At 39.4% G+C, this 288,358-nt stretch overlaps 2 protein-coding genes and 2 pseudogenes across 38 annotated transcripts; 2 read left to right on the forward strand and 2 right to left on the reverse strand.

Annotated features, from left to right (window-relative positions):
• The first annotated feature begins 12,499 nt into the window (after window positions 1–12,499).
• LARP1B (La ribonucleoprotein 1B) lies at window positions 12,500–166,598 on the forward strand. 36 transcript variants are annotated; one of them, XR_010156153.1, is made up of 22 exons: window positions 13,225–13,943; window positions 26,123–26,181; window positions 26,597–26,656; window positions 29,452–29,626; window positions 33,855–33,995; window positions 40,834–40,977; window positions 41,180–41,345; window positions 48,012–48,156; window positions 57,148–57,322; window positions 64,299–64,471; window positions 71,539–71,901; window positions 111,848–111,971; window positions 126,583–126,630; window positions 128,132–128,343; window positions 129,107–129,213; window positions 149,158–149,318; window positions 150,244–150,388; window positions 156,144–156,253; window positions 156,972–157,099; window positions 159,562–159,699; window positions 164,019–164,104; window positions 166,016–166,598. XR_010156153.1 is itself a non-coding variant. In XM_054682662.2 (21 exons), the coding sequence occupies exons 3-21, from the start codon at window positions 26,615–26,617 to the stop codon at window positions 166,055–166,057; spliced, it is 2,739 nt and encodes a 912-aa protein (XP_054538637.1). In that variant the 5' UTR covers window positions 12,964–13,118; window positions 26,123–26,181; window positions 26,597–26,614; the 3' UTR covers window positions 166,058–166,598. The 36 variants fall into 36 exon arrangements, 29 of the variants coding, with proteins under 29 accessions (XP_009446544.1, XP_063664352.1, XP_054538638.1 ...); XM_054682662.2 differs by lacking the exons at window positions 13,225–13,943; window positions 164,019–164,104 and adding an exon at window positions 12,964–13,118; XR_010156157.1 differs by lacking the exon at window positions 126,583–126,630.
• LOC104006199 (large ribosomal subunit protein eL15-like) lies at window positions 20,706–21,309 on the reverse strand (annotated as a pseudogene).
• On the forward strand, window positions 105,042–105,957 carry LOC104006198 (fos-related antigen 1-like; annotated as a pseudogene).
• Window positions 166,599–212,900: 46,302 nt separating the features above from the next.
• On the reverse strand, window positions 212,901–231,957 carry PGRMC2 (progesterone receptor membrane component 2). 2 transcript variants are annotated; one of them, XM_517434.6, is made up of 3 exons: window positions 231,344–231,802; window positions 216,021–216,176; window positions 212,901–215,073 (listed from the first exon to the last, which is right to left on the reverse strand). In XM_517434.6, exons 1-3 carry the CDS (start codon window positions 231,759–231,761, stop codon window positions 214,976–214,978), a joined length of 672 nt encoding a protein of 223 aa, XP_517434.3. In that variant the 5' UTR covers window positions 231,762–231,802; the 3' UTR covers window positions 212,901–214,975. The 2 variants fall into 2 exon arrangements, with proteins under 2 accessions (XP_517434.3, XP_063665920.1); XM_063809850.1 differs by lacking the exon at window positions 212,901–215,073 and having other exon boundaries at window positions 231,262–231,957.
• Between the last annotated feature and the right edge of the window lie 56,401 nt (window positions 231,958–288,358).

The following is a 288,358-nucleotide window of genomic DNA, read 5'->3' on the forward strand; positions in this document are numbered from 1 at the left end:
GTGCCCGCCACCAAGCCCAGCTAATTTTTTTTATTTTTTTTTAGTAGAGATGGGGTTTTACCGTGTTAGCCAGAATGGTTTCGGTCTCCTGACCTCGTGATCCGCCCGCCTCAGCCTGCCAAAATGCTGGGATTACAGGCATGAGCCACCGTGCCTGGCCCCTCTTTTTTTATTTTCTTAATCATTAAAAAAATGTAAAATTCATTCTTAGTTTGTTCCTGTATAAAAATAGGTGGTAGGCTGGGCGCAGTGGCTCACGTCTGTATTCCCAGCACTTTGGGAGGCCGAGGCGGGTGGATCACGAGGTCAGGCGTTCGAGACCAAACTGACCAACATAGTGAAACCCCTTCTCTACTAAAAATACAAAAATTAGCTGGGCGTGGTGACACATGCCTATAATCCCAGCTACTTGGGAGGCTGAGGCAGGAGAATTGCTTCAACCTGGGAGGCGGAGGTTGCAGTGAGCCGAGATCGCGCCACTGCACTCCAGCTCGGGCAACAGTGTGAGACTCTATCTCAAAAAAAAAAAAAAAAAAAAAGGTGGTAGACAGATTTGGCCCATGGGCCATAGTTTGCCAAGGCCTGATCCAGATAATCTATATGACCTTGAATTGTTTTCTAAGTAGTATATTTTTACTAGTGCTTATGATTGGAATCAAGCAGTTATATAGTAATAAATATGGTTGTTCATATATGTGACATATAGTAATAAAAACATTGTAAGTCAGAAAAAAAGCCAGTAGTCTTCTTACCCTTCATGTTCCCTATGTATGATTTTGTAATTAGAAAAATATTGGGTCACTGAGTTATGCAGACCTCCAAAATGTTGACACATTTCATTACACAACATCAAAAATTAGGTTCATTAAAATCACTACTGAGCTCATCAGAAAATCTTTAAGCACTAGGAAGCTGTTTAGTTCATGGTAATCGTTAAAAGTTTTCCAAGCTTCTCATTTTCTCTTGAAAACTTGAAGGTTATCACTGACAACAAATATTGTCTAGTTGTTGCCACTGATGTGACAGGCTCATTTCATTCATTTTTTAGAAGATGTCTGCCAAATTACCTAAGCACAAGTAAACCTATTTTGTTATCAATAGTTTTTTTCTTTTTTGTGTCTGTGACAGAGTCTCGCCCTGTTCCCTAGGAGTGCAGGGGCGTGATCCCAGCTCACTGCAACCTCTGCCTCCTGGGTTCATGTGATTCTCCTGTTTCAGCCTCCGGAGTAGCTGGGATTACAAGCACCCACCACCACACCCAGCTAATTTTTGTATTTTTTAGTAGAGACGGGGTTTCACCATGTTGGCCAGGTTGGTCTCGAACTCCTGACCTCAGGTGATCTGCCCGCCTCGGCCTCCCAAAGTGCTAGGATTACAGGTGTGAGCCACCGTGCTCAGCCCCATTTGATCTTATTTCTAGGGGATCATGACACTGAAACTACAGAGAAGGGAATGCAATCCTCTCATACTACATTGTTCTGCAGTAAGAGATAGCTATAAACTCAAAATAACATAAAGCTGTTTGTGGATTCTTAAATTTTCGGACCAATCTATGAACAAAGCACAAAGGTATATTATGGTTACTCAATAGAGTATAAGTGATTACTCCTGACAATGTAAGGAAAAGGAAGAAATGTCCAGGATGTGGAGACCTCTCATACGCTGCCAGTGGGTGTGTGAATTGGTACAAGAGTTTGGAAAATGACTTGGCAATATTTGGAACAAATGAAGATATGCAGATCCTATGACTCAGAAATTCTATTCCTAAAATGATACCCTCAATAAATTGGCACATGCACACCAGAAAAAAAAAATGTTCATAAAAGCCATGTTTATAGTAGTCCCAAATTGGAAGCCGAAAAATTCATCAACAATAGCATAAAAAATTGTGATATAGTCATTCAATGAAATACACATACTATAACAGAATAAATGACCTACAGCTACTCTCAACTTGTATGAATCTTAAAAACATAATATTGAATGAAAGAAGCAAGACGGAAAGTAGCATATGATTCCATCTACATATAGTTTTAAAAATAGGCAAAACTATGGGATGCATGTTTAGTGACAAACCATAAAGAAAAGCAAGAAATTTGAGGAGGCCAAGGCAGGAGTATAGCTTGAGCCCGGGAGTCCAAGACAAGCCTGGGCAATGGACACCTCATCACTACAAAAATTGAAACAAATAAAAAATTTGCCACGGCCGGGCACAGTGGCTCACGCCTGTAATCCCAGCACTTTGGGAGGCTGAGGCAGGTGGCTCACGAGGTCAAGAGATCGAGACCACGCTGGCCAACATGGTGAAACCCTGTCTCTACTAAAAAAAAAATACAAAAATTAGCTGGGCATGGTGGCATGTGCCTGTAATCCCAGCTACTTAGGAGGCTGAGGCAGGAGAATTGCTTGAACCTGGGAGGCGGAGGTTGCAGTGAGCCGAGATTGCATCATTGCACTCCAGCCTGGTAACAAAGTGAGATTTCGTCTCGAAAAAAAAAATTTGCCAGGCTTGGCAGCTCATGCCTCTGGTCCCAGCTACTTGAGTGGCTGAGGTGGGAGGATCTCTTGAACCTGGGAGGTCAAGGCTGCAGTGAGCCGTGATCGCAGCACTACACTATAGCCTGAACAAAAGAGTGAGATCTTGTCTCGAAAAAAAAAAAAAATGGTGTGTGTTGGTGGGGGACACATGGGAGTTCTAATAAGAGGGTTGAATGTAAAAATAAAGAAAAGCAGACAACCGTTGGAAGGTAGAACAAAGGGTAGGATGATATATTCTCATTTTATAGAGTGGCAATATAAGAAGCTCTTTCTAAAATTGGTGAAATACTAAGTAAATGTTCAAATTACTTAAATTATTTAAAATTTCCAAGTAAACAACAAAAATATCAGAAATTGGGAGGAGAATCGAGCAAGGGCTTATGTAAGTGTGTTAAATCCTCATGTTTTATAGTGGCAAGGCAAAAGTTGAAAGATGGTAACTTTGGGGATTTGTACCTTTGTGAAGTAGAACTGTTTTTTTATTTTCATTATAAACAATATTGTACCATTTGGTGTTACCATATGCATAAGCTAATTGCATTTTTTTTTTTTTTTGAGACGGAGTTTCGCTCTTGTTGCCCAGGTTGGAGTGCAATGGCGCCATCTGCGGCTCACTGCAACCTCTGCCTCCTGGGTTCAAGCGATTCTTCTGCCTCAGCCTCCTGAGCAGCTGGGATTACAGGCCACCACACCCAGCTAATTTTGTATTTTTAGTAGAGACGGGGTTTCTCCACGTTGGTCAGGGTGGTCTCGAACTCCCAACCTCAGGTGATCCGCCCGCCTCGGCCTCCCAAAGTGCTGGGATTACAGGCGTGAGCCACCACGCCTGGTGGCTGATTGCATTTTAAAAACCACAAGCTATTTTGTAGTATTGTTGAACAACTTTAAGGAGAAAAAAAGGCAATATAGTGTATTGTTAAGAGTATGAACTATGGAGAACTATGAAGCCAGATTGCTTGGGCTCAAATCCTTGCTCTGGCACTTTCTCTTTTTTTTTTTTTTTTTTTTTTTTTGAGATGGGAGTCTTTTTTTTTTTTTTTTTGAGATGGGAGTCTAGTTAGTTCTGTTGCCCAGGCTGGAGTGCAGTGGCATGATCTTGGCTCACTGCAGCCTCCACCTCCCAGGTTCAAGCAATTCTCCCGCCTCAGCCTCCCAAGTAGCTGCGACTACAGGCATGTACCACCACACCCGGCTAATTTTTGTATTTTTAGCAAAGATGGGGTTTCACCATGTTGGCCAGGCTGCTCTTGAACTCCTGGCCTCAGGTGATCCACTGGCCTTGGCCTCCCAAAGTGCTGGGATTACAGGCGTGAGCCACCACGCCCGGCCCTGGCACTTTCTAATTGTATGATTCTAGGCAAGCCATTTATCCATTTTGCCTCAGTTTCCTCATTTAAAAATGGGGGCAATAATAATCTGTATTTTATATAGTTGTTCTTAGGATTAAATGAATTAACACATGTAAAACACTTAGTGTCTAGCATATGTGTGTTAACTATTACCTACCACTAGGTAGTTAATTGTGAAAAAGAAAGCTGAAAGGAAAAGATGAAGACTGAAAATTACCCAGTAGACTTATTAACATGTAAGTCATTTGATATTTTAGTGACACGGTTGAGTGATAGAGCCAGAAACTGGACTGAAGAGGGAGAGGTGAAGAAACAGATGCATACTCAATTTTCCATGAATCATTGATCATATTCCTTACATTTTTTTCTTAACTCCTTTGACTTTCCCAAAGATAACTACTATCTTTTTTTTTTTTTTTTTTTTTTGAGATGGAGTCTCGTTCTGTCACCCAGGCTGGAGTGCAGTGGTGCAATCTCGGCTCACTGCCACCCCGCCTCCCCGGTTCAAGCAATTATCTGCCTCAGCCTCCCGAGTAGCTGGGATTATAGGAACATGCCACCACGCCTGGCTAATTTTTGTATTTTTAGTAGAGACAGGATTTCACCATCTTGGCCAGCCTGGTCTTGAACTCCTGACCTCATGATCCACCCGTCTCGCCCTCCCAAAGTACTGGGATTACAGGCGTGAGCCACTGTGCCCGGCCTGATAACTGCTATCTTTACTTCTAACACAATAGATTAATTTTGCTCTTTTTGAACTTTAAGTAAATTTAACTCTATACAAATCACAGTGTATTTATGTGTGCCATCTTTTATGTTTACCAGCCTAACACTATGCCTGTGAGATGTATCCATATTGTTGCCTGTAGATGTAGTTAATTTTTCAAAGCTGTATATTATTTCATTATATACTGTATTAGTCAGGGTTCTTTAGAGGGACAGAACTAATAGGATATGAAAGGGAGTTTATTAAGGAGAATTGACTCACACTATCACAAGGTAAAATCCCAGGATAGGTGGTCTGCAAGTTGAGGAGCAAGGAAGTCAGTGGTAGATCAGTCCCCCAAAACCCCAAAAGTAGGGAAGCAGCCTTCTGTTTGTGGCCAAAGGCTCAAGAGCCCCTGGCAAACTACTGGTGTACATCCAAGAGTTCAAAAGCTGAAAAGCTTGTAGTCTGATGTTTGAGGGCAGGAAACATCCAGCATGGGAAAAAGATGAAGGTTGGAAGACTCAGCAAGTCTAGTCCTTCCACTTTCTTCTGCCTGCTTTATTCTAGCCATGCTGGCAGCTGATTAGATGGTGCCCACCCAGATTGAGGTTGAGTTTCCCTCTCCCAGTCCACCAACTCAAATGTTAATCTCTTTTGGCAACACCCTCACAGACACACCCAGGAACAATTCTTGGATTGAAGGATTTTTATTCTTCAATCCAATCAAGTTGACACTCAATATTAACCATCACATATACCATGCCACTATTTATGTATTCTACTGCTGGTAGGCATTTAGGCTATTTCCAGTTTAGGGCTAGAAGAATGATAAAGAATGCTGGGGTTTTTCTGTTCATGTGTTTTGGTGCACTTGTGCACACATTACTGTTGGAGCAAAATGGCTGGGTCAGAGATATGCTCATATTCAACTATACTAAGTACTGCCAGTTTCCCACAATAGTTGTACTAATTTTGGTAGTGTCACACTGTTTCTTTCTTTCTTTTTTTTTTAATGTCATCTGGTAAGTTGTAGTGTTTGTTTCTTTGTTTCTTTTTTTATTTTTTTGAGATGGAGTCTTGCTCTGTCGTTCAGGCTGGAGTGCAGTGGCACAATCTCGGCTCACTGCAACTTCTGCCTCCTGGGTTCAAGCGATTCTCCTGCCTCAGCCTCCTGAGTAGCTGGGATTACAGGTGTGAGCCACCACGCCCGGCTAATTTTTATATTTTTAGTAGAGACGGGGCTTCACCATGTTGGTCAGGCTGGTCTCAAACTCCTGACCTCCTTGATCTGCCCGCCTCGGCCTCCCAAAGTGTTGGGATTACAGGTGTGAGACATTGAGCCTGGCCAGGTTGTAGTGTTTTCTCTTTGTGATTTTAACTTACATTTCCCTGCTTTCTTTTTTTTTTTTTTCTGAGACAGCATCTTGCTCTTGCTCTGTGGCCCAGGCTGGAGTGCAGTGGTGCGATCTCGGCTCACTGCAACCTCTGCCTCCCAGGTTCAAGCGATTCTCCTGCCTCAGCCTCCTGAGTAGCTGGGATTACAGGCACACGCCACCATGTCTGGCTAATTTTTGCATTCTCAGTAGAGATGGGGTTTCACCACGTTGGCTGGGCTGGTCTCAAACTCTTTGACTTCGTCATCTGCCTGTCTTGGCCTCCCAAAGTGCTGGGATTACAGGTATGAGCCACCGTGCCCCGCCCCATTTCCCTGCTTTCTAATGAGGTTAAACATGATTTTGTTTCTTTCTTTTTTTTTTTCTTTTTTGAGACAGGGTTTCACTTTGTTGCCCAGGCTAGAGTGTAGTGGTATGATCGCAGCTCACTGCAGCCTCAATCTCCGAGACTCAAGTGATCCTCCCACCTCAGCCTCCCTAGTGGCTGAGACTACAGGCATGCCACAATACCGGGTATCCATGAAAGTGTCAAATTCTGTAAAATATTTGAAGAGATTTATTCTGAGCCAAATATGAGTGACCATGGCCTGTGACACAACCCTCAGGAGGTCCTGAGAACATGTGCCCAAGATGGTAGGGGTGCAGCGTGATTTTATGCATTTTAGGGAGGCATGAGACATCAAGTACATTTAAGAAATACGTTGGTTTCGCAGGAAAGGCAGGATAACTGAAATCGGAGTTGCGGGGGTGGGGCTTCCAGGCTATAGGTAAATTTAAACCTTTTCTGGTTGACAATTGGTTGAGTTTCTTTAAAGACCTGGGAAAGCAGCCAGGCATAGTGGCTCATGCCTGTAATACCAGTACTTTGGGAGGCGGGGACGGGCGGATCACCTGAGGTCAGGCGTTCGAGACTAGCCTGGCCAACATGGTAAAACCCCAACTCTACTAAAAATACAAAAATTAGCCGGGTGTGGTGGTGGGTGCCTGTAATCCTAGCAACTTGGGAGGCTGAGGCAGGAGGATCACTTGAACCCAGGAGGTGGAAGTTGTGGTGAGCCAGGACCGAGCCATTCAGCCTGGGCAACAAGAGGGAAACTCCGCCTCAAAAAAAAAAAAAAAAAAAAGACCTGGGAAAGAAAGGCATTCTCCTTTCGAAAGAAAGAAAATGTTGAAGTTAAGATAAAAGATTACAGAGACCAAGATTATTTTTGAAGCCTTATAGTGGCTACGCTTAGAGACAATAGATGACAAATGTTTCCTATTCACATCTTTAAAAGGTGCTACGCTCTTAGTTAATCTCTTTAGGATTTGGAGGGCCTGGAAGAAAATACCTAGCTATGTTAATATAGATTCTTTACAGATGCAAATTTCCTCCCCTACAAAGGACAGCTTTGCAGGGCCATTTCAAAATATGGCAAAGGAAAGAAAAAAAAAATAGGCCGGGCGCAGTGGCTCAAGCCTGTAATTCCAGCACTTTGGGAAGCCCAGGAGGGCAGATCACCTGAGATCACTGAGATTGAAGCCAGCCTGGCCAACATGGTGAAACACCAACTCAACTAAAAATACAAAAAACTATCCAGGCGTGGTGTCGTGCACTTGTAATCCCAAGTACTCAGGAGGCTGAGGGAAAATAATCGCCTGAACTCGGGAGGCAGAGGTTGCATTGAGCTGAAATCGTGCCACTGCACTCCAGCCTGGGTGACAGGGTGAGACTCCATCTCAAAAATAAATAAATAAATAAATAAAATAAAACAAAATATGGCAAAGAAACATGTTTTGGGGTAAAATATTTTGACTTTCTTCTTTGTTATGCCAGAGTCACACTAGAAAGTAAGTCACAATATATAGGGTTAAATAAAACCCATCTGATGAGAATTTATGGTTTGTAGGGCATGACTCCTCAGACCCCTTAGATAGGAATTTGGACAAGATGAAAAAAATGAGAGCTTAGTCCTCACTGGCTATATATATATATATATATATATTTTTTTTTTTTTTGTAGAGACCGGGTTTCATCATGTTGCCCAGGCTAGTCTCAAACTCCTGGGTTCAGTCTCCTGGGCTCAATCAATGCACCAACATTGGCCTCCCAAAGTGCTGGGATTACAGGCTTGAGCTACCGTGCCTAGCCTATGATTTTCATATAAACATATGAAGCATTTTGATTCTCTCAGATTTTACACTCAGAATACACTATCTACAGTTAATTCTGAACTTTTTCTCCTACTTAATTATATTATAAGAATACTAAGAAGATGAGCTGAGATAGGGTCTTGCTATGTTGCCCAGTCTGGTCTCAAACTCCTAAGCTCAAGTGATTCTCCTGCCTCAGCCTCTCAAGTAGCTGGGACTACAGGCAGCTGCCACTGTGCCCAGCTTTAGGCAGAAATTTAGAACTTGATCTCTTTATTTCATTTCTCATATCCATTAGATTAGCAATTCCTGTTAATGAGATCATTCCCAAAATGTATCTCAAATCATTCCATTGTCCTATGCACTGCCACCTCTTAAGTCCAGACCATCATCATATCATTCTTGGAATACTACAACAACTTCATGTTTTTCACATTTTGCATTTTGTCACTGCCCATTCCACTTCATTTTCCGTATTACAGCAACAGGGGTATTAACTCTTACATCTTTTCAGTGTTTTTCCATTGCTCTGATAGAATTCAAATTCTGTCATAATCCAGAAGCCCCTGCAGGCTCTGCCTTAGGCTATCTCTCTAACCTCATCTTTACTCATGCTTTGTTTTTTTTTGTTTGTTTGTTTTTTTGTTTGTTTGTTTTGAGACAGTCTTGCTTTTTCACCTAGGCTGGAGTGCAGTGGGGTGATCTTGGCTCACTGCAACCTCCGCCTCATGGGTTCAAGCAATTCTCCTGCCTCAGCATTCCCAGTAGCTGGGATTACCCGCACCACCACCACACCTGGCTAATTTTTGTATTTTTAGTAGAGACGGGGTTTCACCATGTTGGCCAGGCTGGTCTCAAACTCCTGACCTCAAGTGATCCGCCCGCCTTGGTCTCCCAAAGCACTGGGATTACAGGCTTGAGCCACCACGCCTGGCTGTTTTCTTTTTCTTTTTCTTTTTTTTTTTGAGACAGGGTCTCGCTTGAACCCGGGAGGTGGAGGTTGCAGTTAGCTGAGACGGCGTCACTGCACTACGGTCTGGGCGATGCAGCGAGACTGTCTCAAAAAAAAAAAATTAAATTAAATTAAAAAGTTAAATGGAACTGAATAGATCATGTAAGAATGTCTTCATAGCCCAGCGCAGTGGCTCACGCCTGTAATCCCAGCACTTTGGGAGGCCGAGGCGGATGGATCACCTGAGGTCATGAGTTCGAAACCAGCCTGGCCAAAATGGTGAAACCCCCGTCTCTACTAAAAATACAAAAATTAGCTGGGCATGGTGGCAGGCGCCTGTAGTCCCAGGTACTCAGGAGGCTGAGGCAGGAGAATGGTGTGAACCCGGGAGGCGGAGCTTGCAGTGAGCCGAGTTCGGGCCACTGCACTCCAGCCTGGGTGACAGAGCAAGACAGAGGCGGTGGCTCTCACCTGTAATCCCAGCACCTTGGGAAGCTGAGGCTGGCAGGTCACCTGAGATCAGGAGTTCAAGACCAGCCTGGTAAACATGGTGAAACCCCGTCTCTTTTAAAAACACAAAAATTAGGGACAGGCGTGGTGGCTCACGCCTGTAATCCCAGCACTTTGGGAGGCCGAGGAGGGTGGATCACTTGAGGTGAGGAGTTCAAGACCAGCCTGGTCAATATGGTGAAACCCTGTCTCTACTAAAAATACAAAAAATTAGCTGGGCATGGTGGTGCATGCCTGTAGTCCCAGCTACTAGGGAGGCTGAGGCAGGAGAATTGCTTGAACCTGGGAGGTGGAGCTTGCAGTGAGCTAAGATCCTGCCACCGCACTCCAGCCTGGGCAACAGAGTGAGACTACATCTCAAAAAAAGAAAAATTAGTCAGGCATGGTGGCACATGCCAGGAGAATCGCTTGAACCCAGGAGGAAGAGGCTGTAGTGAGCCAAAATCGTACCACTGCACTCCAGCCTAGGCAACAGAGTGAGGCAACAGAAAGAGGCCTCTTTCAACAGGCCAGGCGCGGTGGCTCACGCCTGTAATTCCAGCACTTTGGGAGGCCAAGCGGGGGCAGATCACCTGAGCTCAGGAGGTCGACACCAGCCTGGGCAACAAGGTGAAACTCCGTCTCTACTGAAAATACAAAAAATTAGCTGGGCATGGCAGCGCATGCCTGTAGTCCCAGCTACTCGGGAGGCTGAGGCAGGAGAATCTCTTGAACCTGGGAGGCAGAGGTTGCAGTTAGCCGAAATCATGCCACTGCACTCTAGCCTGGACTCCAGCTCAAAAAAAAAAAAAAAAAAAAAAAAACCAACAAAGAAACAAAAAAAGAAAGATATTTATGGCTGGGTGTGTGGCTCACGCCTGTAATCCCAGCACTTTGGGAGGCCGAGGTGAGTGGATCACTGGAGGTCAGGAGTTTGAGAGCAGCCTGGCCAAGATGGTGAAACCCCTTCTCTACTAAAAATTCAAAAATTAGCTGGGTGTGGTGGCAGGCACCTGTAATCGCAGCACGACACCACACCCAGCTAAATTTTTGTATTTTTAGTAGAGACGGGGTTTCACTGTGTTGGCCAGGCTAGTCTGGAACTCCTGACCTCGTGATCCGCCAGCCTTGGCCTCCCAAAGTGCTGGGATTACAGGCGTGAGCCACCTCGCCTGGCTGATGGCAGTGTTTTGAACCAAATAATTTGTTCTTCCAGACCAGGTGAACACCCTACCCAAGGGCAGATAATCCACAGATTGGCTAATGAATTGTATAATCTGGCTGGAAAAAATAAGTAGGGTCAAGCAGTCTTTTATCCTTAATTTTGAACTATGAAGCAGAGGAAGAGTCTGGCACGTAGCTGCAGAGGCAGAATGAAGTAACAAGATAGAGGTTAATTACAGCAAATTGGGTCAGTCAGATGAAACTAAAATCAGACGGAACGCTCAAATTTTGGAATTTTAAGTTTATTATTAAAAGGACACTTTACAGAGGTGTGAGGCTAGGCGTGGTGGCTCACGCCTGTAATCCCAGCACTTTGAGAGGCCAAGGTGGGGGGATGACTTTAGGCCAGGAGTTCGAGACCAGCCTGGCCAACATGGTGAAACACTGTCTCTACCAAAAATACAAAAATTAGCCGGGTGTGGTGGTGGGCGCCTGTAATCTCAGCTACTCGGGAGGCTGAGGCATGAGAATCGCTTGAACCCGGGAGGCAGAGGTTGCCGTGAGCCGCGATCGCGCCACTGCACTCTAGCTTGGGTGACAGAGAGAGACTACCTCTTAAAAAAAAAAAAAAAAAAAATGCCGGGCGCGGTGGCTCATGCCTGTAATCCCAGCACTTTGGGAAGCCGAGGCGGGTGGATCATTTGAGGTCAGGAGTTCAAGACCAGCCTGGCCAACATGATGAAACCCCGTCTCTACTAAAAATACAAAAATTAGCCGGGTGGTAGTGGCACGCCTGTAATCCCAGCTACTCAGGAAGCTAAGGCAGGAGCATCTCTTGAGCCTGGGAGGCAGAGGTTGCAGTTAGCCGAGATCACGCCACTGTACTCCAGCCTGGGCAATAGAGTGAGACTCTGTCTCAAACCACCACCACCACCACCATCACCACCACCAATAAAAAATACAAAGCGCCACTAATAACAGAGCTAGTAAAGATGGGTGGGAATATAGGTGGAAGTACAATCCCCGTTTAATTGCAACAAGGTTCGCCAGGTTGCTTAGGGTTGGGCAAACTGGAGATCACTGACACGGAAAACAAGAAAACCCTTATTGTTTATAGCTGTTATGTATGAATAGGTTATTAGCCTTAGGAAAATTATTTGTGCCGAATACAGCTTTTGAGTAAGCAAAAAATATTAACGTCAAGTTGAATGTAATTGAACCGACTTATTGGGCGTGGGGTGGGGGTGGGGGTTGCAAGCCCAAACAAAAGGCGAGCACAGATAATTTATTTAACAAGGCTATGGGGTTGGGGGGGGGGCTCGGAAAAAAATCAGCGGCGGAACCTGCTCTCAGCCACCTTGCACCAGGACACAAACACTGACTCAAAAATGAAACAAGTATCATCTCTAAGTGAATGTGAGTGACAAGTAGAAAGCTCGTATCCGATTTATTATCAAAACGTCTTTGTACCATTTTAACATCCATTCCAGGAAGAAAAAACCTATTGGGAATATGGTTAATTTGTAATTAAGTGCTATTTACCCAAATTAAAGAAACAGGTAACAAAAAATTTTAAAAGCCGGCGAAATACTATTTAATTTACTGAGGAACGCTTTAGAACTCTTTTAGTTGGTGGGTGGGAATGCGGGCGGGGAAGCGCACTACGCCGAACGCTGGGGCAAAGGTTTCCTAAACAGTTACCGAGAGGTAACTCCGCCTTCATCTGGGACGTGGCTCAAGATTACAGGTGATCGCGGTGCCCCGAGGCGCCAGGAGGCAACTTTCACCTGGGGGAGGCGCCGGGCGCCAGCGGGCCAAGCGGCCGGCCGCGGAGCCCACTTCACTTGGGAGCTGCCCCAGGCCGGGGGTCGACACCGCGTCCCCTCCCTTAGCCTAGTAGCGACCCAGCTTTAGGGCCTAAGGGCAAATCGAGCGCTCGGTCCTCCCGGCGCCATGTGCGCGGCCCGCCCAGGCCCTTGGCCGCCGTCGCCGCGGGGGCAGGCCGCGAGCCAGCCGCGAGCCACAGAGGCCTGGTGCGCGCCCCGCCCCTGAGCCTGCAGTCGGGGCGGCCTCAGCCAGTGAGCCGGGAGTCGTCCCCTTCGTCCTCCCTCGCACTCGGAGGGCAGCTGGGGCGGGGCAGACCCTCGGGCAGGGCGGCACCCCGGCGGGCGAATCCGTCAGCTCCCGCGGGAGGCCCGGCGAGAGAAGGAGCCGGTGAGTAGCCACGTCACGCTCCTCAGGGAGGCCCCGCCCCGTGCTCTCGGGCCGCCCTTCTTCGCCGTCTCCACGCCTCCGCGGGCAGTTACCAGCTCTGGCTGCTCGCGCCTCCCCAACTCGGGTAAAGCTCCTCGGCCTCGGCGTGCTGCGCCTCCGCGGCTGCCCTGCGCCAGGTGAGGGCTCGCGGCTCCCGGCTGCGGCTCCCGGCTGCGGCTCCCGGCGCGTGGTGGCGGGCTCGGGGCGTGCGTCGCGGAGAGGACGGGGCCGGCGGGCGGTTGGCGCTCCGTTCGGTGCGGGGAGGGGCGTCACGCCGGGCGCTGCGCGGCCTCGGCGGGCGGCGGCAGCGGCGGCCACGGCCGCCGGGCTCTCGGGTTGTCTGTCCCCAGTTGGAGCCGGCCGGTGTCCCGGCGGAGAGACGGGCAGTCGGGTTCCCTGGCCTCGGGGCCACCCCGGCTGGGGCGGCTGGGGCAGAGGGACGATGTCTACTCGCGCCCCGATGCCCGCCGCCCATTCTCGGGAGGATCCGCCCGCGGTGACTGCTGAGAGGGAGTCGCTGTTGGCCGCGGCGAACCGGCCGGCCGAGCAGCCGCCCCCGCCCGAATGTGAGGGCAAAGAGGCGGCGAGGGAGGAGAGGGCCGCGGCCGCCACTAGCGCTGGGGCGCGGGGAGAGCCGTCGCCGGCGCTGGTGCTGGGACGCAGCGTGCCCCAGGCGGCTGTCCCCGTGAGGCCCCTGGCGCTGCACCTGGCGCACAAGGCGCGTGGGCCCGGGGGCCCTTTCGGCGGGGAGCCGCCACCGCCGCCGCCGTCGCCGTTGCCGCCGTTGCTGCGGGATCCGCCGGCCGAGGACGCCCGGGAAGAGGTGGCAGCTGGCCCTGCGGAAAAGCGGCAGCCGCCGCTGCTGCCGCCTAAGGGAAATCCCTGGACCAAAAAGCCTCCCCAGCACCTGTCCCCAGGCACGACAGGTCCGCCACCGCCCCCGCTGGAAACCCTGGAGGCAGGTCTGTGGTTGCTCTGCGTTGGGCACTGGCAGGGTGCGGGCAGGGGCGACTTGCGGGACTTGCCGGCGCGTGGCGGCGGTAGCAGGCACCAGGCCCGGGTAACGGCAGGCCTCCCCTCCCTGTCAGTCGGAGGTAATTTGTTCCAAGGTGTCATTCACTCTGCCTATTTACATACATGGGCATCTGGGAAGGGAGCGGCAGGAAGAGGTGGGACCTCAGGTTCTCCTTGCCTGATGGGGGCACGGAGGTGGTAGCTTGGCGGCGCAGCCCTGCTGGCGCGGTTGCGATTGTGTTTTGTCCCCACGTGTTAGTGGCTTGGGAAATTAGCTAACTTTAGATACTGCAGTGCTTCGTATGGGAAAGTTTTGGTAGACTTTTTTTTTTTTTACATAAAAGGATTGAAGCAAGTCAGAGCAAGGGGATTTATTGGTAAGTGGAAGCGCGATTGTAGTCTTTTGTGAAATAAGATGAAAAAAGGTTTTCAAAACACTGCTGAGCAGTCATATTAAAAATGAGACTTTAAATGTGGTTTTTAAAGTGCTTTATGGGGGGAGGGGGGAGGGATAGCATTAGGAGATATACCTAATGTTAAATGACGAGTTGATGGGTGCAGCACACCAACATGGCATATGTATACATGTATAACCTGCACGTTGTGCACATGTACCCTAAAACTTTAAGTATAATTAAAAAAAAAATAAAGTGCTTTAAGTTATAAGTGTGCTGGAAAATAATTGAAATAGGATAGTTGACATGCGAGCGTGGATTGCACGTTAGGTAAATGGTTTTCTAACATTGTCAGCTCTCCTTCCCTTTAGAGGAGATAAGATTATGCCACTATATTTGAATGCTGACCAATGCTGTATGGCCGTCGGTGCTTTATTTTGATTGTAGTAACTGCAACTTAAGAAAGTAAAAATGGGCCGGCGCGGTGGCTCACGCCTGTAATCCCAGCACTTTGGGAGGCCGAGGCGGGCGGATCACCTGAGGTCAGGAGTTCGAGACCAGGCTGGCCAATATGGCGAAACCCCGTCTCTACTAGAAATACAATCATTAGCCAGGCGTGGTGGCGGGCGCCTGTAATCTCACCTACTTGGGAGGCTGAGGCAGGGAGAATCGCCTGAACCCGGGAGGTGGAGGTTGCAGTGAGCCGAGATCGCGCCACTGCACTCCAGCCTGGTCGGCAGAGTGAGACCCACTCTCAAAAAAAAAAAAAAAAAAAAAAAAAAAAAAAAGTTAAAATGGAAATAAAAACCATGAGAAAAAGCAGTATCTGGCCGGGCGCGGTGGCTCATGCCTGTAATCCCAGCACTTTGGGAGGCCGAGGCAGGTGGATCACCTGAGGTCAGGAGTTCAAGACCATCCTGACTAACATGGAGAAACCTTGTCTGTACTATAAATACAAAATTAACCTGGCGTGGTGGCGCATGCCTGTAATCCCGGCTACTGGGGAGGCTGAGGCAGGAGAATCGCTTGAACCCGGGAGGCAGAGGTTGCGGTGAGCCGAGATCGTGCCACTGCACTCCAGCCTGGGCAACAGGAGTGAAACTCCGTCTCAAAAAAAACACAAAAAAACAAAACCGTATCTTTCTAAATTAAGTTGTAAATGACTTGAACTTTTTATATGCAAATGATAGCTGTTTACTTGCAAGTCTTCATTTTTATTTAAAATTAAAGGTTAGCAGCAGAACAGGAAATATTTTAGCGTGTTTACTGGCTTGTGAGGATCAAATGCGATGAAGAGGTGGTATAAATGTAAGGCGATTGGCTGTGCGCGGTGGCACACGCCTGTAATCCCAGCACTTTGGGAGGCCGAGTCGGGTGGATCACCTGAGGTCAGGAGTTCGAGATCAGCCTGGCCAACATGGCGAAACCCCGTCTCTACTAAAAATACAAAAATTAGCCGGATGTGGTGGTGTGTGCCTGTAATACCAGCTACTCAGGAGGTTGAGGCAGGAGAATCGCTTGAACCCGGGAGACGGAGGTTGCAGTGAGCCAAGACTGAGCCACTGTATTCCAGCCTGGGTGACAGAGCAAGACTCCGCCTCAAAAAAAAAAAAAAAAAAAAAAAAAAGTTCGGTGATTGTTACAAGCACCCATTATGTTATGTTAACATTTCTTCAGAGGAACTCTCCAAAGAGGGAGATATGTGTTGAGTTAATTGATTCTTTTGCCTTTGCACAGAAATACTCCTCATTAATTGTTGATAAATTTTGACACTTGCAGAAAAAAAGTTTTCTCTGGATTTAATATTGGCATAATTCCTTCCTCGCTATAAAGAGCTGTTTGTTTACTCCTATTACTAACTAAAGAGAACATGATTAAGTGAAGACCTCATAAAGTTTTTCTTTTTTTTCTTTTTTAAAGCCCAGTGGCAAGCACTCTAAAATTTAGCAAAGAAAGAAAACCCTAGTGAATCATCTTATTTGCTGTTTCACCTCTCTACTTCTAGACTTACAGACAATTATACATTCAGTGAATTACCAAGTAGGAACTCTTTGTTGATCATAAAACCAGTATCATAGATTTTAAAACTTCGAAGCCATACATGGTAGTGTGTGCCTGTAGTTTTAGCTCCTTGGGAGGCTGAGGCAGGAAAAATCAGTTTTGCCCAGGAGTTTGAGGCTGTAGTGTCCTATCATAGTGCCTGTGAATAGCCACTGCATTTTAGCCTGGGCAATATAGCAAGACCACGTTTAAAATAATAATATTAATAATAATAATGATAATAGAACTTTAAAAACTGTCAAGGTAAGCCTTGGGAACTTTAATTGCAAATGACCTGCAAAAAATATTTAACAGTAAAGCTATTGGTGCCTTCATTCTCCAGTCTTCACTGGAGATTAAGAACACTGTGATACTAGTTGTATGGTATGGTTCATGGAAATTTCAGTTTTGCTGTTGTCTTGTGTAGGCAACTCTTTCTGTCTTTGGATGGAATCCATTCTGCACTGGCAGGAAGACCATCTTTCAGACCTGGCATAGTGTAGTAATAGTGTAGTAACCATGGTCTCTTCCCAACACTGACTCTGCACTGTTCTCCCACAATTTCTTTCTTTCCTTCCTTCCTTCCTTCCTTCCTTTCTTTCTTTCTTTCCTTCTTTCTTTCTTTCTTTCTTTTTTTTTTTTTCAAGAGATGGAGTCTCTCTGTGTTTCCCAGGCTGGTCTTGAACTGCTGGCCTCAGGCGATCCTCCTGCTTCCCAAAGTGCAGGGATTACAGACATAATCAGGCTTTCTATTTTCTTAAGCAAATTTACAACTTCAGGAGTAAAGAAACAGGACCACAGTCTATTTGCAGTTAAATAACTTAGGTAACTTAGATAAAAGAGATTGTGGTGTAGAAACGTACTGTTTTGAGAGACTTGGGTTCTAGTGCAGGTATTGTTACTAACTGGCTAGTTGACTTCTGGCGAGATTTCTGGGCATTATAAATGAATAACATGGATAGACTCATTTCTTCTGGTTCATAATACCAGAGTGCCACTTATAACCTGGCTGCCTTGGCTTCCATTTATATATTTATTTAATATTATTTAATTCATTTAAATAAATACATTTTACATTAGTTTATTTAAATAGGTAGATAGATTGTCAGTCTTGCTCTATTGCAGTGGTGAGATCATAGCTCACTGCAGCCTTGACCTCCTGGACTCAAGCAATTCCCCTGCCTTGGCATCCCAAGTAGTTGGGATGACAGGCACGCATGTCATTCCATGGAATTAGCCATGCCCGGCTAGTTATTTTTAATTTTTTTTTGTAGAGACAGGGGCCCCCTTTGTTGTCCAGGCTGGTCTTGAGCTCTTGGGGTCCAGCTATCCTGCCTCAGCCCCCACAAAGTGCTGGGACTACAGGTGTAAGCCACCCTGCCTGGCAGCTTTCTATTGTCTATTTTCTTTCTTTCTTTTTTTTTTTTTTTTTTTTTTTAATATTGAGACGGAGTCTCGCTCTGTCGCCCAGGCTGGAGTGCAGTGGTGCAATCTCTGCTCACTGCAAGCTCTGCCTCCCGGGTTCACACCATTCTCCTGCCTCAACCTCCTGAGTAGCTGGGACTACAGGCGCCTGCCACCATGCCCGGCTGATTTTTTGTATTATTTTAGTAGAGATGGGATTTCACCGTCTTAGCCAGGATGGTCTCGATCTGCTGACCTCGTGATCCGCCGGCCTCGGCCTCCCAAAGTGCTAGGATTACAAGTGTGAGCCACTGCGACCGGCCTTTTTTTTTTTTTGAGATGGAGTTTCATTCTTGTTGCCCAGGCCGGAGTGCAATGGTGTGATCTCTGCTTACCGCAACCTCCACCTCCTGTGTTCCAGCGATTCTCCTGCCTCAGCCAGCCAAGTAGCTGGGATAACAGGCATGCGGCACCATGCCTGGCTAATTTTTATATTTTTAGTACAGACAGGGTTTCTCTATGTTGGTCAGGCTGGTCTCGACTTCCCGACCTCAGGTGATGCTCCCACCTCCGCCTACCAAAGTACTGGGATACAGGTGTGAACCACCGTGCCTGGCCGGGCTTTCTATTTTCTTGCCTTTTTTTTTTTTTTTTTTTTTTTTTGAGACAGAGTCTTGCTCTGTCACCCAGGCAGGAGTGCAATGGCGCGATCTTGGCTCACTGCAACCCCCCACCTCCCAGGTTCGAGCAATTCTCCTGCCTCAGTCTCCTGAGTAGCTGGGACTACAGGCGCGCGCAACCATGGTTGCCCGGCTAATTATTTTCTATTAATTTTTACTAGAGATGGGGTTTTACCACGTTGGCCAGGCTGGTCTCGAACTCCTGACCTCAGTTGATCTGCCCGCTTCGGCCTCCCAAAGTGCTGGGATTACAGGGGTGAGCCACCATGGTTGACCTCAGGCTATTTTCTTAAGCAAATTTGCAACTTAAGAAGTAAAGAAATAGGACCAGAAGTTGTTTAAAGTTCACAGTGGGTACCTCTAAATCTATTAGTTATCTATTAGTGATTGTATAATTTATACTATATAAATTGTATAATTCTACAAAACAGGATGCTCTTTGAGAGAGAGAATTGTATTGAAATAACAGACTTAAATCAGGTCTATCCTGCTCAAACTTGGATTTACTGTTACTCTGTTAATGAGGTAAAGGAATTCCATCCACAGAATTTTGCCAGGAAGTTTATTACTACAGTTAGAAACATAGGAAACACAGGGGAGAATATTTCAGGACAGAAATTATGAATTTTCTCTACATTACAACCTGCAGATCTAAGTGAACCAGATTCTTGATGCCTCGGCCCTTGTGAGAAATTTTCTTCCACTTTTAGGATGATTTTGATCATGTGTTGCTGTTTCTAGATATCCAGATGAGGCACTCTTCAGCCAAAGTTGCTGCCCACCCAAGAGGCCTTTTATCTTGAAATTTAGTCATGAGACCAGAAGGAACTTCTCCCATCTGTGTCCTGACTTGGTATTAGTTTTATTTTGGATACCTTGGATACCTCCTTTTTTTTTTTTTCTTTTTTTGAGATGGAGCCTTGCTCTCGTCGCTCAAGCTGGAGTGCAATGGAGCAATCTCATTGCAACCTCCATCTCCCGTGTTCAAGCGATTCTTCTGCTTCAGCCTTCCGAGTAGCTAGGATTACAGGCGCTCGCCACCATGCCTGCATAATTTTTGTTTTTGTTTTTGTTTTGAGACGGAGTCTCGCTTTGCCACCCAGGCTGGACTGCAGTGGCACAATCTCGGCTCACTGCAAGCTCCGCCTCCCGGGTTCACGCCATTCTCCTGCCTCAGCCTCCCGAGTAGCTGGCACTACAGACAGGCGCCTGCCACCACGCCCGGCTAATTTTTTTTTTGTATTTTTGGTAGAGACGGGGTTTCACCACGTTAGCCAGGATGGTCTCGATCTCCTGACCTCGTGATCCACCCGCCTCGGCCTCCCAAAGTGCTGGGATTATAGGTGTGAGCCACTGCGCCCGGCCAATAATTTTTGTATATTTAGTAGAGATGGGGTGTCACCATGTTGGCCAGGCTGATCTTGAATTCTGGACCTCAGATGATTGACCCACCTTGGCCTCCCAAAGTGATGGGATTGCAGACATGAGCCACCACCCCCGGCTTTTTTTTTTTTTTTTTTAAGAGACCGAGTCTCACTTTGTCACCCAGGCTAGAGTAGGAGTACACTGACACAATCATAGCTCACTGCAGCCTAGAACTCCTGGGCCCAAGGGATCCTCCTGCCTCAGCTTCTCAAGTAGCTAGGACTACAGGCATGTGCCACCATGCCTGGCAAATTATTTTATTTTTGTTTTTTAAATTTAAAAATAGAGACAGTATCTTGCCATGTTGCCTAGGCTGGTCTCAGAACTCTTGAACTCAAGCTATTTTTATTTTTTTTTGAGACAGGGTCTCACTATATTGCCCAGGCCTAGTCTTGAACTCTTGGCGGCCTCAAAGGATTCCTGCCTCAGCCTCCCAAAGTGCTGCTATTACAGGTGTGAGCCTGGCCTGGCAGATTCCTTTTTTTCCCTCTTTTAAATAATTTATTTTAAACCTATTATATCACACAGTATGTTTTATACACTGACATATAACCCCCTAACAAGATAAAGCAAAGACAAAAAAGTTTATCTTATTAGAAGGAAGATACACCATCACTTATTCTCTTCAAGCATTATTGCACTTTAACTTTTCTTAACTTGACAAAGCATTCATGAAGCAGTCTGCAGACTAGTTTCAACAGATAAATAATACCTGTAAGCAGACATGACTGTCCTAAATTGTTTATTAGGTATGAATTTTACAAACTTATATTGGCTGTAACGGTGGAGCTGGAGAGTATTGCGCCTTCTCCAAGCTGCCTGGTGAGAACCACCAATAGTGTGGTGGCACTTAAGGCCCTTTCCAAGGCTATGGCTCTTTTGGCCTGCAGATGGCAGCCCATGCATCTTCCTATGCTTGTGGACTGGTTTGGTGATCCATTGGGTGTCAGGATTTCTTCTGATAGCTTTATGGAATGGATCAATGAGGATAACCTCAAAAAACTTGTATGTGGAATCTTCACCAACCCAGTGAGAATTCAGGACTTTTAGAGCCCCACAGTGGCATCCAGCTTGCTGCTTTGCAATGGACTGAAGACTTTGAGCAAACTTTAGCTGGTTAACACCATGATGGACAGGCTTGCCATAAGTTGCACCCTTAGGAACTGGGTGCTTTCGGCCACCATGGCGAACACGAATCCTATATATAACATAAACTTGCTTGGCCTTGTAGCCCAGCTGGTGCGCTTTATCAGGCCGGATGGGGTGGGGAGCCCTGTGGAGAGCAGAGAGCTGGTGGTACTGCCAGCAACCAACTCTCAGAAGAAAGCGCATTTTCTCCATAGCTCCTGGATTTACTTGTATGCCCCCATCTTGGCTTACCTGATGGCTGCTGCTAGACAGAAGGGGCACAGATTCTTTTATTAAAATCACAATATGGGTTTATTAATCCCTTACTTGTAGTTATGGTTGTTTTTTGCCTATTAAACATCAGCATTCTAGTATAATTTCCATTCTTTTACTCATAACAATATGATGTTTAAAAAATACTGATTTTTTTCTGTCTTTTTCATTCTTATTTTTCTCGAACCCTATGTTCATCATCAACCTCTTTTCTCCTACTATTTGGTTCATCAACCTTATTTTCTCCTGTTTGGTTCCTAGAAACCTCAAGTAAGCTTACTGTTGTTACCCTAATGAAATACCATTTTAAGTAAGTTATATAGAAAAAATGCATAAATATATTCTCCTTACAAAAATGAAAAACTTTCATGTCACCTTAAGATAATTTACTGAGGCCGAGCGCAGTGGCTCACACCCGTAATCCCAGCACTTTGGGAGGCTGAGGTGGGCGGATCATGAGGTCGGGAAATCGAGACCATCCTGTCTAACACGGTGAAACCCTGTCTCTACTAAAAATACAAAAAAAATTAGCTGGGCGTGGTGGCAGGCACCTGTAGTCCCAGCTACTTGGGAGGCTGAGGCAGCAGAATGGGGTGAAGCCGGGAGGCGGAGCTTGCAGTGAGCAGAGATTGCACCACTGCACTCCAGCCTGGGTGACAGAGCGAGACTCTGTCTCAAAAAAAAAAAAGAAGATAATTTACTAAATCTAAACTTTTAAAAATTGCTGAGGACTGCCCGGGCACGGTGGCTCATGCCTGTAATCCGAGCACTTTGGGAGGCTGAAGTAGGCAGATCCCCTGAGGTCAGGAGTTCGAGACCAGCCTGGCCAACATGGTGAAACCCTATCTCTACTAAAAATACAAAAATCAGCCGAGTGTGGTGGCTGGCACCTGTAATCCCAGCTACTTGGGAGGCTGAGGTGGGAGAATTGCTTGAACCCGGGAGGCGGAGGTTGCACTGAGCCAAGATGGTGCCATTGCATTTCAGCCTGGGCAACGAGTGAAATTCCGTCTCAAAAAAAAAAAAAAGGCTTAGGATGACCGGCTGTAGTGGCTCATACCTGTAATCCTAACACTCTGGGAGACCAAGGTGACCGGGGTTTGAGGACAGGAATTTGAGATCAGCCTGGGCAACATAGTGAAACCCTATCTCAATTAAAAAAAAAAAATAGCTAAGGAGTGGTCCTAAATATGGCTGACATAGTTGATTTAGAGATTTACCTGTTGATTATCTTGATTTTTTTCATTTTTGTATCTAGAAGAAACTGAACATTTTTATACATATGTCTTATATCCATGTGTGCCTTTCTCTAGGGTAGATGCTGAGAAGTAGAATTGTTAGGTTATAGGGCATTTTTTAAGTTTATGAGTCACTTTTTATTTATTTATTTTTTAATGTTTTTATTTTTATTTTTTATTTTTTGAGACAGAGTCTCGCTCTGTCGCCCAGGCTGGAGTGCAGTGGCATGATCTTGGCTCACTGCAAGCTCCACCTCCTGGGTTCATGCCATTCTCCTGCCTTAGCCTCCTGAGTAGCTGGGACTACAGGCGCCCGCCACCACACCCAGCTAATTTTTTGTATTTTTAATGGAGACGGAGTTTCCCAATGTTAGCCAGGATGGTCTCCATCTCCTGACCTCGTGATCCGCCACCTCGGCCTCCCAAAGTGCTGGGATTACAGGCATGAGCCACCGCACTGGCCTTTACAAGTTGCTTTTTAAAGTAACTGTATAAACTGATACTCCCACTATTAGAGTTTGACAATTGTCTTCTTTCACATTTTTTTTTTTTTTTTTTTTTGAGACAGTCTCACTCTGTCGCCAAGGCTGGAGGGCAGTGGCACTGTGTTGGCTCACTGCAACCTCCGTCTCCTGGATTCAAGCAATTCTTCTGCCTCAGCCTCCCGAGTAGCTGGGATTACAGGCGTCTACCACCACGCCCAGTTAGTTTTTATATTTTTAGTAGAGATGGGGTTTCACCATGTTGGCCATGCTGGTCTTGAACTCCTGACCTCAGGTGATCCACCTGCCTCAGCCTCCCAAAGTGCTGGGATTACAGGCATGAGCCACCGTGCCTGGCCATTCTTTCACATTTTAAAAAGCACTAATTTTTACCACATTTTCCCTTAAATATGATAAGATGTGAAATATATCATCAGTGCATTTTCTTAATTAAAATTTTGCCAAAAGATTATGGTCATAAGAATTAAGCTGAGTGAAATAGGCTCTGCTGTGTTGTAGCTTTTGTTTAAAGTATCCTAGCCCTTAAAAATATATTATTTTCTTTAACTGTCTACAGTTATTTCCTTGTAGGTCCCAGGGTTTAAGGATAACGTTTTATTATTTATTTATTTTTACTTTATTTATTTATTTATTTATTTGAGATGGAGTCTCGCTCTGTTCCTCAGGCTGGAGTGTGGTGGTGCGATCTCGGCTCACTGCAACCTCTACCTCCTGGGTTCAAGCGATTCTCGTGCCTCAGCCTCCAGAGTAGCTAGGATAACAGGCACCCGCTGCTATGCCTGGCTAATTTTTGTGTTTTTTAGTAGAGACGGGGTTTTGCCATGTTGGCCAGGCTGCTCTCAAACTCCTGACCTCAGGTAATCTGCCTGCGTTGGCCTCCCAAAGTGGTGGGATTATAGGCGTGAGCCACTGTGCCCGGCCTAAGAGTAACATTTTAAAGATAGTGAAATAATGCTCAAAAAAGATGTACTGGTATATAGTGTCTGTCTTACTAATGATGTTTGAAAAATGGAGATATGTTTTAAATTTTTAAATTTAAAACAATTTCCTAAACTGGCTTGCTATTTCAGTCTTAGGTGTTCTCTAATGACATGCAGCATGATTTCCTCCATGTTAAAACATGAGAAAATGAAAAATTTCCTTTCTTAGGCTTCTTTTACCTGTAATCTGTACGTATATATAATTTTTTTTTTTGAATCAGAGTCTCACTCTGTTGCCCAGGCTGGAGTGCAGTGGTGCAATCTCGGCTCACTGCAACTTTCACCTCCTGGATTCAAGTGATTCTCCTGCCTCAGCCTCCTAAGTAGCTGGGATTACAGGCATGCACCACCACACCTGGTTAATTTTTGTTTTTTTGGTAGAGATGGGGTTTCGTCATTTTGGCCAGGCTGGTCTTGAACTCCTGGCCTCAAGAGATCTGCCTGCCTTGGCCTCCCAAAGCTGTTTGGATTACAGGTGTGAGCCACTGAGCCTGGCCTGTATATATAAAATTACATTTAAAACCTGGTGGACTTCTTTCCATGTCAATACATATACAGCTTTGTCTGATTTCTATAAGTTATATAGTATTTTGTGTATTATTACGTAGAGACTGTTTAAATAGGATTATCAACAAAGTTGCACTGAACATCCTATATGGACATCTTTGTACCTTTTCTTGATTCCTAGATAATTTCCTGAAAATGGAATTCTTTTATTAAAAGTTATATACATTTTAGATGACAGATTACCCTTGAAAGATATACTACCTTGGCTGGGCGCCGTGGCTCATGCCTGTAATCCTGGCACTTTGGGAGGCCGAGGTGGGCGGATTACTTGAGGTCAGGAGTTTGAGACCAGCCTGGCTAAAATGGTGAAACCCTGTCTCTCCTAAAAATACAAAAAAATTAGCCAGGCGTGGTGGCAGGCGCCTGTAATCCCAGCTGCTTGGGAGGCTGAGGCAGGAGAATGGCTTGAACCCCGGAGGGGGAGGTTGCAGTGAGCCAAGATTGCGCCACTGCACTCCAGCCTGGGCGACAGAGTGAGAAGATTCCGTCTCAAAAAAAAAAAAAAAAAAAAAAAAAAGAAAGAAAGAAATACTACCTCATACTCTTACCAACAGCATGAGAGAAATAAAGAGACTCTGTCTCAAAAAAAAAAGTTGTATTTGTAATTTTCTCCTGTTATATTGTTGTCGTTTTTTTTTTTTTTTGGACAGAATCTAGCTCTGTCGCCCCAGCTGGAGTGCAGTGGTGCAATCTAGGCTCACTGCAACCTCCACCTCCCAGGTTCAAGCGATTCTCCTGCCTCAGCCTTCTGAGTAGCTGGGACTATGGGCATGTCCTACCACACTGGGCTAATTTTTCTATTTTTAGTAGAGATGGGGTTTCACCATGTTGGCCAGGCTGGTCTCAAACTCCTGACTCCAGTGATCCGCCCGTCTTGGTCTCCCGAAGTGCTGGGATTACAGGTGTGAGCCACCAGGCCCAGCCTATATTCTGTTAATGAAAGGATTGTTCCGTCCGTTCAGTGTAATACACTGTGTTTTTTTTTGTTTTTTGAGGTGGAGTTTTGCTCTTGTTGCCCAGGCTGGAGTGGAATGGCAAGATCTCAGCTTACCGCATCCTCTGCCTCCCAGGTTCAAGCGATTCTCCTGCCTCAGCCTCCCGAGTATCTGGGATTACAGGCATGTGCCACTGTGCCCGGCTGATTTTGTATTTTTAGTAGAGACGGGGTTTCTCCATGTTGGTCAGGCCGGTCTCGAACTCCTGACCTCAGGTGATCCACCCACCTCAGCCTCCCAAAGTGCTGGGATTACAGGCGTGAGCCACCCCGCCCGGCAACACTGTTAATATTTCTTACTTCTTGATTTGGAGACTGAAGATCACCTTGAATCTATGTGTCAAATGGAGTTGATTTTTTGCTAGGAATTTAAGTCTCAGAACCTTGGATTTTGGTTGGAAATGATGATTATACTGATTTACTGAAATTGACATAATAGTTATTTTGTTGAATTTATTGAATGAAGTAGTTGTAAAAACAATTCTATATATTTTCTTTAGAATTCGGTTCCCTCAAAATTATAAAAGCAGGAAAGCTCAAGACAAAGAAATCCAACAAGGTATGTCTTCATAGGAAATAGTTCTTAACTGTATTGATTTTTGAAAATTGAGGCTAAGAACTCTTAGGTTATTATAAGTGTATTTTTCTTCTAATTGTATTATTGGTATTAGATTAAAGTTAATATTATGGAAAATCATAACCTTTATCCAAATCTCTATATATGCCTTTGTTATCATGTATAACTCAATTTAATGTTATTAAATAGTGGTGAAAGTTTTATCATAAGATTAAGCCATTCTTATTTCAAAATGTTCTATTGTTTGCAGAAACTTTTTGATTAATTTGGCAGATGCCTGCATATAACTGAATATAAATGATTATTTAAAACTCCTTTCACTTTTAGAAAATGTTTTTTTCCTGCTTAAAATTTCTAAAAGTAATTTCAGACCTAACACTTATTTGTTACTTCTTAGGCTAGTGATTTCAGTGATATGGAGAATTGGCCAACACCAAGTGAATTAGTGAACACTGGAGTGAGTATTGTTGTAAAGTTTTTTTTTTTTAAAGAAAGGAAAATGTATTCATTTCGACATGCAGAATTTTATTTTACTTAAAATGTAAAGAATTGTCATACTGGGGGACAGATTTTTTTTTTTTTTTTGAGACAGGGTCTTGCTCTGTCTCCAGGCTGGAGTGCAGTGGTGTGATCACAGCTCATTGTAGCCTCAAACTGCTAGGCTCAGGTGATCTTCCTACCTCGACCTCCAGAGTAGCTGGGACTACAGGCACGCACCACTGTGCACAGCTAATTTTTGTATTTTTCATAGAGACAGGATTTTGCTGGTCTCCAACTCCTGAGCTCAAGTGATCCTCCTGCCTCAGCCTCCCAAAATGTTGAGATTACAGTATGAGCTACCATTCTGGCTGAGGAACAGATTTAAAAACTTGATTCATCAAGAAGATTACATTTTGTTACTTTAATTTGCAGTTATTCTTCGATGCTGCCAGTAACATTAGTAATGAACTTGTTGTCTTAAGCTTTACTCATGGTAAGCTTAACCTAACCTATTATTTCTTTCTTTCTTTTCTTTTTTTTTTTTTCCTTTGAGATAGGATCTCACTCCATTACCCAGGCTGGAGTGCAGTGATGTGATCACAGCTCACTACAGCCTTGGCCTTCCAGGCTCAGGTGATCCTCCACCTTTGCCTCCCAAGTGACTGGGACTACAGGTGTGTGCCACCACACTGGGAGATTTTTAAACTTTTTGTAGAGATGGGGGTTTGGTCATGTTGCCCAGGCTGTTATCAAACTCCTGAGCTCAAGCAATTGGCTCGCCTCAGCCTCCCAAAGTGCTGGGATTATAGGCGTTAGCCACCATACCTCGCCTATTATTTCTTTAATAATGAAGACGTATTATAAATTGTAATCAAATTTTTATATTTGTATAAAATCACATACATTGATAAAGAGGTGCTGAAAACGTGGCAGCTATCCTTTTGATAGTTTACCCGCTTTTCAGATAACCTAATTTAATTCATCACATTTCCCTCATCTGGTTATATTCTTTTTTTGAGACGGAGTCTTGGTCTGTCGCCCAGGCTGGAGTACAGTGGTGGGATTTCAGCTCACTGCAACCTCCGCCTCCCGGGTTTAAGTGATTCTCCTGCCTCAGCCTCCTGAGTAGCTGGTATTACAGGCACGCACCACCACATCTGGCTAATTTTTGTATTTTTAGTAGAGACAGGGTTTCGCCATGTTGGTCTCGAACTCCTGACCTCAGGTGATCCACCCACCTTGGCCTCCCAAAGTGCTGGGATTATAGGCGTGAGCCACTGCGCCCGGCCTCATCTGGTTGTATTCTTAAGAGGTAATCTTATATTTGAGATTTGCATTTTCTAGAATTTTATATATGTGGAAGCATTGAGTAGGTACTCTTTTTTTTTCCTGGCTTCTACTCAGCATTATTTTGAGATTTACTTGTGTGTCAGCAGTTCATTCTTTTTTCTTACTGAGTAGTATGGATGTAACACAGTTTGTCCATTCACCTATTGTTAATGGACATTTGGATTAATTTTACGTTTTGGTTGATACAAATAAAACTGCTATATGAACGTTTGTGTAGAAAATTTTTCATTTTTTCTTGGATATGTAACTAGGTTGGATCACTTAGTAGCTACCTGTTTTAGCTTTTTAAGAAACTGCTGAGTTTGCACTTCTATCAGCAGTGTACATGAATTCCAGTTACTCCACATCTTCACTCACTCTCTTTTTTTTGTGTGTGTGTGAGACCGGGTCTCACTTTGTCACCCAGGCTGGAGTACAGTGGCATGATCTCAGCTCATTGCAGTCTTGACCTCCTGGGCTCAAGTGACCCCCCCACCTCAGCCCCACAAGTAGCTGCGACTATAGGCATGCACCACCACGCCTGGCTAATTTTTTTGTATTTTTTGTAGAGATGGGGTTTCGTCATGTGCCCAGGCTGGTCTCAAACTCCTGAGCTCAAGTGATCTACCTGCCTTGGCTTCCCAAAGTGCTAGGATTACAGGTGTGAGCCACCGAACCCATCTTTACTCACCCATAATATGGTCAAGTTTCAAAAAATATTTTAGCCATTCTAATAAATGAGGAGTGGTATCCCATTGCAGTTTTAATTCGCATTTTTCTGATGAATGAATGCAATAATCTTTTCATAGATTTGCCATCAGTGTATCTTTTTGATGAAGTATGTGATCAATCTGCCCATTTAAAAAAATGGAAGGCTGGGTGCAATGGCTCATGCGTGTATCGCAGCACTTTGGGAGGCTGAGGAGGGTGAATCATTTGGGGTTAGGAGTTCGAGACCAGCCTGACCAACATGGCGAAACCCCCTCTCTACTTAAAAAAAAAAAGAGTTAGCCAGGTGTGGTGACATGTGCCTGTAATACCAGCTACTAGGGAGGCTGAGGCAGGATAATTGCTTGAACCCAGGAGGTGGAGGCTGCAGTGAGCCGAGATCGTGCCACTGCACTCCAGCCTGGGCAACAAAGTGAGACTCTGTCCTCCCGCCCCCGCCCCTGCAAAAAAAAAAAGTGGTATTGATTTGTTGTTACTGAGTTTTGAAAGTTCATATGTATTTGAGGTAAAAGTTCTTTATCAAATACTTAGCAAATACTTTCTCCTAGTCTGCAGCTTTACTTTTAACTGTCTTTTGAAAAGTAATTTTTTGCTTTTGATAACAGTTTTTGTCATTTGTTTTGCAATTTTAGGTTAGGTATATTGCCACAAATTTTTGGGTATGTTAGTGAAAATATTAATGGAAATCATTTCATTCTGAAAACCTTTTTGCAGTTTCAGAGCGTCCTCAGCCAAGGAAATAAAAAGCCACAAAATAGAAAAGAAAAAGAAGAGAAGGTTGAAAAGAGAAGTAACAGTGACAGCAAAGAAAACCGGGAAACAAAATTAAATGGTCCTGGTGAAAACGTCAGTGAGGATGAGGCTCAGTCAAGTAGTCAACGTAAGAGAGGTCAGTTTGTCCATATCTTTATTTTGATTTTAGTTTTTTAAGAAAGTTGTAATGAGGAATTACATTTCATTAACTGATCTCTGGTAGTCAAAAATGTATAGTTTGTATTTCTTCAGGATAAACAATCTGCAGAGGTAACTCATTTGCTTTTGTAACATTTCTGAACTATTAGACTTTCCTTTTTGTATGTAACTTGTATTCTATGCAAGAAAATGGAATGGAGTTCCACTTAGAGGTACAGTTGTAGATACATTCTTGGAAAGTTGTGTGATAATTATTGTTCTTTTAGATCTGCATTGGAACTGCTCCCTCTATTTAGGGAGTACTGTGAAAATTAAATACATTTTTTTCCTAAGAGAAAAGTGAGAATAGGCTGGGCGCAGTGGCTCACGCCTGTAATCCTAGCACTCTGGGAGGCTGAGGCAGGCGGACCACTTGAGGTCAGGAGACATGGTGAAACCCTGTCTCCACTAAAAATACACAAAAAAATTAGCCAAACGTCGTGTTGCGCACTTGTAGTCCCAGCTACTTGGGAGGCTGAGGCAGGAGAATTGCTTGAACCCAGGAGGTGGAGGTTGCAGTGAGCCGAGGTCGCGCCATTGCACTCCAGCCTGGGCGGCAGTGCAAGACTGTCTCAAAAAAAAAAAAAAAGTGAGAATAATTTTAGTCAATCTTTTCCCTCATAGCATTCCCCTGTCAAAATTACACTTTGAAGGAATGAAAATATTGTCTTCATATCCTTTTCCATTTTCTTTTCTGAACTTTTCGTGTGTCTAGGGACAGTTTATGATTTACATGCTTTGTAAAAGCATATACTCATTCAGTGGTCGGAGTCTTGGTAAAAGTGTCTTCAGGCGCTTCTAGGCAGAAAAGGGCTTTAAACTGTTAAGTTGTCAGTGACTGAAGCAAGGTGATTTTCTGGGAGAGTAGCAGGAGGTGAGGTTAGAGACATAGATAGACAACGTCCATGGTATACAGGGCCTTGGAGTTATGATTCCATTTTGAATACCATGGGAAACCATTGAACCAAGATTCTCTGGAGGTGATATGGCATGGGAGGGAACATTTAATGGTAAAGTTGTTGCCAACTTCTTTAACACTTTAACTTTTACCGTAGACTGATCACTTACTTGAATAGTTTGTCTTTTTTTTTTTTTTTTTTTTAAGAGACAGAGTCTTGCTCTGTCACCCAGGCTGGAGTGCAGTGGCCCAATCTTGACTCACTGCAACCTCCATCTCCCGGGTTCTAGGAATTCTTCTGCCTCAGCCTCCTGAGTAGCTGGGATTACAGGCCCATGCTACCATGCCCGGCTAACTTTTTGTATTTTAGTAGAGACGGGGTTTCACTGTGTTGCCCAGGATGGTCTTGAAATCCTGAGCTCAGGCGATCCACCTGCCTCGGCCTCCCACAGTGCTAGGATTACAGGCATGAGCCACCGGGCCTGGCCGAATAGTTTGTCTTTTTAATAAATAACTAATCCTTAGTGCAGGATAAGCATTATATTCACTTGATACAATGAATAAAGGCTAATTGCTCAAAAACAGTGACAACAAGACAAACAAGTGGTTGTTAGAAAAATTTCCTGTTTCTTTTTTTTAATTTTTAAATTTAAAAATGTTTTTAAAATTTTGAAACAGGGTCTTGCTCTGTCACCCAGGCTGGAGTTCAGTGGCATGCTCGTGGCCCACTGCAGCCTCGATGACCTGGGCTCAAGTGATCCTCCCACCTCAGCCTCCTAAGTAGCTGGGACTACAGGCATGTGCCACCACGCCTGGCTAATTTTTGTATTTTTTTGTAGAGACAAGGTTTCGCCATGTTGGCCAGGCTGGTCTTGAACCCCTGGGCTCAAGCGATCCATCTGCCTCAGCCTCCCAAAGTGCTGGGATTAGAAGTGTGCGCCACCATGCCTGGCCTCCTCATTTCTTAACTACTTCGTCACTTAACTGTTCCCTGCTTCCTACATACGTAAGTAGTGTTCTTGACTGTCTAGAATCCATACAGATGACAGATTTGTTATCCTGATCTAAAATTTGTCTTTTTTTTTTTTTTTTTTTGAGATGGTGTTTCGCTCTTGTTGCCCAGGCTGGAGTGCAATGGCGCGATCTCCAGCTCACTGCAACCTCTGCCTCCTGGGTTGAAGCGATTCTCCTGCCTCAGCCTCCCAAGCAGCTGGGATTACAGGCACCACACCCAGCTAATTTTGTATTTTTTTTTTTTTTAGTAGAGACGGGTTTCTCCATGTTGGTCAGGGTGGTCTCGAGCTCCCAACCTCAGGTGATCTACCTGCCTTGGCTTCCCAAAGTGCTGGGATTACAGGCGTGAGCCACCGCGCCTGGCAATTTGTCTTTAATTGCTTCAATTAAAACTGGTCAGTCAACAGTAAAACCCAGGTGTTTTGTAGTTAGAACAATTCATATAATCAAGCTTTTAATTGATCTAGAGTACAGATTTTTGACTTTAAAAGAAGGGCTTCTTTGTGTCAAGGAATCTCATTGACATAATTTATAGTATAAGATTAAAAGCCTTTTTAGATGCATTTATATTCACTTTTCCTCATTTGATCCATAGTTTGCAGGATTTATAGGATATCAATATTGTAGTTGCACACTAATATTTATTTTTAAATTGCCTTGGCAGTTTTTTCATTGCCATGAGTCTTTATTTTGGTAGAAAATATAGATTGGGCAGAATACTGAACATTTTGAAACCTGAGCTATGGCATTCATGAATAGATGATCTTCAGAATTTCACTATAGAATAACCATAAATAATTAGTTACATTGTCATTTAGTCATCAAGAAAAGTTAAACTGCTTGTGTTTTTTTTTCCTTAGGAAGATGCATAATAGCTGTAAAATGTTCTGTCAAGTTAAACAAATTTTATACTTATCCCTCTTCCCTCTTATATTTTGAGAAACCTCATTCATTTGTAAAAATCCTGGGTAAATTAATATTTTAGGCAGTGATCTGGAACTAAAAGTGCTGCAAACCTAAAGCCTAACTTTCCAAAGTATACATTATAGTGTTTTATCAGATATATCCCATTCTAAAGCCTAAGAATTTTAAATTAAACGGATTTTTTTTAAAAAAGCCTAAGAATCAAGTACTAAACAGGAATAGTATGTATATGTACTTTTTTTTTTTTTTTTTTTTTTGAGACAGACTCTCGTCTCTGTCACCCAGGCTAGAGTGCAGTGGCACGATCTCGGCTCACTGCAACCTCTGCCTCCCGGGTTTAAGGAATTCTCCTGTCTCAGCTTCCCGAGTAGCTGGGACTACAGGCATGTGCCACCATGCCTGGCTAATTTTTGTATTTTTAGTAGAGATGGGGTTTCACCATGTTTGCCAGGCTGGTTTTGAACTCCTGACCTTAGGTTATCTGCCCGCCTCAGCCTCCCAAAGTGCTAGGATTACAGGCGTGAGCCACTGCACCTGGCCTTTTTTTTTTTTTTTTTTTGAGATATAGATATTGGACTGTTAATTGTCATTGAAGTATTTTGGTCTGATGTAGGCTTATGCAGAGGAGAATGTTTTCATGTTACTTATATTAACATTGTTTCTTCTACGAAATGACAGATTGGTCCAATGTGATGTAAGGAGTTCAGTTGTGTGTTTGGGATTTTTGGGCGGCTGGGCGTCGAGCTTGAACGCTTTGATGGCTGCTTTTAGGCCAACTATGGGGATTGTACTTTTTACTCTCTTTACAAGGTTTTTTCCTAGTGTCTAAAGAGCTGTCCTTCTTTAGACTAACAGTTAAATTTACAAGGGGATTGGGGGTTCTGTAGGCAAATTTAAAGTTGAACTAAGATTCTATCTTGGACAACCAGCTATCACCCAGGCTGGAGTGCAATGGCACGATCTCGGCTCACTGCAAGCTCCGCTTCCCAGGCTCAAGCTATTCTCGTGCCTCAGCCTCCTGAGTAGCTGAGATTACTGGCGTGTGCCGCCACACCTGGCTCATTTTTGTGTTTTTTAGTAGAGACAGGGTTTCTCCATGTTGGTCAGGCTGGTCTTGAACTCCTGGCCTCAAGTCATCCGCCCACCGCGGCCTCCCAAAGTGCTGGGATTACAGGCATGAGCCACCGTGTCTGGCCTCTTTACAAATAATCTTAAAATACACATTAAGTGTTTCACTTACTTGATTAAAGTTCAGAGTGCTTTCAAATTGCAAGGGTTTAGTGAAAATTGTACATTTGTCCTTAAATGATTTTATTTTGTTTTCTTCAAGCTAATAAGCACAAGTGGGTACCACTCCACTTAGATGTTGTAAGATCAGAGAGTCAAGAAAGACCTGGATCCCGGAACAGCTCAAGATGTCAACCTGAAGCAAATAAACCAACACATAACAATAGGAGAAATGATACACGAAGTAAGTTACCATTCTAAGACAAAAATGACTAAGGAAAGACTTAGTCTTAATGCTCGTTATTTTAGTAACCACATGTATAAACCATTTGAGAATAAGTTGAAGACATCATGTCCCTTTAACCCCAAATACCTTCAGGGTATATTTCATAAGAACAATATAACCGTAATGCAATTAACAACAATGAAACTTAACATTAATACAATGTGATTGTCCACAGGCAGATTTTTCTCAATAAAGTCCTTTATAGTCGTCCCCTCCCCTGCTCCAAGGATCCATTCTGGGATCACCTATTTAATTTAATTTTTTTTTCTCTTTAGGCTCCATTAATCTGTAACAGTGCTTGCTTTTGTCTTTCATGACATTGATTTTTTTGAAGATTGTAGGATAATCATATTGTAGATATCCCTTACTTTGGGTTTTCTAATGTTTCCTTATGATTGGATTGGGGTTGTGAATTTTTGGCAGGAGTACTGTATAAGAAAATATATCATTTTCTTCTTAGCGAATCACATGGGAGTATGACCTTGATTTGTCCCATTATTGAAGATACTAACTTTGATTACCCCTGTAACTTTGATTATTAGTTTGATTACAACATTGATTAATATTAACTTTGATTACCCCTGTAACTTTATTTGATTATTAGTTTGATTACAACATTGATTATTATTATTATTATTTGTTTTTTGTTTGAGATGGAGTCTCGTTCTGTTGCCCAGGCTGGAGTGCAGTGGCGTGTGATCTGGGCTCACTGCAACCTCTGCCTCCCGGGTTCAAGCGATTCTTCTGTTTCAGCCTCCCAAGTAGCTGGGACTACAGGCACATGCCACCACACCCGGCTAATTTTTAAATTTTTAGTAGAGATGGGGTTTCACCATATTGGTCAGGCTGGGCTTGAACTCTTGACCTCAGGTGATCCACCCACCTCGATGTCCCAAAGTGCTGGGTTATAGGCTTGAGCCACTGCGACTGGCCACAATGATTATTAACCTTGATTACTTGGTTGAGGTAGTGTACTCTAGACTTTTAAAAAATTTTTAAGTTTCTTCAGCTTTTTTGTTTAATTTCTTTTCTCCCTTTGTAATTACTGTGTAATTTGTGGAGAGAGGCTTTGAGACTGTGGAGATAATAATTTTCTCAGACTTTTCAAACAAGCCTTAGCTTCCTTTTTTTTTTTTTTTTTAAATAAGTGATGGGGTCTCATTCTGTTGCCCAGGCTGGAGTGCAGTGGGACAGTCATAGCTCACTGCAGTCTTGAACTCTTGGGCTCAAGCGATCCTCCCACCTCAGCTTCCCAAGTAGCTATGATGACAGGTGCGTGCCACCATGCCCGGCTAATTAAAAAAAAAGTTTTCTTTAGAGACAGTCTTGCTACGTTGCCCGGGCTGGTCTTGAACTCCTAGCCTCAAGCGATTCTCCTGCCTCGGCCTCCCGAAGTGTTGGGATTACAAGCATGAGCCACCGCACTTAGCTTCTCCCTCTTTATTGCCAAATAATATTCTGTTGAATGCATATAGCCCTTTGTCTTTTTATCTGTTGATGGATAAGTGGCTTGTTTATAGTTTTTGGTCTTCATGAATAACGCTGATGAATAGTTGTTTACAAGTCTTTGTGTGGAATGTATGTATTTCTCAAATGCCTGTGAGTGAATTGATTGGTCATATAGTAGCTGTATATTTAACATTATAAGAAACTGCTACTTGTAGCATTTTACATTTCCATCAGCAACTTTTTTTCTTTTTGCTATGTGTTAAGTCCCATGTCTAGTGGAATTCCTGTATTTTGGATTTGGCTGATTGCTTTGTCATGGTATTTTTTTTTTTTTTTTTGAGACTGAGTCTCGCTCTGTCGCCCAGGCTGGAGTGCAGTGGCGCGATCTCGGCTCGCTGCAAGTTCCGCCTCCCGGGTTCACGCCATTCACCCACCGCAGCCACCTGAGTAGCTGGGACTACAAGCGCCTGCCAGCACGCCCGGCTATTTTTTTTGTAGTTTTTAGTAGAGAGGGAGTTTCACCACATTAGCCAGGATGGTCTTGATCTCCTGACCTCATGATCCACCCTCTTTGGCCTCCCAAAGTGCTAGGATTACAGGCATGAGCCACCTCGCCCAGCCGCTTTGTCATAGTATTCTTTGGCATTTGCATGTTCCTTTTTTTGAGACAGGGTCTCACTCTGTCTTCCAGGCTAAGTGCAATGGCATGATCTCGGCTCACTGCAACCTTCACTTCCTAGGCTCAAGCGATTCTCCTGTCTTAGCCTCCTCAGTAGCTGGGACTACAGGCATGCACAACCGTACCTGGCTAATTTTGTATTTTTTTGTAGAGATGGGGTTTCCCCATGTTGCCCAGGCTGGTCTCAAACTCTTGGGCCCAAGCGATCTTCCAGCATCAGCCTCCCAAAGTGCTGGGATTAGAGGTGTGAGAGCCACTGTACCTGGCCTGCCTGTTCCTTTTGTCTTTTCTTTTTATAACTGGCAATAAGAAAGAGCTAGGTTGATTAGATTCAGGCTTATTTTTTTGCTTGGAATACTGCTGTGTGTATTTCACTTTCAGTTGTGTTAATATTGAGTTAGCTCAGGTGTTAGGTTGATCAGTCCATTATAAAGTATTCCATTAGTCTTTTCTTTTTTTTTGAGACAAAGCCTCACTCTGTCACCCAGGCTGGAGTGCAGTGGCGCGATTTTGGCTCACTGCCTTCCAAAGTGCTGGGATTACAGGTATGAGCCACTGCACCCTGGCCCATTAGTCTTTACTGAATGGTTTTACTTTCATTAAAATCATTGGCCAGATACTTTTTTTTTGTCTTGAGACAGAGTCTCGCACTATTACCCAGGCTGGATTCTCCTGCCTCAGCCTCCCGAGTAGCTGGGATTACAGGCATGGGCCACCATGTCTGGCTAATTTTTGTGGTTTTAGTAGAGGCAGGGTTTCACCATTTTGGGCCAGGCTGGTCACGAACTCCTGACCTCAAGTGATCTGCCTCCCTTGGCCTCCCAAAGTGCTAGGATTACAGGTGCGATCCACCGCATCCGGCCCAGATACATTTTTTCACAGGGTTTGCTCAGATTTTCAGAAAGCAGAGGATAGGATATGTGGAAACAATAGGATGAGCATTTGTTTTTATAGTTTTCTGCTGAAATCTGATAAGTCATGTCCTGTGAATGGATAAGAAGGCCTAAGGAAATTTTACAGACTTAATATTAGCATTCAAAAATTTTAAATATACCTATGTAGAGGTAAACGTATTTTGATTTAAAAAATTTCCAATATATTATGAAAAACTTATACAAAAAATTGAAAGAATTGTTCAGTGAATACCTGTCTAGCCACCATCTAGATTAATAATTTCTCTGTATTTAATTCATTTATCTGCTGAGTCCCTTGAAAGTAACTTGGAGATGTTGATGCTTTATCACTAATGTCCTAAGAAAATGCATCGTCTAAGAAAATCACACTAGTTTCCTAGCACCATCTAAAATCTAGTCAATAGTTAATTTTTCTCAATTGTCCACAAAATATGACTTTTAAATTATAAAACTTTAGCTAAATGCAGTGGTGCAAGCCTGTAGTCCCAGCTACTTGGGAGGTTGAGGCAGGAGTATTGCTTGAGCCTGCGAATTTGGGGCTGTAGTGCACAATGATCATACATGTGTGGGGGGGAGCATATATATATATATATATATATATGCGCATATGTATAAAACTTGTCTATAGAAAAATTGACTTTTTTTCTATTGTTTTTCAAAATGTCATTTTAAGTTTTTATTCTAAAAGTAATGGATTCTCATAATTTCATTAATTTTTTTCTTATTAAATATTGAATATATAAGAAAATAGACAAAGTTATACAGAACAACAATATAATGAGCTGAGTATGGTGGCACTCACCTGTAGTCCCAGCTACTTGGTAGGCTGAGGTAAGGAGGATTGCTTGAGAGCCCAAGAGTTCCAGGCTGCAGTGAGCTATGATCATGCCACTGCAGCCTGGGTGACAGAGTGAGACCCCATCTCTAAAATCAATAATAATGATGATGATGATGATGATGAACAGTGGAAACTCACCCTGTTTAAGAAATGTATGTTACTATTACTTTTAAACTTCGCTTTGTGCACTCTGCAATTTCATCCCATTGTCTCGGAAAAAATGAGCTTAAGTGCATTGGTTTCTTTCATGTTTTGAAATCGCCATGCTATGTGACTTTATCAACATTCTTTGGCAGGAATTTTTGTTTTTTTAATTCAGCCTACTTTTCTTTAGATTAATGCATGTTGGTTGTATTACTGTAAGTCTTTTCCTGCTGAAAGGCTGTTTCACTATTTGATAAAATCTGTACTAACGGTGGGTATTTGGATTGTTTCCAGTTTTTTTGATATTAAGGTACTACCACGAACATTTTAATGCATGTTTTCCAGCACACAAGTACAAGAGGCTCTCTAGGGTAATTTTTTCAGACTGCAGACTACACTCTGTGAGTGGGTTATGAAATCAGTATATTGGTTCATGATCAGGTTTTTAAAAACCTAGAGTGCTTCACATAGTAAATTTTTAAATGATGTGTGTTTATAAAATTTTTTGTAAGTGTACTTGTATGTAAAATAAATAAGGCTTACTTACAGATTAAGGCAGAAATGTTTGAAAAAGTGGCTGGACGCAGTGGTGCACACCTGTAATCCCAACACTTTGGGAGCGGGAGGTGGCTTGATCTGGGAGGGGGAGGTGGGTGGATCGCTTGAGCTCAGGAGTTTGAGACCAGCCTGGGCAACATAGTGAGAACTCATCTCTGTTAAAAAAAAAAAGGAAATGTTTGAAAAAGACTGTTTTAGGTTTAAGCATTGAGGATGGAACTATGGGATCTAGGGTAATGTTCTCAGGGAGGGTGATTTTTTTTCCCCCAAGAGTCATTTGGCATTGTCTGGAGATATTTGTTACTGGTTGTCACAACTGAGGGAGTGAGTGGGTGCTACTGGCATCTAGTGGGTGGTGGTCATGGATGATGCCAAACATCCTGTAGTCCACAGAACAGGCCCCCACACCAGAGTCTAAAGTGCTAAGGTTGTAAAACCTTGTCTCTAGGATTTGCATATCTTCACATTAATTAGATTATTCCAAGTTGATTTTCAAAGTAGATATACCTATTTTCAACCTCATTAGCAATATATGAATGTTCTACCTGTTTTTTGAGACAGAATCTCACTCTGTTACCTAGGCTAGAGTGCAGTGGCGAGGTCTCGGCTCACTGCAACCTCTGCCTCCCAGGTTCAGGTGATTCTCCTGCCCTAGCCTCCCGAGTAGCTGGGATTACCGGCGCCCACCACTATGTCTGGCTAATTTTTGTATTTTTAGTAGAGATGGGGTTTTGCCATGTCAGCCAGGCTGGTCTCGAACTCCTGACCTCAAGTGATCCACCCACCTCAGCCTCCCAAAGTGCTGGGATTACAGGTGTGAGCCACCGCACCCGGCTAATGTTCTACCTTTTTAAACTTTGTCAACATTTCATATTAGAGACATTAAAATATTTGTTGTACTGGGGTAAAGAGCCTTTCATTGTCTTAATTTGCATTTCTTACAGTCAATAAGGCTGAGCACTGTTTTCGTTTTTCTTTTTTTTTTTATTCTGAGACGGAGTCTCGTTCTATGCCCAGGCTGGAGTGCAGTGGCAGGGTCTTGGCTCACTGCAACCTCCGCCTCCCAGGTTCAAACAATTTTTCTGCCTCAGCCTACCGAGTAGCTGGGATTACAGGCACTCCACCACCACGCCTGGCTAATTTTTTCTATTTTTGGTAGAGGCAGGGTTTCGCCATGTTTCCCAGGCTGGTCTTGAACTCCTGAGTTCAAGCAATTTGCCTGTCTCAGCCTGCCAAAGTGCTGGTATTACAAGTGTGAGCCACCACACCGGGCCTCTTTTTATGATTTCTTTTTTTTTTTTTTGAGAGGGAATCTCGCTCTGTAGCCCAGGCTGGAGTGCAGTGGTGCAATCTTGGCTCAATGCAACCCCTGCCTCCCGAGTTCAAGTGATTCTCCTCCTTCAGCCTTCCGAGTAGCTGGGATTACAGGTGTGTGCTATGGCACCCGGATAATTTTTGTATTTTTAGTAGAGGCGGTATTTCAGTATGTCAGCCAGGCTGGTCTCCAGCTTCTGACCTCAGTTGATCCGCCCGCCTTGGCCTCCCAAAGTGCTGGGATTGCCGGCCTGAGCCACCGCGCCCGGCCTTGTATGATTATTGACCCATTGGTAGGCACCGTTTTCTGTATTTATTGTCCACTTGCATTTTTTTTACCTTGCTTGTATTTTAGATATTTTTCCCATTGAGTGGTTGTGTCTGTGTGTGTTGCATGAGAGAGAGTCGTATGAGTTCTTACATGTACTCTAGATAGAATTTCTATATTTCGCTTCAGATATCTTTTCTCAATTTGTTTTGTGTTTTCATTTCCTTTTTACTTTATAAGGAATGTCATTTACTTAAATAGAACCATCCTTAAATATTTCGTGAGAAATGTTTTTTAGCAGTTTTATGTAGTACAAACTTAGTAGTCTTGGAACTTCTTGAATCTTTAACAGCACAATCTTAATAAAACTATCTCTTTACCTTTCTAGTATGTTATTTTACTTGTTAGAATGTATTCTTCATGTGTCAGTACCTTTTAGGCTCTGTTTTATGCTAGAGATATTTTTGATAAATTCTTATTGGATCTCTTCAGTTTGTATCCATCTGAAAAATGCCTGGCTACTGTTAATTAGTTACAAAGTGGAAGAAGGTGGCTATTATGTTTTCATAAAGACAATCATGTTATTTTACTTGGCAAATCGAAGTATATAAAAATATTTTTATTTTTAAAAGGTTGGAAGCGAGATAGAGAAAAAAGAGATGATCAAGATGACGTTTCCAGTGTGAGAAGTGAGGGTGGTAATATCCGAGGTTCCTTTAGAGGTCGAGGAAGAGGCCGAGGACGGGGAAGAGGACGAGGCAGAGGAAATCCTCGATGTATGACATAATTTTTGTTTCGTTAAATTAGATAAACTTTGAAAAAAATAGAGCAACTATCCTCTATTATGTTTTAACTAATTTTCTTTGTCTGATAATAGATGGTTTTATGTTTGTTAACCTTTGAAGTTCTTCACTTTATCCGTAGTAACTATTTTTTTCTAATACGTGATTACCTTTCTTTTTCTTTATTCACATCAAGTGAACTTTGATTATTCATATGGTTATCAAGAACATGGTGAAAGGACTGATCAACCATTTCAAACAGAACTTAATACCAGTATGATGTATTACTATGATGATGGTACAGGTGTACAGGTGTATCCTGTGGAAGAAGCGTTGCTTAAAGAGTATATTAAGCGTCAAATGTAAGTGGATGTTTGATGTAAGCAGACGGGATAGCAAAATCTGTTGCAATATGAACTTTAATGTCAATGATAATGAATATGCTATAATTTTTTTTTTTTTGAGACAGAGTCTCTGTTGCCCAGGCTGGAGTGTAGTGGTATGATCTTGGCTCACTGCAACCTCTGCCTCCTGGGTTCAAGTGATTGTTCTGCCTCAGCCTCCTGGGTAGTTGGGATTACAGGCACACGCCACCACACCTGGCTAATTTTTGTAGTTTTGGTAGAGAACGGGTTTTGCCATGTTGACCAGGCTGGTATTGAACTCCCGGCCTCAGCTGATCTGCCCACCTTGGCCTCTCAAAGTGCTGGGATTATAGGCGTGAGCCACCGTGCCTGGCTGTTTATAACATTTTTAAAGCTACTTATTTGTAAAGGTTGGAAAATGTTAAAAATTATTTTGATTATATATTTTTAGGGAATGTGATTAAAGTAGGTATTTAAAAAATTTTATATTTGGTTTATGTTGTTTATATAAGTCTCCTGGCTTCTATAGTATTTAGATATTTTTCTCCTTAAAGGAGATTAGGTAAAATGTTATTGCATAATATGAATAAATATAAGACTGTAAAGCTTCTCTATATATACTTGAACAAGTAAAATTTGGCTTATTATTTGCCAATAGGTGTTTATATTAGAATTTGCAAATGAACATAAATAAAAAATGGTGGTATCTTTTGATTTTCTTCCTAGCAATTGACTTCTGAATTCTTAAGTTTTTTTTATCTTCTAAGTTTTTCTTTGTGACACAATTAAATGGGGACTAACTTATATTTTAGTTCAGATTTCTTACTCTAGTTCTCATAGTAGTTGCTTTCTGGGTACTGAATGTGAAGTCAGGAGAATATTAGTTCTATTTTCTGAAAGAAAAAACAAACCCTATGCATATTAGTATTGTATAGGATATTTTGCTTATTTATATAGTATGTTTTTATAGAGGCAAGAGAAAAATGTTGCCAAGCAATTTGCATAACCAATTTGTTAAAACTTGAAATTTTTCTCTCCTTACAAGGTGAAGGAAAAGGACTATTTTTGAAAGGGCATAGGCATTTTAAAATCATCTGTTTTTCCAAAATAAAATAGACTCTACTCTGTTACTAGAAAATTTCTTTATCATCATCAGCCAGGCACCTTCCTGGGTTGCCTTCATGGTGGATCCAATTTGCTTACAGTGTGGAGCAACTTGTTTATATTGTTCTTGCTTCTTTTGTTACAGTTGATGCAAACACTGAAGAAAAGGGCCTTTTTATGGGCAGAAAGTGCTTGACATGTGGCTGTCAACTTCATACCACTATTACTGTCTTTTTTGTAACTTTTGCTGCCAAGTCCCTTCTGAGACCTGACAGTGGACATGCAACTCCATGTCAGGATAATCGGCCTCCAGTGTGCTCATACAAGTGAGGGAGGAGCAGAGCTACTTCAGTGTTGACAAAATTTCTGATCATGCAGTGTAGAATCCAGAGCCTCTAAGGTAGGACTTGATGATGTCCCTAGGACACTGAGCAAAATGTCAGACATGGCATTGGTCATGCCTCTTTTTTTGTTGTTGTTCTAGCAGTAGGGATTTTGGCAAATGTTAGTAGAGCACTAGGTTTAGTGTGGCTTGTTATTATTATTACCATTCTTTGATTAGTGGAGATGTGGCTTTGAAGGAGTCATGCTTTTTACTTTGTATTATTTGGTTTCTAATATATAGATAGGCTGATTGATTGAGGTTTTGATTTTATTTTTGAGAAGTCACTAAAAGTTTTCCTGGCCAGGTGCGGTGGCTCACGCCTGTAATCCCAGCACTTTGGGAGGCCGAGGTGGGCGGATCACGAGGTCAGGAGATCGAGACCATCTTGGCTAACACAGTGAAACCCCGTCTCTACTAAAAATACAAAAAATTAGCCGGGCGCGGTGGCGGGCGCCTGTAGTCCCAGCTACTCTGGAGGCTGAGGCAGGAGAATGGCGTGAACCTGGGAGGCAGAGCGTGCAGTGAGCCGAGATAGTGCCACTGCAGTCCGGCCTGGGCAAAAGAGCCAGACTCCGTCTCAAAAAAGAAAGAAAAAAAATGTTTTCCTGACACCTGTGGAAAAATGATGCAAAATGTATTGTAAAGTATGAGGCCTAAACGTATTCAAAATGGTTGAGGGGTTTTTTTTTTTAACTTTTTTTTTTTTTTTTGAAATGGAGTTTTGCTCTCGTTGTGCAGGCTGGAGTGCAATGGCACGATCTCGGCTCACTGCAACGTCCGCCTCCCGGGTTCAAGCAATTCTCCTGCCTCAGCCTCCCGAGTGGCTGTGATTACAGGCATATGCCACCACGCCCAGCTAATTTTTGTATTTTTAGTAGAGACGGGGATTCATCTTGTTGGTCAGGCTGGTCTCAAACTCCTGTCCTCAGGTGATCCACCCACATCGGCTTCCCAGAGTGCTGGGATTACAGGCGTGAACCACCGTGCCTGACCTTTTTTTAAAAAAACATTTAAAAAACTTTTTATTGCAGTCTACTTTTTTTTAACTTTTTAAAAATTTTTTTGAGATGCTAATTTTTGTATTTTTATTAGAGACAAGGTTTCACCACGTTGGTCAGGCTGGTCTCGAACTCCTGACCTTGTGATCCGCCCTCCTCGGCCTCCCAAAGTGCTGGGATTACAGGCGTGAGCCACCACACCTGGCCTACTTGTTTTTAACATTTTAAGTGAAAATTTGTATTAATTGTTTGTGATGTCAGCATTAAAATGTAAAGATCTTGATTATTTCTAGCTGTGATAATCTCTCTTGGCACTCAGATGACAGCACTCTGATAGATTTGCAGATCTTTAGAGGTTTTTTCCTTTTTTCTTTTTCTTTTTCTTTTTTTTTTTTTTCTTGAGACATTGTCTCACTCTGTCGCCCAGGATGGAGTACAGTGGCGCAATCTCGGCTCACCTCAACCTCTGCCTCCCGGGTTCAAGTTCAAGCAATTCTCCTGCCTTAGCCTCTCGAATAGCTGGGATTAGAGGCATGTGACACTGCGCCCAGCTAATTTTTGTATTTTTAGTAGAGACAGGGTTTTGCCATGTTGCCCCGTCTGGTCTCAAATGCCTGAGCTCAAAGTGCCTGGCCAGGACAGTTTGTTATTGATTTAGGGAAGTTCACATCTCACAGCTAAGAACAGTTGTAACTTGTGACTAAATCAAATGTCTTAATGTCTGAAATTTTAGAATTTTTTTTTTTTCTTTTGAGATGGAGTTTTGCTGTTGTCACCCAGGCTGGAGTGCAATGGTGCAATCTTGGCTCACTGCAACCTCCGCCTCCCGAGTCCAAGCGATTCTCCTGCCTCAGCCTCCCCAGTAGCTGGGATTACAGGCATGCAACACCATGGCCGATTAATTTTGTATTTTTAGTAAAGTCGGGGTTCCACCATGTTGGTCAGGCTGGTCTCGGATTCCTGACCTCAGGTGATCTGCCCGCCATGGCCTCTCAAAGTGTGGAAATGACAGACGTGAGCTACCGCGCCCTGCATGAAATTTTAGAATTTTAACACATGTATTATGTATCTGCCACATGCCAGACACTATGAATAAGGCTTTTGAGGTGTAACAACCATCAGAATCTTCATTGCTTTAAGACTTCAGTGTTTTTCCTTCAGTGTTTAAAATTTTTTCCTTTAGTGTTTAAAAAGAGTAAATGAGGCCAGGGCATGGTGGCTCACTCCTGTAATCCCAGCACTTTGAGAGGCCGAGGCAGGTGGATCATCTGAGGTCAGGAGTTCGAGACCAGGCTGGCCAACATAGTGAAACCCCGTCTCTACTAAGAATACAAAAATTAGCTGGGCATGGTGGCACACACCTGTAGTCCCAGCTACTCAGGAGGGTGAGGCAGGAGAATCGCTTGAACCTGTGAGGCGGAGGTCGCAGTGAGCCGAGATCATGCCATCCCACTCCAGCCTGGGCAATAAGAGTGAAACTCCATCTCAAAAAAAAAAAAAAAAAAGTAAATGATTTACTAGTGTTACTGAGTGAGATGTCAGTAGTATTTCAGTAGTCTTTGAGAGAGCTTTGCACTCTGACAATTGGGTAAATATCAAACTATTAAAGGAAAATTTGGATATTTACATTCTTAAAATAAGTTGATTTATTTTCTTCCCCTTCAGTAAAAGGTAGCTGAAAACCAGTTTCCAGTTATAGATGCCTTTTTTTCAAAGATAGAATTTGGCCCATATACTTCAAGGGCATCTTTAGTCACTGAGTTTTATACCCCAAAATGTGAGCTGGTTTGTTTTCTCATAACTTGTATTCCATGTTTGAAAACTTTCTCTGTGATTTGGAAATAGTGTGGGATTATTAAACTGTAGGCTCCATCATCATTGATGTTATGTATTTCTTTTGTATCATTCTTCTCTATATTTTCCCGTTTGTCTTCTTCTCTGTCTTTAAAATACTCATACTCTCATTTATATATATGGAGGCTATAATTTTTTTTTTTTTTTTTTTGAGACGGAGTCTCGCTCTGTTGCCCAGGCTGGAGTGCAGTGGCACGATCTCAGCTCACTGCAAGCTCCGCCTCCCGGGTACACACCATTCTCCTGCCTCAGCCTCCCACGTAGCTGGCACTACAGGCGCCCGCCACCTTGCCTGGCTAATGTTTTGTATTTTCAGTAGAGACAGGGTTTCACCGTGTTAGCCAGGATGGTCTCGATCTTCTGACCTCGTGATCCGCCTGCCTCGGCCTCCCAAAGTGCTGGGATTACAGGCGTGAGCCACTGCGCCCGGCCTATGGAGGCTATAATTTAAACATGTATTTCTCTCTCTTTAACCTTTCCTATGGTGTGGATAAACATGTATTTCTCAAAGGCTATTATTAAATGTATTGTGAATATTATCTTTATATCTTGGGATTTGTAGTTACTGATCATACTGACAGTTCATCCATTTACATTTCTCTCGGAAAGGTTAAGTGGGTTTGTGTTTTTCAAGAGAAGACAAAACATCTAATCGTCTTCTATATTTTTGCTTCCATGTGCCTCATGGTGTCAAGGATATTCCTTCTTTAGCTATATTCTGTTCACCCTTAATGTCTTTCTTTTTTTTTTTTTTCTGTTTGAGATGGAGTCTCGCTCTGTTGCCCAGGCTGGAGTGCAGTGGTGTAATCTTGGCTCACTGAAAGCTCCGCCTCCCAGGTTCACGCCATTCTCCTGCCTCAACCTCCCGAGTAGCTGGGACTACAGGCGCCTGCCACCACACCCGGCTAATTTTTTGTATTTTTAGTAGAGACGGAGTTTCACCATGTTCGCCAAGATGGTCTCGATCTCCTGACCTCGTGATCTGCCCGCCTCAGCCTCCCAAAGTGCTGGGATTACAGGCGTGAGCCACCATGCCTGGCTAATGTCTTTTATTATTGTTTTTAGACAGTCTTGCTCTCGCCCAGGCTGGAGTATAGTGGCACCATCCCTGTTCACTGCGACCTCTGCCTCCTGGGTGCAATTGATTCTCCTGCCTCAGCTTCCCGAGTAGCTGGGATTACAGGCACCCGCCACCATGCCCAGCTAGTTTTTGTATTTTAGTAGAGATGGGGTTTCCCCATATTGGTTACGCTGGTCTTAAACTCCTGACCTCAAGCGATCCACCCACCTCAGCCTCCGAAGGTGCTGGGATTACAGGCGTGAGCCACCTCACCGGGCCACCCTTAATGTCTTATGGTCTGTCTATCAAAGAAAGAAGCATGGAGAACTTGAATCATTCAAAATATATATGTGCACATATGCCTGTGTGTTCACTAAGTTTTTTTTTGTTTGTTTTTGTTTTGAGATGGAGTTTTGCTCTTGTTGCCCAGGCTGGAGTGCAATGACGCGATCTTGGCTCACTGCAATGTTTGCTGCACGGGTTCAAGGGATTCTCCTGCCTCAGCCTCCTGAGTAGCTGGGATTACAGGCATGCGCTACCACACCCGGATAATTTTGTGTTTTTGGTAGAGACAGGTTTTCTCCATGTTGGTCAGGCTGATTCTTGAACTGCCGACCTCGGGATCCACCCATCTCAGCCTCCCCAAGTGCTGGGATTACAGGCAACAGCCACCGCGCCTGGCCATGTTCACTGAGTTTTTAACTAAGAATTGTGCTGGTTACTAGGCTTCAGAAGTATTAAACATGTCAGTACTTTGTCAATTTAGAAAACAAAATGAACTACTTTTCTGTATGCGAATTTGACAAAGGATACTTCCAGTATACCACTCTTCTCAGCGACTGGGAAAAAGGTGGAAGGCATTATGCTAACATGGGATTAGCTTTGTTATCTAATGCTTAAATGAAACAAGTAGAAGTGGCTTTGTAAAGATTTTCATCTAATTAACTCATTAAAATCAATTATTGAACTATTTTAAGGTAAAATGAGCAGCTTAATTCTTTATATTTAGTGAAGCTGATCTAAATAGAAGTTATTAATTTTTTGGAAAATAATATTTTAAGTTTAAGAGAAATTATTAATTCAGTAGGGTTTTTTGCTATCTTATATGTTTACCCTATCTGTGTTGTATTAGAGCTATACATATTGTTAACCAAATTACAATATTTTCATGTTAGTGATTGGTTTTCACAGTTAATGTGGGAGCAATAGAAATATTTATTTCCTACTAAATAAATGGATGAAATTCTGATTTCTCTTTACAGTGAATATTACTTCAGTGTAGAAAATTTGGAACGAGACTTCTTTCTTCGGGGAAAGATGGATGAACAAGGTTTCTTGCCCATTTCCCTGATTGCTGGTTTTCAGCGTGTTCAGGCTCTCACTACAAACCTTAATCTCATCTTAGAGGTAATTGCTCATTTGATGAACAATTTGTACTTTCTGCTCAAATTTCCTTTGTACCTAAAACTTCTCTGAAAAACAGAGTACTAAAAACAGACAATCTGTAGTTGCTTGAGGCTCAGACAGCATTCCATGATGTTTTTCTGTTTTGTAAAACCTTCATAAATGTCTAACCTTGGAAACCCCTGAAAGTATTGCTAACGATGTTACTATGTATTTTCTCCTTCCCCTCCCCCTCAATTAGTCAACCTATTTTAAACCTGATCCTTCAAACTTTAACCCTTTTGAACATCCTTGGTCCTTAAAACTTCTTCAGGGCTGGGCGTGGCGGCTCGCACCTGGGTGATAGAGTACAACGGCACAATCAAACACAAATTTCTTCAGGTTACTGTAAAAAAGCATGTGTACCTGTATATATATATATATATATATATATATATATATATATATATATATTTTTTTTTTTTTTTTAAGACAGTGTCTCACTCTGTTGCCCAGGCTGGAGTGCAGTGGCATGATATCGGCTCACCACAACATCCGCCTCTCGGGTTCAAGCGATTCTCCTGCCTCAGCCTCCTGAGTAGCTGGGACTACAAGCACGCACCATCATGCCCGGCTAATTTTTGTATTTTTATTAGAGACTTGGCTTCACTATCTTGGCCAGGCTGGTCTCGAACTCCTGACCTCGTGATCCGCCCACCTTCGCCTCCCAAAATGCTGGGATTACAGGTGTGAGCCAGCACTCCCAGCCGTTCCCACTTATTGAAAGGCTAATTTAAAATAGTCCTTCTGGCTGGGCATGGTGGCTCATGCCTGTAATCCCAGCACTTTGGGGAAAAAAAAAATCTCTCATCTGGCCTGTTTCTAGAAATGCTTTCAACATCTTTTTTTTTCTAGCCAATTTCTTTCCCTACACACAACCCTTGGTAACCACAATCACTAATCTGCTTTTTCTTTTTTTCTTTCTTTTTTTTTTTTTTTGAGACAGAGTCTCATTCTGTTGCCCAGTATGGAGTGCAGTGGCACAATCTTGGCTCACTGCAACTTCTGCCTCCCAGGTTCAAGGATTTTCCTGCCTCAGCCTCCCAAGTAGCTGGGATAACTGGAGTGCGCCACCATACCCAGCTAATTTTTGTATTTTTAGTAGAGACAGGGTTTCCCAATGTTGGCCAGGTTGGTCTTGAATTTCTGACCTCAGGTGATCCACCCCCCCTTGGCTTCCCAAAGTGTTGGGGTTATAGGTGTGAGCCACCACGCCTGGCCACTAGTCTGCTTTTTATCCCTATAGTTTAGCATTTTCCAGACTATCATAAAATTTTTAAAGTTGTAGCCTTTTGTTTCTGATTTTTCACTTAGTATTGTGCTTTTGAGATTCACCTATGTTGCATGTAGCAGTAGTTTGTTCTTTCATATTGCTGACTAGTATTCCATGGTATGGATATACCACAGTTTATCCATTCACTTGTTGGTGGACATTCAGATTATTTATGGTTTTGGAGAGTGTGAGTAAAGCATGAAGATCTTTATAGGGATATATATATATACACACACACACACATATATATACGTGTATATATACATACACACACGTATATATATATATATATTTCTGTTGGATAAATATCTAGTATTGTGATTGCTGGAAAGTATAGTAAGTATATGCCTATCTTTATAAGAAAATGCCAACCTATTGTCCAAAGTGGCTTTACCATTTTGCATTCCCACGATTATCTATAGGACTTGTTCCTCAGCCTTATCATTGCATATATTGTCAGTTTTTTGAATAATAGATATATAGTGGTTTCTCATTGTGGGTTTTTTATTTTTTTGGGACAAAGTTTCAGTTTTGCTCTTGTTGCCCAGGCTAGAGTGGAGTGCAATGCCATGATCTTGGCTCACTGCAACCTCCACCTCCCGGATTCAAGCAATTCTCCTGCCTCAGCCTCCCAAGTATCTGGGATTACAGGCGCCTGCCACCACGCTCAGCTAATTTTTTAATATTTTTAATAGAGACGAGATTTCACCATGTTGGCCAGGCTGGTCTCGAACTCCTGACTTTCAGGCGATCCATCCGCCTTGGCCTCCCAAAGTGCTGGGATTACAGGCGTGAGCTACCGCGCGCCTGGCCTGATTGTGTTTTTTTGTTTGTTTTTTGAGACAGTCTCTCTCTCTGTCGCCCATGCTGGAGTGTTCTGGTGCGATCTTGGCTCACTGCAACCTCCGCCTCCTGGGTTCAAGTGATTCTCCTGCCTCAGCCTCCCAAGCAGCTGGTACTACAGGTGCACGCCACCACGCCTATCTAACTTTTGTGTTTTTAGTAGGGATGGGGGTTTCACCATGTTGGCCAGGATGGTCTTGATCTTTTGACCTTATGATCTGCCCGCCTCAGCCTCCCAAAGTGCTGGGATTACAGGCGTGAGCCACCACGCCTGGACTCATTGTGGTTTTAATTTGCATTTCACTAATGATTAAAGTTGTTAGCAGTTTTTCATGTGCTTTTTTGTCTGCATACCTTATTAGTGGAAATGTCTGTTCAGATTTTTTATTCATTATTATTGAAGTGTTTTTTAAAAGATAATTGTATGAGTTCTTCATTCTGGATACAAGTCCATTATGTATTTTGCAAATATTTTTTCCTAGTTTTTGTCTTTTCATTTTCTTTTCTTTTTTTTTTTTTTGTTTTTTGTTTTTTGTTTTTGTTTTTGAGACAGAGTCTTGCTCTGTCACCCAGGTTGGAGTGTAATGGCGTGATCTCAGCTCACTGCAACCTGCGTTTCCTGGGTTCAAGCGAGTCTCCTGCCTCAGCCTCCCGAGTAGCTGGGATTACAGGCGCCTGCCACCATGCCTGGCTAATTTTTGTATTTTTTAGTAGAGACAGGGTTTCACCATGTTGGTCAGGCTGGTCTCAAACTTCTACCTCAGGTGATCCACCTGCCTTGGCCTCCCAAAGTGCTGGGATTACAGGAATGAGCCACCGCGCCTGGCTTCATTTCTTAACAGGCTTCTTTGAATAGCAAGTTTTTGAACACGTGTGCTTCGTGTTTTAAAAATCAACTACAGGGCTGGGCGCGGTGGCTCATGCCTGTAATCCCAGCACTTTGGGAGGCCAAGGCCGATGGATCACTTGAGGTCAGGAGTTTGACACCAGCTTGGTCAACATGGTCAAACTCTGTCTCTACTAAAATACAAAAATTAGCTGGACATGGTGACGTGCCTGTAATCCCAGCTATTTGGGAGGCTGAGACAGGAGAATTGATTTTACTATAGTAAAGTCCATGTTTTGAAAATAATGTAAAATAATGATTTGTTGGTGTATAATTAATGATTCTTGGTTTCATGAAAATAATTACTGTAAGCAATGTCATTATTGCATTTGTTTATAGATAAGTATATAAGGTTTCTATATATTGTAATTAACAGAGAAAATTAGTTTTTTTTTTTGCAAAATTTGCTCTTAGAGCAAATATTATGATTCATGGTAGAATGAGTTTATTTATTTACTTATTTATTTATTTTCATTTTTTAGTAGAGATGGAGTTTCACCATGTTGGCCAGGTTGGTCTCGAACTCCTGGCCTCAAGTGATCTTCCTGCCTCAGCTTCCCAAAGTGCTGGGATTACAGGCATGAGCTACCGCTGCCGACATTAGAATGAGTTTATTAACTGCTGCCATTGTGCTATAGCAAAGTGCTGTAGCCAACTCAGCTGCCGTTTTTTATGAAGTTGTTGCCATTTTTTCCCTGTCTACTTCTGTATGAATGTAGTTGTAATTTTATTATTGTATGCCTTTTTGGTCTGTTTGTAGTCCCATTAAATCCTCAAGCACAATTTTAAGATCATTGACATTTTGTTTTTACAACCTACAGCAGTAAGGAAGGATTTTTAAAAGGAAGCTTTGAGCTACTGTTATGGTTAGCACTGATACAGTAGCTAATGATACAGTAAAAAATAACACCACTATTGAAAAGCAGAAACACATAAGCATAGCAATTTAGAAGAACATAAGTCTGCATTCACTTAACATTCATTATGCACCTACCATTTGTAATAGTAGGAAAGGTGTTCTTTTTCTGTTGAGAAAGTAAGGCTTCATTAAGCATTGCAGTGTTAACATATCAAGATCATGGACCTATGAATATGTCCCTTGTAGCTCTGTGACTATTGTCAGTGTCCTGAGACAGTAATATATATTTCCTAGGGTTGTCATGAGGATGAATTGTGTTAATGAAAGTATCTGGCAAATGTAGTAAGCTCTAAATAAGTAAGCATTTGCTATTATTGTTAGTCTTAAACGATGTCTTTCTGTTGATAACTCCTTTATCTTCATGCATTTCATTTTAACCAGCTTCTTCCCATATGTATTTGAATATGCTCAAGTTTTTCCTTTCTTGAAAAACTCTCAAGAGAAGCAAAATACTTTAGGTGATACCCGTATCTGCCCTGGTAGAGTATGCAAACACAAACCAAACTTGTTGAATCTGATTCTTCTCTGCTCATTTATTTTTTAGCTTACTGCATTCTCGATGTCTTCCCCATAATTGAAAGCTTTTTGTGTCTTCCATTTGTTAGAGCGAATTGATCTTGGTTCTATAGCTTACCAGTTGTATAACTAAGCAATTAACATAATATCTTCATGCTTCAATTATCTTGTTAAAATACAGCAAATAATACTTAAGCTATAATAGAGTATGAGGATTTAGAGGAATAATTAATATAATATCAGCCTCAGAACTGTGCCTGCTACTTTCATCTCAAACCTTGTTTTCTAAATTGTCTGAACTTGTGGTTCCTCAAAACTTGTGCTCTTTTCTTTTTATCTCCAGGTCTTTGCACATTCAAGTCTTTCTCTTACTACCAGGCAGTAAGAATGCAACATCTATGTATTCCGGCATTGGTAGTTATTCATAGTAGTAGGTCTGTATCATTAAGAAAAGAACCAAAATTAATAATTAAAGTCAGTTAAAACCTCAGATACTGGAAAATACTGATGTACCCAGTAACTCATTGTTTAGGAGTTCAGGATTACCAAGGCTTGGTTTTATAACTCTGTTTCTTCTAGGTCTTTACCTTAATTTTGTGCATGGTGTAATTTTTATATGATCCTTTTATGGCCTGAGTGATGAATGTTTCACTTTCTGTGTTCTTCATTTCCCTTTTACATTTATTATTTCTAAATAGGAAATAAATTACACAAAATTCAAAACTCAAAAGGGTATATGGTTATCTTCCAGTGATTGTCCAAGGAAAAAAAAGGTATATGGTAAAATTTTTTTTTTCCCATTTTTCCACCAACAATGAATGAATTACCTGCCTTGGTAGTGGTCAGTGTTACTTCTTTCTTGTGTCTTCCTCCTGAGATAGTTTGTTTATGTAAGAGAATACTATGATACCTTACTACATACAATGTTTGTTATGCCCCTTCCTCTTTTTTTTTTTTTTTTTTTTTTGAGACAGAGTCTCACTCTGTCACCCAGGTTGGAGTGCGGTGGCATGATCTTGGCTCACTACAACCTCTGCCTCCTAGGTTCAAGCGATTCTTCCGCCTCAGCCTCCCGAGTAGCTGGGATTACAAGCGCCTGCCACCACGCCTGGCTAATTTTTGTATTTTAGTAGAGACGGGTTTTTGCCATGTTGGCCAGGCTGGTCTGGAACTCCTGACCTCAGGTAATCCGCCCGTCTCGGCCTCCCAAAGTGCTGGGATTACAGGTGTGAGCCACCGCGCCTGGCCTCCTCTTTTTTTATTTTTTATAAAAAGCATATGTTGGAAGAGGCTTTAGTAGCTGTACATAAAGAACTTTGAGCTTTTCATCCCACAAGTTTTTCTTTAAATATTTTCTTTTAAATTGAGGCATAATTTATACATTATTATTATTTTATTTATTTATTTATTTTGAGATGGAGTCTCATGATCTGCCTGCCTCAGCCTCCCAAAGTGCTGGGATTACAGGTGTGAGCCACCGTGCCTGGCCTTTATACATTATATATTGTAACTCATAAGATTAGAGATGATTTTTTTTCCTATGTATACGGTCAGGTAACTGCCATCCAGATTAAGATACAGAACATTTTCAAGACTCAAGCAAGCTGCTTTCTGTACCCTCCTAGTCAGTACCACTGCTCTCCCTTTTAAGAGGCCTCTCTCCTGTTTTTGAACTTCACATAAATGGTGTTATGACTTTTATATCTGATTTTATTTCTGAAGTTATTTCTGTGAGATTTATTCATATTGGTGTATAGCAGTTGTTTACTTTCTGTTTTTTGGTAGTTTTTCCATTGTATGAATATAACAGTTAACCAATCTTTCTTTTCTTGCTTTCTTCCTTTTTTTTGAGACCGCTCTCACTCTGTGGCCCAGGCTGGAGTTGTACTGACCTGATCTCAGCTCACTGCAACTTCCACCTCCCAGTTTCAAGCGATTCTCCTGCCTCAGCCTCCCGAGTAGCTGGGATTACAGGCACCCACCACCAAGCCTGGCTAAGTTTTTGTATTTTTGGTAGAGACAGGGTTTCACCATGTTGGCCAGGCTGGTCTTGAACTCCTGATCTCAGGTGATCCACTCACCTCGGCCTCCCAAAGTGCTGGGATTACAGGCTTGAGCCACCGTGCCCGGCAACAGTTAATTTTTCTGTGCTCCTATTGATAGACATATTTGGGTTCTTTCCACTTTGGGTCTTTGATGCTACTGTGAACGTTGTCATAGATATTTCTGGGTGAACATAAGCATTTATTTTCCTGGGAAACTGGTGGGTAACAGGGCATAAATGTGTGATTACCTTTTGTAGATACTGCTAAACATTTTTTTAAAGTATCAAACCAATCAAAACCACCACTATTGGGAGTTTGACTTGCTTCACATTCTAACCAACACTACTAGCAGTCTTTTTCCACAACTTTACTTTGGAAAATTTAAACATATGGGAAAGTTTCAAGGAGTTTTGTTTTTGTTTTTTTTTTTACATTCAGGGATAGATAATACATGGTAAAATACAGCGATCTTAGATGTTCACTGTGAGTTTTGAAAATTAAACATAAGCATTACCCCAAGCAAGATGTAGAATATTCTAAAAACTTCCTTCATGGCTCTTTCTAGTCAGTGTCACACAGCCTCTCCAACAACTTTTCTGATTTTCATATCATAGATTAGATTAGTTTGTTCTTGGCATTTGTGTAAATTGATTTCTTCTGTCTCTGAGTTCTTTTCATTGGTAGTTTTTGACATTCATCCATGTTGTTGCAGTGGTCTGGATGCTGGGCATACTGTTTGCTACTGGGGTGTCATTGCTTCTAGGTCTTTCAGTGGACAAAATGAGGAAAATATATGTTGGGAAAAATACACTGATTTTACTCATCTAAAGCTTTCACCATAGGATTCTTTCCTATCTTTCTCCATTTTATATTTCAGACTCCCTTCTCAAAGGAGTTTCATTTAAAATAAGTCCTAATTGTAATTTAAAGGAATCCCCAATTATGGCCAGCTGTGGTGGCTCACACCTGTAATCCTGCATTTTGGGAGGCCGAGGCGGGTGGATCATGAGGTCAGGAGTTCAAGACCAGCCTGGCCAACTTGGTGAAACCCCGTCTCTACTAAAAGTACAAAAAAATTAGCCGGGTGTGGTAGTGGGTGCCTGTAATCCCAGCTACTCCGAAGGCTGAGGCAGAGAATTGCTTGAACTTGGGAGGCGGAGGTTGCAGTGAGCCAAGTTGACAACACTGCACTGTAGCCTGGGTGACAGAGTGAGACTCCGTCTCAAAAAATAAAAATAATAATAATAAAAAAAGAAATGCCCGGTTTTGGAAAATATAACTTGAGAGTTAAGTACCATACTAATATTAAGAGCAAGAGTAGGTTCTTTTTTCAAAATCTGTTCATTTCTGAATGGATAATGTTCTTTTTTTTTTTGAGATGGAATCTTGCTCTGTCTCCAGGCTGGAGTCCAGTGGCGCCATCTCGGCTCACTGCAACCTCCAGCTCCCTGGTTCAAGTGATTCTCCTGCCTCTGCCTCCCAAGTAGCTGGGATTACAGGCACATGCCACCATGCCCAGCTAATTTCTGTATTTTTAGTAGAGATGAGGTTTCACTGTATTGGCCAAGATGGTCTCAATCTCCTGACCTCGTGATCCACCCGCCCCAGTCTCCCAAAGTGTTGGGATTACAGGCATGAGCACCTGGCCCAGTTAATGTTCTTAATTATATACAGCATGTTCTCCAGCTAAAATGTAGTGGGCTTTAATTTTTATAAGTTAATGTACATATAACTTTATATTGTTTTTATATTATACATTTTGTATTTATCCTAATTTCTAAAAGGTGAGTACTCCTGTATTTCAGTGAGAAGTTAAACCAATAAGGATTTAGTTTGTACCTTGAAGAAATTTTGGCCTAGTTTTGTTTTATCCTTGTAGTACATATTGGGGAGGCACCTTTGCCTAATGGCTAAGACTTTTAGTTGTAGATAGATAGTGGTTTGAGTCCTGGTGTTGTCTCATACTAGATCTGTGAACTTTGATTAAGTTTATTTCTTTGAGCCTCAGTTTCCTCATCTATATGTAGGGGTGATACCTTCCTTATGAGGTATTGTGAGGAATCATGAGTACATGTAGTACTTATTATTCAATAAATTGTGGTAATTATTACAATAATAAAATGCCTACATTTTATTTGGTAATATTTTAATGGAAGACAAGGAAATATGAGAGAGAGAAGAAAATAGTAAAAGTCAATTTGCTTCTAGCTGATTCAGTATTCCTTAAATGACTGTTCTAATTGTGAAAAATATATCATCTGAAGTTAAATAAGTGGGAGATCAGGATATTTGTTACCTTACAGGTGCAAATGATTTTAAAACTTGTGTTCTATGTGGTTAACTTATGGATTTTTTAGAATCTTAACTGCAAATTAGTTTGCTAATTTCAGATTTTCAAATTTTTAGGTTCTTAGAAGTATAGCACAGACAGTGAAATAGCTCATAATTTTAATAGCTCAATTTCTGTTAATAGGCACTGAAGGATAGCACAGAAGTAGAAATTGTGAATGAGAAAATGAGAAAAAAGATAGAACCAGAAAAATGGCCAATTCCAGGCCCTCCTCCACGCAGTGTGCCACCAACAGACTTCTCTCAACTGATTGATTGTCCAGAGTTTGTACCAGGCCAAGCCTTTTGCTCACATACAGGTAACATCTTTTCTTCTAGAGCAAACGATGTAACAGTGGGTTATTTGGTCCAATTTACTTACTTATTTATTTATTTTTAGTTTATTTAGATTTGATAGGAAAATTAAAGCTAACTGAAAGACTTTTGATGTCCCATTTTGTATTCATATTGCCTCACTCACAGAGTTACAAATTAAATAAGGATTTAAGAATTATGAGGAAAGCTGTCTTATGTTTCTTGTTCTTAAATTATATGTGTACTTTGTCATGTATGGAGTTTCTATCTTTTATTTTTACTAAATAACTATAGATATGTATCGTTTTCCCCTGTAAAATTGGAATAGTATGATTGGATTATTCTAAAAAGGTCTTATACTCAAGAGTGGGGTAGTCTTCCTTTAATTTTGTTACCAATATGCTTTAATCTTGTCTTGGAAAGATAAAATGACCTACATTCTAAATCAGAATTGGGGTTCTGTTTAATTTGGTTGTGTTTAGAATTTCCAAAAGATTTAATGTTAATAATTTTTTCCTGGATCATTTTTAAGACATTCCCTCTTGGGAAAAAATGTGTGCTTAAACTTTTTTCAGTCAGGGTGATGATCTTCTGAAGCTCTTGGATGTCATTTGATCGGAATATGCAGTGGAATAGGTGACTCACTGAAATGCCTTTATAAATACTGGAACAAATCCTGCTGCAAAAATGAAAGCGATCAGACTGTCTTCTGTTCAAGAATGTCTATTCCCACCTCTTGGTGAAGGAAGTTGGGCCAACACTGCAGTGGAGATAACCACCTTTGCGATAATGAGAGACAGACCAGAGGACTGCTACTCTTTTTATAGGAGCTGCCTATTTCTGTGTAATTGGCCTGGGCTGCATGGGCTGCTTTTATTCATGGTGGGAAAGTTAATTATTATTATTCTGGAAATACCGCAAGATTATGTTTTCTGTTTCCAGGGTTATGTACTTGTGTCCAGATGAATAAAGCAGAAAAAGAGGGGATTGAGTAGCATTTCCCAGATTCTTAAGTACTTTGCTATTCGATTTGCCTTTCAGTGTAGTGTACATTGTAAAACTCAGATATTGTCATGATGTTTCACTTGGACGTAAGACTTATTAATGTGGACACTTAAGGGGTAAGGAATTTAAGAACTGGATGAGGTTATTTCTTCCTTTACTCTTCAAAATGTATTTTTGATACATCAGTATGAGAGGACGTCCCATCAACAAAGCATCGATGATGGACAGTCTCACACTATTTTTATCATATGTTTCTTTGTCAGCCTTCTGCTTCTAATCCCAGTAAGCAACTTGGACAGGCATTTTAAAAGCTGAAGAAAAGTGACATTATTTTAGCTAGTGGTTTTTAATTTATTTTTTGTTAAGATATAATGGGTGATTATATAAGTTAGATTTATTTATGATATCAACTTGGGTCCAAGATGATAGTTTTAGCTAGCTTATGAACATTGGGTTCACAAGGCATTGGGTAAGTTAGATAAAATAGCATATACTTTCTCTGCAGGGTAGGTAAGATAGGTCAGTCAAGTTGGTAATGCCTGTCCATTAACCATTTATGCATACTAATAAAATTATAAGAATAAAATCATAATGTCGTACATTTTTGTGTTTTTTAATATACACTCAGATGCATGCACATACATATTGTCTGAAACAAGCCAGTATATGTTAAAATGTCAAATTTTAGGTTATTTAGATTATATATCAGAAACTAGATGGTTAATGAAGAAATATAGGAAGATGGAGGGTTCTTAGAATTATGCTGATTCACATTAGGTCATAGGAATAAATATGTAAATCACCTCTTTCCATGAATTCCCAAATTTCTGACCTTAATAATTTCCTAGTGATAAGAAAGCCTAGTTTCTTTAAGTCAATGGAGAGTACTATGTCACCAAAAATTTGAAGTGGAAATAGAGATAAGAAGCATAGACTGTGCTTATATGTATCTATGAGTAGAGAAAAGTAGTGAAACTATATATCATTTTAATCTCAAATTTGAAGACCTTAAAATTTTAACAACATAACTCTTTATGATTTCTGAGGGATTTGTATGGTAAAATATTCTAACATAATTGGTCTTCTTCATCAAAGAGATTAAAATTTCTATTTTTTTTCCTATCTGGAGGTTGAATTTTCTAATAGGGGTTGAACTGAGCAGAAGTCTACCTTTATGCACCAGAAAACATTGATTATAGGAATGGTAAGATTACTTCTGAAACATAGGTTTTGCAGTTTTATGGATATTGTTAGTATTTTACTATTAACTCTTAAATGAAAGGATTTCATTCATCAGAATTGAAAGGTCAGGTACCTGACAATGTTGGGTTTTTTTCTTTTTTTAAATTTTAATAATCTTCACAAGGGCACTGTAATGTAGTGTTTTTCTTTCTTTTCTTCTTTTTTTCCCTTGACTCTTAGCACCACTCAATGAGAATTTTAAAAAGTGCCACGCATAAAATATATAATCCTTTTTTCAGGAAACCTTTTTAATTACCCAGAACTGTGATCCTCCCAAGATACAAAAAAAAAATCATACCAGAGATGAAATGTATATGGTGATTTATCTTTGGAGAGTTCAGTTGATATTTTTGTTGTTGTTGTTGAGACGGAGTCTCACTCTGTCGCTCAGGCTGGAGTACAGTGGCGCAGTCTCGGCTCACTGCAACTTCCGCCTCCTGGATTCAAGCAATTCTCTTGCCTCAGCCTCCCGAGTAGCTGAGATTACAGGTGTGTGCCACCACGCTTGGCTTATTTTTGTATTTTTAGTAGAGATGGAGTTTCACCATGTTGGTCAGGCTTGTCTCGAACTCCTGACCTTGTGATCAGCCCACCTCAGCCTCCTAAAATGGTGGGATTACAGGCGTGAGCCACTGTGCCCGGCCACTGATAATTCTCAGTTAATAAAAGCAGCAAAGATAAATTTTCTGTGTTCTTACAAATTAAAACAAGTATTAAATATATGTATCTAAATTTTTTTTTGTTTCTAAGTAGTTTAATATCAGGTAATCTAAGTCATTTAAACTCATTTTGTCTTGGAAGATTAGGGGTTTACTATTACCCTTAATCCGTTCAGATGTATAGTTTGAAGTCTTTTCATTATTAAAAAAAAAAGATGCAGCAGACCACACAGAGCATATATATAAATTAATTATGAGGTTAACACGTTTACGAGTCTTATTCTAAGAATTGTACGTTTTCTTGTCTTACCCAAATTCTTTAGTGTTTTAATGTCATTTCATTTCTAAGCATATGTGTTGGCGAATATATTGAAATACTTTACTTCCCAGTAGAAGTATTTAAGCATAATTCAAGCTTAAATAACATTTAGAGATAATTTTATAACAAGCATCTGAGTGTGGGGGTGTACGCCTGTAGTCCCAGCTACTTGGGAGGTAAAGTTTGGAGGATGCTTGAGCCCAGGAGTTCTGAGGCCAGACTGGGTGACATACCAAAAACTCATAATTTTTTTTTTTTTTTTTAAGAGATGGTGTCTTGCTCCGTTGCCCAGGCTGGAGTGCAATGGCACAATCTCTGCTCACTGCAGACTCCGCCTCCCAGGTTCAAGCAATTCTCCTGCCTCAGCTTCCCGGGTAGCTGGGACTACAGGTGTGTGCTGCCACGCCCGGCTATTTTTTTGTATTTTTAGTAGAGACGGGTTTTCACCATGTTGGTCAGGCTGGTCTCGAACTCCTGACTTCAGGTGATCCACCTGTCTCGGCCCCCCAAAGTGCTGGGATTATAGGCATGAGCCACCGAGCCCAGCTCTTCATCTACTTTTAAGGCTTTATTTAGTATGAACATTGATAATTCATAGTATTAGAAATAGAGTTCTCTGGGCCAGGTGCAGTAGCTCATGCCTATAATCGCAGCGCTTTAGAGATTGAGGTGAGAGGATTGCTTGAGGCCAGGAGTTCAAGGCCAGCCTGGGTAACAAAGTGAGACCCAGTCTACAAAATATATGTATTTTTATGTTGACTGGGTGTGGTGGTGTGCATGTGTAGTACTAGTTATTCAGCAGGCGGAGTTGGGAGGATTACTTGAGCCCAGGAGTTTGAGGCTGTAGTGAGCTATGATCATGGCACTGTACAGCTGTAAGAGGCCCTGTCTCTTTTTTTTGTTTTGTTTTTGAGACAAAGTCTTGTTCTTGTCCCCCAGGCTGGAGTGCAGTGGCTCACTGCAACCTCCGCCTCCTGGGTTCAAGTGATTTTCCTGCCTCATCCTCCCAAGTAGCTGGGATTACAGGTGCCTACCACCACGCCTGGCTAATTTTTGTATTTTTTTTTTTTTTTAGTAGAGACGGGGTTTCACCAGTTGGCCAGGCTGGTCTTGAACTCCTGACCTCAGATGATCCGCCTGCCTCGGCCTCCCAAAGTGCTGGGATTATAGGCATGAGCCACTGTGCCCATCCTTTGTCTCTTAAAAAAAGTTTCATGTATGGTTCATTAAAAAGAAAAAAAAAAGTGTTCTCTGGAGTTAATATTTTTCCCATTCCTATAACTAGACAATGTTCATCCAAAGCTTGTATTTCACTTGTACTTTTTTTGTGAATGAATTGGTGATATATGTAATGTTAATAAAGTTACAGAGCACCACTGTCCAATAAAAATGTGAGCCATATATATAACTATAAAAATTTTAGTATTCTTAAAATTATAAAACATGAAACTAATTTTAATATTTTAAATAGATATTTCAATTTAACTTAATAGATCCAAATGTTATATGCTCAGTGTAAAAATTAATGGCACTATTTTTTTTTAGCAGGGTTGGGAGTACCTGGTCTTTAATACCTGGTGTGTATTTTACTCTTGTCCTGAGCATGTTTCAGGACTAGCCACATTTGAAGTGATAGATAATTGCATGTAGCTAATGCCTACTCTATTTTTTTTTTTTTTTTTTTGAGATGGAGTCTTGCTGTGTCTCCTAGGCTGGAGTGCAATGGCGTGATCTCAGCTCACTGCAACCTCTGCCTCCTTGGTTCAAGGGATTCTTCTGTCTCAGCCTCCCAAGTAGTTGGGATTACAGGCACCCACCACCATGCCCGGCTAGTTTTTGTATTTTCAGTAGGGATGGGGTTTTGCCATGTTGGTCAGGCTGGTCTCCAACTCCTGACCTTAGGTGATCCGCCCACCTCGGCCTCACAAAGTGCTGGGATTACAGGCATGAGCCACCACGCCCAGCTGTGCCTACTGTATTGAACAGCACAGCTCTAGAGCTTTTCCTGTTATGAAACAATATATAGTCTTTTATAAATAATACAGTAATCTAGTAGTTGAGTCCTGGTTGAGTCCATGTGTCCAAGGGGAAGATATTAAAGCTATCTGATTTTACTCTCATCTATGTCTAGCATGTAGATGAATGTAAAATCTTGAAATACTCTTCTTAAACCCATTCTTGAAATGTGCCTTTCATTTAGTAAATATTAAACAAAAGATTGCTGGTGTTAATTTATTTCAGCTTTCTGCATTTAACATTTAACTTCTCAATATTTTCAATGAATTGACTTAGAGGAGTTAATGATGTTAAGAATTTTATGGTATACATTTTTGAAAAATAAATTTTATTGTGTATATTTGAGGCTTACAACATAATGTTACAGAGTACATTTTTTGAAGACACCTTGTGTCCAAAGCAAGTTCATATTATTGCATCTTCAGATCTAAACATGAATATAACTTAAAATATTTAAATATTCTTTGACTTTTGAAAAAATATTTGTAAAAGAAGCCATTTGATTTTTTTTCTTTTTCTTTTCTTTTTTTCTTTTTTTGAGACAGAGAGTTGCTCTGTCGCCCAGGCTGGAGCGCAGATCTTAGCTCACTGCAACCTCTGCCTCGCGGATTCAAGCAATTCTCTGCCTCATCCTCCTGAGTAGTGGGGATTACAGGCGCTCACCACCAGGCCTGGCTAATTTTTTTGTATTTTTAGTAGACACGGAGTTTCACCATCTTGGCCGGGCTGGTCTTGAACTCCTGACCTTGTGATCCACCCGCCTCAGCCTCCCAAACTGCTGGGATTGTAGGTGTGAGCCACTGCGCCTGGCTGCAATTTGAATTTTATCATTTTGATTAAAAATAAACCTACAGAAGTGTACTGTATAGAAAGACCTTTTAAGTTCCAACAGTTTTTAAATGCTTTTAATATTATTGCCAGGGCTGTGTGCGTTAGTGATGTGACATTTACTCTTTTTTTTTTTTTTTTTTTTTGAGATGGAGTTTCGCTTTTGTTGCCCAGGCTAGAGTGCAATAGCGCCATCTCGGCTCACTGCAACCTCCACCTCCCAGGTTCAAGCGATTCTCCTGCGTCAGCCTCCTGAGTAGCTGGGATTACAGGCATGTGCCACCACGCCCGGCTAATTTTGTATTTTTAGTAGAGATAGGGTTTCTCCATGTTGGTCAGGCCGGTCGACACTTCACTCTTTAAAGTATTTCAGTATGAGCCAAAGTAGTAAATGACTACACTGCATTTATTGCAGTAGACAAACCTTGCTGAGCCAAGGAAATGTGAAAAGTAGGAGTAATAATGGCTTTAGTATAGACTCTAGTAGAACAAGAGACTAATTTTACCTTGAATAAGGTGTGCATTTAGCTTAACTATGGCTTAATAGCAACTGAGATTCCATAATTTCCTTATAATTTATAGATTTTAATCTAAGATTTTTCAGAGAACTTGACTTCCTAATAGTTGTACTGTCATAATTAGGAAGTGACTCACATTGATATTTTTGAGAAGTTTACATGAATGTAGTGGTCTGTGTAAGAGTTGGTGACATGCTTTAATTATTCAGTGGCTTCACTTTTGAGTAAATCTTATGAGCCCTTCAGGTTTGAAAATCACTGGAAAGCTTACAGTTGAGACTGATCATGTTTTTGTGAAAAAATATCAAGCCCCAGTTAAGGAAAAAATGAAGTGTATTTTGTAAGTAAGAAAAGCCATTATCATTTTAACTATAGAACTAACTTAAAATTTTAGAGTCTGCCCCAAATTCTCCAAGAATTGGAAGCCCATTGAGCCCAAAGAAAAACAGTGAAACAAGTATTCTTCAAGCAATGTCTAGAGGTTTGTCTACCAGTTTGCCTGACTTGGACTCAGAACCTTGGATAGAAGTTAAAAAAAGACATCAGCCAGCCCCAGTGAAATTGAGGGTAAGTTGTTACAGACTGAGTGAAGTGTGACATACCCTGGGTGGAGTATAAGGTCAGTGCACTTTATGTTTGTTAGGTACATATGTAAAATTTGGAAAAGTTTAGCACAATTTAAAATTTGTAATTGTTGGCCTTCAGCAGACACTTATGGGTTATTCTGTGAGGAAAATAAGTTGTATCAATTTTTAAAATGTTATTTTTTTTGTTGTTGAGATGGAGTCTTGCCCTATTGCCCAGGCTGGAGTGCAGTGGCGCGATCTTGGCTCACTGCCACCTCTGCCTCCCAGGTTCAAGCGATTCTCCTGCCCTGGCCTCCTGAGTAGCTGGAATTATAGGCGCGAGCCACCATGCCCACCTAATTTTTGTATTTGTAGTAGAGACGGGGTTTCACCATGTTGGTCAGGCTGGTCTTGAACTCCTGACCTCATGATCCGCCCGCCTCGGCCTCCCAAGGTGCTGGGATTAGAGGCATGAGCCACTGCACCCAGCCTTAAAGTATATTTTTTATTTCTGAACATGATTTAAGAATTTTGGAGGCTGGGCACAGTGGCTCATTCCTGTAATCACAGCACTTTGGGAGGCCAAGGCAGGAAGATTGCTTGAGCCCAGGAGTTCGGGGCCCCCTGGGCAACATAGGGTGACCCTGTCTCTACAAATAATTCATAAAGTTAGCTAATGCTAATTTTTTGGTGGAATGTGCCTGTGGTCTCAGCTACTCAGGAGGCTGAGACAGGAGGAACACTTGAGCTCAGGAGGTCAAGACTGCAGTGAGCCATGATCACTGCACTCCAGGGAGGGTGACAAAGTGAGACCCTGTCTCAAAAAAAAGAATTTTGTCTTGGTTTTTCTACTTGTGACTAATTTTAACTTGAATAATATTTCAGTTTTTTATAAAGTTGAAAAAATATGACTTTTTTTTTTGAGACAGAGTCTCGCTGTGTCGCCCAGGCTGGGGTGCTGTGCTGCCATGTTGGCTCACTGCAGCCTTTGCCTGCTGGGTTCAAGAGAGTCTTGTGCCTCAGCCACCTGACTTACTGGGATTACAGGGTCACTCCACCATGCCCAACTATTTTTTTGTGTGTTTCTGGTAGAGACGGGATTACACCATATTGTCCAGGCTGGTCTCAAACTCCTGTCCTCAAATAATTTGGCTGCCTTGGCCTCCCAGAGTGCTAGGATTACAGGCGTGAGCCTCTGTGGCCTGGCCAGAAAATGTATACATTTTGAAGTTACACTCATGTTAATTATTTATAAGGTTTATATAAGTGTTGGTGATTTATATATCTGGTTTATATATGTTTTGGTGATTTAATGTGCAAAAGGAAAAGAAAATTGAATTTTTGGTGGAGGGTACATAAGAGAGTGAGATGGTTATATTTATAAAAAGAAATAGGAGATCCTTGTGGTGGTACTGCTCTGCATTTTTCACTGGCGATAGATACACGAACTTACATATGTGATAGGATTGCTTTGATCTAAATCACAAATGAGTGCAAGTAAAACTGGGGAAGTGTAAGCTAAGATTGATTTATATCAAAGTCAATACCTTGTTTGGGATGTTGTAGTATATTTTTGTGAGATGTTAACATTGGGGGAAACCAGGATATATGAGATCTCTATTATTTCTTACAACTGTATCTGAATGTATAATTATTTCAAAGTAAAAGTTCACTAAAAATAAACTTGGGGAGAATGCCACTCAAAAGATTCAAATATTGAAAGTAAGCTCTCTAAAGGGGATGGAAGGTATTGAGAGGATTGTGATGTGGAGGACCAGCAAATTGGTTCTGGTAGCTGGTTTTAAAAGTATAAGGAGAACTGTGTAGTTTTATGGCCAAACAATGCCAGTATATCTGAAATGTATGGTATTCTGATGCTACAGACTGAGGATCTGGCCTGGAGGAAACATGGCTTTAGGTTCTGGGGGCCTAGATATTTCAGAGATAACTGTTGAGGTAGCTCAGTTATTGACATTATTTTTAATATACTTTTTAAAAAGTGATCTTTTAAAAACATTCTAGAGTGGGTATACAGATCTTTGTTGGGCATCATTTTTCTTTGGAATTCTAAAAGCATTTTTCTTTTGTCATCTTGGTTTCTTTTGTCATCTTATGAAAGTCAGTCCATTCACATTCTTTTTATCAAGTGATTTTTTTTTTCCTGATTTTTTTTTTTTTTTTTTTTTTGAGTCTTGCTGTGTCGCCCAGGCTAGAGTGCAGTGGCGCAATCTTGGCTCACTGCAACCTCTGCCTTCTGGGTTCAAGCAATTCTCCTGTCTCAGCCTACTGAGCAGCTGGGACTATAGGTGTGTGCTACCATGCCCAGCTAATTTTATGTATTTTTAATGGAGATGGGGTTTTACCATGTTAGCCAGGATCTCCTGACCTCCTGATCCACCTGCCTTAGCCTCCCAAAGTGCTGGGATTATAGGGATGAGCTGCCACGCCCGGCCTGAGATTTTTTTTTTTTTTTTGAGACAGAGTCTTGCTCTTGTTGCCCAGGCTGCAGTGGAGTGCAATGGTGTGATCTTAGCTCACTGCAACCTTCACCTCCTGGGTTCAAGAGATTCTCCTGCCTCAGACTCGTGAGTAGCTGGGATTACAGGCACCTGCTACTACACCCGGCTAATTTTTGCATTTATCTATTTATTTTTTTCAGACAGAATCTCACTCTTTTGCCCAAGCTGGAGTGCAGTGGCGTGATCTCGGCTCTGTACAACTTTCCCCTCCCGGGTTCAAGCGATTCTCCTGCCTCAGCCTCCAGAGTAGATGGGATTAAAGGCACACGCCACCACACCCAGCTAATTTTTATGTTTTTAGTAGACGGGGTTTCGCCATGTTGGCCAGGCTGTTCTCGAACTCTTGACCTCAGGTGATCCACCCGCCTCGGCCTCCCAAAGTGCTGGGATTACAGGTGTGGCCCACTGCACCTGGCCTAATTTTTGTATATTTAGTAGAGACGTGGTTTCACTATGTTGGCCAAGCTGTTCTCGAACTCCTGACCTCAGGTGAACCCCTGGCCTCGAGTGTTGGGATTACAGGTGTGAACCACCGCACCTGGCCTTGCTTGAGATTTTTAAGATCATTTCTTCATCCCCAGCTCTTGAAATTTCAAGATGATGTGCTTTGGTGTAGGTCTAATTTTAAACAGAAAATCTTTTTTTTTTTTTTGGCAGAGGGTTTCACTCCCTTTGCCTAGACTGGTGTGCAGTGGCGCGATCTCTGCTCACTGCAGCCTCTGCCTCCTGGGCTCAAGCGATTCCCCTGCCTCAGCCTCCCAAGTAGCTGGGACTGCAGGCACAAACCAACAGGCCTGGCTAATTTTTTTTTTTTTTTTTTTTTTTTTTGTAGAGACAGGGTTTCTCCTTGCTGCCCAGGCTAGTCTTGAACTCCTGGGCTCTAGTGATCCACCCACCTCGATCTTTCAAAGTGTTGGGATTACAGGCATGAGCCACCTTGCCCAGTCAGGTCTATTTTTTTTTTTTTTTTTTGAGATGGAGTCTTGCTCTGTCACTAGGCTGGAGTGCAGTGGCGCGATCTCGGCTCCCTGCAACCTTCACCTCCCGGGTTCATGCCATTCTCCTGCCTCAGCCTCCCAAGTAGCTGGGACTACAGGCGCTTGCCACCACGCCCAGCTAATTTTTTTTTTTGTATTTTTAGTAGAGACAGGGTTTCATCGTGTTAGCCAGGATGGTCTTGATCTCCTTACCTCGTGATCCGCCCGCCTCAGCCTCCCAAAGTGCTGGGATTACAGGCGTGAGTCACCGCGCCCTGCTCTGTCTGGTCTATTTTTATGCATTGTGCTGAGTATTCATGTCCTTCATTTGGGAGAAACTAATGTTTCTCTTATTTCCACTTTCTGGTATCTGTTTTCATCTGATGTTGGACCTCCTTGATAGATCATCTAAATACTGGGCCTTGGGTGTTTAAAAAAAGTTCTCTTCTGATATTTTCATTATTTCCATCATTGTTTTGGTTGCTTTTTGAATGCTTTCTTAATATCTGGCGATTTTTGGTTGATAGTTCATATTAATATTAGTAAATATGCATGGTTTTCTTGTTTGATCTAATCTGCTCATCTAGTGGGCTGTTTTGTTTAATGTGAGGTATGATTCCACACTCTTTTTTTTTTTTGAGACAGAGTTTCGCTCTTGTTGCCCAGGGTGGAGTGCAATGGCAGCGTGATCTCGGCTCACTGTAACCTCCGCCTCCCAGGTTCAAGCGATTCTCCTGCCTCAGCCTCCCGAGTAGCTGGGATTACAGGCACCCGCCACCATGCCCAGCTAATTTTTTGGTGTATTTTTAATAGAGATGGGGTTTCACCATGTTGGCCAGGCTGGTCTCGAACTACTGACCTCAGGTGATCCACCTGCCTCGGCCTCCCAAATTGCTGGGATTACAGGCGTGAGCCACTGTGCCCAGCTGATTGCACGTTCTTGGTAAGTGAAAACGTCCTATGGACTTGGACACCTAGGCAGAGAATAGGGATGCTGGCTCTTTTTCTCCAAAATTGCTGAAACAAAAAAAGGAGTACTTTTCTCTGGGATGTAGAATTTCTTAGTGTATCTCATTCATTGGTGAAATTACCTTTTCTTTTCCTCCCCTCCAGCTCTATTTTAGAGGTTCAGAATAATGCTAGGATGTGTTCAACTTCTGTTCAGCCCCAGTACACAAAACATGAGCCCTCTCTTGTCAAATCTTATTTTGTTTAGAAAGTAATTCTTGGGCTTTTAGTTGGGAGCGATCTTTATATAGTTTTATATTCTGAGATAAAGGGATTGGATTGACTGTTCCAGCTGTGTTCTATAGTTGGTTTTCCAAATACCTATTTTGATTGCCATCCAATAGTCCATTCCTACTCCTTGTAACTGCCATCTCAAAACTTTCTAGAACCCTGGCGGGATCAATGGCTTTTGCTTCCCCTTTAACCTTTGTATCAGTTCTAGGTTGCTGTTTTCTCTGCTTTTGTTTATTATCAATACAATCCCATTTATTTTCTGCTTTCCCGAAAGTCATAAAAGTCTTTGATCTTCTGATAGTAATACTTGTTTTCAGTATTGATGTGGATTTATTGTTTTTATTCTTTGCACTGTGTATTATTACTGCAAATAAGCATGCAAACTTAAGTCATCTTCAACCCCTAATCTCTTAATAATGGTCTTTTCCTCAGAAATTACGAAAACAAATTTAACAGTTTGTTTATTCTCTTAGACTTTTATCATGTACCTGCAAATGTGAAAAGCAATGTATATAGTTTAAAATATATCATCAATATTTTAAAAAATATATATTCACAGTGTTTTACAACTTGTCTTTTTTTAGTAAAAACATCTTGGGTAGTCTTCTGTTTACTAGAATGTTAGCTCCATCAGGGCATAGTTGTTGTTAAATTTATTGCTGTCTGTCCCTGCCTAGAACAGTGCCTGGCTCAGAGGAAGCACTCAGATAGTTATCGACTAAATGAATATGGATCTACATTATTGGGAATTTTGAAAGGGAGGAATTGTTTTTTTCCTAGACATAGGAAGTTAGCATGAACTGAAGGGTAAAATAGGCCAGAGGACGAAAAATGAATGTAACACCAAGTAGAAACTACTTCCTTCTGTTGGGAATTTTAAACTAGTTTACATGTTATAAGATCTAGGATCTAAAAGCTTAGACTTTTAATGTAAACCAACAACTGTTTTAAGTTCTTTTTTTTTTTTTTTTTTTGAGATGGGGTCTCGCTCTGTCACCCAGGCTGGAGTACAGTGGCACAATCTCAGCTCACTGCAGCCTCCGCCTCCAGGGTTCAAGCCTCTGCCTCCAGGGTTCAAGCGATTCTCCTGTCTCAGCCTCCCGAGTAGCTAGGACTACAGGTGTGTGCCACTATACCTGGGTAATTTTTGCATTTTTAGTAGAGATGGGGTCTCACCATGTTGGCCAGGCAGGTCTTGAACTCCTGGCCTCAGGTGATCTGCCCATCTTGGCCTCCCAAAGTGTTGGGATTACAAATGTGAGCCACTGCACCTGGCCTAGCTGTTTTAAGTTCTATAGAAGGGGTAGACAATTTTTTTTTTTTTTTTTTTCTTGAGACAGAGTCTCACTCTGTCTCCCAGGCTGGAGTCCAGTGGCGTGATCTCGGCTCACTGCAACCTCTGGCTCCCAGGTTCAAGCAATTCTCCTGCCTCAGCCTCCCGAGTAGCTGGGACTACAGGTGTGTGCCACCACACCTGGCTAATTTTTGTATTTTTAGTAGAGACGGGGTTTCACCATGTTGGCCAGGCTGGTCTTGAACTCCTGACCTTGTGATCCACCTGCCTCAGCGTCCCAAAGTGCTGGGATTATAGGTGTGAGCCACTGCACCTGGCCTGAGGGGTAGACATTTTAACATTTGCTGAATATTAGCATGAATTTGACATGAAAACTGGGCCATGTAGAATGGGGATGAGGATAGAGTAGAGGGATTAGCTCAGAAACTATGTTATTATCATTGTGAGGTAAAAAGGTTTGGAATAGGGAAGACCATTGACTCTGAAAATCAGAAGACCTTAATTCTATCTATCTGTCTATCTATCTATCTATTTATTTATTTTTTGAGACAGAGTTTCGCTCTTGTCGCCCAGGCTCTAGCGCAATGGCGCGATCTTGGCTCACTGCAACCTCCCTGCCTCCCAGGTTCAAATGATTCTCCTGCCTCAGCCTCCCGAGTAGCTGGGATTACAGCAATCCACAACCAGATAATTGGTTCTATTTATAATTATGAAATCATAGGCAAATACTTTCATATCTCTAGGCCTTTGTTTTAATCAGTAAAATGAATCAGTGCAATGTAATGGATGATTAAGACTATTCCAACTCTAAAAGAGTCTTTAATGTAATCCTTTCTTTATTCAACTTTGTGTTTTTCTTTAGTCTTAAATTTACTGGGCCAAAATAATACTCACTTGATTTTCTTTTACAGTTTGGCTGTTAAACTAGCAATTGAGCATAAAAGCTTGATATTACTTACTTGCAACACTGTTTTATGACATTTAATTTTAAAATGATAGAAAGTTTTTTATATAAATTACCAATTTCTTCCTTCAGGAATCAGTGTCTGTCCCTGAAGGGTCATTAAATCAGCTATGTTCTTCAGAAGAACCAGAACAAGAAGAACTTGATTTTTTGTTTGATGAAGAGATTGAACAAATAGGACGAAAAAACACATTTACTGATTGGTCTGATAATGATTCAGATTATGAAATTGATGACCAAGACTTAAACAAGATTTTGATTGTAACTCAGACACCACCTTATGTGAAAAAACATCCTGGAGGAGATCGAACAGGCACCCACATGTCTCGGGCAAAAATCACATCTGAACTTGCTAAAGTTATCAATGATGGCTTATATTATTATGAACAGGATCTATGGATGGAAGAAGATGAAAACAAACACACAGCCATAAAGGTAATTGTTTCTGGCCAACATCTTTCTACTGATGCTTTGTTTTGATTGTATGTTGCTGTTTATATTTTCTCAAACTTGAGGCTCTATTTTATGAAATTTTGAATATAAATACATTGTATTTAACTTGAAAAATTCCTGGAAATATACCTGATAATTACCACCTGAGGAATCATTTTATTTTATGAAAGTAACAGCGTGATGAATACTGTAATTACAAAAGAAAATTAGCACTCACTGACTTATACCCTTGTTTTTTTTGTTTTTTTTTTGTTTGTTTGTTTTAGGTGAAAATACTGAGAACGCCCTTTCTCGTATGAAAGAATAAAAACAAGTTACTGTGGACAGGCTTAATTTATATGCTCATTGCTTACCTGGCTCTCACCGCAGCTGTATGAGCCAGTGGCTTTAGAGAGCACTCTTCTTGCCTCTTTCTGTTTTCCCCACTTAGTCAATGGTGCATGATCTAAGGTAGTGGAAATGGTTGTGGACAAACTATAAATGACTAAACTGGATGATTATCTCTCTTGGTCTAGTCATTACTGTGGTGCTAGGGTTACTTTTTACAATCTTGTTCTAATTTTTTTTAACTTCTTGCATTTCACCCCAGATCCTGGTTCCTATCCTAGTTATTAAGGTAAAATAGAGAACCAGAATAGTTTATCAGGTATCTGCATTCCTTCAATACGAATTATAATGGTACAGATATGGGGATAAAAGGAATCTTTTTCTGCTATTAAGTTTATCAGAAAAGCCCCAATAGTTAAATATTTGTTTTCAGTAGAGGGTATAATAAGGGAAAGTTATATAACATTATATGCCAAATAGGAAACTGATCTTGGTTGGAAATAAAGTTGTAGGAAGAAAAGCTAGCCAATTAGTGGCTGAGTAGAGGGGACTGCCTGTCGGTGGGGCTTCATATCATCAACAAGAAGTGTGCTAGCCTTCTTGGCTCCTCATTTCTTTTCTTCCTGGAATCCCCAGTACTGCTTTTAGCCTTCTGTAACCACTGCCTTCTTGGAGGACCTGCCTCAGGCTATGATAGCTTGTTACGTGACTTAGAGCCTTAGCAGTTCTCTGCCTGTCCTACTGCCATGGGAAAGGAAGTGTGTTTTTATAATGCTTCTCAGTTGAAAGTCTTTCCTAGTGTAAGCATTGCTATTTTATTTGTAATACTTAGGTTCGGTAAGTAATACCTATCTTAAATCCTTTTAGAACAGAGATACTAGTACATTCTACTAATAATCAGTTAAAATTATCCTTCCCCCATTCTCTATCCCTTTACCCAGCTTTGTTTTTCACCATAGCATATATCATTATCTATAATTCTATATATTTTACTTACTTTTATTCTCTTGGAGAAAAAACCATGGATGTAATACCAATGACAATAGGATTTTTTTCTATTTGTTCATTACTATTGTATTTCTAGTGTTAGAATAGTTTCTGGCACAAAGAAATGTTCAATTCATGTTTGTCAAAGTGGGTAAATAAATTATGGAGTAAACATTATGCATTAACCAAAGGAACCCAACCATTGTGTATAATATTTGTTCTGTGGGAAATGTTTTCAGTCTGCCAAGTAACAAATTTGTAAGCCAACTTGAGAAACATCCTATTTGTAGGTGATTATTTCCTTAAATTATAGACAATAATTAAAAACCATGTATTGAGTTCTTGAGGCATGTGCTGATCTTATTCATTAAATATTAACGGAAAGTAATCTTGGCTTATATAACTTTAACCATTATAATTGCAGATATGTCTTACTTTGACCTGATTCTTATGTACATTCCCATCATTTAACTCATCCCCTTTGGTTCTGATTCTGTCTTCTACATGTAGTATCTCATTAGACTTGTACTTTTCTTGTGGGTCTGCTTAAATAAGGGAGAGAAATCAGTCATTTAACATATACTCATTGAGTGCTTACTATGTGCCAGACACTGCTTAGAAACTGGGCACAGAGTGTGAAGATAACAAATAGGGTTTCTACATGCCTAGAACCTACAGCTAACTGGGGGATCAGACTTAAAAATAAACCCACAATAAGTACTTAATCACAAATTACAATAAATACTCTAAAAGAAAAAAACAGGATGCTATTTCATTGAGTAGTCAGGGAAGGCCTCTGAGAAAGTCAGTAATAGTGAAATCTGAAGTGGAAGTAGGACATAACCAAGCAAAGAGTAGGGAAACAGTATTCCAGGAAAAGGGAACAGTAAATGTCAAGGATCTGGCAGAAAAGATTTTGGTGTATTTGAGGAACTGGAAAAAAGGTCAGTTTGCCTACGGTATTATATAAAATGTTAATTATAGATGAATAGGCAGGAGTCATCATTTATGCGCCATGTTAAATAATGTGGAGTTTATCTAAAGTTCAAATCCAGTACCTTAGGTTTTGCAAAGGCAGTGTGACATCTAATTTTTATTTTTAATAGATCACTCTGGTTGTTTTGGCACAGAATGGATTGTACAGGGACAAGAGTGGGCAGAAGAAATCCAGTTAACAAGCTGTCCATATAGAAGATGAATTGGTCGGCTAAGACAAACAGGTGGCAGAGGAAATATAGAAGTGAGAAGACCTGTCTCATCTGAGCCTTGAGGAATGATTATATAGGAGTTGTATAGGAAAGTGTGTTGTTGTGGAAGTCAAAAGCTGGCTCTAAGAGAAGAGAATAATCAGGTGTGTCAGCAACTTTACAGGTTGAATTAGGAATGAAAAGTATGCCAAATTGATAGGGCAGTTTAGTACTCATTTTTGACCTCTGCAAAAAGAGTTTTGGTGGATCCAGAAGCTATGTTGAACTGGACCAAAGAGTGAGTAAAGGCTTTATTCTGTTTTTGGCATATATTTACTGCTGAAGACTACTAAAATGATAGGCTTATAGGTAAGAAAATATCTGCTTAAAATCTTTGAAGATATGCTAGGTAAGTTATTATCAGGATAAAACTATACAGAAGTGAAGTACTGAAACTTAGTTTTACCCTTAGGACCCTTTGTAGAAGCTACCCAAAACGGGTAAAAACCATAAACTCAGGGACCAAAATTGTGGATTCCCATAGGATTCCTTTTCCCATTTAATTGGTACCCAAAAGTGCACCAAGATCTCACAGATCACTACTAAATAACTTACTCATGTAACCAAATACCACCTGTTCCCCAAAAATCTATGGGAGAAAAAAGATACCCCAAAAGAATACACTTACAGTGGAAGAACTAAACTTGCTTCGTACCTGCTCCCCAAGGGACTCTATAAAGAATATTTTTCTGGCTGGCGCAGTGGCTCACGCCTGTAATCCCAGCAGTTCGGGAGGCCGATGTGGGTGGATCACGAGGTCAAGAGATTGAGACCATCTGGCCAACATGATGAAACCCCATCTCTACTAAAAATACAAAAATTAGCTGGACATGGTGGCGTGTGCCTGTAGTCCCAGCTACTCGGAAGGCTGAAGGCAGGAGAATCACTTGAACCCGGGAGGTGGAGGTTGCAGTGAGTGGAGATCACGTCAATGCATTCCAGCCTTGTGACAGAACAAGACTCTAACTCAAAAAACAAAAAACAAAAACAAAAACAAAACAATGTTTTTCTGGTTGTGCTGAGCAGAATAGGGAGGAAAAAATTGGGCTAGAAGTTGTATTCATGCAACCCAAGTTCATACTCTGGGTGACTAAAGGAAGCACTAGTTGTAAATTTAATGTGATTGTGGTCTCTTAGTTTCCCAGACACCTAGCATATGAAAATAAAGATTTTTTGTGTATGAAAATATTCACCTTTATCTTAGACCTCCTTTATTCACATATTGCAAGGAAAGTTAGCAGCACATAAAGTGAATAATCTAACAAGAAAGTGAGATCTCGCATGTGAGAATGAGCAAAAGTAACAGGCAGTAGAAACATACCTTAAAATAATCTTTTTTTTTTTTTTTTTTTTGAGATGGAGTCTCGCTCCGTCACCCAGGCTGGAATGCAGTGGCACCATCTCAGCTCACTGCAACCTCCGCCTCCCAGGTTCAAGTGATTCTCCTGCCTCAGCCTCCAAAGTAGCTGGGATTACAGGCGTGTGCCATCACACCTGGCTAATTTTTTATGTTTTTTGTAGAGATGGGGTTTCACCATGTTGGCCAGGCTGGTCTCGAACTCCTGACCTCAAGTGATCTGCTTACCTCGGCTTCCCAAAGTGCTGGGATTACAGGCATGAGCCACCATGCCTGGCCCCTTAAAATAATTTAGATAGTCAGATTATTAAACAAAATATGCAGTAGCTAGGCTTACTGTGTTTAAGGAAATAAAAATATGTGTAGAGAAGAAGAAATCCTAAAGAATAACCATAGAACTGGAAGTAAAAACAATTATGATTAAAATTAAGAACCAAATCAATTGAAGGGATTAGCAACAGATTAGACAGAATTAGAGAATTAGTCAATTGGAAGACTGTTCCCAAGAATTTATTCAGAAATTTCCACAGAGTAGCAAAGAAATAGAATATATGAAAAGAGGATACAGAATGATTTTCTACAGTCTTTGCTATTGGTTGGTAAGTTTTAATCAAGTTTTGTAATTTAACATCTAGTAGATTTTATTATAAAGCTTTTTATTTGTTTTTGTTTTTTTTTTTAAAAAGGTAAGCAAGAAACTTGGAATATAGGATAACGGAGAAGGTCTAAAATATACATTTAGTCAGAGTTCCAGAATGAAAGGGTAGAGAGAATGGGGCCAAGTCATTATTATAAGAGGCAATTAGGACCTCTACAGAACTGAGGAGAGGTGTCAGAGTTTAGCCAGAAAAAAAAGAGATTACTTTCAAGAAAGAAGAATCATTAGACAGCTGATAGCTAGTTTCCCAACAGTGACAACCAATAGACATTGGAATGATAGCTTTAATTTGCCAAGGGAAAATAACTATCAACTGATAATTGTAGGCCTTGCAAAAATATCTTTCAGTAAGAGTGTAGAATATGAGAAATGGCCACCAGCAGAGCCTCATGAAAGAAAGTCCCAAAGGGTAGAATAAAAGTGATTTTACCTATCAGAGACACAGAAAGGACTGCAGAGCAAAACAAGTAATAAACACATGAATAAACCTAAGTGAATATTAACTGTATAAAGCAATTATTATGTCTTATAGATTTACTATAACAACACAAACTGGGAGAGAGAGCAGTAAATGAATCTAATATTTAAATGTAACTTCATATCTGGACAAAGGGTACTGATTAAAGTTATTAAAGTTTGCAAATTGCAGTTTGAAGGATACACATTTAATTGACAAGGTGATCTAAGTTCATTTGGAAATTTCAGGAATCCATAGTAGTCAAAACACTCTTAAAAAATAACAAAATTACGGCCGGGCACGGTGGCTCACGCCTGTAATCCCAGCACTTCGGGAGGCCGAGGTGGGTGTATTACCTGAGGTCAGGAGTTGGAGACCAGCCTGACCAACATGGTGAAACCCTGTCTCTACTAAAAATACAAAATTAGCCAGGCATGGTGGTGTGTGCCTATAATCCCAGCTACTTGGGAGGCTGAGGCAGGGGAATTGCTTGAACCCCGGGAGGTGGAGGTTGCAGTGAGCCGAAATTGCGCCATTGCAATCCATCCTGGGCAACAAGCGTGAAAACTCGCAAAACAAACAAAAAACAAAATTGAAGGACTCATATTTTATGATTTCAAAACTTACTACAAAGCTGCAGTAATCAAGATAGTGGTGCTGTCATAAGGATGAACATATAGATCAATGGAATAAAATTCAGAGCCCAGAAATAAACATGTCTATTTTCAACTGACTTTGCAACAAATGTGCCTAGACCATTCAGTATGGAAAGAATAGTTGTTTCAACAACTGGGACTCTGTCAACTTGATATCTACAAACAAAAGAAGGAAGTTGGGTCCCTCCCTATCTTACATCATGTATCAAAATTAACTTGAATTAAATTCATAAATTTAAGAGGAAAAAGTATAAAACTCTTAGAATAAAATGTGTAAAATCTTCATGACCTTGGATTTGATGGTGGTTTTTCATATGACACTAATAGCACAAGCAACACACAATGAAAACAGGTAAATTGGACATCATCAAAATTTAAAAATTTTGAATCTCAAAGGACACCATACAGAAAGTGAAAAGCCAGTACAGATGTTCCTCAAATTATGTTGGGGTTACATGCTTATAAACTCATCATAAATTGAAAATACACTGTTAAACTGAAATGTATTTAGTACACCCAACCTACCACACATCATAGCTTAGCCTAGCCTACCTTAAACATGCTCAGAGCACTTATGTTAGCCTTAGTTGGGCAAAATCACTTAAACACAAGGCATATTTTATAATAAAGTATTAATAGCTTATATAATGTATTGATTATTATACTGAAAGTAAAAAACAGAATGGCTCACTGCTGCTGCCCTGCATTGCAAGAAAGTATACCACGTATTGCTGGCCTGGGAGAATTTAAAAATTTGAAGTACAGTTTCTTCTACTAAGTGCCTCTTGCTTTCACAACATTGTAAAGGCAAAACCATAAGTCAAACTATCATAAGCCTGGGGCTGTTTGTACAAAAAAACACAATACAATTTACATTGGCACGCAAATACATGAAATAGTTATAAATCTGACAAAATATGTACAGGATCTATCTGAGGATTACTACAAAACCCTGATGAAAGAAAAAGGGGCTGGGCGCAGTGGCTCACGCCTGTAATCCCAGCACTTTGGGAGGACGAGGTGGGCAGATCACGAGGTCAGGAGATCGAGACCACCCTGGCTAACACGGTGAAACCGCGTCTCTACTAAAAATACAAAAAAATTAGCCGGGCGTGATGGTGGGCGCCTGTAGTCCCAGCTACTCAGGAGGTTGAGGCAGGAGAATGGCGTGAACCCGGGAGGCGGAGCTTGCAGTGAGCCAAGATCGCGCCACTGCTCTCCAGCCTGGGCGACAGAGCGAGACTCTGTCTCAAAAAAAAAAAAAAATCAGCCGTGCGTGGTGGCGCGTGCCTGTAGTCCCAGCTACTGGAGAGGCTGAGATAGGAGAACAGATTGAACCCCGAAGGCGGAGGGTGCAGTGAGCCGAGGTCACACACTGCAGCCTGGGCGACAGAGCAAGACTCCGTCTCAAAAAAAAAAAAAAAAAGGAATAAGTAAATAAATCGAGAAACATTCCTTGTTCATATTATAGATAGGAAGACTCAATAATGTCATGTCCGTTCTTTCCAACATAACCATAGATTCTGTGCAGTTTATTGTCTTGTTAAATTGAGATGCATTTAGTATACCCAATCAAAATCCCAGCAAATGATTTTGTGGATATCTCCAGAGGCAAAAAACACCTAAAAACCTCAGAATAGCTAATACAACATTGAAAATTGGAAGACGACACTACCTGACTTCAAGATTTACTGTAAAGCTGCAGTAATGAAGGCAGTACGGTACTGGTGAAAGAATAGACAACTAAATCAATAGAACAGAATGGAAAGTGCAGAAATAGACCCACACAGATGCAGTCAACTGATGCTTGACAAAGAAGCAAAGGCAATACAATAGAGAAAAGTCTTTTCCACAAATGGTGCTAGAACAGCTGAGCATTGATGTGAAAAAAAAAAAAAAGAATCTTCACCCTTCAGAAAAATTAAAGTGGACGGACCATCGTCCAAAATGTAAAAGACAAAACCATAAAAGTCCTAGAAGATGATCTAAGAGAAAATCTAGATGACCTTGGGCTTATCATGACTTTTTAGATTCAATACCAAAACAATCCATGAAAGAAATAATAAGCTAGAATTCTTTAAAATTCAGAACTTCTGCCCAGTGAAAGATACTGTCAAGAGAATGAGGAAAGCCAGGTGCAGTGAGTGGCTCATGCCTATAATCTCAGTACTTTGGGAGGCTGAAGTGGGAGGATTGCTTGAGACCACGAGTTTGAGACCAGCCTGGGCAACATAGTGAGACTGTCTCTACGAAAAATTTTTTTAAAAAAGGAGAGAAGCCATTGACTGCTAGAAAATATTTACAAATGACAAATTTGATAGAGGGCTATTATCCAAAATATACAAAGAACTATTAAGACTAAGAAAACAGAACCCAATTTAAAAATGGTTCACTAAAAAATGGTCGATAGACCAGTTTATTGAAGAAAAAAAGAAAAAACTTGAAAGACCTGAGCTGACACTTCACCAAAGAAGATAAACAGCAAATATGCATATGAAAAGATGCTCAACATCAAATATCATTAGGGAGCTGCAAGTAAAAACAACAATGAGATACTACTGTAGATTCATTAGGAGTGCCAAAATCCAAAACAATAACCAAATGCTTGCAAGGATGTGGAGCATTAGGAAATCTCATTCATTCCTGGTGGCAATGCTAAACAGTACAGCTTCTTTGGAAGGTAGTTTGACAATTTCGTACAAAACTGAACTAAACTAAACTCTTACCAAAGGATCTAGCAAATTTACTCAAATGAGTTGAGATGTGTAGCCACACAATAACCTGAACGTGGATGTTTATAGCAGCTTATCCATAAATTGTCAAAACTTGGAAAAACCCAAGGTGTCTTTGAATAGGTGGATGGATAAACAAGCTGTGGTACATTCAGACAATGGACTTACTCAGAGCTCAAAAATGAATGAGCTATCAAGCTGTGAAAAGACATGGATTCATACAAAGACTTAGTTTATATTGGGTGAAAAAAGCCTATTTGAAAAGACTACATACTGTATGATTCCAACTACGTGGCATTCTGGAAAGGGCAAAACTATAGTAACAGTAAAAAGATCAGTGATTGCCAATGGTTGGAAGGGGAAGAGATGAATGGACAGAGCACAGGTTTTTTAGGGCAGTGACAGTATTTTCTATGATGTTCTAATGACAGATACATGTCATTGTACACTTCTCAAAACCCATAGAAAATGTACAGGACAATTTTGATAATACTGTCAGTGTTTTCATCTATTGTAACTAATGTATCACTCTAGTGCAGGATGATAGTGTGGGAGGTTGTATGTGTTTGGGTGCAGGGGGTCTATGGTATACTCTGTACTTTCTGCTTGGTTTTGCTGTGAACCTAAAACTTCTAAAAATACCTAAAGAAAGATAACAGGTTAGGAGAAAATATTTGCAAATCAAAGGAGGGAGGGGCAAAGAGCTTATTTTCTTCTAAAAATTTTTCTTTAAAAAAAGTTTTTACCAGTCTGTGTGTGTTGAAAAATATTTGTAATACACAAAGAGCTCTTACAAATCAATAAGACAAATAACCTAATTTTAAAATGGGTAAACAAGAGTTCAAGGCCAGCCTGGGCAACTTAGTGAGACCCTGTCTCTAAAAAACATAAAGATATAAACTAGGCAGGTGTGGTGGTGTGTGTCTGTATTCCCAGCTACTCCAGAGGTTGAGGCAGGAGGATTGTGTGAGCCCAGGAGTTTGAGGTTACAGTGAGCTGTGATTGTGCCACTGCACTCCAGCCTGAGCAATCAAGCAAGTCCCTGTCTCTAAAAAATAATACATAAATTAAAATGGGCAGAGAATTTGAGTAGACATTTCTTCAAAGAAGATATACATGGGGCCAATAAGCACTTGAAAAGTTGCTTAACATCATTAGCCACCAGGGGAATTGAAATAAAATCGTTGTTATACCATGTTGTACCCAAAAGGATAACTATAATAAAGAAGACAGATATACTGACAAGTGTGAGGAAAGGGAGAAATTGGAACCCTTATACTCTGCTGCTGGGAATGTAAAATGGTGCATCTGCTTTGGAATACAGTGTGGCAGTTTTCAAAAGGCTAAACATAGGGTTACCATGTAACCTAGCAATTCCACTTTTATGTATGTAATCCAAAGAAACAAAGACATTTGTCCACACAGATGTCATGTTCTTGTACATGAATGTTCATTTCAGCATTTCAAAAAATGGAAAGAACTCAGATTTTTATTAACTGATGTTTGGATGAATGTGGTATATCCATACAACAGAGTATTTGGCAATCAAAAGAAATGAAGTACTATTTGTTTTTGATTATTATTATTGTGTTTTGAGACAGAGTCTCACTCTGTCGCCCTGGCTGGAGTGCAGTGGCGTGATCTTGGCTCACTGCAACCTCTGTCTCTCGGGTTCAAGTGATTCTCCTGCCTCAGCCTCCCAAGTAGCTGGGATTACAGGCATGCCCCACCACGCTTGGCTAATTTTTGTATTTTTTGGTAGAGACGGAGTTTCACCGTGTTGGCCAGGCTGGTCTCAAACTCCTGACCTCAAGTGATCTGCCTGCGTCAGTCTCCAAAAGTGCTGAGATTACAGGGGTGAGCCACTGTGCCCGGCCAATTTTTAAATTTTTATTTTTTGTCTTAAGATCTTTTTTCTCTAACCTGCTTCAGAGAAAGAGAAATGAAGGACTAATACGTGATACAATATGAAAGCATTATGAAGACAGTATGTGAAAGGAGCCATCATAAAAGACTACATATTGTAGAGCAGCGGTCCCCAACCTTTTTGATACCAGAGACTAATTTTATGGAAGACAGTTTTTCTGTGGACTGGGGGGCATGGTTTTGGAATAATTTAAGCACATTACATTTATTGTGCACTTTATTTCTGTTATTCATTATAATATATAATGAAATAATTGTGCAATTTATCATAATGTAGAATCAGCAGGAGCCCTAAGCTTGTTTTTCTGCAACTAGATGGTCCCATCTGGGGGTGATGGGAGACAATGACAGATCATCAAGCATTAGATTCTCATGAGGATCATGCAACCTAGATTCCTCGCATTTGCAGTTCACAATAGGGTTCACGCTCCTATGAGAATCTAATGCTGCCACTGATCTGGCAGACGGTGGAGCTCAGGCAGTAATGAGAGCGATAGGGAGCAGCTGTAAATACAGATGAAGCTTTGCTCACTTGCCCGCCCACCACTCAACCATGGTTCCTAACAGGCTACAGACCAGTACTGGTGAGTGGCTAGGAGGAAATGTGGAGTGACTGTTAATGGTTACCAGGTTTCTTTTGGAGGTGATAAAAATGTTCTATAGTTGATTGTGGTAATGGTTGTGAAACTCTGAATATATGAAAAACAATTGAATTGTATACTTCAGTGAATTGTACTACATGTGAATTAAACATTAATAAAGCTGTTATGAACAACAAATAAATGGAAAGTCATCTCATGTTCATGGATGACTTAATATTATTAACATGTCAGTACTATCCAAAGTATCTACAGCTTCAGTGCAATGCCTATGAAAATCCCAATGGCATTTTTTGCACAGTTAGAAAAAGCCACCCAAAAAATTCACGTGGAATCTCATGGGGCCTTGAATAGTCAAAACATTATTATTGAAAAAGAAGAAATTTGGAAGCTTCAGACTTCCTGCTTGTTACAGTAATCAAAACCTTGTGGTACTGTCATAAAGACAGACCTACGGACCAATTGAATAGACAGTCCAGAAATAAACCCTTAAGTATATGGTTAAATGATTTTTTTTTTCTTTTTTGAGACAGAGTTTCGCTCTTGTTGCCCAGGCTAGAGTGCAGTGGTGTGATCTCAGCTCACTGCAACCTCCGCCTCCCAGGTTCAAGCGATTCTCCTGCCTCAGCCTCTCGAGTAGCTGGGACTACAGGCCTGCACCACCATGCCCGACCATTGTTTGTATTTTTAGTAGAAATGGGGTTTCACCATGTTGACCAGGCTGGTCTTGAACTCCTGACCTGAAGTGATCCACCTGTTTCAGCCTCCCAAAGTGCTGGGATTACAGGCGTGGGCCACTGTGCCCAGCCCAATTTTTTTTTTTTTTTTAAGACAGTTTCTCACTCTTTTGCCCAGTCTGGAGTATGGTGGCATCATCATGGCTCACTGCAGTCTTGACCTCCTGGGCTCATGCAATCCTCTCACCTCAGCCTCCAGAGTAGTTGGGACTACAGGCTCACACTGCCACACCTGGGTAATTAATGAATTTTTTGTGTGTGTGTGGAGGCAGGGTCTTGTTATATCTGGTTTCAAACTCCTGGCCTTAAGCAATCCTTCCATCTTGGCCTTGCAAAGTATTGGGATTATAGGTGTGAGCTACCGAAGCTGGCCGGGTAAATGATTTTTTTGACAAGTGTATCAAGACCACTCAATGGAGAAAGGATAATCTCTTCAACAAATGATATTGGGAAAATTGGGTACCCACATGTAAAAGAAGGAAGTTAGATCTTTACCTTATACCATAAATGAAGATTAATTAACCTAGATTAAAGACTTAAACATATTACATAAAATTATAGAACATTTAGAAGAAAGCCTTTGGGGAAGGCCTTCATGATCTTGGATTTGGCAGTGGTTTCTTGGATATCACACTAAAATCACATGTTACAGAACAAATGTAGACAAATGGAATTCTTGAAAATTAAAAATTTATGTGTATGAAAGGACACAGTTAACAGTAGGCAACCTATGGAATGCAGAAAAATATTTGCAAATTATATATCTGATAAGGGATTAGTATCCTGAGTATATAAAGAACTCCTACAAATCAACAAAAAATATAACCTGATTTTAAAAATGGACAGAAGACTTGTGTAGACAGTTCTCTAAAGGTGATATGAAAATGGCTAATAAGGCTGGGCGCAATGGCTCATGCCTGTAATCCCAGCACTTTAGGAGGCTGAGGTGGGTCAATCACTTGAGGTCAGGAGTTTAAGACCAGCCTGGCCAACATGACGAAACTCCATCTCTACTAAAAATACAAAAAATTAGGGTTGGTGGTGCATGCCTGTAATCCCAGCCATTCAGGAGGCTGAGGCAGGGGAATCGCTTGAACCCCGGAGGTGGGGGTTGTGGTGAGCTGAGATCGCACCACTGCACTGTAGCCTGGGTGACTGAGACTTCATCTCAAAATAAATAAATAAATAAATAAATAAATAAATAAATAAATAAATAAATAAATAAAAAGGATAACAAACATTTGTAAAGATGCTCAAAGTCACTACTCAGAATAGAAATGCAAATAAAAAAATCACAGGATTATCACCTCACACTGATTAGGATGGTTACCATTTAAACACACAGAAAATAGTTGTTAACAAGGATTTGGAGAAATTAGAACCCTTGCGAACTCTCAGTGTGAATGTAAAATGGTGCAGCCCTTATGGAATACAGGATGGCAGTTTCTCAAAAAGTTAAGGATAGAAATATCATGTTATCCAGCAATACCAATTCTAGGCATATATCCAAAAAAATGAAGGCAGGATCTCTAAGAGGTATTTGCGTGTCCATGTTCAGAGCAGCATTATTCACAATAACCCAAGAGGTGGGAGTAAGCCAAATGTCTTTCAGTGGAGGAATGGATAAACAAAATGTAGTATATACATAACAGTGGAGTATTATTCCACCTTAGAAAGGATGGAAATATTGCTGCAACACGGATGAACCTTGAGGACTTTATGCTAAGGGAAATATTCAGTCACAAAAAGAGTCAGTCGAAGTATGTTTCCACTTATAGGAGATAGCTAACTAAAGTGAAGTTTATAGAAACAAAGTAAGAAGGTAGTTGCCAGGAGCTGAAGGGAGGAGAGAAACTGGGAAAGTGTTGCTTAATGGGTATAGGGTTTTATTTTTGCTAGATGAAAGTTTTGGAGATCTATTGCACAGCAGTGTGAATATATTTAACACTACTGAATTGCACACTTTAAAATGGTTAAGATCGTAAATTTTGTGATGTGTTTTTTAACATTATTAAAAATTATTTTAAAAATCCAACTACATACCAAATTTTAAAAAAATAACCAAAAGAAAACTTAATACACATAGGCCAGGTGCGGTGGCTCAGACCTGTAATCCCACCACTTTCGGAGGCCAGGGTGGGCGGATCACCTGAGGTCAGGAGTTCGAGACCAGCCTGGCCAACATGGCGAAACCCCATCTCTTCTAAAAATACAAAAATTAGCTGGGTGTGGTGGTGCACGCCTGTAATCCCAGCTACTTGGGAGGCTGAGGTAGGAGAATTGCCTGAGCCCAGAAAGTGGAGGTGGCAGTGAGCTGAGATCGTGCCATCGTACTTCAGTCTGGGAGACAGAGCTAGACTCCATCTTAAAAAACAAAAAACAAAACTTACATATTAGTAGCAGATGGAAGACTTACAAAGTTGACTTAGAGATAAAAAGCATTACTAGTGTGAAAGTGTCATATAATGATAAAAAGTGAAGTTTATCAGAGGAGATAACTTCAAATTCAATGTATTTAATATCAAAGCTTCAAATATATGAAACAAAAATTGGTAAAACAAATCCACTGTTGTAATTTACTCTCTGATTTACTGTCTAAGTAAACAAGGCATAATCAGACAATAAAAAGTAATTTCAGAAACGTTTTGCCTAAGAACTGCAGAGCATTGTTCTTTTTTAGTATATACATGGTACTTAGACCTCCACTGGTATATAAAGTGAATTCCAAGGCATTTATATTACACAAAGCACATTATTAGTGGAATTAAACTGGTGATTTTATTTGTTAATTTTTAAATATTTTTGTAGAGATGAGGTCTCACTATGTTGCCTGGCTGGTCTTGAACTCCTGGCCTCAAGAGATTCTATGGCCTTGCCCTCCCAAAGTGTTGGGATTATAGGCATGCCACACTGCACCTGGTCAAGCTAGTGATTAATAATAATAATATAAGTGAACGTAATAAATTCCCATATTCCCAAAAACAATGATATGTTTTTAAATTAAACAACTCAGCATTCAAAGAAGAAATTAATGGAAATTAGAAAATATGAATTGAATGGTAACTAAAGTTAAAAAGTGCAGCTAAGGCAATAGGCTTAAATGCAAATATTAGGAAAAACACTTGAAATTAATAGGCCAATTACCAATATTATCTTGACTTTAATTTAAAAAACTCCCCCGACAGGTTGCAGTGAGCAGAGATTGTGCCACTGCACTTCAACCTGGGCGACAGAGCAAGAGTCCATCTCAAAAAAAAACAAAAAACAAAAACTCCCCCAATTCTCAAAGACAGAGCAAAAGCGTCTCATTCATGTTACCTGATATTGGCTGTGGGTCAGCTATTACAGCTCTGTATATTTGGTTCTTCTCCAATTGTCTTCTCATTTGGGGATTAATTCCAAAACAGCAGTTCCTATACATTACATGCTTATTCATGTGGCAGAGGGGAAGAACAAGAGGCAGAGCCAAATCTTAGTTATATTTGATATTGCTGCTTATATGTGCTTTATGTGCATTTTTTTATATTCCATTGACTATATGGCCAAGCCTATATAGGCTGGGGAATATATATTTTTTCCTTCCATTTGGTATTTATTTTTTAGTGATACATAATAATTGTATATATTTATGGGATACATGTGATACTTTGATACATGCATACAATGTGTAATGATCAAATTAGGGTAATTTATATATCTATCACCTCAAACATTTATCATTTCTTTGTATTTGAATGGGGAATGTATATATACATACACACATTATATATATACACAAACGTGTGTGTATACATATATATATATATATATATATATATATTTTTTTTTTTTTTTAGGGGGGTTGGTGACAGAGTTTTGCTTTGTCTCCCAGGATGGAGTTCAGTGGCATGGATCTCAGCTCACTGCAACCACCGCCTCCTGGGCTCAAGCAGTGCTTCAGCCTCCTGAGTAGCTGGGACTACAGGCATGCACCACCAAACCTGGCTAATTTTGGAATATATATTCTTAAAAGGCAGGTGACAGTGTTGAATATGCATAATCTTCTCTTCTGGGGAATATGAGGATTGAACAACATAACAGAATCTGTTATAGCATTGATCTCAAGAAGTTAGGAAAAGAATTAGCAATATAAACTCCCATAAAAAATATGGAAGGAAATAAATAGCAGAATTTAATTAATTATATCTAACAATAGAGGATTAATCATATCAGGACTTAATTTTTCAAAAAGGCTAGAATTAAGCTTATCATAACAAAAAAAGAAAATAGATATTTTACATGGAATGCAAGAGGGGATATAGTTACTAACCATACAGAAATTTTAAAATGTAATTTTAGAGCAATAAATTTGAACATTTTTATAAAGACAGATTTCTAGAAAAGTATATAACTTCAAAATGGAGTGGAAAAGAAAGTCTAGATAGTGCTATGACAATTTAAAAATCTTCAAACTCTATAATAACTTCAAATATAGATATTTTATTAACATATCTTTTTATGATCGGAATGAATAATTTCAGGAATGCACAAATATTTCCAGAGAATAGAGCTAATAATAAGTCAAATATTTGTGGAAAGGGTAGTGGTGGGGGAGAACACTTATGAGAAGAACATATCTTTGGTACCTGAGCTGTACATAAGAAATTAGAATTCATGAGAACGTGAATGAGAGTCAGGCATTACCTAGGTATAAAAAGGCTAAACAGCTGGGCATGGTGGCTCATGCCTGTAATCCCAACCTTTTGTGAGGCCAAGCCAGGTGGATTACCTGAGGTCAGGAGTTCAAGACCAGCCTGGCCAACGTGGTGAAATCCTATCTCTACTAAAAATACAAAATTAGCTGGGCATGGGGGTAGGCACCTGTAGTCCGAGCTACTTGGGAGGCTGAGGCATGAGAATCGCTTGAACCTGGGAGGCAGTTGCATTGAGCCGAGATCATGCCACTTCACTCCAGCCCGGGTGACAGAGTGAGACTCTCAAAAAAAAATAATAATAATTTTAAAAAGTCTGAACAATATTTTAGTAAACCAAATATAGCAGTTTTTTAAAAAACAGATAACCAAGTTGTGTTCATTTCAAGATCATGAATTAATTGTACATAAGAAAAGTTAGTAAAGGAAATTCACATTAACGGATTGAAGAAAGATTGTGGTCACTTGAATAAAAAAGAAAAAAATAGAAGAAAATAAAGAAAAATATTTGAGGTGATTGATATCCCCATTACCCTGATGTGATCATTACACATTGTATACGGGTATCAAAATGGCACATGTACCCCAGAAGTATGTACAACTAATATACATATATCAGTTTTTTTAAGAAGCATAAAAAGTCCCCAAACCAGTAACAGTCTAGGCATTAAAGAATATCTGTAAGTCAGGCATAGTGCTATGCACCTGTAGTCCCAGCTATTCTAGAGGCTAAGGCAGGAGGATCCCTTGAGCCCAAAAATTCAGTGCTGTAGTGTGTGATGATCACACGTGCGATGTAGTGTGCACCTGTGAATGGCCACTGCACTCCAGCCTGGGCAATATAGTGAGGCCCATCTCTTAAAACAGAAGAAAAGAATCCGTAAAGTAGATTTACTAAATGCTTGTAACTGTATAACTGTTAAAAAAAAAAAAAAAAAAAAACAGTATAAGATCATGCCATTGCACTCCAGCCTGGGTGACAGAGTGAGACTGTCACACACACACAAAAAAAGATTCAGTATACTGCTTATAAGACATGAACAAACTTTTTACAAAAGAAGAAGTCTAAATGACTGAGAATACAAAAAGATGTTCAACATTATTAGTCAAGGAGATGAAAATATTTCAATGAAATAGTTCATAAAACTTATATTAGCAATGTTAAGACATCAGATGGTAAGTAGAGTTTGGGAGTATTTGGAGCAAGAACCTCAATCTGTCTGTGGGAATAAAAAATGGTAAACCAGATGCTATGATCCACCATTTCCACTCAGGAATATATTCTCGAGTTGCATTGTTTAGTAGACATTAACCACATGTAGTTATTGAGCCCTTGAAATGTGGCTAGTCAAAATAGGATGTGTTTTAAATGTAAAATACTGGATTTTGAAGACTTAGTAACAAAAAGGAATATAAAATATCTCAAATTTTAATAATTATTGCATGTCGAAATAGATTATTTAAAATGTACATCTTGTATATTTTTTGTAGTTATGGGAAATTTAAGATTACATTGTGTTTGTATTGGCTGGCACTACCCTGGAGGAATTTAGATGTGTTCACCAGGAGCAGTATGTAATAATATAGCAGAATAATTCATTATAGTCACAAATTGAAAATATTTGAAGTATCTATCAGTAGCTGACTATGTCATCATTATAATAGTGAAAAGTAGCTATATAGTAGAGAAAAAAATGATTGCCATACACATCTTTATGAATACATCTAGAAAACAATGCTGAATGAAAGAAGTGAGGGTTCATACACAATATGACTCCACAAAACTCAAGAACAGATCAAATGAAACATGATTTTTTAGGTACACTTAAAGTATATAGATGGTTGCATAAAGAAAAACCTGGAATAATTATTACGTAAGTCAGAATTTGTTCATTGTGGGGGCTGCGGGGAGGTGTAGGATCCTCAGAAGCTTCTAAAATACTAACAGTTGTGTTTCTGGTAGTTGTTACATGAATGCGTTATAAGTTGCACATGTATATTTTATGCATTATTCTAGGAGACATATTTCATAACAATACTAAAAGGCTAGAATTAAAGGGGGATGGGTAGTACAAAAGAGGCAAGCCAAAGCTGATTTATTTACTTCTTGAAGCTGCCACATTGTTGTTCCTTGGTCTAAAGTCAAGGTAGGTTAATTGTCTCTGTTTTTTTTTTTTTTTTTTTTTTTTTGGCAGAGTCTTGCTCTGTCGCCCAGGCTAGAGTGCAGTGGCGTGATCTCGGCTCACTGCAACCTCCGCCTCCCGGGTTCAAGCGATTCTCCTGCCTCAGCCTCCCAAGTAGCTGGGATTACAGGCATGCACCACCATGCCTGGCTAATTTTTGTATTTTTAGTAGAGATGGAGTTTCATCATCTTGGCCAGGCTGGTCTTGAACTCCTGACCTCGTGATCCACCTGCCTTGGCCTCCCAAAGTGCTGGGATTACAGGCATGAGCCACCGCACCTGGCCAATTGTCTCTGCCTTTTTGCGTCCAGCTATTTGTCTTCCTTTCCAGTGGTCTGCTTGAGTGGTATAAATCTGTACAGTATTGAAGGCTTTGTTAACATAGGATGTAGAGATCAGATGTCCATTCCAAAAATGTGCTGATAGGCCTTTACATCTTATCATTGGTATCATTGGCTAGCATCTGGGCTCATGAGCTCAGGAATTTCCTGGTCCACTATCTCATGATACCTTCCCCTAACTATAAATGTTTAATTTGTATCTACAGAATAAGAAACACATTACAACGAGTTGCTCAGTATTCTATCCTCTGCCCAAGTTGCTTGTGTAGAAACTCAAATATGCTAATGTGTTTATCTCCAACATTTTAGGAAGAATGTTCAAATTTGAAACTTCTGAATCACATCTGCTAGTCACTTAATCTCATCGTTAGGCTCATTGCATTTACAGTAGTGAAATATACCAGTTTTGTCCAGTACTACTTATAGTATTATCAGGTGAACTTAACACTCCTCACTGGTGGCCTAAACATCAGTTCCCAGAATTTTTCTTGGAGGTACTTAGCTTTGTGGTATTTGAGAGAACATTTCCAGTTGTTAGATGATTGAGACCATCAGCAAGCACATTGCTGAGAGGTTACACTCTCAACAAGAAAGCCCACCTCTAGTGGCTTTCTTCTGCCTTGACCCAGACAGCATTCTGGAATTATTGGGGTCCTTGAGCCTTGGAAGACTGGATAGCTCTCATTCACTTTGACTTTGCTGATTACTTCACTCTCTTATGCAGCATTCCCCCTTACAAATGAGGCAAGTCCTTACCTGTATTTATTTCAGATAGTGAAAGGAACTTCAGTTGTGGCAGAGTATTTGGTATAAAGGTGGACATGCTGTACACATTTATCAGGAGATGGCTGGCAGACAGAAACAATAGCTTCATACTGACTTGTCAAGAGGAGAGTCATGTAAACTTCCTGTCTCCTCACCACCACTTGAGCTGACCTTTTCTCATTAGAGAAGTGCACCAAGTTGAGAACCTGTCTGGCAAAGCCTGTTCTTGACCAGCAGTCAACTATGTGCAAGTTCCATTGGGAGTGCAGTTCTGGACCAACACTTAACTTCTGTGAATCTCAGGTGGGGATCATTCTTACCCTCTCCACCTCATGAGGTTGTAAAGAATTTGAAAACTGTAAAAAACTGGGCATATATGAAGAAAGAACAAAGACCAGATGGTTATGTGGGACCAGAAACAATGCTACAAATGGAGGAAAGACCAGGAATTTAAGGAATGTGGAAGCTTAGGCAGCCTTTACATAGAAACTGTGCCATCAAAGTACAGTCTGTGGAGTTCTTCCAGGTGCCACAGTTCCATTATTAGTCCTCTTATGTTGTATATTTCTTTCTTTCTTTCTTTTTTTTTTTGAGATGGAGTTTCGCTCCTGTTGCCCAGGCTGGAGTTCAATGGCGCGATCTCTGCTCACTGCAGCCTCCGCCTCCCGGGTTCAAGCTATTCTTCTGCCTCAGCCCCCCGAGTATCTGGGATTACAGGCATGTGCCACCACACCTGGCTAATTTTGTATTTTTAGTAGAGACGGGGTTTCTCCATGTTTCTCAAACTGGTCTCGAACTCCCAACCTCAGGTGATCTGCCCGCCTTGGCCTACCAAAATCCTGGGATTACAGGCGTGAGCCACTGTGCCTGGGTTATGTTGTATATTTCAAAATACAAAATTCTTTTACACTCTTCCTAACACCTTACTCTGAAAGACTTCTCAGATCGCTTTCCTTTCATGGACAACGTGAGCTCTCAAGTTAACTGTAGTCACTCTCTCTTTAGAAATGGTTTTGAACTAAAGTTCTTTCTGCTGGAGAGTCAAGTGAATCAAGAGACCTGATTTTAGAGGCCAGGCACGGTGGCTCACGCCTGTAATCCCAGCACTTTGGGAGGCCGAGGCAGGCTGATCACGAGGTCAAGAGTTTGAGACCATCCTGGCCAACATGGTGAAACCCCATCCCTACTAAAAATATAAAAATTAGCTGGGTGTGGTGGCACACACCTGTAGTCTCAGCTATTCGGGAGGCTGAGGCAGGAGAATCACTTGAACCCGGGAGGTGGAGGTTGCAGTGAGCCAAGGTCATGCCACTGCACTCCATGACAGAGCAAGACTCCGTTTCAAAAAAAAGAGACCTGATTTCAAGTTTTGCCTCATTATGTAAATTCTAGCCATAATCCCTTGCACAAGTTAGTCCTATATTTCAAATATGGCAGCCTTATAATAAATTGACTCTGACAGGGATTCATTCATTAACATATATTTGAGTGTCTGCTGTGTACCAAACAATGTTGGGAGCTGGGAATTTGGTAGTGAACATGACTGACAATTGAAAATACAATCTCTAAATAATTCAAAATGGTGGGGTGGGTGGAGCTAATTAAACTGGAAAATCTGGGCAGAAGAGAACTATCATAATTGACCACTGAATTCAGTTTTGAGCCTCTTGATAAGAGAGAAGAAATGTGCTGAGATATCTCAGTGGAACAGTGGTGGGGGAGAGTGTGAATGAATTAATAAGCAGAAATATGAGTATGATACATTCAAATGTATAAGAGTATATTGCACTCAAATATTGAAACTTGGTATAGGTATTGGAGAAATGACAGTATCTAAACATAGATAAGTTAAGGCACAGGGTGTGTGTGTGTGTGTGTGTGTGTGTGTGTATCTATATTAATATGCTTTTAAAGAGTGAAAAGTACTAGAACATTTTACATGGTGATGGGAACGGTCCAGTGTAAAGAGAGAATGGAAGATACAGTTGAGAGTAGATAATGGGGCTAAGTTCCTGAAAATACGAGACTAGATAGGATTTGGAGCATGTAGTACAGGGTTTCTCAACCTCAGTACTATTAACATTTCGAACTAGGTGATTCTTTGTTGTAGAAGCTGTCTTATAAATCATAGGATGGTTAGCATTATCTCTAGTCTCTACCCACAAGATGCCAGTAGCATCCCCCCACCCCAATCCCATGACAATGAAAAATGTATGGTGGAGGTGTGGACAAAATCAAAACCCAGTTGAGAACCACAGAAGTCAGCCATTATTTGTATTCTTGTCCCCTTGTATGTAATGTGTTGTTTTCCCCTCTGGCTTTCAAGATTTTTACTTTACCATTGATTTTCAGCAGTTTTACTATGATGTGTCTTGGTTTGGTTTTCTTTGAATATATCCAATTTGAGGTTAACTGAAACTTTTGAATTAGTAATTTGATGTTTTTCATCATATTTGGGCACATTTCAGTCATTAATTCTTCAAATATTTTTTCTGTTCCTTACTCATTTTTTACTTGGGAATTCACTTATAGATATGTTATACTATTTGATAATATTTCACAGGTCCTTGAGGTTCTTTCTGTTTTTTTTTTTGTTTTTTTTTTTTTTTGAGATATTACCCAGACTTTTTGTGAAATCCTAGGCTCAAGTGATCTTCCCACATCAGCCTCCTGAGTAACTGGGATTTCAGGTGTGAGCTGCCATGCCTGGTTATTTCTGTTTTCTGAAATATTTATGTTCTATAGATTGGACTATATTTATCATTCTGTCTTAAACTTCACTAATTTTTGTCTACCATTTTCATTCTATTTTTAGGCCCGTCCAAGTATAAGTTTTTCAGTTCTGGAATTTCCATTTTTTATAGTTTGCATTTTTTGGGCTGCGATTTCCTATCTATTCACTTATTAAGACCATGTTTTTCTTCTGTTTCTTCATATATATTTATAATAGTTGCTTTGAAGTCCTTGTCTTAAAATCTGACATTTGACATTTGAGAGATCTTGTGATAACATTTGAGCGATCTACTGACTGCTTTTTTACCTTGACTATGGGTTACATTTTCCTATTTATTTTCACTGCTAGTAATTTTTAAAGTTTTATACTGTTCATTATACATATGCTGTAGAGATTATAGATGTCATCTTCCTCTGAAGGATGTTGAGTTTTTTGTTTTATTGGGCGTTGTAGGCTACACTTGGAATTGTGTAGACTTATTTTACTCTTTCATTAGGTTAGATCTGTGGAAAGCCTCTTTAACTTGACAGAACTTAACCTCCAAATTCTGTGTCTCCTCTAGATCTTATGAGGTTTTATATTAGGCTTTGCTAGTGAGTCTAGAGTAGGTCTTATTCTCTAGACTCGAGTGTGGACCTTATTCTGTAGCATGGCTTCATTCCTAAGCTGTATCACAGATGAATGCCCAAAGGGTTAATGAGCAGCTTACAAAGGGTATCCATTCTTAACTGGGCTTGTATGCTCACCATCCCCCAGCACTACTGGACCTTTAGTATATCTGTTCAGCTTAACCACATAGCAGTCACTTTGGGGTATGTCTTAGGTAGTCTTATCCTGAACATATGTGCTCTGCCTCCAGCCAAGGACACACAGCAGCCTGACCCTCACATGGACTTATTGCCCCCCTCTTCCCTGCATAGATTGTCTCCAGCGCTCTATTCCACAGGTTCCACTGCTTCAACTGTACTAAACTCTAAAGCACTACCTTCTCAGCTCAGCAGGACAGTTATACTTTGCTTGGGCTGAAGCTTACTGTGCCATGGTTAGGAAATTGTACCCAGAAATAGAGCTAGAGTGATCGTGGAGCCCATCTTGTGAGCTCTTCTCTCAGAGATCACAGTCTTACATTGCTTTTGTTCAATCCCTAAAAATAGTTGTTTCATAGTCATATCAGTTTTATGGTTATTTACATTAGGAGGCACAGGCTGGTATTGGTTGCTTCGTCATAGCCAGAAGCAGAAGACTATACCCATTACATCATAAAATTAAAAAGTCTGACAATATTAAGTCTTGGTAAAGAAGTGGTGCAACATGAATTCACACATCACTATTGGTGTTAAATTAAATTGTTACAACCAACTTTAGTATTACTTATTAAAGTTGATTGTTTATGTATCCTAAGAAGCATCAGTTCCATTTCCACATGTACATATGTATACATGCATTTTTCTAATACACATCAGTTCCATTTCTAGTTATGTCTATATGTGTACGTGTGTGTATCTTTTGTAGAGAAACTTTTGAATGTGTGGACTATGAGACACATCCATATTGTTAAATCTAATAGCTTCATTATGTCTAAAATGGTATTATATATGTTTTGTGTACAGTGGTATGGTATTTAACAGTGAAATAATTGATATAGAAATGAAGATGATTTTAAAAACAATGCCAATATAGATCAAATAAGAGAATGGTAAAATGGTGATAGTTGTTGAAACCATGTGATGTGTATATAGGACTTTGTTATACTATTCTATTTTTGTATATGTTAGAAAAATTCCAAAGTAAAGAAGTTTTAAAAGTTTGGTGGATGTTAGCCATATAATATATGCAGAAAATATGATTTTATTAATATACAGTTCCAAAACAGGGGAAATGAAATATATTGCATAGGGAAACTTTCAAAGGTAATAAATGAAAGAACAGTTAGGAAATTGGTCTTGCTAAGGTCAATATGGTGGTTTTTCTGGAGAGAAGGAGGGGAATGGGATTGGGCAGGGGCAAAAAGGGACTTCCAGGATATTGGCAGTGTCCTATTAACATAGATGGTAGTAGCATGTGGTGCTCATTGTATTAATTTTCATACCATACACATAGGTTTTATACAAGATATTTCAAAGCAGAACAGTTATTTAAACATAGCTGGATGAAAGAATTTTGAGAGTTTTAGGTTGGCATAATCAAGGGAAGCATCCTAGAGAAGCCTAGAACTTAAAACTAGGTCCTAAATAATGAATATTCTGTATTATAAAACATCTGATCTAGGACCCACTGTTATGCTTAGTATTCCTGACCAAAAATAAAGGACACAGAAGATAACTTCCATTGCAACACATTCTCCTTGATGACAGTGTCTATCCCATTTGTTCACTCATTCATTCATCTATCCATTTATTCATTTAACAGATATTTGAGTAGCTGTTAGGTGCTAAGCATAGTGATAGGCAATTTGTGAACAGTGTTGAGGAGTGATGGAGTTTCCAGTCCCCAGATTCTTTATGATTCTCAGCTGTGTTAGCTGGGACGAGAGACCTCTTTTGTATATTTGCTTTGAGGTGTGAACTAGTTAGCCCCAAACAACTGGCTGGCTTCTTTCTTGCCCTTTTTCTAAGATCGCCTGGTTTCTTTGCTCAGATTTCTGTGGCAGAGTCTTTCCCTTTTTCTCACTAAGACAGCGATTGAAAAATTTGCTCTTTTATACATTCTTTCAAAAATTCCTCCCCTTGATGCATGCAAGAGTTTTGCCTTGATTATTAGGCAATATTTGGATATATGTACAAAATCAAAACAGAGAATAAATAGTCTAGCTAGAGAAGGTAGCTGGTGGATTTGATTTATGAAGGGGAACAGTAAAAAAGAGAAGTTGAGGACAGAAAGTAGTATGGGGTGCTCTAAGTGGGTAGATTGCCTCTTAAATAATGAAATCTGGATGTGGTTATTGCTAGAACAGTGGCTGAAGAAAATCTTGTGTTTCAAAGAAAGTGGATTGAAGAGTACTTTTTGTGACCCAGAATTCAAAATTAAAAACTTATAAAGTCAATAAATGGAAAACAAATGAGTTTCTGAAGTGTCTTCATCAAATATAGAATTATGGCCAGTAGTAAAAAAAAGAAAAAAGAGTTATGGCCAGTAATTACAATATAATTTATAAAGTTTCTAGTCACTCCTTCACTGATAGAATGCAGTAATATGTAAGCACGAATGTGTTTATTAATAGCCTGTTGGTATAATTTATGAAAAAAATACAGAGTTTACAACTTTTTTTTGAAATTGGCTCCTGAGTAATAAAAAGTTTCTTGACATTGATTATCTAATGAGAGCTAAGTATGTGAATTATCTAACAGAGTTCAATATTATTTGGGAATAGGTTTTAGAGCCCTTTTAAGTTGAAAATTGAGAATGATCAAAACATTCCTAATTCTCTTAAATCACCAGTAAAATACATATCACTTTATGCATAGCCTTACACCTTAATATGCATCTAAAGCTGGGCGCGGTGGCACATGCCTGTAATCCTAGCACTTTGGGAGGCTGAGGCAGGTAGATCACCTAAGGGCAGGAGTTTGAGACCAGCCTGGCCAACACGGTGAAGTCCCTCTCTACTAAAAATATAAAAAACTAGCTGGGCGTGGTGGTGGGTGCCTATAACCCCAGCTACTTGGGAGGTTGAGGCCGGAGAATCTCTTGAACCTGGGAGGTGGAGGTTGAAGTGAGCCGAGATTGCACCATTGCACTCCAGTCCAGCCTGGGCAACAAGAGTGAAACTCTGTCTCAAAAACAAAAAAAGCTTCTAAATATATATGTAGTAATGTAGCAGGATCATATTTATAAAATAAAGTATTGAAGTGCTTGAATTTTGAAGTACTTGAGCATATTTATAAAGATTCTAATTTGGTGGGTCTTCCTGTCCATAGTCATCTTTCTCTTTAGAAGCTGATTTTTTTTTTAATTTTATTATTTTACTTTATTTTATTTATTTATTTTTGAGATGGAGTCTCATTCTGTTGCCCAGGCTGGAGCACAGTGGCGGGGTCTTGGCTCATTGCAACCTCCACCCTCGGGGTTCAAGCAATTCTGCTGCAGCCTCCTGAGTAGCTGGGATTATAGGTGCTCACCACAATGCCTGGCTAAGTTTTGAATTTTTAGTAGAGATGGGGTTTCACCATGTTGGCCTGGCTGGTCTCGAACTCCTGACCTCAAGTAATCCACCTGCCTTGGCCTCCCAAAGTGGTGGAGTTACAGGCATGAGCCACTGCACCTGGCCAGAGGCTAATACTTAAAATAATTCTTTCTACTTTTAGTTGTTATTTCCCTATGCTTTTCAACATTTTTGAACATGAAAGGATATGGTAAAACTATACTTGTTTGGGCACTTTTCAGTGGTCAGGACATTATCGAAATGTATTCATCCTTTCGTTAGGTTTTTCTTTCTGTGCATTAACATTAGGATTTGATTACATCAATGCATACATTCATTGAGTAGAATAGCAGTGGCATTGCTGGCCCATTTAAAAAGTGTTATTATTGCTAAACAAGTATAATTGAATTTCTGTAAGTTAAATGTTAGCACTACAGTACTCTGAAGATTGGGTAGGTGAGGTGGGACCAGATTGCAAAGTGTCTTGAAAGCTTTATAGGAATTTAGAATAAAGAGCAATTGCAGTTTTTATAAAGAAAGTGGAATGATCAAAATAGTGGTTTAATAGGTTTATATACGTGAGGCATTAACCTAGATCAGAATAGGGGAGGACAGAAGTTGAGTTAAAAACCCACTTATAGTAATCCAAGGGTGAAATGAAGAGCTGAACAAAAGGAATATCGTTTATTTTCTCAACATTCATTAATAACCTACGTGAGAATGAAAAAGTGCCAAAATTGGGAAGCGATTTTAAAGAATCTGTTCATAATACCTTGTGAAAGAAGTAGGGACATTAGCAAGGAAAACCTAGGAGAGAATGATCTTGAGATCAGATTTGGAAATGTTGAGTTGATTCATGGTGTCTATTCATGTAAAATGTCTTTTGTCCTCTCTCTAAATCCTAGAGATGATAAGAAGGCCAGAAATGTAGATTTTGGAGTATTTAGTAAAGAAGGGAGACTTAAAGCAGGAAAAGTGATTGAACTTTTTAAGGTATTAAAGAAAAGGAGAGGGAACAATTGAGACAGGAAGTCCACTAGTGGTAATTTGGAGGAAAAAAATAGGTGTGGGCTGGGCGCAGTGGCTCACGCCTGTAATCCCAGCATTTTGGGAGGCAGAGGCAGGCGGATCACGAAGTCAGGAGTTCGAGACCATCCTGGCCAACATGGTGAAACCCTGTCTCTACTAAAAATACAAAAATTAGCCAGGCATGGTGGCGCACACCTGTACTCCCAGCTATTCAGGAGGCTGAGGCAGGAGAATCACTTGAACCCGGGAGGCGGAGGTTGCAGTGAGCCGAGATCGTGCCACTGCACTCCAGCCTGGGCGACAGATCAAGACTCCATCTCAAAACAAAACAAAACAACAACAACAAAAAAGGTGTGGTTATTATATATAGTTTCACTGAAGAAGCCAAGAAAATAAATGGTGTCTGAGATTATGACCCATAAAGGGACACATTCTATCTCAACTATAGCTTTAATTTTTTTCTTTTTTTTTTTTTTTCAGACAGGGTCTCACCCTGTTGTGCCTAGGCTGGAATGCAGTGGTGAGATCATAGCGTACTGCAGCCTCAAACTCCTGGGCTCAAGGGAGTCTTCTGTCTCAGCCTCCCTAGTAGTTGGTACTACAGGCATGTGTTACCACACCTGACTAATTTTTTACTTTTTTGTGGAGACAGTGTCTCACTGTGTTGCTCATGCTGGTCTTGAATTCCTGGCCTCAAGTAATCCTTCCACATCAGCCTCCTGAAGAGCTGGAATTATAGATGTGAGCCACTGCACCCAACCAGCTTTCATCTTTTTTCCCCCACTGACTTCTTATTTTAAGGCAGAGAAAATTGCTTGAACCCGAGAAGCAGAAGTTGCAGTGAGCCAAGATTGCGCCACTGCACTCCAGCCTGGGCAAGACAGCAAGACTCTGTCTTGGGAAAAAAAATAAATGAAGAAATATAAAATAAAAAGATAAAAATCTCTTACTGCTGACCACCTTGGACCGACCATCAGACTGTAATTCACATTGACATGAATAGGAAGTGAGAAAGTTGAAGCACCAAGGGTTCTTTCAAGCAATTTGGCTGAAGGGAAATCCTTGTTGCTTAAACTTCCTCTTTCTAGTCAGACCAGTATGAGTTGCAGAGAAATGTAGACTTTGAAAGACAATGTCATTTTCTCACTTAATGTTATGAATATTTTTCTGTATCAGTAATATGCATCTATATTTTATTCCCTCCAAGTCTTCATTTTGAAATACTTCAAACCTTCAGAAAAGTTACATACATAATATGAGGAATGCCAGTATATTGTTCACCTAGATTTGGCAAACATCTTACCATATTTCCTTTTTTTCTATGTATAAATATATAGGTGCATATGTATACATTTTTTCCTGAATCATTTGAAAGTTAGTTGTAGACATTATGTCAGCTTATCCTAAAATACATCAGCAAGTATCTCCTAAAAACAAGTACACTCTCCTACATAACCACAATTATCAAAAACACAAGAAGTTTAACATTGATAGAATGCTATTATTGAATATGCAGTTTATATTTACATTTCTCCAGTTGTCTCAGTTGTCCTTTATAATTTCTTTTATTTTTTTCTAAGTCAATTCCAGACAGGAATCACACATTGCCTTGAGAGTCATATAATTTTAATGTTCTTTCATTTAGAATAGTTGTGCTGCCTTTTTTTTTCTTTTTGGCTATTCATGACATTGATGTTTTTCAAGAGTTCAGGCCAGTTGTTTTGTCCTTCAGTTTGGATTTGCCCGATATCTTTATATGATTAGCTTCAGGTTAAGATTTTTTTTTTTTTAAGATAGAGTCTCGCTTTGTCACCCAGGCTGGAGTGCAATGGCGTGATCTCGGCTCACTGCAGGCTCTGCCTCCCGAGTTCAAGTGATTCTCCTGCCTCAACCTCCTGAGTAGCTGGGATTACAGGCATGCACTACCACGTCTGGCTAATTTTCTGTATTTTCAGTAGAGACAAGGTTTCACCATGTTGGCCAGGTTGGTCTCGAACTCCAGACCTCAAGTGATCTGCCCACCTTGGCCTCCCAAAGTGCTGGGATTACAGGCGTGAGCCACCGCGCCCAGCCAGGTTAAGTATTTTTGACAAGAACATTACATAGGCAATGTGCCCTGTTTAGTATATGCTCTCCAGAGACATGTGATGTCAGTTACAAAATTTGATGTGGTTAGAATTGGTGATTTGGTCATTTGGTTATGATGATATCTACCAGATTTGCTCACTGTAAATGTACCTTTTCTCTTTTGTAATTAATAAATGATCCTTGGAGTGATATTTTAAAACTGTGTTCCCCAACAGTCTTTATTCAGTATTTTAGCTTCCATTGGTGATTTTTGCTTGAATCAGCTATTATGCTTATTATAAGATGGTGATTTTTTTTTTTTTTGAGGTGGACTCTCGCTCTGTCCCCAGGCTGGAGTGCAGTGGCGCAATTTCGGCTCACTGAAACCTCCACCTCCCGGGTTCAAGCGATTCTCCTGCCTTAGCCTCCCGAGTAGCTTGGACTACAGGCGCATACCACCACGCCCAGCTAATTTTTGTATTTTCAGTAGAGACGAGGTTTCACCATGTTGGCCAGGATGGTCTCGAACTCCTGACCTCGTGATCCACCTGCCTCGGCCTCCCAAAGTGCTGAGATTACAGGTGTGAGCCACTGCGCCCGGCCAACATGGTGATTTTTATTTATTTTTTATTTTTTTATTTTTTAGGTTAAGTTTTTTATTTTTTATTTTTATTTTTTTATTTAGATGGTGATTTTTAAATTTGTTATTCCCTATATGTCTGTTAGTATTCTTCTATAAAGAAGAACTTTCCTCTCCACTTCATTTTTTATTTTTATATTTTAATTTTCTCCCTTTTTAGTGATAGTATGGACTCCAACATGGATTTCTATCCATTCTTGTCCTCATTCATTTTGATGTTCAGAATATCTCAAACCTAGTCAGGTTAGAGCTCTCTCAAGATGGCTCCTGCTTATAACCAGGATGTCCTCATCTGTTCAGCACATTTATATTTTATGGCACAACAAAGTGGTCTTGTTGCCCTCTTCCTTTTTTACTTTTGTTTTTTAATTGTGATAAAACACACAACAGGATTTATTATTTTACAGTTTTAAGTTTACAATTTTGGTTTGCCTTTTTTTTTTTTTTTTTTTTTTTTTGAGATGGAGTTTCGCTCTCGTCACCCAGGCTGGAGTGCAATGGTGTAACCTTGGCTCACTGCAACCTCCACCTCCTGGGTTCAAGCAATTCTCCTGTCTCAGCCTCCCAAGTAGCTGGGATTACAGGTGCCTGCCAGCACACCCAGCTCATTTTTGTATTTTTAGTAGAGACGGGGTTTCACTATGTTGGCCAGGCTGGTCTTGAACTCCTGACCTCAGCTGATCCGCCTGCCTCGACCTCCCAAAGTGTTGGGATTACAGGCATGAACCACCACGCCTGGCCTTGGTTTGCCATTTATTTATTTGTTTATTTATTTATTTATTTATTTATTTATTTATTTTTGAGACAGACTGTCAGTCTGTCGCCCAGGCTGGAGTGCAGTGGCGCGATCTTGGCTCACTGCAACTTCCGCCTCCCGGGTTCAAGCGATTCTTCTGCCTCAGCCACGGACTACAGGCGTGCACCACCACGCCTGGCTAATTTTTGTACTTTTAGTAGAGATGGGGTTTCACCATTTTGGCCAGGCTGGCCTCGAATTCCTGACCTCGTGATCCATCCGCCTTGGCCTCCCAAAGTGCTGGAATTACAGGCATGAGCCACGGTGCCTGGCCAGTTTGCCTTTTAAAATGTGGTCTTCCCTGGTTTATCCCTGGCCTACTTCTCTTATTATTTTGATAGCTTGTCTAGAAATGATAGACTCTATTCTTAAGTTTTGGGTTTTTATTTATTAACTGTATGCTAATGACTCCCTTGTGTCTTTGTGGGACTCTAGAACTATATTACTGGTAGCCTACTAAATTCTCCAGTTATTTGTCTTATGTTTCATAGGCATCTTTTTAATATTCTGTCTCTCATTTTAAAAAATGAAAGAAAACCTACCCCAAACCTATATTTTTTATTTTGCTTGGATGCCTTAGGAATCCCCATCCACTTATCGTAACTTCTAACATGCAGTTTGTCACTAGGTCCTATCAGTCCTTTCATATTCATTCCTACTGCCATGCGTCATCTCTCTATAGAAGTTTTATAGGATGTTCTTGGCTCTAGTTCATTCTCTTTCTAGCTTAACTCTTGTCAGAGTAGTCTTTCCTCCTTATTTCTCATTTCATTTTTTTTTCCCTAGCAAATTAGATAATTTACTACAAGTCCAAGAAGCAGTTCTTGATTTTAGGCAAGGCTTTGTATAAGACACCAAAGAAAGACTTTGCTTTTCTTTACCCCTATCTTTGGTGTACTTTCCTCTGTGTTAGCTTCATTTTCAGTTACGCTTTCTCTGAGTGGGAGCAACAGTGGCCATTGATGGTTTCAGGCTTACATTATTTTCAAAGTAAATGATTCCAAGGAAAATCCTTCATCCTTCTAAAATCCTTCATCATCGTAAAATATAAATATGATTATTTCTCTATTTTTCTTAATTCTATTCAGTGGTTCCTCACCCCCTTCAGGATAAAGTTCAAATTCTTTGGCAGGCAAGAATTCATGAATTCTTGATTTGGCTTTTACATATTTTCATTGTCCTGTTGCTCTCTGCTTTAAAATTTGTATCCATAAATACCAAGTTGCATGTGCAGTTTCCTCTGCCTGCAGTAGCTTTTCACATTGTTTACTTGCTAAATTCATTATCTTTTAGCTAAATAAACCCCAGTTCAGATATTACTCTTCCAGGAAAATCTTATTTGATAAATTTTGTGCTCAATCCCAGAAAAATTACTCTCCCATTCTACCTTTGCACCACACATGTATGTTTGTTTTTGACTTATACTGAATTGTAATCTGTTTACAAAATTTTATTTTTTTTGAGACGGAGTTTTTTGCTCTGTCACCCAAGTTGGAGTGCAATGGTGTGATCTCGGCTCACTGCAACCTCCGTCTCCTGGGTTCAAGCAGTTCTCCTGCCTCAGCCTCCTGAGTAGCTGGGACTACAGGCGCTCGCCACCACGCCCAGCTAATTTTTATATTTTTAATAGAGATGAGGTTTCACTATGTTGGCTAGTGAACTCTTGACTTCAGGTGATCCACCTGCCTTAGCCTTGCAAAGTGCTGGGATTACTGGTGTGAGCCACTGTGCCCAGCCTACAAATTTTTTTATATCCATTAGATCATTAAATCTCTTTGGTCCCTTTTTGAACAAGGCAAGGTATAAATTTATTAAAAATAACAACAACAACAAAAACAAAAACCAAAATTAGGCTTTGGTTGTGCATCCAGTTGTGGTAGACTGGCTAATTCAGATCAACCCTATTGCTGAGAACAGCTGAAAAAGTAGGTTTAAAAAATCTGTGTGAAGGCACAGTAGAGGGCCAAGACAGTAAAACATCATGTGGTCAAAATCTGGAAAGAGAGTCGGAAGCCAGCAGCCGTGGACCACGCGGAGCCGCCAGCCCGGGGCATGTTCTGAGACTTCAGGGAACCCGGCCCGAGCTCCGGGAATGGCGTGGGTATGGCGACCCCGCGCAGCCCCCCGGCCGCAGTGCAGGCAGCCCAGCAGAAGTTCCACCTCGTGCCAAGGATCAACAACATGAGTGGCAGTCAGGAGCTGCAGTGGATGGTACAGCCTCATTTTCTGGGGCCCAGCAGTTGCCCCAGGCCTCTGACCTACCCTTAGTCCAGCCCCCTACAACCCCAGCCAGGAGTCATCCGGGCCCTGGGGCCGCCTCCAGGGGTATGTCCAAAGCCTTGCGAACAGATCAGCCCGGAGGAAGAGGAGCGCCGCCGAGTAAGGCCCGAGCGGAACAAGCTGGCTGCGGCCAAGTGTAGGAACTGGAGGAAGGAACTGACTGACTTCCTGCAGGCGGAGACTGATAAACTGGAAGATGAGAAATCCGGGCTGCAGCGAGAGATCGAGGAGCTGCAGAAGCAGAAGGAGCGCCTGGAGCTGGTGCTGGAAGCCCACTGACCCATCTGCAAAATCCCCGAAGGAGCCAAGGAGGGATACACAGGCGGTACCAGCGGCACCAGCAGCCCGCCAGCCCCCTGCCTCCCTGTACCTTCTATCTCCCTTTCCCCAGGGCCTGTGCTTGAACCTGAGGCACTGCACACCCCCAAGCTCATGACCACACTCTCCCTAACTCCTTTCGCCCCCAGCCTGGTCTTCACGTACCCCAGCACTCCTGAGCCCTGTGCCTCAGCTCATCACAAGAGTAGCAGCAGCAGCGGAGACCCATCCTCTGACCCCCTTGGCTCTCCAACCCTCCTCGCTTTGTGAGGCACCCGAGCCTTACTCCCTGCAGGTGCCACCCTAAGCAACGTCTCCTCCCTTTCCCCCACCAGTCCAGCTGGCCTGGACAGTATCCCATACCCAACTCCAGCAGCTGCTTCTCCATCCCTCTAATGAGACTGACCATATTGTGCTTCACAGTAGAGCCAGCTTGGGGCCACCAAAGCTGCCCATTGTTTCTCTAGAGCTGGCCTCTCTAGCACAATTTGCACTAAATCAGAGACAAAATATTTCCCATTTCTGCCGGAGGAATCCTGGAAGCCCAGAGACTTTGTAGATCCTTAGAGGTCCTCTGGAGCCCTAACCCCTTCCAGATCACTGCCACACTCTCCATCACCCTCTTCCTGTGATCCAACCCTACCCCCGTGACAGAAGGTGCCACTTTACCCACCTAGAACACCAACTCACCAGCCCCACTGCCAGCAGCAGCAGGTGATTGGACCAGGCCATTCTGCCGCCCCCTCCTGAACCGCACAGCTTGGGAGGTGCCCATGGCTTCTGTGATGAGCTGATCTGCAAATCTCAGCTTTGAGAAGCCTTCAGCTCCAGGGAATCCAAGCCTCCACAGTGAGAGCAGCTGCTATTTATTTTCCTAAAGAGAGTATTTTTATACACACCTACCAAAATGGAATAAAAGGCTTGAAGCTAAAAAAAAAAACAAACTGGAAAGAGAAGAAAACCTAGAGAAATAAGGCTGGCATTTGGGTCTTTATTTCCCTCAGACGCATTTGCCAGTTCCATCCTAAGCCTCAAGCTTTTAGTAATAATGTCTGATCCTCAAAAAATAATTAGGAATATTAGAAGACAATATGATATGATAGAAAAAAACAAAAGAAACAACAGGAAATAGAAACAGACCCCTAGTGATCCAGAAAATAGAGTTATCAAGCAGACTTTGTTTTTAATAAGTTAAAAAATAAAAGATAAGATGGAGAATTTCAGTATAGAGCCAGAAACTTTAAAAAATAATCAAGTGGAAATTTTAGAACTACAAAATATGATAATCAAGTGCAATGGGTAGGCTTAATAGTAGATCAGGACAGTGAAGAGATAATTATTAAACTGGAAGATGGATCAAAAGAAAAATCCAGAGTGAAGCATTGAGCAAAAAGATGGAAAATACAGAAAAGGGTGTAAGAGACATAGTCTAACACATATCATTGGATCCTCCAATGGGGGAAGAGAGAGAGAATAAAGCATAAGTAATATTTGAAGAGATTATGGGTAAGAATTTTCCAAAACTGATGAAAGACACCAAAGGACAGATTCTAGTCCTAAAAACTTCAAAGAAGATAAATACAGAGAAAACCTCATCAAGACCATATAAAACAACTGAAAACAAAAGCTGGATAAAAAGGACAGATTACAAGCATTAATAGTAAGACTTACAGCTAACTTCTCAGTAGAAATAATGGAGGTGAGGGAACAAAGGGATGATGTAGTTACAGTGCCTGAAAGAAAGGGAAAATAGTGTTCAAGAATAAAGGTAAACAAATAAGTGAATTGTACGCTTAAATAGGTGAATTTATGAGATGTAAAATAAAGCTCTAAATAAACCTGTATAAAAATGAAGGTAAAATAGAGATATTATCAGAGAAATGAAAACTATGAAAATTTATTTGCAGCAGATCTGCTTTAAAGAAAATACTAAAGGGAATTTTTCAGGTAGAGGAAAATGATTCCAGAAAGAAGGTTGGAGATGCAGGAAGAAATGAAGAGCAATGGGAAGGGTAAATATGTGTATATATTTAAATAAATAGTGGCAATAAACACAACAACGCTGGTGTAACTCTATTTACTCTATCAGGCAAAGTAGGTTTTTAAGGCAAAACTTATTCAAGATATAAAGATGGATATTTTATAATCATGACAAGTTTCATTGCCTTAGAAGATATAATAGTTCTAAATTTGTGTGCATCTAATAATGTAGCTTCAAAGTTCATAAAATTTGCAGGCAAATAGGTGCATTCATAATCATAGTGGGAGATTTTAACACACACCTTTCTTATAAAGAAAGGTGTAAGATGGAGCAATCAGAACCAAAAAATCAGTAAGGTTATACAAAATGTGAATGCAGTTTAGAAAAGTGAATTCCAGATGGATTATAGTTCTAAACGTGAAACACAAAATAATAAAACTTATAGAAATAATAGCTCAGTAATATTTCAGTGGGGAAGATTTATTGAACAGGAAGCACAATGAAGGAAATGATTGATAAATTGCACTACATTAAAGGACTTCTTTTTCATCAAGATACTATAAGAGAATAAAAAGGCAAGTTAAAAAAGTGTCAAAAAGTATTTACAACATTTTATAAAGAACTCTTACAAATCAATAAGAGAAAGACAACCCTATAGAAAAATGAGCAATAGTATTGAATAGTCACCTCAACAAAAGAAGCTATCCAAATCAGCAAATATACTCAAGCTTTTCAGCCTCATTAGTGATCAGAGAGATACAAATTAAAGCTGCAGTGAGATAACACATATACCTACCAGGATGACTACATTAAAAACTTTTTCTGAATATTTATTTTGAGATATTTATAGATTCACAGGAAGTTGCAAAAAGTGTACAGAGAGGTACTGTGTACCGTCACTTCCCTTCAAAAGTCACATCTTATATATAACTATATGTACATCTTATATAACTATAGCACAATGCTGGGCAAGGTAGCTCATGCCTGTAATCCCAGCTGTTCTGGAGGCTGAGGCAGGAGGATTGCTTGAGGCCAGGAGTTCAAGACCAGTGTGGGCAACATAGTGAGACTTCATCTCTTAAAAAAAAATTAAAAAAAAAAATTAGCCTGTCATGGTGGCATGCACCTGTAGTGCCAGCTACAGGTTGAGGTGGGAAGATCACCTGGGCCCAGGAGTTCAAGGCTACAGTGAGCTGTGGTCGTACCACTGCGTTCCAGTCTGGGCAACAGAGCAAGACCCTGTCTCTAGGGAAAAAAAAAAAAAAAAAAAGGAAATATGTTGTATAATATTAAAACAAGAAAATAGACATTTCTTATCACAAATGTATGTGTATAGTTTTGTGCCATTTTATCACATGTAGATTCATATAACTACCACCACAGTCAAGACACTGAACTGTATTATTACCACAAAGTTCTCCCTGTGCTCTCTAAAGTTACCCCTTTAGAGTCTAACCCATCTGCCTCACCTCCACTATCCCTAACCCCTGGCAACCACTAATCTGTTCTTCATCTCTATAATTTTGTCATTTTGAGAATGTTACATGATGGAATCACACATTTCTTAGAGCAATTTTAGATTCATAGCAAAATTGAGCAGAAGATAGATTTTCCATAGATCCTCTTCCCCCACACAAGCATAGCCTCCCGTATTGTCAACATCCCCTACCACAGTGGTACATTTGTTGCAGTTCATGAACCTACCTAGATGCATCATTCTCACTAAAAGTTTATAGTTTACATTAGGGTTCATTCTTGTTCAAATGGCTAAATTTTGAGACTGAAAATACCACACATTGGTGCAGATGTAGATCAACAGGAACTTTAATATACTGCTAATGGGGATAAAAATAGGTACAGCCACTGTGAAAAACTGGCATTTTCTACTAAGGCTAAATAGAAACCTACTGCTCAATTCAGCAATTCCACTCCTAAGTAAATATCCAACAAAAATTTGTGTCCCTGTTCCCCAAAAGAAGTTTTTGTAAAAACGTATTTATAGGAATTTGTTTGTAATAGCTATAATCTGAGAAAGGACCCAAATGCTCATCAATAGCAGAATGGATTTCTTAAAAACTTGCAGTGTATTCATATGGTAGGATAGAGCAAGGGTAGACAAATATAGTAAATATCTTAGACTTTGTGGGTCATACGTTGTCTGTGGTCATACATTGTCTACCTAACTGCAGTTGTAGCAGTGAAGTAGTCATAGGCAATATGTAAACAAACGAGTGTGGTTATGTTCCAACACAGCCATTTATAAAAACAGGCTTTAGCCTTTGGGCCTGTAGTTTGCTGACCTCTGCTGTAGAGCCACAAACTGTGGTTACATGCACGTACATGGATCAGTCTCATAAACATAATTTTGCATGAAAGAAACCATATGGTGTAATTCAATTTTTATAAAGTTCAGAAACATGCAAAACACCTACTGTATTGAAGGTGTATGAGCTATTTTGGGGGAGAAAGAGGAGATCCTGACCAGAAGGGACATGAAAAGGAAGCTTCTAGGGTGCTAATAATTGCTTTACCTGAATGGTGATTAAGTCTGTTTACCTTTGATTATTCATTGAGATATATACTTACGATTTGTACACTTCTCGTGTGTGTGTGTGTGTGTGTGTATGTTATACATTAATGAATTAGTTAAAAATAAAAATAAACAAAAACATACACAACTTGTGTTTCCATTAGGGTAGAATTGTGTTATTTATCTCTGGCATGTAGTAAACATACAATAATTATTTATAGAATTGGGAGTTGCTAATAGCAAGCTCTGTAGCAAGATAAGGGACAAGAGGAGTGAGCAATGATTCTGATTTAGCCTGAAGAGCTTATTGAAAACTTTTGAGGAAGAAATGTTGATAAATATACATTTTGATGTAATTAAAGGTACTTTAGTGAAAAAAGATCATAATCTAAAAGGCTAACATTGGGATTTAATAAATGGTTTGAGCTGACAAGTGACTATTCATCTTTGAAAACAGAAGGAAAAGATTCTTTTGTTATTAAGAGCAAGCTACAACTATTTTGCAATGATATTTAATTTGCTTCCTGTTTTAAATTTGCTTCAACCCGACAAATTCTTTCTTATGTTTTTTACTTGCTTAAACCCTCTTTGGATGTTGCCCTGTAAAGATTCATGTACCCATTAGTACCATGTGGAGTAGATGTGATATAGGGTTTTATTGGGAAAAACTTAGAAGAAATAGTGGAGTGTAAGCAGTCCCTCAAACTCCTTTTTTATCTCACAGTTTAGGCCAGACATAGAGGGTCTTTATGGTTCACCTGGGTGAACCATAGGGTTCAACCTTTAGGGTTCAACCTTTAAGTTCACCTGTGGCCAAGTGAACTTCCAGTAGAGAATGACCTCTACCCTCTGTAATGCTCCACACATTTGTAGGTCAGGGCCGGAAACACCTAAGTGACTATGCAATAGTAGTTACAAAGGGGAAGCCTCCAGAACCCCAGAGGCAGGGAGGGGTCTATTCTTCCTTTGAGCTAACAACTCAAATATACTGAGTCTCTTTGCTGCAGCTATCCAGGGCCATCCAGATTTATCTTTATCACATGCATCCCATTATTATAAAACAAAGTGAAATCTTCTTGACCCAGTATTAAAGGTCTTCTAGAAGCTTTCTCCAACTTCCTCATCAGGCCTCTTTGCCACTGGTTCTACACAGATTTTCTTAGTCACTTAATTACTTTGTAATAAACACATTGCTTTTTCCAAGCTTCTTATCTTTGCTCACATTACCTATTTAGAATGTTTCTCCCTTTCTCTAAATTCTCATCCTTCAAGAGCTGCTTTTGTCCCATCTCTCCTGTGATGGCTTCCTGATGATCGTAATTCTTACACCAATATCGCTCTTCACATACTACCTAATATTATTTATTTTTATGTGTTCATTTCTTCCTTTTCATCTAACATATAAATTCCTTAATGGTAGGGAACATGTATTAGATTACTTTGTAATGTCTGTAATACCTGGTAGTCTTGTATGTAAATGCTCAACAAATAATTAATGATTAGTATGTGTGGTCTTATAATGTTTTTTAATTATAAAATCATCATAATATTTTAGGGTGTTATATGCCTCTTAGATTCTGAATGTTGTTATTAAGTATAATGCTAGATTCTTTATTAGAACATCTTTTTCACTCCATTGTAATTAATCCCTGTTTTAGAAGTTCATTTTTTTTGAGGTTGGTATCAATGATTGTCTGTTGGTTACTCTGTTAGCCAGTTTAGTAATTAGATTCCTCCATTCTACTTCAGCAAGAAGTTGAGAACTTTAAGAAGCTAAATCTCATTAGTAAAGAGCAGTTTGAAAACCTAACACCTGAACTTCCTTTTGAGCCAAACCAAGAAGTTCCTGTAGCACCTTCACAGTCCAGGCAAGGTATGTAAATCTGCTTTTGTGTAAGTGTCTGAATAGTATTAAAGCAGTTCTGAATTGTTTTTAAAAATTGCTCCTTTTTTTTCTTTATTTGTGGAAAATCATTAGGTAAATGGTAAAATGCTAGAATTTTAAAACTCAACTTTTATCCTTTTGTGAACTTCTATTATCACACCAGATTATGCTCAAAGCCAGAGCTTACTTAGAAGTAGGCAGAATTTGTTGGTTCTTTATGTATCTGATGTGATTTTAAGATTGCTGGGAATGTTTCTCTTCCCAAAATAAAATTTTTCACTGACTCACTGATCCTTAGAATGCGCTAGAGTCATTCTTTTGTTTTAAGGGCTTAGCTCTGTGTGAGAGTGTAAATAAATACATTGGGAGATCCATAAATTGAATCTGACATTTCAGACAAGTATAACTGATTTTATTATAGTCTTTTCCTGAAGGTGGTTAAAGAAAAAACGATTTATAAAAAGTCACACATATACAAAGATAGAGTGAATTTTATAATAAAACTCCCATGTACCTGTTATACTTAATCATCTCATACCCAATTTTGTCTCGACTCCAGTAACTCCTGTACCTCCCTGTGGATTATTTTTAAACAAATTCTCAATGACATGATTCATATTTTTTTGTCCTTAAAGATTTCTGTATGTGTCTTTAAAAAGATAAGGGCTGTATCTTTTAACACATAAATAGCAGGACATTATCATATCTAAAATTAACAGTAATTCCTTAACGTTAGATATCTAGTGTTCAAATTTCCTCATTCATCACTTTTTTTTTCCAGTTTCTTCAAATAGATTGCAATAGATTGATATGTCTTTTTTAGTCCACAGGTTTCTACTATTTTTTGCCTTATAATTTATTGGTCCTTGCAATTTGGTATTGAAGAAACTGGGTTGTTTGTCTTGTAGAATTTCTCACATTCTGAATTTTGCTGATTGCATCCCCATGGTTTCATTTAACCTGTTTTCTAGTCCTGAATTATCTATAACTGTTAGTTCAGCATAGAGACTTGATTAGATTAAGACTCAAATCTCTGTAAGAATATGTCATATGTAGTATTGAATACTATTAGGAGATACATAATGCTCTATTGTCTCTTTTTGTAATGTTAGCAGTCATTGATGATCAGTGAGTGAAGCTTTTATTTTACTAGGGGTTGCAAAATAGTGATGATTCTATTTTTAATCATTACATCTTACCTTAATAGGTAGAATACTTTTATAAAGAGAACTTTCCCCAGAATATTTATTTATTCTGAGATAGAGTTCTTACAGGAAAGTGAGTCAGTGCTGAATTATTTCCCTTTGTTTACTAGTTTCAAAGTACTAGCTGGTTCCTTAACGTTCTTCGCTGGTGACTAATGAAGTTTTTGTTTGTTTGTTTTTAAATGATCATTGTGAACTCATAAATACATGAGATGGGTTTCATTCTATTATAGTTATTATTATTATTATTATTGATACCTATGCCAGTTATCAGTTTATTGACTTTTAGCTCTAAAGCCACCTTTCATTTTCTTGCTCAGTAATAATGGAGTTGGACTGTTAACTTTAATGTTTCCCACCCCACAGAAGGTTGAGCCCCCACCAAGGTTGAGCTTTGTCAGTACCAGATCTGCTACTCAGTTGGTCCTTGTTTCTAGGCCTTTTGAATAGAAAGAGCTAGGAAATTTTTTAAGGAGAAAAATATATTACGTATTCATGTTGATATTTTCTGTCTAAATTTAAGATTATAGGTTTTAATTTTAATTTCTTTGATTTTGTAGTTGTATTGCTTTTTACTTATATATAAAAAATCTTTCTTCCTAACCACAGTAACATAATTATTTATTTGCTAATCCTATGATATAATAGTTACAGAATAACAATAACATTAAATAATAATATTATAAATACTGAAAGGTAACTTCTTTTAGAGTTCTTTAAACTGTAAACTTTTAAAAACTTCATACTTTAAAGCTTTCTTTAAAGTTCTTAGTGTGTCCCACTAGGGCTGTTCAGTTAAATTGCTGGATTTTTTGTCTTGTTAAATTTGAATACTTTAAAATTGAGAATGTATATTCCTTTGCACATCATAGAAAGCATACAAGTCACAAATAAGGAGATAAATTTGGCATTGCATGACATTAACAAAGAATTAATATCATAGAAATCTAAAACCTTAAAAATTAATATGAAAAATGGCAAACATGAATAGAAAAAGTAGTAAATGAAACATGAACATCAGTTTCATATTTGGGAAGACCAAATGGCCAATAAATATGAAAAGATGCTATTTTTACTGAGGTTTTCCAATTAAAACCATAGCAATACACCATATTATAACCCAGCAGTTTCATTTCAAGAGATACAGTTGCAGGCCATTGTGGCTTATGCCTATAATCCCAACACTTCGGGAGGCCAAGGCAGGAGGATCACTTGAGCCCAGGAGTTTGAGACCAGCCTGGGCATACTGTTGCAAATGTTTACCAAGAGAACATTTGTAGTATCATTGTTCATAATAGAAAAAAGCAAATGAAAACTAAAAATTGCCCAGTTATAGTAGAATGTATTATAAGATGTGGTGTAGTCATACGTAGGAAAAATAGGCAGCAGTGGAAAATGAAAGAACTAACGTTACATGTGACAAAATGTGTTAATCTAAAAATATAGGAAAAAATAACAAAAAAATTAAAAAATGGGATGTATAAAATAAGCTAGAACAAAGAAGTTCATTCAGTGTAATGCTATTACATAAAGCATAAAATTCATGGATAGATGCATAGCACATAGGAGCCATGAAGAGAAGCAAGGGGAATTATTAATATAAAAAATTAATATATTAATTTACTCCTGAGGGTGGGGGAAATCCCATCTGGAAGGTCTGCACATGTGTTTGCTAGCATCTGGAATTTATGTATGTATTGGTCTAGTTGGTCGGTATGAGTGTGTATCAACTCTATTTTAAAATTTATATATAAATTTATTAATTTTTATTTGTGTGCTATAATCTCTAGTTTTTAAATATATGAACAGAAAAATATAAAAATAAAGCAAAAATTTAAAAGATAGAATTTGACCCAATATATTGCTATGACAGGAAATGTTGAATAGATTAATGTTCAAATTAAAAGATAATTTTAATCTTAAAATTAATTGGACTTAAAATTCACTCTATGCTAGTTATGTGTCATAACATATGAAAAGATTGGAAGGTAAAGGATGGGAAATCATATAAAAGAATGATCCTAATAGAAAAGAGTTGGTATTGCTATTACGATATAGAATTTAAGGCATAAAGAAGGAGTTTATTTTCACTGTCTTCAATATCTATATTCCTATTTATTCCCTATACCTGCTCCAAACAGGCCTCTGTCCTCCACATCCCAAATCAGCTACTGATAATACCACCAGAAATCTCCATATATAAGAGGGGTCAAATCAGTCCTCATCTTACCTGACATCAGCATTAGATCAAATTAATCGCTCTGTCCTGAAACACATTTTTACTTCCTGGATACTTATTCACTTATTCTCCTTCTGCTTCATAGAGTCTTTTTTGCTAGTTCTTCAGTGTTTCCCTAACCTCTAAAATTTGGAAGCTTTAGGACCCAGTCCTCAAATTTCTCCTCTTTTGAATCCTCAATAACTCCTTGTGTAATAGCATCAAGTCTCACGGGTTTTAAAGAGCATTATTATACTAATGAGTATCAAATTAATATGTATAGACCAGACCTCCATCCTGTATTTCAGACAAATATTCAACTGTGTGGTTAACAGTACCACTTGTATATTTTATAAGCATGTTAAATATCATATGTCCAAAATCTAAGTTCTGAATTCCCACCCCTCTCCAAGGACTCTTCCTCCTAGACTTCCACATCTCTAAATATTACCTCCATTTTTCCAGTTACACAGGTCAAAACGTTTGTGTCATTTTTGATCCATTTGTTTTTTAAATTCCGTATCTTATTTATTGGAAAGTTATATTCATATATATTTAAAATATATCTAGAATCTAACCACTTCTCACTTTCTCCATCTCTATCACCCTGTAAAAGTCACCAACGTTTTCTCCTTGGTTAATTGTAATGAACTCCTAGCCTGTCTCCCTCCTTTCATTCTGATCACCCTACAAATATCCAGTTATATTTTTTGTTTCCTCTTAAAAATATATATAAGGTGTACAACATGATGTTTTGATATATATATAGTGTAATGGTTACAATAGTTAAGCAAATGAACATATTCATTATCTCACATAGTTACCTTTTTTTGTGGCAAGAGCACCTAAAATCTCTCTTAGCAAAAATACCAAATATAATATAATGTTATTAGCTATGGCCCTCAGGTTGTACGTTAGATCTCTAGACTTATTTATCCTACATATCTGCAACTTGGTATTTTTTTACCTACATCTCCCCATTCTCCTTCATCCCACCCTTGGTAACCACTGTTTTATTATCTACATCTATATACTTTTTTTTTTAAAGATTCTATATATAAGTGACATTATGAAGTATTTTTCTTTCTGTGTCTGGCTTATTTCATTTAGCATAATGTCCTCCAGTTTCATCCATGTTGTAGCAAATGGCAGGATCTCCTTTTTTAAAGGCTTAATTCTATACTATTCTCTCTCTCTCTCTCTCTCTATATATATATATATACACATATATATACATATATACATACACACATGTGTGTACATATATATACACACACATATATACACACACACATCACCATTTCTCTGTTTATCATAAGTGGACTCATACTTTAGTTGTTCCCATATCTTATATCTTGGCTATTGTGAATAATGTGGCAATGGACATGTGAGTGCAGATAGATATCTTTCTATGGTGATGATTTCATTTCCTTTGGGTATATACCCAGAAGAGGGACTGTTGGGTCATATGGTAATTCTACTTTTAATTTCTTTACAAATCTCCATACTGTTTTCCACAGTGGCTGCACCAGTGCACCTTTTCATATACCTGTTGGCATTGTTACGTCTTCTTTGGAGAGATCTCTAATCAGGTCTTTTGCCCATGTTTTAATTGGATTATTTGCATTCTTGCTATTGAGTTGTCTGAGTTACTTATGTATTTTGGATATAACTCCTAATCAGATGTGTGGTTTGCAAATGTTTTTTCTTATTCTGTAGGTTGTCTGTTCACTCTGTTGATTGTTTCCTTTGCTGTGCAGAAGCAGCTTTTTCATTTGATGCAATCTGTTTGTTTATTTTTGCTTTTGTTGCCTGAGCTTTGTGGGTCATATTTTTTAAAAAATTAAGATATAGTTTACATTCAGTAAGTTTCACACCATTTATGTATATTATTTTGGGAACTTTGGCAGATGAATACAATCATGTAAACACCACCTAGTTAAGTTACTGAACATTTCCATTGCTCCCTGAGAATTTTTCCATGCCTCTTTGTATTCAACCCAGGCCAAGTTTTTGGCAGTTTGTTTTCTATTTTCTATCCCTATAGTTTTGCCATTTCTAGAATGTCATATAAATAGAATCATATAAAATACAGACTTTTGAGTCTGGCTCCTTTCATTTAGCCTAGTGCCTTTCAGATTTATTCATGCTTTTGTGTGTATTACCTTTTTATTGACAAGTAGTATTCCATTGCATGGATGTAAACAGTTTATTTATCCACTTATTAGTTGAAGGCATATAGGTTGTTTTCCTGTTTTTGGTGATTATGAATAAAGCTGCTATGAGTATCAAGTTGCTACGTGAATATATGTTTTCATTTCACTTGGGTAAATGCTTTTGAGGGCACTGTTGGATCATACAGTAAGTATAACTTTTTAAGAAACTGTCTAACTTTTCCAAAGTGGTTGTGCCATTTTACATTCTTACCAACAATATATGAGGGTTCCAGTTGCTCTACATCATCACCAGCATTTAGTATTGTTAGTTTTTTTTAAAAAAAATTTTGCCCATCTAATAGTAGTATCTCATTGTGACTGATGCTGTTGAGTATCTTTTTATGTGCTTATTTGCCATCAGTTTATGCTTGGTAAAGTGCCTGCTCAGATCTTTGGACATTTCTTTTATTGAGTTGTTTCTTTTGTTACTGAGCTTTGAGAGTTCTTTACTTTGGATACAAGTCCTTTGTTACATATGTACATATGTAATTTGCACATATCTTCTCAGAACCTGGGGCTTATATTTTCATTTTTTAGGTATATCTTTTGGGCCAGTTGCAGTGGCTCACGTCATATGGCTTGTCTTAATTAGTCTGTTTGTGTTGTAAAGTACATTGATTGGTTTTCAAATGTTGAACTAGTCTTGGATTCTCAGGATAAGCCTCATTTAGTTATTATATTATCCTTTTATATATTGTTAGACTCAGGTTGCTTACATATTTTTTGAAGCCTTTTGTACTATATTCATGAGGAATATTGTTTTTTTTTCATTGTCTTGGATTATATTTGTCTGATTTTGGTGTCAGAGGAATGCTGGCGTCATAAAATGAGTTGGTAAGTGTTCCTTCTTTTGTATTTTGGAAGAGTTTGTCCACAATTGTTTATTTCTTACACATTGGTAGCATTCCCAAGTGATGCCATCTGGGCCTGGAACTATTGGAATGTTTTAAACTACACATTTATTTATTTAAGAAACATAAGACTAAGTAAGTCTTTTTTCTCAGGTGAGCTTTTGTACCTATTGAATTTGTTCATTTCCTGGAATTTATAATATGCTCTTTTTCTCCTTTTACTGTTCGTAGGTTCTGTAGAGATATCTCTTCTTTCATTCCTACTATTTATAAATTTGTGTCTTTTTTGTCTTGATCGATCTAGCTAGAGGTTCATCAGTTTAATTTTTTTGGTTTTATTTTCATTGATTTACTTTATTTTTATTCCAGTTTTATTAATTTTTGCTCTTTATTATTTCCTTTTTTCTTATTTTGTTCCTCCTTTTCTAGTTTGAGTGGAAGCTTAGATCATTTATTTGACACCATTTTTCTTTCCTATTATAACCATTTAATACTACAAATTTCCCCCTAAGCAGTATTTTAGGTGTTATTGTGTTTGATTTTCATTCAGTTCTATGTATTTTCTAATTTCTTTTTAATTTTTTGATACATCAGCTATTTAGAAGTGTTTTTGTTTAATTTTTAAGATTTGGATATCTTCCTGAAATCTATTTTTTTGAAATCTAATTTTTAAGGGAGAGTTTAAATTATTGATTTGAGAGTTTCTTTTCTGATATAAGCATTTAATATTCTCTCTCTATCTCTATTTCTATCTTTATCTCTATCTATCTATATATTTTTTTAAGACAGAATCTCGGAGTCTCGCCCTGTCGCCCAGGCTGGAGTGCAGTGGTACAATCTCGGCTCACTGCCACCTCTGCCTCCCGGGTTCAAGCGATTCTCCTGCCTCAGCCTCCTAAGTAGCTGGGATTACAGGTCTGTGCCACCACACCTGGCTAATTTTTGTATTTTTAGTAAAGACCAGGTTTCACCACGTTGGCCAGGCCGGTCTCAAACTCCTGGCCTCAAATGATCCACCCACCTCGGCCTCCCAAAGTGCTGGGATTACAGGCATGAGCCATGAGCACAGCCCTTAATTCTATATATTTTTATTTAAGCACTGATTTAGCTGCATTCCACAAATTTGATATGCTGTCTTTTATTAATTTTTATTCTTTTCAAAACATTTTCTAAATTCTTTTGAGACTTCCTCTTTATGGATTATTTAGGAGTGTATTCAGTGTAATTTCCAAGTGATTGGAATTTTTTCAGTTACCCCTCTGTTATTAATCTTATTGATACATAGTTTAATTATATTATAGCCAGAGAACATACTTTACATTATTTTAAAATTTAAAATTAATTTGTTAATTTCAAATTTGTTTAATTAATTTGCTAATTTTATCACCCACAATATAGTCTGTCTTGGTGAATGTACCATATGCATCTGAGAAGAATGTTTATTACACTATTTTTGAGTAGAATGTTCCATATTGTCTGTTCAATTCAGTTGGTTAATGATGTTGATGAGTTCTATATCTTTGCTGATTTTTTGTCTACTGGTTCTGTCTTACTGAGAGAGGAGTGTTGAAGTCACCACCTATAATTGCAGACTTGTTTATTTCCTATTTCAGTTCTGTTGTATTTTGCTTCATTTATTTAGAAGCTCTTTTGTTAGTTCACCTTATACCCATTGGTATATTGTGTCATCTTGGTGAATTGGCCCTTTCATTCATATATGTTGTCCTTGTTTGCTTTGAAATTTAGTTTGTCTGATTTTAATATAGCCATTCCAGCTTTCTTTCATTTCTTTCTCATGGTATGTGATGTATCTTTTGCCAACTTTTTACTTTTAACGTACCCATATCATTATATTTGAAGTCAGTTTATTATAGATAGCATATAGTTAGGTCATGTTTTTTATTCAGTCTGACAGTACATCTTTTAATTGGTATGTTTTGACTAATGTAATTATTGGTATGTTTGGATTTAGGTCAACCTTTTTATTATTCATTTTCTTTTTCTTTTCTTTTCTTTTTTTTTTTGGCTTCTATTGCCCATTTTGTGCATTCTTTGTGTTGTTTGTAACTTTTTCCATTACATTTTAATTTATGTACTATGAATTTGGACATATATATCTTTTTTTGTATAATTGTTTTTAGTGATTGCTCTAGGGGTTGCAAAACACATACTTTTCAGTTTATTTGGAATCAGTATTTTACCATTTCAATAAGAATGTAGAAACCTAACCTCCATAGAGATTTTTTTTTTTCCTTTCTCTCCCCACCGGCCCCACCCCAAGAGATAGGGTCTCACTCTGTTGCCAAGGCTGGAGTGCATTGGTGTAGTCATGGCTCACTGCAGCCTCAAACTGCTGGGTTCAAGCAATCCTACCACCTCAGCCTCCCGAGTAGGTCGGACTACAGGTGCACGCCACAAAGCCCAACTAATTTTTTTATTTTTTGTGGAGACAGGGTCTCACTACATTGCCCAGATTGGTCTAGTACTGCTGGCCTCAAGAGATTCTCCTACCTCAGCCTCCCAAAGTGCCGGGATTATAGGCATGAATCACCACACTCAGCTGAAATTTCTTTATGTAATAATTGTCTTATATATCTTCATATGTTAAAAAGCCCATCAGACAATGTTTGATTGTCTTTCAAGCGTGTTTTACTTTCAAGCGTGTTTTAAATAACTTAAAAGGAGAATAGTCTATTATATTTATCTGGACCTTTACCGTTTATCTTGCTGTTCCTCTATTTGTGATGTTTCAGGTTTCCTTTTGTTATCGTTTTCTTCTGTCTGAAATACTCAGGTTAGCAATTCTTTTAGAGCAGTCCAGTTGGCTATGATTTATAGTTTTCTTTCTTCTGAGAATGTCTTTATTTCACCTCATTGCCAAGGATATTTTCACTGGATAAAGAATTCTGAACTGACAATTGTTTTCTGTTAGTGATTCAAAACTGTTGTACCACTTCTTTCTGTCCTCCATGGTTTTTGGTATAATAATTTATAGTCATTCAAATTGTTTCCCTACAAGTAATGCATCTCTAGCTACTTTCAAGATTTTTTTTTTTTTTCATCTGACGTTTACAGCAAGTAGAGTGTGATGTGCCTTGGTATGGAGTTCTTTGGGTTTATCCTGGATGGGATTCTGTTTCTTAAATCTGTAGGTTTGACTTTAGACAAATTTGGGAAGTTTTCAGCTATTATTTCCTCAAAAAAAATTTTTAGCCCTGCATTTCTTCTCTCCTAGACCTTTTGTTGTCTCACAGGTTCTTAAGGATTGGCTGATTATTTTTTTTCAATTTCTTTTTTTTTCTGTTGTTGAGGTTGCTTTTCTGTTTTCGGTTCAATTTCTGTTGATTCTGGCTGCTTTTAATGTTTCCTCTGTCACCTATTTTAAGCACCTTAATTACGATTGCTTTGGTGTACTTTTCATGTTTCTTGTGCTTGAACTCACTGAATTTTTAAAATATGTGTGTTTATACATTTTTAATCAAATTTGGAAAATGTTCAGCTGTTCCTTTAAATTTAAAATTTTAATGAAAAAATTAATAGGCTGGGTGTGGCAGCTCATGCCTATAATCCCAGCACTGTGGGAGGCCAAGGCGGGTGTATCACCTGAGGTCAGGAGTTTGAGACCAGCCTGGCCAACATGGTGAAACCCCATCTCTACTAAAAATACAAAAATTTGCTGGGTGTGGTGGCGCACACCTATAATCCAAGGTACTTGGGAGGCTGAGGCACGAGAATCACTTGAACCCGGGAGGTAGAGGTTGCGGTGAGCCAAGATCAAACCACTGCATTCCAGCCTGGGTGACAGAGTCAGACTCTGTCTTAAAAAAAAAAAGAAAAGAAAATTAATAATGTTTTCCTGTTACTTTTTTCTCTTTCTCTCAAGACTCCAATTACATTTAAAATTTATATTAGGGCACTTGAAGTTGTCCCATACTTCACTAATGCTCTGTTTTGTTGTTGTTGTTTTTCAGTCCTTTTACTCTGTTTTTGTTTTAGGTAACTTTTATTCCTCTCTTCAAGTTTATTAGCCTTTTCTTCTACAGAGTCTATTTTTAATCCCATCCAATGTGTATGTGTGTGTGTGTGTGTGTGTGTGTGTATGTTTTAAAATCTCAGCTGTTGTCCTTTTCTCATCTAGAAGCTTGATTGGGTTCTCTTTTATACTGCCTATATATATATTTTAATATGCTTATGTTTTTCTGTGCTTTATTGAATACACAAAATATAGTTATGATTTTGTTTTTTTGCTAGCAAAGTGTAAATCCAGGATTTGGATTCATATCTATCTGACTGCTATAGTTCAGTGGCCAGCAAATTATGGCCCATTGGCTGAAACTAGCCTGCCACGGGCCAATATGATAACGCTGGTCATTTACATATGGCCTCTCGCAGTTTTTATGCTACAAAAGCAGAGCTGAGCTGTTTCAACAGAGACCTTATGTCTTGAAAAGCCAAAAATATTTACTATCTAACATTTGTAGGAAAAGTTTGCTGAGTTCTGCTTTAGAGGCATTTTTATTTATAAAAAACCTGAAGTGCCAGTTCTCATGTAGCATTTTTAATTTTTGACGTTCACTAAACACTAACAGCATAATATTGAGTTTTATTTTTATAAAGGCAGTGGAGACTGCAGACAAGGCTCATATGGTTCAGGTATGAAGCTGTGCAATGATCTGATTTGGTAGTGATAAAATTTGGAAAATCTTAGATAGTAAAATAGTTAGCACACCCCTAAGTTCAGTGGTTTTTACATTTAGCATGTTTAAGGTTCACCTGGAAAGCTTGTTGAAACAGATTAAAGGACTCTGTATCAACTTTCTTATTCAGTAAGTTAGGTGGGATATGAGAATATACATTTCTAACAAGTTCCCAAGTCATGCCAATAGTTCTGTTTGGGACTATACCTTGAAAATTACTGCTCTAACCCTTTTTAAGTGTATCATTTGAATTTCAGTAGATGTATAAAATTGTATACCAGCACCACAGTCCGGTTTTAGAACAATTCCATCATACTAAAGAGTTCCTCATGCACATTTGCAGTCAATGCCAACATTCCCCTTCAGCCTGAGGCAACTAGTTATCTTTCTTTCACTATGGTTTTGCACTTTTCAGAAATTTTATATAAATGGAATTATATGATACATAGTTATATACTTGGAATGTTTCACTTAACATAATATTTTTGAGATTCATCTATGTCATTGCATGTATCAGTAACTTTCTTTTATTGCTAAGTATTATTTCATAGAATGAGCATACTACATTTTTTTGTCCATTCAACATTTTATGGACATTTGGATTGTTTCTAGTTTTGGCTATTATGAAAAATGCTATTATGACTATTGATGTACAAGAGATGGCATATGCTTTTGAGCAGAAGGAAGTTTTAATATCTGGATGATATTCATATATTATCCTATGCTTGTAGTTGACAAAAAATGTTAATATGTTCTTGTTTCCTAATATATTTCCAATAATAATATTTTAATATTTACTATGAATATTTTATGTTCTTGCAATGAACTAATATTTGATAATTTTATGTCAAAATATTATAAATTGGTATATGATAGTCTATAAACATTTTGTAAAATGTTTCTTTTGAGATAATCAACATACTCTATAGATGTTGATCTTACAAAATTAATATATCTACTCTTATTGGTGGGCAAAATTCACCCTGAGCAAACCTGGAATAAAATAAGTATAAAACAAATAAAACTTAGCTTTTGATGTTGGAAATGTTCAGATACAAATAACAATAGGGAGAATTGTTTAATGAAATCCCCATGTATCCATCTCACCTAATTTCAACAATTGTTAATAGTTTGACATTCTTTTTTAATCTGTACCTTGCCTCCCAATCTATTCCTGGTATTCTATATTGAATCTCAAAATCATATCATTTCTCCTGGAAATACTTCACTATATATTGCAGACTGATGAGGACTTACGAAACAAGTATGTATGTAAATTTTTACAGCACCATTAATTCACCTAACAAAAATAGCAATAATTTGTAATATCATCTACTACCCAGTATATGTTTAGTTGTCCCTAATTGTGTGACATATATTTTTCAAATTGTTTGATTGAACTAGGATGAAACAAGATGCAAACATTGCAATTGACTGATAACACCATTAAGTTAATCTTAATCTATAATGATTTCTCTTCCCTTGTTTTTCCATGACAATGATTTGTTGAAGAAACTGGTTAATTTGTTGAAGAAACTGGTAGGATTTCTTATGATCTGCATTTACCTGACTGTATCTTCTTCATATCATTTAGTATATCATTTATCCCATGTATTACTAATGAAGTATAAGTACAAAGGATTTAGATATAGGACTGAGTATATTCAGGTTTTGGCATGGTTTTTTTCCTAGTAGCAAGGATATTTCTTAGGAAGACTTGTCTATTTCCTATAGCATCATAGCATATCCGTCACTCCCACTTTTACTGATGCTGTGATTCATGATTTGATTCAGGTGTTGTCAGCCTGATGCTTTCATTATCAAGTTTCCCTCCAATCTTTTACCAAATGGTTTTAGCAGCTATTGATGAATATTCCCTAGATTTCCTCTATTTCAGTAGAATTGCAAAATGGTTATCTTCTAATTCCATCATTCCTTCTGCAATCCTTACATAAAATTTTTCTGTGAAGAATGTTCTTTCATCAACTCTTTGGTTACCCTGAAATTCAACCTTTACAGACAAGGAAGGATAAATGCTTGCTTCTTTCTTTTTATTCAGTTTATTGGTTTTCAAAATAATGAGTTGGTGCCCTAGGACACTCTAAATGTGACTGAGTTTTAAAGTATCATTATGAACTCATGGAGCTTATTTATTCAATGTGTTTATTAATCCATTTCGGTCATTGTTTTCAGTGGTCAAATTGTTTTATTTTTGACTGGTGGACCTCTAAGATTTACTCTTGTGTCCTTTGATTTATGCTAGTATTTTTAAAACTACTTTATTGCCTTTTGCTCAAGATTTCCCAGGCTCAGATTATACATTCTGTGCTCCAGATGTTATTTCTTTGAGGATAACTAATTAGTGGGAATTGGAATTTATAGACCATAATCTAGGTGCTAGGAAGCTTACTCTTTCTGGGTTGTTACTGTTCCTAGATCTTTGAAAATTTCTTTCACAAAGGTACTGGATTTAACACATTTTTCAGTATATGTTCATGTTTTTATCTCTAGGATTGTCTCTGTCTCTCTCTCTCGATATATATATATATACACACACATATATACACATATATATGTGTATATATTTATATTTTATATATATAAAATATATATTATATATAAATATATAATATATAAATATATTTTTATATATTATATATTTATATATAAATTTATATATAAATGTATATATACATTTATATATACATTTATATATAAATGTATATATAAATTTATATATAAATGTATATATAAATATATACATTTATATATAAATGTATATATAAATATATACATTTATATATATACACATATGTGTGTGTGTGTGTGTGTGTATATATATATTTTTTTTTAGATGAAGTCTTGCTCTTGTTCCCCAGGCTGGAGTGCAATGGCATGATCTCGGCTCACTGCAGCCTCCACCTGCCGGGTTCAAGCAATTCTCCTGCCTCAGCCTCCCGAGTAGCTGGGATTACAGGCGCCTGCTACCACGCCTGGCTAATTTTTGCATTTTTAGTAGAGATGGGGTTTCACCACATTGGACAGGCTGGTCTCGAGCTGCTGACCTCATGTGATCTACCCGCCTCGGCCTCCCAAAGTGCTGGGATTACAGGCGTGAGCCACTGCACCTGGCCAGATTGTATATATTTTTGGTATAAGGAAAACAGTATTAACACAATTCAATTAAGTTTAGCATTCCTTTGATGAGGATATATTTTTTCCCAAACATTATGTATGGTAGGCACTAGTATTCGATGCAGTTGTGGTAGTTGCTTTCTGGGAAGCAATGAGACTTACTCTTGGCATCTATGGGATGATATGTAAGAAAATAAATTTTAATTTAATAAATGAAACAATAAATGGATAAAATGCAGACACAGCACAAAAAGGGACTAATTAACTCTCTTGGCAGGAGGTGTTCAAGGAGTGCTTCACATTCCCAAGAAAGGTAACATCTGTGGTGGGTATTAAAGGGAGGCTATGATATCCTTTGCATTGGGTATACAAAAGATGCAGGAAAGGGACTTTCAGACAGAAGAAAAAGCATATGAAAAGATATGGAACAAGGAACAGGACTGACAGTTTGGTGCTATTTGTGTCACCAAGAACAAAGTGGAAAATGACAACAGATGAGGCAAAATCAGCAAAATCTCATATGCCAGGGTAAAGAGCCTAGGCTTATTCTAGAGGCAAATGGGAAACACTGAAGGATGTTAAGCAGAAATATGAAATGATCTAATTTGCTCCTCAGAATAATCATTCTGATAACAGTGAAGAAAATGGATTGGGAGAGGAAATGGCAAATGTGTAAGTTCACTTTTGACTTTACAAATTCGTGCCTAGAATAGTGCTTGGCAAATCGCGGGCACTTAGTATTTGTTGAGTGAAAAAACAAAAAGTTGTTATATGAATCAAAAAAAGTCGATAAGTCTGAAGAAAAACCACACAGAAATAGAGCCTATTTTTTTTTTTGTTGCTACTGCTTGATTCATCTGCTGGCTTGTTTGTTATCTTACCATACGATTTTCATGAACAAATCAGTAAGTAAAATAACCGAATGAAAAAAACAGTCAAAGGATTTGAATAGCAGGCTTACAAAAGAGGAAGTCTGAAGGGTAACTAGAAATATGAAAACATGCTCAATTTCACTAGCAACAACTAGATCATTTAAATCCCATGAGATGGAAGAATATTTAAGAGTTTGCACAAAACCCAGTCTTCACCAGAATGTTGAATTGGAATTCTCACATGCTGCTGGTGAGAGTGTAAGTTGGTGAAATCATTATGGAAAGTGGTTTGGCGGTCAGGAGTCATTAAGTTAGAAGATGCTTATCTCTTTTGACTCAGCATTTCCACTCAGATATAAACCCTAGAGAAATTCTTGTACCTGTACAGAGACATGTTCAACAATGTTGATCACAGCATTGTTGATTAAACAAAAAACTTTGAAATAACATAAATGTCTATCTGCAGGAGAATGGATAAATTGTGATATATTTGTACACCACATACTATTCAGCAGTGAAAATGAACAAATTAGAGCTATGTAAATAAAACATGAAAAAAGTTTACAAAGTGATATATATATATAGCATTATGTTACATAAAGTTAATTATGGAAAATAATATTACATATATGTAATAAAAGATCAAAATTCCAATTTAAGAGGCTAGTTATCTCTGAGAAGGGAAAGCAGGAGGGAAATGGGATTAGGGGAGGTTACACAGGAAGCTTCACCCTTTCTTTAAAAGAAAAAAAGGTCATAAACAGATATAGAAAAATAAAAATTTTATAAAGCTAGATAATGGTCAAAAAAGTATTTGTTATTTTTGTTTTTATATATTTGAAATGTTTTCAGTGAAAAATCCTTTGAGCTTAGAGAATTACAAAATTATCCTTATTCTCAAAGTAAAATATTTTCCTAGCATCTAAATAATTTTAAGAGTTTTTTATTTTGCAGATTTGACTGATGAATTAGCTCAGAAGTTATTTGATGTTTCAGAAATAACTTCAGCAGCAATGGTTCATTCGTTGCCTACAGCAGTTCCAGAGTCTCCTAGAATTCATCCTACAAGAACACCCAAAACACCTCGAACACCTAGGTTACAAGATCCTAACAAAACACCAAGATTTTATCCTGTTGTTAAAGAACCAAAAGCCATTGATGTAAAGGTATACAAAACAACCAGGAATATAAGGCTTGCATTTTGTATCCTTTAACATTACAGAATGAGACGTTTTAATTTCTATCACATTGAAAAATGTGTGTTATAACTTGTAATATTTCACTTAAAAATCATACTTTACCATAGTGATATTTTCTCAGGTTAGGAAATTTTTCGGTTGGGCATGGTGGTTTATGCCTGTAATCCAACACTTTGGGAGACCGAGGCAGGTGGATCGCTTGTGCCCAGGAGTTGGAGAATAGCCTGGGCAATGCGGTGGGACCCCATCTCTAAAAAAATACAAAAATTAGATGGGCGTGGTGGCGTGTGCCTGTAGTCCCAGCTACTTGGGAGGCTGAGGTGGCAGGATTGCTTGAGCCTGTAGGGGTCAGGGCTGCAGTGAGCCATGATGATGCCATTGCACTCCAGCCTTGGCAACAGAGTAAGACCCCATTTAAAAATAAACAAACAAACAAAAACCTGTTTTACAATTGGATAGTGTAATTAAAGACGAACAGTAAGTATAATGAAGAATCACACTAAGCTGCACTTCATTTCATCTTTGTGTCACAAACCTACCAAAGGACTTTATTTATTAAGTTTTGTAACTTGTGTGTGAGATTTTTGAGTTTTGTGACTTCATATGATTTCACAATGTGTTACCTACAGTATGAAAATGTTTGAGTTCATTTATAGTCAGAGGGTTTTAATTTACTTGTGAAGTTCACACTATTGAAACTAATTGCAATGCTTGACTTTATTTTCTTTAGAGTCCAAGAAAGAGAAAAACAAGGCATAGCACAAATCCCCCTCTAGAGTGTCATGTTGGTTGGGTAATGGATTCCAGAGACCATGGGCCAAGAACATCCTCTGTCAGGTACTATATTTCTCAAACATTACTTTTTTGTTCGTGATTTGAAGTTTTTTGAAAACAGTTACTAATTGGATATTTCAAAATATTTAAAAATTAATATGTTAGCAAATTATAGAGCAATGAAAATGGTACAAATAAGCCAAAGAAGAGATAAGTTTTACAAGTATGTTAAGGAAATAATCCAGTTGGACAGTTTTTTTTTCCCATTTAAATTATTTTTCACAAATGTGAACTCTTAGATTTATAAACTATGTAGGTCTATGAAAGTTATTATCTTTGGAAAGATCCCAGAGTCTTAGTGGCATTTAATAGGTTCTTAGTAGATATTTATTGAGGACATTAATGTGCTAAACAAACAACTCAAACTGTATAAATAATATGGAAATGAAGCATTGTTATTTTGCTTTTTTCCCCCTTTTTTGAAAATCATTAAGATTAGCTGATTATTAGCAGGAATTTTTTTTTATAAGAAAGAAGAAAATTAATTAAAAAAAAAAGTCTAGAGCAAATCTCTTAGAGTGCCAGTGATCTGCAAAGCACTATGGTATGTTTTGTCCTTCAGAGGGGTTGCAGAGGTGATTTATTGCTTGTTGCTTTGTGATGCTTTTTTTAAAATAAAAATAGAGACAGAATCTTGCTCTGTTACCTAGGATGGTCTCAAACTTCTGGCCTCAAGCAGTCCTCCTACCTCAGCCTTGTAAAGTGCTGGGATTACAGGCATGAGCCACCTCACCCAGCCTGTGTTTCTTAAAAACCATTTTGTGTTTATACTAGATATTTTCAGAATAATTAACTGATAGTTTTTCCATTTGAAAACTTTGGGAAAATATGTTTTTGACTGGTTACTAGAAAAGAAGGATTAGTTCGTTTCATGAAAAGAAATGCTAGGGAGTTTATCATGCTCTCAAAACCTTGAAATCTGTCTTGTTAGTGATACACATTTGATTATTTTACATTGTTCTTACTAGCTATATTGTCTCTAAAAGATAAAAAGTGTGTATGTTCTTCTGCACACCTGTGGTATACTAATAGTTATTTTGGGGTTATAAGTGATTTTTCAGTTTTTTTCCCCAGAGTATTTCTTTTTATTGGAGCAGTATATGTAGAGATCAACAACAATGGAAAATGTTTAATTTACCTAATGAAGGACATCTTGTCTTTGTTGCTTCCAAGTTTTGGGAATTATGAATAAAGCTACTATAAACATCTATGTAAAGGTTTTAGTGTGGACATATTTTTAAATCCCTTAGATAAATACTAAGGAGCATGATTGCTGGATTGTATAATAAGAATATATTTAGTTTTGTAAGAAACTGCCAAACTGTTTTCCAAAGTGGCCCTATCATTTTGCATTCTCACGAGTAATGTTTCTTTTTAACCTTGGTAATGTCTTGTTTTGAAGTCAGCCTTGTCTGATATTTATATAATTATGCCAGCTTTCTTTAGATGAGTGTTTGCCAGTGTATCTTTTTCTACCTTTTTACTTTTAAGCAATCTCTTTGTTTTAAAGTGGGTTTCATGTAGGCAGCATATATTTGGGTCTTTCTTTGCTTTTTTATAACCCAGTCTGATAATGTGTTGTTTAATTAGTATGTTTAGACCATCCACATTTAGTGTAGTTATTGATGTGGTTGGATTTAAATCTATCATTTATTTTTCTCATCCATTCTTTTTTTTTTTTTTTCTTTTGAGACTGAGTCTCACTCTGTCTCCCATTCTGGAGTGCAATGGCATGATCTTGGCTCACTTCAACCTCCGGCTCCCAGGTTCAGGTGAGGACTCAACCTCCTGAGTAGCTGGGATTACAGGTGCCTGGCACCACGCCCAGCTAATTTTTGTATTTTTAGTAGAGATGGGGTTTCACCACGTTGGCCAGGCTGGTCTCGAACTCCTGACCTCAGGTGATCCACCTGTCTTGGCCTCCCCAGGTGCTGGGATTACAGGCATGAGCCACTGCGCCCAGCTGTCTCATCTATTCTTCATTCTTTTTTCTCTTTTTCTGCTTTCTTTTGGATTGAGTTTTTATAATGATCCTATTTTATCTCTACTATTGACTTATTAGTTATGTCTCTTTTTTATTTTTTACTGATCCTCTAGGATTTACAGGTATACTTTGTTTTGTTGTGCTTCATAGATACTGTTTTTCACAAAGTGAAGGTTTGTGGCACCCCTGTGTTGAGCAAGTTTATCAATGCCCTTTATCTAACAGATGTACTCAATTCATGTCTCTGTGTCACCTTTTGGTAATTCTTGCAATATTTCAAACTTTATTATTATTATTATGTCCTTTTTTTTTTTTTTTTTTTTGAGACGAAGTCTCGCTCTGTCACCCAGGCTGGAGTGCAGGGGTGTGATCTCAGCTCACTGCAAGCTCTGCCTCCTGGGTTCACGCCATTCTCCTGCCTCAGCCTCCTGAGTAGCTGGGACTACAGGTGCCTGCCACCACGCCTGGCTAACTTTTTTTTTTGTATTTTTTTAGTAGAGACGGGGTTTCACCGTGTTAGCCAGGATGGTCTCAATCTCCTGATCTCGTGATCTGCCCGCCTTGGCCTCCCAAAGTGCTGGGATTACAGGCATGAGCCACTGCACCCGGCCTTTTTTTTTTTTTTTTTTTTTTGAGACAGAGTCTCACTCTGTTGCACAGGCTGGAGTTCTGTGGCACAATCATGGCCCACTGCAACCGTAACCTCCCAGACTCAAGTGATCCTCCCACTTCAGCCTCCTGAGTAGCTGGAACTACAGTTGCATGCCACCATATCCAGCTAATTTTTTTATTTTTTATAGAGATGGGGTCTCTGCTGTCTGGGCTGGTCTTGAATTCCTGGACTCAAGCAGTTCTCCTATCTCGGCCTTCCAAAGTGCTGTGATTACAGACATGAACCACCATGCCCAGCTACTATTTTGTATTTTATGGTGATCTGTGATTAGTGATCTTTGATGTTAACTATTGTAATTGTTTTGGTACACCATGAACCATGCCAGGATAAGACAGTGAACTTAATAAATATTGTATGTTTTCTGGCTGCTCCACTCACTGGCCATTTCTCCATCTCTCCCCCTCTTCTTGGGCATCCCTGTACCCTGAGAGACAAAAATGTTGAAATTAGACCAACTAATAACCCTACAGTGGCCCCTAATTGTTCAAGTGAAATTAAGAGTCAAAATTCTTCAAAATTAGGAATGCCATCATTAATGAGGAAGGCATGTTGAAAGCCCCAAGACAGGCTGAAAACTAGATCTCTTGTGTCAAACAGCCAAAATATGAAGGCAAAGTTTTTGAGGGAAATTAAAAGTGCTACTCCAGTGAATACACAAATGATAAGAAAGTGAAACAGTTTTATTGATGATAGGGATAGAGTTTGAGTGGTCTGGATAAAAGATCAAACCACCCCCAATATTCCCTTAAGCCAAAGCATAATCCAGAGCAAGGCCCTGACTCTCTTCAATTCTCTGAAGACTGAAAGAGGTGAGGGAGGTGCAGAAGAAAAGTTGGAAGCTAGCAGAAGTTGGTTAATGAGGTTTAAGAAGCTGTCTCCATAATATAAAAGTGCAAGGTGAAGGAGCAAGTGCTGATGGGGAAGGTGCAGCAAGTTTTAAGGAAGATCTAGCTAAGATAATAAAAGTGGCTACATTTGTGCAGGTCTAGATCTGAAAAAAAAGTGTGGCTACCTTAAACAATAGATTTTCAGTGTAGACAAAACAGCCTTCTATTGGGAGAAGAAGCCATCTAGGACTTTCATAGTTAGGAAGGATTTGGCTTCAGAGCTTCAAGGGATGGGGCTGACTCTCTTGTTAGGGGCTAATGCAGGTGGTGACTTTAAGTTGAAGGCAATGCCAGGGCTCTTTTGAATTATGCTAAATCTACTAATCTGCTTATGCTCTATAAATAGAACAACAAAGTCTATGTGACAGCACATCTACTTACAATGTGGGTTACTAAATATTTTAAGCCCACTGTTAAGACCTACTATTTAGAAAAAAAGATTCCTTTCAAAATATTACTGCTCATTGACAGTGTACGTCATCACCCAAGAACGCTGATGAATATATACAAGGAGATTAATGTTTTTTTCATACCTGCTAACACATTTATTCTGCAGTCCATGGATTCCAAGGAGTCATTTTAACTTTCTAGTCTTATTATTTAGAATATTCATATATAGTCTATTCATAAGGCTATAGCTGCCACAGCTAGTCATTCCTCTGTTGGACCTGAGCAAAGTAAATTGAAAACATTCTGGAGAGTATTCACCATTCTACATGCCATTAAGAACATTGGTGATTCATAGGAGGAAGTCAAAATATCAACATTAACAGGATTTTAAAAGAAGTTGATTTCTACCCTCATGGATGACTTTGAGAGGCTCAGACTTCAGTGGAGGATTTAATTACAGATGTGGTGGAAATAGCAAGAGAAGTAGAATTAGAAGTGGAGCCTGAAGATGTGACTGAATTGCTGCAATCTCACGATAAAACCTGAAAGGATGAGGAATTGCTTCTTATGGATGAGCACAGAGAGTAGTTTCTTGAGATAGAATCTACTCCTGGTGAAGATTCTGTGAACATTGTTGAAATGACAACAACAGATTTAGAATATTATATAAAGCAGTGGCAGGGTTTGAGAGGACTGACTCCAATTTTCAAAGGAGTTCTACTGTGGGTAAAATGCTATCAGGACAGCATCCATGCTACAGAGAAATCTTGGGAACAGAAGAGTCAATAAATGTAGCAAATTTCATTGTTGTCTTATTTTAAGAAATTGCCACAGCCATTCCAACTGTCAGCAACCACCACTCTGATCAGTCAGCAGCCATCAGCATCGAGGCAAAACCCTCCACCAGCAAAAAGACTATGACTTGCTGAAGGCTCATATGACCATTAGCATTTTTAGCAATACAGTTTTAAAAAAAATTGATACATAACAGTTGTACATATTTTGGGGGTGCATGTGATATTTTGATACATGCATACAGTGTGTAATGATCAAATCAGGGTAATGGGGATATCAATCACCTCAAACATTTTTCTTTATTCTGTTCCATTTTTTTCCTTTTCTTTTTAAAATCTTTTTGCATACCAATCTTCTAGCTATTTTGTACTATACAATATGTTATTGTTAAGTATGGTTATTCTACTGTACTATAAAACACTAGGTCTCATTTCTGGTATTAACTGTATTTTTGTACCTGTTAAATAACTGCTTTTCACCACCCTTCCCCCTACCCATTCTAGTCCCTGGTAAGCACTAATCAACTCTCTTATCTCTATGAGATCTACTTTTTTACCTCCCACTTATTAGTGAGAACATGTGGTACTTATCTTTCTGTGCCTGGCTTATTTCATATAATATAATGACTTCCAGTTCTATCTATGTTTCTGCAAATGACAGAATTCTTTTTTATGGCTGAATAGTATTCCATTGTGTATGTGTGTATGTTTATGTATGTGCCTATGTATGTATGTGCATATATTTACACATATATACATATATACACATATACATACACGTACATACACATATATATACCCATATATAAAATTTTCTTCATTCATCCATTGATAGACACTTAGGTTGATTACATGTCTTGGCTATAGTGAATAGTGCTGCAATAAACATGGAAGTGCAGCTGTCTCTTCGATATACTGATTTCCTCTATTTTGGATATATATCCAGCAGGGAGATTTCTGGATCATATGGTAGTTCTGTTTTTGTTTTTTGAGGAACTTCTATTCTGTTTTCTGTAGTGGCTGTACTAATTTACATTCCCACCAATGGTGTGTGAAGCATTCTCCTTTCTCTGCATCCTTGCAACATCCATTAATTTTTGTTTTCTTGATAAAAGCCATTTTAACTGGGGTGAGATGCTTTATCATTGTGTTTTGATTTTCTTTATCTTCTTGATAATTAGTAATGTTGAGCATTTTAAAATATACCTGTTGTCCAGTTGATGTCTTCTTTGGAGAAATGTCTATTAGATCTTTTGTCAGTTTTAAAATGGGATTATTTGTGGTTTTTTTTCTTTTTCTACTGAGTTGTTTGAGTTCCTTGTATATTCTAGTTATTAGTCCTTTTTTGGATGGATAGTTTGCAAATATTTTCTCCTATTCTGTAGGTTGTCTCTTCACTTTGTTGATTCCTTCATGTGCTGTGCAGAAACTTTTTTGCTTGATATAATCTCATTAGTCTATTTTTGCTTTTGTTCCTTGTGCTTTTAGCGTCTAACACAAAACATCTTTGCCTAGACCAATGGCCTAGAGTGTTTTCCCAATATTTTCTTCTAGTAATTTCATAGCTTTGGGTCCTAGTTTAAGTCTTTAGTCCATTTTGATTGGCTTTTTGTAGAGAGAGGTCTAGCTTCATACTTTTGCATTACGGTTATTTAGTTTTCTTAGCACCACTTATCGAAGTGACTGTCCTTTCTTCAATGTATGTTCTTGGTACCTTTGTCAAAAATGAATTGGCTGATAATGTGTAGATTTTTTTCTAAATTTTCTATTTTGTTCCATTGGTCTATGTGTCTGCTTTTACACCAGTACCATGCTACCTTGGTTATTATGGCTTTGTATTATATTTTGAAGTTGGGTAGTGTGATGCCTCCAGCTTTATTCTTTTTGCCCAGAATTAATTTGATTTTTCACGGCCTTTTGTGGTTCTGTATAAATTTTAGGATTGTTTTTTCTATTTCTGTGAAGAATGTCATAGGTATTTTGATAGGGATGGAATTAAATCTGTAGAAGTTGCTGCGTAGTATTGAGATTTTAACAATGTTAATTTTTCCAATCCATGAGCATGTGCTATCATTCCCTTTTTTTCGTGTGACCTCTTTAATTTCTTTCATCTGTGTTTTTTAGTTTTCTTTGTAGAGATCTTTCACTTTGGTTACACTTATACCTAGATACTTTATGTATTTTTGTAGCTGTCTTGATTTCTTTTTCAGTGTGTTTGCTTTTGGCATATATAAATGCTACTGTTTTTTTGTATATTGATTTTGTATTGTGCAACTTTACTGAATTGACCTAGATTTTTGGTGGAGTCTTTAGATTTTTCTAAATATAATATCAGATCATCTGCAGGCAAGGATAATTTGACTTCTTCTTTTCCAGTGTGGATGCTCTTTCTCTTGCCTAATTGCTCTTGCTAGGACTTACAGTACTATGTTCAATTAAAGTGGTAAAGTGGACAACCTTGTGTTATTCCAGATCTTAGAGGAAAGGCCAAGTGCTCATGTCTAAGACAATGAGAAAAACACCTTGTAGGCATTTTAGAGACCTCCCGCCGCAGGACCAGAGGCCTAGGAGGACAGAATGGGGCCCTGTGACAACCTTGGGAAACTGCTCCCTGCATTCCAGCTGCTCCAGCTGTAGCATGGCTAAAAGGGGCCCAGATACAGCTTGGGGCTGCTGCTTCAGAGGGTGCAAACCATAAACCTTGGCAGGTTTCATGTGGTATTAAGCCTGCAGGTGGTGCACAGAATGCAAGAGTTGAGGCTTGGGAGCCTCTGCCTATCTTTCAGAGGATGTATGGAAAATCCTGGATGTCTAGACTAAAGCCTGCTGTAGGGGCAGAGCCCTCATGGAGACCTCTACAAGGACAGTGCAGAGAGGAAATGTGGGGTTGGATCCCTCATACAGACTCCCCACTGGGGCACTGCCTAGTGAAGCTTTGAGAAGAGGGCCACTGTCCTCCAGACCCCAGAATGGTAGATCCACTAGCAGCCTGCATCCTCAGCCTCGAAAAGCCACAGGCACTCAGTGCCAGCCCTTAAGAGCAGCCATGTGGGCTAAACCCTGGAAAGCCATAGGCATGGAGCTGCCCAAGGCTTTGTGAGCCCACCCCTTGCACCAGCATACCCTGGATGTAACATATGGAGTCAAAGGATATTATTTTGGAACTTTAAGATTTAGTGATTGCCCTTCTGGGCTTTGGACTTGCATGCAGCCTGTAGCCCCTTTCTTTTGGGCTATTTCTTCCTTTTGTGTATTTACCCAAGGCCTATACCTCCATTGTATCTTGGAAGTACCTACCTTGTTTTTGATTTTACAGGCTCATAGGTGGAAGGGACTAGCCTTGTCTCAAATGAGACTTTGGACTTTTGAGTTAATGCTAGAATGAGTTAAGACTTTGGGGGATTGTTGGGAAGACATGACTAGATTTTGCAATGTGAGAAGGACATGAGATTTGGCAGGGGCCAGGGTAGAATTATATGGTTTGGATCTATGTCCCCACCCAAATCTCATGTTCAATTGTAATCCCCAGTATTGGAGGTGGGGCCTGGTGGGAGGTGATTGGATCACCGGGGCAGTTTCTCATGGTTTAACACCATCTGCCTTAGAGTTGTCATTGTGATAGTGAGTTGTGAGATCTGGTTGTTTAAAAGTGTGGCATCTCCACTGTCTCTGTTCCTCCTGCTCCAGCTATGTGAAGTGCTGCTCCCCCTGCCTTCCACCAGGATTGTAAGTTTTCCTAAGGCCTCCCTAGAAGCTGAGCCAGCATCATGCTGTACTGCCTACAGAACCATGAGCCAATTAAACCTCTTTCCTCTATAATTTACCCAGTCTCGGGTATTTTTTTTTTTTTTTGAGGTGGAGTTTTGCTCTTGTTGCCCAGGCTCAAGTGCAGTGGCGTGATTTCAGCTCACTGCAACCTCCGCCTCCCGGGTTCAAGTGATTCTCCTGCTTCAGCCTCCTGAGTAGCTGGGATTACAGGCATGCACCACCATGTCTGGGTAATTTTTGTATTTTTAGTAGAGATGGGGTTTCTCCATGTTGGTCAGGCTGGTCTTGAACTCCCGACCTCAGGTCATCCGCCTGCCTTGGTCTCCCAAAGTGCTGGGATTACAGGCATGAGCCACTGCGCCTGGCCGGGTATTTCTTTATATAATGTGAGAACAGCCTAATACATCTAGCTGAAGGTTTGTTGATTTTATTTATCTTTTCAAAAAACCAACTTTTCATTTCATTGATTTTTTGTACTTGTTTTAGTCTCAATTTTATTTATTTCTGCCTTGATCTTTATTGTTTCTTTCTACTAATTTTGGGTTTGATTTGTTCTTTTCTAGTTCTTTTAAGTACATCGTTAGGTTGCTTATTTGAAACCTACTTTTTTGATGTGGGCATTTATTGCTATAAACTTCTCTCTTAGTACTGCTATGCTGTATCTCATAGGTTTTGGAAAGTTACGTTTCCATTTGCATTTGTTTGAAGACATTTTGAAGTTTTCTTCTTAATTTCTTTATTAATCTGTTGATCATTCAGGAGCATGTTGTTTAATTTCCACGTTTGTGTAGATTCCAAAATTCTTCATGTTATTGATTTCTATTTTTATTCTGTTATAGCCAGAAAAGATACTTGATATGATTTTGACTTTTTTAAATTTGTTGAGACATGTTTTGTAGCCTAACATATGTTTTATCCTGGAGAATGTTCCATGTGCTAATGAGAAGAATGTGTATTCTGCAGTAGTAGGTGAAATGTTCTATAAATGTCACTAGGTCCAGTTGGCCTAGGTGTAGTTTAACTTCATTGTATCTTTGTTGATTTTCTGTCTGGATGATCTGTCCATTATTGAGAGATGGGTGTTGAAGCCCCCTGCTATTATTTGTATTATAGTCTATCTCTCCTCTAGATTTATTAATGTTTACTTAATATATCTGGGTGCTCCAGAATTGGGTGCATATATTTATAAATTGTTACAGCCTCTTGCTGAATTGATCCCTTCCTTTATCATCATACAGTGACCTTCTGTGTCCTTTTTTTTTTTTTTTTACAGACTTTCACTTGTTCTATTTTGTTTGATACAAGTATGGCTACTTTTTTTTTTTTTTTTTTTTTTTTTTTTTGCTTCCATTTGCGTGGAATGTCTTTTTCCATTCTTCACTTTCAGACTATGTGTGTCTTTATAGGTGATTTGAGTTTCTTGTAGGCAATATATAGTTGGATCTTGTTTCTAAAAGTTTTTCACTCAGCCATGCTTATATTTTTTGGTTGGAGAATTTAGTTCATTTACATTCAGTATTATTATTGATAGATAAGGACTTACTACGCAGTATGTCATTACTTGGTTTCTGGTTGTTTTGTAACTCCTCCCTTACTTCCTTCTTACTGCCTTTGTTTGTGATTAAGTGGTTTTTCTCTGGGAGTATGTTTTAATTCATTGCTTTTTATTTTTAGTGTATCTATCATAAGTCTTTGCTTTGTGGTTACCATGAGGCTTACCAAAGCTATAGCTATAAGTTATTTTAAACATATGACAACTTAACTTTGATCACAAAGAAAAGGAAAGAATCAAGGAAAAAACTAAAAAACTCTACACTTTAACTCCATCCTCCCACATTTTGACATTTTGTTGTCTTAATTTACATCTATTTATCTTCCCTATCTCTTAACAGGTTGCTGTTAATATTTTCAGTAGATTTGTCTTTTAGTCTTCATATTAGAGATATGAATGGATTACATGTAACAATTACTGCATTAGAGCATTCTGAATTTGTCTACTTTTACCAGTGAGTTTTATACCTTCAAACATTTTTGGTTTTGCACATCAAAGTTTGTTTTCTTTCAAATTAAAGAACTCCCTTTAGCATTTCTCAAAAGATGGGTCTAGTAGTGATGAATTCCCTTAGCTTTTGTGTAGGAAAGACTTTATATCTCCTTCCTGTTTGAAGGAAAACTTTGCTGGGTACAGCATAGTTGGTTGGCAGGTTTTGTTTTTGTTTCCATTTATCCTGTAGCACTTTGAATGTGTCACTTAACTCCCTCATGGCCTGTTTGGTTTCTGTTGAAAAGTCTCTTTCCAAAAAAATCAGAGCTCTTTTATATGTTCTTTTATTTTTTTTCTCTTGCTGTTTTAAGGATCTTCTCTTTGTCCTTGACATTTTCAGGTTTGATTATTATTTGCCTTGGGATACTCTTATTTGGATTGAATATTGATATGGTTTGGCTTTGTGTTCCCACCCGTCTCATCTCGAATTGTAATTCCCATAATCCCCATGTGTCAAGGGAGGGACCTGGTAGGAGGTGATTGGATCATGGGGGCAGTTATCCCATGCCGTTCTTGTGATAGTGAGTGAGTTCTCACAAGATCTGATGGTTTTATAAGTGTTTGACGGTTTCTCCTTCACACATACTCTGTCTCACCTGCTGCAGTGTAAGGGTGCCTGCTTCCCCTCCCACCATGATTGTAAGTTTCCTGAAGCCTCCCCAGCCATGTGGAACTGAGTCAATTAAACCACTTTCCCTCATAAATTACCCAGCCTCAGGTATTATTTATAGCAGAGTGAAAATGGACTAATAAAAATATATTTGGTAATTTCTGACCTTCTGTACCTAGATATTTATATCTTTCTTTAGATTTGGATTGTTTTCTGTTATTTCTTTGAATAAGCTTACTACTCCTTGCTCTTAACTCATCATTGAATGCCAGTGGCTCTTACATTTGTTCTTTTGAGATTATTCTTTATATCTTGCAGGTGTTCTGCATTCCTTTTTTTTCCTCCTCTGACTGTATTTTCCAATAGGCTGTATTTGAGCTCACTGATTGTTTCTTGCAATGTGAGAGCCTGTAATCCATTTTTCAGAAAACGTATTTCTGAGTTCCAGGATTTTTTTTTTAAATTTCAATCTCTTTGTGTTACATTTCTCTGATAAATTTAATTGCTTCTCTGTGTTATCTTGGATTTTGCTGAGTGTCTGTAGAACTGTTATTTTGTTCTTGATCTGAGACCTCACACATTGCTTTTCTTCTCCCTGACTCCTTGCTTTGTGCATTTGGGGATGTCATAGTTCCGTGTTTGCTGTTGTTTCTCGTGGATGTACATTTGTGGCTTTGCTTTAAAGGATTTATTATTTATTCCAGTCTTTGCTGTCTTGCTTGTTTTGTCTTTCTAAGGTATGTTTTCTTAGAGATTCTTTGCAGTAGCGTGTGAGTCTCCTTAATACTATTGTATATCAGTGCCTCCTTTTGGGCACTAGATGGCGCCTTAAGCCCAAGTTTGCCTTGGCTCTCACAAACATTGGACCACTGCCTGTCAGATGGTGGGGGTGGCAAAGGGGATTACCCCAACTGTGTGGTAAGGCTGGCAAATGGTTTGTACCCAGAAAACTCATGGATCATACCTCCTACAGTGTGGTCCTGCTGAACAGCCACTCTGATATGGCATCTCTTTTGGCTGAAATAAAGAGGAGAATTTCAGGGCTAGGGTTTCTGTTCCTGCTTCCCCTCTTTTTCTGCCTTCATGATTTTTTTTTCTCCCTGCTAGCCCTCATGATATTATACTTCTTATGAGTTGAGGCAGGAACAGTTTTCCTGCAAGGGAACCCAAGATGGTGGGAAAGCTGGTTGTCCTCCTCCATCTAACTTTTTCCAATGAAGAAGCTGAGTCTGGGAGGAATTTTTCATGCACAGGGCCTGGCAGATTGCGGAAAAGGCGTCATGCAAAGAGAAGGCTATTTCTCTTACTGTTTGCTTGGAGTTTTTCAATTCTCTGTGGCTCACGGGTAGTATCAGCCTCAGATTTGAGTTCTGGGATATTGCTGATGATAAGCTTTGTGCTAGATATTTGTTTTTGGCTTTCTGTGGGAGAGTGAAGCCAGATTGCTTCTACTCTGCCATTTTGGTGACATCATTGTCTCAATAAAGTATTTTTAAATTAAGGTATGTACTTTTTAAAAGTCATAATGCTATTGCACACTTGGTAGAGTACAGTATAATGTAAATATAACTTTTATATTTACTGGGAAGCCAAAATATTCATGTGACTTGCTTTTTTGCAATATGTGCTGTTTTGTGGTGGTCTAGAATTGAACCAGCAATATCTCTGAGATATGCCCGTATAATTCAGCTGTTCCTTGAATCATGATGTGGTTACATCCTGATGAACCCTTTGTAGCTTGAAAATATCATAAGTTGAAAATGCATTTAATACACCTAACCTACTGAACATCATGGCTCAGCCTAGCTTACCTTAAATGTGCTCAGAACACTTATATTAACCTATAGTTGGGCAAAATCTAATACAAAGCCTATTTTGTAATAAAATGTTGAATATCTTATGTAATTTATTGAATGCTTTGCTGAAACTGAAGAACAGAATGGTTGTATGGTACTTGAACTATGGTTTTTACTGAATGCATATTGCTTTTGTACCATCATAAACCTGAAAAACCGTAAGTGAAACCATCTTTTAAGTTGAGGACCAGCTTTATACATTTTAACATACCACAGTCTACTTTCAAATAATCTTATCCCACTTCATGTGTAGTATAAGCACCTCACAACATTAAACTTTCATTATTTCTCCCCACTTCTCTGTTTGTTTCTTTGTTTTTTTTTTTTAATTAGAGTCTCGATCTTTCACCCAGGATAGAGTGCAGTGGCAAAATCTCAGGTTACTGCAGTCTCAAACTCCTGAACTTAAGCAGTCCTCCCACCTTAACCTCAAGTATCTGGGACTACAGGTGTGCACCACAATAGCTGGCTAATTTTTTAAAAAATTTTTGTTGCGACAAGATCTTGCTATGTAATTCAGGCTGGTCTTGAACTCCTGGGCTCAAGCAATTCTCCTGCCTTAGCCTCCCAAGGTGTTGGGATTACCGTTATGAGTCACCACACCCAGTCCCCCATTCTTTGTGCTATACTTTGTTATTTTTCTTTAGGCAGTTATGTGTACATGTATATACACATACATATATGTGCACGTGTGTACACACATACACACATATAGTTTGAGTAGATAGTTTAGCACATTAAATCCTTCATATATATCTATTAAAAACTTTCTAAATGCCATTGAGAATCTGGGAGATTTCTTTAGTAGGTTCGTAATAGATATTTGCCTGTTATTAATACACCCACACACAAACACATACACACATCTATAAAGTATCCTGCTCTGGTTCTCTGATGGTTTCAGATTTATGGCTTTTTAAATTGTTAGAGTAATTTTTGACTCATCATAAATTTTTTTGCCCTGTTTTCTTTTTTTCCTTCTTCTGGGTTTCAAATTACATATATGTTAGATCATTTGATAATACCCATAGCTGTTGGATGCTCTGATCTGCTTTTTCTCCTACTCCTTTTTTATTTTATTTTTTTATTTTTATTTTTATTTTTGAGACAGAGTTTCGCTCTCGTTGCCCAGGCTGGAGTGCAATGGAGTGATCTTGGCTCACTGCAACCCCTGCCTCCTGGGTTCAAACGATTCTCCTGCCTCAGCCTCCTGAGTAGCTGGGATTACAGGTGCAAGCCACCACGCCCAGCTAATTTTTTGTATTTTTAGTAGAGACAAGGTTTCACCATGTTGGTCAAGTTAGTCACGAATTCCTGACCTCAGGAGATCCGCCTGCCTTGGCCTTCCAAAGTGCTGGGATTACAGGCGTGAGCCACTGCGCTTGGCCTCTTACTCCTTTTAAATTGTATTTCACTTTGTATAATTTTGATTTATTTATATTCAGGTTTCCTGATTCTTTCCTTAGCTGTTCTAGTGTGCTAATAAGTCCATCAAAGAAGTATTCATTTCTGATATTGTGTTGTGTATATTTTGCATTACTGTTTGACTATTTATTTATTGAGACGGAGTTTCACTCATGTCGCCCAGGCTGGAGTGCAATGGCACGATCTCAGCTCACTGCAACCTCCACCTCCTGGGTTCAAGCGATTCTTCTGCCTCAGCCTCCTAAGTAGCTGGGATTACAGGTGCCCGCTACCACACCCGGCTAATTTTTGTATTTTAATAGAGACAGGGTTTCACCGTGTTGGCCAGGCTAGCCTTGGACTCCTGTTGTCAGGTGATCTGCCCACCTCGGCCTCTGAAAATGCTGGGATTACAAGTGTGAATCACCGCGCCCGGCCCCATTTGACTTTTTAAAAATAGTTTTCTTGGCCGGTCGCAGTGGCTCACGCCTGTAATCCCAACACTTTGGGAGGCCGAGGCGGGCGGATCACGAGGTCAGGAGATTGAGACCATCCTGGCTAACACGGTGAAACCCCGTCTCTGCTAAAAATACACAAAAATTAGCCGGGCGTGGTGGTGGGCGCCTGTAGTCCCAGCTACTCGGGAGGCTGAGGCAGGAGAATGGCGTGAACCCAGGAGGCGGAGCTTGCAGTGAGCCAAGATCTCGCCACTGCACTCCAGCCTGGGCGACAGAGCAAGACCCTGTCTCAAAAAAAAAAAAAAAAGTTTTCTTGGCTGGATGTGGTGGCGCTCACCGGTAATCCCAACTACTCAGGAGGCTGAGGCAGGAGAATCGCTTGAGCCTAGGAGGCGGAAATTGCAGTGAGCTGGGATGGGGCCACTGCACTCCAACCTGGGCAACTGAGTGAGACTCCATCGCAAAAAAAAAAAAGTTTTCTTTTTTTCTGCTGAAATTCTCCATCTCTTCATGAATGTTCATCTTTTACATTAGAGTCTTCAACATATTAATCATGGTTATTTTAAAGTTCATTTGTGATTATGCTAGTACTGAGTTATCTGTAAGTCTGGTTCTATTCATTGTCTCCTGAATTTTATTTTTTCTTTTTGTGTGTCTTATACATTTTGATTGAATTCTAGATTATTACTTCTAGACTTTTTTTTGTTGTTGAAATCTTGCCAAATCCCAGTCTGAATAAATCCAGCTTTCTATTATATTTGCTCCTAGTCTACTGAATGTTGCTAAAGTAAGTCCTAGGCTTGTTGATAGTAATATAGATTCATGTGCTGTAATTATAGTTAGAGCTTCGATGTTATCTACATTTCTTTTACTAATCTAAGTATTCGATATTAATTTTATCTTCGTTCTTTCCTTTTGATTGAGGAATTCTTTATCTCTCATTGTTCCATCTTTTGAAAACTGTTTTCAAACTTCTATTTGTTAGTCCTCATTTTGATCTACCTCTTTGCTTCCTTCTGGCTCCCTGTGATAAGTATGCCAGTAAGGTATATTTATTCATTGTGGAGAATTTATTTAATGATAGCTACCACTTTTATATGCTTTCAATAAATGTTCCAGGCACTGTGCTCAGCATTTTACATGCATTGTTTCTCTATGTCTTCTTTAGACAATAAGTTCTTTAATGTAAAGAACTTCTCAGTACCTGTCATACTTTGCAGTCAATAAATAAATACATGAATGAAACTACCGATTCCATATAGAGACAGGGAAGTTTATAGCTGTAAATGCCTACATTTAAAAAAGCAAAAAGATCTGAAATCGGCAACCTAGCTTTATACTTTAAGGAACTAGAAAAAGAAGAGCAAACTAAACCCAAAATAATAGAGAAAATCAAGGAAACTAAAAGTTGATTCTTTGAAGAGATCAACAAAATTGACGAAACTTTAGCTAGACTGACAAAGAAAGAGAGAAGATGCAAATAACTAGAATGAGAAAAACAAACAAACAAATGGGATATTACTACTGGTTGACCTTACAGAGATAAAAGGGATATGAGAATACTGTGGGCTGGGCGTGGTGGCTCATGCCTGTAATCCCAGCACTTTGTGAGGCCGAGGCAGGTGGATCACAAGGTCAGGAGTTCGAGACCAGCTTGCCAATATGGTGAAACCCTGTCCCTACTAAAAATACAAAAATTAGCTGGGCGTGGTGGTGGGCGCCTGTAGTCCCAGCTACTCAGGAGGCTGAGGCAGGAAAATCACTTGAGCCCGGGAAGCGGATGTCACAGTGAGCCGAGATCATGTCCCTACACTTCAGCCTGGGCAACAGAGTGAGAGTCTGTCAAAAAAAAAAAAAAAAAAAAAAAAAAAGAAAGAAAGAAAAAGAAAAGGGAAAAAAAAAACCCCAAAAATTAACACCCAGCCTGCACAACATGGTGAGACCACATCTCTACTAAAAATCCAAAAAATTAGCCAGGCATAGTGATACTTGCCTGTAGTCTTAGCTACTTGGGAGGCTGAGGTGGGAGGATTGCCTGAACCCAGGAGGTTGAAGCTGCAGTGAGCCATGACCATGCCACTGCACTCCAGTCTGGGCGACAGAGCAAGACCCTGTCTCAAAAAAATAAAAAGTAAAAACGAATTAACATCAATCCTTCTCAAATTCTTCCAAAAAAATTGAAAATGAAGGAATTTTTGTTTTTTGTTTTTTTTTCGGACACGGAGTCTCACTCTGTCACCCAGGCTGGAGTGCAGTGGTGCAATCTCGGCTCACTGCAACCTCTATCAGCTATACCACTCTTAGTTATATATCAAAAGTATTGAAAACACATATTGTATGCCCATGTTTGTAGCAGTATTATTCATGATAGCCAAAAAGTGGGATTCTCAACAAAAGACTGGATAAGCAAGTATCCAACAACAAATGATTAGATAAACACATACAATGGAATATAAATATTCAGCCACAAAAAGGAATGAAATTTTGATTTATGCTGCTACATGGATGAACTTTGAAAACATTATGCTTAATGAAACAAGGTTGACACAGAAGGATAAATATTATACGATCCCACTTATATGGAGTACCTAGAATAGTCAAATTTATAGACAGAAAGTAGAATAGAGGTTACTAGGGCTGTAGGGAGGGGTAGAGGGGTAGTTTTTATTTAACAGGTACAGTTTTTGATGGAGATGATGAAAAAATTTTGAGTCTAGATAGTGGTGATGATTACAGAATATTGTGATTATATTTAATGCCTATTAATTATACACTTATGAATAGTGTTTAAAATGATAAATATTATGTTAGGTATATTTTTACCACACATGTACACACAAAAACTCCTAAAATTCTTTTTTATTTCATTAGAAAAGTCTTTAAGTATTGGTTGTAACTGTCAGGCTCTTAGTGACAAATACAAGATTTCCAAAATTTTCATTTTTGCTTGAAAGCTCAAATTTTATCATTGGAAAAAACAGTTGTTTTCCTTGACATTAAAAACTCATTTTTTTATCAGCTGGGCGCAGTAGCTTACGCCTGTAATCCCAGCACTTTGGGAGGCCAAGGCGGGCAGATCACGAGGTCAAGAGATCGAGACCATCCTGGCCAACATGGTGAAACCCCATCTCTACTAAAAATACAAAAATTAGTTGGGTGTGGTGGCAGGCGCCTGTAGTCCCAGCTACTCAGGAGGCTGAGGCAGGAGAATCGCTTGAACCTGGGAGGTGGAGGTTGCAGTGAGCCGAGATGGCGCCACTGCACTCCAGCCTGGCAACAGAGTGACACTCTGTCTCAAAAAAAAGAAAAACAAAGAAAGAAAAAAAACCACCTGATTTTTTTTCATTTTCAAGGAAATAACTGAGAAATAATAAAGTCTGAGTAACCATAGTTTGTTGGTTGTTCTTTTAGTTAAACATGAAAAAAGTTGCTAGTTTGCCTTATAACTTAATCACACAAGTGCTTTGCTTTAAGAAAACGATTATAGCTTTTTTTTTTTTTTTTTTTTTTTTTTTTTTTTTTTTTTTTTTGAGATGGAGTTTTGCTCATCACCTAGGCTGGAGTGCAATGGCATGATCTCTGCTCACTGCAACCTCCGCTGCCCGGGTTCAAGTGATTTTCCTGCCTCAGCCTCCCGAGTAGCTGGGATTACAGGTACATGCCACCACGTCCAGCTAATTTTTGTATTTTTTATAGAGACAGGGTTTCACCATGTTGGCCAGGCTGGTCTCGAACTCCTGACCTCAGGTGATCCGCCCACCTCGGCCTCCCAAAGTGCTGGGATTACAGGCGTGAGCCCACCACACCCAGCCCCATTGTAGTTTAATATGCTGCAAAAATGCTTTGTGTTTTCTTCTCATTTTTAAAAAATTGTAAAAAAATGTATAACATGAAATTTACCATCTTAACAGTTCTTAAGTGTACAACTCAGCAGTGTTCAGTATATTCACATTGTTGTGAAACAGATCTCCAGAACATTTTCATCTTGCAAAACAAGCTTCCATTTCATGTTTGTCACACACAAAAAGATATGTACTCATGAGTGAGATTTTATAAAGTTAATTTTTTGGCTTTATCAAGGATATTTTTAAGTTGAAACTGGAATTGTTTTATTTTTTCTAATTGCAAGTGCATAACAATGAAGAATGCAGTCACAAGTAAGTAAAGTTTGGTGCCACTGCCTCAATTCACATCAGTTTTACACACCATTGCTTTTGTACCATCAGTAGAAAGGTCAACATAGAGGCAAGGGCCAACAATGTCTTATTATGAAATCAGTTTTGACTTTGTAGACTTTCTAGAAGGTTCTTAGGAACCTTCCAACAGTCCACAGACCACTTTGAGAACCACTGATTTAGATAAATGTTTTAGGAAGATAACTTTGGTGGCAGGATAGAGAAAGGACACTTGGAAAAACAAAGAGACTGGTTAATTCAAGTGAAAGAAGAGGAAGGTCTAAATTTGAGGTTAATTCAAGTGAAAGAAGAGGAAGGTCTAAATTTGAATTTAGGTCTATATTTGAATTTAAGTGCAGATGAGAAGGAAAAGACAGATTTAGGAGATAGATCAAAAGTGGAATTGATTTAGAGAATTGCAGGTTCTGTCTTACTTTTGATGCCTTTAGAAAAAAAGAAAATTGCAGGTATGTCTTTGAGATAATGAAATTATTGCCCATCTTTGTGCCAGATTTTATCCCTAATCTCAATGTATTCAATTTACATCACTAACCTAAATTATTCAAGATAAGTTGAAAGTTTCCACATAATAAAAAACTAATCTAAATGAAATTAATAATGATTTGGAGGAGGAATGAGCTATTCAGTTATCTGCTTCTGCTTAAACTATGTTAGCTTGAGAGTTTATGACTATGCTTTTTATCAGCTTCTGAATTTACATATGTGTATTGAACATCAATAGCACTATATGCAGATCTGTATGTCATTAATTTAGGAGAGTTTTAGGGACTACGGTCTTTTCCACTGCTTAGACCCCCAATAATGAAAAAAATAGTACAAATTGGTTCATATACTTGGTTCTTGATTTTTCATTTTGAAGGCTTTTTTCCCCTTTCTCAAACAGCACTTCAAATGCTTCACCTTCAGAAGGCGCACCACTAGCAGGAAGTTATGGATGTACTCCTCATTCATTCCCAAAGTTCCAGCATCCTTCTCATGAACTTTTGAAGGAAAATGGCTTTACCCAACAAGTGTACCACAGGTATCGTCGAAGATGCCTAAGTGGTAAGATGCTTGTCCTTTATCTATCTATTTAATATATTTAAAATTAAAATATAATTCTAAAAAATTTAAATGTTGTCATTTAATATCAGGTTAAGATATTCTTTTATTGTTAGACTATACATAGTTTTACTTTAAACATGTTTACATATATTCTTTATTCATGTACTTTATAACTTAGACACATTAGGAAATAAAAATTAATACACTCGGCCGAGCATGGTGGCTCATGCCAGTAATCTCAGCACTTTGGGAGGCCGAGGCATGCAGATCACTTGAGGTCAGGAGTATGAGACCAGCCTGGCCAACATAGTGAAACTCCATCTGTACTAAAAATACAAAAGTTAGCTGGGTGTGATGGCAGGCGCCTGTAATCCCAGCTACCCAGGAGATTGAGGCAGGAGAATTGCTGGGACCTGGGAGGCAGAGGTTGCAGTGAGCCAAAATCGTGCCATTGCACTCCAGCCTGGGCAACAGAGTGAGACTCTGTCTCAAAAAAAGAAAAAAAAATTTAATATACTCTTCTTGTTGCTATTGAGAGATATTTATAATTTAAGCAGTGAGTCAAAAAATGGGTTAGCATTTGTCAGCTGTTTCAGCAGTCCTCAATCTTTTTGGCACCAGGGAACTGTTTCATGGAAGACAATTTTTCCATGGGGGATGGTTTTGGATAAAACTGTTCCACCTCAGATCATCAGGCATTAGATTCTCTTAAGGAGTGTCCAGTCTAGATCCCTCACATGTGCAGTTCACAGTAGGGTACCAGTCTGTGGCCTGGGGGTTGGAGATCCCCACTCTATTTAGAAGAAACCTAAATACACTTTGAGGATTAATATGGTTGAGCTTTCTTCATTTTATATATAACATCTGCTGTCTTGTCTTTAAAAAGTATGTTTAATAAAATAATATTTTATTTAACTTTTTTCAGAGAGAAAACGCTTGGGAATTGGTCAGTCCCAAGAAATGAATACCCTCTTTCGTTTCTGGTCCTTTTTCCTCAGAGATCACTTCAATAAAAAAATGTATGAGGAATTTAGACAACTTGCTTGGGAAGATGCAAAAGAAAATTACAGGTCAGATATTTTCTTTTACACTTCGAGGGAGTTTTATTATTTTCTTCTTCTTTTTTTCTTTACCCAGGTAGATCCGATAGAGGGAGTTTTTAGAAAATAATTTTAAAAACTAGTACTGAAGTAGCCTGATTTTGAACCGTGAAAGTAGCACAATATAACTAGAGGGAGAGCTGTATTAGTTTTCTATTTCTGCATTGCAAATTACCCCAAAACTCCATAGGTTAAAACAATAAACATTTGTTAGTTCACAGCTTCAAAGAGTTGAGACTCCAGAAACTGCTTAGCTGGGTGGTTCTGGCTTATGGTTTCTCATGAGCTTGCAGCCAAGATGTTGAAGTGGGCTGTGGTCTCTGAAGACTTGGCCTGGGCTGGAGGATCTTTTTCAAGCTCATTCACATGGCTCTTGGCAGGAGGCTTCAGTTCCTTGCCACACTGACCTTCCCTAGGGCATTTTACAATATGGTTTCACCCTGAATGAGTAGAGCTTCCAAAATGGAAGCCTCAGTATTTTATACAACTTGCACTTGGAAGTGGCATACCATTATTTCTGCCATATTGTATTGTCCATACAGACCAGTCCTGGTACAGTATAGGAGGGTACTACACAAGGTTGTTAATACCAAGAGATGGGATCATTAGGAACCATCTTAGAGGCTGGCAGAAGGGCTGAATGAAATTACAAAACTTTTCTCTCCCATGCTCCCACCATTACAGACTTCCCTTGCATGTACATATACATACCCCAGTTGATATGTGCTTAGAGCCAACCCAGTTCTTAAGATTCTTTGAGAAAAGAAAAAGCAAGGCCTCTCACAATATGTCCTTTGACTCACCTTGTCTAATTTTTTCCCCACTAGTCCTGTAGTACTCTGGGCAACAGTGATACTGAACTACATATTCTTCAAATGAACCAAGCTCTCTAGCCTCTGGACATCTGTGCATGTTCTTAACTTCGCTTCTACTTCTCTTCGTCCTCCCTGTGCTTTTCTAAATCCTATTCTTTTTGTCCCAGCTCAGACCTTGCTTCCTTCAGAAATGTTCACAGAAAGTCTTGAGAGTGCCTGTAGGGCTGAGTGAGGGCAGACAAAGAGGGTAAGAAGGAACATGGCGTGGACTCATGAAGGCTATTTATTCATGGGGAAAAGGAGAAAGGAACAAGAGATGGAGAGAAGGGAAAAAGATGATTTTTCATTCAATCATATTTACCTAAACTTACCCTTCTTTAAGTTCTGAAAATGGATTCCTCTTGTAAATATCAAATAAGAATATATTGTTTACCAGATATTGTGATCTTTGAGAAGAATACAAGGTGTGCTACAAATACATTTTTCTGATTAAAATCACAAAAATTTCTTTGTGTTGACTTATGTAAAAACAAAGCCCGTTTAATTTTTATCTGTTATCTATATCAGGAACAGCAGATCCATGGCAGGTGTACTTCTATTTCTTTTTCCTCTATTACTGATACCTCTAATCAATCCCAGTTATGTTTTATGTTCTTTCTTACCACACTTTTAAGATTTATACTCTTCCTTATGACTTTAATAGCTACTGCCAGTTTACCAGAGTTGGCATAAAAAGCAAAATTTGCCATTCCTAATCTCATTGTTCTTATTCAAACTGTGGTTTGCTACCTATTCGTCAATTGTAAAATCAATTGAGTGGTTCTAACATGCTTTAAAAAATACAGTAGAAAATACCAGACTGCACTGAGCATAGTAATTCATACATATGAATTTAATTCATACCCATATACATACAAATTTAATAACTGTTTTGCAAAACATATATCTTTTTATGTACACACATATAGAGACATGCATATTGATTTAGTTATAAGGTAAAATATTTTTCATGGTATTGGACCTAGTCAGAAAAGTTTGAAAGCCGTTGTTTTAATTGATCTCAGACTATTTTGCTATTTATGCAATTTCTGTTTGTTCCTTAAGACTTTCTGATAACTTCTCTGATTCCATTTCCACCCAAGTCTAGGTTGGGAGTTCCTCTTCTGTGTTCCTATACACATACCTCTGTGTATGTTTCTAATACCTTTGTAACACAGTTTCCTACCTTTGGTTCTGTTTCTGCAGTATTTACCACTAGACTGTATTAGCTACTTCTTAGGAAGTAGTGGTTAAGCACCTGAAGTCCTTGAAATCAGGACTATGTTTGAGTTGCAGCCATTAATTTACTGTGGCCTTGGCAGATTATAATCCCACCAGGCTTTAGGTTCTTTATAAAAAGTAGGTTAAGCCAGGCATGGTGGCTCACACCTGTAATCCCTGCACTTTGGGAGGCCGAGGCAGGCAGATCACTGAAGCCAGGAATTCGAGACTAGCCTGGCCAACATGGCAAAACCCCGTCTCTTCTAAAAATACAAAAATTAGCTTGGCATGGTGGCCTGTGCTTATAGCTGCTTGGGAGGCTGAAACATGAGAACTGCTTGAGCCTGGGAGGAGGAGGTTGCAGTGAGTCAAGGTTGCGCTACTGCACTTCAGTCTGGGTGACTGAACAAGACTCTGTCTCAACAAAAAAAAGGTTAAATTATGATAGATACTCTCTCATGGGGTTATTGTGAAGATTACACAAAGCATTTAAAGGGCTTAACACATTAACTTATGTATAGTAAGTGCTTGACAAATGATTCCCTCTCTCCCTCCCTCCCTCCCTCTTTTCTTTTCTTTTTCCTCCCTCCCTCCCTTCCTTTCTTTTTTTCTTTGAGACAAAGTCACACTGTTGCCTAGGCTGGAGTGCAGTGTCGCGATCTTGGCTCACTGCAACCTCTGCCTCCTGGGTTCAAGCAATTCTTCTGCCTCAGCCTCGTAAGTAGCTGGCATCACAGGTGCCCACCACCACACCTGGCTAATTTTTGTATTTTTAGTAGAAATGGGGTTTTACCATATTGGCCAGGCTGGTCTTGAACACCTGACCTCAAGTGATCCACCCACCTCGGCCTCCCAAAGTGCTAGGATTACAGGTGTGAGCCACTGTGGCCGGCCAGATGATTATTGTCATTAGGGAATTGTTACTAATTCTGTCCATTGGTTGAAAGTAGTAATAATGTGATTACAGGAAGGAGGGAGAGAGCTAACATCGCTTACATCTCTTCAATGTGTTAGCTCTGGTCTAGAGGGTTTACAAATATCTATTTTCGAAAAATAGGATCTAATTGACTCAATTTTCAGTGATATAATTACAAGCCCATGATTCAAATATAGTTCTTTCTGGTTCTAAGCCTCTAGGTTTTCTACTCCTCTGAGCTGTCTTGCAGTTAGTGGTAAATGAGTAAATGACAACTGAGAAGGCTGATCATTTGCCTTTGTCCTTCACTCCAGCAGTTATGCTGTGTATTTGGGTTGTGTTATTAATGTCATACTTTTGGTCTTTGGAATAGTTTGCTAAGAAATAAGAGTAAAAATCCAAATATTGCCTATTCAATATAAATGTTGTATTGTCATCCTTTATCAATAATCTAAGAATTTCTATATTCCTCTAAAATATGATTTACTTGATAAAAACCAGAAACTTACTTCTCCAGAAACAAAGAGAGATACCGAGGCTTCACCTCAAAGATTCTGGTTTTGGGTACAAAAAAAAAAATGGTTGGAAAGAATGAGTAAGACCTACTATTTGATAGCATAATAGGGTGACTATAGTCAATGGTAGCTTAATTGTACATTTTAAAATGGCTTAAAGAGGCCAGGCATGGTGGCTTATGCCTGTAATCCCAGCACTTTGGGAGGCCGAGGTAGGTGGATCACATGACATTAGGAGTTCAAGACCAGCCTGGCCAACATGGTGAAACCCCATCTCTACTAAAAATACAAAAATTAGCCAGACGTGGTGGCAGGCGCCTATAATCCCAGCTACTTGGGAGGCTGAGGCAGGAGAATCACTTGAACCCAGGAGGTGGAGGTTGCAGTGAGCCGAGATCGCACCACTACACTCCATCCTGGGCAACAAGAGTAAAACTCTGTCTCAAAAAAAAAAAATTAAAATTAAAAAATAAATAAATAAAATGGCTTAAAGAGTGTAATTGAATTGTTTGTAACTCAAAGGATAAATGCTTGAGGGGATGGATACTCCATTCCCAATGATATGCTTATCTCACATTGCATGCCTGTATCAAAACATGTCATGTGCCCCATAAATATATGCACCCACTGTGTACCCACAAAAATTTTAAAAATTAAAAAAAAAGATCCTGATTCCATTGGTTTGGAGCAGAGCCTGGGCATCAGTATTTTTTAAAAGCTCCCCACATGATTATAATGTGTAGCTAAGATTGAGAACAACTGATGTTGGTATAATATGATCCCATAAGAGGAACATCAAAGCAAGTTTGTCATTCTGAACTGTGGTTACTTTAGTCTTTGATCTCCTTAGACTTCAGTCATGCAAGCTCAACCAGTAGCATCACTTAAGGCTATGGGAGCCAAGGGCTCAGGTTGGTGTATAAGTGTGTAGTTGGCAGTCCTGCATTTCTCTTGTTGGCTTGCCAGACCATCACTCTTCGTCTTGTAAATAAGCTGGTTGCAAAAGAGACACACAATCACATACCCTGCTTCCTGTGACTGACAGCCAGTTAATATTATGTTAGCAGAATGAAGAGGTTGTAACCTTTCTGCTGAGGTACCCAGAATGACTTAGCATTCTAACTTAGGAGTGTTTTAATTGTGGTATCTTTTAGCTGAGTCAGCTAGACAAGGTCTTTTTGCTGCCATCTTACAGCCTTGTTTCACTCTCATGGGTTTTGCTCATCACCTGTGGTTGAAGGTTGAGCCTATATAGTTTGCTGATCTACTGAGCAGAACTCCTAGATTCTCAAGATAGTTATAGACAGAAACAAGGAAATTTGTTTTCTCATTTACGTAGTGATTATAGCTCTATTAGCAATATATCTACTATTAATTGTACTTTATAATGAAAGCAGGGAGGCTCTCTTAACCATTTAATTATGTTTGTACCATTATAGTTGAATGGGACAACCACACCTGGGATCTAGGGCACAGCCGTACAGTCTTTATCTTCCTAGAGTAAAGCTTACATTCAAGAGTATTTATTTAATGCTGTGTACAAAGACACCATTATAAATTTTGGTTTGGGGAAAATCTGACACATCCCCAATTTATCACTAAATCTTTTGGCCAGTTCTTCAGAAATACCAGGGAGAGATAATGTGTGCATCTAAAGAGGTCATACTGAACTGTCCAAGCGCTGCCTTTCATGCAGCAGGTTCTCAGTATACCTTCATGATGTGCTACGGCTGAGTCAACAAAAATAGCAAAGCCAGCTGTAGATTACTAATTACCAGTTCAGTTAAAAATCTGCATACCGTCCGGGCGCAGTGACTCACACCTGTAATCCCAGCACTTTGGGAGGCCGAGGCAGATGGATCACCTGAGGCCAGGAGTTTGAGACCAGCCTGGCCAACATGGTGAAACCCCGTCTCTACTAAAAATACAAAAAATTAGCTGGATGTGGTGGTGGGCACCTGTAATCCCAGCTACTCGGGAGGCTGAGGCAGGAGAATAGCTTGAACCAGGGAGGCGGAGGTTGCAGTGAGCCGAGGTCGCACCATTGCACTCCAGCCTGAGCAACAAGAGTGAGACTCTGTCTCAAAAATAATTTAAAAATCTGAATGCTAAAATTTTATTTTTTGTTTAGGATTATTTGTGCCATGTTTGCTTATATTGATGTTACTAACTATAGAGATATTGTATTTTATTATAAACCTTTTATTTTCTCTTTATAGGTATGGGTTAGAATGTCTGTTCAGGTTTTATAGTTATGGACTGGAAAAAAAATTCAGGCGAGAAATTTTTCAGGATTTCCAAGAAGAAACCAAAAAAGACTACGAATCTGGTAACAATAACATCAGAAAACTTGTACTCTAATTGGAAATTGTAAACCTGAGTCTGTCAGTAAATAGGGAAGGAGTTCATAGTTTTTTTCTTCAGGGCAAACCATTTAAGATCTTCATGCTATTATTGTGTTTCTTGATGAAGGATGGGGCACCAGGTAGTAAGAAGGCCTTTCCTGGGAGGTGTTGGAAAGTAACTACTCTCAAGTCTTTCTTTTATGGAGGTATATTTTGTCATTATCCCTTTGACAAACGTGGCTACTCACTGATGTTCCGTTACATGAAAATTCTATGCAACATCAGCAGGTAAGCTTGGAAAGGCAGAAATAGCACAGTGGTTAAGAGTGCAGGCTCTGGGCCAGACTGCTAGGTGCAAATTCCCTTTCCACTATTTAGAAGCTATGTGACTGTGGATAAATTGCCTACCCTTGCTAGCCTCAGTTTTCTCATCTGTAACATATATGAGAACACCCATCTTTTGGGTTGTATATGGTTCAAATTAGTTTGATGCATAATAAAGCACTTAATACTTGTTACATAGCAAATGCTCAATAAATATTAGCTGCCATTATTGGTTAATTCATTACATGTCTTATTCTCAAGATCTAGAGTAAGCATATATTGGAAGATAAATTGTTTATTGCTGATAGGATTATATTTAATATGAATAATTTTTAAAATTTCATATAATTTATAATGTATATTCTTCTTTGTTATTAGGTCAGCTGTATGGACTAGAAAAGTTTTGGGCTTATTTGAAATATTCTCAATCTAAGACACAGTCTATTGACCCAAAACTTCAGGAATACCTCTGTAGTTTTAAGAGGTTAGAAGACTTCCGTGTTGATGTAAGTTTTAAGTCATTTCCTCTATTCTTTTTATTATCCATATATTTCAGTCTTTTATCAGTGACTTTTTAAGCTTTAATTTTGTAATTTTTATTTTTTAACTTTTTAGTTTTAAAATTAAACTTTGAAATAGATATAAAAATAGTTCAGAGAATTCCCATATACTCTGTTCACTCAGATTTCGCAAATGTTAACATCTTGTATAACCACAGTGCAATTGTTAATTCAATTTAATTTTCATATGCTGCTATAATTAAACATTTTCTAGATTTATTAATTTTTACCTGATATGCTAATTTGTCACTAGCAATGTGAAAACTTTTCACTTTTTAATGATCTTTTATCCATATAATTCCTGTAACATGTGCTGATATGGATTTAGGGTACCTGCATAATAAAATTAAGGAGAGAATGTTGTGTGCATGTGTGCAAGCACAAGAGTGGTGTCTTTTAGCTGAGTCAGCCAGACAAGGTCCTTTTGCTGCCATCTTATAACGATGTCCACTCTCATGGGTTCTTCTCATCACCTTTGGTGGAAGGTTGAACTTATATAGGCTTTATCCATTTGATTTCAAGAGGAAAAGAAAAGCATTAAAAAATGTCACGAATGTAAGAAGATAGAGGAAAAGGAGGAAGAAGATAAATAAAAAATAAAGGAAAAAGGCTGGGTGTGGTGGCTCACACCTGTAATTCCAGCACTTTGGGAGGCCGAGGCAGGTGGATCACCTGATGCCAGGAGTTCAAGACCAGCCTGGTCAACATGGCAAAACTCTGTCTCTACTAAAAATACAAAAATTAGCTGGGTGTGATGGTGCACGTGTGTAATCCCTGCTACTCAGGAGGCTGAGGCACAAGAATTGCTTGAACCTGGGAGGTGGAGGTTGCAGTGGGCAGAGATTGTGCCACTGCACTCCAGCCTAGGCAACAGAATGAGACTCTGTCTCAAAAAAAAAAAGGGAAGAAGAAAAATTTTAAATTTAAAAATAGGAAAGAAGTAAAAGGAAGGCTAGGTTCATCATCTCTGCTTTGTGTTGTAATTTGTCTTGCAGTTTTGTGTAAATGGACTTGATGACCCAGGGATAGGGTTAATAAAAGTGCCTGTCTCTGGAATTAAGAGCTATTTTTCTAGAGTGGCCTAGCCAGTTCTGTCACAAAGACATCCTTGCTCTATATTTGAGACTCTTGCCCCATCTGAACATAAGCTAAGAATTCAGGCCTCCTCCTTTAAGTACAACGGAAGATTGGATGAGGAGGTTACTATCTTAATTTAGCTCCACATAAAAATACTAGTTCATTGGTGTCCAGTTCTGGGCTCCCAAATCTTGGTAACTGGAAAGGCATAAAAAGCTGACTTTTTTTGAATGCAAGATACCTTTTCACTGGGTACTTAAACGTTTGAAGATGTTTAAATTTGGTGCCATCAATAATATTCTCCAGTCTCATCATAGGAATTCTAGATAAACCTTCAAACTTGCTAACGATAATTTAACTTGGCATCTCTTTTATTCCCCTACTGCTTTCATTTATCTGTTATTTAAACATTTTCACTTAAGCAAGCCTGGAATAGGAGTTTAGGATTGAGAAAGAGACTGGAAATACAAATCCTTTACAGTTGACGAAATTGAATAAAGAAGGCAAATAGCCTCGCTGAAACATTTTCTTGGAGCCAAGGAACCCAGCCTTATACTTATGCCCCATCAGATAGCTCAGGCCCTAAAAAATGAGAGAAGCTTAGTAAACATATGTTGAGGCCAGGCATGGTGGCTCACGCCTGTAATCTCAGCACTTTGGGAGGCCGAGGCGGGTGGATCGCCTGAGCTTAGGAGTTTGAGACCACCCAGGGCAACATGGTGAAACCCCGTCTCTACTAAAAATACAAAAAAATTAACCGGGTGTGGTGGCTTGCACCTCTAGTCCCAGCTACTTGGGAGGCTGAGGCAGGAGAATCGCTTGAACCCCAAAGGCAAAGATTCCAGTGAGCCAATGTGGCACCACTGCACATCAGCTTGGGCTACAGAGTGAGACTCTGTCTCAAAACAAAAACAAAAACAAACAAACAAACAAAACACTCGGGCTACAGAGTGAGACTCCGTCTCAAAAACAAAAAACAAAAACCACAAACATACATTGAGTAAAAGAATGAGCAAATACTAGTAGGCTGATTTAGTTAGGAAGGAAATTTAAGTTTAGTACCTTAAGTTGCTGTTAAGTTTTTGTTATACTAATACAATCTGTGAGGCGGGAGAATGGCGTGAACCCGGGAGGCGGAGCTTGCAGTGACCCGAGATCGCGCCACTGCACTCCAGCCTGGGTGACAGAATGAGACTCCATCAGAAAAAAAAAAAAAAAATTCTACTGAAGTGTCCATTTAACTTACTTTTTTGGGGAAAAGTCTAGCCTTAGATTCTGAAGGGAGGAAAAACAGTAAAATTGTCAACGGTGTTGCCTTTCATCATTTGCAGCCCCCTATTAGTGATGAATTTGGAAGAAAAAGACATTCCTCTACTTCTGGTGAGGAGAGTTATCGTCATAGACTTCCACCTAATTCCTCTACAAAGCCACCAAATGCTGCTAAACCTACATCTACCAGTGAGCTTCAGGTACCAATAAACTCTCCCAGAAGGAATACTTCACCGGAGTCCAGTGACAATTCACATTAAACAGTGCTGCCTGTGTCCTGTGGTCTCAAGAAATGGTGAAATGCCTGAGAAATAGACTCTTATGAAAGTTCTTTGTCCTTGAAGTCAACATTTACATCAGTATTTATTTGGGGAAAATCTTCTGGTGTTTAATTGTGATAATAAGAAAGAAGAAAAAGAAAGAAAAGTGGTAGCATTTTTTCTAACAAGAAAAATTCTAAAAATGTTTTCCCTGATTTCACAAACAAGGATAATCTTGGTGACCTTTTATAGAGATCTTCTAGTAATGTATTTTGATCTCAGATTTCTTTTTCAAAGCCATAGTTTTACAAAAACAGCATTCCTTAAATACATTTAAAAAACAATACAAGGAATGCCTAACATTTCAGCTCATACTTCTTAAAGAAGATATAGTATGTTGTATTCTCTTCTAGAGCTTTCTTAAAGAATCCACAATCCAATTACCCCACTGTCAATTCATATTTGAACTTACCAAAACAAAGGAGGATTACGTATATGTTTTTTAAATTCAAAAACGAATATGAAATTATACATTTAGTATCCCTTTGAGACATATAGTTTAAAGAAAACTTTTTTTAAAACAAAAGTAGGAATATATAGTAAGATTGTAGTTACAATGAGTATATGCAGTTTTGATGCTAGGTTTTGCTTTTCTCCCCCCAGTCATATCTCATGATTTCCACAGTTGTTGTATTGGTGTGGAGTTTTCTGAATTGGCTATAAGCTGATTACATATTAGAGTTTTATTTTTATGATTCTATATAAACGTGCACGAGTAATTTAAAACCTGCATTGGGATTGATTGGAATATTGTCCTAAATTAATTAAATCTTGCACTGTTTTGAATGCATCTGCTATTTATACATCTGCAAGTGGGTATGTTATAAGGAGTCAGATTATCTTTAATTTAAAATGAATACTTAGTTTTACCTTTTTGTTTATTTTTTGTTTAATTTTGTTTTTATAAATGTTTTCAAGAGTTATAGCAAATTGATTTCTAATTTTTATTGCTATTACAACTGATGTAAATGGTAGTTTCAGTTTTTGTGAGATTTAAAAAAATAAAGCACTTATTCTGAATTTTTTGAATTGATTTTTAATTATTTTTATTTAGAATATAGTTGAAAAGCTGTAATATTCAGTTTTGCTAGTAAAAGACCATTTTTTTTTTTTGTGAATGAAGTTTCAATTATAAGCTTACATCCACTTTATTGAGCACTACATAATTTACAGATATTTTGTTGTATTGGCAAAAGCAAGTGGTTTCCATATGCTAAATTAATTGTATTTTCTTTTTGAGCAGATTGGATATCTTGTTCTTATAAATTATAATATTGAAATACATATAATCTTTGGATGGATGGGCTGTTAATTTATAAATAGGTTTTCATTAAGTTATTTCTCATGATTAATAATCAGCAGTTTTATAATATTTACTATTTGGAGGGTCATTTTGATGCTTTAAATTGCAGAAATAGTCAAATTTGAATATTCAGAAAATAAATTTATTTAGATATATTGTAAAGAGGGTGCAAAACAAGCAATGGGTTAGAATAATAGATCTTCAAGTCTTTTCTTAAATGGGGTATGTAGTTCCAGCTTTTCAGTGAGAAATTTCCAAACCGTGCTTATTAGCTTTAAATGGTCTCTTGAAATGATCATAAATTTTTCTCAGTGTCCTTTTTGTGTTGAACACATACATCTGAAACCTGTATTTAACCAGATATTTCTACTCAACTGAATATACAAGTGTAAATTTGATTGGAAAATTGTATATTATAAATGAAAATATAATAATCAGGAGTTTTGTGGTTTGTATTAATTAGTAGTTTTATCATATTTTTATTATAAAAGTAATACATGTACATTGGGAAATTTAGAAAAGCACAAAGAAGAAAATAAAGTACTTGTTATAAAAAGAAGAAAAACCAAAATTGGTGTCAGGCTATATATAGTGTTATAACCTGCATTTGTCACTTAATGGAGTTGAACATTTTCTGATGTCATTAATATTTCTCATTACTTTTTTTTTTTAATTGTAGAGATGGGGTTTCACCATGTTGACCAGGCTGATCTTGAACTCCTGGTCTCAAGTGATCCACCTTCCTCGGCCTCCTAAAGTGCTTGAATTACAGGCATGATGAGCCACCATGCCCGGCCAGTGATGTCATTAATATTTCTATTTCATGGCTTTTACCAGTTACATAGTATTCCAGTGTGTGAATATGCCGAGTTTACTTAGCTAACTGCTGACTGTTGAACTTTGGCTGTGGCTAGGTTTTAGCTGTTACAAACAACAATTAATAGGCTGGGCATGGTGGCTCATGCCTGTAATCCCAGCACTTTGGGAGGCTGAGGCGGGTGGATCACTTGAGATCAGAAGTGCGAGACCAGCCTGGCCAACATGATGTGAAACCCCATCTCTACTAAAAATACAAAAAACTAGCTGGGCGTGGTGGTGCATGTCTGTAATCTCAGCTACTGGGGAGGCTGAGACAGGAGAATCGCTTGAACCCAAGAGGCAGAGAGGTTGCAATGAGCCGAGTCCGCGCCACTGCACTCCAGCCTGGGCGACAGAGTGAGACTCCGTCTCAAAAAAACAAAAACAAAAACAAAAAACAAACAAACAACAATGAATAGCATCCTTACAGATAAATCTTTGTGTATAAAAGAGTTACTGTCAAGAACTCCTAGAAGTTGGAACTCTAAGTAAAAATGTGTCTCCATTTAAGACCTCTAGGAAGGTTGCACAGTTTACACTTTTATCAACATCTGCTTCCCTACATCCTTATCAACACCAATTATGATAAATCTTTCTCTTTAGACTGATAAGCAAAAAATCATTTAAATCTCTCTCTCTTTTTTTTTTTTTTTTTTTTTTTGAGATGGAGCTTTGCTCTTGTTGCCCAGGCTGGAGTGCAATGACGCGATCTCGGCTCACTGCAACTTCCACCTTCCAGATCCAAGCAATTCTCCCGCCTCAGCCTTCCGAGTAGCTGGGACTATAGGCATGCACCACTATGCCCGGCTAATTTTGTATTTTTAGTTGAGATGGGGTTTCACCATGTTGGCTAGGCTGGTCTCGAACTACTGACCTCAGGTGATCCACCTTGGCCTCCCAAAGTGCTGGGATTACAGGTGTGAGCCACTGCGCCTGGCCACTAAATCTCATTATTAATGTCACCATTTTAATCATTTTAAATGATTTAATCATTTTAATCATTTTAAATAGTGACCATTTTAATCAGGTCACTAATGAGCGATAATTTTTATTGCTTATTAACCATATTGTTTGTAGATTGCTTGAAAATACCCCTTATGTTTTCCTTTTGGAGTGATTATCTCTTTCTGATAAATTTATGGAGTGTTTTCACTTATCAAGAATATTAACCCTTTGCTTTCTAATTTTGCTTATGTATGCTTGACATGGTATGTACTTTTTTTGGGTAAAATTTTAAAAAACTATACCCCTTAAAGAAATTCTGAATGTAAAGCTCAAGCAAATAAAAGCACTGCTATTTAATGAAAAGAAAAACATTATTGACTATAAATCTAAATGGCCCTACCCAAAATTTATGAAAGTCCCTACAGACCTTAGGGCTTCCTTTTTTATTATTTTGCACAATTTTCAATATCAAAAAAGGCAATGCTAAAAATGTTATTCAAACTCCTCCTCCTCCTTTTAAGAAAATAGTTGAAGCTGTCTTTGACATTTTCTATACTAAAAGGAATTAGGAAGGGAGTTATGTTTTTAAAGTGGTATTATTTTAGTTTTGAAATATATTTTATTTTATTTTATTTATTTTTTTGAGACGGAGTTTCGCTCTTGTTGCCCAGGCTGGAGTGCAATGGCACGATCTCGGCTCACTGTAACCTGTCTACCAGGTTCAAGCGATTCTCCTGCCTCAGCCTCCTGAGTAGCTGGGATTACAGGCATGTGCCACCACGCCTGGCTAATTTTGTATTTTTAATAGAGACAGGGTTTCTCCATGTTGGTCAGGGTGGTCTCAAACTCCCGACCTCAGGTGATCCACCCACCTCAGCCTCCCAAAGTGCTGGGATTACAGGTGTGAGCCACTGCTCCTGGCTAGATTTTATTTTTTAAACTTATGTTAGTTTGGAACTCCACTCTGACATTCTGTATGCTTCTTGCCATTTTACAAAGTAGTGTCACCACTTTCCTTTGTGTGTTTAATCTTTTCCTTCAACTAATTTCTTGGCTTTTATGTAACTATTATTTTTATTTTATTCTTGCATAGGAGGCTGATCCAATAGAGTAATACCTAATTATATCACCATGAGATGGCAAAACGGAATGTCAGATCTGTAGACTTTTGACAGGAAAGTGAGTATGTGTGTGTTTTTGAGACCTCTTACTCCATCTTGTGGTGATATCATATAATTATATCAATTACTCTTGCATTCCTAATAGTCATATGTGTGTCTCACAACTCATTACGTGGTTAGGCATTGCCCTAGTTATTGGTAAATTTGCATTAGTTATTTGGTTATTAGTAAATATATATGATAACATTAAGACTTGTGTATAGTTAAAAATGGAAATACTATTGCTTTGGTATTGTCCTTTCACTTAAGAGTTTGAAGTACTTCATTAGCATTATTTTTTTATTAACTCTTGAGATGTGAACAAAGCAAGCAGATTTTAAGGTATATCTCCTGGCTAACCTAAGCCATGTAGTTAAGTCACACAGCAAGTTAATGAATGGATCCTGCCTAAAACATGATAAACTTAAAACTAGTTGTTAATCTTGTAACTAGAACAAAGTGTTATCACACAACTAGTTGAATGGCTGAGCTAGGGTTTGAACTCCAGTAGTCTGGCTTCAGAGCCCAGGCTCTTCATCTTAACCAGATTGTTCTTTAACAGCGTGAAATAGAACACAGAACCCCTGACTTTCGAACTCAACTGCAATGATTCTTAAGTATTATAAATCAAGATTGGATTCTTGTGGTTAAGACTGCATTTTTTTTGATGATAGGCATCCTCTGCAGTAATGGAGGGTCTAATGGAGTATTTAAAAACATACATTATGTGATAAATGATTTACAATACATGCTAAATCTTTTGGGAGGAAATTTTGATTAGGAAACAAATATCATCCATGTGTTTAAATGTTTTCCTAGAATTAGATAAGGTAAAATACAAATGAAACTGAGCATTTTATTTAGAATTTGCTTAGAAATTTTGCATTAGTTTATTTAGGGTTATTATTGACAACTGAAGATTCTGAACTGTTCGGCTTGAAGGAAATATCCCACAAGGTTAATTGATAGGAATCAATTCTGACTTTACACTCTGTGTCAGTTTTCTGAGTTCTTTACAATCAAGCTTGTTTTTTCCTTGCAAATTAAGAAATACTTTGGTTAATAGAATGGTTTCTAACAATATACTGCACGTATTAGCTTCAATAAATTCTAGAAACCAGAATGTGCTGCTATTGTTTTGTTTTTTTCCAGATAGTGTTCCAAGTCTACAAAATTGAGTACCTTTCTCCATGTGTTTTAAGATTCATTACACTTTTATTGTAACACAAACATTATCACAGTACTGTAATGCTTAATGTTAACATTTTCTGGTTTCCAGTTGAATGCCTTTAAGTATAATCTGAGGTGAGACTTATTTTAATGAGTCAATGGATGGACTTTAAGGGAAAGGGTCTGTGAGAGCCAAAATTTAGTTAACTGCTGCTCTAGAGACAGCTTGTTTGTTAGAAACATGAGTTGAATCCTGGCCCCTCTCACTAAGTTACAGTCCTTTATCTACAAAATTACACTTACCCCATAGTGTCCTGAAGAATAAATACACAGCATGTAACACAGTGCTTGGTGGTACAGTAAGCACTTAGTAAACATGAGCTATCATTAGGGCTAAGCACTGGACAAATTATCTCCAGGTATTGCAAGGTATTTTCTCCAGTAGGCTGTGAATATAATTTTAAATTTTCATGGGAAATTAATCTACTTAAAACATTTTAATTAGTAAGGAAAAGTCTGATTTTAATTGTTTTATTGTCCTAACATAGTGGTTTATGAATGCTTTTCTGCCCTTGTGGTGGTTCACTGACTTCCATGTGAGAAGTAGTAGAGTTGCTTAGATGCCGTTATTTCTACTGACCTTGACCAAGTGACAAGAGCATGATTTCCATGAAGCAGTTACCATGAATCTGAAATCACACCTTCAGTTTTAGTTCTTTCCCTTTGTTTTTTAACAATTTTGCTTATTATGTTTTCCCAGAATCACCATGATCGATTACTTCTGCTCATCGTAAACATCTAGTTCCTAAGCAGGATATGAGAATCTGCCTTCCTGTGACCTCTCCTGGGCTCAGTGACACTCCAGTCGCCGCCCCACCCCACACCAATGCCACTTCCAAGTTTGACTTGCATCTTACAAACCATATTTCTGTTTACTTTTTTTCTGCCCTGGGACATTTTTAATAACTTTTAGATAACAACTTCAACAAAAATTTACCTCCCACCAAGAGAAGTTGTCTTTATTGTGAGAAGTTGTCTTTATTCCCAAGAAGGGGAATAACTTGCTCTTTAAGTCAGTTTTATTACAGGTAAATTTGTACCAGCTTTTTCCTCTACTTGTGTTAAGACCTGTCTCCAATAGACATTCCAATTGAGGATTGTGGAAATAGCAGATTACATTGGTGTCTGCCCACCACTGAAGGCAAAAAGCTGGTTTATCTAGGCCACAGGCAGAGCCCGCAGGGGAGGCAGGTAACTTCTCGGACCACCAGATTATCTTGATCTTCAGCCAGCTTTATTGTTGTTCTACATTTTAATAAACACTACATGTTTATTTTATTTTATTTTATATATGTTATGTTATGTTATGTTATGTTATGTTATGTTATGTTATGTTATTTTTTTGAGGCAGAGTTTCCCAGTTTTGCCCAGGCTGGAGCACAGTGGTGAGATCTCGGCTCACTGCAACCTCCGCCTCCCAGGTTCAAACGACTCTCGTGCCTCAGCCTCCCGAGTAGCTGGGACTACAGACATGCACCACCACGTGCGCCTAACTTTTCTATTTTTGTAGAGATGGGGTTTTGCCAGGTTGCCCAGGATGATCTTGAACTCCTGACCTCAATTGATCCTCTCTCCTCAGCCTCCCAGAGTGCTGGGATTACAGGCGTGAGCACTGCGCACCTGGCCTGTTTTATTATTTTGAAGATTACAGTATAGGTTTCTAGGAAGCCTGGATGGAGGTTCTCATATTCTAGGTAATATTTAGCTATTTAATAAAAATTTATTTTTAAAACCTTAAAGTTTGTGGATTACATACAATACAGTTTTTGACTTGGTGCATGAATGTATTGAAATGAACTTGATACCATTATATTCACTTTAAAGCATATCGGCATAATTTCCTAGAACCAATCTCTAATGACTATTCCTGAAACGTTTCATACTTGTCATATTTTTCCATTTCAACTATGTTATTTACTTATTTATTTTAATTTTTTTGAGATGGAGTCTTGCCCTGTCACCCAGGCCGGAGTGGAGTGGTGCGATCTTGGCTCACTGCAACAGCCTGCCTCATGGCTTCGAGTGATTCTCCTGCCTCAGCCTTCTGAGTAGCTGGGGTTACAGGCGCACGCTACCACACCTGGCTAATTTTTGTGCTTTTAGTAGAGACAGGTGTCATCATGTTGGCCAGGCTGGTCTTGAACTCCTGACCTCAGGTGATCTGCCTGCCTCAGCCTCCCAAAGTGCTGGGATTACAAGCCTGAGCCACTGCACCTGGCCTTGACTATGTTATTTAAATCACTAGTGCCTAAACTTTGCTAAAGTGATATAGTAATAGCTCAAATAATCATAATAAGGATATTTTCAGAATAAAAAAATATCATGGAAGTTATTACCAAAGTAAAACTTCATTCCAATCTTTGCATTTTACCTTCTCTCAACTATGAGAAGTCAGGAATATTGTCTATCTTGGTTACCATTATATTTCCAACAAAGAAGAATAAAAGAAAGAGGGAAAGAAAAGAGGAGGAAAGATGGAAGGAATATCTTGAAATCCTGTCATCTAAAATAACTATCATGACATCTGGCATATATAACATAATATTTTGCCTAAATTCTTAAACTATACAAGGATAATATATGTAAGATATTTTATTTATATTTATTTATTTTTAATTTCTCAGCAAAAGCCACATTCAAATATGTAAGGTATTTTAAACAATATCACAAGTGCTGAAGAATAAAACACATAAGAGCCAAAAGAGTGAAGACTGATAGAAGGCAGGCTGTAAGTAGAAATCCTTCTAGCCATCATCCAGGGAATGGAACTATATATGAGATTGAAGTACGGTTATAGCTGAACATAGTTGCTTGATTTTTTAAAGCTTTACACAGTTGATTCAGGATAATTATTGTGTTATCTTTGGGGGATTCTTGATCCTGAACAAAGCTTCATTGTTAGTACTACTACGTTAAAAGTCCTATTGAGTGAAACAGAGGATATAGTCTAATTCAAGGGCCAAGGGAAGGCATCAAAATATTTAATTGGTTTGTCAAAAACTCCCACCTTTAGAAACTCCTGGGAGGTGCAGTGGCTCATGCCTGTAATCCCAGCACTTTCGTAGGCCAAAGTGGGAGGAACACTTGAGGTCAAGAGTTCGAGACCAGCCTGAGGAAATAGCAAAATCCAGTCTCTACAAAAAAGGAGGAAGAGGAGAAGGAGAGAAGGTGCACAAATTCCTAATTTTTTTCCTCCACTTTATAAAAGAAAGGCATTGTCCTGACCTATCCCAAATACTGCTGTAGTTGTGCAAGCTGTCATGGGCCACACATAGGTGAAATCTTCATAGTAATTCATTGAGCTATCATAAACCCACAAGACTTGCTAAATTTCTCTTCTTTATAAATATTTATGGGTAAAGCTTTGTATATTGTGGCTAGTGTACACTGTATTATTCAATGAGGGAATTAGAACACATTTTTATCAAATCATAAAATATGCATTACAATTACTATGAGTCCATCTTACAAAATGTTTAAAATTGTTAACTTTTTATTTACAAAATATATTATTTTAAAAATAGCTGCTAAATTTGTTTTTAGTAGACTAAAGCATTCTGTTTCATTAGATTTATTTTAAAAGTTGAATCATGATTTTTCTCAAGACAGGCATTTCCAGTAAATCTATGGCCAAGATGGTCGAGCTGTTTACCCAATGCATTTCTAGAATGCTAGACTGCATTCCTGTCCTGCTCTTTCAGGTTTGCCAATATAATTGGTTCTGGTTATTGGAAAGCAGACGAAGTAAGGGGCTCCACTTCTGGACTTGGCCACGTGCCATCTTCATGCTCATTCCTTTCTTCTTCACCTATACAGAAGCCATATGTTGAAAACAACAGAGCCCTGAGGAGTGGCCCTGAATCACTACCTAGTCCTTTTGGGGACTCTATATTAAATCAAGAAATAGCTTTTAATTATATTAAGCCACAAGATTTTGAACTTTATCTGTTACAGTAGCTAATATTAAGTGATAATAACAAATTTACTACTTATGTTTAATAATTACCAAAATGTGTATATATTTTTGTTGTCTCGATCAATTCTATATTAATATTTGTAATAACTCAAGAAAAGTTTTTATCAACTAGAACCACTTATAGTCAGAGTAAAGTAAAATTTTAAATTATGTACTTATTTTTGTTTTAATACATTTACATATCTGGTCAATAATATTTTCAAACAAAAACATGATGATAAAAATCTGGAAAAAATGGGTTAGAATACAAGCTCAAGGAGAAAAAGGAAAGATGTAAGCTTTCTAAATGTTAAAGAATAACTTGCTCATATATTTAAAAAAATAGATCCAAATGTTATATTTGGATTTCGTTGGATTCACTTAAAATGAAATTTATAATATGCTGGAAATTATGACCTATGCAATTATTTAAAATTATAAAAAATTTAGATGTCAGCTTAAAGCTTCATGAGGGATATATAGCTTATGAAAATTATTTTAGGGGGTTTTCAAGCAAAAAAGTGTAAATGCACTGACAAAAGGGGGAAGGTGCATGCTTTGGAGTTAAGTAGCCCTGCATCCAAACTCTGCTTTTGCTATATGACTGGGCAAGTTAGATTAACCCATTGGCCCTTATTCTGCTCAATAAATTAAATGAAAATACATGTAAAGTGCTATCTGGCACTAACCTGCTCTTGCTATTAAAAATCTTAAGTACTTCTAGGAAGGAAAAATTAGCCACTCAGGTGAAAATTAATTAATCAGAGCCCATATTTCTGAGAGTAGATTAAAAAATTAGGTACAGAGGGGAAAGAACTTATTTGGGAGAGAAAGGATAATTTTAGAACATGTAGTATAAGCCAAGAGAAGAAGCTCTGTTACATGGCAGAATGATACTGGATGGGACCCTATTTTGGAGGACATCCGGAAAGGTTGGCGAGGCTGTACATAAAGGAAAAGAGAGAAGACAGCATACATTTGCTTTCATTTGCCTTGGTTCTAGTCTACCATGCAATGAAAATAGCTCTCATATTTTAAAGTCACTCAAAAGATTGCTTTTAAGTGGGTGTAATGATTTTATATGTACCCTAAATTACAGCATGTGCTTTATGAACCTCCTCCCTTGTGTTCCACATGACTCCTATTTTAAGTAGATTCAAAGTGATACCAGAGTTAACCAGGTCAGTTACCACCTGTGCTTGTTTCCTTTAATTCTTTTAAATCCCTGAGAGAAAATAAGACATTAAGTTAGCAATTTCTTTTTCTAATACCCCTGATTACAGTGTGTACCTATTGAGACATCGGATAAATGCTAGCGGCCATGGCTGGAACGGAAGCTAGGGAAGGCTGTGGAGTTGCAAAAGTTCCTGCGTGCTAAACAGGGCAGATGCAGTTAAAATAATACCTGGCATTGTCTGACCATTCTATTCCTTCATGAGCCACCTTAAAATTCAGATTTGTTGCTAGAGTTCTTATATTTAGGAAGGGATCAGAGAAAGTCACAAGAGAACCATATTTTGAAAAACAGTAGCCAATGTTGGTAGAAGTATAAATTGGTAGAAAACCTCTATGGTTAAAAATTTAGCAATAGCTTTCAAAATTTTAAGTGCATTTGCCATTTGACCTGGCAATTCCACTTCTAGGAATTTACCCTGCAAATAAAATCTTTGCACATGTGTGCAAAGATGTAAATACTCATATAGTCATTACTTTAAATAGCACAAGATTATAATGAGTATTTGTCAATAAAAGTGATTAATTTTTATTGTATGGTCATATAATGGAATTCCATGAAGTATGACAGCTCAACAGTTGATAAGGAAGAATGGAATATTCCTTAAGGAGTGATCTGTAAGATATATTAACTAAAAAAGGCAAGGCACACAGCATTATGTCTTCCACCTTTTGGTTAAAAAAATACACAAATATGTTCATACTGTATACAAGAATATCCTTACAAGGATAAATAATAAAGTGATAATAATGGTTGCCTGTAGAAAGAGAGAATTTTTATCCTATCACCTTTTGAATTTTGTGTTATATGCATATTTAAAAAAAATTTTTTTTAAGAAAGTTCCTAAACTTCACAAGGCTGAGAAACTAAGATGTATTGCTGTTGACTGGTCTTAACAGCCCAAATACAATATAGAAGACAATGTGTGGTGCAAAAGCATTTGGTTTTGTTATAAAGACAAATAGTACAGCATCTATGTATATCCCTTCTGGACTTGTGGGTGTTGGGATTTTAAGCAGGAGATAATAAATTATGCCCCCTTTGTTCCCCTTCAGTGTGCTGCAACAAATCAGATATACCCAGGATTCAGACAGAAAGGGAGCAAAATAGCCATCACTACCAATAGTGCTGGATTTGACAACTGGGTTTAATACCTATGCCTTTGCTCAGATAGTTAAACTTGCCATCCAGAGACAGCTGGACAAATGCAGGCCTCTCCTTAGAGGCAACCAGCTTAACACTTAGAAGAGGAGGAAGAGATGAGGAAAGATCAGTCAGTTCCACAGGGAGTTACGGCTGGTAAGAGGAAGGCAGAGAGTTGCTGAGCAGGGCAGCTCGGTTCCTCTGCCAGTCTCATCAATCACTCATACATGGGGAAGAGTTGGGAGCAGCGGGGAGGAGGAAAGAAATACTTTTTCCAATACAAACGCCTGAAGGGTTTCAAATTTCTGTGGACTCTGGCAGGAACACTGGGAGGAGGACAGACTGGTTTCTCCTGAAAGCAGCCAGCACTGCTGCCATCCAGGGCTCTCCTTGCTGCCTATCACCTGTGCCAGCTGTTCCCTCACAGTTCCCTTGCATCACCTGTCTTTGCTCACACTGGTTTGATTACTGCCCCTTGCATGCCTTGCACAGTTTCCTACCTTTTGCACTCAAAATAGTAATGATCCCCTTTTCTCCCCAATTGGCTCTTCAGGTCCAAATCGAGCTCTAGCTCTGGCAGTCCCAGGGACAGCATCTTCGTGCTCCTCTGAGCCTTTTCAGAACTTGTTTTCTGACCCCTGCTTTGGCCCCAGCATGTGCTGCCCATCTTGTTACATTTCTCTTTATGACTCCAGGCTTTACTTTCTTTGCTTTTCAGTCCTAAAGTAATCCATCAAGCTTAACTTTTTAAAAAAGAAACCCTATGGGCTGCAGTTATACAATATATACCTGGATAACTAAGATAAATTTGGACTCATTTTCATATCCCAAATATTGTATGGAAGACAATGTGTGGTAGAGGGATTAAGATGTCTTTTCCTAGACTGTGGAACTTAGTGTGCAATGAGGGAAATTTAATCTCTCTCCCTGCCCCCATCTCCTGTTTCCCAGGATACTGTGGCAATTGTTTGTTCATAGATGCCTCATAAGCTCTTGGAGGCGACTGAGAATTAAGTTGCTTATTAATTCATTTAGTCTTGACCTACATATGGTTGAATAATCACAGGGCCATCTGTCCTCCTTAATTAACATGCAGAGATGAAGAGATTTCTTTCTACCTTCTGTGGATTGTGTGTGAATCCTGTCAAGAGGGCCCCAAAACGACTGCTGCCAGAGTCCTGGCAATTGCTTATAAGTGAAACCAACAGCTAATGGGGAGGGCTTTTGTTGTTTTCTCTTATTTTGTCTTTTTTAAGAGCCCTCCTGTTGTGATTAGCCCTTGCTATTTCACCAGCTGAAGGCAATCTCATAAATGAATCAGCAATAGTATATCTCCTTTCAGGTTGGGAAGATAGAATGAGAGGCTTTCCCAGATGCCTGTGAGTTTCATCTCTCACAGGCTTCCAGGCTTCTCACAAGGTCCTCACCCTTGGCTGTGTGAAATAGACGGATTAAAACACTGTATTACAGAGCATTGCTGCTTCTTGGTTGTTGACATGAAGTGTGATGGGTTAAGAAGCTGTCAACTAAAACCAGACAAACCCTTATTGATGAACCTTGGAGTATCTGTGAACTTTTATGACCAGAAAATTCTACTTAACAGTTATCAAGGACCTGACCAGATGCTTCATAGCTCTTGGGACGGATGATCAATAGTTGTGTGAGTAATAATAGCTTCTGTGTTAGAGTGCTTTACAGTACACGAAAACCTGTTCACACACTTTATGTCACTTGAGCCTCAAGATATCTCTGTGAGATAGACAGGGCAGGTAGTATAATCCCCATTTTACAGATCAATGAAAATAAAAGCATAAGTAAACTGAGCCTTAGAGCGCTAAGAGAATTATTAAGGCCCACTCCTTTTAAATGCAGAGGCAGGACTAGAATTCTGATTCTGGTCCCCTTGTGCAGTGCTCTTTCCAATATTGTACCCTGTTGGAGTTTTCATACATCCCTTAATTACAGTGCCATGTGCCATGTCCATTTAGCTGTAATGTGACCATAAGCTGCAATATACTGTGAGGAGTGCAGGGTGGACCATTCTGACCAAAGACATTAAATGGGATCTTGCCAGAGGTGGAGAACTGTGAGATAACCTGAATTTTGAGTTTCCCCTTTTTCTCTTGAATGTATCCACCACATACTCAAATTCACCTGCATAAAAATGATGACTACCAAAACAATCTTGAAAAAGAACAAAGTTGGAAGACCCACACTTCCCAACATCAAAACTTACTACAAAGCTACAGTAATCAAAACAGTGTGGTACTGGCATGCAGACAGACATATAGACCAGTGGAATAGAATGGTGTGTCTAGAAATAAGTCCTCACATATACAGGCATCCACTGTATGATGACATTTTGGTCAATGATGGACTGCGTGTACAACAGTGGTCCTATAAGATAATGGAGCTGGGCCAGAGGCGGTGGCTCATGCCTGTAATTCCAGCACTTTGGGAGGTCGAGGTGGGCAGATCACCTGAGGTCAGGAGTTAGAGACCAGCCTGGCCAACATGGTGAAACCCCCTCTCTTAAAAATATCAAAAATTAGCTGGGCATAGTGGCGGGCACCTGTAATCCCAGCTACTCAGGAGGCTGAGACAGGAGAATCACTTGAACCCGGGAGGCAGAGGTTGCAGTGAGCCGAGATCACGTAATTGCACTCCAGCCTGGGCAACAAGAGTGAAACTCCGTCTCAAAAAAAAAAGACAATGGAGCTGAAAAATTCCTATTGCCTAGTGATGTCATAATGTCATGACATTACTCACATGTTTGTGGTGATGCTGGTATAAACACACCTACTCTGCTGCCAGTCATAAAAGTATAGCACATACAATTAGGTACAGTACATAGTACTTGACAATAAACAACTATGTAACTGGTTTATGTATTTATTATACTTTTCAATTATCATTTTAGTGTTTACTCCTTCTACTTATTAAAAAAAAAAAAACAAAACTATAAAACAGCTTTAGCCAGGTCCTTCAAGAGGCATTCCAGAAGAAGGCATTGTTATCATAGGAGATGACAGCTCCTTGTGTTTCATTGCCCCTGAAGACCTTCTGGTAGGACTGGATGTGAAGGGGAAGACAGTGATATTGATGATCTTGACCTTATGTAGGCCTAGGCTAATGTGTGTGTGTCTTAGTTTTTATAAAAAAAAGTTTAAAAAATTAAAAAAATAAAAAAATTTAAAAACAAAAGCTTATGGAATAAGGATATAAAGAAAGGATTTTTGTCTTTTTTTAAAGTTTAAAAAGTTAAAAAAACAAAATTTTAAAAATTGAAAAAAGCTTATAGAATAAAGATTAAAAAACTGCACAACTATTTTTGAAACTTTTTTATAGTATGTGTTTTAAGCTAAGTGTTATATCAAAACATTAAAAATATTGAAATGCTTATAAAGTAAAAAAGTTACAGTAAGCTAAGGTTAACTTATTGAAGAAAGACAAATATTTTATAAAGGTGTAGCCCAAGTGTACAGTGTTTATAAAATCTACAGTAGTGTAAAGTAATATCTAGGCCTTCACATTCACTCACCACTCACTCACTGACTCACCCAGAGCAATTTTCAATCCTGCAAGTTCCATTCATGGTAAGTGCCCCAAACAGGTATACCATTTTTATCTTTTATACTTTATTTTTATTGTACCTTTACCATATTTCCTGTATAGATGAGTCTACTTTTATGAGCTACTTAGAATAGACAAGTTCAGAGACAGAACCTATATCACAGATTCCTGTCTAGATATGTTTAGATACACAAATACCTGTGTTACAATTGTCTACAGTATTCAGTAGAGTAACATTTGTGCAGATATGTAGCCTAGGAGCAATAGCTTTACCATATAAGCTAGGTGTGTAGGAGGCTATACCATCCAGATATGTCTAAGTACACTCTATGATGTTTCCACAATGATGAAATTGCCTAATGACACATTTCTCAGGACGTATCCCTGTTGTTAAGCAACACGACAGTATAGTCAATTAATTTTTGACAGTAGAGACAAGACCATTCAATGGGGAAAGGATTACCTATTCAACAAATGGTGCTGGGAAAGCTGGGTATCCACATGCAGAGAATGAAGTTGGACCCTTAATTATACCACATACAGAAATTAACTCAAAATGAACCAAAGACCTAAATTTAAGACACAAACTATAAAACTCTTAGAAGAAAACCTAGGGGAAATCTTCATGACCTTGAATTTGACAATGGTTTCTTAAGTATGTCAACAAAAGCACAGGAAACAAAAGAAAAAATAGATATTAGACTTCATCAAAATTAGAAACTTTTGTGCATCAAAAGATACCATAAAGAGAATGAAAAACAATTGTGGAAGAAAATGTTTACCAACCACATATCTGATCAGGGATTAGTATCCAGAATATATAAGGAACTCCTATAGCTCAACAATGAAAAAAACCTCAGTTCAAATATAGATGAAGGACTTGAATAGGCATTTCTCCAAAGAAGATATACAAAAGACCAATAAACACATGAAAAGATGCTCAACATCATTAGCCATTAGGGAAATGCAGATCAAAACCCAAATGAGAAACACTCACTTGAGTTATTCCCTAATAACTAATGGGCTTTTTTTTTTTTTAACTCCTCTTACTATTATTCCCAGTTGAATGGGCTATTCTAAAGCAAACTAAACAAAACAGAACCAGAAAATAACAAATGGTGATGATGTGGAGAAATTAGAACACTTAACGTATTTCTGGTGAAATATGAATGGTGCCTCCCCTGTGGAAAATACTTTGGCAGTTCCTCAAAATATTAAACTTAGAGTTACTATATGACCAGCAGTTTCACCCCTAGGTCTGTGTTAAAAAGAATTGAAAACAGGGACTCAAACACATACTTGTACACTAATGTTAGCATTATTCACAATAGCCAGAAGGCTGAAACAACCCAAGTACCTATTGACAGATGACTGGATAAGAAAAATGAGGTCTATCCGTACAATGGATATTACTCAGCCATAAAGAGGAATGGAATTCTGAAACACACGACAACATAGATGAGCCTTAAAAACAAGCTACACGAAAGAAGCCAGACATGAAAGGAATATTTTATGATTTCACTTTGTAAAAAAGCAATTATTTTGGGTACATATGATTCCACTTTTATGAGATACTTAGAATAGGCAAGCTCAGAGACAGAACTTAGATTAAAGATTACCAAGGGGTTGGGGGAAAGGGAAATGGGAATTGTTGCTTAATGAGTATAGAGTTTCTGTTCGGGGTGATGGAAAAGTTTTGGGAACAGGGAGCAGTGATGGTTGCACAATGTTGTGAATGTATTTAATGCCACTGAATTGTACACTTAAAATGGTAAATTTTATGTTATATATATTTTACCACCATAAAAACAGATTTGAACATAATTTTAAAAAAATTACAGACCAGGTAACTTCATAAAGATAGAGAAGCAGAAATTCACAGCTGCTCAGAAAATAATCATAAAGCTAGTTGGAAAGAAGGGGACAGGATGTGAGTGGCTGAAACCAAGAGGGGTGAATTGGAGACAGCTTCAAGGAAAAGCCTGTGGAGTAAGAAGGGAAAGAGCACGGTTGTTAAGTGATCATTTGGCAGACTCCACAGGGAAAGCTTTTATGTACTTTTCATTTCATCCTCACGGCAATAGTGTGTGGTACATCCTGTTAGTAACCTGTTTCATATGAAGGAACAGAACCTTAAGTTAATTAAGTCACTTGCTCAAGGACTCACCCAGTGAGTGGCAGAGCCAGAAATCAAAACCCAATCTGTCGCTTCCAGAACCCATATTCTAATTTTGTCAATCTCAACTTTTTTGGTTAAGAACTGGAACAGGGCTGGGTGCAGTGGCTCACATCTGTAATCCCAGAGCTTTGAAAGGCTGAGGCGGGTAGATCACCTGAGGTCAGAAGTTCAAGACCAGCCTGGCCAACATGGTGAAACCCTGTCTCTACTAAAAATACACATTAGCCGGGCGTGGTGGTGGGCACCTGTAATCCCAGCTACTCGGGAGGGTGAGGCAGGAGAATTGCTTGAACCCGGGAGGTAGAGGTTGCAGTGAGCCGAGATGGTGCCATTGTACTCTAGCCTGGGCAGAAACAGTGAAACTCCATCTCAAAAAAAAGAAAGAACTGGAAACAATATCCACCCCACAGAGTTGTTGTGAGGGTTAAATGAGAAGTAATTTTTAAACTAGGAAGTTCTAAGTATAACAGGATTTTGCATTTTTTTTTTGACTGCTTTATCCTCTATTCCCCCATAGGAGGCTGAGACCTTTTTTTTACAGCCCTCTATACCATAGTAGATTGTTCACTAAAGATCGTTCTACCATTTGTGCATTTCACAATGGCAAAAACTCTATTTTATTAATTGTTAAAAACGTATGTGATTTTTTTTTTTTTCAGACGGAGTTTTGCTCTTGTTGCCCAGGCTGGAGTGCAGCGACGCAATCTTGGCTCACTGCAACCTCTGCCTCCTGAGTTCAAGCGATTCTCCTGCCTCAGCCTCCCAAGTAGCTGGGATTACAGGCGCCCACCACCACGGCTGCCTAATTTTGAATTTTTAGTAAAGACAGGGTTTCACTATGTTGGACAGGCTGGTCTCGAACTCCTGACCTCAACTGATCCCCCACCTCGGCCTCCTAAAGTGCTGGGATTTCAGGCATGAGCCACTGCGCCTGGCCCTAAATGTTTTTTGAGTGAAGGTGATGTTTGAGTAGAATTTTGAGATGAAAATCATGGCAGAAAGGATGGGCAAGGATCCCTATAACAACTGCATTTGAAGGCCAAACAGGCTTCTCATTGGAGTGGAGGGCCAGAGCTGGCCTATTATATAATAGGGAAGAAGAGAATTGAGGCAGGGAAGCAATTAGTGAGAAATTTGGATCTGAACAGCCTTTGGGACTCAATGTAAGATTCTGGGAAGGAGACGGATCTCTGGAGAACATGGGTGACCTCACTGTGTAAAGGATCCTTTGGATGGGAAAGAAATGAAAATCGGCAACAAGATCAGCATTCTGAACTAGAACAGTGGTTTCAGGTGGGGGAGATGGGATTTTGACGAGTCAGCATCAAACATTGCCTCTGTGTGTATTACTCCAAAAGCTTCCTGAATCCCTACTGTACCAAATGGTATCATTGCATCCTCATGGTCCTCACCATCATGAATGCTATTATCTTCAGTCACAGCAATAATAACCACAGTAGCAGTGAATATGCTATGAGACCCTAATGGGTGGAAACCACTAACCAGAGCTACAAACAAAAGTTTAAGCCTCCGCTTTCTTTTTTTTAAAGATGGAGTTTCACTCTTGTCGCCAGGCTGGAGTGCAATGGCACGATTTCAGCTCATTGCAACCTTCGCCTCCCAGGTTCAAGCAATTCTCCTGCCTCAGCCTCCGGAGTAGCTGGGATTACAGGTGTGAGCCACCACACCCAGCTAATTTTTGTATTTTTAGTAGAGACGTGGTTTCACCATGTTGGCCAGGCTGGTCTCGAACTCCTGACCTCAGCTGATCCACCCACCTTGGCCTCCCAAAGTGCTGGGATTACAGGCATGAGCCACCATGCCCCGCCGAAGCCTCTGCTTTCAAAGTATCTAAAAAGGTGCTAGATCCTCCCACCACCTTCTAACCTGTCCTCTGATGCCAGACTCTATTTTCTTAAATGCCACGTAAATAAATAATGTCATTCAGTGTTGCTGAAAAGAAAACATCCTAACTCCTTAGCATTTAGGCCTTCCAAATTGGGATCTTAATTTTTTAAAAAATAATTTTAATTCTTTTTAGAGTAGATTTTATAGTCACATGGCTCAAAAAAGCACCTAGGTATATGGTGAAAAGTGTTCCTTTCCATTTTTATTTCAGTTCCCCTATTTGTTTCCTGTGTGCCCTTCCAGGAGGGCTTCTAAATATGTCTTTTTAATGTTTCCCGCACCACCTGCACAGTTTTCCCATCGGATCATCCTGTCTTTGAATGTGCCTTTGCTGTTCTTCTTTCTGCCTGTAAAATACTCCTTCTACCCGGCTATAAATCTATTAAACCAATAAATATCCAAGATTTCTCCAGGGTTGTGATTTATTGACCAATAAAAAGAAAAGGAGAAAAGAGGAAAGGAGCTGGCTTCTGTATTTTGGACTCAGGAAGTCAGGAAGAGATACCCAAGCTGGAGTGCAGTGGCGTGATCATGGCTCACTGTAACCTTGAACTCTTGGGCTCAAGCCATCTTCCTGCCTCAGCCTCCCAAGTAGTTGGGATTACAGGTGTGCACCACCACACTCAGCTAATTCATAGACTTTAAACATCAATTAAGATTGGGGGAGCTGACAACCTTTATAAAAACTGAAGGCCTAGTATCATGAGGATGCTTTTGACTGCAACTTCCAGAGAGCCCAACTCAAAAGAACTTAAAGACCTGGGTAATTTATTTTAATATTTCCTGTTTTTGAAAAATTTATTTAAAGCTATAAATTTCCTTCTGAGAAATGCTTAGGCAAATCTCAGATTTTGGCATGGAGTTTTTCTATTATCACTTAAAACCCTTGTGTTTAGTAAATATTTCAGTTTTAAAAAGGTATCCTTTGGTCGTTAACATCTAATTTTATTGCATTATGGCAGGTTAATTTACACTATTCATAATAGCAACAAAAACTTTATAGGATTAAGACAAGAATAAAATATTCTAAGACAAAAATATAATATTTCTATGAAGTAAACTTTAAAGTGCTAGTAAGGGACATAGAAAGGGATCTGGCTAAAGCTGACCACAGTGGCTCACACCTGTAATCCCAACACTTTGAGAGGCCGAGGAAGGCAGATCACTTGAGGTCAGGTGTTCGAGACCAGCCTGGCCAACATGGTGAAACCCCGTCTCTACTAAAAATATGAAAATTAGCCGGGTGTGGTGGCACATGCCTGTAATCCCAGCTACTCAGGAGTCTGAGGCAAGAGGATTGCTTGAACCCAGAGGTTGTAGTGAGCCAAGAGCACACCACTGCATTCCAGCCTGGGAGACAGGAGACAAACCCTGTGGCAAAAAAAAAAAAAAAAAAAAAGTGGGGGTGGGGGTTAAATGGAGAGATATTCTTTTTTTTTTTTTTTTCTTTTTGAGATGGAGTCTTGCACTGTCACCCAGGCTGGAGTGCAGTGGTGTGATCTCTGCTCACTGCAACCTCCGCCTCCCAGGTTCAAGAGATTCTCCTGCCTCAGCCTACCTAGTAGCTGGGATTAGAGGTGCCTGCCACCATGCCCAGCTAATTTTTTTTTTTTGTATTTTTAGTAGAGACAGGGTTTCACCACGTTGGCCAGGTTGATCTGGAACCCCTGACCTTGTGATCCACCCACCTTGGCCTCCCAAAGTGCTGGGATTACAGGTGTGAGCCACCGTGTCCAGCGGTTCATGAATTCTAATAAATGCACCATACTAATGTAAGATGTTAATAATGTGGGAAACTGCATGTGGGGTATGGGGAACTCTCTGTACTATATTCTCAATTTTTATATGTTCAGAAATCTAAAATGATTCCAAAAAATAAAATCTATTTAAGAAAATACATATGCAGACAAAAAGATTCTCATGGAAATGCAGCAGTTAGGAGTAGAGTATGGGGATACAGAGAATAAACAAGTGGAACAGGAGTAACGCGCAGGGTGCCATGGTGACTGTGTGCCTCACAATAAGGATGGTCAGTAAACAGATCCTCTGTGCCACAAGTCCAAAAACAAATAAATAAAAGAAAACAGTAAGCAGGCAAACAAAAGCAACAGTCAATTCTCACTCCTAATCTCACTGGACTTGGCAGCATTTGAGTCTTTTCTTCTTGAACCACCTTATTCGGGTCTCTCAGTCCACCCTCTCCCCACACAATCTCCTTTTGGCTCTCCCTTCTATCTCATCCTCTAAAACAGGGAGGCTTTTGCAGTTTGTAGTGCTATGGACTCCTTTGGTAGTATGTTGAATCCTAGGCACCCTTTCTCAAAATACGATTTTTAAATGTACAAGATAAAATACATAGAATTACGAAGAAAACCGAATGTATATTGGTTTGATTGGTGTATATATGTGTGTGTGTGTGTGTGTGTGTATACATGGTATACACATAGATATACCATTGTATATGGTATGCCATATAAATATACACACACAAAAATTATATATATATATATACCATTTTGTAAACAGAAATTGATTCTGAGCCCCCCCTTCTCAAAGCCTTCTAGTCCATTGTCATTTGGATAAACAAAAGTGCTTGACTGTGCCATTCCTGCACACCACTCTGATGGACTTGATGACTTGACATAGCATAGTCTCTAGAATAGGCCTCCTTTATTACAGAAGAAAATAAATTATATTGAAATATAGTATCAAACATTTAAAAATTATTACATATTAATATAAAGGCCTAATTGTTAACTCATTAAACAATAAGATCTAGGAGTCTGCCTACTAACTACCATCATTTAGAAGCTGTAATGAATATAAATTATATATATATATATATATTTTTTTTTTTTTTGAGACAGAGTCTCACTTTGTCATTCAGGCTGGAGTGCAGTGGCACGATCTCAGCTTGCTGCAACCTCTGCCTCCCTGATTTAAGTGATTCTTCTGCCTCAGCCTCCAGAGTAGTTGGGACTACAGGTGTGTGCCACCACGCCTGGCTAATTTTTGTATTTTTAGTAGAGACAGGGTTTCACCATATTGGCCAGGCTGGTCTTGAACTCCTGACCTCATGATCCACCTGCCTTGGCCTCCCAAAGTGCTGGGATTACAGGCATGAGCCACCATGCCTGGCCCATAAATAATATTTCATGAGAGATATTCTCTCAGCCAACCAGGAATAGAAGGAAACTTCCTCAACCTAACAAAGGGGTTCTACAAAAACCCTGCAGCAGTATTTTACTTAATGGTGAAAGGTTGAAATGTTTTCTATCCAAAATTGGGAACAAAGCAAGGATGCTTGCTCTTAACCACTCGAATTCAACATTGTACTGGAGGTTGTTAGCACAGTAAGGCAAGAAAAAGAAATAAAAGTCATCAAGAATGGAAGAGAAGAAGCAAAACTATCTTTGCTTGCAGTTAACATGATTGTTTATATAGAAAATCCTAAGAGAGCTACAAAACACAAAACAACTCTCATAATATGATAGACAAGGAAATTAAATATGGGCAAAAGATTTTATCAGATACTTCACTAAAGAAATGTGTAAATCACCATTAAGCACAGGAAAAGATGCTCAAATGCATTATTCACCAGGGAAATGCAATGTGATATTACAATATGTCCACCTACCAGAATGGATAAAATTGAGAAGCCTGGTAGTACTGAATGTTAGTGAGGATATGGAGCAACTGGAAGTTGCATATACTATGGTGGAAATATAAAATGATACAACTACTTTGGAAATACAATTTAGCAGTTTCTTATTAAGTTAAACACACACTTACCATTCATAACAGCAATTCCATTCTTAAGTATTAATCCAGGAGAAGTAAAAACTTCTGTCCATGTAAAGATTTATTCAAAGAAGTTTTATTAATAATAGCTGCAAATAAGAAATAATCCAGACAGGTGAAAGAATGAAGAAGCTGTGGTATATGTGTACAAAGGAATACTAGTCAACAATAAAAAGGAATAAAGTTTTTATTGCAACAACATGCATGAAACAACGTGGATCCATCTCAAAACATTATAGTAAGTGAAAAAAGCAAAACATAACATATCGGTTAAAGAAAAAGGCAAATCTAATCTAAAGTGAGAGCAGATCAGTGGTTACTTAAGATCAGGCAACCTAGGCAAGAGAGAACTTTTTGGAGTGAGAAAAATATTCTTTCTCTTCACAGTGGTAATGGTTGCATTAGTATATATAATTGTCAAAAGTCATTGAACTGTATCCTTAAAATGAATGTATTTGTTGTATGTTACTTATATATCAATAAAGTTGATTTAAAGATACTGAGTTTTGAAACTCAAGACAGAGTTAGTTGACTGGAAAGAAAAAGAATCTTTGAGTTCTAAGAGCCTAGATGTTTTCAGTCCTGAACTGAAATCCTGGTCTAAACAATAGACATCAGACTGGGTGCAGTGACTCATTCCTTTAATCCCAGCACTTTAGGAGACCAAGGTAGGAGGATCACTTGAGCCCAGGAGTTCAAAACCAGCCTGGGTAACATAGTGAGATTCCATTTCTACAAATAATTTAAAAATTAGCCAGGTGTGGTGGCACCTGCCAGTGGTCCCAGCTACTTCAGAGGTTGAGGCAGGAGGATCGCCAGAGCCTGGAAGGTTGAGGCTGCAGTGAACACTAAGATCACACCACTGCCCTGCAGTCTGGGCAACAGAGTGTGGCTATGTCTTGAAAAAATAAACCAAGGAAACAAAAAACAATAGTTGTCAAACCTAGAACAGAACAAGAGCATAGTCTCGTTATCCCTGGTAGCCCAACTTTGTCGAAAAACTTACTAGGCTGGGGAATGCGGAGAAGAGTTCAATAGGAAAGAAAGTGAGCTATTGGTTGGAGTCCCAAAGAAGGGGTCCTATATCACCCTTGTGCCCCTTCATCCTCCAGCCAAGTCAGATCAGCTTATAGAGACAAGCTGGGAGAGTCCACTTGCTGTGAGAAGTAGCAAGCCCCACAGGGCATTCCTGAGGCCACTGTGGCAGGGAAGATCAGGTGGGGCTCTGGCAGTCTGAGGGATGTCCTGTATGCTCAGCATGCTTGGAAGAGTGGCTGGCAAAACCCTGAGAAGCAGGAGATCTGGAGGGGCCTCACAGCTAGGAAGCGGGGAGACTATTATATCAGTGGCTGCAGCATAGGCTGCGTGGTTGGAGATACCATTGAGGAGACAGCAACAGTGGACAACCAAAAGGGAATTTATTTTGGTGGATGCTAACATGAAGGGGTTGATGACAGAGCAATGGCACTGATGCCATGAGCCTACAGAAGCCTTGTGGAACTAACTTGCCACTTCAGGGACAAGGCTGTGGGTGGGGAATGAAGGCAGGGAAAAAATTCATTTGAAAAATGCTCTTTTGGCCTCTCTTGGAGTAGCCTGGCTTTTGTCTCTGCTAACACATCAGACCAGCCCTGTCCTCCCCAGGATTCTCTGGGGACTCTGAGATGTGGTGTAGGGGACAGATTGGATCCCTAATTTGCTGCCGACCTCCTTTCTGCAAACTCATTGGGCTAGATCAATGTGAGCGCTGCAAGGTGTAAGCAAGGGAAGCCATCATCGATAGCGCACCATTTCCACTTTCATTCTGAACTCTTAACTGACACATTTACAGAACCTCTTACAAAAATGAAAAGTTCAAATATCCCTCTGTTGTAAAGAAACAAGATGGGCCCAGTGGAATAGTCCATCTTGTTTCTTTACTCTTTACATTTGGATGAAGAACCACACCATTTGGTCTTGGGATCCACTTGAAAACTCTCCAGGACTCAGATTTCTGTTCTTATTTCTCATAAGGCACAGTGTACGTGTGTCATCCTCTGAGCTGTCTGTGATGTTTTCCACCTGACCACAGCTCATGCTGTGTCTCCCACCATGGTCTGGTCAGGCAAGCTGTGTGTACACTTCTTAAGAAGGCTGATTGTTGTGAAAACCTTTGCCACAGAAACAAAAACGAGGGACTGGCTCTTTCAGATACATTCGCCAGCAGCTTTTCTCTTATGACCTCTGGAACACAATTGCATCAACTCAGACATGTGACTGGGCAGAAATATCAGCTCAAAGACCATCTGGTTAAGAATGAGGCATACTTCCCAGCTTGGTGGATGGCAAAATGTCAAAATGCCCCAGGGGGATCTGCCTCATCTCTCATTCCTAAAATATTCACAGGCTGACTGTTTCTGACCCAGCCTCAAAAAGGGGGGTTTTCCCGGGCAGAAGCTGAAGTGATCCTGGCCTCAGGTTCTATGTCTTTTGGAGCACTGTCAGGGGCTTCTGTGTTTCTGGAGCTAATCTAAGGAATAAGTGTTGTTTTAGGACAGTCGTAATTCAGTGAAATTTATTGATGCACTCACTAAGTGAGCAGATACTGTCCTGGGGGTAGGGATACTGTTTTAGTCTTCCTGTGCTGCTATAACCAAATACATGAGACTGAATAATTTATGAAAAACAGAAATTTATATTCTCACAGTTCTGGAGGCTGGGAAGTCCAAGATCAAGGCAGGTTCAGTGTCTGGTGAAGGCCACTTTTTCATAGACAGTACCGTCTAGATGTCCTCACTTGGCAGAAGGGACAGAAGAGCGAAAAGGGGACAAACACTGTGTCCTCATGGGCAGAAGAGTGGAAGGGCAAACTTGCCCCTGCAAGCCCTTTATAAGGCACTAATCCATTCATGAGGGCTCCAGCCCCATGGCCTAATCACCTCCTTATAGCCCCACATTTTAATGCTGCTGCATTGTGGATTAAGTTTCAACATGAAATTTGGAGGGGCACAAACATTCAAACCACAGCAGGCACAAAGATAGTCAATTTCTGCTCTTAACAGATCAGGCAACGCGGGGAGGGTCTAAGAGAAGGAGGAAAGAGACAATAGATTAGATGCTGATGACACAGGGTGGCCATGCTATGACAGAGGTAGGTGAGCATAGCAGGGGAGAACAGACGAGGCACACCTCACCCCAGAGGGCTCATGGGAGTGGTGTTAGTAAAGGCTTTTTGAAGAAAAGGATCCTTGGACTCAGTCTTGAAGAAAAAGTTTGGAATTCGCTAGGCAAAGGGTGAGAGAGTTCCTAGAAGATGAGATGAGATGTGCAAAGGTGCAGAGGCAAGAGAGGGCCTAGGGCACTGTACCACCTGGAGCGCATGATGAGAGATCAGATTGAAGATGGCAGTGGAGGCCCAGTGATGAAGGGCCATGAATGTAATGCTAACAGCTTGCAATTTGTCCTCTGGGGACAGGGAACCATTGGAAAGAGAGCCATTTTGTCAGTGGAGCGATCTTAAATGTGTGCTTAAGAGAATATATGGAACTGCGGGGACAGATCCCTGAGAGGGAGTGGGAGGTGAAGAATTGGAGAGGCCTTCTAAGATGATGAGGAGTTATATTTGGCAGAGCTGGGTGGGTGGGTGGGTGTGGAGTAGAGAGCATGGGCCAAGGAAGACTCCAGGTTTCTGGCGTGGGTGACTGAGGACAGTGCTGTTGGCAAACGGGAAGGCCAGAGGATAGATGGTTTGTTTTCTTTTTTAGTGGAGAAGCTGATGAATGTCTTGAACACACTGAACTGGGGGAACCTGTGGGCCATCATGAGGAGGGACTCAGTGGGCCAAGGGCACTAAGGTCTGTGCCTGGGACAGAGTCATCAGTCCAAAGATGGAGGTGACAGTCAGGGGAGTGGCAGAGATTGCTCAGGTGTGTATGGGAGCGAGGAAAGAAGAGGCCCACAAAAGCTGGGGCAGCCACTCTTGCGTTGGCTGAGGAAGAAACTATGAGGCCTGAGGTAGAAGCCCAGGGTGGTGTGGAGTCCTGCTGTCAAAGTCAAGGAGAATGCAGTGGTGGCCATGTGGCAAAATAAGGGCAGAAAAGTTTTTCTGAGAATGAATCACAAAAGGAATTGCAGGTCCCTGGAGCTTGCCCTGAAAAGGAGCAGGGGCTGGAAATTCTGGCCCTCTGGGTCGGCCTCCCTTCAGCAGCCTCTGGGTCCGTTTCTGGAGCCCTGCTCACTCCCCTCCAGGAATCAGCCCCCAGCGGGACTTCTACCCAAGGCGTGCTGCACTTTATCGGAAGCTTCCAAGGCCAACAGGTGCTGGGAGCAAGTCATGTCTTTTTAGGTTGTTAGAGTGCCCGTCAGCAAATCGCTATCCTTTCCAGGTTATTTTTTCCTTCTAGTGTATTCCTCTCCTGCTACCTTTAAAAACACACACAAAAAATTCGTTTTTCCTCACATAATTCTCTTATCTTAGTTGTTTTTCTGCTTTTAAATGTCTATGTTGCTAGCAGAACCCCTTCCCCAACCTTTTTAAAATGTCAAATACACTTTGTCCTGATAAGGTAAGTGAAGGTTCAATCAATTTATTGCTTTAATCAGTAAACATTTGTGGCATGCCTGCTTGGTACCAGGCCCTGTACCAGGTGCTGTGGCAGCAGAAAGACCACCTGAGGGACAGCCTGAGGGGAATGAATGCTGAGAAGATCAGAGGAAGGCGTCTCCCGCTCTCCCCTGCCACAGTGCCCTTTTATTTTGTCCTCCCCAGTTTTTGAGGTGTGAAAGACCCGTACAGCATGGATGCCAAGAGCATGAGATGAAGTGGCAGCGGTTCCTAATCCTTTCTGGGTCTGGAGGAGGCTATGCCCTGGAAGTGGACTCTGAAAGCAGGTCCCCAATGTGCCTGTCACCTTACCATGTCAGTCATAGACCTCCCCTTGCCTTTCTTTAAATACACATGCAGCTTCCACTCTTTGAGCTTGTAAGAAACAAACAAGCAAAAAAACAACCAAACAAAAACCAAAATAACCCTACACATGTAGGTTCATTCAAAGTAGTGAAGCAGCAACTTAAGTTGCTGGCAGGGAGAGGTAGGACAGTCAGAGAATGGCAGCTTTCCCTGCTACTCTGCTGTGCATCTCTGGTGAGTCACTGTCTTTAGGAAATGCAAGCAAGACTCAAAGATGAACGGAGGCTACCATGAGTGGTAATGGGTCAGTCCCAGGCAAAGCAGACGCTTCTCACCTCCTTCCCCATTGGACACCTGGTAAAGACAGACATACATTAACATTTCCATAACACATTTTAGTTTATCATGCACTTCCCCCCTACTTTAGTTCACTGAATCAAAAGAGGTGAGCTGTTGTGGTAAATGTAGACATTTCTTTTAGGTACTAAGGAACAGTTTGAAATCATTATATGGAAAATTAGACTTGAAGTAGTTAAAAAAAAAAAGAGGCAAATTTTACCTGTAATACTGTGGAACTATTTCCAAAATACATTAATGAATTAATCAAACAAGTCTGCAGAATAACATACAGTAGGATGCCATTGATGTTAGGAAAAAAAGAGGAGGATGATAATAGCTAATAGTTTATAGTGCTTATGATGTGCTAGACACTGTTCTAAGTGCTTCACATGCATGAACTCATTTGATCCTCCAAACAAATCTACAAATCTGGCACTATTACTATCTTCATTTTACAAATTTGAGAACTAGGGCACAGAGAGGCTAAGTGGCTTGCCCAGTCATACAGCTAATAAGTGATGGAGCAAGGATTTATACCTAGGCAGTTTGTCTACAGATTCTGGACCATAAGCTCTACAATATTTCTACAGGTATAGCTATATGAATATAAATGCTGATATGGTTTGGCTGTGTCCCCATCCAAATCTCAACTTGAATTGTATCTCCCAGAATTCCCACCTGTTGTGGGATGGACCCAGGGGGAGGTAATTGAATCATGGAGGCCGGTCTTTCCTGTGCTATTCTCGTGGTAGTGAATAAGTCTCACGAGATCTGATAGGTTTATCAGGGGTTTCCACTTTTGCTTCTTCCTCATTTTCTCTTGCCGCTGCCATGTAAGAGGTACCTTTTGCTTTCCACCATGATTCTGAGGCCTCCTCAGCCATGTGGAACTGTAAGTCCAGTTAAGCCTCTTTTTCTTCCCAGTCCGGGTTATGTCTTAATCAGCAGCATGAAAATGGACTAATACAAATGCTTAGAAAAAAGGTCAGTCATGTCCCCAGATGTTAGGCAAATGTGACACCACTGGTATCCAAATGACTATTCAGCTTTTGCAGCTGATAAATCCTTACTCTCTCTCTCTTCCTTTCCTCTCCAAAGTAGTTAACCTAAGACCACTTCATGTTGAAGTCAATGCAATTTTCTGTGATGCTACTTTTCCAAGCTGGGATATGAGAAACAACTATATTTGGGGAAGGGTTAAATACATGTGACTCTGACTTTCAAATCAAGTTGTTGTTTTTTAAATTTTCCTCAGTCATGTTATAAAGTGATGAAATAGGGAGGAAAATTCAAATGCCAAACAATGAATTGTGATTGATGAGATGAAATCCCTAACGTTCTTACATATGCAAGAGTAAAATTAAATACTATCTGTTATTTCATATACTTTTCTAATATAGTGGCTAAAGTCTACTTTTCTACATTTTTGTAGTCTACTTTGGTTACTAAAATCCTACAGAATAAAAGATAAATGAATTAGAGACTGTGAACCCTGAAAATCTGAGACAGGTCTCAGTTAATTCGGAAAGTTTATTTTGCCAAGGTTGAGGACATGCACCTGTGACACAGCCTCAGGCGGTCCTGATGATATATGCTCAAGGTGGTAGGGGCATAGCTTAGGTTTATACATTTTAGGGAGACATAAGACATCAATCAATATGTGTAAGATGGACATTGGTTCAGTCTGGAAAGGTGGGACAACTTGAGATGAAGGCAGGACAACTTGAAGCAGGGAGGGAGCTCCCAGGTCATAGGCAGATAAGAGGCAAATGGTTGCATTCGTTTGAGTTTCTGATTAGCCTCTCCAAATAAGGCAATCAGATACGCATTTGTTTCAATGAGCAGCAGGGTGACTGAATAGAATGGGAGGCAGGTTTGCCCTAAGCAGTTCACAGCTTGACTTTTCCATTTAGCTTAGTGATTTTGGGCCCCGAGATTTATTTTCCTGTAACATTTCCCCCTTTTTATTTTTAAAAATCTTTTGGAGAAAGCATTTTAGGAGAAAATGAGTCTCTGGTCTCATGTTTCCTCTGATCTGTCATGGCTGGGATGGTTTATTCCTAGATTGGTAGGTCCTGAGTTATTAGGAAAGTTCATTGTTAGCAGGTTGTGAAGTCTCGTGTCCTATAAAGAAAAAGTAGGGGGAGGAAGGAAGAAGAACAACAACAAGCCAAAGAACAATTCTGGAAGACCAGGTGTGGTGCTAATGCCTGTGATTCCAGAACTTTGGGAGGCCAAGGAGGGCTGATCATTTGAGGTCAGGAGTTCAAGACCAGTGAAACCCCATCTTTACTAAAAATACAAAAAATCAGCCAGGCACAGTGGTACGTGCCTGTAATCCCAGCTAATCAGGAGGCTGAGGTAGGAAAATCACTTGAACCTGGGAGGCAAAGGTTGCAGTGAGCCGAGATCGTGCCACTGTACTCCAGCCAGGGCAACAGAGCTAGACTCTGTCTCAAAAAAATGAAACACAACCAACAAAAAAAGAATAATCCTGGAAAATCAGTATAGGCCACATTACTCTGAATTCCATACATCAGTAGGCAGGTATGAAAGTGGCTTGTGTATGTAAACAGGTTGCTATTATTTTCTTCTGAAGTTTAAGTTGTCTAGCTTCAGTTCACAGGGCTTTATGAAAGCACAGCTTAGTTTTCAGTGACTCCAAATTAGGAAAAATAGGGAAAAAAGAAGGAAAAAAATGGAAAACATTATTCTGAAGACTTATAGCCAAGAAAAATTAGAATTCAGTTCAAACTGCAGAAAATAATTAACACTGAAAAACATTAGGCAAGACTAGAATCTAACAACAGGTGTACTGTAGTTTTTGAAAAATAATTTTTCTCTCTCCAGTTTTCCATTTTTAGTAAAGACAAAGCATGGTAGGACCGGTTTGCTTTGTTTTACTTGGCCTGATTATTTGTATACAGTGCAGCAGGAATAATTATTTTCTTACATAGGCTTTTAAATTGGCCTTGATGGAACTTTGTTCTATAGAGGGAATCTCAGAAAAGACTTTTTTTAAAAGCTGAGTCCAACCATGGATTTATACCATCAAATACCTATAAGTTGGGTGAATTCCTCTCCTCTTGAGATTCCGAGATAAACTTGGGGCTCCTGTGCCTGTCAGAAAATGACATTCTTTACTTACCACAGGTCAGGAACCCTGTACAGGGACTGTATGTACAAGGTATGAGGGCAGTTTTCCCATAAGTCAAGTTTGATTCCTTAAAGGAAAGCACAGCATTCCAGTCAAAGCCTTATAACCAGTTTCTCCAGTTGTGTTCTGTTATAAATGAAAACAGATTCTTATTGCATTTATACAAATAACTGTATTGCCATTAGTTAAGAATACTCAAAAATAGTTTCCAAATTCTGGAGAAATCAGGTAGAGCGAAGTCAATATGTTCTAAATTTTGTTCACAGGAGCATACTAAATTATTAAAAGCATCAATAGCTCAAAAGAAAAGTTTCCTTTACTCTGAAAAAATAAAACAAAGGATCAGCAATGTCTTAAGCAAAAAGTCAAAAAGATTGCTTCTGCCTGCTATTAGTTCAGTCCATGTAGTTAATTTCTGTTCTGCTTGATATTCATGAACATTTCTGTTCTCCATGAGTCCTAACAGTTTTTCTTCTATCCTGATGTCACAATCGCCAAAGTTTTCAAAAACTTGTATTCAAAAGCACCTGTTAGAGTTTTAGAGCTGATTATAAAACCACCTTCCAAAGAGGACCAAAACAAGACAACGATTGTCCATGGATGACAAAAAGTTTTAGGGCAGCCATAGTTGAGAACACAATTGACAAGGAAATTTTTACCTCTGTGGCACACAAAAATTTAACATAACAATTATAATTATTACTGATAATGTATACTAAGTCATATCAGAATTATAGGAGTTTCCCATAATTTTGGAGAACATACCAATAACATATTTATACAAATACAGCCCAAAAAAACCAAACACCATTTCATATTTGACAATGTTTTCTGTATAATTTTTATACCAAATAAACCAAATTATGTCATTTTTTGACTTCAGGGAACCTAATATCTTAAAGATTTAATTAGGTCAGAAAAAGACATAATTTATAGTTTGCTTTTGAAAGGTTTGTCAAATATCAAAAGTTTAAAACACTTGATATCACAGGCCATTGTAAAATAAGTCATTAATTTGACCAAAGTGCTAACTCGAGGATTTAAAAAAAAAAAAGGAAAAACCTTCATTTTTTGAGAGAGGAGACTTAATTTTCCAAATAATAAGCCCTAATAAAAATGGCATGAAGCCAATTAAATTTGTTTTTCAAAATTTTATAAACAATCTATAAAATTTTAATCTTGATTGTAAGATATAACTTCTATAAGCCTTTTATAACCTTTATAACCTTTATTAAGGAGTTGGTTAATGCTTCAAGAAAACCTTGTTAATCTGACATAGGGGCCCATATGCTGATCTTGTATCACTGTGCCTTTACATTAATGATTAATTTATAGGGAAACTGAACTTATTTTATCTCTCAAAATTGGCCTTTACAATCTCACATGTCCATCTCTTCTGCTATAGTCCTGGGGCCTTGAGGAGTTGAATAGCTTTATTTTCTGGCCCTGTGTCTCAGGAATGTAGTATATTTTGATTGGTATCTTCTACTGGGCCTGAAGATGAGGCTCTAATTGCTGTCAGTGTTTAAGATTTAGCAGGAATTGGTGTCCTTTCTAGACCCAGGAGTCAAAACCCTGTAACTCAATTTCACAAGGGCTTTAAAAGCACACACAGAAAGATACATGGACATAATAACCTTAATTAAAAAAATTTTTTTTCTCTTTTCTTCCTAAGCAAACCAAAACTTAATAATAATGGCATAGGAATTGTTTCGATAAACCATAAAATCTTTTGGGCCAGTTACCAAAAGGCAAAAGAAAAGACCTTCTGCATTGCACAGTATATTATGTTGGAAGAAAACATTTCCTTTAGACCTTTAAGAAAACATTGTTAGCATCAGGCCACAACAAATAGAACTCGAGGAAAAAATCTTACATGAACCGAAAATGAGTTGAAGGGGAGTGTTACTATTTTGTACCCTTTAAAAGGGGAGAGAAAACTAAAATTAGGAAGATGCAATAAAAGTTGAACTTTGGGTTTAAAAAAATTAATTGTTCTAACAAATTATTTAGCGTATAAGTATTTTTTTTACCTCAAACGTAATCTCTAGAAAGACCATTATAATTTCTCTTTAATTAATAGACAGATTGATCACATAAAAGTTTCTGCTTTTTTAAAATAAATCCTCTTGTGACTTACACAGACCGTTCATGATATGCTTGGATTTTCTGGTTTGTCCTGAACATCCTTCTTTCTTCAAAAATAGTCATTTTATTCTAGGACTAAATCTACCATACAAGATTCTTTCTCACATAAAATTATTTCTCTTTAAGCTTTCTTCCCCCCAAAAAAACCACCTCTTTATTTTTATAACTTTCTTTACATTTCTCTTATTTTCTGGTTCCTTTTACCTTGTCTTATACATAAAATTTATATAAGCTTTGATTTAGACAAAAATTGTTAACCTTTTTAAAATGAACACACTTTTTTTTTAGAAAGAATGTTTCCCTACAAATATATTTTTATTGGAAAAAATACTCAAATAATAAAATATCTATTATTTAATTTAACTTTAGATTCTAAATTATGACGAGTTTGTCTATGTATATTTATCCCATTACATTTACCTAATTATTTTATTTTAATCATTTACCTAGATTATTTATGAAAACTGCAATAGTCATCATTCAAAGTTATGGAATTGTCATTGCAAAATTATAACTGAGACAGTGAAAAAGATCTGACCTGACTCCATCTTGTTTCTAACCTCCAAGCTGTCCTTGTTCATTTCTGGGCATAGGCCAAACTAATTTTGGGAGGAACTTTGCTGATAGTTTAGCTTTGAAACAAATGGTAATAGTCCCTTCCCAAAACAAACCTTACTACCTTTGGACTAAATTGCATAAAGCCACAAGATTAGAAGTTGCAGTAATTTTACTAAATTCAAGATATAGCTATTTTTCTTAAATGAATATCAATGTCTTATTTATTATAGATTACACAAGCAGAGATCATTCTGTTTTGGGCTGGATTTATAGTTTTGTAACCACTATGCCAAATTTTGAAACCTTATAGTATTTGGCAGGTATAAGTATGAAATTGCTTGTTTAATAAATGCAAGCAAAAATGTATGCTGGCAATTCTTAAGACGTTTATAATATTACTTTACCAGTAATTTCAAAGATAGCTTATTTATTAAATATTTTACTTAAGTTATTTAAATTTGAAAAAGCATTTGACTAGTTTTGTCTTTTTTCAATAAAGCTTTTGATTCAGACACTTTTGTTTTCTTAAGCCAATTAATTAGAGCTCTTTATATATTTTCAGTAGTGAAACATTGTGTACACAACACTTAAATACATAGACATATTAGACATGTCAATAGAAGTATATCTTACAGAGTCATAAAAACCTTTTTAATTCTATCTTAGACTTTCAAATTATTGATAACCTGCTTTACTACCCCAGGCAGTTGTCAGCTAAATAGCCTTAAATTTGCATATTAAAGGAAACAACTCAGGTGAAAATCAAATAGCAAAATTTACTTCATAAGGTACAAAGAGAAAAAGTGTGGTGTGCTAGAGAAAAACTAAAATGGATTTAATTGCCAATTAAACATAAAATTATAGAAATTACAAAGGCCTTTTAAATATATATACAAACACATAAATACACACACACAAAGATCCTATAGCTTTTACTTCAGAACTTTAGCCATGAGATAAATACAAACTCACTGGCTTGCAAAAAGAATCTGTTGGATCCAAACAGTGGTTTTTATCTTAATAAAAAAATAACAGCAGATTTAAAGCAGGCAGAAAAGAAAAATGAGAAAAGAGAACTTAGGAACTCTGTAGTTTGCAGGTCAACCCCAGGGCTCTTTTTCCTTAATGTAAATGTGCACAAAGACCATATTACTTCCATTTTACATAAACTCTGGCAAGTAGAGTTGCCATAAAACCTACAGAGTGCTTGAAAGGGGGTCATTCTCCTTTTCTTCTCATTCTTAGATTGTTTCCCACTTTTTTTCTTAAAAGGAAGAACTGATGTGGGGCACGGTGGCTCATGCCTGTAATCCCAGCACTTTGGGAGGCTGAGGTGGGTGGATCACGAGGTCAGGAGATCGAGATCATCCTGGCTAACACGGTGAAACCCTGTCTCTACTAAAAATACAATAATCAGCTGGGCATGGTGGCACATGCCTGTAACCCCAGCTACTTGGGAGGCTGAGGCAGGAGAATCGCTTGAACCTGGGAGTAGGAAGTTGCAGTGAGCCGACATCGCACCACTGAACTCCAGCCTGGCGACAGAGCTAGACTCTGTCTCAAAAAAAAAAAAAAAAAAAAAAGAAGAACTGAGGAGTGGCCTAGAATTTTTGTGTGGTGGATCAATGTGTGCTGCTTGTGGGCACACATAGTGTGTCGCCACTGAGCCGTTTCTGCCCTCTTACATGTCTCGGTTTCTCTCTCCAAAGGTCTATCACCTCTGAGAGGGCTCAAAACATGAGGTGATCAGCTCTTATATGCGTTTCCTGGATGACTCTTTTTTTAACATTAATTTTTACTGGGGATTTCCCTGTGGGGCTGCTGCATGTCACAGGGAGTCAGCTCCCCAGACACTCCCATAAGGCTCTTGGTCACCCAGGGGTGCCTTTTGGCTGGGAAGAGCAAATGCCCTTGCTTTTTGGAGCTGAGAAAACTCAGTCTCTCATTTACCTATGAACAACGTTTAGTTCCTCATGCAAGTGTGCACAGACAAGCTGAATCGAGATTAATTTTGAGAGAAAAAGCAACAGAGAAGACCCCTTAGAATGCATCTCTGAACTAGAATTAGGATGCTTAAAGAACAGCTTTTTGGGAGAGAAAAAAGGCCAGCCAAGACCACTTCCTGTAAACTGTGCTCAGCCACCCCTACTTTGTAGCTCTTGTCCGCCATTATACATGCTAAAGTCAATTCCTCTCACAGTACGAGGTCACCTCTGGTACCCCAAGAGCCAAAGAGGTCAGGTCATGCAATATAGGAAAACAGAGCTTTATTGCCCATGACCCTTGAAACTCCACAAAGATAACAGAACACCCCAAAGGGATGAGTGGCACCTTTGTTCTGAATTCTTTAAAGGGGTTCAAGTCATTAGAAGCCTTCTCTAGATTTTTTGGTACTGCAGATGGCAAAGGGGAAGGAGATATAGGGTGGAAGAAAAGTAAATGAACATTTGTTTTCTTTTTTTTTCTAAAATAAGAAGCAAACACAGAAACCAAGTGCGTGATTTCTTTGGGGTTTTTTGTTTGGCTTTTTTCTCTTTTGCAGCTGTGAGAAATTTTGGCCAAATTGAGAGGTTTTGTCACCCATAATTTGGAATTCTAACTTGGATTTGACCAAATCAGGTAGAGTTGGTCAAATCTGATAGAAGAAAGACTGGAATGAACACCACCACCACCATCACCCAACAATATGGTCACCTAGTGCTCTAATGGTAAGGAGAAATTAAAACCAGCTGGTTGTTAAACTTTAGCCAAGACAAAACCCCAACTCAGCTACTTACCTAGAAATGGGTCTCAGGCTGAAGACTGCTTTCTATCATCCTAGAAGCAGGAAAAAAAAAAAAACCAAAAAAACCCTCAAACTCGTCTTACTTTGCTGGGAGCAAGCTCAAACTCCAGAAACAAGTTACCTGCCTTCCATCATCATGGAAACAGGAAATCTTGCCTTCCTTCTTGGAAGCAAGTAAAACCCCAAAAGAAGGGAGTTGTACAGCAAAATAAACTTTAGATCTCGACCAGATTTTAGGAGACCAGGGATTCAATGGAGGGGTACCCCCAGACCTCAGCAAATTGTCCTATTTGTTTGAGCCATAAAGTTAGCTCATGATGGTACCAGGCACTGATAGGAGATTCATCAAAGGTCAGGGGTATCTCCACTCAGAATCCCTTCATGGTTACCAAAATGTGAACCCCGAAAATCTGAGACAGGTCTCAGTTAACTTAGAAAGTATATTTTGCCAAGGTTGAGGACGCGTGCCTGTGACACAGCCTCAGGAGGTCCTGATGACATGTGCCCAAGATGGTAGGGGCACAGCTTGGGTTTATACATTTTAGGGAGACATAAGACATCAATCAATATGTGTAAGATGTACATTGGTATATTGGTTCAGTCTGGAAAGGTGGAACAACTTGTGGTGAAGACAGGACAACTTGAAGTGGGGAGGCGCTTCCGGGTCATAGGTAGATAACAGAAAAATGATTGCGTTCTTTTGAGTTTCTGATTAGCCTCTCCAAACGAGGCAATCAGATATGCATTTATCTCAGTGAGCAGAGGGGTGACTTTGAATAGAACGGGAGGCAGGTTTGCCCTAAGCAATTCCCAGTTTGACTTTTCCCTTTAGCTTAGTGATTCTGGGGCCCCAAGATTTATTTTCCTTTCACAAGACTAACCTGTAATTTTCTTTGAAATATGAATTGTTTGTCACCTTTTTCATTCTCAGCTGTGCTTCTTCTTACTATATTTATCCAATATCCCAGATTTCAGGAGTTCATATGTTCCTTAACAAACATCAGATAGATTTCTTCTGTATAGAGATGCAATGTTTATAATTTGGCTTGTTATTAAACTTAAAAAGTCAGTGTTTTTTATATACACATGTTACAGTACGTAGCAAGTCAGACATGAGCAGGGCAGGAAAGGGCTCCCCTGCACTCCCCCTCCCGCCATACACACACACCAGGAATGTCAGGCGACCATCAGGTGATGGTCAGGTGGTTGTTAACAGTTTCTCTAAAATAATAATTCGTCTCAGCATCAGGGAAAGTCAGTCTTGCTATAGATAGAAAAAACCTGAAACTGGTGATCAGCAGCTTCCCGATAAGATCTCAGGAGCTGGGCGAGTGAGCGCAAGCATGTGCATTAAGAGGCAAAATAGCAGAGTTTAACTGGTATATGACCTCCTAGGGCCATTTGGCTGGAAAGGGAAGAATGCCTCAGGTGAGCATGCCTACAACTGCAGTAAACAAACTATGCATGCTCCCCTCCCAAGTGCTGGCAGCCACTGTGCATGCAGATAGCCCACCCATTCCTCTCTAAGGGAAGAATTAGGGGAGAAGGGATGGAAGACCCTAAACGTATGCCAACATATAAAACCCCAAGTCAAAATGTCAAACAAAAATGTCAAGTTGCCCGCTTGGCCCCCTTCCAGGTGTACTTTCCTTCCTTTTGTTCCTGCTCTAGAGCTTTCTAATCAACTTTCGCTCCTGCTCTAAAACCTGACCTTGTTCTCTTTTTCTGCCTCATGTCCCTCAGTTGAATTCTTTCTTCTGAGGAGGCAAGAACTGAGGATGCTGCAGACTCATACAGATTTGCCTCAGGTAACATACACACATATATATGTCATTTCTATTACACACACACACACATACACACACACGTAATTAATTGTGGCATTTGCTTCTGTATATCAGGAAAGGATTTGAAGGAGTGAACAGTAATAATGAAATATTTGGTGTGGGATGTAATGAATCATTTATTTATAAAATGCAATTCAAATTCATGTTAAAAGATCAAAATGGTTTTTAAAAAAAGAAAAACAAGGTCAGAAAGGTACACACTAAACCGAAAATCACGGTCATCTTTGGAGAGCAATCAGGAATTGGAGATGAGGCAGGGTTAATTCAAACATTCCATTAGCTGCAATGTTTGAGGTTTTTTGGTCCCTCCATCGCCAGAGAGAAGGATTTCACGTTACTTCTGTTGTTAAACATATTTACAATTACATTTTAAAATATTTTAAAAAATCATTCTTGGGGTCAACATAAGTGATTCTAAATAAAATTATTATATTATGCTCCTCAACCTATATGTCACAGGGACTTTGGTGTCATTGAGATCAGAAGTATTAATCATTTCATCTTTCCTCTTGGACAGTCTCATGACATCTGATGAAATATTATTTTAGAGAATTAGATGAGAAGATATTTCAGATTTTATCTGGAATAATGGGAGGTATATTGGTAAATGTATTACATTTTAGGGCTGAAATGTCTTTCATAGTTCAGAAACTGAAGCCCAGGTGGCCATATCAGATCAAGTATTAAGTATTGAACTAAGAGGGTTTTGTTATTTAATTACAAAAATGAAGTAAAACTTTAAAAAATCTTATAGTGTACTACTAACGATATAGTATATTAGGGTATTCAGAGAAACAGAACTAAGAGGAGATGATAGATATCTAAATATGTCTCTGTCTATATTTGTTTAAAGGAATTGGCTCACATGATTGTCAAGTCTGAAATCTGTAGAGCTGGTTGGCCGGAAATTCAGGTAAGAGCTGATGTTTCAGTCTTGAGTCCAAAATCTGCAGAGCAGGCCAATAGGCTGAAAACTCAGGCAGGGCTTCTGTGTTGAAATACTGAGGAAGAACGGCTTTTTTTTTTTTCAGGAAACCTGTTTGCTCTTAAATTCTTCAACTGATTGGATCAGGCCCATCCACATTATGGAGGGTGATCTGTTTTACTTAAAGTCAAATGATTATAAATTTTACCACATCTACAAATATCTTTACAGTGACATCGAGACTAGTGTTTGACAAAACACCTGGGCACCCTAGGCTAGTCAAGTTGATATAAAAATAACTAGCATGAGCAGATTCCAATTTGAACTAAATTCTGTCTGCTCAAGAATATGAGTCTAGTGATTGATTTTTTTCCTGTCTATTTCCAAAGAGCAGTGATTTTTAAAATTTAGGACGACTGAAGTTTTAATTTGCTTTAAGACTCAGTTGACCAGTCATTTGAGGAAAATCTTTCAACAGTATATTTGCAATGTATTTAGCCATTCTAATCACTAGTTTTGCTTAACACAAGATGGCCTGTGAAGTGATTCTGAATTATTTCATGATGGTTGAAAGGAGGCCAACTATAATAAAACAATGCAAACAAATTAGTGAAGCTAAACAGGAAACACACTGGTGAACTCACTGCCATCATCTGGCATTTTCAATTTTGCTTCCAATTTAAAAATAGCTAACATGCACAATGTACTGTACTGTTCTACAGTGAAGATGGTCAGTAATGAGGTGTTTTCACAGTTCAATGTAATCTCTCACTTCCATCTCTGATATTTCATTTACAAATGAATCAAGTCATGCAAATGATTTCAGGATAACCCCCACCCCACGAGTCCCTAGTCTTAATGAGTTGTGAGTTGGGCATGTAAGAATATTAATAAATGTGGAAACGGTGACTCCTGGCATTGTTGCTAAACTTTAATATTGCATAGATGCTGTGGGACTAAATGTGAATACATCAATACTTTGTTGCTGACAGATTAACTGTGGGAAAGCTAGTGAGTATTTTTCAGACTTAGAACTATCAGTATAATTAACAAAGGGTTATTCAGATTATTTTAAATAAGACAATTATATATTACCTAAAAATACTTAGAACTAGTCCTTTTCCATGCATGTGGAAAATTACGCTCAGCCAAGTTATGAAACTTGCTCAAAGCAGCAGACCCACTCCAGGGCCTGCTTTTCACTACAGATTCTGAAACACAGAAGGAATTAAAATGCTTGCTCTTGATAGCCTGCGCTGGGAGTTAGTGCATATCATCAGCCTTCCATCTAATGTGATTGCTAAGATGTACAGGATAGGACAGCTTAGAATGAGTGCCTTGACACCTACATATGGCTGCATTCCATACCTCAGGGAAGAAGCCGAAGGATGCTGACACACAGTGATGTGGAGGGCATTCGGGAGAAACTTTTGCAACAGTGTATTAATGTGATTGGTTTTCTTTTTGTTTTAAGCTAAACATCTAAAACAAATTTCAAGTTAACAGTACATACAACTCAGATTTAGTATTATTGTTTATCATAAAACATATTATGTTCCTAGTTTTAAAAAGACCCCAACTATGATTAATATAATTTATTGGCATTTTTGCTGAATAGGTTTAAGTCAGATAATAGATTTTAAAAAAGCAAATGAGGCAATGTATCAAAACTTAATGTTTCATTATAAAAATAGATACGTTCACTTAAAAAAAAATAAAATGCTTGCTCTTACATTTTTTTACGTAAGAATGGTTACTTATTCCTACCTTGTCTACCTTATCTTGCTTTTGTTTTCCTTTCTCATTGTTAGCACTATTTTAAAGGCGAAAGGTCTTTCCCTACTAAAAAGGCATTCCTTCCCAGGAAAGCCTTGTCAGGTTGGGCCATTATCATTATACTCTCACTACATTGCAGTTTGTCTTTGGGAAGATCAAATTTAAATCTTCTTCTCATTTTAGCTGGTCTTTTTCTAAATCGCAAGCGGAATAGACTAGCAACAACAAGGAGTGCCTCTGTGATGGGGGTGGTGGGGCTGGAAGCCAGGGACACAGTGGAAGGGAGCAAAGGGCTCCCCAGGTAGGATTTCAAAGGCATTGAAGAGTGTTTGGTTAAAAGAAAAACAATTGGGGGTCCTCTCCCCTCCTGCAATGATGCCTAAGCTGCAGTTGCTGCAGAACAATTTTGACTACATAGGCACTCAGGTCAGGGTTGCACTGTGGTTTCCACCTTCATTCAGTTATCAGGAAGACAAATCTGTGTTTTGCAGTCATTGAGCTATGCTAGCGATTTATGACTGCATGGTTCTGCTCTTGAATTGTACTCATAAACCAAAAAGGTGCCAGGTGCGGTGGCTCATGCCTGTAATCCCAACACTTTGGGAGGCCGAGGTGGGCAGATCACCTGAGGTTGGGAGTTTGAGACTAGCCTGACCAACATGGAGAAACCCCATCTCTATTAAAAATACAAAATGAGCCAGGCATGGTGGCGCATGCCTGTAATCCCAGCTACTCGGGAGGCTGAGGCAGAAGAATCTCTCAAACCCGGGAGGTGGAGGTTGCGGTGAGCCAAGATCGAGCCATTGCACTCCAGCCTGGGCAAAAAGAGTGAGACTCTGTCTCCAAACAAAACAAAACAAAAACAAAAACCATAACTGAAAAGGTACCAGAGGTCATTGAGTCCCGTGGTTTTCTAACCTTTATTTTTTTTTTTTGGTAGCATAAAAACCCTTAAAATTCTTAATTGTAAACCCAATAAAAACCAAACAGGAAAAGAGGTACTGCTCTAATGCAGCTCCTGGGCTCTCTTCTCAGACACTGATGTTTCCTTGGAGGTTGGTATAAAAACTACTGTTATTGGTCTACCCTCTCATTTTATCAACTCATTTAACAAAAATATTTTGAGCAAACACCGTGTAGCCAGCAGTATATTAAGTTTGGGAAAAACACTGGGCCTAAAATGAGTATAAATCCAGTCCCTAGCTTATCAGAGGAGACAGATAATTACAGCATAGTAAATTCAACGATACAAAAGTACCCCTGTGATATTATGAAAGTACAGAATGAGGGCTCCCTAATTCATTCTGGGGACATTGAGTCTGAGACTGAGTCTCTAAGACTGAGCAAATTAGCAAGGAAGGCACTTAGCTTGAGTGTGGGGAAGAGTATAATCCAGACTGAAGAATGGAGTAAGCAGCTAGGGTATATTCTGGAAGCTACCCCAGAACCAAGTTGGAAGTGGCTTTATATAGCAGACTGTGAAGTGGGAACTGGTAAGGAGGTGGGCATAGAAGGCTCTGAGCCTTGTCTTGATTCTTTAGAAGATCAGCCGTTACTGAAGGCCTTTAAGGAGGGAAGAAACAAAGCCAAATTGGAGTTTTAGATTAACGGGAATCATACATTTAATGAGAACAATGAGATGCAGGAAGACCTGTCAGGGGAGTATAGAAGCTCACTAACAGACTATAATAGCAGAAGCAAGTTATCTTGAGGTTCCAAGGAACAGTCAGGTAGCGATACCCAGTAAGACTGGATGGGTATCTTGAATCTGAAATCTTGGAGTGTCTAAATAAGCATTATAATCTCATATACATAGAAGGGGATTGGAGAGAAAAGGGATTTTGGAAAAGGCTAACTTAACTCTGATCTTTGGTCAATTCTTATTTTCTTAATACTTTTCTGTACCATGAACATATATTCATTTTATAACCAAGCAAAACCATGATTATTTTAGAGTTAACTTTTAAACTTTGCTCTCCTTCAATTTTCTTTTTTAACCAAACTGGACCATACCATATATAGAGTTAAGGGAGGAGACCACTCCTCATATTGTCTTATGACCAATTTCTGCCTCAAAGAAAAAGTAGGAGTTAAAGAAAAGACAGAAGTGAAATCGGTAGTCAGATAGCCTGGTGCTGCATTCCAGGCCTGGTAGTTAAAGATTGACCCCTGACCTAACTGGTTATGTTATCTGTAGATTCCAGACATTGTATGGAAAAGCACTGTGAAAATCCCTGTCCTGTTCTGTTCTGTTCTGATTACTTGCAGTGAATGCAGCCCCCAGTCACGTACCTGTGGCTTGTGAAAAGCACTGTGAAAATCCCTGTCCTGTTCTGTTCCATTCTGATTACCTGCAGTGCATGCAGCCCTCAGTCACATACCCATGGCTTGCTCAATTGATCACGACCCTCTCACATGGACCCCCTTAGAGTTGTAAGCCCTTAAAAGGGACAGGAATTGCTCACTCAGGGAGCTCGGTTTTTGGAGATGTGAGTCCACCGATGCTCCCAGCTGAATAAAGCCCTTTCCTTCCACAACTTGGTGTCTGAGGGGTTCTTGTCTGTGGCTCGTCCTGCTACATTTCTTGGTTCCCTGACCAGGAAGTGAGGTGATTAGTGGAAGGCCGAGTCAGCCCCTTAGGCAGCTTAGGCATACCCTGTGGAGCATCCCTGTGGGGGACTCCGGCCAGCTTGAGTGATGCGGATCCTGAGAGCGCTCCCCAGATCCTGAGAGTTCTCCCAGGTAGGCATTTGCCCTGGTGGAATGCCTCATTACAGCAGTGAATGGCAGGCCCCCGCGGAGGATCAACACAGTGGCTGAACCCTGGAAAGGAACTGGTACTTGGAGTCTGGACATCTGAAACTTGGTAAGACTGGTCTTTGTAACTTGCTCACTCCATTTGAGTGGAAGTGTAGCCTGATCACCCACGACGTGCCTGTACCGGCACTTTGGTTTTTGTTTTTGACTTGATTTGGATTGCTTGATACTTTGGTTTTGGTTTTGACCTGGCTTGGATTTCTTGATACTCTGATTTTGATTTTGATTCTGGTTTGGTGTAAACTGTAAAAGTGTGTGTGTGCCCTTTTTACCCATTCTTTGTTTTGTGGCGTGTGTGTGGTGTGAGCGTGGTGTTTTGTCTCAAGGAAACATAGGTCAGGCACAAAGTAAGCCCACCCCACTAGGAACTATATTGAAAAATTTCAAAAAGGGATTTAGGGGAGACTATGAAGTTACTATAACACCAGGAAAACTTAGAACTTTGAAATAGACTGGCCAGGATTAGAAGTAGGTTGGCCATCAGAAGGAAACCTGGACAGGTCCCTTGTTTCAAAGGTGTGGCACAAGGTAATCTGTAAGTCAGGGCACCTGGATAAGTTCCCATATATAGATTCTTGGTTACAGCTGGTTTTAGATAGCCCCCTCCCACCACAGTGGTTGAGAGAACAGCAGCATAAGCGGCTGGCAGAGGCAAGGAAAGACCAGCAGAGAGACAGAGAGGAAAGACACAGAGAGGAAAAGAGGCAAAGACAGAGAGGAAGAGACAGAGACAAAGAGGGAGTCAAGGAGAGAGAGAGAAAGAGAGAGGCAGAGAGAGGGGAAGAAACAGACGCAAAAGGAAAGTCAAAGAGAGAGAGAGAGACAGAAAGTCAGAGAAAGAAAGACAGAAAGAGAGAGGTATACAAGTAGTTAAGAAAAAAACACTGTACCCTATTCCTTTAAAAGCCAAGGTAAATTTAAAACCTATAATTGATAATTAAGGGTATTCTCCGTAACCCTATAACACTCCAATACCACTTTGTTGTCAGTGTAAACAAGGGCGTATCCCGAAAGCACTGAGGCCACTAATAACGCATAGCCTTCCTATCAAAAATCCTTAATCCAGTGACCCACGGATGGCCCAAATGCATTCAATCTGTAGCAGCAACTGCTTTGCTAACAGAAGAAAGTAGAAAAATAACTTTTAGAGGAAACCTCATTGTGAGCACACCTCAACAGTTCAGAAGTATCCTTAAAAACAAACAAACAAACAACAAAAAAAACCAAAACCACACAGCTATCTATACCAATTCTAAGTTAATTTGGACTAAACAAGATCTTATTAATAGCAAAGGATAATTGAAATCCCAAACTTACAAGGTTTTCAACAAAAGTAGAGTTAGCTAAAAGTTAACAGTGTAACATGTATTATAGTAACTTCTAATCTGTGGCCTTAGACAGTCTAGTCCACAGACATAAAGGAAGTTTGCTTTGGAAAAGAATGGTTATCATCTTTCAAAAAAAGGGAAAAAAGGGGGAGCAGAATTTATGTAAAAAGAATGTTATATGGTAAATTCTTGTCCTGAAATAAATTAACTAGTTGTTTAAAGAAATGTTTGTAATAAGTCAGAAAGCTGAGGCATGTCAAAGAATTGTCTGCGAAAGTTGTGAAAGAGAAAAAAAAGTTATAAAAAAATTTATGCAAGAAATATTGTATAATTTAAAAGTAATTAGGCCTCCTGAATGTAAAACTATTAAAAAAACAGTTTATGTGCAAGGTATATAAGAAAAGTAAAATATACCTTTGGTAAAGGGATTATAAGGAGGCATAAGAATGTGGAGTTTTACCTACATTAAAAGGTTAAAAAAATTGTTTTGAAGGTTTAAGCAAGTTTTAAAACATTAATTGTAAAGGAAATTCTGTGTGTAAACATATTGGCTAAAGTCAAAGAGGTATCATCCAGTTTTTCTGTGATCTGAACATTAAAATAAAAACACAATGGGTTTTTCTTAAAGCATTAACCTGCTCTTTAACAAAAATTATAAAAGGTTAAAAAGAGTCTATAGAAATCTTACCTTATGGTGAAACATTAAAAACTGAATAAATATGTCTACAAAGTTTTATTAAAACTAAGTTTAACATTAATAACACACTAATATAAAAATGAAGTTTAGCTTATCTGGTATAAAAATCATACAGGAAGCATTGTCAAATATAAAATGGTGTTTGGCTTTCTTTGGTCTAAAAACTAATAAAAATAGGTGCTAAAGGAAATTTCTCAGTAGAAAGGCATGAAGGACTACAAAGTCTACCGCTGATGTCCCCACATTTAAAACAAAAGGTCAATTTCTTAAAAATTATATACTTGGTTTATCTTCCATTTTCCTTTCCCTCAAAACTAAAAGCCTTTCAGCACATGTACCACCCCTAGAATTTCCGGTAAACCAGCACCAGCCTGAAGATCACGTTCTCATCAGAGGGTGAAAAGAAGGGAAACTCGAGCCAGCCTGGGAAGGACCCTGCCTTGTGCTGCTAACCACCGAGGCTGCTGTTCGTACAGCGAAAAAGGGTTGGACTCATCACACCCAAGTCAAGAAAGTGGCACCCCCTCCAGAGTTGTGGGCCATAGTCCCAGGGGAAAACCCTACCAAACTAAAGCTAAGAAAAATGAAACTCTTCAATCTATTCTATTACTCTTTCTTCTTTCCTTGCTCTATTGCTGACCATCTAGTTCTTAACATAACCAAGTCAATTTTGCTTCAAACCATTGCATTTAATGCTTGCCTTGTTATACACTGTGGGCATTCACCAAGTCAAAGACAGCTCTCTACTTCAGAAAATTACCTATGTCCCTCCTGACTCCCCTCAGCTGGGCTTTAGTAAATTAGGACCATTTAATCCAGGGAGATTTCGATAAAGACCCCAGTGTCAACTGGGAGTCCTGCCCCCCAATGTAGAGCTTTTATGCCATAGTTGGCCCAACGTTCTGTGGACCACTAAAGAGCAAGGATAGACTGCCCCAACCATTTTTTGTAATTTCCTAAAATCATACATTCATTTTACTAGAGGATCATAGAAGTTAAAGACTTAAAACAAACTTTGGCAATTAAGACAGGATACCAAGATGAGAATGCCTGGTTGGAATGGATCAAATATTCCATCTGCACATTAAACAAAAGCAATTGTTATGCTTGTGCACGTGGCAGGCCAGAGGCCCAGACTGTCCCCTTTCCACTAAGGTGGTCCTCCAATCAACCAGGTGTGGGCTGCATGGTAGCTCTTTTCCAGGATTCTACAGCCTGGAGTAATAAGTCATGCCAAGCTCTCTCTGCTATATCCCGAAGTCTGGCACCCTGTGGGTCAGCCGCTGAGGGCCATCCAGCTTCCATCTCCCAACACTAAGTTCAGTTCGTGTCTCTCACGACAAGGAGGAAACTTAGCATTCCTTGGAGACCTAAAGGGATGCAGTGAGCTTAAAAATTTTCAAGAGCTTATCAATCAGTTAGCCCTTGTTCATCCCTAAGGGGATGTGTGGTGGTATTGTGGTGGACCTTTACTGGGCACTCTGCCAAATAACTGGAGTGGCACTTGTGCTTTAGTCCAATTGGCTATCCCTTTCACCCTGGCATTTCATCAACCAGAGGGAGGAAAAATAAGACATCATAAAGTGAGAGAAGCCCCTTATGGGTCTTTCGACTCTCACATCTATTTAGATGCAATTGGAGTCCACGGGGAATACCAGATCAATTTAAAGCCTGAAATCAAATAGCTGCAGGATTTGAGTCAATATTTTGGTGGGTGACAGTTAATAAAAATGTAGATTGAATAAACTATATCATCTATTACAACAAATAGCAACGAGCTTTTCATGAGTTAAAACAAAAATTCATGTCGGCCCCAGCCCTGGGACTACCTGACCTGACAAAACATTTTACACTGTATGCGTCAGAGAGAAAAAAAAAAGGCAGTTAGAGTTTTGACCCAGACTGTGGGGCCCTAGCCAAGGCTGGTGGCCTACCCCTCTGAACAACTAGATGGGGTTTCTAAGGATTGGCTCCCGTGTATGAGGGCCTTGGCAGCAACAGCTCTGCTAGCACAAGAAGCAGATAAGCTAACTCTTGGGCAAAACCTAAACATAAAGGCCCCTCATACTGTGGTGACTTTAATAAATACCAAAGGACATCATTGGCTAACGAATGCTAGACTAACTAAATACCAAAGCTTGCTCTGTGAAAATTCCCGCATAACCGTTGAAGTTTACAACACCCTAAACCCCGCCACCTTGCTCCTGGTATCAGAGAGCCCAGTTAAACATAACTGGGTAGAGGTTTTGGATTCAGTTTATTCTAGCAGGCCCAACCTCTGAGACCATCCTTAAACATTAGTAGACTGGGAGCTTTATGTGGATGGAAGCAGCTTCGCCAACCCCTGCAAAGTGACTCTGAAGAAGACGACAAGCCCTGCTCCAGTCACACCCAGAAGCTAACTGGTCCCCGCATGGCCAAAGAATGAGGAAAGTCATTGCAGGACTCATTTCCCTTAAAATTTGGACTTGTACAGTAAGGACTTCAAATGACCTTCCTCAGACTGAGGACTATTCCCAGTATATACATCAAGTCACTAAGGTGGGACTATCAGGGGAACTAGCCCCCAATATTTCAACGTAGTTCTTTTCTATTTTCCCTAAATGTCGGCTGGTCTGAGAAATAAAGAGTACAAGAGAGAAATTTTACAGCTGGGCCACTGGGGGAGACATCACATATCGGCAGGTTCCGTGATGCCCCCTGAGCCACAAAACCAGCAAGTTTTTATTATGGATTTCAAAAGGGGAGGGGTGTATGAATAGGGAGTGGGTGACAGAGATCACATGCTTCAAAGGCAATAAAATATCACAAAGGCAGAGAGGCAGAGTGAGATCACAAGGCCAGGGTGAAACTAGAATTACTGATGAAGGTCCATGTCCTGCTGGGCACACATTGTCATTGATAAACATCTTAACAGGAAACAGGGTTCGAGAGCAGACAACCAGTCTGACTAGAATTTCACCAGACTGGAATTTCCCAATCCTAACAAGCCTGGGGGCACTGCAGGAGACCAGGGCATATTTCATCCCTTATCTACAACTGCATAAGACAGACACTCCCAGAGTTGCCATTTTAGAGACCTCCCCCTGGGAATGCACTCGTTTTCCCAGGGTTATTCCTTGCTGAGAAAAGAATTCAGTGATATTTCTCCTACTCGCTTTCTGAAAGAAGAGAAATATGACTCTGTTCTCCTTGGCCCTGCAGGCAGGCAGACTTTATGGTTATCTCCCTTGTTCCCTGAAAATCGCTGTTATCTTGTTTTTTTCAAGGTGCCCAGATTTCATATTGTTCAAACACACATGCTTTACAAGCAATTTGTACAGTTAATGCAATCATCACAGTGTCCTGAGGCGACATACATCCTCAGCCTATGAAGATGACGGGATTAAGAGATTAAAGACAGGCATAGGAAATTATAAGAGTATTGATTGGGGAAGTGATAAATGTCCATGAAATCTTCACAATTTACGTTCAGAGACTGCAGTAAAGACAGGTGTAAGAAATTATAAAAGTATTAATTTGGGGAACTAATAAATGTCCATGAAATTTTCACAATTTATGTTCTTCTGCCATGGCTTCAGCCAGTCCCTCCATTTGGGGTCCCTGACTTCCCGCAACATAGGACACAAGGTTGCTACAGTCCTATTATTTTATGGTTACTATAAGTGTACAGGGACTCTAAAAGGAACTTGTTTGTATAATGCTGTTCTATACAAGGTATGTAGCCCAGGAAGTGACCAGCCTGATGTGTGCTATAACCCATCCTTTTTCCTACTGCCCATAAAAACAGGCAAACTTCTAGGCTTCCCAGTCTATGCTTCCCGAGAAAATAGAAGCATAGATATAGGCGACTGGAAAGATGATAAGTGGCCCCCTGAAAGAATCATACAGTAGTATGAGCCTGCTACTTAGGCACAAGACGGCTCGTGGGGATACCGGACCCCAATTTGCATGCTCAACTGAATCATATGGTTACAAACTGTCTTAGAAATAATCACTAATAAAACTGGCAGAGCCTTGACTATTCTGGCCCAGCAAGAAACTCAGATGAGAAATACTATCGATCAAAATAGATGGGCTCTCAACTACTTGCTAGCAGCTGAAGGAGGGGTCTGTAGGAAATTTAACCTTATTAATTGCTGTCTACACATAGATGATCAAGGGCAAGTAGTTGAAGACATAGTTAGAAATGACAAAACTGGCACATGTGCCTGTGCAAGTGTGGCATAGATTTAATCCTGGGGCCATGTTTGGAAAATGGTTCCCAGTGCTAGGAAGATTTAAAACTCTTATAATAGGAGTTATAATAGTAATAGGAACCTGCTTACTGCTCCTTTGTTTGCTACCTGTACTTCAAATGATAAAAAGCTTCATTGCTACCTTAGTTCACCAAAATGCTTCAGCACAAATGTGCTATATGAATCATGACCTGTCTTGCAAGAAGACATGGGTAGTGAGGATGGAAGTGAGAACTCCCACTAATGAATGAGGTTCTCAATGTGGGGGAATAAGGGAGGAGACCACCCCTCATATTGTCTTATGACCAATTTCTGCCTCAAAGAAAAAGTAGGAGTTAAAGAAAAGAAAGAAGCAAAATCAGTAAGACAGCCCGGCACTGCATTCCAGGTCTGGTAGTTAAAGATTGACCCCTGATCTAACCAGTTATGTTATATCTATAGATTCCAGACATTGTATGGAAAAGCACTGTGAAAATCCCAGTCCTTTTCTGTTCCATTCTGATTACCAGTGCATGCAGCCCCCAGTCACATACTCTTACTGCTTGCTCAGTCGATCACGACCCTCTCACACAGACCCCCTTAGAGTTGTAAGCCCTTAAAAGGGACAGAAATTGCTCACTTGGGGAGCTCGGTTTTTGAGTCCGCCGATGCTCCCAGCTGAATAAAGCCCTTTGCTTCCACAACTCGGTGTCTGAGGGGTTCTTGTCTGCAGCTCATCCTGCTACAGAACTTCCTGCATTTTCATTAAAAACTTTATTATTTGGGAACAATACTATGCAGCCACTAAAATCATGCTTTCAAAGTATTTAAAAGCATATGCAAATATTGATTGGTCTTCTTACACTAAACATCATGATGTGGTTTTCTTGGATCTTGTGTGGATACCGTAAAAGAAAAATTTTAGGAATAAGCCAGTGTTCATAGCATGTCAAATGCTCTCTTGAATGGAGTAATTACAGGCAGCCCAAATGTGCTCTCAGCCACTAGTGGTGGTAGAACAAATGCAAAGCTGGTACTCAAAGTGACTCAGGAGTATGGCAATTTTTCTGTACGTGCTTTTCTGACAGTGCCTAGGAATGATGGTTTTTGCCTAAAAACAGGAAAGTTGGGTGGTCTTTATTGGAACTTTCTTGCCATAGTCAAATAGATAATAATCGGTGATGAGTATCATCTAACAAATTGATAGCTGACCTTAATGGAACATAGATACTCAAAAGCTATCTTTTAAGCATTTGCTACCTTAATTAGAACAATTCATTCAATATCACTGTTACAATATTCCATGACTCTTATTTTCAATATACTCAAAGCAACTTGAAAGTTTTATAAATTCTTTACTACAGTATTACCCGCTTATTCTGATACATAAAAGCTCTGTAGTTACACACTGTTAACATGTTAATGGCACATCTTACTAGCAACTTGCTGCACTTCCGTTATCAATAGAGGTTATGTGAAATACTTGGATAAGGACAGCCTGATTCTGTAGAAAATATCTGTTTTCTACAGAACAAAATATCTCCCAGTGGTAATTCAGCAAATTAGCTTCGAGAATGTGGGTAAAGGTAGGTGTAATGTTGGATTCTGAAGATCTACCTGCAGAAACAGATCTACCTACAGAAAGGCACGTAGAATTACTGTTAGGAAACATAAGCAGCCTTAGCACCATGGTCAAGGTTTTAAAAACCTGATCTGTAACTGTTATGGGTTCATTTCCTAATGCAGAGAAACTGGCTAGTACACACAGTGTAGATTTAATGTGGGAAATATGACAACTTGGAAATGCTACCCAAAGATAAAAATCTAAAGACTATCAAAATTTGCTATTTTCTAAAATCATACATTAGAATTTTGTGAAGTTTTCTGAATGACACAAAACCAAATGAAGGGAATCAGACCAAAATTACCTGAGTAAGGCCATTTCAAGTGCCTAACAACGATGGTCAATATTAACTTGAAAAACCAGTGTTTCCTAAGTGTTCCTGATCAGAATTACCTGAGGTATTCCTTACAAATAAATTCTGAGGCCCATTCTCTTAAAGATTCTGGCTTAGCGGGTGGTACGTCTGGATTGAAGGCTAAGAATCTGTACCTTAAGCAATTCTAATTATCAGGCAAGTTTCGAAAATAGGGCTAAGCAGGAGTGTGTGTGTGTGTGTGTGCATGTGTGTGTCTGTGTGGAGGGGGGTGCGGGGAACAGGAACAAAGGAACAATACCAGCACTGTCTGGTCCCCTCATTCAAATACTGCCTGAAAAACTACCTGAGAATGAGAAACATTCAACTGAAGTTGAGGAATTATCTACAGAACACTGTTTATTTCAAGTCCAAAACACAAATTACTCATTTTTCTTAACAGACCGCATAATTTTTACTGCATGAATATTTAGGGTTTCTCTATTCACAAGTACAGTTTATTACTAGACTTTAGGCTTGAATGATTCATATATATAGATATCAGTTTACTACAGAGGACATGTACTTTTAACATTTTTTGTTTAGAAAATATTTTACATAAAAACACAAAGCATTTACCAACACTCCACAACCAGTCTTCAGCAAAGATTTGGCTGAAGATAACTTTCTACAAAACACTCCAAGACTGAATAGAATGTAGTATTTTACATACTTTAGCTTATTGTTGCAGTTAAAAGCTCCCCCTTGTTTGATGGCTTCTGCATGTATCTACAAAGCAGAAGTCTTAACTGGTGACTTGTTAAATAATATTGCCTTTTTAAGTGAACTTGTCCCCAGCCCGGAACCTAAGTAGTCATAATGAAATAAAGTAATTGATATATGAGGGGCTTTTAGTAAGGGCTTTTCCAACCTAATAAAATAATAATTTAGTATCTATCAGTGCAATATTCTTTTACTGTTTTGTGTTCAATAACCACCTGGAGTGCTATTACGTCTAGTATAATCAGTTGGCATCAAAATAGAAAGTAAAAAGATGTACATTTAATATACCAATTCTTACCTGAATAATCTTGGATTTCTGGAGAATGTTCCACAAAGTGGAATTTCTTCCTAAAGTTATGCTGAATGTGGTACAATGTGTACAACTTGGTTAACCAGTGCCTGCTTTTCATTTCCAAGATTTTTCCTTATCTTGAATCAAATGCACAATCTTACAACTGTATCATAATGCACTGGCTTACAGTTCTGTATATAAAGTCCAACTCAAGCTTATTTTGGTTTATTGTACATGCTTTATTAAAATGGTACTTGTATTTACAGTATCTGCAGAAAGAGTCCCTTCCAAGGCCTCTCACACACATTCAGACACATCCATACTGACACCCACTCCACAGCCCCATGCACCCACACCAGTGAGATGTGGAGGGTCAGACTCCTAAAATTAGGCAGCTGTTGGGGATAAGAGTTGATTTGTTTTTCAATTTTTTTGAAAACAGAAAAGCACGGGGGAATGCATTTGGCCATTACAATGCTAATTGAGTTTGTGTATATTACATATATGGCAGTTAACACTGTAATATTCCTTTTACATTCTATATACACAGAATGATATCAAGGTTTTATGGTCAACAGAATATTCCAACTTCAGTCTTAATGCTGCTTGTAGTGATTTCTGAATTCATTATAGGGGCTTTCCCTAAAAATAATTCAAGTCTATGTTAAGTGAAATAAGGCACAATTAATATTGATTTGATTTAGGGAAAGAGAAGGAAAGAGAAGGGATAAAAACTGGTTTCAAATGATCTTTCTGTTGGGGAACTAGCTCTGACTTAAACCCACCTGAAATTCCTTCTCCTAATTTCCAAAGATTTCTTTATAAAGATATTTTTCTTTTCCCTGACAAAGCCAAAAAGAAAAGTTTGGGAATTCACATTTTAATGTTTCAGTAGCCTGAACAACTCAAATTGATGTGTACCCCCACCTCCCCTGATCAGGTCGCCTCCCTCACCCATGGTAAAATAAAAACACAGTATGTGACACAGGAGTCCCTTGATGTTTCTTGAGGAGATCTGTACACTTGAGTAGCAAATACATATCTGGTTGTCTTCAATATATTTTAAAAAGAAAGAGAAAGAAGAAAGGAAAGAAGGAAAAAAGGAAGGAAAGAAGTAATATTGTGACTTTCTTGCTCTTTAAAAAAATCCCTGTCTCCTTCTTTTCAGGATGATGAAGCCCCACTAGACATTACAAACAACTGCAACAAATGAGTTTGGCAGCATAAATAATGTCTAGTTATTCAAATCTTCATAGTGAGATTAATTTATCTTGTACACAATTTGTTGAATGTTTTTCGCAGCAGGTGAATCAAACCCAAAGACTCCGGACATTCTGTGAAAGGGAGTAAGAATTGCAGTTCTGAAGGCCCCTGACTTTGGTTGTTTACAAAGTTCAATCCTGTTTATTGTGATCCTTGGTATCTTCTTCATCTGTATATTCTGATGGTTCTTCTCCTGGTTTTAGGAGTCTGCCTACATAATCATATTTTTCTGAAAGATACATCAAAAGAAAATCAGTGGTGATCAAATTTGTTTCACTATTCCATTATATGGAGAAAAGGCATTTGTCTGTTTTAGAATCATATAAAATATGATTAGAATATTATCTAAATATTCTAAAATTGCTTCACCATGGCTGGTCTTTATACACATGTAAAGCTTGAACAAAAGAAAACAGGATTAGGGAACTTATAAGGCTTGGGAATTCTTTGCAAGAGGGTGTTCTGTACCAGTGATTCTTAGTTGGATACTGCATCAGAATCACTTGGAGATCTTTTTTAAAAATGAGTAAGTCCAGGACCCATCTCAGTACCCAGCTAAACCAGAACAGCTGTTCCAAGGGACCCAGGGGTCAGATAAACAGCTGGGACAGCATCACACAAGTGGTAAAAACTGATGTTATGAGGGCATAAGAAAGGGGAAAGATATTTTTTATCTACATTTTGAGTGTTAAGATCTGTAAAATCATTTTGGAATAAATTATAGTATTGAAATCAGTAATCAACTCAGTTTTAAATATAAGCCTGTATTTTTAAAAAACTAAACCTTAATGAAGAAGCTGACTGTTAAGTATCACAATTTTTATGAGGCTTAGAATTTGTAACAAGTCTTTTTTTAAATATTGATTTTCAAAATAATTATCACATGTAACAATCATATTTTTATTTAGCTATTTTTTGCAATTTCTTTTTTTGGACAAGTCTCACTATGTTGCCCAGGTTAGTCCTTGAACTCCTGAGCTCAAGGGATTCCCATCAGCAGCTAGGACCACAGGCATGTGCCACTCCACCCAGCTTTAGCTATCTTTAAAAATATTATCAAATAATGATGGCAATGAAAACGGATGACATCCTTAGGCTCTTAAAGCATGTAAAATAGTATATATTTTCTTTGAACAAATATTTAATTTTCCAAAGAATCCAACAAAATAAAAATACCTTTAAACTGCATTTCCCATTCTCGAACACTCTCCATTTGTACTGCATTCAAATCTGAGAGATCATCATATTCATCTCTAAGTGCATCTTTATCTAGGCAAAATGTGGCCAGTCCTCTGGAGGCATCCCTACCAGCAAATATTCCATATGGACCCGCTGGAAAAAAGAAAAGAAATTATTTAGATCACCTAACAATATTTTAGAATGTCTCAAAGGAAAAAGTAAAACAAACAAAAAAACACAACAAAGAAAAAAACCCCTCATAATTCACATTTGTATATACCCTTAATTTCAAAACATGTACAGATACTAGATGGAATAAGAAAATAAATTTGTTGGAAATCTGCCTTTTGACCAAAGTAAAGCTTTTCACTTAGATCTTAAAACCCTCAATTTCAATTACTTCAGATACCCCCAAACTTAATATTCAAAATGAAGACTGTGAGGTAATGAGGGAGAAGAAGAAACTTAAGTGGTTAGGTTTAGAAGCCTGTCTGCTTGAGGGGAAATAATGTTTACTGGTTGCTGTTAATAGTGGCATCAAAGAAATAAAAATAATCAACAGAACATCATGTATTATGTGAAGACTCAGCTGAAGTGTAAATCTGTAACATTTTTCTTTCTGCTATCCTTATGAAGGTTGTAATTCTATGAGAAAAGAGACTGTATCATCTTTGTGGTCCCAGTGACTAGTTCAGTACTCAACACGCATTTAATAAATCTTTGCTGAGTGGTTTAATAAAAAAAGACCCATATTCAAAATAAATCATCTGACTACCATAATATATATACAATGATCTATATAAACTAGGAAAAGTCATTAAGGAAAATAATAGCTCTTACTTGTCATGACTTTTGGAAAACAGAGGAAGTAGCTATAAGGAATAATTCTTCTGGACTGACACATTAAGCAATAATTAGCATTTTATCCAAGGAATTGGGTACCATTCTCTCTGAGGAGAAATGGCATGACTGATGTGTTGACAAAAACCATTCCCAAGGTTTGTCCTTGAGAACAGCAATTTGTTCATCAATTGAGGATTTGTATCCTCAATGCCTAGCACTGTGCCTGGCATAAAGTAGGAACGTAATAATTTTCTTCCAAATGACTTAGCTGTAGTTCCGAATAAAAAGAAACTCAAGATTCTGTAAACAGATTCACTTATGGTAGACAAAGACACTATTATGAACAACAACAACAGAGTGGTGAAAAACAGGGCTTATAAATAAAAGAACAAAGTATGTTCTGATAAGTAAACAAGCAGAAAAAACTAGAAATTCCTTGATTTTTAAATGAGCGAAATGATTATATTCATATATAAAAGTATTTAGGAAACTGAAAGTTATGTGTCAAAAAGTCTCTGTACCTTCTGAGAGTAGAAATCGAGGTTTCACTTAAATAGATATCTAAGCATTTATGAGTATTAATTTGAGTTGCTAACAGCACTGTACTATAAAGTTAACCAGGGCCGGGCGCGGTGGCTCACGCCTGTAATCCCAGCACTTTGGGAGGCCGAGGCGGGCGGATCACGAGGTCAGGAGATCGAGACCATCCTGGCTAACACGGTGAAACCCCGTCTCTACTAAAAATACAAAAAATTAGCCGGGCGTGGTAGCGGGCGCCTGTAGTCCCAGCTACTCGGGAGGCTGAGGCAGGAGAATGGCGTGAACCCGGGAGGCGGAGCTTGCAGTGAGCCGAGATCGCGCCACTGCACTTCAGCCTGGGCGACAGAGCGAGACTCCGTCTCAAAAAAAAAAAAAAGGTAACCAGATGTGAAATTCATTCTCTGAAAAGTTTACTGCATGGAACTAGAAGTAGCATTAGCAATAATTTTAAGAGTAGCATTAATAGGTATTGATACAGTAACATGAAAGTAAAGCTAACAGTTCCAGTAAAGTACATTTGTATTCTGCTTTTCTTATTCTTATTGCATTTTCCATACTGCTACATCGTATCACATGACTATCAACAATTATTTATCATTGAATGGTTATATATTATCCCACTGAATGGATGTGTACCTGTAATTTATTTAATCAGTCTATTAACATAGGCTACCATTTTATACTTTCAAATGTGTCTTCTATATAAGAATATGGAACACAATTTACCACTGGCCAATATTCGTAACCTTCAAACTTTTTCTATCATCTCAACTGACATTCAAAAGGGTATTAACCAGGCCAGGTGCGGTGGCTCATGCCTGTAATCCCAACACTGTGGCAGCAGTGTTGAGGTCAGCAGTTTGAGACCAGCCTGGCCAACATGGTGAAACCTCGTCTCTACTAAAACTACAAAAATTAGCCGGCTGTGGTGGCGCACGCCTGTAATCCCAGCTACTCAGGAGTCTGAGGCAGGAGAATTGCTTGAATCCAGGAGACGGAGGTTGCAGTGAGTTGAGATCATGCCACTGCACTACGGCCTGGCCGACAAAGCAAGACTCTTTCTCCAAAGGAAAAAAAAAAAAAAAAAAGAGTATTAACCAGTTATGTCTGCGTGTGTACACGCACATGTGCGTGCAAAATTCTACATACTTTGTGGCAATGGGTGTTTTCAGGAGGACAAGGAGAGAGACAGAGACAGAGAACTAGTGTGTTTAAAAATAAAATTTTCTAAGAAACAATGATAAAAAAAATCTATAAACATTATATTTACCCTTAATGCTGACTAGACCAATGCTTATAAACTTAAAAAAGCAAAAAGTGAAACATAGAAAAGGAAAAATAAAACTAATAAAGGCCATAACAATCTACAAATGGAAAATTATAGGTTCAATTTTTAAAAGAATTTTCCAGCAACCTCACTTTTCTCTCTCAGAGTTTCCCAAAGTGGAAGGGACAGACTGCCTTCCCCATTTGGCAGATAAAAAACAGGAGCGGAGGCATTCAGTGTGATTTGCCTAAAATTACTGACAGAACTGGGAGTACTATTTCCACTTTCCTAAATCCTCCAGTGTACCTCAAGAAAACACATAGAAGACTCACAAGCCCAAAGATGGAGTAACAACCATGAAAACTGGAGCATTTTACTACTTACAAAATTTCAAGGGAATGAAAATTATAGAATACTTATTAAATCAAAATGGAAGAGAATTAACAAAAAAGCTCTACTTAATAGCTTTTCTTAGCATTCTATTATAGTATTTATCTCCATGGCCTGCAAACATTAATCTACTTCAGGCACTTCAGAGTATAAGCCATAAAACACATTTAAATGATACAAAGGAGACAAGATAAAATCATTATAAAAACAGCAATCAGAAAGCCCTCCATCTTTGAGTATATTAATATATACCAGTGCATTCTCTATTAATTTCTCTACCAACTTCCCTAAGAAAGCTTCAACACTGAATGAATAATAATAATAAAAAATTTCATAAAATATGCTCTTTCTGGGGTACTGGGGGTAGGGAATGATTGACTTGGTAAGAGTGAACTTGAATCAACAGTTAATAATCCAAGCCAAATTCCAGACAAATTATGTTCTGTTGACTCTTGAATAGAAAAGAATAATTCAGTGATTAACATATTCCCCCACTCCCTAAACTATATTAAGCTGTCTTCTCCATATGTTTAGAATTTCCCTCAGGAAGCATTTAACTTCTGCAAAGGTCTTTTTAGTAATAGTTTTCTATGCTCTTTCCTGTAAGACCATTAAAAAATTTTTTTTTGTTGTTTTTTGAGACAGGGTCTTACTCTGTCACCCAGGCTGGAGTACAGCGGCTCAATCATATTTCACTGTGGCCTCTACTTCCTGGGCTCAAGTAATCCTCCTGCCCTAACCTCCCAAATAGCTGGGACTAGAAGCATGGCCCACCAGGCCTGCATAATTTCTTTTATTTTTTGTAGAGACAAGGTCTCCCTATGTTGCCCAGCTGATCTTGAACTCCTGGCCTCAAGCAATCCTCCTGCCTTTGCCTCCCAAAGTGTTAGAATTACAGGCCTAAGCCACCATGCCCAGCCTTCTGTAAGGCCATTAAAGAATATAACATTAGGAACTAAAGTTGGAACTGGATGGGTTATTCTGAGGAAGGATTTGATGTCTAATAAAAGGAGATTTCCCTGCATTCATAATACAACCAGGAACTTATCTGAAAAGTCAGCAATACCTTCCCATTCCGTTATCCCCTTACATAAAAAACCTAAATATTTACCAATTCTAATATTTGGTAAGTATACTTGGCTATTCATAATACTAAAACAATAGGGAGCTACCCAAATAAAGCAAATTTGAAATGGTTTAAGTCTGTTGCATGGTATAATTTATTTATTTGTATTAGCATTTTTTTTGAGACAGAGTCACACTCTGTGGTGTGATCTCAACTCAATGCAACCTCTGCCTCCTAGGTTTAAGTGATTCTCCTGCCTCACTCAGCCTCCCAAGTAGCTGGGATTATTGGGTGTGGCACCACGCCCAGCTAATTTTTGTATTTTTGGTAGAGAGGGAGTTTCACCATATATGGTGGCCAGGCTGGTCTTGAACTCCTGACCTCAGGTGATCCGCCTGCCTCAACCTCCCACAGTGCTGGGATTACAGGCATGAGCCACTGTGCCCAGCCTGATTTATTTTTAAAAAGGCTAGTTTACATGATATGGTTATTTTTTATTATTAAGGCTCATTTAGACACTAACAGTTCAGTAGTAACTAGAAGAATTAAATTCTGTTGCTTTATCAAATATTAAAATATAATGCTGATCCAAAAACAGCCTCCCAATTTTAAGCAAATTCGTGCTACAAAAAATGAACAGCATTATTCAGTCAAAGCAAATACTCTGAAATGTACTTACATAACAAATATTCAAGGACATCATTTTAAAGATAAATTTTATTTCAAAGCTATTGTTAAATATACCAACAAGAGGCAGGCGGATCACGAGGTCAGGAGATCGTGACCATCCTGGCCAACGTGGTGAAACCCAGTCTCTACTAAAAAATACAAAAAATTAGCCGGGCATGGTAGCGGGCGCCTGTAGTCCCAGCTACTTGGGAGGCTGAGGCAGGAGAATGGCGTGAACCTGGGAGGCAGAGCTTGCAGTGAGCTGAGATCTCGCCACTGCACTCCAGCCTAGGCGACAGAGCGAGACTCCATCTCAAAACAAACAAACAAACAAACAAACAAAAAAAACAAACCCAACATGAAGTACTATACTAGTCAGAATTCAGATTTCATTTAGTTTTTAGTGTCAATCCAACTTGTGGTCAAGATATTCTAAAGTTCAATAAACCTATTTGTTACCGTATCCTAAAACTGCTTACTTTAATACAATCAGTTAGAATGAGGTGACATATTCTTGAAACGGCAACAACATATGCTCATTGTAAAATGTTTTAAATATTAATTTAATAAACAGAAAATTCCAGGAGGAAGTAAATATGTAGTAACAGATAATTTTGTGATTATTAGGATGATTATATAGCTACCTTAGTGTTTCTAAAGGGATATTTTAATTATTCTCACAGTTTAAAAACCATATCTCTCAGAGATGAACTTTAATTAATTAAAGTTTATCAACAGTGCAGTTTTCAGGCCTGTTTTGACAATAATCTTTTGTGATTATAAATTGAGTAACTAATAACACTTAGTATTGGGTAATTTATTTCAAATAAGATTATAATGAGCCTATCAACAAATGAGGCAATATGTAAAAGTGATTAACTGAACTAATAAATTTTTTTTATGCTTAGGTCCAGTAAGTCCCAAGACTTTTAGAGAGAATGCAGTATGGTAAAACTGAAATAATACCTCTCAAGAAGACAGATACTTGGGTTCTAGAGGATCCACTCACAATCAGCAAGTCTCGATTTCCATAGTCCTTAGATCCCTCAAATATAAATTAGGAAAATTATTTTACCTGTCTAAAGTTGAGACCAAACTAAATAATCTCTTGAATAGTATGATTCTATAAGTGACTGAAAGTGCAATCTTGCTTCTGAAATTTGAGCTACTGTCAAAAGCGCTCAGCAACATTGTGAACTGAGCATATGGCCTTAACTCCAGGGTCCATGGGTAGGCTGGGGTAAAGAAAAGACAGAAAAATTAAAAGCCCAGGCCCGTGCCACTTATGGGAGTGGGGCCTGAGTTTATGCAACCCATGCAGAATGAAAATTCCAAGGCGAAAAAATAGTATGAACTCAAATATCTATAAGAATTAATGAACACTAAAGATAATACTTCAAGTATTAGGAAAAAGGGATTATTCCCCTGTTGGGGAAACATGTTGGGACAACTAGATAACCTTCTGTTAAAAAACACAACCCCTTGGGAGGCCAAGGCGGGTAGATCATGAGGTCAGGAGTTTGAGACCAACCTGGCCAAGATGGTGAAACCCTGTCTCTTATACTAAAAATACAAAAATTAGCCGGGCACGGTGGTGGGCGCCTGTAATCCCGGTTACTCAAGAGGCTGAGGCAGGAGAATCGCTTGAACCCGGGATATGCAGGTTGCAGTGAGCCGAGATGGCGCCACTGCACTCTAGCCTGGGTGACAGAGCAAGATTCCTTCTCAAAAACAAACACCCACCACCCCACCAAATTTGGACTCTAATTTCACATCTTAAAGCAAAATCAATTTCAAATGGAACTAAAAAACTGAGACCACAGAAGTACTAAAAAAAACTACAGATTTTAAAAAACAATTTTAAGTGCATAAAGTCTTTAAATATAATACATAACTTAGCAGCCATAAAAGAAAAGATAAATTTGAATACATAAAACCAAAACTTTGTGTGGTTCAAAAAAACACCATAAATAAGTAAAAGGACAAACTAGAAAAAATATTTGCAGCAAAAGCTGATTTACTTTATAAAGAACACCTAAAATCTGTCAGATCAATATGATGATTGAAAAACTGCAGCAAGGCTGGGCGCAGTGGCTCATGCCTGTAATCTCAGCACTTTGGGAGGCTGAGGTGGGCGGATTGCCTGAGGTCAGGAGTTCGAGACCAGACTGACCAACATGGAGAAACCCCGTCTCTACTAAAAATACAAAATTAGCTGGGTGTCGTGGCGCATGCCTGCAATCCCAGCTACTCGGGAGGCTGAGGCAGGAGAATCGCTTGAACCCAGCAGGCAGAGGTTGCAGTGAGCCGAGATTGCATCATTGCACTCCAGCCTGGGCAACAAGAGTGAAACTCTGTCTCAAAAAAAAAAAAAAAAAAAAAAAAAAGAAAAGAAAAACTGTGGCAAAGGATATATGAATAAACAATTTGTAGAAAAGGCATCATAAATGACTCAACTTTTTAAAAAGAAGTCCAACCTCATTAAGTAAATGAGAAATGTAAATTTAAACAAATATTGAGATACCATTTTAACCTCTCAGATTGACAAAGACCAAGAAGCTTAATACCACGTTTTTGGCAAGAAGTGAGAAACAGGCATTTTCATCAAGTGTAAATTGGTCCAACCTCTCTGAAGGGCAGTTTAGAAACAAGAATCCAAATTAAAAATATCCATACCCCAAGCCTTGGTAATTTTATTTCCAGGAATTTACTTTATAATCATAATTTTACACACATGTGTAAAATGACATGTACATATTTATTGCAGCATCATGCAATAACAGGAGACTGAAAACAAATGTTAACAGTGGACTGTTAAATTATGACTTATTCATAAAATAGAATATTATGCATGTATTCAAAAGAATAAGATGGCTCTCTATACTGATGTCAAAGGCTCTTGTGATATTAAAATATTGTGAAGGGTATGCATAGTATACTATAATTAGTGTGGGGGGAAAGGAAGATATCCACATGCTTGTACTTGCACCCAAAATAGCTCTAGAACAATACGTAGACTGGTGCTTTGCTGCTATGGAAGGGAACATGGTGGCTGGGACTAGTTGTGGGAAGTAGACTTATTTTTCACTGTATATCCTTTTGAATTTTCTATTTTGAGCATGTATTACTTAATTTAAAAAATCATTGTTTTAACTTACGTGAGGCCCTATTTTGCAACATACCCAAAGCACTTTACAGGACCTCTTTCACAACTTAGGGCTCATGGAATTTTACAGGAAATACTCCAAAATTAAAAAAAGTAACTACTGAAGTTAATAAGTTCACAATAAAAAATATAAACTACATGAAGAAACAAACCATCATGGAGTGGGCACATTTAACAGATACAGAAGTAGATTAAAGAACTAAAGTAAATTTGCTTAAAATTATTAAGAAATGGTACATAAGGAAAGATTAAGAGACATTAAGAATAGAATGAAAACCTAATGTATTATCTATTAACAGTTCCAGAGGAAGGAACAGAGATAATGGAGGAGGCAATAAGTAACAGCAAATTTTCTGGGGAAAAAAAAAAAAAAAAAAAAGGACAATATATCCACAGACTTGAGTAGAGTTTGGTACATGGTAAATAAAATCAAATCCATACCTGGACAAATCCTAGTAAAATAGCAAAACCCCAAAGACAAAAAGATCTCAACTACAACCAAAAGGAAGAAAAAGATTAATAAAAGTAAAGAGAAACTACAAGCCGACTCCTCACCAACAAGTGGAAGACAGTGGCATAACACTACTGAAGAGTTGAGGTATAATAAGGTCAATTTACATTTTTTTTTGAGACAGGGTCTTGCTCTGTCACCCAGGTTGAGTGCAGTGGTGTCATCAAGGCTCACTGATCTTCTGGGCTCAAGCGATCTTAATACCTCAGACTCTTGAGTAGCTGGGGCCACAGGTGCATGTCACTATGCCTAGCTAATTTTTTATATTTTTGTAAGAGACAGAGTCTCGCCATATTGCCCAGGCTAGTCTTGAACTGCTGGGCTCAAGCAGTCCTCCCACCTTGGTCTCCCAAAAATGGTAGGATTATAGGCATGAGCCACTGCGCCTGGCCCAATCTACAATTTTATATTCTAAACCCAAACTATTATTCCTGAGTGAGGAAAAATAAAAAATTTTTTCCTGCCAGTGAAAAACTATAGGACACACCTCACTAAAATAAAAAGTGAACCCCAAAGAAATGAGATGCAAGAAACAACAGTGAATTAAAAAAAGATAACCATGTTAGTAAATTTAAACAAGGACTATATTAAAAAGATACTAATTTCATCAATTTTGGGGTGGAGTTTGAAAAAATAAAGTGAAACTAAAGTCTAATAGTGATACTGTGGAAAACAGGATGGGGGAGGAATCAGAGTTAAAGCTTTCTAACCAGGGCCTCAACATATGACTATGTACAACGCAGGGGATACTATCCATATTTGTAGTCATGGCAGTTTTGCTTATTTATTAAGAAATAATCTGTCAAATGTCAGTAAAGTATCTTAAAGAGGCAGCTTTTTTGAATTGACACTAAAATGATGTTTGGCTAAAATTCTTATATTGTTCAGAAGCATAGGATAGTCATCTATAGCAAAAACTTAAGGAAATCACTAAAAGGATAGAAATAGAATACATCTAAATCAGTAGAGGAGAGAAAAGGGAAGAAATAAAAAAATCAATCAGAGAAGGAAAAATAGTGGGAAAAGAGGCAAAGAAAAGTAAGGTGAAGAGAAATCACAAAATAAGATGATAGAAATAAACCTAAATATACCCGTAATCACAAAACATATACACTAATTAAGCTATTAAAGGACATAGTGCTAATATTAAATGAAAAAAATCCAGCTATATGTCATTAATGTGACAAAAATAAAACAACACAGATTGACTAAAAGGGATGGAAAATGAAATATTGTGTTAATACTAATCAGATAAAGGCTGAAGTAAAATCTGAAAATCAACAGTGTTAAAGATGTTTCTAATATGATCAGTTCTAGATCTACTGCTAGATGGCTTTGCTCGGTATAGAAAGCATAGTAACAATCTCACTTCAGAACATTCTCATACCCAATCTTTGTATGGCTGGCTCTGTTAGGTTTTTGCTTAAATGTCGAGCCCTTTTTCTCGAGAATCTAACATAAAAAAGGTAACCTTGCTTAGCCACTTAATCTAAATAAAGTCCTTTGTTACCCTCTATTCCCATTCTATTAATTTCTTTTATAGCATATTTAATTACAGATTATAATGACATACTGAAATCCTTGTTTACTGCCTCTCTTCCTTAATAGACTATTAACTCCATGAGGATAGGAACACATCTGTTTTGAAGACTCAGTTAACTCCATTTCTCATCTCTTAAGCTTTTACTGTAATGAAATCCAGGGAAGTCTTCCTCAGTATTTAAAAATGGAGCTGAAATCCTATTATTAAAGATCCTGAGACTGGATATAGGCTCCAAAAGAATACAGGAGTTATACAGTCATGTCTGTCTTGGGTGCACAGGGAAAGGAGTGGTCTATGTCAGAGTGTTGAAAAAACAATTAAAAGAACTTGAATGGCTAATTCCAGATGTTATTAAATCTACTCCTTTCTTCCACCCTGAATAACAGCTTCTGGTTTCAAGCTATCCTTTTATAATATGCTTTAGGATTTAACACAAACACGATTTCCTCAAAGATTAAAAACAACGGGATGATGTTGAATTCAGAGCCAACTAAGTAGTTATAATAGAAATAACCAGTAGAAATTTGAGCAGAATATAAAAAATCATCAGAAAACCTAGCTAATCCTTTTATCTTACTGGTAGGTAATAGATGCATATGGGCATTAGCCCAAACAACAAAGCCAGTTGGCTTCAAAGCAAGAAGCTGGGATGAGAGGTGGGTAGTGGCAACTTTAGGACATCCATGAAGAAATAGGTAAGATTGGGTCCAGTTTTTATGATGCAACTCTGCAAACATAGAGTTTCCAATTCTGCAAACTAAAGTGTTAAATAAAAGTGAACAAATTGAAGATAAAGTTTAAAATGGAGGAAAAACACTTCAAGGTACATGTGTTCTTTTCCCCAACCTCCTAAATATTAGGCATCTCATGGGGTTCTTCTTACGTGACTTTTTTCTTTCAGTGGAATTTAAAAGGTAAGTTGGAAAAAATATAGCTTTGGTATATGTCAAAGAATACTCCACCTGGAATAAGGGAGCAGCAGTATTGCAAGGTTCAACAACGCAAAATAAACTATCAAAAAGTCAAGTGTATAATTTTTTGCCATTCCAAAAAAATAAAAGCACTGTTTTGGTAAAGTTCCATTGCAGTAATATTAAATAAAATTGCTAAAAATTATACTAGCTGTTTGAGTCTTCAAAACTTATGATTCTGTAAACATGTGAAACTGAATAGACTATGTTGTAATACAATGGGAAGGATTGAAGCTATGAAAATCTGGATTTAATTTTTAGTGTTGCCACCTACTAGATATGTGGCTTTGGGCAATCTCATAGGGCTGTTTGAAAATTAGCGATACTAAGCTCAATAAATGGAGTTTCCTCCTTCTCCTCCTCTGACCTTTAGAATCAATGTTGTTTTCAACAACTCTCTGGGAAGACAGAAATACTCTAAGAGGTGCCTTGTTAGTGCAGTAGGTGGCACGCCAGTCTCACAATATGAAAATATACAAAAGTGCACTGTCCAAAAATGGTAGCCATGGTGGGCTCAGCACTTTATATGTAGCTAGTGTTACTAAGGAACTCAATTTTTAATTATATCTAATTTTAATTAATTTACTTTTAATTAGCCACCTGGGGCCACCATTTTGGGCAGTATAACATAAAGCCATAAAAGCATTTTTTTTTTTTTTGAGACAGAGTCTCGTTCTGTCACCCAGGCTGGAGTGCAATGGCGAGATCTCAGCTCACTGCAACCTCCACCTCCTAGGTTCAAGTGATTCTCTTGCCTCAGCCTCCCCAGTAGCTGGGATTACAGGTACCCACCATCATGCTCGGCTAATTTTTTTTTGTATTTTTGTAGAAACAGGGTTTGGCCATGTTGGCCAGGCTGGTCCCGAACTCCTGACCTCAGGGATCTGCCCGCCTTGGCCTCTCAAAGTGCTGGGATTAAGGCATGAGCCACCGTGCCTGGCCTTTATTTTTTTATTTTTATTTTTATTTTTAGTAGAGATGGGGTTTCACCATGTTGGCCAGTCTGGTCTCAAACTCCTGACCTCAAGTGATCCGCTTGCCTCAGCCTCCCAAAGTGCTGGGATTACACGCGTGAGCCACCGTGCCTGGCCGAAAGGCATGTTTTTTTTGAGGCTTTAAATCCTTGGATTTATGGGAACCAGGGAAGAGTATAAAGAAAAACAACAGTAAGATTCTCTACAAGTTTATCACAGGATGCAGTTTACTAGAAATAGTATAGATAAGCTGTGTGGTAATATCCATCTGGATTTATTAGACATACATGTAATCCAAGCCAATTTACCTAAAATACCTAAACCTCAGACTCCCCACCTGTAGAGCAGGAATACTTACCAACTTCACTGAGGAATTATGGAGATAAAAAAATTAATGGATCTGATATTGTGGGTGCTTAACGAATCTGGTTTTCTTTCTCCTCCTGTATTCAGTTTTTTACATGACCAAACTTTCCTCACCTGCTGGCCAAGTGCCTGATCTGTTACTAAATTTAATATTGGCAAATACAGTTAATGCCAACTGTTTGCCAAAATGTGTATACTCCACCAAATTACACTGTCAATATTTAATTAAGAGCCTGAACTTTAAAAATGTATGACTAAAAATAAACACGTTTAGCATTATGGAAAAATCTCATAAAATTTAATCCTAAAACCATTATTGTGAAATTAGGGTAGATATTGGCTAGGCATAGAAACTAACAATTACTGCTTCTGAATTATTCTGCTACAAAACTGCTTAATTTATGAGGATGAAAATAAAAATTAAAAGCAAAACTGAACTTGTATCTGTTTTATAGCCAGAAATTTGGCTTTAAGATTTTTTGAAAAGTACTACTTATTACATTTTCTATTAATATGCAATATCAACATATTCTAAGCCCATAAAATGATCTGGCTTTCTTTAAGGTTCCTTTCAATAATAAAATATTCAAATATCTGTTAGGTTGTTGATCAACTGTAGAATACTAACTGTATATCACTCTTAGGCTGTTCAACAGAACCTAGGAACTGGCAGAAACTAATCTAAAACTGACTTCTCCATTGTAATCTCAAGAGCCTCCCTCAGTGCACATACCATAAAAAAGCAATCTACCACCTATGACTCTTAATTTTTAATTTTTTTTTATACCGAGTCTCTCTCTGTCGCCCAGGCTGCAGTGCAATGGCGCAATCTCGGCTCACTGCAACCCCCACCTCCCGGGTTCCAGCAACTCTCCCTGCCACCGCCTCCCGAGTAGCTGGGATTACAGGCACCCGCCACCACGTCTAGCTAATTTTCTTGTATTTTTAGTAGAGACGAGGTTTTGTTATATTGGCCAGGCTGGTTTCGAACTCCTGACCTCTGGTGATGCACCCGCCTCGGCCTCCCAAAGCACTGAGATTACAGGCATGAACCACCACGCCTGGCTTTAATTTTTAATTTCTATCACAGAACAAACATTTGCCACTGGAGGCTGCCAAACTGTTTCTATGACTGTCTCTCTTAGCTATTTTCAGATACTGCCAAGGCATAATGTGTGAGGACTAATACGATTCTTTGTACTAATACTTTGTTTTCTTCAGTGGCAGTTCAGACAGGGTACAAAAGCTGATCTTTTAGCTGGGTAAGGTCTATATTAAAAATTTAAACCTGTACAGGATTTCTAATCACTTAACACATTTTAATACCAATGGGTGAAAAGCTTGAACTAGGTATAAAATGCTGTCTAAATCCTTGATTTAAAAAAATTTTACTTCGCTTGGCCTGTTTAAATACTGTACTTTGGCCTTGTTCTCTTGTCCCACGTGTGCTTAAGTAAACAAAAATGTATTAACCATTTCAGTTGATATAAGTAGGCAGACATCTTGTGTTCACATTTATGTAACCAGAAGCAAAAACTTTGTAAGCTATGTATTTACTTGGTTGGATTAAATGTGTATATATACACAGAAGTACAAACAACTAAGAAATAAACTACATAATTCAACACCAAAAATCTCCTATTTCTTATCCCTATTCCAATGAACAAACTACAAACCAAAGCACTTCTAAAATATCTTCCAGCTATCAAGCACTGAAATCAGAAGTATATATTTTTAAGTGTCAATAAATCTTATACACTTACAGATTAAATTAAGGAGAAAACCAGCTTATTTCCAGACTGCCAACCCTATGACTTTAAGGCTTGGATGTACTCTCTCCAATAACAGGTCACTTTAGGTCTCTAATTTAATTATTTATTCTTATTGTAGTTACCACTTTTTTTTAAAGCTTAGTATTAATCAGTGCACAACCAGGATGCACAATGTTGCTCAACTGTATGATATACCAACAGGTTCCATGAGTCTGGGGTTTATTAACATAATCCAAAATGTATGCTACAACCACACTGTAAAAAAAGGGCGTCTAAATCAACTACCCTACACAAAGTTCCCTGAAAACAAAGTTCTCTGAAAACAAAGTTCTAAAAATCTTTAACTTGCATAACTGGCACATGGGGGTATAAATCTACAACTCTTCTAAGTTTTTTCTCCTTAGTTCTGCTAAGTGAAAACACAAGTCATTATCAACGTGTACTTGAAAAGAGAAAAAAAAAGAAAAAAGAAACCAGAGACACGCCTGCTGGGTATAGGAGCTCCACCCCCAAAACTCAGGGTGAATATCATTACCAGTCTTTAATAAGCTCTGCATTCTGGTCTGTTCTCATCCCACATACCTTGTTAATCATGGAAAGCAACTCCGAACTAAAACTGGTTTAAAGAGAGTCCGAGGTGTTGCTTATATGTCTGGACTTCAGAGACTGGAGGGTTGGGACTTTACATGCCCCTAAACGTGGCCTTACGGAGTAATACAGCGAGGGAAAAAAGGAGATCAGTGGCCAAAAAAAAAAAAAAGGGGGCAAGGAAAAGAAAACTGTGAATTACAGAGCCCAAAACTTTAGTTTAGGTCCCAACTTCAGAAATCTCCCTTCCCTGGTGCCCCATCCATCCCAGGAATCAGGAGACTCAAAAAAGGTTAAGGGCCAGCGTTGACCTGTGACAACTAAAACGATTTTGAAAAATCCAGCCAAAGAAACAAACAAACAAAAAGGCTGCGAGGAGAAATGGGATGGAAGAAAGACGAATGCTGAGAGCTGGTCTCTGGGGCGCCACCGGGGACCCTGGTTTCGGGGGAAGAACTGGAGGTGCCCGTAGCTGCGGGGGGACGGTGTGTGTGTAGGGGCGGGACGGGCCGTCCCAGGTGCGGCGGCCGAGGCGCGGGGGTCCCGGCGACGAGAAGGCTGGGCAAACTAACCCGGTGCCCAGAGGCCTCCCCGTCCGAAGGGGGTCGTGCTTCAGCTGCAGGGGGTCCTTCCCCTCCCCTTCCAACTCCTCACCCGGGCCGTAGAACTTGCTGCCTTTGGTCACGTCGAAGACTTTCCCATTGACCGCGAGCAGGATGCGCGGGTTGCGGGAGCCGTCGTACTGGCGCAGCTGCTCCAAGCTGAAGTCCCGCTTCTTCATGCGAGGCAGAGAGGCGGCGGGGCTCTCCTCGCCCGCCCCGGCCCCGGCCCCCAGACCCCGCCGCCCCCAGCGCACCCACAGCCGGTAGGCCCCCAGCAGCATCAGAGCCACCAGCGCCACGTTCAGCAGCATTTCCCCGCCCCCCGTCAGAAGCGCCAACGCCGCCGCCGCCCAGCCTCCCCCTTCCGCTGCCGCTCCCGCGCCGCCTGGACTCTCGCTGCCGCCGTCGTTGCTGCTCTCGCTGCCACTCCCCAGGGTGCCTAGCTTCACGTCCCCATCACCAGCCGCCATCACTGCCCGCCAGCGCCTTCCTCCTCCTCCCCGCCCCCTGCCCTCCCCAACCCCACGGGCGGCCCCGCCCATCTGGGGGCCTCCCAGCCAATAATGTGAGAAGAGGGGGGCGGGGTCAGGCCGGCTCCTGATTGGGTGTTGACGGGGTAACGTTGTCTCGGATCTCCCGCCCCCTCCCTTCTTTCGCTGGCCGCGCACGCGTGCAACGCCCCGCCCACCTCGCCCCACACTTCCCTGCTCTCACTCCAAGCCTCCGCTAGGTTAAGTAGACGAGCCGGGCGGGTCTGAAGAAAAGATGCTACGACGGCCGCGCGGACGCTCATGGGCGGGGCGAGACCACAGCGCGTGCGCGGGCTCCTGAACGCCACGCGCTCGCCTTTCGTCCGTAACCCCTGCGGGAGGCACGCCCCGCCCAGTCTCCAGGCTCTGCGCGTGCGCCCTGGAATCGCTTCCCTTCCTAGGCCTAGGTTCGCGTCCGCAAACTCCCGCCTCCTTGCGCTCCCCCCGCCCGGGAGCTTCACGTGCGCCTTGGCTGCCGCGGGGGCAGGTCCCGGCTGGACGCCTGGCGGAGGACGCGGGCAGGCGGCTTGTGGGAGGCTGGGGCATAGTTGAGTTGCAAGGCGCAAACCGATGAGGGGCGTCTGCTTTTCCCCAGGGCGCCGTCGCTTTTGTCGGGAAACCGGCAGCGTAGGCGCGCAGACCGGGAAGCGGCAAGAAGATTTGGCGACGAGCTGGGGTCTTCCTGGAACGGAGAGAAAGCACGGAACCCGCACCGGGCTTCTCTGGCATCGGCAGTCTACGTGCTCCTCGCGCTGGCACCGAGCAGCCACTCCCCGCTGGGTTTGGCAAAGGCTGCTCTTGTAGAATTTTAAAGGATTTAGAGTCTCATTATTCCTTGAATCATAACTTCTGCGGCCCTAGGGAAGTGGACAGGTTGAGGTGGTCTTTCTATTCGTCATTCACTCTTATTTGCAGGTTCTGTTTCATGTACTTGGACGTCTTTTAGCCTCTCACACCTTGAAATTCTGGTGTGAAAAAGTGACCTCTGAAGTCTCACGCACTCAACTCGTTTGACGAACTCGTTTGACGTGTTCTCTCTTGCCCTTTGTTGTCTGTTGTCTTGAGTCTCATAGAATAGGTTTGAACCTTTCACTGTCGGTTTTGGAGGAGTCACTGAGGATATTGACGGGCCAAGTGACAGGGTCGACAGTCTTGTAGAGAGGTTGTATAGCAACCAGGTGTCTGAAGGATTAGAGGCTGGGGAAAGAGTGGGAAAGCAGTTAGTAGGCTAGGGTATTTGTGCGTGAGGTGAGGAGACTCAGAGCTAGGGGAGACATTAGAGCAGGGGTTGGCAAACATTTTTTGTAAAGGGCCCGATCATATTTTAAGTCTCTGCCTTAACTACTCAGCTCTACCTTGTAACGAGAAAGCAGCCATAGACAATACTTGAATGAGTGTAGCTGTCTTCAGTAAAACTATGGACATTGAATTTTTAATATAATTTCAGGTATGAAATATTCTTTTGATTTTTAAGAAAATCGTTGAAATATGTAAATTTTTTTTTTTTTTAGTTCTGGAGAGGTGCAAAAACAACTTATAAGCCATATTGCTGAGCCCTGCATTAGAGGTACCTGAGGGAGAGCGACACAATTGGTAGTAAATGACCATATACTCTATCCTTCAATATGGAACACTTTTGGAAGTAAAGTAGGGCATTAATAATTATAGCCAGAGACCAGGAGTTATATCAGTTTTATCCCAGGCAAACCTAAAGGAATAGTCACCTTAAGGTTAAGGGTTAGGAGAAGTTAAAATTGCTTTAGGACTTGGTAACAGAAAATGGGAGGTGTCAGTGATGGAAATAGGAAGATAAAGAAGAAACTGGTTTTGAGGAGAAGATAGCTGTAGCAGTCCCAAGAGCCGTATACAGTTGAGACAACATTGATAGGAAGGAAGAAAGCACCCCAGAAGCAGGCCACTCTTTATATCTTATTGACCAGAACTGGGCTATTAGCTGTCCCTAAAGCAGTAACAGACAAGGAGCATGGGACATCCATGATTGCCTAGTGTTTATCTGGCTTTTTTAGTTCTTATTCAGGACTGTGTTGAGCATTGCTGGACATTTACCATCTCTGGTTCCTTCCAACTATGTCAGTACCACACCTCAGGCATTGTGACACCGTAAATCAACCGTTTTTCCCTCCCACCCCCCAGAGGTGTGGTACTGGTTGAGAACCAGTAGCTTAGACCCTCAGGATTTACCTTGGGGCTGAATTAGTGTGTGTAGGTTTCTTATCCAGTTGGTTTGGAGGGAAGAGAGGAATTGGACAGTATTAAAGTTCTACTGTCAAGGAAGTGGGGTGGGGAATGTTGGGTAGCTAACCAACATTGGCTGCCACGTGAAGTAAAAAAGTTTTCCTTTATATCCTTGATAAAATAGTGTCTCGACTTCTTCACACTTGAAGCCTTCCCAAAACCCCAGCTTTTTTGATTCTCATTGTAAGCCCCTTGAACTGGACTAGTTGGAAGTTCTTATTTTCCACCCTAAGTAACAAGCTCTTGTCCCAATAGGATACTCTTGCTTTGAGTACTGCAATAACTTTCCAATTGGTGACTTGCCGTCAGTCTTTTCCTATTTCATTCCTACACGAAGAGACTAGAACTGTGTTCTGATTTCCTTTGCTCAGACACCAATCTCCAGGGGTGCTCTGTAATTTGAAGAGGACAACTCAGAAAGCACTCAAGGGCCTCCATAAGTCCCTGAGTGGCTTCCCTGCCTTCCCGTTCCCTAGCAAACAATCCCTTGGATACCCTCTATTAAATGATACGTTTCCCCTTACGATACCTAGTCCCTTGCCCCATATATGCTATGTGTATTGCACGGTCTAGGACTTGACTCATGCTGTTTCCTCACGGAGCATGCCCTTCTTATTTCTAACCATACAAATTCCATGGCCTATCCATTCTTTCAATTCTACTTCCACCTGAGGCCTCTATCAGCCCACATTAACCTACCTTCTTTGAATTTCTGTGTGTTCCTTACCTGTACCACCCATTTTGGCCTTTTATTTTATGCTCTTCTTGACTATTCTGTTATTGAAACTGTCCTTTAGATCCCAAGATTTCTACTTTTTCCCTGCGGATGCTTTTTTATTTTTTTTATTTTTGACTTCTTTCTACCCTCCTTTTCCTCTTACATCCCTGCTTTGCCTAGAGGACATCTACAAGAATCGTCATGTACATTCTTTTCTCCTGTTGTTAGCTTTTTTCCCCTGAGACTTCATCTATTTACTGATTTACTTGTAAATCTCTGGAAGATATTAGTACTAGCCACCAAATATTTCTATTTCTTTTTCCACACACGTAGATTTGGATTTCCCTACTCCTTTTACCTCAAGAATGGCCAATGAAATGTGATTGGAAGTGACTTGTGTCATTTCCAAATAAAAGCTTTAGGAGCCTGTGAACATTTATCCTGCGCTGTTTCTTCCTGCCAACAGTGATGAAATATTTTAATTATCTATTGTCCCATGACAAAGCACCTTAAATCTTAATGGTTTAAAACAGTCACCATTTTATTATCTGTAACAGTTTTGTGGGTTGACTAGGCTCATGGGCAGTTGTCTAATCTTGCTCAGGGTCTCTCATGTGGTTCCAGCCTGGTATTGTTTGGGGCTGGAGTTTTTGGAGGCTCAACTAGGTTGCTAGAGTAGCTGAGCTTTTCTATTTACCCATGCCGTTCCAAAGACTCTCTGATTCGCATGGCTTCTTCAGCAGAGTAGCCTGACTTCTTTCTTGCATGGTGGCTTAGGATTCTCAAATGCAAAAAAAGCAAAAACTTCGAGGTTTTGTAAGTCTTAGGTCTGGAAATGACATGTTGTATTGGTAAAAGCAGTTACAGGGCCAGCTCAATTTTAAGGGGAGAGGAAATAAACATTTGATAGGGGTGGAGGGAGAGTGACAAAGAATTTGTGGCCATCTTTATTACAAAAATTTTTGTCAACCACAGAGTTACAGGAAAATGTGGCCATCTTTAATCACTACTCCAACGATGTTTCAAATTGAGTGGGCTTCCATCAGCCAGGGTCTCGGAGACAGGACAAAGTGGAAAACAGCTCCCAAATAACATACCTAGGTATATGAATAAGAAATACATCTCTGCTGTCCTGAGTCACTTAGCTATTTGGAGTTGTTTGGTATCAACTTTTGCATACTAATATAAAAATTGGTACTGGAAATAGGGTGGTGCTATAACAAAAATCTAAAATATGAGTCACTGACATATATAATAATTGAGTTAGAAATACTAGTGGTTGGTTGTTAGGCAGCATCCAGCTTTGACTCACTTATGCATTTCCCAGTGAACCTAGCTCAGAAGTTTGCACCATGATATTCAATAAATAATTCTTAAATAAGAGAGATTGTTTCTTGTAATTTTTCCCTATTTTAGGGAAAAACTTTTTTTTTTTTTTTTCCGTATCACATTTTTCTTGAAACGTTGGAGTGCCACGAACATATCATTTGATGCTCTGTTTGAGTGCCACCAGTGAGTTTCCCAATGTTTAAGTTTGGCTCGTGGGCAGCCCACCTTCTTCCTCTCCACTTTCTCTTGGGAGCCATCCTGCTCATGGAAAGTGTGCTTTCTCCTCTGCTACCTCACACAAGTTTCAAAGGAGCTTGCTCCTGCCAAGGGAGGCTTGGGGTAAGCCAAACAGCATCAGCTCCCCGGGGGAAGGGAAATTTCAGGTTTGGAGCTAAGTTCACTTCCAGGGAGTGACAAAGCCTGTTTGAACTTTAATTCACAGAGTAAAAGAGTTCAATGTTGGCCATTAATGATTTGGACTTTAACATGAAGTTGGTACTGATTACTTTGGGCCATAATTTAGAAGGACAGAGTGATTTAATCTCTGAACTTTTAATTTCTCTCTGGAAAATTAATACTGGGAGAGGGTTAAAATCAAATTGAGAACATCTTGTTGGTTCTTAGTTATTAAAGTATTTGATCACATTTTAGAAATTCTGATAACTTTGGGCAAGCTGACAGGACATAGTTTGAGATGGTGATAGAACATATTGTGAATTACAGCCTTGGATACAGAATAGCATTGGAACTGATTTAATCGATAAATTGTTCTGACCCATTCAGGGCATTTTGGGGACAGACTCTACAGTTTAGTGGCCCCAGGACATCCTACAAAAGAGGTGAAATCAGTATTGGAGAAGTGGTCTCATGAAGATGGGAGCACGACTACTACAATTGACTGCTGACTTCTCACCCAAGGAAGTAACTGTATCCCAGCCTGATCTCAGTGGATAAGCCCACAGGGTTAAGGTAATGGTCTTCATACTTTTGCTGACACACCCCTAAAATAGTTTTTAAGTTGACATGTAAAATATTTTGACCTTAGTGGCAAAACATGTAATTTTTTGCGTAATATAAATGTGAATATTTTAAAATAAAAAGGGTTATGTTACCTAAAATGCAATCTAAATGAAATCTAAATCCATAGAAAAGGAATACTCACCATCATTTATTTTCACAGAAATTTTACATTATGCCTTTTCCTATTTGAATTTGTATTTTCATTCTACTTCCCTAACATAATTTTATTTTAATGTATTTTGTGCCCAAATATATTTTATTGCTTACTCTATTATTCTTTTCCACAATAATAAGTTGTTTATAGGCTGGGCATGGTGGCTCACGCCTGTAATCCCAGCACTTTGGGAGGCTGAGGTGGGTGGATCATCTGAGCTCAGGAGTTCCAGATCAGCCTGGCCAACATGGTGAAACCCCTGTCTCTACTAATAATACAAAAATTAGCTGGGTGTGGTGGTGGACACCTGTAATCCCAGCTACTTGGGAGGCTGAGGCAGGAGAATCACTTGAACCTGGGAGGTGGAGGTTGCAGTGAGCTGAGATCATGTCATTGCACTCCAGCGTGGATGACAAGAGTGAGACTCTTATCTCAAAAAAAATAGTTTGTAATTTAAAAAATTCCTATGACTATAAGGTTCTAAATGTCAGAAATTTCTTTTGAATGGAGTTATCATTACAATTATTGTTAGTACATAATAATCATACCTACATTATAAATTTTTACAAACAATTACTAAAGAGAACTAAAATTTTATTGGAAATATATCTCTCAACGAAGTGAATGGAGCTCCCTTCTCAATTACTTCATGTATTTATAGGTAAATGTAACTTTTTGCTAGGCAACAAAATGGGAAAATATGTTGGGTGATAATTAGGTATAGGGCTTACACAAGCAAGTAAATGATTGTTGTTAAATGTGTTGTTTAAAATAGAAAACAATATATCTAAATCTAAGTCTATTACATGAATGGTAGGAATGAATAATGAGGTGAGAAATGTTTAACAAATAACACTGAGCAGACATATTTTGGTAAAAAAATGAATATAGATTTACTGTATTCAATAATCTTTTGGCAAAAATTAATTAGAATATTTTCTTCTAAGATCTGAATATCTATTAAAGAAAATAAGAAACATTAACTTTCTAGTTATATATGTTCCTTTTTCATGTAACATTGATATATTGAAAGGAAATTTGGAATTTTTTACATTCTTTTCCTTGAAATCATTTGGAATTTGCATCTGAGACACAGGAGAATGAGATTTTACATCAAATGCTCTCATTCCGGAGTAAGTGTGCCTTGTAGCTAATTGGTATTTCCCAGAATGATTTTCACAAATCTTGCATATCCAAATTCTGAGATGTATATGTGGAGCCTGGAACCTGACTGTGAGTTTGTTATCTGGATGAAGTAGGGTACAACCTCCTTTAGTATTTTTGTTTGCTCTCTCACCCGCGTTCTTTGACATCATCAGGAAATGGAAGAGGAAATGGCATTGGACAAAAATTAGCACAGCCCCTGCCCTTGCCCCAGTGTATGTATACTCAGAACACCTCAACATAGACCAAAATACCCAATTTCTAGCACCAGGCTCTTCTCTTAACTGAAATATATATAAGGAAAGCCAGGAAATCCTCATGTAGGTTTCTTATACCCTGATTAAATCAAATTTTGATTTCAAGACAGTATTTGGAATTGTTCCTTTGTATGATGCCTTAGAGGTTTTTTTGCACACCAGAGCAATTTGCTATAGAAGGATCTGGGATGGATAAGAAGATGCCTGTCTTTTATAAGCGGGAAAAGAATGATTTTTTTTTTTTTTTTTTTTTTTTACTTGTCACTGACTTGAAGCTTAAAGAATGATTTTTAAAAGGAGTTGTAAAAATAGAATTGATGTGACATCTCAACCTCAGTCATATTTCAGGCAGCTCAATTTTGGGAAAGAATAGGTGAAAGTTGAATAAATGGAATAGATTTCCTTAAAATTTCCTATGTCTGTATTCTCCTTAGAAAGTACCCATGGAATCCCAGGGTAGACTTACGCCAGAGTGAAGACTACTAAATTAAGAGAATAAAATTGAGTGGGGAATGTGGTGTAGTTACAGGGGGTCCTGTTAACACTCCTGGCCTCTTGGGTCACCCCTTCCTCTTCTCCATGAGGTAAGATACCTGATGGTGAGAAACTGTGAGAAACCTTGGCCTCTTTGGCCAGTCTTACTCTTGGGGCCAGGCTTCTCTCAGGAATCATGCCTTCTGGCCTATTTCTTTGTGCTGCAGATTTTACAGGGATAGGCCTGTGGAGTGAGGGGAGGGGAGGATTGCAGTTGCCCTGCACTACCAGTTAGCACCTCAGTGTAAGCCTGCCTCATCCTATAGTTTGGTGTTGGGAGGCCCATTGTTGCCATGCAATCTCCAGCATCAGCTTTATCAGTAGCCGTGGTAGTTTTTGGCTGTCTACTCTTTTGTGTTAGACTGAATTATTTACAAATCTATGAAACATATACAAAATATTGACAAGCTGTACTTCGTTTTGATTACTGAGTGAAAGTTCTCCAGTAGAACAACTGACTTTTAGCAGCATGCAGGTGCAGAAATTTCTGATGAGAAGAACCAAAAGATCATAACTTTGATTCTTTATTTTCTCTCCTCTCCAGTATCCAATGCAGTCTCTCAGGTGGTTTATACCTTGGTGGGAAAGAGGAGTGTGGTTTACTCCCAAGCCCTAAATACTCTCAGTTCTTAACAGTACTGTGCATATTAATACAATAAGTACTGTGAATTTTCCTAAGGTCACTTTGGCTATGAGGATATGTTCAATCCTGCTTTTTCCCTTTAATAATATTTTATATACATTTCATAGATTTGTACATAGTAATTATATTTTCAAAATGTTGTTTTCTAAGAGTCTGTTACTGGGACATATATATAAAGCATCAAAAGAGTTAGGTTCAGGAGAAAGAAAATTGCTCTACAGCCTTAAACAGTTAGTTCTTTGAGATTCACTATTGCCGGAGTTTCACAGAAGATGAATGAATACATTAAGGGTTGACTCTAAGGAAGTCAGCTTGCCATTCTGTTTCTTCCTGTGCTGTAAGCAGCCTGGCTTGCTAAGCCTTGGTTTTAACATTCATAAAACTATGATATGTAACACGGCCATCATATGAGAAAATAAGACTAAAAAGCAAATAAAGAAGTGATTACTGTAATAGAAGCTATGTGCCTATAGATCTCTAATATAGAAATGGTGCTTTTTAAAGGGGGTACAAATCGATGTTGTTTTATAAGTACTTGGGTCTTTAGAAAATGCAATCTGCTTTTCAGATTGCAAAAAACAAACAAACAAAAAAACCCCTCAGAAGCTAAGAGCCTTAGTTTAATGCAAAATAAACTGTTTTTGACTCCTCTATAATAAATTGGCACACATAATTCGAGTATTGTCATGCAGAAGCAGAAATTTTGACTAGCTTTACATTGTTATGGTTGCTGAATGAAAGATCTGCAGTAGAACAACTGACTTTTAGCAGCATGCAGGTGTAGAAATTTCTGATGAGAGAACCAAGAGATCAAAACTTTGATTCTTCTTTTTCTCTTCTTTCCAGTATCCAACTGTCAAGTTCCACTGGCCTTCCAATATATTGTCCCAAATCTGACTGACCACCTTCCATGTTTATAGCTACTATCCTAGTGCACGCCATCAGCAGCTATCATCTGAACCATGACAACAGCTTCTTGACTGGCGTCTTGGTTTCCACTCTTGCCTTCCCAGAGTTCATTCTCTGTTATTAGCCATTTAACAATATAAATCAGACCTATCACTTCCCTTCCTATACTTCACTAATGTCTTTGCCTTGCAATTAGAATAAAATCCAAACTCCTTATCATGTCCTATATGACCTATTCTATACCTTCCCTTTGATTGCTCTCAAATCGCCTTCCTTGCTCATTATGATCCAGTCATATTGATTTTCTTTCTTTGCTTGAATACTCCAACCTCATTCCTAACTTAGAGATTTTGCATTTGCTCTTCCTCTGGGTCTGGAATTCTCTACCCCATTTCTCATGGCTGACTTGTTCTCATCACTCAAGTCTCAGCTCAAATATCCTCTCCTCTGAGAAGCCTTATCCTGACCACCTGTCTAAAGAGCTCTCACATCCTCTCCCCCAACTTTAATCATTCTCTATCCTGCTTAATTTTCTTCATAGCATTTAGCACTACCTGAAATTATCTTATTTTTTACATGTTTATTATCTGTCTGTCTGTTAGCCCCTAGTAGAATGTGGAATGTGATTTCACGGTGGTAGAGCTTTACTGTCTTGTTTCCTGCTCTATCCTCAAAGCTTAGAACAAAGGTTGGCATTTGGTGGGGATTACTAAATATTTGCTGAATAAATGAATAAATCAAGGCCCTGATGTACCCAGAAAAGGCCTTTCAAGGGGCTTTGATCATACTAATTTTTCATAGTTCAGAGTTGTGGCCTTTCATTTTGAATGCTAAGAAATCTGCTTTTGCCAGCACATGGAAATTTTTTTTCTCCAGGAAAGAACTTTCATGAACTGAGTTACAAGAGTGACATATAAAATCCCTATGCCAATTTATTAGTTTCTGGTGAGCAGTATAACTGTCACATGGACTCAGAGTTGCACCAACATGATGTGTTGAAAAATCTCTGCCTATGGGCTGACATATAAAGGATAGTGAATTGAATCAGAAAGCTTTTTGAAAAACATTGAATACTAGAAAGGGAAATTAGTTAGATGGCTCATACATTTAAAAGCATTCGTTTATTTCACAAATATTTCAAGATCTCTATCTTTTGTGTGGTGTGCTAGGTATTGAGGAGTCAACAGGGAATCATATCAAGTACCAGTCCTTAAAGATTTGCAGTCTAGTTGGGGAGGCTAACAATAAGCTGACAATTATAAATCAATGTCAAAATATTTTTTTTAGGATAATCTTAGGGTAATATGGGAGGATTTAGATGGGAAACTGAGCCTTAGGGAATTGAGGTGAACTCTGAGGAGTTAGTGCAGCATGAGGAGAAGAGCACTGTGTGCAGAAGCTGTGACCTGAACGAAGGTGTGGACCTGGAGAGGGCAGAGTTTTCTAAGAAACACAGGTAGCTGAGTGCGGCGGTAGTGAAGAGCTGGAGGGTGAGGTGAGAAGGCTGCAGATAAGGCTCATGGACTTAGGCCTGGACTTTATCTCTATACAGAGTAAAGAGGAGCCACTGAAAGTTTTGTTTCAGTGGGGAGGTAGAATCTATTTTTTAGGTTGCCGGAGCACAGCTGATATTTTGCATTCCTTTCTTCCTAAGAACTTTCCATGAATATCTGGCTAAAGTCTACACTCCCTCCCTTGAACACATGACCCTTCCTTTATATGTACTCTCCAGCCTTATATCCTACTGCTTTGCAGCACATGATCTGTGCTCCAGACACACCAAACTTCCCGGTTTCCAGATTCACTCCCGTCTTTAATTATGCCTTTGTATCCCCTGCACTTGTGAAGCATGCTCATCTACCCCACTTCCAAAAAATGTTGCTGAATCATTTTTCCAAGTGACGAAAGTAAGACATGTTCTTTGTAACAAGCCAAAGAACGGAGAGATGTGGAAAGAAAAAATTAAAACTTCCTCCTTTCCTCTCACCACCACCACCACCACCACCACCATACCCATACACACAGAGTCCACTGTATAAAACAGTTTTTTTTAACTTAAATAGATTCATGCTATTCATTTTGTGCAGTCTCTCCGTCTCCCAACAGAATCTCATGGACATCACTCTAGCACCTGCTGGGTGCCAGGCCCTGTGCTTCACCTCATTTACCCTACAACTACCATGGCACTATTGTCCCCAGTGGGTAGACAAGGAACTGACATGTGATTAATTTGCCCAAAGTTGCACAGCTAGTGATTGTGGGAGCAGCAGCTGGAACTTGGGCAATCTGGTTTTGAGTCCAAAGTGCTACCACTGCCTTTTACTGTCTCCCGAATTAATGCTATTTTTGTTCTTTTTAATAACTTTACAATATTCGTATGGATGTCTGGAATATATTCAATTATTTCTCTTGTTGATGAATGTTGAGGTTATTTTTTGCCACTGCATAAAATACCTCAATATGCACTTCTCCAAGGAGGGACTTGAGATCAAAGAACATACTATTTTTATTAAGCATGGCCAAATTATATTCCAAGGATTATATAGCCCAAGCAACATAGAGGCATATCTGTTTCCTTATATTCCTGCCAGTCCTGGGTGATGCTGATATTTTTAGTTTTTTAGTTTGTTCGTTTGTTTTTTTACCCCTGGCTGTGTGATCAGTAAAAACAATACATCTTTATTTTGATTTGCATGTTTTCTGACTACAGGTGAGATTGTGAGTTTTTCTGCATGTTTTTGGGATGTTTGCATTTCCTGTTTCATGATTTGTCCATGAATTTCCTCTCCTGTCTATTTTTTCTGTTGGGTTGTTTGTCCTTGATCATTTTTGGTGGAGGGTATGGTATATGTATATGTGGAGGGATGTTTATAATATAATAAATAATTTTAACCCTTTTTCTCACATAGGTTCAAATATTTTCTCCTTGTCTATATTCATTCACCTTTTGAATTTGCTATGGGATCTTTTACCTTATAAAAGTGTTTACTTTTTATGTGGTCAAATCTGTTAGTCTTTTCCTTTTGGCTTTCCTGGAATTCACAGGTTTTAGGCATTTCTGTTCATTAAGGATTGGGACACTTGGCCAAGGCTCTCCCTGGAGGTGCTTGATGGACTTTGAAAACTTTTGTCTCAGACTCTTTTACCTTTGTTTCTACTTCCCAGTCTCCTTCTGAGAGATCTGTTCTTTCTTGGAATTTGTTATTACATTCAACTAGACTAAAGCAAAGTATGTCTGGGCTGGGAATCATTTGTCATTGTAAAAGTGTGTTTGCGTGTCTTTTCTCTGATTCACTATGTTTTAATTTTCTGTTTCTCTCTCCTTGTTTTAAGGAGTAATCATCATGCTCCATTTCGTTTTTGAGCCATCTTCAGCCTTTGAGTCCTTAAGCTTTTTGGAGACAGTTTGTGGAGAAGGTATGCCCTTGATACAAGGCCTATGGATAGTGATGACGATTGGTTTTGAGGCTGTGGATTTGAGAATGAGTTAGTCTCTGTCTTTGATTATAACTGTATAATCCTGGGAAGTTGTAATAGGTCTCCAGGCCCTTTTCCATAAAATAATAATACTGCTCTGAAGCTACTTTTTGACAGTGCAGGAGAGGACTCTAACCGTTAATTTAAATGTTTCGTCCTTGTTGGTCGCATTTCAAGAATATTTTAATTTCAAGACTTGTGCTTACGCCTTCACAAATTACCTTGGTGTACCCCTCTTTTCATTCACTGTTAGCCCATGAAAGAAGGATAAAATTTGTTTGCCTTAATGACTGGTGTCTTTTATAGAGTCTCTAGAATGAACTGCCTATTTCACTGTTGAGAAGAGAAACATTTAAACTCTTCGTGGAAGTTAAATTTGGGGTCATTTTACACAAACCATGGCTTTGGTCCAAGGAACTGAGATCATGTGAGTTGGGAGTGGACAAGGGAAAGAGTCTGGCCTGCATTGTGGTAGATTTTTAAAAATTTAAATCTTTATGTTTAATTGAGAAATAATAATTGTATATATTTATGGGGTACAATGTGATGTTTCGATATATGTATGCATTATGGAATGATTATACCAGGTGAATTAACATATCCATAACCTCACATACTTACCATTATTTTCTGTTGAGAACATTTAAAATATATTCTTTTGACAAATTTGATATATAAAATACAGTGCTATAACTATGATTAATAATACATAATAATAATGCTACTGTATGATAAATTTCAAAAAATTATTCCTCCGTCTAACCCGTCTAACTTTGTATATCCTTTGACCAACATCTCCTCAGCCACTCCCTAGACTCCCAGCCTCTGGTAACCACCATTCTCTACTTTATAAGTTCAACTTTTTTATATTCCACATACAAGTAAGATTATTCAGTATTTGTCTTTCTGTGCCTGGCTTATTTCACCTAGCATATTTTCTTTTGGATATGTCCACTTTCTTTTGTCGATTGGTGGACACTTAGGTTGATTTCATAACTTGGCTATTGTGAACACTGCAGCAATGAACACGGGAGTGCAGATATCTCATTGACATACTGATTTCAATTCTTGTGGATATATGCCTAGAAGTGGGATTGCTGGATCATATGGTAATTTTATATTTAGTTTTTTGAGGAACCTCCATGTTGTTTTCCGTAGTGACTTGACTTAGTGGATTTCGAAATGCACACAGAATTTGTTCCAGGTTTATTAATGGGCTCATAGAAGATAAAGCAAGAAGAGACATAAAGTTATTACCCAGTTGTCCCCCATGCCCTCAGGCTGGTGAATAACAAAACCAATCAGTGAAGGCAGTTTGTTGAATTGCTCAGTTGATAATACTCTTGGATGGTAGCTAATTTTAGGGGATTTGGGGATAAGTACTTGGATTGAGAAGCTAATTGGACAAGTGGATCTCAGGAGAACTCATGGCTGACCCATTGATCTGGTTCATTCTTTGCCTCCCATCTCCATGAGATTTGAGGCAGCATGGCCCTGCTCTTAGCTGTGGATCTATTAGATAAGAGGAGATGACTACACCAACTCCTTGCTTAAAAGTCTTTCTGTCCCTTATCCTCAGGCCTTGAAAGTTTTAGGTTGTATGCAGAAATTAAAATCAATTAATATATTTAAATGCTATGTGCAAGACATTGTATGGGATGGTGTGTGTGTGTGTGTGTGTGTGGAAGAGAGAGGAGAGAGGGAGAAAGAGAAGAGAGTGCTGTATTAGGTAAGGCAGAGTTCTTGCCTCCAAGGAGCAGAGGTTGCTAACTCAATTGCCTAGGAGGCCGGGTAGATTCAGTCAGTCACATGGCTTTGCATGTGTAAGAAAAACAACAGAGTAAGCCAGATAAATGACATCAGATTCTTACTTGTGTCACTGACAATAGGAGGTGGTGGGTGCTATGGCAAATGGGAGTTGCACACCCTATGTAAAGAGAGCATCCCATACAAAGATCTAGCATAGTGGTTTTCAAAGTATGGGTCCCTGGACCTGCAGCATCAGAATCACCTGGAAACCTGTTAGAAATGGAAGATTTTCAGCCCCGTCTCAGCCCACTGATTCAGAAACTCTAAACATGGGAGCCTTGCAGTCTCTGCTTTAATACACTTTGGCGATTTGAGAACCACTGTTGTAGCATGGTGTTGCCTTGTGGGAATTTAGATCCAGTGTTGCTAGATCTTTTGATTTTTTTCAAGGGAAGCTATAAAGCTAAATCCTTATGGAATCTACTGATTTTTAAATATTAGAAGTTGTACAGGATATATGTAGTTTTGGGGAGCATGAGAAGTGGGAAGAGGTACCCTGTACAGGCCAAACTGCAGGCTAAAGAAACCACATCTGTGAGCCTCGTGGCCTCCAGGCCTCCAGTATGAACTTAGAATAATTAAATGTCTGCTTCATTGTTGGACTAGAGCAATGATTTTCAGAGAGAGAGAGGGGGGAGAGAGAGAGAGAGAGAGTGAGTAGACTTGAAAGGCAAAAGGGGCTTGTAAAGGCTGCACAGAATCTGATCCTTCCAGAGCATCCCTCAGGTATGTTAATAAGGAAGAAAAGAAGCCCCTGCTATGGCTCTTGAGCACTGTGGATTATAAACTGTGTTCACATCTGTTCTTTCATCAGGTCCTCACAACATTGTGCAACAGGTGTGAAAGATGTAGTCTCCATTTACGGCTACTGAAATAGGCTGAGAGAGGGTAAGTGATTTGCCTAAGGTCACATAGCTTGTGAGGCTTAAATCTGAGACTAGATACCTAATTCTGTACTTTCTAAACTAGAGTTTCTCTCTCATACATAGTTATGTATATTTATGTGTGTTTGTATATCCAAACACCACTAATTCCTGAAAAGATCTGGTGTGGCTCACTGGTGACTGGTTTTTGTCCTGTTCCTTATGACTGAGCCTCAGCTGGTCCCCTCCCTGGGGTGGTGTGCTGCCTCAGGCCCCAGATTTTCTTCCTTTTTTCTTCTGTGAACTCCTTAGTACCAGTTGTCCCTCTTGGAACCTTTCTCCCACACCAGTTCTGCTCCTGGACTCTGACTACTCGGGGTCCCAGATTTCCCTGTTCTGGCCTGTCTTGCCACCGACTGAACCTCACTGGGACACTGGTTCTAGATTTGTCCCCTGTATGGGTGATATGTGACCCAGGCATCTGCCATCTGCAACTAGACTGAGTGTCCTGACTCATTTTCCATAGGCTGCTGAGCTGCCACCAGAGTAATGGCTTTCTGACATGTGGCAAGTTTGGATAATAAATGATGTATATTATTATATTAGGAGAGCTAGAGTATAGGATTCTTTCAAGTATTTTACCTCATCTAGCTTAAAATGCAACAGGCATGTATCCAGATAGCACTACCAGAAAAATTTTAGTAGTTTGAAATTTCTGGGGCCTGTTAAATATGATATTGATGAATTCTGCATTGTGCTGGGTATGGGGTGGGCATTGTGACAGTTTTAGATACAGTCTTTTGAAGGGGCTATTTCTTCCATGTTCGGAAACCAAGTGCTGGGGAGGGATGATGGGGGAGAGCTGGTGGTTGCTGAGTGTCCAGGTGTTTACAACAGGACCCTGCCGTGTGCAGTGAATCAGAAACTGTTCAGTCTTCTCTTTCCTCGCCCTCACCCCAAACCATCCATGTAACTGTCTGTGTGTTGAGGGGGGTGGTGTTGGGGGTGGGAGAGAGATCTAGTGACTATGAAAGCACTAGGGTGCAGAAATGTCTTGGTACAGCGCTGCTGTGGATATTGATAGGAGGAAATAGAGAAGGTACCTTTTGCAAGGACCTCACGTAGCCCAGGGTTGGCTTCTATTAGTTTTTTTTTTTTTTTTTAATCAGAGAATAACAGATCCCTAGTGGAAAGGGTGTGTTTCAGCCTTATCTTGGATGCTTCCTTACTTCATTTGACTTAATTCAGAAACTATGCAATAGTTTTGTGTGACTTTTGCCATTTCCTTTTCACGTAATGAGTTTTATTTAAAGTCCTCATAACCGTTTTTTTGTTTTGTTTTGTTTTCTACGGTAAGAGTAATCAAATGAGAATTGTAAACAGTTTTGGGGCCATTTTTACTCGACAAAACTGTTCTCCTGAGCCAGACCTCTTTCTTTCTCTGAAACACTTAGGGGCAGGAGAACCAGACTTTTATAGGAGAAATATGAATTCTTGTACATTGTCACAAACTGGTTAATAAATAATTTAAAAGCAGAAAGGGTCCTATTGAAATATTGGACTCCAACTTTGTCCAGTAGACATACTGAGTACCAAGGATTTCTCAGCTTATTTGAACAAATGTAGGAAGATATTTAAAATTTCCCTCAGTGACCACATAGAATGTCATTTCTCTGTCTGCTTCAACACAGAGCTGTTGGGTAGAAAGTGAAGGCTGAAGGTCACCTGGAATAATAACAGTAACAGCTTATTTATATTGTTTTGTACCAAAGCTGTTCATATATGTTTGTGTGTGTGTGTTGTGTGTGTACAGGTATATCCATATATATGTATACACACATACACACTACACATGTATATATATATGGATATACCTGTACACACACAACACACACACACATAAATACACCTTTAATCCTCACAATAATGTATGGGTCAGGTACAATTATTATCACTATTTTACACATGTGGAAACTGAGGCACAATGATGTTAAGCCACTCTTCTAAGCTCACACAGCTAGAAACTGATAATTTGCATCCAGGCAATCTATACCATATCAGTTCCCTTGACATATTCTTGCAGGACTCACTGAGGATCAAAGTTCTCCAATCCTGGAACCTGTGCTAAAGCTACCCCACAGGCTGGTTCTGTTGTGTGAGACATTGATGCTATCACTCACCAATCTGCCTAGACCACAGTAGCTGACATTTACTGAGCACTTACTATGTGCCAGGTAATGTGGAAAGTACTTTATATACATCATCTTACCAAATCCTCCCAGCAGACTTATGAAGTAGGGGCTGTTTTACATATGAGGAAACTGAGACCTGAAGAAGTTAAGTAACCTGCTCAAGATAAATGCTAGTAGGTATAGGCTCAAGATTTACCACTATGCTCTTCTGCTCTCTTGCTCAGGAGCTGGGCTCCTAACTTTGTGCTCCCAGTAAGGACTCTGCTAGTGCACATTTTCTCTGTGTCATGACTTTTGCTACCAGCCTCCTGAAGTCAAGGGTTAAGGGTGCTTTCGAGAGGAGAAAGCCTGGCTTAACAGGGAATCTGGAAGAGAGGTGACAGGAACTCTTCCCTTCAATGGGATCTGAGCAGTGCGTTATAGTGAGTTCCTGTGGGGGAAGGGCATTGATTGCTAAAATGGGAGCTCTTAAATATTCATTATGGTTGGTTACATTTTGGCCTTCACTCTTAACAATTACTATTTGATTCCACTTTATTTAATATATGACCTTTATTTTTCTTTTATTTATTCATTTGGCCACTGTTGATACCTTGAATATTTTAGCTGCCTACTATAGTCAAAGAGCTCTAGCAGAATTACTTGAAAATAGAATCAATTCATCTAAATTAGCCATTAATATTATGTTGTAAAAGGGATAATTATAGTAATGCCATTATATAAAATGAAAGTATAAATATATATAATAGATTCAAAATGAGAATAATAGATGTTTAATTCTGGCATCTTCTCTAGATGTCTCTTATTTCAACACTCCTTAAGCTCCTACTCTCTGCTAGCCACCCTGGGAGGTGCTGGGATTATAAAGATAATAAGCCATGGACCTTGTCTTCAAGGGATATGCAGTCCCTGCTGGGAGACAATTGATAAAGAGCTATGAGAACACTAAGGGCAGATGCAACCCAGAGCAGAGGAGGTGGGGTGGAGATGCTGGCCAGGAAGGCTACTTGGAGGAGGTGATCCCAGAGCATTTAATATTTCACACTGGTGGGAGCAGGAAGGCTTGGTAGCTCAGCACACGGGGTCTGGAGTCAGGGGTGTTCAAATCCTGGCTGTCTTGCTTGCAGTTAAGTTTGTTTACTGTGGTGTTGCAGTTTCTCAGCTCCATTATACTCTTCTTTTTTTTTTGAGATGGAGTTTTGCTCTTGTCGCCCAGGCTGGAGTGCAGTGGTGTGATTTTGCCTTACTGCAGCCTCCGCCTCCTGGGTTCAAGTAATTCTCTTGCCTCAGCCTCCCAAGTAGCTGCGATTATAGGTGCTCGCCACCACACCTGGCTAATTTTTGTATTTTTAGTAGAGAAGGGGTTTTACCATGTTGGCTAGGCTGGTCTTGAACTCCTGACCTCAGGTGATCCACCTGCCTCAGCCTCTCAAAGTGTTGGGATTACAGGCATGAGCCACCACACCTGGCCCATTATACTCTTATGGAACCACTGTTGTGTATGTGATCTGTTGTTTTACTGAAACATGATGTGGCAGCACATGACTGTAGAAGGAAATACAACCACAGGAGAGGGTGTTTGGGCTAAGGTGTCATGATGTCATGGAACAGTCTTACCCATTGATGTCCAGAGTCTCATGAAAAATTGAAGGGTATATTCTAGATGAGTGTTTGGAGAAATCTGATGGACTCTTGGGAAAGTAAATTATAAAATTAAAACATACTTTTTTTTCAGTAAAGTGTAAAACTGGTCATCCTCCACCTGAAAGAGAATACTAAACTTTAAACCAAAATATAAAAAGAAAGATTGCTAGTTGTTTTTTATCTAATCCTTTTTGGTGAAAATATTAGTTTGAAAATTGTCATCTAAGGTCCCTGCCATCATTTGGAAAGTCAAGTGAAAAAAGAAAGAAAAAGTCATCTGAACATTAGTCTGAATTCCAAACCTCATCATAAACTCTGGGAGAAAGGTGAAAGTTCAGCTTTTCCTATTGGCCTGGACTGGAATATCTGCCTTTCTCTTGCAGTTATATCTCTATTAGCAAATTGTCTGGAAACAAAGATACTTTAGTCAGCTGTGGTCAAACATGAAAATGCTCATGAGATATGCAAAGCAGGGTAGCCTGAGCTCAGCCATGATGGCTGAGAACAGCCTTAGTCTGTGTGTCTGTTTGGGTGCCTGACTGCCTGCACTCAGCTACAGAGCAGTGGGGCTGCAAGTCCTCGTGATTTCTCCTCGGGGCTTTTATCTTTTCCTTTTCCCTCACTTAGCCAGGATTCCCCCCACCATCACAGGGCTGGTCTTAGCCCCTCCCTCTGATATCAGCCATTCCCACTCCACTTTCAGCAGCCTAGCATCCTGTTTGTGATCATTCTCCCAGTCCCACCATTAGGCAGTTGCTCTACCCCTTCCCTCTATCAAAGCATGAAAGGACCATGAGGCCCAGATGCAATGGTTCCAATGTACATTTCTATTTCCACCAGAGAGCCTTTCTGTCCTGGGGTGCCTGGGGCTAACCACAATGCGTTTCCTCAAGGCTCCGGCCCCAGCCTTAGGCAGTGAAAAAGACCAAAGCCTACCTGTACCAAGGAAATTCCTGGGCTGCTGGCCTCTTCCACCCTGCTCTTACTTCCTAACCCTCTCAACCCTAACTTCTCCCTTCTCTTTACCTCAGAGGCTTCTGTGGCATATTTTAAGTTTTTCCAGAATGTCCAGTGCTATTTTAATAAACATTGAACTCCATTTTCATAGTGTATGAAATGCTTTTTCCAAAATTGAGACATGAGTCTCAGTGCCTCTTATATTGTTTTCATGTCTGAAAATGAAGTTTATGACAGAGGAATGTGTTGATGGAATATAATATCTTCATGAATAGAAGCATTAGTAAACTGGCTCAGTTGTCATTAAGAAATACTTTCATTTGCTTTTTGACAAAATAGTCATGAGTGAATAGCAAGTAATGCATTAAAAACTGCTGATTTCTTATTGCACTCATTCATATTAAAATAACAATACAGAAAATAAATATAGAAAAACTTCACTTACAATCCTATCGCTCCATATAATTATGGTTTTATTTTCCTGTGTTCCCTTTCAGGCCTAGGCCATGTATTAGGAGGCTGCTGAATGGGGCTCTGAATACAGCTAGCTCCGTGGTAAAGGAATTCTTGTGAAAAGTTGTGTTCCATTTGTGTATTGTACTTCAAACTAGCTCTGGGCACTACCCACATTTTAACTTGCTGTGTTAACCAGCTTTAGTTTATTATCTCAGAACTCTGGCTGCACCATTATAGTAGCAACATTCATCTTTTTTTTGGCAGTGGTGGGGCCTTTACCACCAGCATATCAAGGAATATCACAATAAGCTCCACGACACTAGATTTTTTTTTTTTTGAGACGGAGTCTCACTCTATCATCTAGGCTGGAGTGCAGTGGCATGATCTTGGCTCACTGCAACCTCTGCCTCCCAGGTTCAAGCGGTTCTCCTGCCTCAGCCTCTCGAGTAGTTGGGATTACAGGTGTGTGCCAACACATCTGGCTTTATTTTTTTTATTTTTTTTTATTTTTAGTAGAGATGGTGTTTTGCCATGTTGGCCAGATTGGTTTTGAACTCCCGGCCTCAAGTGATCTGCCCGCCTTGGCCTCGCAAAGTGCTGGGATTACAGGCGTGAGCTACCGTGTCCGGTCAACACTAGATCTTAATTGCATATTTCCAAAAGGTTAGTGAGTTTATGGATATTAATAGGCCTTCGTACATAAGAGCTGAATTCCCTCTTTATCTGGGATTCTTATGTTCTGTTGATATTATGGAAAGTTCTCAGCTCAAGACAGGCAATGAATTGGGCCTGAAGTCATACTCTATCCTCTAAACGGGGCAGCAATGCATATTTCCAAGCTCAAGAAAGAAATGACTCCCTCTGGCCTCTCCCCCTTTCTAATTTTCTTCCTGAAATTGTAGACATCTTATCTTGGTATTTATAGCATTTGCCTGATTACAAAAGTAATCTGAAGTGTTGATGAAAAACACAATTTCCTGGGGCCTTTCCAGGCCTATTGAATCAGAATTCTGTGGAATGGCTTGGTTTAAACAGGCACCTTGGGTGATTTTTACAATCCAGGCAGATTTGGAAACAGTTGTTTATTTGAAGGCAATCCATAGCTACCAGCTCACACATGTGCTTGGCACACTTTTGAGGAAAAGTAGCCAGTCGTTCCATCCTCGGGGGATCAATGGTTGTGTAGGCCTTTGTCCTTATTCCATCCTAAATACGGCATGGTCACGGCTATACAAAATGTAGGACGGGGTGGCAGGCCAATGTGGGAAGATAATCTTCTCTGTCAAGGTCATTATACATAATACTGCCACAGCCTTCACTTTGTAATTGGGAATTATATTCCTTATCTAAATTATAATTTGTACATGATGGGTGTGTGTGTGCGTGTGTGTGTGTGTGATTTTTTATTATGCTTTTTTTCATGTGATCACTGGGTTTTAAATTCAGTTTACTGAAAAAATGCTCTCTCATCAATCACTGTGGTATTAATTTGAAAGATAAGCAGATTTTATGCAACTCTAGGTCATGGCCAAGATCTGGAGTGATATTCCCTGAAGTAGGCTAGTCCCATAGTTGTGAAATAATGGGGCTTGTTTTGGATGTATGCTTCCTTGCTGGATTCCCCACTCACCCAGATTGATCCAGGCCCTCCTGCTGTCTGCCAGAAGCCCACCCTTTTTACTCACCTCCCTACCCTTCCCAGCAGGGCCCTATTCTCCCAAATCACCCTTCCTTCCCTCATAAGTTCATCTCTTGAGTCAAAAGATAAAATAAGAACAATAAAACATAACCCAACTCTCCCCCTCTAGATTTGATGATCTTAGCTGGTAGAAAGAAAGGGATGGATGAAACAAACTCATGCCGTAGCAGGAATGACTGATGGATCTTACTGCATTAGCAAATGGTCCCAAGGACATTTACATCTTAAGACATGATTGTTAAACTAAAGGAATAAGTCTCAAATACAGTGTATCAGACAGTTTAAAAGGAGAGTGAGGTGAAATGTGGGGCAGAGGGATCTTTAAATCACACAAGGGCCATAGTTCACTGCTCCCTGAGGCCAGCTGTTGCTCTTGGAAATGTGTTGATAATGGCATTTAGCCAAGAAGGCCAGGGAAACATTTGGGTCTGGTTAAAGGGCAAGCCCCGGTCTTTCACTCTACCCTTCGTCTCTCTCACCTCCAACAGGGCACTGCATGGGTGTGCTCTCTGCACGGTGGGTTGTTATGGGAGCAAAAGGATCATCTGCCAGAGCAGGGGCCACCCCAGCAGAGGGAGCATCTGTCCTGGAGCAGTGCAGGAATGGTGCAAACCCAGAGTCAGGGCCCTTGACTTTTCATTATTGAAGGCTATTGACTTGTGGACTAAGTGGCTGTCAGGTATAGCCCTTTCATGTAGACAGAATCAAGAACCTTTGGCACAGGCTCTTATCACTGTGTGTAAAGGTAAAAAATTGATTAGGCTCAAGTGGAAGAAAACGTGATACTTTATTTTTTCTCAGTTGGAACTTTAGTCTCTGTGTCTTTCTGTGTCAAGAAAATAGTAAAATCCAAATCTAACCAGGCAGGCTTTACCCCCGCTTGATTAAAGGATTTTTTTTTTTTTTTTTTGGAGACAGAGTCTCGCTCTGTCACCCAGGCTGGAGTGCAGTGGCATGATCTCGGCTTACTGCAACCTCTGCCTCCCAGGTTCAAGCGATTCTCCTGCCTTGGCCTCCTTGATTAAAGGATTCTTAATTAAGAAAGGAAAATCTATTATAGAATAAATGCTAAATGAAAATAAAGCAAGCACATTGAACCCTCATTCATAAGTTAGAAACAAAGCTCAGATATTCATCACAGTGTGTTTAGCCATGTTATGCTGTCGGTGTCCTCGGGTCCCTAGGTATCATGACTGCTTAATGATTTTCAGTGATGGGACAAAACTATAGAGACAAGGCTGGACATAGCTCTCTTTAATTTTACTTTTCATCCCTCCCCCCACCTACTAAATATTTCCCATATTAAATAAAAATCTGAAATGTTAGTAACATAACTTGATGAGCCTGACTTCCCTCATCTGCAAGGTTTATCAGATGATATCAAAGAAGACTTTGGTCTCAAGATCAATGATTAAATATTCCAAGAGAAGAGATCTATTTTCCTGAGTGCATTTGTATTTCATGTTGCTCTTTGAGTGACTTTCTTGAGTTAGGATATGTGTTTAAATTACTTATTCTTCAAATGAATTGGTGAAGAACTAAGTATAGATATTTTATTACAAAATAGCTAAAAGTTTATCAGTAATAACTGATACTTCCTGGGTGCCAGGCTCTGTTGTGTGTTTTATATGTACCATATCTAATCGGCACAACAATCTCCTGAGTGGTTGCCATTTTTGTTGCTGTTTTTAGTTCGGAACTGAAGCATAGGGAGTTTGGATGACTTCAGCAGGGTTCTACACTGGCTAGTGGTTTTACTGGGTTCTGGATCTGGGCAGAATTATTCCTCAGTCTTTAAGACTGAAGAGTCACAGAGGCTAAAGCTAAGGCTAACAGCCACAGAGCCATAATACCTCTCCTGCATTAACAACAAAGAAACCTAGAAGAATACACTGCAAGCTGGTAAGACAGGTTTCCTCTAGGATTATGGGAAGGGTGCCAGGAAAACTTTGGCCTTATCATATCATTTGAATTTCTTTTTATAATTATAATGTATCCATGTATTACTTAATATAATGGATAAAACTTTAACTTTTACAGTTAAAATTGCCGAAGTCCTAAATCAGATTAATAATTTCCATAAAATCATTACTACTTAAAAAAATTTGTCAATGAGACTCTTAAAGCTGGTAGGGAACTAAGAAATCATTCATCATAATCTCCTTGTTTTTCAAATGAGGAAACTGAAGTTACATGATTTGCTTAAACTCACAGTACTAGTTAGTGATAGAACAGGTCTGCTACTGCCCAACTTTGTGTGCCTCTGCTGCACTTTTCAACGTGTACTTTGGAGCAAGACTTACAGATCTTAAGTGAAAAGTCTGAGAGTTTCAGCAAAAGCTTGTATGCACATAACCAACTCCAGAGCCAAGATATAGATTATTTCCATTACTCCTGAATGTTCTCTTGTGCTAGGCATCTCTTTGAAAACTTTGCCTTGCCCGTTCATGTGCGCTGGTAAGAATTCAAGTGCTTATATTTCCTATATATTCACACATTTTACAGTTCCCAAAAGAGACACACCTTAGTGTGTCTGTGTACTTCCTTAAAGACAGAAACAGGGTTTTAACAAAGTTCCATGCTCTTCTTATCCTTTACAAACCAGTTCCTAATTACTGAAATTGCTAATTGCTGTTCCTTGTTTACAAACATTAACTCAAGTTGGTCTTTAGCCTGACATAATTATCATTACATATAAAATTATTTTTTAGTCATTTAATTCTGAAAGCTCCCCAGACACATTTATAATCAGAGTACATGTCTTTTTTTTTTTTTTTTAACTGAGCAGTTTCTATATTACAATCCTGGAAGCTCTAAGAATAAGACATATGGCTGGGCGCGGTGGCTCATGTCTGTAATCCCAGCACTTTGGGAGGCCGAGGCGGGTGGATCACCTGACGTCAGGAGTTCGAGACCAGCCTGGCCAACATGGTGAAACCCCATCTCTACTAAAAATACAAAAATTGGCTGGGCATGGTGGTACGTGCCTGTAATTCCAGCTACTGGGAGGGCTGAGGCAGGAGGATCACTTGAACCTGGGAGGCAGAGGTTGCAGTGAGCTGAGATCATGCCACTGTATTCCAGCCTGGGCAACAGAGCAAGACTCCGTCTCAGGAAAAAAAACAAAAAACAAATAACAGAATAAGACATATTTACTAAAACCAGTGCATCTGAACATGGGCAAATTTGATCTTCTGTGCTTTGTTTTAACTGGATGAAGCTTTCCAGCTGAGTTGGCAATGGTCTTCTGGCAATCATCAGTCAGCCCTGCCCCTGAGCATCTTCCTCTTTTCCTGTTTGGTTTGCTCCTTGGTCTTGGTGAATGGTGTGTGTGTGTGTGTGTGTGAGAGAGAGAGAGAGAGAGACAGAGACAGAGAGCTCGCTGCAGTCTGGCAATGGTACCAATGTGCTGATGATTAATTTTTGAGAATAACTTCATATTCACAAACATGGAAAATGTCCTCTGGCATGAGTGGATCTCAATCCATATAATTTTAACATCTAAAACAGAGTACAGTCCTCGTTTTAGATCTTGTTCTGCAAAATTATTCCAAAATCCCTAGGAAATAGTCCCAAAAGATATAAAGTAATTTTTATGAATATATTCATAGCAGTGAATTACAATTGTGAAAACTAGAAATAATGGAAATTGTTCAATAATGGAAGATGCTGAAATGATAGAGAACTATATAGTTACTAAATGGGATTGATATGTGACCAAGTGGATACATGGAAATATTTAAATTAAATAAGATAATATTAAGTGAAAAAGAATATTTTAAAATTTGAAGTACTATATAAATAGTAATTTACAGTCATGGAAAAATATTTATACCTTAATAGAACTTGGTTACTTTCCGACCTGAAAGTAATTTTGATTTTGTTTTTTTTTTTTTTTTTGAGACGGAGTCTCGCTCTGTCGCCCAAGCCGGAGTGCAGTGGCGCGATCTCGGCTCACTGCAAGCTCCACCTCCTGAGTTCACACCATTCTCCTGCCTCAGCCTCCTGAGTAGCTGGGACTACAGGTGCCTGCCACCACGCCTGGCTAATTTTTTGTATTTTTAGTAGAGACGGGGTTTCACCATGTTGGCCAGGATGGTCTCGAGCTCTTGACCTCGTGATCTGCCCACCTCGGCCTCCCAAAGTGCTGAGATTACAGGTGTGAGCCACTGTGCCCGGCCAGTAATTTTTATTTTAATGCTTTCTAGGGTCTTTGTTTTTTTAAAAAAGGTTCTATTTCATAATAACTTCAAACTGCAGAAAATGTACAAGAATGGTGTCAAGATGATGTCAAGAATTTCCCCTGACCCCACGTACCCTTTACTCATATTCACCGATTTTTAACTCTTTGCCATAGTTGTTTTATTATCATTTTCTCCTTCCATATACACATATTACTTTTTCTGAATAATTTGAGAGTAAATGGCATACATCATACACATTTACAGTAATTCCTTTTTTTTTTTAAGACAGCGTCTTGCTCTGTCACCCAGGCTGGAGTGCAGTGGTGGGATCTCAGCTCACTGCAACCTCCGTTTCCCAGGCTCAAGCCATCCTTCCACTTCAGCCTCCCAGGTAGCTGGGACTATAGGTGCGTGCCACCACCACACCCACTAATTTTTGTATTTTTTTTAGAGTGGGATTTTGCCATATTGCCCAGGCTGGTCTTGAACTTCTAGGCTCAAGCGATCCACCCGCCTCAGCCTCCAAAAGTGCTGGGATTATAGGCCTAAGCCACCACGCCCAGCCAACAGTAATTCTTCAATGTGTCTTTCCCAGAAACAACGATATTCTCTATGTAACCACAGTACAATTATTAAATTCAGGACATTTGTATGGGTACAATACTTAAGAAAAATCCCTACAGTCCAATATTGTCCTTTCTAGCATTTCCCTCCTCCAGCTCAGAATGCAGTCTAGGATGATGCCATTATGTTTAGTCATGCTATCTCTTTAGTTTGGATGAACTCACCTTTGTTTTTTTGTTTTTTTTTTCAGTCTTTTATGACACTGACATATTTGAAGAACATGGGCCAGTTATTTTATTTTATTTTAATTACTATTTTTGAGACAGTCTTGCTTTGTCACCCAGGCTGGATGGAGTGCAGCGTTGCAAATAGGACTCACTGCAGCCTCAAATTCCTGAGCTGAAGTGATCCTCCTGCCTCAGCCTCCCCAGTAGCTGGGACTACAGGCATGTGCCACCATGATTTTTACATTTTCTGTGGAGACAGGGTCTCTGTGTGTTTCTCAGATTGGTCTCAAACTTCTGGGCTTAAGTGATCCTTCTGCCTCAGCTTCCCAAAGTGTTCAGATTACAGACATGAGCCACCACACCAGGTTAGTTACTTTATATTTCTCAGTTTGAGTTTGTGTGATGTTTTCTTTTGAGTTTCAGATAATACACATCTGCTAGAAAACTACAAAAGGGATGTTACATCTTTTTCAGGGTATCGCATTTGGAGTCACATGCTGGCTGCCTGCATTTCATTGGCTGTGTTAATGTTGATCATTTGATTATGCCATTGTCTGGTTTCTCCACAGTACAGTTACTATTTTTCCCCTTACAATTGATAAGAAATCTGAGGAGAGATGCACTAAAAGCACATAAACACCATGCTTCTCATTCCACTCTCTCCCCTAGACCTAGCATCTATCTTGACTCCTTTTAAAAGCCACATTGCCCAAGACTTATTTACATGTACCCTAGGTAAACAGGAAAACCTGGGTGATTTTGCTGAGGTTGTCCCTGTGCCTGTAATACCCCCATTCAAGCTTATTTTGTACCACAATTTAAGGCTATCTCAAAGTGCTGTCTGTTTCCCTGTCCTTAACTAAATTTTATGTCTTCCTCTTCAACCTCTAGGAGCACTTTGTACTTTTCTTGGGGCACATATTAACTTCTACTTTGTGGTTGTAAGTATTTGTGTATTTCCTTTATCCTAGTCACCAGACTAGGATAGCATGATGCCTTGAGGGCACGGACTGTGTCTTAATCATTTTTGCATACTCTGCAGAGCCCAGAAGAGGCTTTCAGTGGGAGGCACATGATCAGTGTTCATGAAATGCATATTTATACTCCTAGTACTTACCACTTCTGATGTGCTAGTTGAATACCCAATTGTGTATTTCAAGAACTCCTCAATTTCATCTGCTTAATATCTCTGCATCTCCTATTTAACAACATGTTGCTATTTTGCCCTTCAAGTAGAAATGGAAATCCTTCAGTGTCTGTCATTTCTGTATTCTTAGCTCAGGTGTTAAGAAAAGTGTTGTCGAGTGAAGAAGTTACTTCCTTACCATGAGGATTTGTATTTGTGTTTCTGTCTGAGTTTCTTACAAGGGCACTGGGCCAGCTTCTTATTGCTTGACAAGAAGGTATGATGAGTCTGCTCCTCCTCTGGGGCATTCTTCTAACACTAATTAAGGATAACTTTGTATGTGTATTGATAGGAGAGTGTATCCTTACCCAAAGATTCCCCTGTGTACAGGCTTTAGAATCTGAAGGTATAACCTGCCAAAATCACAGGAGTTAGGAGCCAAGGTTATTAATTTGCTTAGATAGTATTAATTTGTTCTGCCAAGACATGTAAGAACAAGCATTAATTTAGTTTGTAAGTTTAATGAACGATTGGAAGAACCAAAATTCTAAGTAGGTCAATCAAATCTTATGGTACAACTAACTTGCAATGTTGGAAAAACATGTCCAGACAGATGACACTGGGATGCTTGTTACTTTATATAGGAAATGTACAAAACACATAAAACCTTTTTCTAAAACGTAATTTTTTATAAGCTTTTGAAATTGATGAAGCCATGTCATTCTTCACAGTGGGGCTTTCCTTTAGAATAGGAACTGATCTATTATTATTTTTTAAATACATTTTTAAATTTTAGAATAGTTTTAGATTTCTAGAAAAGCTTCAAAGGCATTTCAGAGAACTTCCATATACCCTCACTGCTTGCCTCTATTGTTGTCATTCCACATTACTATGTACATTTGTGGCAAGTTAGAAACCAACATCAGTACATTATTATTAATAACTAAAATTAATGCTTCATTCCAATTTCACCAGTTTTTCTTTAGCATCCTTTTTTATTGTTGTTGTTCTAGGATCCCATGCAGGACATCACATTATATTTAGTCATCATGTGCAATGCTTAGAATGTTTTCCCCCTCCAAAACTCATGTTGAAATTTAATTGCCATTGTGATGGTATTGGGAGGTGAGACTTTTAAGAGATGGTTAGGTCATGAGGGCTCTGCCCTTATGAGTGAACCAATGATGTTATCGCAGGAATGGGCTTGCCCCCTCTTTCTCTCTCTTGCCCTCTCTTTGTCCTTCTGCCATGTGACCCCTTCCACCATGTTATGATATGGCAAGAAGGCCCTCACCAGATGCTAGCACCTTGACATTTTACTTCCCAGCCTTTGGAATTGTAAGCCAACAAATTTTTGTTCATTATAAATTACCTAGCCTACGGTATTCTCTAGCCTAGGATATTCTGTTATGGCAGCACAAATGGACTAAGACATCATGTCTCTGTAGCCTCTTCTGGTCTATGACAGTTTCTCAAACTTTTCTTGTCTTTGATGACTTTGTCAGTTTTAAGAAGTACTGATCATATTTTCTGTAGAATGTTCCTCACTTCGGGCTTCTTCAGTATGTTTCTCATGGTTAGATGGAAGTCACGGATTTTTGAGAGGAGGGTGCACTACACGTCTGTGGTCCAATTACACACATACCACATCATATTAAGGTTACATACTATCACGTCATATTAAGGTTACATACTATCCACATGATACATCATATTGATGTTAGCTTTGATCACCTGGGAAAGACAATCAGGTTTCTATACTATAAAGTTACTTTTTCCTCACTTTCCATACTCTGCTTTTTGGGAGCAAGTCGCTATGCCCACCAGAATACCCTAAAGGGGGTAAGTGGGTGGGAAGTCAAGTTCTGCCTCTTGGAAAGGAGAGTATCTACGTAAATTATTGGAATTGTTCTGTAAGGGAGATTTGTCCTTTCTCCTATTTATTTATTCAACCATTTATTTACATCAGAATGGACTTTTGGATCTTTATTATGCTTTGGGATATAACTCAATATTATGTTTTTTATTTTGTTGCTCAAATTGTTCCAGCTTTGGCCATTGAAGCCTCTTTCAGTTGGCCCTTGTGTCTCTTTGGTGTGCCCCATTGTTTTATTTTTTGAGTACTTCCTTGCTTTCTAACACTATAATACAACATGCTCCAGGCTTATCTTATGTATTTTCTGCCCCAGCGCTAGAATCAGCTATTTCTCCAAGGATCCTTTGTTCATTTTATAGAACAATGGTGTTAGAAACCAAGATCTGGTTCAAATTTTGACAATATGATAATAAATTTTGGAAATTAAAATGAGAGATATGGAGAGTTAGAAAGCATTGGCTTTGCTGACTGCTACTGACTTTGAACCACAACTCTGCCATGAATAGGATAGCCAACCATCCCAGTTTGCCTGGGACTGAGAGGTTTCCAGGGATGTGACATTTTCAGTCATAAAACAAGGATGAATTGGCCGCCCTTGTCAGAAATTGGTTATGTCTCTTGGTTGCAAGGGACAAAAAAACAAATAAAGCTCCCTCAGTTAAAATGGAAATTCAATGACTGATTTAACTGGAAAATCTAAAGATATAAGGGGTTCAAGCCAAGCTGGATTCACAGGTCAAATAATGTAATTAAGTCTCCCACTCACTCCATATTTCAGTTCCATTTTCCTCTATGTGATAATTTCTTCTTGGACTGTGCATGTGGTGGGAAAAGGGTGGATTTTCTTTAATGGAGAACAGTTGTCCTCATCCCCTAGTGCAGTGCAGGAATCAAAACCGAAATACCTAGAGGGGCAAGGCTTGCAGTGTCAATGAGTAAAGCAGGCTGCTTGGAAGACAAGAGGAAGTAATGGGAACATTAAGGGGAAACTCTAGTCACTGGTGCCATGCAGGAATGCAGGTCCACTGTTGCCAGATACGCCAATTTTCCATTGAAGCCAGAATGTGAAATTCTGATTTTTAAATTTTGGCAACTGATTCAATTAAACAACAACAATAACACCATTCATACAGAGAAAATATACTCATGGGGCATATAGCTTGTGGGTTATCAGTTTGTAAACTCTGCCTTTAAAAGTCTAAGGCCATTTCCTGGCTGCCTCAGGTCATACTTGGGCACATATGTACAGAAAGTGGTTCACTAAGTGTGCTTGGGATACATTTACTGTTTTTGAAAATTGACCTCATTTAAGTTAATAATCACTAAGTTTATCAAGTGCTTGCTATGTGCCAGGCATGGTGCAAAGCAGTTGATACATTTCTTTATTTTCTTACAATAACCCTGTAAAAGAGTTACTGTTATCATCATCATAACCTTTCTATAGATGAAGAAACTGAGAACAGAGAGGTCATGTATCTTCCTCCATTTCATGCAGCTGGAGTGACCAAGGATAGGATTTGTACCCCAGCAGCCTGACAGTAGTACTTAGATTCTTCACCCCTTTGCCTCAGATGGCTGCAGATGGAGATACATATCTTAGAGAAAGTCATGGATAAGGCCAGGCGCGGTGGCTCAGGCCTGTAATCCCAGCACTTTGGGAGGTCGAGGCGGGCGGATCACAAGGTCAGGAGATCGAGACCATCCTGGCTAACACAAAGAAACCCTGTCTGTACTAAAAATACAAAAATTAGCTGGGCGTGGCGGCGTGTGCCTGTAGTCCCAGCTGCTGGGGAGGCTGAGGCAGGAGAATGGCGTGAACCCGGGAGGCGGAGCTTTCAGTGAGCCAAGATTGCGCCACTGCACTCCAGCCTGGGCGACAGAGCGAGACTCCGTCTCAGAAAACCAAAACCAAAACAAAAACAAAAAACAAAACAAAACAAAAAACACAAAACAAAAAAGAAAGTCGTGGATAAAAGGAACCTTACAGATCACCTAGTATGTTAGCCTCCTTATTTTACAGATAGAGAAATTGAGGCCAAAAGCAAGGTGTAACTTTGACAAGGTCTCATAGCCTGTTAGTGGGTAAGCTGGAATAAGTCCAAAGCCCTTTTGCTGCACCATGAAGCTCTGGGACTTGCTAACTACAAAGACTGAAAGTCCATGGTGGGTTTGACAAAGCATTCTAAAGTATTGACAAATTATTTCTGCCATTGCTGTTTCTGGATTGATATATTCTTCATCTTTCATAAACCAGACTCTTCAAGGGGGAAATATTTTCTTGTCTTTTTAACCAGCAAAGAAGATTAAACAGTTATTTTTCTCTAAACTGATCATTTCATCCATAAGCTCAGCCATCACTATGGTTTGAGAGAGAGGTTGAAGGGGTGGGAAGATGCTTCACAACCATATTTTTCCTTCCTTCCTTCTCTTCTCTTCTCTCTTCTCCCTCCCTTCCTTCCTTCCTTCCTTTTTCTTTTATTTTGTCTTTCTCTCTCTCCCCCCTCCTTCTCTCTCTCCCTCCCTCCCTCTTTCCTTCCTTCCCTCCCTGCTTCCCTCCCTCCCTCCTTCCTTTCTTTCTTCTTGTCTCACTCTGTCACCCAGGCTGACTGCAGTGGTGTGAACACAGCTCACTGCAGCCTCAACCTCCGGGACTCAAGTGATCCTCCCACCTCAGCCTCCTGAGTAGCTGGGACTACAGGCATGTGCCACTATGCTTAAATAATTTTTGATTTTTTTGTAGAGATGGGGTCTCACCATGTTGCCCAGGCTGCTCTTGAACTCCTGGAGGCAAGTGATTCTCCTACCTCAGCCTCCCAAAGTGTTGGGATTACAGGCATGAGCTACCATGCCCAGCCAAATATCTATTTTCTAAAGCCTTTTTGCCAATTCCTAAGAGATATGTCACCGAGAAGCCTTGAAAGCTGCATTTTGTTTGCATGGACAAATGGTCATAATGAGCAGTTTCAAAAACACCAAATTCCAATATGTGATTTCTTAAAGATATATACATGTAAATTTAACAGATATGTACAGGTAGTTTTTTTGTTGTTGTTGTTTTTGTTTGTTTGTTTGTTTTTTAACTCAGGCTGAAGTGCAGTGGTGCGGCCTCAGCTCACTGCAACCTCCACCTCCCAGGTTCAAGCCATTCTCCTGCCTAAGCCTCTGGAGTAGCTGGGATTACAGGCGTGCGCCACCACTCCCAGCTAATTTTGTATTTTTAGTAGAAACAGGGTTTTACCAGGTTGGCCAGGCTGGTCTTGAACTCCTGACCTCAAGTGATCCACCCACCTTGGCCTCCCAAAGTGCTGGGGTTACAGGCGTGAGCCATTGCACCTGGCCAGCAGAAACAGATTTGAGAAGAGTACGGAGGGGATGGGGAGTTCTGAAAAAGTCTAATTGGAACACTGGCTGGATTATAGGTCTGTGTGTGTTCTAAAGTGGTTCTAAACCTAACTACCATAGGCAAACATAGCTCAAGTGTGTCATACCATATAAATATTTTGGAATACAGAATGGAGCTATTGTACAACAATGTCTGGAATGCTTAGTTTGGATCAACTAATCAAGGAACAATGAACCTGAAAAGGCCAGGGGAGATTTTTTTTTAATGGAACAAATGTCATTATACATCAACATTGTTTTAAAAGTTATGGTAGCTATATAAATAATTCTATGCCCTGGAGAAATAATTCTCACTTTTTTGGGTAATTTAACATTCTTTGAAATGCTGTAGAATTTAAAAAATTTTCCATTTTGCTTGGATAACTGCCATACTAGCTTTAAAAGGTGCAGAATAGTTTGTGTGTGTGTGTGTGTGTGTGTGTGTGTGTGTGGTGTTTAAGGGAAAGTAGAGGAAGCCTTATGGGCCACCCAGGGGGTAAACTCACAATGGGAATTCTAAATGAGGGCTCCTTAGCTGGTTGTGTTTGAAGCTCTGATCCTGACTCCCTTCCTTAGCTGCCATAATCCACCGATGGAGCCTTACCTAGAGAGACAATGCCAGTTTCTCCTCATTGTTATGAGAGTAACCCTGATGTAAGAACCTCATTTTCCAGGCAAGATCAGGATTTAGCTTCTATTTAAACAGGTCTTTGGACTAGAGCTCTGATTTTTGCCTCCAAACAGATTCTTCTAGCTTTGGGTTTTTAAGATCAGTTCTGATTGAGAGGTTAGGAAGACAGTTTTCAGTGTGCCTTCTAATGCTCCCTTTAGGCCTTTCCTAATTCAAATCTGCATTTGTCTGGGAGCTGTAATAATTTTTTGGATGTGGAAGTTGGGGAATTGGGAAATTAGTTTTAGTTTTGCTGATTATGTTTCTAAATAAGATTATCCTTTTGATAAGATTGTAGAATTGAATTATTCCAAAGAATATCTAGACATTTTACCAGCCATCAAAGGGATGACCAAATCTGTCCTCTTCTCTCCTTACCACTGCCCTCCCCACTCTTCCTCTTCCCTTCTCTCATTTATTTATTATCTATTTGTCTATCTATCCATCTGTATGTCTAACCTCAATCAGTCATCTGTGAGTCATGTCTTGTCTACTTTGTTTTGTTTTGATGGAATGGCAGCAAAGGATGATAAGAGAGCAGTAGTTGTCTGAAGTCTCAAATATCACTGGAGTTTGTTCAAAGTGTTGCGTGAAGGTAGTTCAGTCATACCTAGCTTGTATTATTTGTTGAAATCGTGGTCAAGGAAGAAAAGGACTTTTCTGGGGTTGAAAGAGGCAAAATTCAGGGTAGTGAAACTTGAAAAATGGAGCAAAGAAAACTTGGTTAAAGATAAGGCTGTAATGCCAGATGACAAAAACAAAAACAAAACAAAACAAAACAAAACAATCAAACTCCTTTTCTCTTTCCAGAGAGAGAGACTAATGGCCCCAGCTCCTCATGTGGTCTCATTTTCCAGTTGCCCCAAAACTTTCTGCTCTGAGACCTACTATGGCTCTTCTTTCTGCACCTCTCACCTGGTGAAGCGACCTGTGGCCCCACTGATGCTCAGGCTGTGACAGTACTGCAATGAAAAGAGAGACCAGGGTCTGGAGGTCCCAACAGCAAGTAGTGCTTCTAGAGAGAACTCCTCCCCAGCCAGCACTGCTCATTGAACAGCTTACAACCCATGATGAGCTGTTTTTCTAGGAGGCCCTCTTCCATTCCCCAGGCCCAAACGCCTCTGTGAGATATGGGACTAAACAATGACCCACACCTCTTGGCTAAACACTCTGGATAACACTGGTTACTCAGCTTCCTCTAGCCTTCCAGGACAGCTCACAACATACCCCACATTCCAATAACCTCAGTGCTAGAAGTCCACACCTCCTAGATCATTATCACTTGTCTCAACACTGCTTTTTACCTTCCCCACTCTATCTTGTTTATGCTGCTCTGCAATCTCAGACTCCTCCACTGCCCTCTATAATTCTTGGTTTTCCATTACCAAACTTTTCTACATCCCAAAACTGCTCTCTGAACATTTGCTTCCCCTTCTTTCTCTAACTGAAACATGGCTGTTCCCTGAGGAAATTTCTTTCCTAGAAGCAGTTTCCTCCCAAATGGAAGATGTCTTGTCTTTCTGTCAGAGGTGTTCGAGCTAGAGTGACTCCATCATGAGCAGGGGCTGGATAAAATGAGGCTGGGACCTACTGGACCACATTCCCAGGAGGTTAGGCATTTGTAGTCACAAGATGAGATAGGAGGTCAGCAGGACTGGTATCACAAGATTCAGGCAAAACAGGACACCATAAAGAAGCCAGCCAAACCCCACCAAAACCAAGATGGCAGTGAAAGTGATATCTGGCCATCCTCACTGCTCATTATACACTAACTGAATGCATTAGCATGCTAAAAGACACTCCCACCAGTGCCATGACAGTTTACAATACCATGGCAACGTCTGGAAGTTACCTTATACATTCTAAAAAGGGGAGGAACCCTTTTTGGAACCATTCTGGGAATTGTCTGCCCCTTTCCCAGAAAACTCATGAATAATCTACCCCTTGTTTATCATATAATCAAGAAATAATCATAAAAATAGCCAACCAGTAGCCCTTGGGGCTGCTCTGTCTATGGAGCAGGGATTCTTTTGTTTCTTTACTTCACTCATGAACTTGCCTTCAGTTTACTCTGTGGACTCACCCTGGATTCCTTCTTGCACAAGGTCCAAGAACCCTCTCTTGGGGTCTGCATCGGGACCCCTTTCTGGTAAACCCTTATTTGGCTGTAGGTAGAGTAAGTATCTTTTTTCTTCCTATTGATCCTTCCAAACTATCTATCCGTCTTTTGACTTTGAAAACCCTAAGTCTGTTGAGTTCATGTCTTCAGACTTTACCACCTAATCTCTCTTCTAATAGTTGTCATCTTTCAGAATCTCTTGCTGTCTCTCATCATTCTTTGATGACTTTATCATTTAGTTTATTGTATTTGATTTCCTCCATTATTCCTACAATCCTGTTGGTTTTGCTGTCCTTGTAGATTATCCACCCAATACCCTGGTCTCTCAATTTCTTGAACTTCTCTACTTCAAATATCTTCTTCACTCCACTGCAACCAGCCACTGCCATTCTTACAGCCACACCATAGACATTATTAGCAGTCAATACCAATAGCCTTTAAAATCTCTGGACAGCAATCACTATCCTGCTGTCTGATTATCACATTTTGAGCCTCTATCTCACTCCTACCAGTTCCCTTGGAACTGTTCTTTGACCCTATAGGGACATTCAATCCATTGATCCTACTGATTTTATTTTTTAATTTCCCTAACTTTCATATTGTTATTTATCTTCTTGTTAAGCTAGCTTCCATGGTCTGGCACTTGAGCCAGATTCTTGCAGAAAACCTGAACTTTCTTGTTTTCCTTTCTCTCCACTGAACACATCTGAAAAAACTCACCCCTTGTGAAACCCAGTTATCCTCCCATGCTGTAACTACACCTGAGAAACTAATGTTACTAGAGGAAATTCATACAACCATGATGACTGGACTTGCCTCAAGTTTTCCACTGTAAATCCCAAATGGAATCCAATGCTGCTAGATGATGCTGTTTCACTTCCTTGGTACATTCACCCTCCTACACTCTAGGACAATCTTTCTTCTAAAACCTCCATTCTTTCATCCCATTCACTCTCAGCCAATAACCTTGGCCAAGGAAATGTAGCTAACTTAGAATTGCCTCATCTTCCCATCACTAAACCTACCAATCTACTTGCATCTGTACCCTCCATGTATTTTATGTTTCCTTCTGAACACTGGAAGTAGTGTTTCTACTTCTGATGTCCAGCCCCTCTGTTGGCATCTTAGATCACATCACATCCACATTTGTTTACTCAAGGACCTCAATACTGGAGTTACCCTCTCTCTTCTTAATTATTGTTTTTTTTCATCATGGAATCATTCCTAATGATATACAAACATGTTTTATTATTAATCATCCCTTGAATCCCATGATTTGAGGGAACCTAAAAAAATAAAATAAAATAAAACTATGTCTCCCTTGACGTCACATCATCCTCATATGTTTTATTTCTTTCCCTCTCGTCACAGTCTTCAAACTATTTGTTTATACTTTCTGTCTCTACTTTCTCATTTTTTTCCTTTCATATGCCCATTCCAAGTACACTTTTTTGTACCCACCACTCTGTTGAAATAGATCCTATCCAGTTTATCAATAGCATCTAATATAGTGGTCAATTTTCTGTCTGAATCTAATTCAGCCTCTCACTAGCATCTGACACAGTTGATCTCTCTTTCCTTCTTTTTTTCATGCTTAATGATGTTTATTGTTTGCTTCACAAATGAAACATGTTAGTCAATAATTCTGAAGTTATGATTATTAATAGATAATGAAAGCCTATTCAAAATTCACTTTACTCTTCAATGATGTAACTTTTCATTTGGAAATTTCTCTGCAGTCTCTCAATAATTTACACATGGAGATAATTGAATATATGACATGTTTTGAAGGGTAACTTCTAATTGAGTAGATACATATCTCCTTTTTTGAAACCCTTTCTTCTCTAAGCCATCACATTTTCCTCCAGATTTTATCTGATTTTCCTCTGGCTTCCCTTTTCAGACCTTTGCTTGTTCTGGAAAGGGAAACCAGTGAGGTAGGAATAAAATCTTTACTGCACTTCTGTGTTGGAATATCCCTGCATTGGGAGCACAGACTCTGGAGTCAAATTGCTTGAGTTTAAATTCTGATTCTGTCACTTCCTAGCTATATGACCTTGAGAAATTTATTGTATCATTTCCCTTTTTGAAAAATGACGAAAAATCATGGTACCTGTTTCTTAGAGATGTGGTAAAGATTAAATGAGTTTGGCCGGGCACGGTGGTTCACACCTGTAATCCCAGCTCTTGGGAGGCTGAGGCAGGCGGATTGCTTGAGCCCAGGAGTTCAAGACCAGCCTGCAACATGGCAAGGCCCCATCTCTACAATTAAAAAGTCGGGTGTGGTGGCCTGTACCTTTGGTCCCAGCTGCTCAGGAGGCTGATGCTGGAGGATCACTTGAGCCCAGGAGTTCGAGGCTGCAGTGAGCCATGATCATGCCATTGCCATCCAGCCTGGGCAACAGAGTGAGACTATCTCAAAAAAAAAGTAAATATAGACCATGTTAGTGTCTGTTTATAGTAAGTGCTATATTAATGGCTATACTAATGGTAGCTATTGTTATTTCCCAAGCTTTTAAATTTGGTGCTGAAATGGAAGGGGACTCGCCTTTTGGGTTATGGAGCTGGAAAATGCCAGTTAATGACTGCTGGTGGTCCTTTCCCTACCATGTGGAAAAAGTCTGCATGAGACGAGATTGAGGTTAACACATGAAAGGAGTCAAGAAAAAGGGAGGAGTGTAATAGTCAACATTCTTGATTATGAACAACAGATCCATTCCAAATAGTCCAAAAATAAGCAAAAGTGGATTTATTAAAAGATATTAGGTAGCTCAAGGAATTTCCAGAATTGCTGGAAAACAGGCTTGATAGTTCATTGCCATGGACATTGAAGCTAAGAACACTGGCTGATCTTGCTGAAAAATTATACTGGCAAAAACATCATTCCTACTACCTGTTGCCAATTGATATGGCCCCAACCCTGAACCTGAAGCCATAATCTGTGTTGCTGTTGCCCCAAAAGAACTAGATTCCTTGACCACTGTTCTTGTCAGGAAATCAATCTCCCAGTGTGGGGCCATCACTGATTATAACTCCCCTCCACATTCAAGTCTCCTGTAGTTGTATCTGTTTGGCAATGCCTAGATCATACACCTTTACTCTAAATGCAAAGAAATCCAGTAAATGTAATTTTTTATATTCTACTTTTAGAAGAAATAATTCACAATATGGAAAACTATAAAAATGTGAAAATGTTTTTCAGCAGCTATAAATAATATGTTTTCAATATAGATTCCTGTGGTAGAGAGGGGGACCTGTTGACTTCATGTGAAATCCTTGGATCCAGCTGGACCTAAGACTACTCTTTGGAACTTCATGTTTTATGAAACAATAAGTTTCTTCCTTTAGTTGAGATAGTTTGAGTTAGCTTTTTGTCAGTTCTATTTAGTGTTATTATTAATGCAGCTTCCAACCTTTCTGATCCAAGGTTCACCACTGCAATATCCCCATAATTGGTCTCTTGCCCCCCATACCCACCCTTCTATCTTTTCTCTTCTCTAGAGTCAGGTAATTTTTCATAAATATAACTATTTATGTCATCCTTCTGCCCAAAACTCTAAATGGCTTTCTGTTGCTTTTTGATGAAAACCAAGGTTCCAACATAGTATATACTCTCTATAACTGGGCTTTGTTCACTTTTTCAGGCTTAACCTTTTTGCTGATTTTTCTGCTCAAGTCTTGGTGGCCTTAATTTTGTTCCTTAAACATAGCAACTTCTCATCTTATCAAGGCCTTCAGACAGGCTGTTTCTTGCCCCTAGAGAGCTCCTTCCACTCTGTCATTCTCCCTTATCCTCCTACTGCTCAGTCCCCAGCAATCTCCTCTTTATCTTTTGTCTTTCGACTTAGATGTTACTTCATGAATGTCATTAGAATGGGAGCTCTTTGGAGCCAGGGAATTTGTCTGTTTTGTTCACTGTTGTATGCCCACTGCGTAGAGCAGTGAATGTTGAATGAACAAATGAGGGAGGAAGGGTTTCATCCTCCCAGTCCGTGAGATTTCTTCTTACTTTCCCAGCATGCCCAAAGCCTGTAATTTTTTGTTTAAATCGGCATTCACATCAAAGCACACTGCTATAGTTAGGATGTTTGTCCCCCAAACCTTGAAATTTGATCTCCAGTGTTGGAGGTGGGGGCCCAGTGAGAGCTGTTTGGGTCATGGGGGCAGATTCATCATGAATGGCTTGGTTCCATCCTCACAGTAATTAGTGAATTCTCGCTCTGTTAGTTCCCACCAGAGCTGGTTGTTAAAAAGAGCCTGGTACCTCCCTCCCCTCTCTCTCTTGCATCTTCTCTCACCACGTGATATCTGCATGCACTGGCTCCCCTTTGACTTCCACCGTGAATGGAAGCAACCTGAAGCTTTTATCACATGCCCAATCTTTCAGCCAGCAGAACCATGAACCAAATAAACATTTTTTTCTTTATAAATTATTCAATCTCAGGTTTTCCTTTATAGTAATGCAAATGGACTAAGACAGAAACTATCAACAGAATGAAAAAGCAACCATGGAATGGTAGAAAATATTTGCAAATCTTATATCTGATAAGGGATAATATTCAGAGTATATAAAGAACTCCTAAAACTCAACAATAACAACAAAAAATCCAATTTAAAAATGGGGAAAGGACTTAAATAGACATTTCTCCAAAGAATGTATACAGGTATCTAATCCTTGTGAGAAGATGCCCAACACCACTAATTATTTGTAAATGAAAATCAAAATCACAATGAGATACCACTTCATACTGGCTATTATTAAAAACAAACAAACAAAAAACCAGAAAATAACAAGTGTTGATGAGGATATAGAGAAATTAGGGCACTAGGGCATTACTGGCAGGCATGTATAATAGTGCACCCTCTGTGAAAAATGGCATAGTGGTTTCTCAAAAAATTAAAAATAGGCTTACCATATGATCCAGCAATTCCACTTCTGGGTATATTCAAAATATTGAAAGCAGGGACTCAAACAGATAATGGTACAACAATGTTCACAGCAGCATTATTCACAATAGCCAAAAGATGGAGAGAACCCAAGTGCCCATCAATGGATGAATGGATAAACAAAATGTGATATTTACATATAACAGAATTATTCAACCTTAAAAAGTAATGACATTCTGATGCTTGCTACAACCTGGGTGAACCTTGAAGACATTATCCTAGGTGAAATAAGCCAGAAACGAAAGGACAAATATTGTATAATTCCACTTGTGTGAGATATCTAGTGAAGTCAAATTCATAAAGACAACAGATAAAATGGTCAAAAGAGGTGGGGGGCAGAGGGAAAAGGAGGATTATTATTTATTGGGTACAGAATTTCAGCTTGACAAGATGAAAAGGGGTCTGGAGATGGATGTTGGTGATGGTTGCACAACAATGTGAATGTGTTTAATGCCACTGAACTGCACACCTAAAAATGTTCTAAAATGGCACACTTTTGTTATGTATATTTTACAATAAAAAATGTAAAATTAATAAAAGAAAAAATGTAAAATCTATATTTTCTGCTAAATGTAAGTTTAATTGGGGCAGGAACCTTGTCTTTTTCACTGCTGTATCCCCGGCATCTAGCATAGTGTTTGGGGCATAGTAGAATCATTTGTTGGAATTGAATGAATGCCCGAAGTTGGGGAGAAACCAGGTTTCCATTCAGGGAATATTGGACAAAAGCCAACGTAGCATTTTGTGGCATATCTCCTGCTGTGCTTCTCAGAAGTCACTAAGCCAAATCATAACTTCTCAGGATCTTAGTTTCCATGTCTAAGATTTGGTGGATAGTCTTTGACCAACCTTTTGGTGGGATTCTTGAGAGAACTGAATGATGCACTCTGGAGGGGATCTTGTAGTACATGGAATTACTCAGCTGCCTTTTGCATGTGTCCCAGTCCTGGGCTCTTCCCTGAGGTGCCCAGTCACCCCTGTCCTTGCTGCCAGTCACCATCCACCCCTTCTCCACCCCATACGTCTCAGCTGCTGCCATTCTTTCTCCTACGCTGGAGGCACTGGGGCTGCATTGTGCTTTAAAATGATGGACCATAAAGCCTTTGTTAAGTTGCCCGTACATCCTTTATGTCTCTACATATATCAGATTGTAAGCCCCCAGAGGAGCAGAGCCAAGTTGTTAACTCACATTCACGGTTCTAAATTCAGTGCAGTGAGCAGATCGGGTTTATCCTCATGATGATGAAGAGGAATTGGAAGACTTTTCTTCCATTATATCGAATGCAGCTACTGAATTTTATAGGGTCCTCTTAGAATTTTCTGGATGGTTTCCTTTTTTTCACTTGAATACCTTATTCCCCTGGAGTGAAATGCATAGAGATAGAGAGGTAAATGGTCTGAAAACAAATGTGCTGTAATACATTCACTTTGGCTACAAAAATAAAACAACCCAAACCTAGTTTTTCTTGCAGTCTTTAAATCCAGATGGTAGTAAAATTTGACATTTCAATTCTGTTTGTGAAATTCATTTTGTTTTTAAATTGGGAAGAACTATAGAGCTAAAAATTGTCTGAAGCACTGGGAAAGCCTGGTGAGACCTCTTTAGGAGTGTTATTAATAAGGACTTGGTATTTTAAAGTGGATTTGGAGACACTGTAGATAGAGACTATCAACAACTACAATGGATTTGAACAAGGACCCTGATACCAAGAAGCCACATCCCTACTCCATACCTAAAATGACAGAGACAGAGGATTGGCCTGGAGAATGCAAGGAAAAAAGAAATCTGGACAAAAATAGGGACTGTTTTGGTAGCCAAATTTAGTTAATATTTTTTTAAAGAACCAATTCCCTAGTGGGCTTGCAGCTGAAAATTTAGCATTAGAATTCCACTTTTAGTTGGCACATAACTATTTACATTAACCGTATAGTAAAATATTTATAGTTCTCATTCCATAAGGTAGGTTATCATTCTCAACAAGTCTGTCTTTATGAAGTTCTGAAATTAACAATCATGTAAGGCCCTTTTACAAATAAATTTCTGTACTATAAGGATTCAGCTTAATTAAACTTAAGATTTAGGGGCCCAGAGTGGTCAAAATCAGGTAAGATGCCCCCCTTACAGAATAGTTTATTGGCTAGGCTTATTTCCGATGGTGTCTGCTCTCTCTATATTCCTGGAGAAAAGCATAGAAACAAACCAGTGTCTATGTTGTAAGCAGTGTACCAGTTAAGTTTCTTTTGGTTGAAAGTGAAGGAAGCTCAACCAAATGGAATTAATCAAAAAGGGAATTTATAGGCATTTGTAACTGGTCCGCTTGAAGAGCCTGGTTTACCTGTTGCTTGACGCAGGTGCCCAGAGACATTTCCAGCACCAGGTCTCACCTCATTTTCTCTCTCTTCCACATGTTGGCCTCATTCTTAGATAAAGTCTCCCCTCATGGTTGTAAGAAAGCTGCAGCCTCCCGAGACTTCACACTCCCAAGACTTCAAGTCTATTGAGGAAGAGAGGACATCTCACCCTCAGCAGATAAATTCATAAAGACAGAAAATAAAATGGTGGTTGACAGAGGCCCTGTGTTTGGTTCTCAGTAGCCTGAATTAGGACATGTGCCCATCCCTGAATCAATTATTTTGTGTAAGTGGATTGAATCTGCCGATTAACTTAGTTCAGTCATGGCTCACACTGGATTTAAGAGTGGGATAAGCCATCCAAACCACATGGCCCAAGATTGGTGGAAAAGTGGAAAAGTGGTTCCATGAAGGAGAATTATGATAGTTATAGGGACCAAAACAACAGATATCAGCTATAAAGTTGTATTTAATAAAAGTACTCAAGATTTTTATAGAATATTTACAAATATTGACTTTATTATTTGCTAGGATATACAAAAAATGCATAAAAAGTCTCTTTTTGGTTTCTTATGGCATGAGAAACCATCTAATTCTTAGAGTTGATATGTTATAAGAGTTTTATGCTTCCTGATTCTCATGTGTTTAATTATGAAGGTCCGAGTACCTGACTGCTTTGATATATTGTAGAAAAATATGTTAATGAGCTATTTTCTCCACACCTTTTTCCTGGGAAATGTACATTCTTTGGATTTAGAGAGAATGAATTTCCTCAGAGTCTCCTTCCTTTTGCTAACCACATTCTATATTTAGACCAAAAGGAGAAAGAGTTATTTCTGGCACTGGGCTGAAGAAAATCCTTCTGTGTGTGAGTATTGCTACCATATACATAAACTGTGTATTTGTGTGTGCAATGACAGTTACATCTTCCTTCACTGGCTCTGGTACAGGTTCTTATTCTCTGATTCTTTCTCTATTTCCTTACATGTCTCTTCTTCCTCTCCATAATGCATAATACATATATGTATGTGCATGTATATGTACATGTATGTATGCATGTGTATGTATACACAGGTGATATTAAAAAGTATTTAACAAATAAAATTACATGAAAGTCTACCAGTCAAAGTGGATGTCAGCCATAAACAACCAATATCACTGTACAGGGACACAGGAGCTGAATATAAGCCTATATGGGCCTTATATCATGGGAACAAAAAAATTATTAACAGGTGAATTTCCAAAGATTCCTGCTTCAACTCTCCCAGTGAAGATGGGGAGGGGAGTGGAGAACAGAGAGAGCACAAGAATTGGATGAATTGTCCTTGGGAAAAAAAGGAGTAAAACAGAAAAACGTCCATTACTTGTTAGGACACTACACATCAGTGGTTGTGATACGATGGGAGAAAATCTGTTTAAAGGTGAGAGGAATTAGAGGTGAGGAAGAAGAAGCAAGAGGAGGAAGAGATAGTGAGAAAATTGCATGGATGAGAGAGTTTCTTGGGGTTGGAAAAAGAGAGTCTCCAAAGAGTTTCAGATAGAATGAAGTGGCAAGATGAGAAATTTTAATGTGTTTCTCTGGATTATGTGTTTGATTTTTCTTTCAATATCCTTCGAGAAGTGCAAGAATATTGCTCTAATATTTCCCTGGAACTAGATGAGTTGGGTCTACAGGTTTGTAAAGGATTATACACCAAAAAGAGATGTGTTAGAGCTTTTGGTAATTCTGTTTCTTTGCCCATCGTTTCTGCTGAAGGGGTGGGACATGGTGGCCATGTTTTGTGCCTGCCTACTCCCACCTTGTTATGACTTACTGAACTAGGGAAGGGTTCCTGGCTCAAGCATTGGCCTTAAATTGGCCAGCGACTATGGTGTGATCTGGTAAAAAAAACAAAAACAACAAAACAACAACAACAACAAAACAAAAACAAAAAAAAACACGCTGGTCCACTCAGCTTTCTCCTTTGGGGAATTTGTACCGTGAATACCAGTGCATTCATTCAGTTGTTCAACTATGGTTAGTTACAAGTACCTAATGTCCATCGACGCTCTCCAGGGTACTGCTAATGACTAGGAAAGAAGGGCAATTTTAAATACACAAATAAGGCAATTTCAGGTGATGAAAACTGCTCTGAAATAGTTAAAGTGGAGATTTCACAGAATGTTGTTGGGACAGTGAGCTACTTTAGCTAGGCTGGGCAGAGAGGGCTTCTCAGGTGGTGGTTGAGCTGAGACTTGAATAAGATAAAGAGCCAGAAGATTTCTGTGCCAGGCAGAAGGGACAGCAACATTAGAGGCTCTGAAGTGGGAACAAGTTTGGCATGCTTGCCTGGAGAGTGAGTGAATGGCAGTGGGGGAGGTGGGTGGTGGCATGACTATGAAGAGGAAGCCAACGCCTGATGTTCCAGAGTCATGAGGGCCCTGGTCAGGAGTTTGGATTTTATTCTAAATGCACTGAGAAGCCATGGAGGGTTTGGAGCAGGGCAACAGCATGGTCTGTGAATAATGAAGACATTTACTGAGAAAGGAACACATCTAGGGGAGAAATCAAGAAGGAAAGAGTTTACAATGGGAGCTACCACTGAGAGCTCTGATGGGAAATATATGTGTACACCAAGACAGTGAAGAAGCAGAAACCATGCTTTAGATGAAGAAGCAGAGATTCCAAGCTAGAGAGGATAGGCTGAGGGAGCCAGCCAAGAGGAAGAGAACAGCAGAACTAGGTTGTGAGTGAGAGTGAGGTGGAAAGAGTGCTCAATACTTTAGCTGTTTCTGTGGTGGCTTCCTAGTTGCCCTGAGAACTGTATGTATCACAGTTCCTCAAAGATCCCCTTTTCTGTTATTGCTCCATTGATTCTTTCAGTAAACCACCCCTTCCCCTTTAAAAGCTACCTTGAGGGACTTTGTTACTAGAAACTAAGGCTAGCTAACTAAAACGAATGGGATCATACTATACATAGCCTTTTGTAACTTGTGTTATTCCCTTATCATGATGGAACAGATGTCTTTCATGTCAGTAGATGATAGAACTGCACCATCACTTTTGTGGCACATAGTTTTATGTTGGACACTTCTTACTCTCACACTTCACATCTTCTCAGTTTTACTCTGGCCATTGCATAGGTGTTACCTTACACATACCTGCTTTAGCTGCACCATGTATTTGTCAGTTTCTGCCCTGGGGCTTCTCACACCCCACATGGGAAACTTGTGGGGACCCATTTAGCACTTGAGTCTGTGTAGACTTGGAAGTGTGAGGGTGTTAATCCTCATGGGAAAACCCTTGACCGATGGGAGATGGGAGCCCGTGGCTAAATGCTTCCCAATTCTGTCTCTTAGGTTGACAATTAAAAGGGGCACATTCTACATGGTTTCTTAGAGCCCCTCATTTGAATCAAGCTCCAGTTTCCCATACTTTCTAGTTTGATAGTGTACCTTAATAGTGGATTTTCTTTCTTTCCTGTTCCATTTCTCCCAGTTTCCCACTACTTTTCCTTGGGTTGACACCCTAAAATAAACTACCTCCATGCAAGTTCCTGCCCTCTGCTTTCTGGCTGAAACCTAGGCTAACATAGTATTGCATTGCCTGAATGCATCCAAATATAGTGTTTTTTTATTGATGGACATTTAGATTATTTCCTTTTCTCATTGTTATAACCAATGTTGTGATACATTCTTATGAGCACATTTTTGTATGTTTCTTTGCATCTTTATTTCATTACAAAAAATTACTATAAATGAAATTGCAGTCTATTACTGATAAACAGCAGGAATGCACATCTTTTTTGTTTGTTTGTTTGTTTGTTTATAAAGACCAGATCTTGCTCTGTCACCCAGGCTTGAGTGCAGTGGCACCATTATAGCTCACTGCAGCCTTGACCTCCTGGGCTCAAGTGATCCTCCCGCCTCAGCCTCCTGAGTAGCCGGGACTACGGGTACGCACCACCACGCCCAGCTAATTTTTAAATTTTTTTCTAGAAGAGTGGTTTCCCCATGTTGCCCAGGCTGGTCTTGAACTCCTGGGCTCAAGCGATTGTCCCACCTCAGCCTCCCAAAGTGCTGGGATTATAGGCATGAGCCATTGCACACAGCCCCACGCATATACATCTTAACGGCTTTTGGTACTTGCTAGAACCAAAACATTTGTATTTAACAGTTTCACATGTTTGTGGGAAAAATTAGCCACTAATGGGAGGACATTGTCTATAAAAATTATCCTAAATGACTGACTACATGTTGAGGGCTGGCTGCATTCCATAACTATAAGCTAATAACTCAGTTGTGACTAAGGTAGAGAGACTTACTTCACTTGGTTCAAATCAAAGGTAACACTGAGTTCTTTGGGCTTGACTTTGAGTCTTTTTAACACTGTGAAGTAAGAAGTGGTGAGAGATCAAAAATTAATCTGAGAGAGTCACTTTATATATTTTAAGATGATTGCACTGGTGATATCACTGCTCAAGAAAGTTTGCAAGCACACAAAGACCTTTAATCTCTAATGCTTAAGCTTACTATAATAACATTTTTCTTAAGAGAGAAAAAGGGGCACCAACAATTTAGAATTCCTTATATCATTAACACTAAAAAAAGTTGCCCTAGGACTTCTTTTCTCAAAGAAGCTGTCAAAATTGACCCAAGGTAATCCTCCTAAACTCTATGTCCTTGGGGTGAAGGTGTATCTCACCTTTACTTTTACTGTAGTGAAAATAAAGTGGAAGTTATCAAGTAAGCAGAGAAAACTGTGTAATAACTTTTGATACCATATCATATTAAATCTGTTCTAATCTGTTCTTATAATTGTATTGCCTTGATTACTTAAATTTTAGAAAGCCTTGTATTTCACAGTGCATAGGTAGGTGGCTTATAGTTGATAATATTTGGTGACTGGTTTCCAAAAAGGGTTGCTCAGTTGACACTTGCTTTAGAAGTATAGCTATTTCTACAGTAAATAAGATTCTACTTACATCATTTTGGCTTACAGCACTTTTCCCACTATCTTTTTTTTTTTTTTAATTTGAGGTAGGATCTTGCTCTGTCCCCCAGACTGGAGTGTAGTGGCATGATCTTGGCTCACTGCAACCTCCACCTCCTGGGTTCAAGTGATTCTCCCCGTCAGCCTCCTGAGTAGCTGAGATTATGGGCATGCACCAACATGCCCAGCTAATTTTTGTATTTTTATTAGAGACAAGGTTTCATCATGTTGGCCAGGCTGGTGTTGAACTCTTAGGCTCAAGCGATCCACCTACCTCTGCCTCCCAAAGATTTTTCCCATTATCTTGACATGTAATAAAAATGTTGGGCATTAGCCTCTTGGTCAAGAGTGAACCTCTTTATAATAGCATTGTTTCTATGGAAAAATTGAAGTCTATGTTTTGTTGATTTGAAATAACTTTGACAGGAACTTAACTCACATAAATGAAAAATTGCTTGTCTTATAGGTCTTTTTTCTCTTTGTGTAAACTTATGGGAGATGTGATCACAAACATTAATGCAGTTTAAAGTTGCTTTTAAGTAGTATGCCTTTTAATTAAGTTTGTACAGAAGAGCTGGATCCAGAACTTGGAGGCTGGGACATGCCAGTCTGGGGAGTTTGAGGTGGGCTGTGTGGAGCTATTGAAGCTTTTGAGAATTTAAGTAACCAGAATGAATCAGAATTTTTGAAACTATAATTGGGTCATTGAAAGAAGACAGGGAGATCTGTTAGAAAACTGGTTTAGGGATGAGATAATGAAAGCCTGAGCTAATGTGCTGGCTTAGAAAGCAAACATAAAGGGGGAAAGGGATAAAGGCAATATCTGAAAGGACCTAGGATGCTGAATAAAAGTGGGGCATGAGGGGAAATGGTAAGAAGGACTGCAATTTTGTGTTTGAGGGAGTGAGGGTAGGGATTTGGCTTTTCTTTTCTTTTTCTTTTTCTTTTTTTTTTTTGAGATGGAGTTTTCACTCTTGTCGCCCAGGCTGGAGTGCAGTGGTGCAATGTCGGCTCACTGCAACCCCTGCCTCCTGCGTTCAAGCAGTTCTCTTGTTTCAGCCTCCTGAGTAGCTGGGATTACAGGTGCCTGCCACCACACCCAGCTAATTTTTGTATTTTTTAGTAGAGATGGGGTTTCCCCACGTTGGCCAGGATGGTCTTGAACTCCTGACCTCAGGTGATCCACCTGCCTCGGCCTCCCAAAATGCTGGGATTACAGGTGTGAGCCACCACGCCTAGCCTGGCTTTTCTACCACTGTATCTACAGGTCTACAGCAGTGCTTGGCATGTAGGAGGTACTCAATAAATAGTTGCTGAAACAATGAAGGGCATTTGTATAATCAAACATGAGATAAAGTTACCCATATGACATTCTCAAATTGATTCCTCCCTTAATATTTGTGTAACACTCATCTGGCACTCAGTGTGAATATTTACCAACCATATAGTATGGCTTTTTCTCTCACCAGCAGGCCTAATTTGGCAGACTGGTTTTGTAGCATGGTAGCCCTTCATCTTCCTCTTGGAGTGAATTTTAGCTTCCCTGAAGGGTGATGTTTGCATAACTCTTCCTTCATCTTTGGAACAAGAACATCATTTGCTAGTAGACCTTGCTACTCATTTCCTTCCTCCGTAAAGTCGTGAAGAGCAATGTGTTGCATTAGTATTTGCTTGCTTTGTGTGGTGTATGGGAACTGGAAGGAAAGGGTTCACTTGCAGAGAGGAAGCCTAAGGAGCCAGGGCTTATGCCCAGAAATCCTTCATCAAATAAGGATTTACGGAATACAAGGACAGTCTAGAAGGGTAGAATCCCTGTCCTTGGGAAAGTTAAGTAGAGGAGGCCAAAATGGTATAGTGGAAAGAGTCTAAACAGGAAATAAAGAAAACTCATGTGACATTGAACAACTTAACATTTTCTTGGGTTTTATTTCCTTCATATGTTAAAAAAGAGAGACTTGGGTTAGATAATCTCAAAGACTCTTTCAAGCCCTAAAGTCTATAATTCTTTTTCTGACCTTAAATGCATTGATGAACTATCATTTGTTCCTCACCATCTCTTCTGTCTAGCTTCCTTCTCAATACTTTGCCTGTGTTGCATGTTTCTCCCAGCACTTTCTTTAAGCCCTAACCAACATTCTGATTGTGTTTGTAGCTTATAACCATGACAGCAAGTCTTCCTCATTTATTCAGACTTAATAACTTAGTCTATTTAAGTTAGGCAAAACATTTGTTGTGTTTGAAACAGCTAGTTTGGTAAGATTGTAAAAGGTGCCAGAAATGTATTAGGAGCTGCCTCAGACACATCAGCCTGTTTGCCCTTAGTGTCTTGTGACCCACATATTTACACCCCACTCTGTTTCCTCTGAGTCACAACATTCCACTTAGGACTTGGTGGTTGTGGTTGGCCTTATCAACTCTAGGCCATCACTTGGAATCATTTTTCTTGCCTAATGCCACATGGACACATAGTCCTATCATAAGCATTAAAGAGTAAGCAGATGTCTTGTTAGGTGGCATCTCTTCTTGCTGTTAAGGAAGGCCTGAGCTCGCTCTTATATTCTTTGTTCAACAGATTTGTTACCGGACCATTGCCTATTCTGTTTTTAAAAAGCTATTACAGCATTTTTCCTCTCTGAGAAAACTCCTTGATAAATACATATAGGAATGTTGACATCAGATTCTTATGTGTTTATTAAATTTGAGAAGTGGAGCTTAACAAGGAGGGCATGGTTTTAAGCTGACAATGTAGTGCTATAAAATACAGGAGAAGGCTCGGAATGGTGGCTCATGCCTGTAATCTCAGCACTTTGGGAGGCCAAGGTGGGTGCATGGCTTGAGCCCAGGAACTTGAGACCAGCCTGGGCAACATAGGAAGATACTGTCTCTATAAAAAAGGAAAAATAAAATACAGGTGAAGACCAAACTAGAATGCAGGCCCTGAGTAGAACTTCTAAACTTTGTTTATAAATGCAATAGTATTAAGTCCCTAAAAAAAGACACTGTCTTTGAGAAGAACACATAAATGTTTAGAGATACCATATACCCAAAGGGAAGTATTACTCTGTTTTTCGTTGTTGTTGTTTCAGATGCTTGGCTTACTGTCTGGAATTAGTAGCTATCGCATCTGGGTATTTATAGAGTTCTAGTGGGAGCTGTTAATGAACCCTTCATTCCAATCTAAGACTAACCAAGACTTTCAATTTCAGAGCTTTTTTCCTAGGAGAACTGATTTAGAAACTTAGAAAATGCATTTCTTCACAAACATGGCATAAACTTTCATAATATATGGACAAAAACAAGTCTCATTAAGGCCGAATGCCTTAAAGGATGCTTACTTGGGTAACTATAGTCAGATAGAACCCACCCAGTCCAAGTGCCTGCGATTGGGGCAGATTTAACTACTATCTAGTCTCATTCAAGTTCACATGTTGCTCAGGGCTTCCATTTCTTGACCTAGTGCTCCCCTGGGTGTCATGGACTTATGAGTTTCTTGGAAGGTCCTCAAGAGGCAGTTTATATGGGATTTAATAAGCTTTTGAGGATGAGTAGATGTCCATCTGTTAGATGCTGCAAGGGTGATGTGTAGGCTTTTGTCAATGGTGGACTCTCACTCTACAGCTCCTCAGCTTGGCTGATATGTGGTTTTCATTAGAATAGTGCTGGGTGGTTGATGAGTATTGGCTCAGATTCCTTACAGTTCTCTGGTATTAGTTATCATGTACTTCTTCCATGTCTATTCCTCTTCTTTACCAGCACAGTCACCCACCACTACCATTTTTCTTTTAATCACAGCCCAAGTGATCCTCAGTTAACCTGGGAGATGGAGAGGGGATCATTTGCCTCTCTCTATTCTGTTTCCAATCTATTATTATGACATAAACTCCATGCTCTGCTTCCTTCATTTTTGCTGTAGCTGTTCAAATTCTCTGTAAGGCAATATGGGTGCCTCAGATTGAGTAGGATAGGGTCACTCCAAGGAAGTGCAGAACATTTTTTTAAAAACCACAAAGGTGGGTTGGGTGCGGTGGCTCACGCCTGTTATCCCAGCACTTTGGGAGGCTGAGGCAGGCAGATCATGAGGTCAGGAGTTCGAGACCATCCTGGCCAATATGGTAAAACCCTGTCTCTACTAAAAATAGAAAAATTAGCTGGGCGTGGTGGTGGTGGGCACCTGTAGTCTCAGCTACTCAGGAGGCTGAGGCAGGAGAATTGCTTGAACCCAGGAGGTGGAGATTGCAGTGAGCTGAGATCACACTACTGCACTCCAGCCTGAGCAACAGAGCGAGACTCCATCTCAAAAAACAAAAACAAAAACAAAAACAAAACAACAAAAAAACCCACAAAGGTTAGTATTTCAAGATACTACTTCACTGTGTATCTCAATACAATAATTCCTGGAAGGGATTCCTTAACTTGGAGTTTTATGAAGATGTCAAAAGTAGTTGAAACCGTTGAACCTAGATTGTCAAAAGAAGCCCTCCTGGTGATTAAAGCCTATGAATTAAAAAAAAAGAGGCCCTCTTTTGTAGAGGCCTTTTAGGGGTTCTGACATCCCTAAGAAGTTGATGAGAAACTATAATTTGTGTGGCATAGAGAAGAGATTACATAAGGATTCTGTTCCTCTTTTTACATGTGGTCCAGAGAATCCTCTTCTAGACACTGAGTCCTTTATTCCTAATTCCTGTCTGATATGGTTTGGATTTGTGTCCCCACCCAAATCTCATCCAGAATTGGAGGAAGGGCCTGGTGGGAGGTGATTGGGTCATGGGGGTGAATTTCCCCCTTGCTGTTCTTGTGATAGTGAGTGAGTTCTCATGAGATCTGATGGTTTAAAAATGTGTGGCACTTCCCCCTTCGTCCTCTCTCTCTTTCCTGCCACCATGTGAAGAAGGTCCTTGCTGCTTCTTTGCCTTCTGCCACGATCATAAGTTTCCTGAGGCCTACCAGTCATGCTTCCTGTTAAGCCTGTGGAATTGTGAGTCAATTAAACCTCTTTTTTTTTTTTTCATAATTTACCCAGTCTAAGGTAGTTCTTTGTAGCAGTGTGAAAATGGACTAATACACGGCCTTTACTTGTGCATTGGCTTAAGTCTGGCATTAAGCCCTGAGCCTTTATCAGCTGGTTTCTCTGGGATGTTTTACCTCTCTGTACTGCTCTACCAGAACTGGCAATGGATATGCAACAACACGATTGTCTTTCTAATGGGCTCAGTGTCAGTGTCTGTGTCCTCCTTAGCAGATTAGTTCTTTTTGAGGGGTCAGACCCTTTTGTTCCACTGTGGTCAAGAGAGAGAAGTTTTACAGCTTTTTCGGTGGCTGTCTCGCCTTTTTTTTCACTATGCATATTCTGCTTATGTATGGATCACCTTTCTTGAAGTCCCCCTTGTGGTCAGTAACATAAGACACTGGAGTCCAGTGGCATGGTCTCAGCTCACTGCAACCTCCACCTCCCAGGTTCAAGTGATGTTATGCCTCAGCCTCTTGAGTAGCTGGGATTACAGGCCCATGCCACCACGCCTGGCTAATTTTTGCATATTTAGTAGAGATGGAGTTTCACCATGTTGACCAGGGTGGTCTCGAACTCCTGGTCTCAAGTGATCCATCTGCCTCAGCCTCCCAAAGTGCTGGGATTACAGGCATGAGCCACTGTGCCTGGCCAACATACCACATCCTGAGCAATAACTTTATACATCTCCTGGGTATCAGTGGCTTGGCACATTGGCTTTTCATCACTTCATTTTTATTCTCCCATGGATTACATTTATTCTGAAGAGCTTGGCCTCAGTTGAGACTGAGAAGTTAGTCACCTTGACTACTTCTTGGTATTGTCATTGTAAATGTTATTTCCCAATGTGAAAGATGAGAACCTAGCTTTCTCTTACTTATCTCCCCTGCGCCTATCACATATTTGCTCACTTCTCATTCCTCCATCCTCCTAATATGGATATGTGGTGGTTTTAGTAGCATCAATATTCAGTGATTACATGATTATGATTATATAAATATTCAGTGATTACATGATATGATTATGTATATAAACCCATTTATCTGAGCCACGATAATATTTTCTTCTCTGTACAACTTTTTATTTTCCCTGAAACTAATAATTTTCATGTTTATACATTTTTTGTCTTCTTTGTGCTTGTCTGCATATATCAGGGGTCAGCAAACTGTCTCGTGGGACAAATCCAGCCTGTTACCTGTTTTTGCAAATAAATTTGGTTTGCTTATTGTTTATGTCTGCTTTTGCCCTACAACAGCAGAGTTAAGTAGTGTGATGGAGACTGTATGGTCTGAAAAACCTAAAATATTTATTATCTGGCCTTTTATAAGAAAAATTTGCAACCTCTAGCTTATTATAATTCAACCTCAAACTACAAATTTTTAGTCTCTCTGCAACGTATTCAGAAACATTCAGTATTCTACTGACTTCATTTCCTGGGGCAAGCTCTTCTGGAGCCTTCTGACTTGTTTCTGACCTTTCAATTGGTCTGGTTGCCCTATGGGCCTGGGACGCAGTTGTCAGGCTGTGTCACCCTTTATCATCCATCTGGAGATTCTCTTTGCTGTCTTCTGTGGTGGATCCTTTTTTAACTGTATCTCATGTCTTATTTCTTTTCTAGTGCTACTCTTTCATTTCAGTAGAATATATTCTCTTGCTTCCTGAAAAAGGATGAATGGAAAGTCAATTTTTTGAGACTTTGAATGTCTGAAGATGCTTTTTAAGAAATCTTTCCTTCATATTTGACTAATAGTTTGGATTGGTTTAAAATTCTAGGTTGGGGAAAATTTTCTTCTGCTTTTTTTTTTTTTTTTTTGAGAGCGTCATACTCTGTTGCCCAGGCTGGAGTTCAGTGACAATCATCAGTCATAGCTCACTGCAACCTTGAACTGTTGGGCTGAAGTGATCCTCCCGCCTCAGTCTCCCAAGTAGCTGGGACTACAAACATGTGCCCATCATGCCCAGCTAATCTTTTATTTTTAGTAGAGTCAAGGTCTCTCTCTGTTGCACAGGCTGGTCTTGAATTTCTGGCCTCGAGCGATCCTTCTGCTTTGACCTCCCAAAGTGCTGGGATTACAGGCATGAGCCATTACACCCAGTTTCTGCTTTTGAAGCCATTGTTCCCTTATCTTCTAGCTTCCAGTATTATTGTTGGGATGTCTAAAACCATTTTGATCCCATTTGTTTTCTATATGACTTTAAAGGAAGTCTCTTCAGTGTTTATTGGATTGTCTCTTTTTCCCAATCCTCTGCCATTTCATAATGCTATGCCTTGCTGTGGATCTATTTTCATTACTTAGGCAGGCATTTAGTGAGTCTTTTTAACCTGAAAATTCATGTCCTTCAGTTCTGAGGATTGTTCTTAAATTATGTAATTGATGTTTTCCTCCTGGGACATACTTTAAGGCAGAGCTTTTTTTTTTTTTTTTAAAGAGAAAATATATTAACATTTATTAAGTGGAAGTGGATCATCATAAACTTCTTCAGGATGAGTAGGCTGAGGAGGGAGAAGAGGAGGGATTAATCCTGCTGTCTCAGAGTGGCAGAGGCAGAAGAAAATCTGCATATAAATGGACCCACACAGTTTAAAGCTGTGTTGTTGAAGCATCAACTGTACATGTATGTTACACCTGAGTTGGGCAATACCTACAAGTCCTTGGGCTACACTCTTGCCTTTGACCATAGGAACCACGAGAAAATCTCAGGCATTTCTTCAGGCTCTGCCTCTCACCCTTGGGTTTGGATCCTTTTTTTCTTTTTGGTAAACTTTTTTATTATTATACTTTAAGTTCTAGGGTACATGTGCACAATGTGCAGGTTTGTTACATAGGTATACATGTGCCATGTTGGTGTGCTGCACCCATTAACTCGTCATTTACATTAGGTATATCTCCTAATGCTATCCCTCCCCCTTCCCCCACCCCACAACATGCCCCGGTGTGTGATGTTCCCCTTCCTGTGTCCAAGTGTTCTCATTGTTCACTTCCCACCTGTGAGTGAGAACATGCAGTGTTTGGTTTTTTGTCTTTGTGATAG

The sequence above is a fragment of the Pan troglodytes genome, chromosome 3 (assembly GCF_028858775.2).
Source record: "Pan troglodytes isolate AG18354 chromosome 3, NHGRI_mPanTro3-v2.0_pri, whole genome shotgun sequence".
Taxonomy (NCBI): domain Eukaryota; kingdom Metazoa; phylum Chordata; class Mammalia; order Primates; family Hominidae; genus Pan; species Pan troglodytes.

Bases quoted from the DNA above. Each gene is read 5' to 3' on its own strand.
- LARP1B (XM_009448268.5), top strand. From the start codon at position 13,424: ATGTCTACTCGCGCCCCGATGCCCGCCGCCCATTCTCGGGAGGATCCG. The intron at 48,157-57,147 runs GTAATTGCTCAT...TTCTGTTAATAG, and splicing joins ACCTTAATCTCATCTTAGAG to GCACTGAAGGATAGCACAGA. The intron at 128,344-129,106 runs GTATACAAAACA...TATTTTCTTTAG, and splicing joins CAAAAGCCATTGATGTAAAG to AGTCCAAGAAAGAGAAAAAC.
- PGRMC2 (XM_517434.6), bottom strand. From the start codon at position 231,761: ATGGCGGCTGGTGATGGGGACGTGAAGCTAGGCACCCTGGGGAGTGGC. The intron at 216,177-231,343 runs GTGAGGAGTTGG...TCTTTTTTCCAG, and splicing joins CAGCAAGTTCTACGGCCCGG to CGGGTCCATATGGAATATTT. The intron at 215,074-216,020 runs GTATTTTTATTT...TGTATCTTTCAG, and splicing joins ATGGGAAATGCAGTTTAAAG to AAAAATATGATTATGTAGGC.